General features: G+C 37.8%; 7 protein-coding genes across 11 annotated transcripts; 4 read left to right on the top strand and 3 right to left on the bottom strand.

The window, feature by feature from the left end:
* The first annotated feature begins 83,821 nt into the window (after positions 1-83,821).
* map3k7 (mitogen-activated protein kinase kinase kinase 7) lies at positions 83,822-101,514 on the top strand. Of its 2 annotated transcripts, XM_089118589.1 has the most exons (17): positions 83,822-84,589; positions 84,958-85,068; positions 85,177-85,242; positions 85,379-85,424; positions 86,013-86,151; positions 88,002-88,130; positions 89,735-89,859; positions 89,974-90,104; positions 90,218-90,299; positions 90,680-90,786; positions 90,874-91,024; positions 91,668-91,748; positions 95,232-95,299; positions 95,916-95,979; positions 97,178-97,239; positions 97,626-97,741; positions 99,535-101,514. In XM_089118589.1, the coding sequence occupies exons 1-17, from the start codon at positions 84,503-84,505 to the stop codon at positions 99,713-99,715; spliced, it is 1,746 nt and encodes a 581-aa protein (XP_088974715.1). In that variant the 5' UTR covers positions 83,822-84,502; the 3' UTR covers positions 99,716-101,514. The 2 variants fall into 2 exon arrangements, with proteins under 2 accessions (XP_088974715.1, XP_088974716.1); XM_089118590.1 differs by lacking the exon at positions 91,668-91,748 and having other exon boundaries at positions 83,823-84,589.
* Positions 101,515-111,663: 10,149 nt separating this feature from the next.
* bach2b (BACH transcriptional regulator 2b) lies at positions 111,664-210,296 on the top strand. Of its 4 annotated transcripts, none has more exons than XM_039692184.2 (6): positions 111,664-111,992; positions 125,815-126,089; positions 178,408-178,662; positions 191,937-193,430; positions 202,979-203,185; positions 205,555-210,296. In XM_039692184.2, the coding sequence occupies exons 2-6, from the start codon at positions 126,024-126,026 to the stop codon at positions 206,029-206,031; spliced, it is 2,499 nt and encodes an 832-aa protein (XP_039548118.2). In that variant the 5' UTR covers positions 111,664-111,992; positions 125,815-126,023; the 3' UTR covers positions 206,032-210,296. The 4 variants fall into 4 exon arrangements, with proteins under 4 accessions (XP_039548118.2, XP_039548120.2, XP_088974714.1 ...); XM_089118588.1 differs by lacking the exon at positions 111,664-111,992 and adding an exon at positions 121,995-122,107; XM_039692186.2 differs by lacking the exon at positions 125,815-126,089 and having other exon boundaries at positions 111,665-111,992.
* Positions 210,297-212,435: 2,139 nt separating this feature from the next.
* Positions 212,436-214,812, bottom strand: gja10b (gap junction protein alpha 10 b). The gene is made up of 2 exons (XM_039692188.2): positions 213,442-214,812; positions 212,436-212,474 (listed from the first exon to the last, which is right to left on the bottom strand). Exons 1-2 carry the CDS (start codon positions 214,810-214,812, stop codon positions 212,436-212,438), a joined length of 1,410 nt encoding a protein of 469 aa, XP_039548122.2.
* A 2,214-nt stretch (positions 214,813-217,026) lies between these two features.
* Positions 217,027-226,580, bottom strand: casp8ap2 (caspase 8 associated protein 2). Its single transcript, XM_039692751.2, has 10 exons — positions 226,337-226,580; positions 225,939-225,997; positions 224,934-225,014; positions 224,702-224,805; positions 224,477-224,551; positions 224,271-224,386; positions 221,273-224,154; positions 218,417-220,946; positions 218,204-218,303; positions 217,027-218,125 (listed from the first exon to the last, which is right to left on the bottom strand). Exons 2-10 carry the CDS (start codon positions 225,985-225,987, stop codon positions 218,063-218,065), a joined length of 6,000 nt encoding a protein of 1,999 aa, XP_039548685.2. The 5' UTR covers positions 225,988-225,997; positions 226,337-226,580; the 3' UTR covers positions 217,027-218,062.
* A 618-nt stretch (positions 226,581-227,198) lies between these two features.
* On the top strand, positions 227,199-277,437 carry mdn1 (midasin AAA ATPase 1). The gene is made up of 101 exons (XM_039692684.2): positions 227,199-227,479; positions 228,178-228,404; positions 228,772-228,996; positions 229,092-229,199; positions 229,277-229,469; positions 229,623-229,832; positions 229,967-230,098; positions 230,528-230,631; positions 230,740-230,854; positions 230,955-231,130; positions 232,622-232,703; positions 232,894-232,989; positions 233,346-233,458; positions 235,528-235,676; positions 235,759-235,819; positions 235,921-236,132; positions 236,783-236,886; positions 236,981-237,125; positions 237,587-237,683; positions 237,851-237,964; positions 238,417-238,564; positions 239,603-239,710; positions 239,841-239,992; positions 242,242-242,420; positions 242,794-243,002; positions 243,208-243,354; positions 243,438-243,579; positions 244,115-244,249; positions 244,635-244,773; positions 245,234-245,372; positions 245,450-245,580; positions 245,834-245,972; positions 246,136-246,265; positions 246,720-246,977; positions 247,926-248,123; positions 248,246-248,454; positions 248,832-248,954; positions 249,101-249,298; positions 249,474-249,581; positions 249,705-249,893; positions 249,982-250,071; positions 250,525-250,788; positions 250,858-251,122; positions 251,494-251,653; positions 252,098-252,214; positions 252,333-252,541; positions 253,027-253,175; positions 253,268-253,467; positions 253,639-253,865; positions 253,979-254,092; positions 254,714-254,843; positions 254,918-255,024; positions 255,128-255,261; positions 255,346-255,506; positions 255,599-255,719; positions 256,224-256,440; positions 256,568-256,808; positions 257,300-257,426; positions 257,701-257,865; positions 257,976-258,190; positions 258,457-258,844; positions 258,934-259,046; positions 259,741-260,404; positions 261,465-261,626; positions 261,772-262,054; positions 262,146-262,384; positions 263,133-263,228; positions 263,353-263,447; positions 263,536-263,660; positions 263,786-263,938; positions 264,185-264,294; positions 264,396-264,469; positions 264,960-265,143; positions 265,395-265,548; positions 265,779-265,925; positions 266,465-266,591; positions 266,670-266,775; positions 266,925-267,040; positions 267,426-267,845; positions 268,093-268,316; positions 268,570-268,707; positions 268,790-268,968; positions 269,055-269,216; positions 269,450-269,584; positions 270,167-270,305; positions 270,420-270,727; positions 270,846-270,981; positions 271,356-271,666; positions 271,747-271,920; positions 272,523-272,624; positions 272,771-272,969; positions 273,121-273,285; positions 273,364-273,521; positions 274,111-274,200; positions 274,313-274,428; positions 274,523-274,697; positions 275,157-275,230; positions 275,369-275,483; positions 275,593-275,659; positions 275,789-275,931; positions 276,209-277,437. The coding sequence occupies exons 1-101, from the start codon at positions 227,384-227,386 to the stop codon at positions 276,392-276,394; spliced, it is 16,605 nt and encodes a 5,534-aa protein (XP_039548618.2). The 5' UTR covers positions 227,199-227,383; the 3' UTR covers positions 276,395-277,437.
* Positions 277,438-278,149: 712 nt separating this feature from the next.
* On the top strand, positions 278,150-284,551 carry katna1 (katanin p60 (ATPase containing) subunit A 1). Its single transcript, XM_039692685.2, has 11 exons — positions 278,150-278,339; positions 278,891-279,068; positions 279,154-279,296; positions 280,332-280,518; positions 280,923-281,038; positions 281,135-281,240; positions 282,690-282,848; positions 282,961-283,087; positions 283,168-283,299; positions 283,432-283,558; positions 283,664-284,551. Exons 2-11 carry the CDS (start codon positions 278,907-278,909, stop codon positions 283,860-283,862), a joined length of 1,458 nt encoding a protein of 485 aa, XP_039548619.1. The 5' UTR covers positions 278,150-278,339; positions 278,891-278,906; the 3' UTR covers positions 283,863-284,551.
* A 43-nt stretch (positions 284,552-284,594) lies between these two features.
* Positions 284,595-287,943, bottom strand: ginm1 (glycoprotein integral membrane 1). Its single transcript, XM_039692686.2, has 8 exons — positions 287,695-287,943; positions 287,308-287,370; positions 287,119-287,218; positions 286,845-287,002; positions 286,516-286,675; positions 286,214-286,422; positions 285,670-285,833; positions 284,595-285,412 (listed from the first exon to the last, which is right to left on the bottom strand). Exons 1-8 carry the CDS (start codon positions 287,782-287,784, stop codon positions 285,301-285,303), a joined length of 1,056 nt encoding a protein of 351 aa, XP_039548620.2. The 5' UTR covers positions 287,785-287,943; the 3' UTR covers positions 284,595-285,300.
* Positions 287,944-288,358: the final 415 nt, after the last annotated feature.

Here is a 288,358-nt window from a genome sequence, read left to right as displayed (position 1 = left end):
TTCAGGTGGACCCATGGGTGAACCCCATTAATCTCCATTATATGACTGACAGACAAGAACGGTTTGACCTAAAAATATCAAAATTGAAAATACTGTGGAAACAAAGACACCTACATCTTGGATGCCCTTGAGGTAAGCTAAAACTATCCCTTTAATGACAGAATTTTCATTTTCGAGTGAACCCTTTAAATTGCAAATGAATTTATCTTAGATGTTTCATAAATTCAGTTTCCAGTTGTCTGAGGCTGCCTAATGTATGTGGCAATGACTATGGAGTTTTCAGTGCTGTTTATTATCATTTTAATGTGTAACTCAGTTACAGTATGTAAGGGATAAATAATGCTTCACGTCAGGTGGTTCTTCGCCTCAATATCGTGCATTAAAATCCTTTAATGCATGGCTAGCCGTGGATTATTCTGCTTACCTCTAAACAAATAATTCTGCCATCAGAATCACCCAGTTGTCCATATTTCAGGTTTTGTTGCCAGGGATCATATTGCTGTCATTTCCTTTGATGATGTAAATCCACCTTGCTGAACCTTTGTTAGCAAACAGCTGTGATGAAACTCAATGTTAATCAAGTGCTCATGACAGACGTATTGTCAAGTGCCTTGAGTAACGCAGCACACAGCTAGTCGCTGTGACTTTTCCACCCGCTGCTTTGGTTCCCTGACTGAAGCGTCTTCTCCCGGAGGCCTGACGTGGCTTACATGTCCTCTCTGTTTCTTTTCTTTGCTGCCTGTGCACCCTTCAGCCTGGGGAATGTAATTTTCATGCTCTGACTTCTGTCTCAATCCAACCCTATACTTCACTCTACTGAGCAAGTAGAGCTCCCCATCAGGGTCAGGGAGAAGAACATTGCAGTTGTTGCCATTTTCTATAATCTGTAAAGATACGATAATAATAATGGAAAGCCACGATAAAAACTAAACATCTGCTAAAAATTCTAGTTTAAGTTCTAAATTCTTAGAAATGTTATCTTTATATCCATGTCATTGTTTCAAAACCGTGTATACCATAAGTACTTATTAAACAAAGAAAAAGAAAAGAAAAGTGTGAATTAAAAGTTTGGGGATGTCATGCACTTAGTTTTTTTGAAGGGACACCACCAATTTGTAAATAAATAAATAAATAACTGATATTTCTAATAAAACTTTACTTTAGCTTTCACTTTCATAATTACTGCAATGTTATCATATCCTATTATACTTTTGAATTATCGAAGCAAGAACTAATGCATTTACTGCCGCTAGTCCAGAATATGAAGAAAGTTAGACCACACAAATGTGATTATATGCTTCAAAGGGTTAAATATATCAAAATGTAAAAATATATAATCTTTTGGAAACTGCTTTCAAATCTGAGGGAGCACGTGCCCCGTCGATATGAATGGGCATGACGCCTCTGGACGTAAGATTTAGAGTATGGAGGCTCATCAAGGCTGCATTTCTTTGATTAAAAAAACACATCCGTTACCCTTTTTATTTTTGAAGAAAAGAGCTGTGTTCAAATAAGCTCTGTGTACCTGAACTATGGTTCACTGGAGACTGTGATATGCTCTTGTTACCCATATCTCACCTCTTAATGTGCTGAGCTCAGGACTCAGAAACAGATGGGTAAAAGACTGCAACCTGTTCTCCCACTGCAGGGAAACCTTGACGATTTTATGACAACACTAAATGAGAAAAAAGGGCCTTGGACTCAATATAAACCCTCAGGTCAGGTTGGTGTTGAACAGCGGCAGTGGGACATGAAAAATCAGATCTCTATTTTTCATGGTATGTGTATTAAGTTATTCAGGTCATGAAATGTGTTTTACAGCTAGAAAACCCATTAAGGATTGATGTAGATGCTAATTTAGCTAAAGGCTACTTCAAGAATCAAGCAACAGGACACTCACGTTGCTGGTGAACTTTATTGAGTTTTAATGTCAAAGAGATTATTGAGATAATTCCTTATACTCAAGATCAGCCTATTTTTGGAATAAAAATCCATCCATCTTTCCCCCTCCATCTTTTCAATTTATTTGTCCTGCATCAGTTGTTGTCCTGCAGCATTTAACTGAGGCAGGCTTGTTTGGGTTTGTTTGTTTGAAGAATTACGGTCTTCTAGGAGAAATTATTCCAGCAACAACACCAGGTAAATACTGTCACCAGCCAATTTTAAGCTTGATGCGATTTCATCAGTAATATTTTTTCATTTCCAAATTTTTAACAACCATCATTCTGTCCAATGATGTAGCGAGCATGATGCATCTTGACATGAGCACGATGATAACTTGTCTTTGTTTTTCGAACTGCTGTTCTGTCCATTTCATCACAGGCCGTTTCAACCCTTTAAGGAAAGCGAAATTGTGTTTTCCATTTTGCAAATCAAATGAATAAGCTCTTTCACAATATGGATTTGAGTGACAGAGATTGCAGAGGATAAGGTTTCAGACCACAAATTTTCGGGTAAAAACACTGAAAATCTGGCTTAGCATTGAAGCATGAAGAACTGGCTTTGGAGATGAATTTACTTTCATGGAAAGTTTGAGTCTTCCAAATCACTAAGGACAAAAGTCTTCGGCCTCGCAAGAACTAAACTTTCAGTTAAATGAGTATGTAAAACGTCATAGCAAAGTGATGTTCAGGTAAAATACAAATTTTTTGAAAGTTCAATTTACCATCTGATTTCTTCTCATGATAATAGTGCAATGCTAATTGCACCATAGAGGTTAACTTTTGTGAATAATTTCAATGGATGATCCTAATTTACTTAGAAAAAAAAAATGCATATTTGGACTGAAAACTCCAACTGAAAACTGTTTAGTGAATTTGTCCCTGTTTGTTTTGCATAAGATGACAGATGATAGCTCCTGGTAACAGTGTTAGCGATCTAAGACAGATGTTAGCACTCTCTCAATCACCAGTGCTGTCTGCTTTTCTTGAGAGAGGAAGAAGCAATCAATATGTTCCCTCAACAGCTTCCATTTTCTTGTATACAGTTACAATCAACGCAACCTCTTCTCATGGCAGTTTTTTTTTTTTTTTAAATATATAATGACCTGTCAGTAATCCAGAACGGATTAAAATAAATTCCATATTTATAAATACAAGCATGTATTTAATGTTTTTGAGTGGCATCAGAATCTTTGGTCGTCCGTCTGTCTGTCCGTCCCTCGTGTCTTGAGTCATTACTCATGTGAGTGCAAGATTATCTGTTAACTTACCACTTCCCTGCCTCACCCAACTCCTCTTCCTCAATCTACACCATCACTTGCGAAACAGTAAATCCAGTGACCATCCATTTATTACCACAAACTGCAATAACTGGTTTGCCACTTTGCTCACTCGCTGTAATAAAGTGCCACTGTTTCTCCATTAACCATATGTCTGGGTCTGATGTTCCATAACAATAATATTACTATTTTAGAGTGTTATTCAAATTGTAAGCATAAGAGACTTATTTTAAACACATTAAAACAAATTACTGACACTAGACTATATAACAGTAATTCACAACACACATCTCCTTAGTGCTTATTAAATTGAATCAAAATACATATAAACGCAGAAATGTGCCTGTAAAAAAAAATGTGCCTGTAATTTTTTTTTTTATTGTGTTGATTTCAAGATCTTATCACTCATATACAATACAATACAATTTTATTTGTATAGCACATTTAAAAACAACTGGTGTTGACAAAAGTGCTTAACAAGGTCAAAGAAATACAAGTACATATAAAGACAAACACATCAAGATATATGAAAAGCTATTGAGAAGAAATGTTTTCAATGAAGATTTAAAAATTGACAAAGTTTGGGCAGATCTGATGTAAGCCGGTAAACTATTCCGAAGACTGCAAAGGCATGATCCCCTCTATTTTTCATTCTGGTTCGAGCTACCGATAGTAAGTTAGAGTCCCCCGATCTGAGTGATCGTGACTGTTTGATTGGGTGAAATAATACAGCAGATATCTTTATGTCCATATGTCCTTTATGACCCCAGTCAAATGAAACTGCTTCAAAAACAACAAAATGCATCGAGTGGTTCTTTGTAGTTGTATATACATAGACAAATCATTCCATTTTGAACTGACAGTTCTGCATTTCACCAAACTGGCTGTGCAAAACACAGTTAGTCTGAAAATGCTTAGTCACCACTCTTAATCTGCAGATTTATACATTTGGCACAAGTTTCATTTGCAAACTCTTCCATGGTCTCTCCGTTGACCTTTGCATGGCAGACACCATCATTAGTGGCAGACCTGTCCTCGCCCAGACGCCGCACGGCCACACGGAGAGTTTGCCTCACTGCCCTCAGGTGCTAATGACATCACGGATCTGCTGTCCAGTGAAAGGTCACAGATGATATGCATTTCAATGCAGCCCTTTCAGAGAATCCCTGGCCAAACACATTCTCACACCATACTTCCAGTTTTATTGCACACAGCATTAAAAGCCCCTAGACAGACTCTCAATAATAAAAAAAAAACAGTATTTGTCATATGCTTGTTTGATTTAAATTATGATGGGCTTAAGGAAGGCTGTATGGCTTTGTCATTTAAGTAAAATCAAGTAAATATATCACACCTAATATAATTAGATACACATAGGTAATCCTGAGTGCATGACTGAGAGTCTGACCCAGTTCTTAGAGAGCATGATCCACACAGTGTGCCGCCAGATGATCATGACTCCTCAGAGAAAGGATGAAAGAGAAAGTGAGTGTTTACAAACCAGGCCAATCTTCAAGGATGATAAGTTAGGTAAAGTTGGTCTGGCGAATATGAAATAAATCAGGACGGACTTTGCTTTACTTGATATGTATATTTTTTCAGTCACCAACTGTCATACTCTTTCATCTCTGAAAGTGTTGAAATTAATATTTGAATAGCCAAAAGGCTTTGTTGTTTTGAGATTTTAGTTGTAGCAAACTAGCTCAATGAAATATTAATAATCAATCATAACTTGTTATAATTTATATTTGGATCAGTTAATCGGGTTAACTTGATGTAGCTACATTAACATTACAACCAATGGCTCGGTTCATTCCGTGAACACTCAATATTGGTTATTAATTAGTTAATTGAAATGTACATTTCTGGGGCATGGGAAATGTGTTTCTTATCAAGTACTACTAAAAGCAAGTACGTCGTCCATTCTCCTTTGACCTCTAGCATCAACAAGGCATTTTCACCCACAGGACTGCCGCATACTGGATATTTTTCCCTTTTCACACCATTCTTTGTAAACCCTTGAAATGGTTGAGTGTGAAAATCCCAGTAACTGAGCAGATTGTGAAATACTCAGACGGATTGGATTATTCATTAAATATAATGAATAATTTGTGTCTCTGATTGGTCCAGACGCTACATAGTACTGAATGAAATGTTTTGTAATCTTGTATTTCTAACAGCTGCCTTATTTCCTCCTTTTAACAATTTAAAATCATAAATGTAAACCATTTCGCCATAAAAAAAAAAAACAGTACAGCGAAATAAATAAATGGACATACAGTCTACCATGACCACACAAAGCCTGCCTATTTGCCTGACAATTTCCTGAATACAAAGGTGGCAATTTGTCTGTCTGCGCTATTTTTGAAAACCGTCACAAGAACGTTCCCACACCTTAAAAGTTGCCAAGGCACCAGCCTCCACATTGGGGGTTGCTTGACAAGGTAATCAGTAGCCGGCTCAGCTGCAAATAAGCCTGACCGCACTCTGTTAATGCTGCCAGAGACATGTTCAAGGTTATTACTGCTGATGCAGACTGCTCTCTCTGCTTTATTACGCTCCGAGAGGTAAAGAAGGTACATGAGAATGAGTGAGTGAGTGAGTGAAAGACTTTCATAGTTTCATTCTCCTCCCCTCAGTTCTTCAGAGTAATCCATTGTCATCAAATAATAAAACAGGCAGAGACATTGGAATCAAACCTATAACTGGGATTTTCTGTTCTAACCTTTCAATGGGTTCACTGTAAAACTTGGAAATGTCAGCAGCACTTTTCTGAAATGCATTTCATATAGGCAACATTTCAGCCTCGAAATATTGATCCTCTTTATGTCGGTCAATCTATGCATGACTTCACTAAATCTAAAGTTATAGGGTCATTGTAAGAAATGTGAGCTTTTTCCTATTTGATAAGGAGAATCTTAAAGCATTTTTTTTTATGGTTGTAAAAAGTTGAAGTAATGTTTTTTAAAAGTTTGATCAAAATTTGATTTGATCAAAAATACATTATAAACAGCAATATACTGTGAAATATTACAAAATAAAATAACTCAGCATCATTAATTCAGTCTTCAGTGTCACATGATCATTCAGAAATCCTGATATGCTGATTTGATGCTCAAGAAACATTTTTCATATCACTTTTTTTTTTTTTTTTGGAAACCATGATACATTTTTTCAGGACTCTTTGATGAATAGAAAGTTCAAAAGAACAGCATTTATATTAAATAGAAAGCTTTTGTAACATTATAAATTTCTTTACTACTTTTGAACAGTATTGTATATGCTCATTAGACCTCATCAGACAACGTTAACACTGCAATGCTCTATAGCTGGGTGATTGGGTGGTTGCTAAGTAGTTGCTATAGGCAGTTACTAGGGTGCTCTAGTAAAATGCTCAGGTGTATCCACTAGTTGGTTGTTAGGGTTTTCTGGGTGTTTCCCATAGAGTTGATAGGTGCTTTCCAATGGATCTTCTTTTCTTCTGAAGAATTGTAATGCTAACAGCAAAATATGTATAACATTTTTTTAGCTTTGTCTATCATAAATGATGAGAACAAATACTGTATGTGAACTTAATCTCACCAATTACACATGTCTGTGGTTTCTCCTGGCCAGTTGGCACAATTGGCCAGTACAGCCTTTGAAAAAAGTAGAAATGGACCAATTAGGTATAAGCTAATTGCTCTATTTATATTAATGGACCAATGCCTATCCTATTTTGAATATACTCTGAACCATTAAATACAAGTGTATTTATAATTTTCTCAATTATGTTTTAAATAAGACTTGTGAACTGGGCTTGTGAAGATCTTTTTTTGTAAAGATCCACCTAAAACAACATCTGCTTTAAGAAAGTTCACCTAATTAATATTCATGACGTAGGCTAACAAGGTTTATAATTGATGTAAGGTATTTTGAGGCAAGTATTATAAGATATTTTAAAAAAAAAAACATTTTTACTTTATTACAAAAAAAAAATGGTGGAACAGTGTTTTCTCTGAAAACATAATAACCCTAAATGTTCTAAACAATTCAAACACATTGTGCAACCAGCTTTCTTCTAATCAGCCCTCACCAAGAGAGGCCTGGAGAAGGCTCGCTCATAAAAATTACTGTCTACGTCAATGAGCCACAGGAAGGAGAACTTTGGTTTTTAATTGAGATGGTGAAATAAATATTATATCGCAGTTGGTGAGGCTCACACTTGAGAAACAGGAATTGGTTAGCATTTATTTGTTGTGTGAATTGAAGTCGCCATGAAATTCATTTTTCATTAAGGATTTTCATTTTGGATTTCCATGCATGCTTTATTAATTTTTATCCTATTTTTTTTTTAATCTCTGTTTTGCCCAGAATTTAAGCAAATATAGTGTTAATCTTTTTTTATGATTTGTGCATTGATCTGTGCATTGGTAAAAGCAATCTGTGGCAGGCTGTGTGTTGAAGTTTGATGAAGGGCTGTAAACTGCCCCAAACTAATAAAAAAATAACACCAGAAAATTGCTGTATTTTTCTTTTATTAGCTGAAAGTAATGGCGCATTATACACACCCGAGATCAGTCTGTAGTGGAAATGTGGAGGCTGACAATCACACAAGCAGTAATTGGCAGTATTTGTATGTTATCAGGGTGCAAATTATGTAGAGTTTAATGGATCTTCATATTTATTTGAGTTACTTATTGCATGGACGGAACAAGAATATAATAGGCCAAGTGTTTAATGCATATGTATATTTCAGTTTAAAGCTTGCACTATTTGGCTTGTTGTTAAACTGAATGTACTGTTTGCTTAAATAACCACAGTGTTACCAACAACAACACTGAGATAGGAATGTGATGTTTATCTTTCATCAGTCGTGTAAAAGTTGCACTCATTTCTATAGCAACAGAAGGCTCCTATCATGTTTTCTTTCAGAATCGTTATTGGACACTAGAAAATTGTAGAATTTTATTTAAAGTCAAAAAAGAAAAAGAAAAACAGTCATGTCATGGAGATGTGTATAGTTTAAACGACAACAGCGTTTTGTGGGCCTTAAAACATGATACTTTAAAAAAAGGGTTTCAAAGTGCATTTTTTTGACTGATATCATAATCGTCTCTGTGTAAAGTTACAAAAAAAAAAGTTGTGTTCAGTCTATAGGTGCGTAGTGTTTCTTTACAAAATGACATCGCCAATGACTGGCCTGGCAGCATAATGCAGGTTTTTAGTTGTTTTCATGGATGGATTCTGGAATCCACTGCTGTATGCTTCAATGTTTATCTAATATGTGATTATAATCAATGTATTAATCAATATTTTTCCCTCTATATATCACATGAGTTAAATTACTTCTCTAGGCTTATGAGATTTTACTTTGTTATAGAAGTTACCAGTGTGATTACTGAAATGTTCTTTTTATGTATTCTCTAATGTTTGTATTAAATATACAGGTGATATACAGAGGTAATTGAAGGGTCTGGCCCATGTCAGGAATGCAGTAATAGTGCTTGCTCATTTATCACGGCCTCCAGAAATTAAATATGGACTCGTTTTGTTTGAGAAAAGGTCTTCAACGTGTTGAAACAAATAAGGGTCACTGGAACCAATAGTTTAAGTGACCATTTCTTAGCTAAAGTGTCCTCTCCTTGAGAACTGTGTCAGATTAAAGTGCCCTCTCCATGAGAGAAAGAACATATTATCTAACTGTTGAGAGAAGACTCTCCTGTTTATAGTTAGAGCCTGGCCAAATCCAACCTTGAAGAAGTTGTGTGTTATTGGTATGTGTTTTAGTCTTCTTGGTTACAGGTTAAGGGACAACTGGCATTATTGGAGATTGACCGACTTGTTATTCGGAATAGGCTGGCATCCAGTAAACAAGATCTTTGACCTGGAAGGTCACAACGTGCCTAACTTCTGGGTCTGAGTGTCATAATCGATGGATATATGTTTCGATCTATCAGTCCATTGGAAATTTACTATGTTAATCTATTTCTTAGCCAAGCAGAATACTTCAACCTGAAGCACGGTCACAGTTTAGACCTTGGTTTGGAGTATAATTGTTGTGATACCTGTAAGGCCTATGAACTCCTTGTGAGTCTTGAAGCTGACTTCTGCCTGATGAAACTGCAAACTATCTACAGTAAAAAAATTATTTCATTTATTATAATAATATAAACTGTATTTATAAACTGTAAATCCCCTAAAAGTGTGAACGTGGATAGTCTTGGCAATGTTGTCATCTGTATGCAAAAAACGCAAAAGAAAAACTTTCTAGTACATCGTTGTTTTGTACCCTTAGTCCGCTTAAGCCACACCTCTTTCTTAAAATTTACCATAAATTCCATCCAAATAAATAATTCATAGCTAGAATGAAGTCTCTGCCCTACTTTTTTTTTTTTTTGTCTCGATAATCCGTTTCCCTCTGATGCATAAAAGATCTATCACTTCTTATGTTATGTCGCGACATCAAGGTGTTCCAGAGATACGTGCAGCAGTTTCTAGAAGAGACTGAGAACGCAGATGGAACTCTTCACATTAAAAGATAAAATTTATTTAATTTCTGATTGTTAGTCACACTTGAGGTAGTTATTCCCAGTGTAGAGCCTGAACTCCCCATTTTGAAGTCCACTAAAATATACAGTGAGATATTTGAAGATAAAACTCTCATATCAGTTGCACCGATAATTGCAAAAACGACCCCCTGCTGGAATCCCTTTCTTCAGGTAATACATTTAGTTAATTTTCACTGGAACGGGAGAGCTGAAATTGAGTGTCTTTCAGACCCCCCTGACTCACCACTGAATTTGTGGTGGAATGTCCAAATTAAACTTCAATGACCTTTATGGAACATGAAATACCATGGGTCTCATTATCGCCCAACATGACGAAAGAGACAGAGGGAATATCCACCAGAGGTCTCATCTCCCACTTGGTGCCAGCTCTATATCTAATTAAACATAATTCCTTTTACTCCAGCCCTGCTGGAATTATGCATTTGACACATTCTAACAGCACTCTGCATAAACTACATATAGACCGATGTATGTGTTGATTACCTAAAGAATTTAAAACCTTCTCGCCAGGGAGGATGCGCATCAAGTCTCTTACGATAAAAACACAGAAGGCAGAAATCAATCAACCTTGTGAGACGGCAAACAAAAGCGATCCACCTTGATTACGAACACATTTACAGTTGAACCCAATGTCAGATTCAAGTGAATTTCACATGACACAGCAAGGAGAAGGAATAGTTGGCACTCGCTCGCACAGCAGGTGCAAGACAAAAGGTATGAAAATGATGGCTTGTGGGATACGTGATCAACCAAGCTTAGCGGTGGCAGAGCCCACAGCAATTCTCACAATGTGATTGTAGCCAGGCATAAATATTCATTAAACACACATACAGGAGCGAACCGTCTTGATGAGGTCACGGTATTGCACCAAAAAGAGGAGAGTGTCACTGCTTTTAACAGCAGGGGGTAGAAGATTCTCCACACTGTAAGAGTTCCTTCCATCTTTGATAGTATATGAGGATGGATATGATTTTTCTGGGCCACTGGCCAGCAGCAAGGCCCACTGGAACCCAAAGCTCTCTAGACAAGACAAATGCAGTTTGATGAAGCATGACTTCTGGACTAATCATTATTAGTTAGGTTTGAAGAGAACAAATTTCATTGCGAAGTCACAAGAGAAGAGTCAGGATGAGAAATGCCAAGAGGTCAGGTTGGAATTCTGCCAGGAGGACGAACCGCTACTCGTTCGGGTCCGTGGGACGTTATTGTTACGTTATGGCCGTGAGATTAGCGGGCTTCGGTATTATGTATTCCTGAGACTGATTACTTTTCCATGTTCCCTCCATAATATAGATTATGAGGAAAAGAGTTTTAAATTAGTCGACACTGAGCTCATAATCATGAAATGAATAAAACATAACTGTCACAATATGTAAAGTTAAGGAAATGAAAGATTCGTGCATTTAAAGACCTTCAAGAAACAAAGCACATCTTCGGAAAAATTAAAGGGCCTTGTCGTTCTTCTCTGTGGCAGCATGACTGTTAAATTTCCATGTCCACTGAAGCTAGTAAATACCTTAACAGAGCACCACCGCCCATTGTTACGGCTGCTAATTGCACAGTGACTTTTACATGACTTCCCACAAATGAGGATGAGACAGAGAGGCTGGGCTGTATGCGGCAAGATGCATTGTCTTCCCTTAAATGCCCCATTAGTCCCAAGCCAAAGGATTATGAGAAGGCTCATTAGCTGGCCTATTCCTCACTGTGACAAACTATCTCTTATGGGCATCTCTTGCCCTAACTCCAGGGAACTTTCTGTGGCCAATAAGGATTTCTGCTGAAAGAGAAAACATGACAGGTGTTCATTTATTTATTGCTGCGCGAAATGGCTAATTTTGACAAAATAGCTAGGTAATTTTGTGCATAAAATGTATGCATTGTTACTCGCTCGGGTCCATGGGACTTCAAATTCAAATTATTGTCATGGCCGTGAGATTAGCGGGCTTCGGTATTATGTATTCATGAGACTGATTACTTTTCCATGTTCCCTCCAGTTGCTACCAATTGTGTCTTTGATCAACTTGGCTCACATTGATTTAAGTCTATTAAAGGCAACATTAGCAACACATTATTAGCTGTTTGATAACATAGTCAAGCAAAAGTCATATTAAGTACTGTTATGTGTCAGACATAGAGAGCGATACATAAAACGCATTGCGATTCTTATACATAGACTTGTCACTTTTTCACATATATGGCTGAATTAAACCAGAATTTACACTTGCCATTGTGCAGCGTTTATTACATTTAAAGGAACACTCCAGCTTTTTGGGACTTTAGCCTATTCACCTTACCCCCCAGAGTTAGATAAGTCCATACATACCTTTTTCATCTCCGTGCGTGCTATAAGTCTGTTTGACGCACCCACCGCTAGCCTAGCTTAGCACAAAGACTGGATGTGAATGGTTGCAGCTTTCCAAATGAGTGGCAAAATAACGCAAACGTTTTCCTATTTACATGTTGTGATTTGTATAGTCACAGAATGTACAAATAACAAAGTCAAATGAGACACAGACATCTTTTAACCGTATAAAACCTGGGAACTATTCTCTGAAGGCGAAGCACTGCTACTTTGACGGAGTAATAACCGCATCACCGTGGTGGTGAGGAGCGGAGACGCCGTGGTGAGGAGCGGAGAGTTCGCTCAGTGTTTGAGTCAGCAATTTATAAATAGTAAAAGCGTAGTTTAGAGTCATGGGTTTTCGCTCTATTGTAAATAGCTGCGACAGTAAACAGGGGAGGTAATACCATGTTTCACAGAATTCCAACTAAAAACGCTGACTGGATGAAGAAATGGCTAACTTACTCTGGATATTTATCTAAACACACCTAAATAGATTATCAAGGGACATTCTGTTTGCTCGGTACATTTCAATGGACGACTATTTTGAAAAAAATGGAATTTGCCACACGGATCATAATGTGCTGAAGGATACGGCTATCCCATCGATAGCACAGACAGGACAAGTGGATCACCTGCGGCTGAGGTAAGTGTTCCGTTATGTTTTTAGATGACCTACTGTAACAGTGCCATTAGCCAGATCTAATGTAACGTTAGGGACACTATTATATGATTAGGGTATGAATATGTTTTTATCTTGATGCGGTGCGGACGCGCTTGGAAAAAAAACAGTGCGTTCACCGCGTTGAACTTGCACCCTGCGCGCGGCGCGCCTAGTAGCCTAAATTTGAAATAACCATGGAAATAACGAACTTGAGCGTGCAAAAGGGTACGATAGGCTGTGAGTTCATTGTGCAAAAACAATTTGTGCTATTACTTTCCCCTTATTCTATCCTATAGTAATGCAATTATACTGTGTATATTATATACTGTTGAATACATTTGGTTCAGCTAATAAATTGCATTTAAAATATATTGATTCCTGTAATAATAATTATTTATTCATGTGATATTTATAAATCTGGGTGCGTTTTTGGTTGGAAATCAATGAAAAATGGTACTGTATTACCTGGTCTCCCCTGTTTATTGTCACAGCTCATACAATAAAGCAAACACCCATGATAAACTATGCTTTTCTATCTTTTGCTGACTCTTTACTCCAACACTGAGCGAACTCTCTGCTCCTCATCACCGTACGTCTCAGGTGATGGTTATCACTCTGCCCAAGTAGCAGTGCTTCGCCTTCAGAAAATATGGTATTTATACGGTTAAAAGATGTCTGTGTCTCATATGGCCTTGATATTTGCACACTCTGTGACTATACAAACCACAACATGTAAATAGGAAAACGTTTGCGTTATTTTGTCACTCATTTGGATTAGTATGAAAGCTGCAACCATTCACATCCAGTCTTTGTGCTAAGCTAGGCTAGCGGTGGGTGCGTCAAACAGACTTATAGCACGCACAGAGATGAAAAAGGTATGTATGGACTTATCTAACTCTGGGGGGTAAGGTGAATAGGCTAAAGTCCCAAAAAGTCGGAGTGTTCCTTTAAGTTGACCGAGTGGATCTGAGATGGTACGAGTGAGTGGAGGCAGGGCTCATGTGCATGTTCATGGATCTGCATATACTAAATGAAGCAAGGGTGTAGAGTTACATTCAAGCTATTTTAAGGCATGAATACATTTTTTTCACAGAGAAAAAAAAAACATTTCAATTTTTGAATACAGGGGGGCTTGTACTAATTTGTCACTGACCCTTATGTTTGCTTTATCTCTGACAATCTCTGACTTGATAAAGGACATTGAGGTAATCGTGTAATAGACTAATTGAAAAATGTGCTGTGCTGACTTTTTCATTTTCCCCTGATGAAAAAAAGTCCTTTCATGGGACACAGGGATATAACAGTAGTAGGCATTCAGAGCAGGATTAACTCTCAAATAGCACAGAGTTTCAACGTCACGCTAGCTTAAGAGCTTTTACAGGACATATACGCGACAGTGATATGTGCTATATTTCTGCGTGCCTCTCAGCTTGACACTAAATGGTCAAAGACTGAATGACAAACAGAACAGGAAGAAGATGGAAAACTTCTTTACTTTGGCATTGAAGATGAAAATTAAACAGCTTATTGTTTATTAGAGGACTTGCAAGGTCATATTTACTATTCAGAGAGTCTGTGTTTTACATTTGCATTTATGAAGTGAAAAATGGCACATGTATAGGCACACCATAAATATAAATTTGTGTCACCTATTTTCAACCCTTTTATGGTTGTCTGGGCTCGTTTCACATATTGTGTTGTGGCTAGACACAATGTAGTCTTTCAAGCTGTCGTCCAGCTGCAATGACAGATTCACTTCTCTTGAGAGACTTGTCCTCCCATTTGACATTGCACTTTGTCAATTCAAAGGAAGACAATAAGCAATCTCTGCAAAGTAATTTTCTCCTTCACCAACACTTTCATTTTTTCCTACGAGGTCCAGAGTGTCACATGCATTAAAAGAAAAGTGGACAAAATGCACAAAAATGAGTAAGAGGGTCAAAAACGAAAGAGAGGAACCTGAATGTGCAGCTTTTCTAGGGCAGTCCTGTAACCCCAGCCTCATCAGCTGTGAGCATTGATCGCTGCCTATGAGAGAATACAGGTAAAATCAATCATAGCGCTCAGGGTAAATGAGTATAGATGCACCAGATCATCCACTCATCAATAAAGAAACTCTCAAATCAATGGTCTGGCCCAAATCCTTAGCAGAGTTCACCGCTAAAGTTGGGCCAGTCCCTTTTTGACCTTGGATGTGTTATTGCAAAAGAACAAGTGTCAAATGAGCCATGAAGTGGCTTCTTTAAAGGAGATGCCCCTTTTCACAAGATGTAAAACAACTATTTGATGTCCCCAGAGTGTGTATGTGAAGTCTTAGCTCAAAATACCCCACAGATATTTTTAGCATTTTAAAATGTGCAAAAACGCACCATTTTAAATGAATGGTTTTAGTTTTACTTAAAGGGTTAGGTCACCCAAAAATGAAAATTATGTCATTAATGACTCACCCTCATGCCGTTCCAAGCCCGTAAGGCCTTCGTTCATATTTCCAAGTGAAACAGCTTTTGTAATGAAAAAAAAAAATATGTAGGGCAGGATTAGCTTCATCCTTCGGGAATTGATTGGACCATAGGAAGTTGCACTGCTATCCAAATGGAGGCAGATCTGAATGCCAGTTTGCAGTTAGTGGATGATATTTAGTGCTACTCTCTGAGACATTCGTCATGAAGAAAACAGATGTTGTATCTGGGCATATAAGTAAAAAAAAAATGACTTCAAAATGTTTGGGGCTGTATGATTACAAATGTGAATGTTTACACAGAGACTTTAAAAAAAAAGCATAATAATAAAGACAGCAATTTGATTTAGCAGACTAGGTGAAATATTTCTGATTTCATCTTTTTAACTACTCTCATTTTTCAGGTAAATATGTTGATAAGATCATTTCATTTTAGGAAAGTGGTTATGCTTTAAACCTCTAATTTTAGCAGTATCCATAACCGTTTTAAGAAAAGGACGGAAAAGGGGTCACTCACCCATTCCTCCATAATCACAAAGGGTTACGCTTGTATAATCTGCTAGTATTGTTCACACACTCCTGTGAAGCTGTCACAGCCTTGCTCGGGGTCACTAAAATGAGAGATATACTGTTTAAAGGAGCTGACTGGCTAAACAAAAATATGAGCATTATCCTTGCTATGAATAAACCAGGCAGCCAATTAATTACTGTGATTAAAGCACTGACTAACTAGATTGAAGTTAAGAAGATTGAGGTCAAACAGTGTTAATTTATTTTTGCGAATTCTCATTTCTGACTTTTTCATACACAAATTATTAAAGGTTTCCCACTGTGTGCAAAGTGATTAATTCCACGACATAATTGTTATGCGCCGGTTTAGGAGAAGATGGACAATGAATTATTCGTTTCTCCTTTTTCTCCTCTATTCTCACACACACACACACACCTTTTCATACCGATTTCTAATTCATCTGTGCCAAATTAACGACAGAAAATATATTGCCCTAAAGGTCTTTTGAGTCACAGATATGAGAAATAAAAAAATAAAAAAATTGAAAAGAGGAGAAAATAGTGACAATCCCTAAACGATTAAATGGATGACAAGTCAACCCACAAGTGAGAAGATAAACAGCTTGTGATGTTCTTAATTGTGGAATATCATACTCGTTTAGCCAGGGCCACATCACAGAGAGATGAACGGGACAGACCCACAAGGCCAATTATAAAATGGCATGCTGGTTCATCCCTTTTTTTTTGTCTTTTTGTCTTCTTTTTTTTTTTTAGAAGTTCATTCCATAAGCCTCATTATCACAACGCTGTTGTTACAGACAGTTTGGGAGTGTGAAAATCCTCCATACTTAGCCAGCACTGATACTCTGGGTGAACTCGACCGCATTAATACAGGATTACCGCAGAGAGGCCGTGTTCGCTAGATGGGGGAATGAGAGAGAATTCCTGAGGAGTGATGATATCGTCAGCGCCCACTTTTTTTTTAATTGCGGCTATATTTTCTTATGCTCTTTCAGCGCGGTGCCAAGCGGACTCGGCCCAGACGCCCTAGGAGCCATCAGGAGAGGCTTGATGCAAATAGATGGTGCCACATGCCACCGCTGCATTAAACTTTAAACATCTCTACAAAACTTTTTTGTCTTCCAGCCAATGTCTGTTTTAGAGTTTTGAGAGGTCTGAAAGTTGAGGAGCCTAACATTACTTTCACTTTTCTTACAACTTCCCCGAATCTAGTCCTTTGTGAAAATCAAAACGGTGCTGTTAATCTCCTCTCAGACTCGCCCTCTTGCATTCTGATGTTCCCTCACCGTTAATGGCAGAAAATAAGCAGCACAGACTGTGAATTGTAAATCATTTCCTGATGTAATCACGCTATCAGTAAGATGAATCTCAGACTTTAGAGACCGCACAGCTGAGGTAGTCCATGCGTCTCGTAATGTTCTGCCAATAATCACTTTGGTACAGGAGGAACTAATTATATTACGCATTACTCAATGGCCAGGATAAATATAAGCCAAATAAATGGATCTATAGCACAATTTTCCACTGTCATAAAGACACTTTACGGTTAGAATGAATAGCTTTGCTCATCCTAAATGTCTTTCTAAAGCAATAATGAGGACTGACTAATTCTTTCTTTTTGTTTCCCTACTGAATTTATGAGGGATTATGCATGGGAGCCATAGTCATTCTTCATTCTGTTTGGTTTGTAATTATCCTAATTTTGTTTGCTGGGTCACATTCTCTTCGTCCTTATTCAGTTGCGTTATTGCTTTTATAGACAAGTCATGATGAGGTCTGTTGTTTTCCCCAGCAAACAATCCACAGAACAAATGTCCTCAGATTATCTAGTCACTTCATTTGCATTTAATGGCCCTTCAGTTAATAGCTTCAATAAGAATGTGTACTGTCTGCCAATCAATTTATTTGACAGCAAAGGTCTATTGTATACATTGACAGTCCGATGTGTTCCTTGAAACAACACAAATTAAAACACTTGACCTGGAGATGTTTATGAGCTTATTAAAGGAGCAGCACCAAAATGTGTATCTTTCCACTGTTTTTTTTTTTTTTTTTTCTCGTGCAATGACAGTTCATAGTTATAAAGTTGATTTGACAAAAGACAATATGTTGTGATTACAAATCTTGAAAATGTTGTTTTACAGTGCAGCAATGATAATTTATTTAGTTGAGATAACTTATTATTTTGAGTTTCTGATGATTAAATTAATCTCCTTCATTGCAGTAACTCACTTTTTCCAGCTCAATCAACTTAAAATTTGAAGGCAACCCAGGTTACTTACTTTAAGTTAAACCAACAATATTTTTTACAGTGTAGTAATCACAACATTTTTCTTTTGTCAAATCAACTTAAATAATTGATTTAGTTCAGATAACATATAATTTTGAGTTTCTGATGATTAAATGAATCTCCTTCATTGTATTAACTCACTTTTTCCAGTTCAATGAACTTAAAAGTTTAAGGCAACCAGGTTACTTACTTTTTTAAGTTAAACCAACAATATTTTTTTACAGTGTGCATTTAAAATTATTCTAAAATTCTAATAAAATATTGATCAAATGTTCCATCTGAAACCTTACATTCGCAAAAACACATTCCCAGTTTCCTTAGAAACAAGCCATTTTTACTTTTAGAATTAGAATAACTAACTGACTCAACAGAAGTATCTGTCACCTGTAGGCTATGTTCTGTTTTGGCTTAGTTCTAGTTCCTGTGCCTGATCTGTAGCCTGGCATGCCACCCTACATCAAGATTTTAGGTCTGGGAACTCATCATTGACAGGGCTCAATCCGGGGGTGATAAATGGTTGTCTTTCAAATTCTCTTTGCACACAATTGGATAGCGCTACAACCAATCAGAGCAACGAAGAAGGTGACGACTGAGTCCCATGCGTCCCACCAGCGGAGCAAGTTGATATATTAAACTTTTACCGTATCCAGTCGGCAAAACTCCGAACACATCTTTTTTTTTTTCTTTTTTTTTTATTTACTCAAGTGGCGTTGTTCTGGTTTCAAAGAAAAGCTTAAGTTCAAATCATGCAGAGTCTCGGTCAAAGCCAGATCGAAAGACAGCTGTTCGCTAGCAGCAGCCATTCTTTGTTTCAAGTAGCAGTGAACCGTCGCAACTCTGTCGTCATTATGTTAAGCCCGCCCACTGACTCTATAAATAATGTGATTGGACTGACAAGAGTTTGTTTTTTTTCCAGCTAAAAGGTTTATTGAGAATTGTTAGACCACACTGGCTGCGAAATAATTTTTGCTGCCGCTAGGGTGCGTCTAGATTTCTAGGCTACCTGATTTGTCTAATTTAAAATAAACACCCAAAATAGAGATGAAAAATTAACATAAGTCAGAAATGTACTTTTACTATGGTTAAATAAATGTTCAGTGATATCTTCCAAAGATGTTGGTTCAATTGTTACTCTATTGTTGATATGGCAACCAAGTTTCGTCATGCTAGCATGTGTGGAATTATTTAAACCAAGGGTGTTACAACGAACCTAATGAGCGTTAGGTTGTACCCCGCTCTCTCCTACTTCTGCTATTAGTTTTAGGAAATATGAAAAGCTTCCTCCGGTGCGAAATCCCCTAGATCTTAGTCAGGTTAGGGCCATATTTAATTTTTGTCATTAATGAAAACAGGCTATAAGAGATAGAATTACTGTGTGTTCAATGGCTTGTACTGTCATTTAACAAGTCACCTTTATTTTTAGAGCACTTTTTACAATAAAGATTGTTTCAAAGCAGCTTTACGGTAACAACAGGAAAATAATGCAACAACGTTTGTTTCCACTGTACAGCAGAACTACAAGAAAATAGCGTAATAGTCCAGCTTGAGTAAGTTCAGTGATGGTTCACTAATTCACATAACAATTGTTCAGCTGACAAAACATATTTTTGAAATAAAATATGGGTGGGGGGTTTGGGGAGCAGGACATGGAGGGGGGTAAATAATGACATAATCTCAACTGTTACTTAAAGGCACATAAGAACTGTAGTAGACAACTCAGAAGGTTGGCAGTGGTGACATATTCTGCCTCTTCATGAAGAACTTATATTCTGTACCACTTTAATTTGAAACAATCTCCCAGGGAGCTAAAAGCAGAGAGCAATCACACTGAGTCCCTCTCCCCAGAGGAAAGGAGGCGCAGAGAAGGCCAGTGATTTGTCATTCGGCACCAGATATAGTGCAACCTTGGCAAAGTGCAGCAAGGGAGTAACACACAGAATCATCAGGAACTAAAGTTTAGGTGACTTCAATGACACTAGGGACATGCCTTTCACTGGGCGGGGCTCATTATTGTGGAAGGACAAGAGGACATAAGCAGAACGCTGATGTGGTTCCTTTAAGTTCATCATGCAGTTCTAAAAAAGAAAGATGCAATTTCATGTGTGTGAGAATGTGAAAAGCACTGGCTGCAAAATCTTCAGGAGACGGGAGGTTTATGAGTTGAAAATGTAGTGCCTCTGACTAATCCCCAGTTTAGATTAATTAAGAGAATTGATGGGCTCATTGTTCCTGTGTTTCACTCTCCCATGACAAGACCATGCACAGGCCGCTCTGATGTGAATTTGATAACATCTTTTTTTTTTTTTTTTAAAGACAAATCAGATGTAGATTGCCAGAACAAGCTTTTCCAGATGAGTTGGGGCTTATTGCTGACATCTTTCTGGAGAACGAAGGCTTTTTTTGTTCTCAGGTGCTTTCTACTGTACCAATTCATCACAAAATATAAATCAAATGTGAGATTAAAAGCGGAACCTGGGATCCCATCCAGAAATGCACTGGGATTTATGTCCCGCCACATTTGGAATTTCCATGTTTTTTTTTTTTTGTTTGTTTGTTTTTTGTTTTTTGTGATTAACAATAAATTTACCGCAATATATCATCTTATCTCTTGAAAGTTTATCATCATGTGATATTGTTTACCCCAAGTATGAATCACACTGACAAACAGTCCATAAAATTTTTCATTACTTTCCCCGAAGAATAGAGGTGACTGGAGGTGACTGAGGATGGCTGTAACACTTTATGTTTTAATGTCTGTAACTTAGAGGGATTTTTTTTTTCTTGCAAAATATCTCAGGTGCCATAGGTCATGGATAAAAGTATTAATTTCTTACAGATCAATATATCAGCTATGTGTACAGTATATCTGCTAATTCAGATGCTAGTTGTGTTTTACCATCCATTAACTCATAACTCAAATTATAACCTAGAAGTGAAGATGTCAACCTCAGAAATGAGTCTTACAATGTGTCACCTCAGGGTGGTGATGGTCTTGCATGATCGTGATTTCATCACTTAACCCAACTTCCAAGTGGTGAAAATGGCTGTGTTCCAACTGCATTTTAGATGTCGTCTACTTTGAGAAATGTAATTGCAACTCTCAGCAATTACTTAAATGAAATATTTACTTCATTAGTTACATGTAAAGGGTTATAGATGCAAACCTGTCACAGTCTTTATAGGCTGACAACGCTGCTTACAGCGCAAGCATTCCGACGCATTTACTAACTTGTCCCCATTACACTTTTGACTCCCGCAGACATTAAATAATTGCTTTCATCTTCTACAAACCATAATCCGCTCACCAGTGACAATTTCCATAGCCAGAGGAGTCTAAAGGAAGATGGTCTGCCATCTTACATTTCTTTAAGCTCTAATCCGATTACAATGCTTGGTTAATGGAAGAAGCTGCTGCCTTTTTCCTCACCAGACCAACCAGACATGCAGCGAGAGCAAATATGAACGCCATGGGTACCCTTTGTTAATAAACACATTTGGGTGAATTGTGCGATTGAGAGTCTGTAGGGTTGACAGGGTTCCCTCAGCGTGTTCGCTCTCGTCTTTTGTTCACCACCTTTTGAAGACCTAAACCTGGTCTCTAGCGTTTCAGCGTTTGTTAATCATGATAGAAAAAAATCCATAAATTATCTTTGCACCACACAAGCGGCTAAACGGAACTAAAATGCTATTGAAGATTAGTGTTTTCACTCATAAATGTGGCAGGTGAATGCAGGCTGACGAATACAGTAAAGCCTATTCCATGCTATGGATGCTGGTTGTTTACTTTATGATTATGAATTTCAGACAGTCACAAGTTCAGCTTTTGTCATTAGAGGCAGCGTAACTGAAGGGGATAAGAGGGATGTTTACATGTTCAGGAGGATTTGTGCCTCCTCTTTTTCACTCACAACCAGCGAGTCACAGATTAAGCCACTGACTCATCGTTGCTGTATGGAATTGAATACTAGAACACTGCTTTCTGTTGATTTATTAAAAATTTCAGACAGTACATATTATGCTATGAGAAACATTATATTGTCATATGACCCCATTATGGTCCATGTCTAATAGAGCTGTTCAGTCATGATGTCAATTTAAAGGCTAACCCGAAATGCTAATTCACCATGGAGTCCCTCAGGAGAAGCTAATGGGTTTTAGAATTTATAATGAGTGATTTATGCACAAAATGTGTTTGTGGTTCATATTACTTCGAGAATTTCGTGTTTAGTTCTACAACCTAAATCTCACAGGCATGCCTTAAACATGAGCTTTGAAACCACAGGTTGCTTACAATGTTGCTATAAGAAAAAACGTGTCTAATTCGTCAAGCACGACTTAGTTGTAGTAGTTGTAGTCCTTAAATAGCTACTTTTAGCAACTTTCACGTTGCAGGTTTTAGGACTAAAAACTAAAAGCCTCTCTGAAAAGCTCATCCATCTTGAAAATAAAAACAAATACAATTTTGAATAAAAATGTCTTACCATTTGGCAGTCCAATCAAATAATGAATCAAGCAGGAAATGGAAGGTCAAATAAAATTGCATAATGGGACATATATCACCCCATGTGCACTGCTGTATACTACAGAGAAATGAAAGAGAAATCATGATAGAAAATTTCTTACAAAGTAGTTGGTTCGTGTCATATTAGAGTGTTTGTGACCTTGCATCCATTTATATGACTGATTGAAAATTGTTGTGCACTTCGCATTCTGATTGCGTAAACACTGGCAGCATCTTAAAGAAAAATCTGAAATGCAGTCTTACATGTTTAACTTGAATGCTCAAAGTGAATCTAGAAGAGTAATTCAGAATCTGAATGTATTTTTTTTAAATCATTTTGTCATTGTTCACCTTGATAAATTCACCTTTTAAGCTACACAAAAGTTGGTAACGCTTCCTTTTACAGTACAGTACTTACAGTGTACTTACCTAGAAAGTACTGGCTAATATGGAACAGGGGTAGGTTTAGGGGTAGGTTCAGGGTTAGTACTAGTTATTACCCAGTAATTGTAGTTACTAAAATAAGTACATAGTATTTACATGGGTAAATGGACTGTAAAAGGAAGCGGCCAAAAAATAAAGCCCAGCAATTGACGAGCATTTAGTTGCTTAGCGAAACAGATGTATTCTAGGTTTCTATGGTCAGTCCAGACAACAAACGGAATGGTAGAACCCTCTAACCGCCAAAAGCCAAATGGATGGCGAGCAGTTCTCGATTTCCAGATTTCCGGATGGTGCCGACGCCCACCTCAGAAGCGTCAACTTCGAATATAAATTGTTGTGTAACATATGTGGAGAATAGCTGCGGAAGTAAATAGAGACTTTAAATGATGAACGAAAGCCTCTTGAGCAGACTTTGTCCATTTAAAGCACGACTTGACAGAGGTGAGGGCTGTAAGGGGCGCGGCTACTTGACTAAAGTTACGTAAACAAAAAAAATGTTTTTCACAATTTAAAAGAATCTATTGTGTTATGTGAATGAAAAGGCAGGATGATTTTCAGATCATTTTGAAGAAAAAAAACTCTAGGTCACAACATCCATTAGTCCAAAGTCTTGTAGATGCATATTTAGTAAGTGTTTTGTAGCCTTATTTCAGAAACTTTCATTTTTAGTTTTTTCAATAACCACGCATAAACAATATTCTCTCAAAAATAAAAACATGAACATACCGTACATGTTGCTCACATATTATGGTAGCCTTGTTTGTGCTAAATAGAGAGAAATTTCACCTGTGCCATTAATATGTTTATATGCAACTGAAAAAAGCAAAAATGTCACAGCATGTCAGTACATCTCAAGGACCCAAAAAAACCATGGACCCCACCCACAGGGTTAAACCGCATTAGAAATTTGCGAAAGCCAAGAAAGCGCAACACAAGAGTCAGAAACTAGCTATTTGGTGAAATTTAACAGGGTCCACACCAATGACCTCTGCCGAAATAACAGAACCGAGAAAGGTAACAGATTGTGCGTGAAAAGTACATTTCTCTGCCTTAACCAAAAGACGATTCTCTAGGAGGCGTTGAAGGACGCATGCGTGTTGTACGTGAACCTGGAGAGAGGGAGAAGATCAAAATATTGAGCATTTCTCTTAGGACGTCATTAATCAAAGCTTAAAAAAAAACAGCGGGAGCGTTTATCCCCCATAACAACTCAAATGCAGATGACATTAGGGGCAATGGATAGCGATTCTTAATGGTAATGTCATTGAGACCCCTATAGTCAATACAGGGGTGCCTAACTCAACCCGAGTTCAAATAGCCATTTTTAAGAAACGGCTGAAGATGCATAATTAATACTTATCTATTTAAATAAATAAATGACTAAACTGGGAAGGGTCACAGCACTTGCATATTGTTAGTTTAATTGCTTCCATTGCTCTCCTCATTTGTAAGTCACTTTGGATAAAAGTGTCTGCTAATTGTTTATATGTAAATGTAATACAAATAGATACATAGCATTGTGCAAGGAACCACATTATTAATCAATATTGTGCCACTGTAATCATAATTTGTGTGCTAAATAATTTGTTCCATTTATACAATGCTTTTCTCTGCACTTAAAGCGCTTTACGTACATAGGGGAGAATCTCCTCAACCACCACTAATGTGCAGCATCCACATGGAAGATGCGACGGCAGCCATAGTGCGCCAGAATGCCCAAAACACACCAGCTTATTGATAGAGAGGAGACAGAGTGATGAAGCTAATCAGTATATATGGGGATGATTAGAAGCCCATGATGGACAGCCAATGGGCAAATGCAGTTGATGCCGGGGTTACGACCCTACTCTTTTCGAGGGACATCCGTGGGTTTTTATGACCACAAAGAGTCAGTTTAATGTCTCATCCGAAGAACGGTACTTTTTTACAGTAGTGTCCCCATCACATACTGTAAGTAGTTGTTGCTGTTCTACTTGCACATTTCAGCTGGTGAATTGTAGGTGAATTGTAGGTATAGGTACCATCTGAGTTTTGCCCCAAAATAATTCAGTAGTTACTACAAAAATAAAAGGGAAGACACCATTTCAAATGTGACCACAAGCACTATTTCGCAAAGATGAGACATGGGCTGGTTTCACCTCTGTTTCAGTGGTGGACCGATGACAGATTGGACCTTGCACCATTATATGCCACATTTGGAATCATGATGGGTTTCACTCATCAAATTTCTCATTATACGGTGGAAAGACATCAAGCATGTCGGCAGCACAGGTGTAGTGGCCCACCTAGTGACCCAGACAGCCTGAAGTACTCAGTTAGCTGATTAATTACGCTCATTGTTCTTCACTTGCCTTGAAGCTGTTTGCCATAGATGATTTTACAGCTATGCAGGTGTTGTATAATAAATGCTACTTCAGTGGAGTAAAGAGGGACTACAGAACAATTTCAAGTCACTTAACGTCATTTAGTTTTTCATCACTCATTTAGTTCGAATTGCTGTTATGTTTGGTTGCTGTTAATGTTGTCTGGTTATGAGAGGGAGTAAATTCAAGCAACATTTTCTTTTTCTTTTCTTTTTTTTCTAAAGTGTTTTATAGGAGTGTTTTTGAAGCAACCTCTCCATTGACTCTTACCATTTTTTGTCCTGGAGAGAGATGCAGACGTAAGATAACTGACAGTTCATTTAATAGATTGAGACAATAAAGAACTGGGCAGACATCATTCTGCCTTTCTATCAAAGAATGAGTATATTCACCCACTTTCACGCTCACAAACAGACATGTACCTGCACGCTCAAGCGCAAACTCGCACTTCGACTTCTCAAGGACAAAAGAGCTGTAGATCACAAGCTCCGATTCATAAACTCTGCCCAAGTCCTGTATGTGTCTGCCAACTTCCATCTCCCTGACACCTACAATAACATCAGCTACTCTAACGACACGTCATATGTTCCTACACACTTCATGCTCCAGGAAACCCAATCACATGAGACAAAGACACAGTACAACTCTCCAATTTTCTTTCACTCAGAGGTGAGATAAATCACATTCTTCTGGCTCCGGTTCTGCCTCAATGTGATTGCAACATGTTCCCAAATTATATTTTTTCTTAGATTTATAAAATATAATTCCTCTTCAGAAAAATGAAGGAAAAAAAACGGTCCAGATCAACTAATATATTCAAAAACATATTACATAATTTAATTAAATATACACTACATACATTTTACAGTTTTAGCAAGTACAAAAAAAAAATTCAATTCAAGCACATTGTAACGTGGTATGGTTGAAGCAGAGATGAGGCAGGATACAAAAGCACACTCTTTACTTAACAGACTACAAACTATACGGAATCGGGACTATCGTTAACAGTCAAACATTAAACAAGAACTCACTAAGACAAGGCTGAAACACAGGGCTTAAATAATCAGAGACAAACAAGCTAGACAAGATAAGAAGGGGGCATGGGAAATCAGAAACACAATATACGTTTAATTTAGAAATTCAAAATAAAATAAATAAAATACAAGTAAAAACTGACAGTCAAAAAGTAGTTAGTTAAAAAATGAAATACTACATAATAAATAATACCATTTTAGCATAATCTTGCATTACTTTTTAGAAAAAAAAAATACAATTTACTAATTTCTTAATATATGAAAGAAACTTTTGTCTGCAAATGAAATTAGTCATGTGGTGTGACCAACATAAAACAGGAAATTATGTCATACATCTACGCATACATAAAACATTAATCATTTGAATTCATAATTTGGCTTTTATGATAGGGCCAGTTTAACTCAGATTGTAAAGTGTAAAAATATATATATATATATATATATTTCAAAATAATAATAATACATATGATGTTTGTAATAAACAAAATCAAGTGAAAATATGTTTGTACATTTTTGGAAATAATTACTAAGACTTCAAGGTGTAAAGAAAATCATGAGTTTTTCTTGAATGTTACATCATGACATTCTCAGTGTTTAACCATAAATGGTTTCCAAAACCATATGAAATCATTATTAATACAAAGAGTATAATTCTAAGATATAATTCTGTCTTTACTGTGGACACTCTTATATGCTGTTGTCACATTCAGCTTTGATTAGTGTTATAACTAATCTGTAAATGCTCAAGACAATGTCCATCTGTTTTGCGCAATGTGTATACAGATTGAGATTGCACCCGCATTAGATACCAACTTATTGCCTTTGCTGAAAAAACAAATAGTGCCGAGGGACACATAGGAACATCAATTTCCCATCAGCCCCACAGTCCAGCGTTTAATTTGCTCGGTGGCACTGAACTCACACTAAGGGGCAGGGGCCAGGTCTCCCTCATTTACCAGCCAGTGAAATGTCAATATATACTCAAAACAATGGTATTCTGCAGCACGACCAGGCCTGGGTGCTCTCCCATCCAGTGCAGAAACTATGGTGTTAAAAAAAGAGAAGCTAAAATCCCATTACCTTTGTTGTTTTGGGAACCTGTTTTCTCTTTGAGAGATATAAGACCTAAAGGAAGACCTAAGTGGCCATATTGGCTCACAGTGAGCTGAGTTTCTGTCAGTTCAGTCCCAGATGATCAGGTTCTGGGTGACGCTTGACCTGGCTGATGAAAGCGCTAACAGTCCTGTTTATTAAAGGCAGAGATTCAGAAGGGCAGTATGGCAGAGGTGAGACCTTAAGGTCTGCAGGAACATATGTGCCATTTTGGACACAACACCCACCTTGCATTAACTCTTTCACATCATTAACATAATGTCTGCTAGTACTGTAAAAAATGATCGTGACTTTAACAGTAAAAGACTACAGTGAAAAACTGTTAATTGGTTAACAGAACCTTTCCTTACTATATACGGGAAATAATTGTGATAGATCTTATGGTAAATTTCATGTAATTTTACTGTAAAATACTGTTAAATTTACAACTTTTAAAGTGAAAATGAACAACTCATCGTATAATTTACAGTGAAAAAAACGTAAATTGACATTCCCACAATTCCCTGCATGACACCCCCCACTTGATGTATTTTTGTTTAAATAACTTTATAGTTTGCTTAGTCTTTTTCTAATCAGTTAGGTATACATTAGGGTTTTATGTGACATTTAATGTTGTTAAATTAATGTTTATTGCCTTTTTAAAATTTCATGTGTGTTACCATGATGGTGTTTAATGTTTGAGTGAATGACACAGTGCCGCTTCTATATGTTAATATTAAGTTTCTTGTGAAAGAGTTACCTGTGATGAGTTTTCATACATCATGTGACTCGTATTACTGCTGTGATTGATGGATGTCAGCATTACAATGGTATAAAACAGATATTTACATTTCAAATGGTTGATAATGTAACAGTATATCAGATAATTAAATAAGGTTTATTTCTGTACATTTGAAGTTAAGCCTGTAAAACCTTATTACCGTAAATTCTTGCTACTGTATTTTATACGGTAAATTTCTGGCATTTTTTTTTTTTTTAAGTGTGTACTTTTAGATTTGCTTGGTTTATAGAAACAAGTGAAATTTTGTGTGTTATACATATGAGTGGTCATTTGTGCATGTGAGAATGATGCTCAACACTTCCACTGTGACAAGTGAGCTTTTTATAATAACCCCATATTTTTACCTTAAATATCTTTAGAATTTTGTTACTGATGTGAAAACCAAAATGGCTATTTAAAAAAAAAATAAACTGAATGAAAACCCTGTAAAACAAGAAACAGATGTAATGTGTCTACTGAACATGTGTGAACTACGAGGTGTATAGGATAATTTTATAATAATAATATTAAAATAATAATTTCGATTAATTTTTTATATTATATGGATGGATGTAAAAATGAATACTCAGTAACTCCAGTTAACTACACTGTAAAAAATGTTGGGTTGTTTTAACCCAGTTGTAATGATACATCTTCTGATGCTAAGCTAGAGCACATCATCAGTGATGTTCCTGATCTCATTGGGTGTTTTGAGTCTTTCGAAACATCTTTCCTTCAGGCGACCCAGCTGAGGTTGATCAGGCCTCAGCTTGTGCCCTAGCAGCATTTAACCATGGATCCGCTCTTTTGACCCAGAGCCACCTCGAAGCACCTCTGTGGTATTGCTAATTCCCCTTCTTCTTCTCTCACCTGTGATGCCAAGTGCAGGCCCCGTAGAGGGACTTCGCTGCAAAGCCTCTGCAGCCCACCTCCACAGGTAAGCACCTTGCCTTCCAGCCTTGGTTGTGGCTGTCATATTTCTCCTACTTCCTCTCAAAGGCTTCCTCCATTTGGTCTTCTCATGGCACAGTGAGCTCCAACATGACCAGGGTCTTTGTTGCCTCTGATATCACGACAATGTCACGTCTCAGGGAGGACTCGACGATATGCTGGGGGAACTTAAGTTGTTTGCCTTAGTCCACTTTCAGTTGCCAATCCTGTGCCATGTTCAGAAGCCCTGCTCTTGTCCTGAAAGATGTTGAGTCTGTCATACTGCTCCATTGGACTGTGATTATTGGGCCATGTTTCAACTGAACCAGGAAAGAAATTGCCTCTGGACTCAATTGAATAGACCTACAACCAATCAGAGCAATGGACAAAATTCCAAAAAAGGAGCTGATTATGTCTACATCGTCGTGCATGATGTGCATGGGTTGAAACATCCCATAATTTGATCCCAGTGTAGATCAAAATAACATTGAATTTGCAAGTCCAAATTCCCAGTATAGACATATGATTTTTTTTACCCATTTTAAATTGCAAAGTACATAAAATCCAACCAATATTATACTTTCCTATTAAATATGCAGCAAGTAACATATTTAATATTAAAATATGGCCTGAGGAGGTTACTCTCAGCACATATCAGTATGAAATGCTTGATCAGATTATTGATGTAGTTATGATTTTGCACCCCTATCTGAATACATTTGCCAAATTGCCCATAAACACTGTCAACGTGACCATGATACAAAATGTCTCACTGTTCATAATGTTCTTTTAAAACAGCGTTATCCTTTAGCACTGAGGTCCGCTCAAGGTGTTCTTAAGAATTTGAAAGCGATTTTCATCAAATGCTGTTCCTCAAGTCTCTGCCTATATGCAAAGAATGCCTCCCTGTTTAGTAATTCAGATGGCGTGAAGTGAATTCCTCACTTGTCTTTGATGTTACAGGGATTGGCAAGAGTCTATACCCCTTTATGATCACTGTGGGCCGCATGATCCAGCCCCATCTCCTCAGGGATTCTCCTTCACTCTATGCAAGCTAATATGTTTGCCATGTTTAATGATGCAAAAAATGTTCCAGAGTAGCAGTTATTTATCTTTATCACGCTTCTCTTCTAGAGCACTGTCACTTCTGCAGCCTAGTTCCAGCACCTGCTAAACAAAAGTGGCACTGCACACAGTCCAAGCCTGGCGAAGTTAACCACAGTGTATTTGAAATAATATATACATATATATGCATACATATGCATTTTTATGCATTTGGCAGACCAATCCAAAGTGACTTACATTGCATTTCAAGGTACACATACACATTCTTATCAGTTCTTGCTTTTTCAACACTGTAAAATCCAATTAGTACAGCTTACTTGAAAAAAGCATGCAAACCGATTGCACTCAAAAAAAAAAAGAATAATACGTATTCGAATTTCACTCATAAAGTGAAATAAGAATAATACGTAGTATTAACAAGTGCATGTCTAGTAGTCTACACTTACAAGAGAGTTCATATAACTTAAAATAATTTGTATACTATACTTGATCTTTTACTTTAGAGGTACTCATTTATACTAGTTGTGAAGATACACATACAGTATACATTCTTATCAGTTTTCTTGCAGAAAGTTAATAAAGACATTGTTAAAATAGTCCAAGTACGTGACTACAGTGGCTCAACCTTCGAAAATACTTTTTGTGCCCCAAAAAAAATTTTTTTTAATTCTTTGGTGTAGGCCTCTGACGTTAGTTTACGATAGCGCCACACAAGCGCGAGAACTGAGAAGATGATGCTCACGATCGTTTGATGGTTAAGTGTGAAAGGTAAGCCATTCGTTTTGTGCCACTGGTATGGCACTTTTCTTTTTGTTTCTCCCGATTCGGACATCCAGGAAATGCACACTTTACAACCATTTTAAACACTACATCAAGACCCGTCTGCATCATCTTCTGAGTTCTCGCGCATGCATTGTAGCACTCTCGTGAACTCACGTCAGAGGCCCAAATAGAAGAAAATGAATAGTGCAATAAATCGTTCTATTTAATTTTTTTGCTCGTCGCTTGATAAACTTGTAGTCACTTGGACTATTTTAACAATATCTTTACTAACTTTTCTCGGCCGGCAGAATACAATTACCTAGAAGCCTATGAAGGACTGGGACAGCTCTCAGATTTCATCAAAAATATCTAAATTTGTCAACCGAAGATGAAAGAAAATCTTATTGGGTTGCAACAACTTGAGGGTGAGCAGAATTTTCATTTTGGGGTGAACTAACCCTTTAACGAACACGTACATTAGAGATAATCATAATACGGAATGCTCTGGAGAGTTTTAAAGAACCTTGATAGGTCTGATCACATTTGGTTCATGTCTGTGAAATGCTGCTTTTGGTTTTACAGCTCATAATGATCCTGGGTCACCTCATTTTCATATTCTATGACACCGCTTGCTTCCCTTATCCTCTCATTTCTGCAGTCAAGTGTGACATAGATGACTGATTATCTAATCACCGATGGGTAAGAATCAGCTCTGGATAAGGCCATTAATCATGCTATAGCCTGCCCTTTCAGCCAAATCAGCACCTGATTCTCAAATCCCTTGACTTTAATCAGCCTCAGGCTAATGCACAATCACCTCCACCACCACCTCTAAAATGGACCTCTTGATTATCCATAGGTGGATTCTGATGGTGTTTAGAGGCAAATACAGTGGTAATCCACTGATCCAACAATGGTACATTAGCTCTTTTTGATCTCAATTTGTCGTAAACATTCATTCCTACTAGTCAAAACAGCTGCGTTAGAGCTTCTATTTAGAAGCTTCTATTATAATTGCATCTAGTAGCATGGTAAAGTGCAAAATTGTGAACATTTTTACAGATGACAGAAGAGAGGATGTGTATCTAGTCAATCGCTCTCAGGGGAGAAAACTTTGGCTTAGTGTGATGGTGTGCTGTTCCTTTTAGAGAGAGAGCAGCTCTTGGTGTGCCTGTGGCTGTGTTGGATCCTCATCAGAGAAAAGCTGATCTTAAAAACACGATGGGGGATCGCAGAGTGCATCCGCTCGACATCTTTCGGATTCAAAACAATCGATACGCATCTCATCTTCATACCAAAACACCACTACCACACACAAAGAAACTCACAACACCTCCAGTTATTGAACTCAATACATGTTTTAAGCTACAAACAGAATTATTTACAGCAATCAAGGTGGTTTTTAAAGGTAAACAAGATGTTTTTCTTTTTTACTGCTTAGTATATTGGGATGACTTGTCTAGTATTTGTTTTGGTTCAGGGTTTCTGCAGCTTTTTATGGGATACTAAGTATCTAAGTTAGGCATTTCTTTGTAATCGTGCTTCAAAATTTTTAAGCGCAAACATATGAATGTGCAAACAGCACAATATTAGCTACGCTACTAAGTTTGTATCAGTAATATTAATACTTACTATAGAGTTACAGGATTATGATTTGCATTATGCATAATTTATTGTTATTACTATTTTTTAAGTACATGTAACAAGGACACTAAAATAAAGTGTTACCATTTTTTGTTCATATAAACATATGCTGTGTTTTCAGCCCAGGCTCATTAGAAAAACATACCTGGGGTAACATATTTGCAAAACGCGAAATACATTTTGTTGTGCACGTTTCGCGACAGTTTCAAATGACAGTGAAATGTCCAGTGAGTGTCGCTAACTGGAAGTTTAGTTTTTTTTCCGTAAAGTATGAATGTAAATATGGAAACGTTTTATTATTTTGGTGTTTCATCGCAGTTCTGAATTGGGACTGTCTGGTGAGTGGTGCTAAAAACTTAATGCTCCATTTTAAAGTAATGTAGGCCTAAACCTACAGTACACTAAACCCTAAACCTTCCGGTTATTGTTAACAAAAGAAAATGTGACATAAAAACACTATTGTAACAATTGCATTTTATCATGTTTCTGATCTGTTCTCTTAGAGCTCTTTTATCGTGACTCATCTTTCAAAGGATTTGTACCCGAGCTCTCCACATGCCACATCACAGTACAATTCGAGCAAGATTAGTATGTCAGTAAATCCGAATATATGGAGCTGGTTAATGACGCAAATGCCAAAGCTGATTTGTTTTCAAATCAAACACTATGGTAAAAAGTGTTTTGAGGTCATAAAATAATTGTGTAAGGTGCTGCGTGAAAACAAATCTTTATTAATCCATAATCTGCCCCTGAAATCATAATTGTGTGTGAAAATGATGCCTCTGGTGTTCAAATCTGTTGGAAACTGCATTTTTAATTCGATTAACAGTCCTATAAAATGAATAAAACCTTTTGTCAAAGGTCGTGGTATACTGTTTAGTGCATATGTTCAGACGCACTGAGCCATGGTGCTCATGTCCCACACTGAAATCAGTTATGTAGATATTTACAATTATTGATGGTCCAAAGAACTTCTATAGTCTAAAGTCCCTTAACATATGCAGGAGGTGCTCTGAAGGTGCTCTCTCAGCTCTTATTTTCCCCTGACCTTTCGCTGAACTTTCTGCCATTAGTCTGAGTCGAATTTGAGCAGAGTGCATATTTAAAAGTGTATACTCTTCCCTTTTCATCTTGCACTGAAGTTTCCTGACAAGCCAGAGGGGATGCGAATCAACGTGATATCTGGAAAAGTGCATTAAAGTGATAAGTTTATTCCACAGGCATGAAAGGGAATGGCAAAATAAGGCATCTGGCTCAGAGTGCCGCGCTACTGCTGAAGCGGGGAGACTAATCAGACGCAAGCCTTCACAGAGAGAGAGAACTTGCCTCACACTGCAGACTGCAAAGACGACAAATCATAGACATGCTGCGAATCCATATTTCATTTTAACTGGGACTGTAAATTATGAAGGGCTAACAAGGAGAAAGTAGAATAAGTTAATGCAATGCATTTGTGAGTTAATGTTGAGACAAACAGTGTGGAACTGACAACCATTAGGTGTCTATATGTACTGTAGACATCCCATGCGATGGCTCCAGACACATCAATGTGCCTGGCATCTTGGAACGGTCCACATTTCACATTCCTGCTCATAACCTACTCTAAAAAGTCTAATGAATTGCAACACAGGCTATTTGGAAAAATGTACCTTTGGTAACATTTTTGCAAAACGCTAAATACGTACATATCACTGGATTGTGCACAAGAAAAAAAAACGACTGTATTCAATTTTTAATTTTCTTCCTTGTGTGTGTGTGTGTTTGGGGGGGTAAATAGTAAATACAAAAAGTATTCTCAAAAAGTATCCTCTTTGCTTGATAAACTTAAGGTTGAGCCACTGTAGTCACTTGTACTTTTTTAACAATGTCTTTACTAACTTTTCTGGGCTTGGCATGCAATTGCCAAGCAGCCAATGAAGGATAAGACTCTCAGATTTCATCAAAAATATCTTAATTTGTGTTCTGAAGATGAACGAAAGTCTTATGGGGTTGGAACAACATAAGGGTGACAGAATTTTCATTTTTGGGTGAACTAACCCTTTAAAGAGGGCACTATTTGAGAGAATAGCCATTTGATAACCGAAACCATAGTGGACGTTATTATCGAGTGCACTCATTCAATCCCTTAACGCACATAAGGAGTGTAAAACTGATGGACACTCAACACCTACAGAATACCTATAATGCACTGTGACGATCACACTGAATTACTTGCCGCGTCTAGCCAGGAGATGTTGGTGAATCGTTCATCCATACATTTTCCAAAACGCTGCTCCAATGTGGGTGCAGCGTAATATCATACAGGTATAAATACATTTTTGATTGATTATTATTATTATTTATTATTTATTAGAATTTATTAGGATTAACCCCTTGAGATGTATCATCTCGTTTTCGAGGGGGTCCTAATGAAGTAATTAATGAAGTAATGGTGCCAGTTTGATTATTAAACAGTAAGCACAAACGTGGCAGCAATTCCAGTGCACTCAGTGTCTAAATTCCCTCACTTTTCATTCACACCTTCAAGTGAACTATATTAGTGGACTATTGAAGGGAATAGTGGATTAGGGTATATAGGAATGATTTTCAAACACAGCCTTAGTGTCTGTTACCCTCATTTGTTACCTATAGCAATTCATTTCCAACGCATTCTCACCCCAAGGCGTCACCTTTGACCATGCTTCAATATTTGACGTTTTAGGCGCCCTTTAGCGTCACTTACATGACGCGATCCTACGGCGTCATCTAACTGACGCTAAAGGAAAGCGTCAGTTAGAGGACGCGGTTAGGTTTAGGTGTGGGGTGGGGGTAGGGTACACGCGATCCTAGGGCGTCATCTTACTGACGCTAAAGGGCGCCTAAAGCGTCAAATATTGAAGCATGTCCAAATGCTTCCCAAGGCGTCAGTTAGGTGACGCCTTGGGAGTGAGAATGGGCTGTCATTTCTATCACCTGATCATTCTAATATGTTGATGTGGTGCTCAAGAAAAGTTTCTTATCATTACCAATGATATTATATAACACCTTTCTTTTTTTCATTTTTTTCATTTTTTATGTCAGTGTTTCATTACTTGCTGACTGTAATAAGAAACTTTAGTTTACATACTGTGAAAAATCTTATTAGATGTCTATGTATGGACTAAATGTTTCCCTTCTTAATTTAATTTTACTGCAGACACAATGTTATGGAGATCTGATCTTCTCCTTTGGTGAGGTCATGCTAGTAGCTGACTCAAGCATATAGCAAACAATGACATCAGACTTAAACAAACGTCAAGCCAGATAGACATCGAAAGATGTTTCCATGGGAATGACTCAATTTCAGGGCTGTACTGTCATGCGCTGGCACATTTTTAGGAAAATGAATGAGGATTGCTGTATATCTGGCAGGTCCATTCCTGACAAGTAGGCTGCCAGTTTTGTCCCACGGGAGTAAGGACGGGTTGCCAGGTCCGGGTCAAAGAAAATGACACTTCCTATTAATTCATCCATCAGTCTGCCAGGATCTTAGTGACCGATGACTGTTTTAGACTGCTGCCTGACATCTTCATTAGATCCATGTATGCATGTAAGCAGCACGTACTATGTCGAAACAAGCACAAATCATCTAGTTCGTTATTTATTTATTTATTTATTTTGCTATTTAAAATACAGTTTCTGGTTAAAATACAGAAATAAAATCACAGAGATGTGATCTAAACCGCCTTCAATGAAAGGCAAAAAATGTTCACTGGTGCCTTATTAACAACATTCTTATCCTCATTTCTGGAGAGCAAAAACATCTAATTAAAGCCCAATATATCACTAATAAGAAGGCTGTGAATATTCCTCTTGTCACATATTATTATTATTGGGACTAGCTTGAGGGGTGGAAGCTCATCCTTAATTCCATTAATTCATTATAGGATCCCAATTTGCAATCCCATATAAGGTGAATTTATGTAACAGCCAATATGTATTGGAGTGAAAATTGATTTCTCTCTGGATAGGAAGTATTTCTCCCAGCTATGTGTGAATTTCTGTATTTCTGTTCTCTTCACATCTGTAGGGCCCCAGACTTGTAAAATTAATGCCCTATTTTATTTTATGTATTTATTTATTTTTATTTTTTTTATTTTTTTGCAGTAACGGAGCCTTGGTTGTAAGCAGGGAAGCTTTTAGTCAGAGTCACTGTGTTTACCAGCCTCTAAAATATTAAGTGATGATGGTAATAATTTTTCCAGAGTTTCAGATGAGGTTTCAGGCACATTTGTCTTTTCACAATTACTAAATTGCCGCCAGGGGCAAAGTTATGTCTCAAAATCAATAGCTCATGCACAGGTTGCAATTAGCTTGGAATTAATAAGAGACCAAGACCTGCAGTAATAAATAATATGAGCACCGGCCCCAAGAAACTGAGAGCCTGGAGAACAAAAGTTGTGAGTTAAGGGCAATTTGAGGATCAATTACAATGTTTTTTTTTCCATGGAAAGCATCAAAGTATGTGAGGAGGGATTCAGCCATAGTGTGAGCACAACTCTGTAAGATTTGAACTAAGCAGGGTAATTCATCTCAAGGGTTTTAATGGCGTCTTATTTGAAAGTAATGTCATTTGATATGTTTACTTTAATATTCTGTTAATTTCAAAGGGATTCTGGAGTCTGACTTCCAGTGAGACAGCCAGGGAAATTGTTTATGAAGTTTTGCCAGAGCTTGCTGATAATACAGTGCCAAAATCTATGTGATAATCAATTTGGTCATCAAGCTAAAAACCCTCATAATTAGACTATGTGTCAATACCGTTTTCTCAAGCAGTGTAATTTCAAGGCTTATACAAATCAATGACATAGTGAGATCATTTGGCTTGATTATACAGTTTTTCCCTAACTGAAACAATAGCACATTCTCTACATTAAATGGCCATCCCTTTAGAACCATTCATGATGATCATAAAGATTCATATGGCTTACATGCACTTGTTTCGATATAAATGAGGACTTAGTATGAAATAACCATGCATGATAGATAATTAAAGAATTTACGTCTTCCTGAATTGTATATTTGACTTGTAATGGTCCCGCAATCTATGTAGTTGTGCCCCTTTCAAAAGAATGAATGTTAGTAGGTGTACGTACGCTGATTACTCATACTTAAATAAAGTTACTTTGCTTGTATAATATATTCCTTCTCTTCAGTCTGAGCTTGACCTTTCATACAGTAAATCGCATTGCCTTCAGAGCGGTTGTGAGACCATATTCTTGAAGCAACACAAATCTGGGCGCTTATTGCCTCTAAACTCTGAGTGCACTTAATCATATTTCCACCCACAGCCAATAATCGCACACCGTTCCGTAAAAAAACTCTCATACACTCATACACCTCGTCTGTTGTATCTGAAAGAGTCTCAATTCCTGTTTCTTTTTTTGCTCTCGGAAATGAACGTGAGGCTCAAATGGCTCTCTCTTCCTCACAGGAGGTCCAATGCTATTTATTCCAGCAAAACATTTGCTGCCTTTCCCTGTCTATTGTAGATATGGTATCAAAGCATTTTAAGAGAAAACAGATTTACTGCTCACGGATTAGAGTTGTGCAAGTCTGCATTTGCACAGTTTTAAAAGGAAAGGAGACCTGTAGTTTACCCATAAAATGAAAATCCTGTCATTATTTTTTTGCAATACAAATCTGAATGTCTGAATGTTTCATCAATCACTATTACATATTCGAATCTTTAGCAACCCGGATGGACCTCTACCTGTCACGATAACATAAAACCCTCTTGATATTAGAGTAACTTTCATGGTTCTTGTCTTGTGTTCTCTTCTGCTGCGTCCCAATTCGCATACAATTCGTAAATAGTATTCGAAAATAGAATTAGTGCGTCCCAAACCGTAGTATGTTGAAATGAGTGTTTCAAAGATACCCGGATGGTCTACTTTTTCAAAGTGTAGATCAATGCACACTCTTACGGCTGATATTGCCCACAACCCATTGCGCGTTGGACGAGGATTCGGTTAGAACTACAAACACGAGTAAAAAGTTCTCCACATTATATTGCATCTGCAGCAGCATTGTGAACTTTTGTAAGGATACCTTTAGCTATTACTTTTTAAATGCATCATTTTATTCAAATTGTAAAACAAGGTACTATTGAGACCTGTGTGGTCTACTCTCAGTCTTGTCAGAGACTGTTCACGTCACTTCTGCCGATCCAGAGATTATTCACGTCACTTCTGCCGATCCAGAGACTGTTCACATCACTTCCGCCGAGCCAGTGTCTTCAGACAAGATGGCCGCCACCGAGCTAGTGTCTCCGGGCAAAATGGCCGCCGCCGCGCAGTCCCTGTTTCCGAGCCGGTGTCTGTTCCTGCCCATAACCCTATGGCAGACCACAAGAAAATTGTGTCCCTTGATGGAACCATGGAGCTGCTATGGCCTCCCGAACTTTCTGGACCGCCCTGGCCGCCTGAGTGGTCGTCTTCTTCCTGGCCGCCTGCTCCACCCTGGTCGCCTGCACTGCCTGCTTCGCTGCCCTGGTCACCTGCACTGCCTGCTCCGCCCTGGTGATGAGAGGAGGGTAATTTTGGGGTAAACAATCCTTTGTACAACTTTGGGTTACTGGCTCAAACTTGCAAAATGATACATGGAAATGATTGCGGGCTTGAAGGGATTTATCTGTTTGTTGAGTGTTGGCTCCTTATTTTAATCCTGACTGAATAAAATGTGTTTAAGGCTTTGCTTCTCCAGCATCAGACTTATCTGCTTCTTTATGATTAGGTCCAGACAAAAGTGATTGTATTGGAGAGAATTGGATTTGATAGCCATGTTTTTGATTACCTATTCTATTACTTTTCTTTCTGCACTGGCTGTAAGGTCCACCTCAGTCTCTGTCATTCCTGTCTAGACCTTTTAATATTTGTCTTCAGGGAAGATGCTGTTGGCTGATGGGATATGAACGTACTGAGGGTGAAGGGCATTGACAGCATTACATCACTGTATAGGTCTGTTCCAACCATCATTTAATCTTACTGCCACTTCAAACCACTCAATGGCACAAAAATACCAGTTTGTTCGGGTGAGAGCCATAGTGTGATGGTTCAGTCATTGAGCGGTGGCCTTCATGTGGGTTTAAGCCTGGTTTGCAGCCTTTCCTGATCTGGTTTCTTAAAACAAGGCTGAGCAGAAAAGATGATGTTTAAGGATGTTTTACTAAGGACTTGTTAACTTTATGGAGAAAATAAAAGATTACACTCTAAAAAATGCTGGGTTGTTTTAACCCAATTTTGGGTCAAATATGGACAAACCCGAAATGTTGGGTTAAAAATGTAATGTAAAAATTTAACCCAACGGCTAAGTTAGTCCATATTTGACCCAAAGTTGGGTTAAAACAACCCAGCATTTTTTAGAGTGTACAGAATCTGAAATTACATTAATATTGGATGGAAACTATAGTAATTGATAATTAGAAATGTTGAACAAAATCCCATAACAAAAAAATAAAAATCTAATTCAAAATATGATCTATAATTGTAGGCTTTAGGCTATATAAATAAAACTACTAACTGGTGCAAATAGCTTAACGCTTAACAGTTAACAGCGTAGACTTAATTTTCCAGCAGGCAGGGTAAACAATAACATGCGAATGAATGAACAAACGCTATTGTTAGCTACTATTAGGCTATTATTTATAGACCTTTACATACATCAAATTAAATTAGTACAGTCCCCTGCTAAAGAAAAGAGAACAAATTCGATTGATTTTCGAACTGGGCGACTGAAGGGAGATATTTGATATCTCTGATAATGATTATGAGTAGGCTATACCTAATGGAAAAGTGCAGAGAGGAGCACAACAGGAAGCCTCCTGCTGTGGAAATGGAGGTGGCTATATTTCAAATACAAACCTGCATACGGCCACCAGCACAGCCCCACAGCAGTAATCCAAATATGGAGATGTGAAGCAAATTACCTGTGAAAAAGCGACATGCGCGCTAACTTGACGACCGCGAGCAGACCTCTCTCTGTTTCCTCAGACGTGGTCATTGGTGTGGATGCACAGACAGCATTACCACTCAAGCAGAGCCGCCACAGCTATTTTAGGTCAAATATTAGAGGGGGTTATGCAAATTGACAAATTGTTGAAGGCGGGTTTGACGAGCAAAGGGCTGACATTGTGTCATTCAAACATGTTTTTACTCTTTCTACATATAATTATCCCTATACACCTCATTCTCTCTCATGCACTCACTCAACCAGCATGCGACACACAAACGTACACACGGGGACACTTGCAAATACACAGCAGCCCTTAGAGATAGCAGAAAGACATCATTAGCTCATGGTCGTCTGGTCCATTTTGTCAGCCCTGCAAATGACTTAATGGGTTGAGGTCTGGTTTTGTGCCCGCACACCTTTCATTTTCCAGCTCCCAATATAAGTACCTCAAACTATATGACCCCCTCGGAGGGGTGAAACCGGCTAAATAGCACCGGGTGACGGGTGACTGTGAGTTAGATACATTGTGCTTTTTCACCTCACGCGGCAGTGCAGTTTGTGCATGTTGCGCCCCCCGTAGGATGGCAGCTGAACTGCGAGTCTCTTTGTTTGACTTTGTCAGGGTAAACTGTGGTGATGGTGATGCTCATTTTGACTGACTTGATCTTATTGTGCAGCTCATGCTGTACATGCCGATCCACCGCAGCCAGAGAGAATAAATGAAATCCTTTCTTGGGTTTTCTCACAGTAGCCTATTGTTACACAATAACGTACGTGTCACTCATGTTTTCAGCAGCTTGATGTGGATTAATGGTGAGACAGCAGTGCAAGATTTTCAAGGCTTTTTAGTTACTTAATTGCATGTTATTTCTATTAAAAAAAGACATTTTTTGTGAGACTCCAATATGCGTGCTGCTTCTATCAGAGGAGAGGACTGTTTGGTGACAAGTTTATGTCCTCAGCAATTTTAAGCTACAAGTCCAGAAGCAAATAAGCAGAGGGACGACATCATAAAGGCTACTGCCACAGTTGCCGCTGCAAAGGCAATTTTCTTAAGCTGTTGCAGTCTGAAAACTGAGAGTTTTGTATGTGTGTGTGTGTGTGTGTGTGTGTGTGTGTGTGTGTGTGTGTTGCTGAAGAAATCGCCTGGTCTACCTGTTTACATTTCAACTTGGTTGAAGTGATTTTCTGTCAAAGCGCTCCTCGACTTTCGGGATATGATTCGAGGTAAAAATATGAACATATATATTTACATCCGCAAAACTTCTCAAGCTTTCTGTGTCTGACAGATACAGAGAGTTCACTTTAAAGTCGCCACAAAATCAAAATTGACAATTCTTAGGCTATATTTTATGGAATTTTGCAGTATTCATTCATTAAAACGGATTTATTCGTTCACATAATTATTATATATTTTGGTAACACTTTAGAATACGGTTCCTTCGTTAATGAATAACTACACAAGAACTAATGAGTAACACAATATTAACAATCTAGTAACTATTATTAACTAACAAGAAACTCTGATTAACGAACTAGTAAGTAATAGCGCACAGACGAAAGTGGTAGTTCACTATTAAGTAATCAATAACTACTATTTTTTTAATTCTTCCCAGAGAACTACTGAAAAAGTTTATTAACAATCTAGTAACTACTATTAACTAAAATAAACTCTTATTAACGAATTAGTAAGTAATAGTTCACAGATGAAAGTGTTACTAGATACTTCTGTGGGAATTACTAATTATTTGGATTCGTATTATAAAGTGAAGATCATGGGAACTAACTAGTAATTACTCAAGTGTTACTACATGATCTAGTCATGATTTGTGCAAATGTTTGAGATTTTTGGTGAACTTTAGTATACTTTTAGAAAATGTCTTTAGTAACAATTGAGTAATTACTAGTTAGTTCCCATGATCTTCACTTTATAATACGGATCCAAATAACTAGTAATTAATAGCTCATAGATGAAAGTGTTACTAGATACTTCTGTGGGAATTACTAATTATTTGGATCCGTATTATAAAGTGAAGATCATTGGAACTAACTAGTAATGACTCAAGTGTTACTACATGATCTAGTCATGATTTGTGCAAACGTTTGAGATTTTTTGGTGAACTTTAGTAACTTTTAGAAAATGTCTTTAGTAATACTTTAGTAATTACTAGTTAGTTCCCATGATCTTCACTTTATAATACGAATCCAAATAATTAGTAATTCCCACAGAAGTATCTAGTAACACTTTCATCTGTGAACTATTACTTACTAATTCGTTAATAAGAGTTTATTTTAGTTAATAGTAGTTACTAGATTATTAATAAACTTTTTCAGTAGTTCTCTGGGAAGTATTAAAAAAATAGTAGTTATTGATTACTTAATAGTGAACTACCACTTTCGTCTGTGCGCTATTACTTACTAGTTCGTTAATTAGAGTTTCTTGTTAGTTAATAATAGTTACTAGATTGTTAATATTGTGTTACTCATTAGTTCTTGTGTAGTTATTCATTAACGAAGGAACCGTATTCTAAAGTGTTACCTATATTTTTTTTTAAATGAATGTGCTATTGTAATCTTTGATCAAATAAACTTTCCCTCCTACTTGCAGCGACATCTCTTCTCTGACGTGTTTACTGGCAGGAGGGTGGACAATGTCACTCACATGAGATCACAGCAAAAGAGTGGATGAGGATCATCACTTTGTAGGCCATAACGCGGAAACGAGTTACCAAGATTATCTTGATAGACAAAATGTGCAAGGGTCACAACTCTTTGTTAAAAACAGGTCTTATTTTTTGCGATTTTCCAAAAGTGTATGGGGAAAATGCATTGCTTTTCGATCGAGGGAACCCATGCGCCGCTAGCTTCCAAGTTGTCCTACAAAGTGACGTCATCACTTCGGCACTCTATGGGGAATATAGCCTGGGTTTCCCCAATCACGCTGCTAGGCAGTCTGGATTTCATGATCGCGATTTTTGCCTTCGGTAGGGAACCAACCAATCACAGAACGGGGAGGGAGCAGCAAGGCGATGGTGACGTCTATGCGATACCGAATAATTTTCACCGTAAAATGTCATCTGAACAAGTAAGAAACATCCACCTTTTTTCTGGTTCTGACATTGCAGTAAATTGTGCTGATTAAATCTAAAAATCGCTTATAAGTTATCAATATCACGCAAAACTGTGCAAATTATACTTTGTTCTCAAATTGTTAATGTTAACAACATAAGCATTGCGTGACTACATGTAATGTCCTTTCCGATATGTATATTGTTTTCGCATGTTCCGGTTGCAGTCTCTTTTTTCTGTAGCCACTCCGAAGTCCGAACGAAGACTTTTGCGTTTCACAGCGGGTGAATCTGTTGTCACTGGTGATTGTCGTTTGAATTGCAGCTTTAAGAAAAATATGGATCTTCAAACTTTACCTTTGTCTAATTTAGTGAAGTTGATGAGTATATTTGACATTTGCTTTTTCAACTTTGAAGAGAAAAGGAGAAGCGTCAACTGTCATATTTCTATTGTGAGCTATTGTGAGAGGCGTGATAGCTTTGAATCATTGAACCCTGCTTTATAGTGTTATAGACAAAGGTTTCAGTGAATTTTGCCTTTGTTTTTCAATGTGTGTAATTCACTTGTTGCCTGAAATTAAATCTAGTTTGAAGTCAAGCTGTGAGAGTTTTGACATACTTCGACATGTTTATCTTCATGAGAACAATTTGCTTTAAGTTTCATAAAAGTTTACTGAGCAACTGCCAAACTATTATGATATGATTATTATGTATGTTATACATAAAGTAAGATATATTATTATTTGAAGAAATACAAGAATGATTAATACTTAAAAAGTATAGTATTAATATTTTCTCTGAGTAATTACTTCTGGTAATTGTTATTTCCAGTTCAGTTGATTGAGTTAATACAATGAAGGAGATTAATTTAATCATCAGAAACTCTAAATAATAAGTTATCTCAACTAAATAAATCACTTAAATTGATTTGACAAAAGAAAAATGTTGTGATAATAAATCTTGAAAAAAAATGTTTTTACAGTGTATTAATAGTATGCAATATTTTTAAAAACAAAAAAGTTTTTTTTATTATTATTCTGGAGCTCTCATGTTTGGCGATTCCCCTTAAGTGTGAATTTGAAAATAATAATAATAATTAGAAGGTTTAACAGAAAAAAATGTCCTTCTTGATTGTCCTTGGTTGTATTGTTTTCTTTTTGTTGTTGTTTTTAATCAAATAAGTGCTTTCTACCATTAGAGGCAATGCATTTTAATCGTCAGCATGCTCTCCACACATTAAGATTTTGCCTTAATTATTTTCCACGAAAGGAAACTGTGGTCTGACTTTTCAGAACTGCGCACAATAACCTCAGCAGGGCCTTGCTTAATCCTGTTTCAAAATGTGAGCCATGGTCAAGGTCAGTCAGAAATGTGTTTTTAATTTGCCCTACGACAATAGCTTCCTGCGGTACTCTATAATATCTCTCATCAAAAGAGAACAATGATTTGTCCCAAACTACTCACCAAAATAGACTGCAACAGCCTCCTGCTGACAGCCAATTGAATCCTTCTCCCTCCTGCATCCATTCTAAATGAGCGTGCATGATCGGCAGCCGATTTCTGATTGGATCAGGATGTGTTGGCCTTGGACACCGTAACTACGGGAACTGAAACAGCAGCATAATTTGATTGCATCACATTGCTCATTTGCTTGCTGTCGGATCTATTATGAAATTCAATTTAAATCATAGCGATAAGGAAATTAACGTTAATTTTGTGCTAATGAGAATCTGAATGATGAATGCACACACACAAGCAGATGGAAACTGGGGAGGAAATGCTTCTTTCTTATGATGTTAGTGCTTTATATTGTTGGAGTTCATCAAGGCAACATTTTTCATCTGCCTCACAGTGCTGGCAGCAGATGGCCAGAACCACTAGATTTTGGGCAGGGGGAAAGCTTGAAAGATTCGTACCTCACTTGTACAGTTGGGTTTCAGACGTGAGCGTGGCCAAGCTGTGCAGCCACTGGGACAATGCGGTCGACCTGTCAGAACCTATTTAAAACAATTCACATGGCACGGACACCATATGTAACTGCACCCATGGCATGCTGGAGTCCAGCAGCAAACACTTGGACGGAGGCCAGAAAAGATATTTAAAGGGATAGTTCACTCTCACCCTCATGTTGTAACAAACCCGTATCACATTCTTTGTTATATGTACAACACAAAATGAGATATTTTGAGGTGAACAGACTAAAATCACCATAACCGGCTAGGCCTGCGGGATTTATACAGAGCCCCTAAAGGGACACGGTGATAGAAAAAAACATATGAGATGGAAAATATTTATGTATTTCAATGATTTGCTCTTAAACGTTTTGTGTTCCCAGAGAAACTTTGCATTTTGCAGGGTTTTTATTTGGCTCCAGGTTTGCTGTACAGTTATTTATCGTAATATTTCACTTTAAAAATAAAAACATTTCACTTTTAAAATGTCAAAACGTCAAGCTTTTATTTAGGTGGAAAACCGCAGGGAATTTATAAGTGGTTCTCTTAAACAAGTTTGGGTTGATGGTTGGTGTGTGTTGCATTCCAAAATCCAAGTTATAAGTGACCCGAACTGATGCTGAGCGGAGTTTGTGTGGAGCACAACCGAGCAGCCTGGGACACTGAAAACACCAGATCATGAGTAAAAGAATAAAGTGCCACACAGGACATATACACACTGAAAAAAGGTGTAAAATTTTACCTTTAGGGGTACAACAGCTTGTCACTGGGGTAGTAACCTTAAAAGGAGATGGAGGACAAAGGTGTCCTTTTAAGGTGACTACCCCAGGGACAAACTGTTGTACCCCTAAAGGTAACATTTTTACACCTTTTTTCTGTGTGTATGTTTCTTTAATTACATTGCAGCCTTTGCGATTTGATATGTTGCAGTAAGCCATGTCACAATTTTGTTTTATTTCAAGTCTTATCTTCTGAAGTCATAAAATGGCTTAGTGTGAGGAACAGGCTGGCTGAACTTTAAGTTGCTATTCACAGAAAACTTCAATATCTACTACAATTCTGAAGTTTAGAATGATCCATCATGCATCTGATTACAACTGACTAACATAATGATTCAGTCAAGCAGTAAAAAACACACTGAAAGTGAATGTTTTCAGAAAACAGTGACAACCCTAAAGTATGATTACAGAATAGTGAATGAGTTATGTGGACCATTTTTATAAAACTTTTGTCCTCTTTCATTGCATTTTTTTAAATGTCTTGTTTTGTGTCCCATATTTTTTTTTAAATCAAACAAGTTTATGACAGAGTTTTTCATTTTGAGTGAGTCCATTTTGATCTCTTTAAAAAAATAAGTAGGCTGAAGAAGATGAAAAGTACAAAGTACAAGCACGAGAAGAGGAAGGTGAAACAGACACTGCACAAAGTAAATGAGAGGAAGAAGTGGGTGAAACAAAGGGGCGTGAGAGAAAAAGCAACTGAAAGACTGGGTGAGTGCAATAGAACAAAACCACGACATCCGTTTGGGAGCGCTTTAAATTCACCGCATCCTTAATCTAAATTCAGAGGAATGAGTGAAGACTTGAATGGATGGGACCTCTCCATCTACATTCTACCTCTGTCTATTCAACACCATCAAACACATGGAATTCAATGACACCAATGATAGCACAGTCCAGCATCACCCTGCCAGAGGACAGCGGGGAGATTGCTTCTCTCCTCTCAGCGGTACAAAAGCAGCTTCAGGTGAAGTATTCTTCAGTGGACCGCAGAACCCCACTGAGAGAGCCTCTCTGAAATGATATCTATATCGCGGGCCGAAGTTGAACATGGATTTTTTTTATATATACACTTATGAAGCTGCTCCCCGAGAGATCAGTGTAGAGGATAGCCTCATGCATCTCAAGCAAAAAGTTTCAGCTTTTTACATGGGCAAAGTGATGAAGGGCCAACATGCAATGGAAAATAAACTAATTAACAGGATGCAGTTGGTTGCTGAATCCTAAAATGAAAGGAGTTGGAAGAAATGGAAAGGAAAACTTTAAATTTAGCGTTGCTTTACTGCAATAAGACCCGATTAAACACATAACGCCACTGAAGGTGATGTAACGGTTGCCAGCCACCGGTGACGGTAGTCATAATTCTGGCCCTGTTAAAAAGATGATAATTATTTTAGTACTGCCTCATCCCTGCCCAATTGGCACCTGTCCCTGCAAATTTTTACGGCCCCGTTGTTGCCGCATGGCCAAGTTTCTCTGTGAGCTTATGAAAATAGCATGTAGGCCTACTTATATTATCAAACTAATGCACTCTGATGTATTACCAAAGAGTTTCTTATCTCTTAAAGCGGCAGGATCTATGATGGGTGATTTCTTTCTTTCTGTTGGATCAGCTATACTGTTGCTAATGAGTTTTTTTGTTGTTGTTTTTTATCTGATTTTGTGAAACTTTCTTTATAATTGTCAGTATATTTGCTTCAGTGCCAACTATAATTATTATTATCATTTGGTCTAACTTCTTTCTCTGTTGGAAAGGCTGGTTTATATGCTTGAGCCATATGCTCTGTGTTAAGTTGTTATTTTTCCAGTAGCATTGAAGGAGTCATATTGATTATTTTACAAACTACTTTTTCTTTTTTTAAAAAACATGGTACTCATTATATTCTATCACTGGATTATTTTACACATTTGATTTTTTCAGAATTTATTAAATAAATGACTATGCATCACAATAGAAAATTATCCAAAATGAGTTTTTTCTTTTAATATATTTCTTAAATAAATACTATTTTTTCATAAATCTTTACTATGCATTCTTCAATGCTGTTTATAAAAGCTTTTCTTTCCCTTTCCATCTTGCATGTTTCTAATTAGAAGAAAAACAGATCATAAAATTGTTATTTATGCATAAATGCAGTTGTATCATGGTTAACACAAATAATAACTATGAATAAAAAAATGTATAAAATGAGAACATGGATGTGCACCACAGACATGTTTTTCCCATTTTGGTACAGTGTTATCATTCTTATTTTCTCATGTTCTTATGTTCGATGGAGTGGATCAGTTAACGATCTAATTAACTTATCAAAGTTGCAGCAAAGGAAGAGTGATGTAGAAAAAAAACTGCAAAAATGGGTTAAATGAAGCATCTTGTGGAGCACTTCAGAAGGTGTTTCTTCTGTAAGGGGGACCTCCTTCCAGGAAAATGAAGATCTTGAACCTTGAAGGAAAAATCTAAGGTCACACAGCTTAAAAACCACAGATTATTGGTTACTATAAAGACCCCCCCCCCCCCCCTTTAATTTCCAAAAACAAACTATGCTGTCAGATTACTACACTGTGTCATACAGAGTTAAAGACTGCTTTGATAGTATGCCCATTTTATACTATATTTGGCACAAGCTAACATACATGACCTTTTTAAGGTGGTGTAAAAGTATTTCTCTGGGTGTTACTCCCAATGTGGGAGATTCATGTCATAAAACCACTTTTTGCCACTCAGTTTCATGACATATACAGACCCTGGTGTCTTGGAAATGCTTTCTGTTGTACAACAGTAAGTAATGGTTGGCATATAATTGAATGTGCAGTCTCACAGTGCCTGTGTGCTAACGTCTTGACTTCACATATAAAACTACTAATCAAGGTAACAATAATATGACAGCATACTGAGGCATCTCTTCCATCAGCTTACATTCAAACAGAAAAGCATCTCTTCCTCTTGGGATCCTGCCATATTGCAGAGACAGTATGAGCTAAACTCATTAATTTTCAATGAAAGCTAGAAACTTCTAGCGACATGAGCGACAGTGACCGTTGGCAAAAGGATGTGGGCGTGTCCAATGATCCATCAAAGTTGAGAAAACTTTGACGGTATGCAAATGTGGAGAAAAGTTGTAACTACCAATGGGGAGGATAGTGGAGGTCACGTGATACGTCTCCAACAATTCAAAACTGTGACATGCTGTGTATTTATTTGGGGCATGTTTCTCTTACACGCTATTTTGCTGTTTCCAAGTGAACAAATGTTCTTGATTTGCACTATTGAAGGGTCTTCTTCCTGAAAAAGACCTGCTGTTTGTATATCGATTATCATTTGGACCCTCTAGCCATGTCTAGAACACCCCTTGAATAAAGACACAGAGAAAAACCTCTCCACCCCTCTACCACTATTGACTTCTCTAAAAAAAATAAGGAAATAACTTGGAATCAAAGTCAAGGTTTGGATAAAGAAAAGGAGAGGGTGAACCTCAGCCTGACTAGCATCCAAAACCAGACTTCAAAAGGTTCATAGCAGCAATACTGTATGTGCTGCCAGGAGCTATGGGGAGCTTTAGTGAATATGTTGTGCATGCACCATAGTAAAAAAACACAACATAGGAGACATTGAAGTTATCAGAAATAGCTTAAGTTTTGTCTTCATTTAGACCACGTTCCTTTATAAACATCCTCATGATTTGGTTTCGCAGGTTTGCATAGAGCACAACACCGAATTCTGGAAGAAAAAAATCAATTTTTTTTTCTAAAAATGGATTTTTAGGTAAAGCGTCAGTAAGATGACGCCCTAGGATAGCGTCATCTAACTGACGTTAAAGGGTGCCCTAAAGCATCGGATGTTGACGTATGGTCAAAAGTGTCAGTTAGATGACGTCTTGGGAAGAGAATGTGTTGGAAAAACTACATTACCCATAATTCTGCGGGGTAATCATAAATCAATAGCGTTAAATCAGTCGTTTTATTTTGATTATGCCATTAGCAATGATTCATGGAATTGTAGTTAAAGTCATTAAGTACAGTCTTATACCTTTGACTTTTAGTCTGATATTCAAGCAATATGCGTCCAATAAATGCTGTCATTTGAAGAAGCAATGAAGATTTTATATGCAAGAAGCTTTTTTGCAGTATCTTTCTCTAAACTCTTCCACTATTAAAAGCTAAAAGCAACTGTCTGGAATAACCGTGATGAGCGACTGTGAGATAAGAAACTCTTTTAATTGATGGTTGTAATCAGCAGCCTGGTTCTTCACTTCCCACGCTGCATTGCAGTATCACTGTCTGTGCCTAATGCTCAAGTACGAATAGCACCAGTGCCTAATTGTCAACCTACCAATAACTGCACACTCAACGGGTATAATTGGCCAACAGGTTTCTTCCTGCAGATGGCAGGATGGTATGTTTGTGTTAAACAGCTGTCCAATCCGACAGAAATGTTCCCTCCACAGCTGCTGAGGAGTGATGAGTTTGCAGGGCGGCGCAATACAGTGATTTAACAACACTTAAAATAGACTTATTTTCACACCATTGCAAAAACCCAAGCATGGAAATGATTAGGTGTAACAAATAAACAGCACAAGCCAGTGGGTATGTTGTTTCTATGCTGAATTTTTAATTACCTTCGAGACTTGACATTTGACATCACAACCATCAAACTTTTAACACTTGTTTTGAATTTTTTAAGGCTAGAAACATATTTTACACCAGCACATAAATGTTAATTTAAGTGCTCGGCTAACAGCTTAGGGTGCTTTTTTTTCTGTAAAATGCCGTAACTCGCTGCCTAACTACCATAGCATGATGCATCATTAAACAATTTAACCGGCCGGTCACAACAGTTTCCTGAAATCAGTTTTAACTTTGTCGCACATCTGTTATTTGAACCACATTGCTTCAACAATATAGGAATTGTTATTAATGACATCACACAAGTTTGGAACTAAAAACGACTGCTAATAAATCAGTTCAAGGTGAAAAAAAAATCAGAATACTGTTATAAATAATGAATATTCTTCAAATAAAGTTATCATATGGCATCAAAAGATTTGAAGAGTTCTATGGACCACTTTTACAATACTTTCATGCATGGTGCTTTTGTTTTTGGATCTCCAAGTAATGGAGTAATGAGTAAACGATGACCGAATTTACTTTAGCCTTGAGTAAATTAATGAAATCCACTAAGATGGATTGAAGAAAAGTGACTAGAGTGGATAAAAAACTGCTGGAGTGATGTTACCTGATGAGAATGTTCATTTCTCAGTTATTTAGCTGCATTGTACAAAGCAAGCATTTCAGTAGTCATTTCCCAGGAAGCTTTACATACAGTCTCCCTCACAAAATATCCATCATGCTTTTTAAATTAGTGTTTATCCATGTTCATTTATTTAATCACACTGAGCCACAGTGAGGAAGTCGTCCAAGAGAACGCCAATCAGCTTTGCTAACTGTTTTGTGACCTGAGCTTTCATCCTTAATGATTCAGCTTGATTTAGATACAGGAAACAAATCCTAAATCAGCTCCAAGTGCCTGCCAACGCCTTTTATCTACTAAGCCGTGGTGGCATTGTCACGGACTGAGTTTTACAGCCCAGTCTACGGCTTGGCCCTTTCGTTTTTATAGAGCACATTAAAACTCCATCCATATTTCAGGCCTGGCCTCCACTGAAACTGGTCCCCGGAGAGCCGGCAAGCTGGGTTGTTAATGAGATAATTCTCTACTAATGACCTCTACTTTATTTGAAGGTGAAGACTTGAATGACATTCTGAGAAAAGCCACTGCACCTCTTTCTAGTTCTCCCTCTCAGTCGCAGTCTTACGCTGCCCTTAACTCTGAGGCGTCTCTGCTTCTGACTTCTCTCACGGAAACTGCCGGCGCCGCACTGAATTAATCAGGCCGTTCCAGAGGAGCAGATCTTCAGCGCCCGAGTTTAAGACGGAGCCACGGGTCCAGGTGTGACTCTCGCTGTTGGAACATGAATAAAGTGACTATTCTAGGCACAATGTAAATTGAAGCACTCAAGCTTAATAAAGAATTTATGCAAACGCCTAAGTGCCATTAATCTAGGATCTGTTTCCCTGGCTCCTATTGCATATGGAATGAGGAGGTGTTTCTCAAGTGGCTTTTTACAGGGCTGTGTGATGCATTAAGTTATAGAAATGGAAGCTTTTTAAGGTCTATTAACAATGCGTGCATGCATTTGCATGCTTTATTTCTGGTATTGGGCAATTGATTTGGCATGTGCGTTAAACACAATCTCAAAATGGCTTACACCAATTAATTAATTGAATAAATCACAATTATTTCCATATACAATATTTGATCTTTCAAACTACAAATCTATCTATCTATCTAGTAAATTATGATAAATGCGTTGCTTATTTTTATCTAACATCTATAGCGTGTCAATATGTGTAGTGAGTTCGCAGGCTCACGGGACAGTTTTGCACAGCACCATTTTTATAGCATCAAATAACTAACTAAAACCAAACTTATTTTAAAAACAAACACTTGAAATTACATCAAATTGATAAACAACAGTAAATGACAGAAACTATCTTTGGGAAAAGGATATGTGAAGTGTATTTAATTGTTTAGTTGGTCTCACATCCCGTTGAATGACATGGGGATGCGTGGTTTATGACCTATGACCGGTCACTGGGGGGCGATCTAAACGTTTTGGCTTCACTTTTGAGGGCTTGTGCGGCACACTTGGTTTCAGTAGGATTTTGCGATTGACTCTCTGATCAGTGCCCTAACTGCTGAACCAGGAAGCTGATTGAGACGCACCCATTGTTTTCTGTTATTGAGTACATGTGTCAAATTTCCTTTCTTAGAGTTTCTGACAGTCCCCGCATTGAGTAAGAGGGTGGTAACAAGCCACAATATAGCTAAAGTTGTTCAGACAGCTCCAGAGGATTTTTTTTAACCAACAACAGTCATTTTTTGTCCTGCATGAACTGACTTCTGCATTCCTTGCAGAGTAACAGTACTTATCTTATAGACAGAAAGGAGGGAAGAGGGCAAGACGGAAGGCAGCTTCTGAGGTTCTACTATTTCAGAGGCTGTCACTAAACTAGCCAATGTCGTTCTTATTCCTTGTTCCTCAATTCCCTCATACCCCCACCCCACCCCTTCACAAGAGCCACTACTGAAAAACATTCCATTCGCAACTCATTATTTTTTCAGCCTGACAACGATTGTCGCTTAGGGTCCCCTGAGTCAAAAATAAAATACTTGCTTTTTCTACTTCCTTTTCTCCCCACTTCATATTCTCCAGCTTTGTCCTGAGACATCTTCATTACTCACAGGTGAGTCTGTGGAAGTGCATGTGTGTGTATGTGAGGTAACTACTGCTGACAGTCTACAAATTCAAAGTTCTGTTATGAAACTCTAGATGGTGTAGGCTGATCGGTCCTTAACTCAGTCTGCTTGCAATCATATCATTCTCTATAGGGCACAGCTGATTGGTTCCAGCTGTATTAGTGGCTAATGAGCTCTCTGTAGTGCAGTGTGCTTTCAGAAACCCTCCACCTTCCCCAGCTCCACCTGTATAAATCTGCTACGGGTAAGTCATGTATGCTATATTGTACAGCATTAGCATGTCTTACATGATCACAGCAGTGTGTGACAGGTCCCGTCCTTGCTCTGCAACAGCATCAATAACAGCAGTGTAGCAGATCGATTATTGTCCTAACCATTACCATGCCAATCACTCAGAGTTGTCATTACAGAATTACTTTTAACACTAAAGGAAAACAAAACAAAGTTTCTTAAAATTAATAAACTGTTCTGTTCCAAATCCAGGTAAAAATTTTCTAAAGGAAAGATCAAAACAAAAATTTCATCATTTTCTCACGCTTATGTCTTTTCAAACCTGTATGACTTATTTTCTTCTATAAAATACTATTGTGGAGAGTGTTTTATTAATATGTTTTAATTCGGTTTACCTCTGTGATATAGGGAGATGGATTGTCTGAAAACTTTTGATTTAAAGGGGTCATGAACTGGCTTTTTAAATTTTATTATATTGTTGAATGAGGTCAACTTATGACGTTCGCTTGGTTTTTGCATTCAAAAACATCAAATTGTATAAGTAATAGACTATTTTCTACCCTAGTTTTGAGCCTAGCTGAAAAACGCTCGGTTTTTATGGGCGTCTCGCACTGAAGACTTGGAAGTAAATGCCCACTGCTGTGAGTGGATAACAGTTTTGCATATTATAATGAGTTTCAACTCACCCGTCGATGCACTCGGGGGAAATTGTTTTGAAAACGTCCAATGTTGTAAAATGGCAACCAGAATGATTCGCCCATACACGTTCAACCCAGAGTCCTTGTGTTGCACCATTCCTGTCAAATCCAGTATAGACGGCACAGCACCGTTCTTTAATATTAATCGGTCTGCAAATCCAGTCTTGTTTAAATAACAATCCTCAGAGAAATGAAGCGAACAGATAGTTTTACCTCATCAGCTGGAACGTCATTAAAAATAAATCCATGCCGTCCTATTGGAATCCAGAGGAAGCACATGCAGCGACTGTCTTCTTCCACAACCAGGCACTGCACAATATCTTGTATTGCTCGGTATCTCGATCTGGTTTGTCACAAGGTAGGCCTATGTTATTTAGCTATGAATGTAATGCGCGAAACAGTGGGCGGGGCTAAACCAGCCGTGTTGAAGTAGGCGTTGATCTTCTGCTGGGGTGGTGTTTTATCCTCTTTGACGCCATAGTTCCCCACTTTGAAAAATGAGTCGCTTGCTGAGGCTGGTGTCAATAAAAGCTTTTGTTGGACTAACAAGGACGTTTTCAGTTCTGAAACTTACAGGATATTTTTATAATATGATGACCTCTTAGATGTCAAAAGCTCAAGGAAAATTTGATTTCTCAGTTCATCACCCCTTTAACAGTGTCCATGCTAACTTTTAGAAATCTGCACCTGGTATAGATAAAATCCAAATATGAATGTTTTTTCTTTGTATATATGTCCATGTGTTTTTGTATTCACCTCACCACCATTACTTTGTCCCACGATGGTCATAAACATGGCGGATGAGCGAAAAAAAGTCATGTAACTGTGGTGTGGTCCCAAACAATCAATCTTTCTGCCTAAGTAGAATGTTCCAAACAGGAAATTTAAGAAGTTCCATGATGGTTAAAGATGCTTCCTTAGCAAGGCGGCAGCTCATTAGGTTGTGGAACAGAGCTGACGTGAGCGAAGATACACAGCTGGTTGACAGCAAGGCAACACATTTATCAAATGTTGCAATGCATGTCAATTCGTTTAATTTAGTGATGTTATTAATCTTTGGAGCATGACAAACAGCTTAATCTATCACGTAGCGTGTATTATAGATGCCTTGGATAGTTTCATATAATGATTCGCTAGGTCATAATGTTCTCTCAATATACCCATCTCAATATGACGGATAAACTTTCCATGGCATGTAGTGGAAAGTAATTACTTAGAATAATGCTAAAATGGCTGAGTCTGCCATTTTTTTTTATTTATTTATCTGGCAGAATTGATGCGTTCACAGGTATGCCGCACAGTATTGTGGGATATACGCATTCAATGGCAGAGTGGCGGCTCCCAAGACAGTTGATATTTTAATTAGCATTGGTTTCAGGTTGGGTCTCTAACACAGACATCTATATGTGTGTGCTCAATATTTAATTAAATGGCTCTTGCTTTACATCCTGTAACACATAATTCCCCCACACCACCTTTACAGCCAAAAGACTTCTTCATTAATCAGCCCAAATTAATGAGAGAGCCACAATCAAACTCACTCTAAACAATGCTCTATAAGAGATTTTATTAACTGCAAAGATTATTCAAATCACATTTGCTGGACAATTTGTATCACTGGGATTTATTCCAGGTTCCGGTAATCTAGTGTGGTCGGCCTCACATTTGTCTGTACGAATCAAGTTTTCTACTCTTCAACATTGTTAAATTTGCAACTCTGTGTTAACTTATTTAATACATTTATAAATTTAGGTTGCACTTTTAGGTTGTTTTTATTTATGATTCTATTTATATATTTAATACATATTTTATGTTCACGTGTTTGAAACTGAAACAGTAATAAAAGGAGAGGTTAAACATGTCTTGCAGTCAAGATTAGCGTGTGGATTAAAATCCCACCAAGAATTGTCTGATTCCTGCAGTCGTTCGATAAGGACTGTTCACATAAACAGAGAATGGATGATGACTTCTGCACAGATTTGACAAGGACATCCAAGGAGAGTTATACGTGTACTTGTCACGCTTATGCATGTTCTTCAAAGCTTGTGTAGGAGAGCATGACCCGGATCGGAATCTTCTTTTACGATCCATGGGGGAAATTATTACAGCATGCAAGTAAAAAAAAAAAAGACAGAAGTTTTATTTTTCTATGACTAGAGTATTCCTTTTAACAGATCACAATCCCATTGCCTATCAGTACAGACCAAATAACACCCACTATTTCTCTAAATGGACTACTTTCAGTTTTTCGTGTCACAGGAAGGTGGGCTGCTTTTATTGCAATGGATTTGAAACACAACATCTCTCTCTTCTCTGGAGCAGACTGTGTTTCCGGTAAATTAACCCATCAGAAGAAGAAGTGCTTGAGTTTCAACTCTTTCATCAGCATCCCCACACTTTCTGTCTGACAGACCTGAAACATGAAGGTGACCAGGCACTAGAGGAGAGGAGAAAAACCAGCCCGATCTCATGAAAGTTCGTGTCTATGGCACGAATGTCATTTCTCGTGGCATTTACACGCCAAAAACAGTTTTTTCGTGTATTTGGCACGCGATTTTCGCGTACATATGATACGCACTTTTTTGCGTATAATACGCACGAACTCTCCACCCCCCTCCCCCCTAAACCTAACCCAGGGTTTTTTAGTGCGTACCATATACACGAAAAAACACTTTTGGCGTATAAATGCCACGAGAAATGACACTCGTGGTATAGATACGCATCTTCATGAGACTGTGTTGAGAAAAACATATATCATTCCAATTTAAAAAAAAAAAAAAATGTAGATCTAGGCAGTGTTGAGGGCCATAGAAAGTTTCATACAATTTAAAAAAAAAAAAAAAAAATTGTCCAAAACTCATTTGGGGTCCAACAGACCCTGCGGACCATCGTTAAAAAACACACTTTTGAACAGAGACTCTGCATTAACAATAATATTACTGGGCTTGAATAGGCCTGGTTCAGTGTATGATAAGAACCGAGTTGAGAGGGACTGCCGTCTCAATTACGATGAATTCATCTCAGCGAGATAGAGGAAGCACCCCCCGGCTCACTATAACCCACCAGTCCCCTGCTATTCAAAGACAAAACATCTGCTCTCGCTAACAGAAACGTACGCATCAGCCCTTCTCCCTGCTTGTGTACTTTCATTTCAGGAAAATAAGACCCTTTGCTGTCTTCCTGCTCTGTCAAAACACTACATAATTACTCTGAATAAGGCTCTGCAAAGCGGAAAAATGAGAAGATGTTTGTTGCTATCTTTAAAGCCACAGCTGCACTTGTTCATGTTTTGTAAGTGTTTGAATTCGGAACGTTTCACTAACGAAGATGCTTGCGGAACGGAGTGGAAGCGAGAAAGCGCAATCTTAGTCTTGATTGGTTTTAACAGCTCTCTCTTCATCACTGAAGTGTGTGGAAAGTGGAGGTGTCTATTTTCGACTCTTGTGTAGGCTAATGGAGGACTTCGATGCACATACTTTTAATCAGCTTCCTCTGAGCAAATGATGCCAGGGAGAGAGTCTATTTTCCCTGGCTTTGAGGAACATAAAGACCTCAGGGAATAGTCGGGTTATAAGATACACAAGTGAAAACAGGAAATTACAGCAAAAACAAACTGTTTTTGCTTCGCTACGCTGTTTATCTGTTTTAACGTTAGCATGAAAGCCGAGTTGTAATTGTAGATTAAACGGTTTTTAGTTTATAATGTGTATGCAAGAAATCAATCCCAAGTATAGCCTACTAAATGTTCAAATTTTACAATCTCCAACAATGTAACAGACTGTGTGTGTATATGGAAAAAAATATATATACATATATATATATATATATATATGTGTGTGTGTGTGTGTGTGTGTGTGTGTGTGTGTGTGTGTGTGTTAAGCAGCACAACAATTCTCAACATTTATAATAAAAATAAATGTGTATAAAGCACCAAATCAGCATATTGAAATGATTTCTGTATGAGCATGTGACACTGAGACTGGAATAATGATGCTGAAAATTCAGCTTTGCCAACAAATGAATAAATTACATTTTTAAATAAATTAAAACAGAAAACAGTTGTTATAAATTGTAATAATATTTAATAATTTTACTGCCATTTATAATCAACTTTAAAACTTAAACTTTAAGCATTAAAAAACTTACCAAACCAAATTAATATACACTCACCGCCCACTTTATTAGGTACCCCATGCTAGTAACGGGTTGGACCCCCTTTTGCCTTCAGAACTGCCTCAATTCTTCGTGGCATAGATTCAACAAGGTGCTGGAAGCATTCCTCAGGGAGTTTGGTCCATATTGACATGATGGCATCACACAGTTGCCGCAGATTTGTCGGCTGCACATCCATGATGCGAATCTCCCGTTCCACCACATCCCAAAGATGCTCTATTGGATTGAGATCTGGTGACTGTGGGGGCCATTTGAGTACAGCGAACTCATTGTCATGTTCAAGAAACCAGTCTGAGATGATTCCAGCTTTATGACATGGCGCATTATCCTGCTGAAAGTAGCCATCAGAAGTTAGGTACATTGTGGTCATAAAGGGATGGACATGGTCAGCAACAAAACTCAGGTAGGCTGTGGCGTTGCAACGATGCTCAATTGGTACCAAGGGGCCCAAAGAGTGCCAAGAAAATATTCCCCACACCATGACACCACCACCACCAGCCTGAACCGTTGATACAAGGCAGGATGGATCCATGCTTTCATGTTGTAGACGCCAAATTCTGACCCTACCATCCGAATGTCGCAGCAGAAATCGAGACTCATCAGACCAGGCAACGTTTTTCCAATCTTCTATTGTCCAATTTCGATGAGCTTGTGCAAATTGTAGCCTCAGTTTCCTGTTCTTAGCTGAAAGGAGTGGCACCCGGTGTGGTCTTCTGCTGCTGTAGCCCATCTGCCTCAAAGTTCGACGTACTGTGCGTTCAGAGATGCTCTTCTGCCCACCTTGGTTGTAACGGGTGGTTATTTGAGTCACTGTTGCCCTTCTATCAGCTCGAACCAGTCTGGCCATTCTCCTCTGACCTCTGGCATCAACAAGGCATTTCCGCCCACAGAACAGCCGCTCACTGGATGTTTTTTCTTTTTCGGACCATTCTCTGTAAACCCTAGAGATGGTTGTGCGTGAAAATCCCAGTAGATTAGCAGTTTCTGAAATACTCAGACCAGCCCTTCTGGCACCAACAATCATGCCACGTTCAAAGTCACTCAAATCACCTTTCTTCCCCATACTGATGCTCGGTTTGAACTGCAGGAGATTGTCTTGACCATGTCTACATGCCTAAATGCACTGAGTTGCCGCCATGTGATTGGCTGCTTAGAAATTAAGTGTTAACGAGCAGTTGGACAGGTGTACCTAATAAAGTGGCCGGTGAGTGTATATTACATACATACTTGTGTAGGTCTCTTGAAAAGATAGGCTATATAGAGTTAGCTGCTGAATCACTGGGAAAAGTTTTTGGTTTTTGGAGCCAAGGGATGGGTTTTCTTTACTCAACCTCGGTGGATATGATTTCCTTTTCATCAGAGGAAAAATGGCAACAGGTTTCCATGAGAAATTCTCTGATTTAGTCCCAAAATCTTTTCAATTAGAAAGTGCAGGGGACCCTGCACTCCTTTTGTATCACATTTCACACAGAGGAAGCAGCTAGTCCCTGTTTCCTGTCCTCTAATCTCAAGTATCTCTTTACTGCCAGACGCATGATAGATGTTGGCTGGATTGGTGCAGTCTGTGGCTTTGAGAATTACCCAGGCCTGGCCCATGATTCCCACCCCCAACCCACAAAAAAAGTCGAGCAATCATGTCGCAAGAGCCCTTGCCATTTTTCACGGAGATAGTGTTTTGATTGCCTGGGAAGAAAATAATACCATTTACTTCTCTAAATTACCAGGCTGGATTCCCATTGGCTGAGAATGTAGCCCCAGAGTAAACATGACTCTCTCCTTGGCCTTTCACTTTCTCGCCCACTCATCCAGGTGAAGCTCTATTTAGCCAAAGAGCGCTTGAAAACTGAGATCTCCAGGCCTGGAAAACAGTCTTTAACAGGGCTAAAGGACTCCCGTATAGACGTGCACGGCGAAGCTCTCGCAAACAGCAGGTGAAATGAGACTCTCACCGGGATGAACTGAACAATGTCTGTGGAGTTTTAAAGGTTAACCCTAAACCTGATTTAAAATGTACAGATCGTAACTCACATCGCATGGCAACACTGATCAAGCATAGGTTTAAATTCCATGCTTCTTACGCATGCATTGAAACTGGATTATAAAAGGTTTAAGGAGTCAATAATTGAAGGCTTTGTCTCTAACAAATACTCAGCAGCTGCTTATATAAAGTTACCTTAAAGGGACAGTTCACCCAATAAAAGCTTTATAAAAACATATTTTCATTAGTGTATTCTAATGAGTCAGGTTGATTTGGATCAAATTAAAAAAAAGAAAGAAATTGATTTAAGATGCAACACATTTTTAGGTTACTTGACCATTTTTGCCCTGTATCTGCTTCAAGCTAATCACCGAGATTTCCTCTAGCAGCTCTGTGTATCATCAGCTCCAGCTTCAGGGTCAAAGGTTAGGTGGTCTTGTCAGACTAAATGACACTGGGAAAATTTAGGGTCAAATGTAAACAAACATCACTCTTAACAGCTCGTACAAGGCATCAATTTCCTTTCTTTGTAAAATGTAAAGTATTTCAAGGTCATTTTGTAGTTCTTTAACAAAATATATCAGCCGTGGCACTGCAACTGAATGAAAACCTTGCATAGTTAAAGGCGCACACAATTTTTTCCCCTCACACATAAAAAAAATACTTAAATATGTTCAAAATTATTTTCACTCGCTTGAAACGAAGACTCCATATCAATTGCCTAATAAAAGCTGATTTATTTTTCATGGAGCAGGTCACCTCATGAGAGCATCATGTTGAGATCATGCAACTCGCTCTCTGTAACCTCCCTGCTACCAGACACACCAGGCTCACAGAATAAATAAGTAATTGCTGAATTTAGATAGCTCATTTCTATGATGGCATCTGTGACTGAAGACTTGATCTTTAGTGTGATGCTGCCTCCAAGCCAATAGGTGTCAGTATAAGGCAACTGCCATAAAACGGGTAAACAAAAAAGTGCTTCAAAAATGTTGAAATTAATGGATTCAGTTAGAGATCTGACCAATTATGCACAGATCTAATGACAACAAACAGTACTATCAGGATGTGCTACTAATGCTGTAAGTTTAAGATTAAGGGGTTGGACACTTCCGATTTCCGTAGTCGAAAAACAGTATGTGCCAAAATAACTATCCAAATACACAGTATTAAAAGATTAGGTAAAAGTATCTGGATTTTTTACTTTTGGCAAATTTTCTGAAGTGTGCATGCAACTCTCTACTATCGCATGATGCCACAGGAGAGGAATTGTGAATGGCAGTGAAGTGACGTAAGTTACGCTTTTTATGGCAATAATTAAGGAATATTCCATTACAAAACTAAAATTCTGTCATCATTTACTCATCCTCGGATTATTTCAGACCTATATGACTTTCTTTCTACTGAAAAACTTGAAGATACTTGAAAAACAGTTTTTCAATGATAGTCAAAGCAGTCCAAAATAACATTATATATTTAAATATTCAAAAATGCGTGACATGAAGCCACATAATTGAGAATAATTTGATTTAAAGTCATATTTTATATCAAGAAAAACCTTTTTTTTTTTTTTTACATTTTGCTCTGTTTTTCCTATGCGTGTATCTACAGTCTGGTACCTGCTTTTCCAAAAATAAAGCTCCTATCATTTTACAATGCTTGCAAACCAAATGAAAACCATACGATGATTCAATCAATCACAGTTGTTCTTTTCCAAAACATTATTGGTAATGAAATCAGTGACAGTCTGTCACAATTTAAGCCCAAAAGAGTGATCATATTTCATCCTGTAATTACAATATTCTGTGTCAAAAGGTTTCAGCAATTACCATCCAATCACCCACTTTAATAATCAATATCAATAAAGTTGGGAACAACCTTCCCTCGCCCACCTCTCTGGTGAAGCCCCTCTTCCACTTAACATTCCACCCATGGAAATCAACCAGCAATTAATTCCTAATAAGTGTTAGAAAATGCCTAATTGCTTCTCGTGCCCATTCTAGTCAGCTGTAGCGAGGAAATGAGCTTGGTGCTAATGATGCATTGCCTCTCAACTACACGGCACAGTGGCTGGCTTTAGCCAGTGTCTTTTAATTAAATAGCGTGTGTAGTGCAACATCTTCTGCCACCACTGGCTCCTCTGCTCCCCATGGGTTTTGGGCCCCTGACAGCATGTGCTATCCCCCTTCTGAGCCAAATTAATTAAAATATGTGGCCTGCTTCGAACCGGAGAATGTTACCGCTTCTGAGAGAGAGAGAGAGAAGGAAGAAGAGAGAGAGACACACCGCAACAGGGCATTCCTTCCATCTGGCTTGATTCCATTATTCAAAGCTCACGAATTTGTAAATGATTTTGTATCAGCTAAAGGAAGCAGATGAGATAAGAGACGTCTGTGGTAAAAGCCTTTTAGGTTATCTCCCATACTGCTCTGATGTGTCTTCAGACAGCACGACTGCGTTTAAGCATCACATATTGTTCAGTATTTCAGGAATCGGGAATCGCATGTCCTCTTCTTTTTGTCACCTTCAACAAATCCTGCTAGCAGCAGAATATTAATGACAGGCTGAACAGTAATCTGACAGACTAGAAAATTTTATTCATGATGGTTTATGATCTTCAATGATATTTATGCGAGAATTGATTTGGCCCTTCAATATATAACAAAAACCTTCCAGAAATAAAAAAATCAAGAAAATAAAGGCGAAAATCCACTATTAAGAATTGCACGGTGCAGCTTGCATTGTGTAATTTAAACACATTTGGCAACTGTTTAACTGGATTGCGAGTGGTTAGCAGCACTGAAAAAAGTGTGTTGGATTTACTTGATTTAAAGAGAGCCAATTAAGTAGTCTCAAAGTAAATTTGATATTCAGGCATTCAATTACATATATTCATTTCATGTCACACAACTGAATTAAAACTTTTAGCTAATGCCACACATTAGAATCTTAAATGCTCCTTCAGCAAGTTAAAATTACCCCAGCAGTTATGAAATTACCCCACTCTTCTCCAAAATTCAAATGGTTCTAATATTTCCAACATAATAGAAAGGTTTTCACTATCAAGTCTCCCCCTTTTCTTATCTTGCTCAAAAACACATAAAATAACACTTTATTTCAACATTTACTCCCTCTTGATTCAGCCATATGCAAACCATGCTGAGAACCACCCATGCAGTTAATGCAACACAAATCATTCATGTAATCCCATTAAGCAAACTTCAATTTTACATAATTTTAGTGGAATTCAACTCAATCAAATTAAGTTAGGGCAAAATGTTTAGCAATTGTTTTGCTTTAGCTCATTTTAATTATGCAATTTGAACAATCAGCAAAAATATATTTTTCTAGTGAGTGTTTTGCACTGAAATGCTCAAAAAGTGGCACAAACGTCTGTGGTTTGAGGTCGAAAGAGATTAATTTATAGTCCTTAGATGCTGAAGGTCTCCAATTTTAGACCGTTTCAAAACACATCCACTTCAGTACTGTCTTTTATGTCTGTTCACCAGACTTTGGCTTGGATGTGGCAGCTCTTTAACTCCATTTATCTCTCTGACTCTCTTCTTCTCATCCAGCCATTTACTCAGTGGCAATATAATAAGAAGTGCTGTGAAATTTAAAGCGCAACAAACAAAAGTGTCTGCCTTGTTGATTTTCTTTACCTATTATTTCCACCAGCCAATGGAAAGGACAAAGGCAGGGGTATGTTTTAAGATTTAGATTTTAACCACAGTATTTTTCCACATTTTTGATACAATACCATGAGTTTCTCTCTCACTGTTTGGCATCAAATTTTCTTTGGAGCATAAAAGACTTGCAGACTTTTCTCTTTCACTCACTGTGCTCAAACTTTAAGCATACTTTACTTTATACTTTACTTTATTAGTTAAGTAGGACTCCATCCATTTCACGGCCTCATCTGATTTAATTTTGACAATAGTGTCTGGTGATTCACAGTGTCAAAAGCTTTCTTAAGGTCCAGAAACACTGCACCTACTATACCACCCTCATCTAATTTTGACAATGTTTTCAAGGAGAAAACAATTAGCTTTCTCATGTAGAGTAATCTGTGCGAAATCCAAATTGCATTGGATGTAAAGTGGTGTGGCCCAGGTATAGATGGGTTTTCAGCTGTTCTGCTACCCATTTTTCTGTCACCTTGGATATCACTGATAGAATCGTAATAGGTCTATAATTTGACATCATTGTATTATCACCTGACTTGTAGGTTGGTGATATAACTGCTGTGTTCCAAGAGCTTGGAAAGGTACTTTGCCTAACTGACAGATTGATCAGATGTGCAATGGGGAAAGCAAGTGATTTTAAAAATGCGGTATCCAAGACATATGAATCTTTGCCTCTGAGTTCCTAAGTGAGTTTGTAAATTTAATAACCTCTGATTTCGACATTTCCTTTATTTTTAAAATAGGTTTAGCTTTATCAATGGGGATAGTTGGTATAGTTTCAGTTGGGATACCTTGAGCCAGCTCATAAGAAATCATTAAATGTACTTGCATCATATTGTTATCTTGGGTCATTCCATTCACTTTGAGTTCAAATAAAGTTATCCTTTGTTCTTTATTCCTACCAGTTAATTTATTAAGATTTCTCCTAATTAATTTTACATTTCCCTGAGCTTCAATAATGATTCTGATAAAATAAAGAAAAACCTCACTTTAGACTTTCTTAAATTCCTTAATACTTTTTTTCGGAGAGTTGTAAAGGTGAGCCGGTCACTACAATGGCCTGATTTTAGTGCCCTCTTTAAAGCAGAATCTCTCTCTTTCATTTGTTGCCAGAGTGTGTCATTTAACCATGGTAAGGTGGTCTTTTGTCCATGTGTGTGTTTCACCTTTCTTGTAAAGCCTGCTCTTATCTCGGTAATAGAGGGAAAAACGTGCTGCAGCTAGTCTCAGTCTCTGCTGGTTAGAAGGTTAGACCAGTCAATTTGGTTTATAACCTTTTCCAAGTTGATTGTTTTATTTTTAGGTATTTTCTCATAGAATTGGTTTCTTTTGATAAAATGTATAGATTGTTTTCTGGTTAGTTTCCTTACCAGCAATGTGATATTATTTTCAGACAGACAAGTCAGCATATTATGTGATACACACTCAATATACTCCATGTCAGCCCATTCTCACCCCCAAGGCGTCACTTAACTGACGCCTTCACTTAACTGACGCCTTGGGAAGCATTTGGACAAGCTTCAATATCTGACGCTTTAGGCGCCCTTTAGCGTCAGTAAGATGACGCCCTAGGATCGCGTGTACCCTACCCCCACCCCACACCTAAACCTAACCACGTCCTCTAACTGACGCTTTCCTTTAGCGTCAGTTAGATGACGCCTAAAACGTCAAATAAAACGTCAAATATTGAAGCATGGTCAAAGGTGACACCTTGGGGTGAGAATGCGTTCTCCATGTCTATTTCCTGTGACCATTCAATAAGGTTACATGTAATTGTGTTTTTAACATACTCGCAATCAGTTGTTTGATGCGGTGGTGGTGACATCATGATTGACAGCTGTGATTGAGTCACTGAAGCACCAACAGACTTTTTTCGGGATCTTCAGAGGGCTGAGGAGATTGGAGCTTTAAATTGAATATCTAAATTTCTATAATTAATTTTAAAAAAGTGCAGGAGCGTGTTCTTGCGATTGATTCAGCGAGAGTGAGGGCGGGGCCTTGATTTTGCGGAATCGCTTCTATGTAGACTCAAGTTCCAAGATGTCAGCGACATATAGGGATACTGGTGGCTTCACTTCTGACCAATGGAAGAGAGCGAAGGGGCGTCATCCATCTTTTTTTTTTACAGTCTATGGTCGCAACAGGCACCCCTCGTGTGCACCTCTACCCGCCGACAGATGCACTGCCAGAGCACGAGGGGAACCCAAAGCACCCGAAGAATGAAGCAGATCGCCATCGGAGGCCATTAGAGGCCAGCAGGAGGATCGCCATCAGGTAATTGGTCTTTGTGTTTTTTTCAATTTCTCAGCTTGTCCAGGTTGGTGGTTGGGTAGCATATCCATTGTTTAAAATTTTGGTATAGGCTACACATTGGCTCCATGGGCTGGGATTAAAGCCGCGACAAACATCACCTTCACAGCCAGGTTGTTGTTGGCACAAACACATAGTTTAAAACAAATAATCTTTGAACTATGTTGGTTAGTTTACGGTTTTTGTACACAGTCCATTTCTACGGTATTTAGAACACAGTCCATTTTTTTGTAGGAAGGAAATGTTGGTAAATGTTGTTTTTTTGCAAAAAATTTGGCAATGTTGTTTTTGTTATTTGCGTGCGCTCCAGCATGACCTGCCATGCTGCCATTGCGCATCGCCATATTGCCTCCTGCTCCGACCTTCATTGCTCCTACCCTCAAATGCACCAATATATTACACAGAGCTAAATTTCCCAGTTGGAGTCTTGGAGACATGAGTGAAAATGTTAGCATTTAAAACAAGCAAGTTATATTTCTCATTTCCTGTGCTGTAACATACAAAGGGAAATTAATGAGTGTTTTGAAGTCCAGTAAAGAGGCAATACCCGTTTTTGGACCTCTTCTTAACAGTCTAGCAGCTAAAGGTGCAAAGCACTGCACTTTCATACTTGACTTTAATGTATAGTAATACCAGGGGAGACCAGTACCACCAACCCCATAAGCTATTATCACCAGTATCAACCCCATAGGCCATTATATCACCTGTCACTCTGCTCTTTCTGAGGGAATATAACAAATATATGGTTGGAATGTCCAGATGTGTGAAACATTCGTGGATCTCTGGATTTACAATTTCTTTTGGGATAATGTAAAAACTGCATGAAATATATAATGTTTTATTACAAAAATCTTACATTGTACCTTTAATGCAAAAGCACTTCTTGGATACAGGCACATTACTCAATAAATTAAGTTTCTTCCATAATAACATTCAATATTATAGATTTGTTTCCACTACATCCTTTAATTTCATAAAAATCCTCTGCATGTTTTAGCGAAAGTCCAAGTGAGTGTAAAGGCTCAAGCAAGTTTCACAAGCTTCATCAACTTTACCTCTTCTGTACGGCACTCTGAACATAAACATTCATCCCTCCTTCACTTCTGGCTTCTCGCCGGTGAGGAGGCTTTTTCACGGGCAGACAGGCAGGCAGCGGCAGACGTGAGAGGGGGCGGTGGGATAGAAGTAAAGTGCAAGGAGCTGCTCAGAAAAAGTTACCTGCAAGGACACAACTTATTTTCAGTGAGTGGGCGCAATCCCTTAAAACTGCAGCAAATGAGCGATGGAGTTGTGAAGAGTGTGGCGGTTGCCTATACCACCTATGTCATGATCTGCCATTGCTTTCAATAACACTTCATATGGCTAACATGTTTCTGTAATGACATCCTCTATATACAGCTGGTCATACTGTATAAGAAGCGCTTATAGTTTTAAAGGGACAGAATAAAAATGACACATCAGTTACTGTAAACATGATTGATGCCTGATTAAAAGAAAAGTTCACCCAAAAATGACAATTCTGACATTTACTCAACACTTTTTCTGTCTAGCTTTCACTGTCTGGAGCTAAAACATTCTTCGAAATAGTATCGGCATAGTCTCACGCCTACAAGAGGTCATTTATTCGAAACACTAACAAACATGTAGTTTGATGACGCCGTGAATAAGTGTGGAATCATGGGAGTTGTCTTCTTCACCTCCACATCTGATGGAAAGCAATCCAACGGGATTGTCTCTGAGCCATGGCTCAACTCCCATTCTCGATAAATCAAGAATACAAGAGATTCACACAAAAACACTAACCATGTCTATTATTAACATGTATATATGAAGAGTTCAGATGCAAAAGCCTCTAAGTGCCATTTGAAATTTTCTTCAAGAATGTTAATTTTTATCAAGCTTGTATATTTAAGTTCAGTAATTTCACTTAAATGGCAATGAAGATTACCTATGAATTTCAAATGGCACTTAGAGGCTTTTGCATCTGAACTCTTCATATATATATATATATATATATATATATATGGTTTTCTGATGGTAAAGGTATGCAAACAGTTGCTCACATGTCTAATTAAACACATAATATATTATGTGTTTCATGGTTTCGACAGAATTAAAACCGGAAATAGAGGGTAACATTGATATGACGTCACTGACAGGCAACACAGTAATATGGGCCGTTGCACTGAATAACTGATTTCTGTGGATTTAAACATTGGTGGAAACATTTGGGATCATGCAAATACACGTCAATAAAATATAAAACATGTGTTTTTTTTATACATATTTTAATCCAAAGATCTTACATATTGTGCCTTTAAAGTAAATAGATAAATCAATAAATATGAATGTCTTCACTACAAAATAAAAAATAAAAACTTTCTCACAGGGTTCCAAATACTTGTTTATTATGAGTTCCACAAACTGTAATGCAGGAAAAGTCCTCAATTCTGTTGAGGTGTGATTGACTGCTGCTGCATTGCCCTGATTGTGATGTTCCACACATGCCTGGATGCAGAATTCAGAGTGACTTACAAGCTTCCTGCATAGGTCCCCACAGCAGAATGTATTAAGACACTGTCCAAGAATGTGGAGAATGAAGTCATCAGAAAAGATGGCAGTCAGTCAATCTGCTTGTCATCATCACTGATAAAGAAGATGAGAAGTCACTTTTCTCAATTGTTTCTCAAAAACACTACATGATATCACCAGTGTCAAAGTACCACCTGTCAATCAGAGATGGTAACCTTAAATAATTAAATGATATTTATGGAATGTACAGCATTCACTGGTTACATCATTTGGATTAAAGAATCCTAAATACAAAATAATCTCACTACATAAATGTAGATAATTTTTATAGATAAATATAAGTCTTGTCAGGACAACTCTCGGACAGATTGGCATGGTAATGGTAATGGATATGGCAATGTTAATGTAATAATAATTAGTAACTGTCAATACAATCACAGATTTGCTGCTGTGAGCAAGTAGTACATGCTGCTGCTGCAGCTCATTGGCCGCTGATGCAACAGCAACCAATCAGCTGCACTATATGCAGATGACAATGCGATCGCTACCAAATGAGTTAAGGATCTATCAGACTGCGTCATCTAGAGTGTCATGCCAGAACTTGGTATTTATTTTGAAGAAATTAATTTTGTCGTTAGATCCTTATTATTGATTCTATTAAGATTGGTTTTGTATTTATTGAATTGTTTGTTTATATTTATTTATGAATAATGATTCGTTGATTTATTTAGATAATTGATTATTTAGAGCTTATTAATTATTATTTAAAACAAATATTGCACAAACACACGTGCAATAAACAAATAAATAAATAAAAAGTGACAATGTTGGACTAAGTCACATTTGTGGCACACACAGTCATAATACAACACTCAACGTAACATGAAAGTATGCTAAGTACAAACTCATTAAAGGCATCAAACACGGCGGACTCTCAATAAAATACATTGACTTTTGTCTCTCTAGGTTGCACTTCAAGCAGATGACAAAAAAATTGGCTGAAATTAGAGGAAAGCTCCGGAGTGTGTGGCCTGAAGATGCATTCGGGATAGAACACTTCACAGATCCATCTGTGCTAATTGACATTTATTTTCCGTTAGCAGCAGGGTGAGATCTAATGCTGATGAAGCGGCCATATTGCCACAGTATCGCCTGTCTGTCAGGTTTATGTGTCAACGCCAGCACATATGGGACCCTGGGGAGGTTCATGCAGCAACTCCTCTTGTTCCAAATGAGATTCATTGGCCTAATCTAATACAAAAACAGCTTTTTGACCAAATTACTCTGTCCTTAGTCTCCAGACAATCTTGGGGATCTTCTGGAGAATCAGCAGTGAGCTAGCTGCACTCTCGAAATCAATTAGTTGCCTACCAGGTTCACTGATGTGATTGAACCTGTGTGTAATGGAAAATTCAAGCTAATTAAATTGGCAGAGAAGAAATGAGGGTAAAGAGAAGAAAGGGCGAGAGAGATTTAGAGACTTTAGCATTTTAGTGAGATTGTGCCTTGCGGCGGCATGTGCTGCGTATTGGCATTTTAAAACTGAGAATTATGCCAGCCATTTGAAACAAGTAAATTAGAGAAAGCCCGTCACAAAACACTGCTGTCCGGCAGCGAGCCCATCACTGAACGTGGCGAAACAATAAAACTGAGGATCTATTGCAGCCCGTGACTTCTGCACAGGGTGAAATTCTTCTAAATACCTGCCATATATTTTTCAAAACAAATAGAGCACAGTGGCTCAATCGATTTGCTCTTTCCTCGGTTATCGCAGCCATGTTTGAAAGGGAGACGTAATATATTGACTTTGTTACAGACACCAAGTGCTGCCGATCTGACAGGTTCTTCTCAAGCAGCTGATTTATGGATTGTGCAAATGGGGGGAGGGGAATTCATATTACTCTGGCCGCACAGGGAATGATGCATCTGGGTGAAGAACACAAATAAGCAGTTCTGAACCATGCTTGGGCCGCCCGCACATCGGCTTTCCCTTTCTGTGACCTCTGCTTGGCAGTTTTGCTGATGTGTTAGCTGGTGCTGGCAGGTATAAATGAATCTCAATTTCCTTTATTAATTTTGCATGTCACTACAAACTTGTTTCTGAGGAGACCTCTCCAGGCGTTTATGCTTGGTGGAGTCGAAAGTCTATTACATGGTTCTACATGAGTAGTTTTTGAACATTTATGTGCGTAGCAACTATTGACTGTACTTCAACTTTCACAAAGGGATTTTTTTCTCTTAGTGAATTTATTCAATCTAACAAAGCTCATCTGTAAAGCTTGTATCATTGCTTTGGTAAATTCTATGGTGTTTTTTTATACTTCCAAAGCCAACAAAATGGCTTTTGTTCCACCATCCCAACATGAAGATTTTGCAACGAGTTCCCTCGGATTGTTCAAGTGATTTCGCCACACTGACAAATTGAAAACAACTTGGTTTGAAAGTGACTTCGGTGTGTGACGTATTTCGTACATTGCTATGCTATTGACAATAGACAATGTCCATGAAACTTTGCTGAAATGTAGTTAAAGGGCTGATGAGAAATCAAATTTTCCTTGAGCTTTTGACATCTAAGAGGTCATCATATATTATAAGAATATCCTTTCAGAACTGAAAACGTCCTTGTTAGTCCAATAAAAGCTTTCATTGACACCAGCCTCAGCAAACGTCTCGAGTGGGGAACTACGATGACAAAGAGGATAAAAGACCACCCCTGCAGGAGAAGATCAACGCCTACTTTAACACGGCCGGTTTAGCCCCGCCCACCGATTCGCGCATTACACGCATAGCTAAATAACATAGGCCTACCTCGTGATGACAAACCGGATCGAGATACCGAGCAATACAAAATATTGTGCAGTGCCTGGTTGTGGAAGAAGACAGTCGCTGCATACAGTAAGCTTCCTCTGGATTCCAATAGGACTGCATGGAAACAAACTTTATTTTTAATGATGTTCCACTCCAGCTGATGAGGTAAAACATTGTCCGTCTGTTCGCTTCATTTCCCTGAGGATTTTTTTGTAAACAAGACTGGATTTGCAGACCGATTAAGAGTAAAGAACGGTGCTGTGCCGTCTATACTGGATCTGACAGTAATTGTGCAACACACGGACTCTGGATTGAACGTGTATGAGCGAACCATTCCGGTTGCCATTTTACAACATTGGACGTTTTCAAAACAATTTCCCCCAAGTGCATCGACGGGTGAGTTGAAACTCATTATAATATGCAAAACTGTTATCCACTCACAGCAGTGGGCATTTACTTCCAAGTCTTCAGTGCGAGACGCCCATAAAAACAGAGCGTTTTTCAGCTAGGCTCAAAACTTGGGTACAAAATAGCCTTTACTTATTTATTTTGATGTTTTTGAATGCAAAAACCAAGTGAACGTCAAAAGTTGACCTCAGCCAACAATATAATAAAATTTAAAAAGCCGGTTCATGACCCCTTTAATGTGTTAACCCCTTTTATCAATTAAGCAGCACAACTGCTGTAAAACAGTAAAATTGCAAATAATAAGTAGAGTTTCTTGAGCACCAAAATCAGTATGTTCAAATGATTTCTGAAGGATCATATGACACTGAAGACTGGCGTAATTATGCAAAACAAATGCTTTGCCACCACAGGAATAAAATGCATTTTAAAATATATGTATTTTACTGTAATTTTAATCATTTTATCCATTAGAGACTTTTCTCAAAAAAATCTTGCAGACTCCAAATGGTAGTGTTCATGTGGGTTTAGTGCAAATATTGTACTTCAGTACTTCACATATTTTACTGCAATTATGGTTACTCCAATTATGACCGTAAACACATTAACATAATTACAGAATTCGGTTTACCCAAGTACATCGTAAAACTGTCTTAATCACATTATAAGAGCCTGTGTAAACAGCCACTATAAGGTGCGTTTTCCTCATCAGATGATGGGTTCATGCATATTCCACAGATGCCCATACATATTGCCGTGTGCTGTGCACCTGCATCTAGAAGCATCCGGTGTCACGCCTGCCTCCTTCGAGGGTTTTGTTAGCATCTGATGTCAAACATGCTAACTGACTTTCACACTCAAACCGGGCATGCATTTTAATCTAGGTGCAATCCAAATGCACCTGTTTACAGACAAACAAATAAACTAGCCTGAGGTAAGCGTCCCTAGCATTAGCCTCTGGCATCTGAAGAGAAAATGCAGCATGCAAGTGAGTGATAGAGAGAGGAGGAGACAGGAGGAGAATAACTTTATTTGAGATATGATGGCATGTGTCTCTCAAGAAAGCAGGCTGCTCATTACAGGCACTTTCTTTGACTGGCTGCTCAGATGTCAGCTGTCACAGTTCATCATGGTGTGCTGAGGTGAAGAAAAAACAAACAGCTGCCATCTCTCCCCTGGCAGGAACCATGCAGGTAAACACTGAATAATAGTCAATTCCCTTTCACCGGAGTGGGACTCCACAGATCCAAATATCTCCACACTGCATTGACTCCATTATTTTGAGAAATGAAATGCTTTTCAGAGAGCAAAAATCAAGCGGTAAGCAGTCTCTCGGCACAAAGAAGCAGTTCTGAACGGAAGCCGAGCTTTTCCACAAAATGGTGGACGGCAAATGTGAGGAAATTAATGCACCTACTGTACATCATACAGTAGTGACCGTGTTGATTCTTCATTTTGTTGAGAAACAGTATTATGTTAACTTCAGCCACAGCTGAATTTGATTATAATGTATTGTACAAATATGAGAAGAGGTTCTACTATGCTTTTTCCACTTTAGTTAGAGTGCAATGTTGCTGTTTGAGCATAAAAATGATCTGTAAGGTTACAAAGCTCAAAGGGACATATTTTATTTAACAGAATCCCCTTTTTTTAAGAACTACAACGAATGGCTTGTTTGGACTATCACACGATTTTTCCGGATCTTATGAAGTCACAGTGGTACTCGTATAAATAATTTCCACCCACGGAATACGCAAAAAAGGAGCAAGGCCTGGTTAAGCAGCAGACAGTGTTGTTGCTAGGGTTACACGATACATGAATATTGAGGTCAATGTTGCGATAGCGATATAATGAACAAATAGTTTCATGAGTCAACTTGCTTAGTTCTCAAGGAAAATGCACATACAGATTAGTGATAATGCTGAAATGTGTATTTCTCAACTCCAGCAACAACAACTAAATGCAGTGTTTTCAAATTAAAATCATATTTTCGTACAAAATTGAATAATGACGTATTTGCATTACTGCATTTTTGTCTCAATAGTATAAAATAAAGAAATAAGAACATTTGTATGCTCATGAAAATAAGAAATTTTCAACATTCTGTCCACATGGATTTAAGCAGGATGTAACATATGCTTTATCTAAACTTTGTGGATAATTTTTGGTAGTATTGTGATTGTCAAAACATTTGGTAACTAAACAGAATTTTGTTAAATTTAGTGACAACATGTTGCAATTCTATCTATTCTATCATTTCTAATCAGGCTCAGAAGTTAAATACAAAGTTGTGTGAAGGGGGATCTACTCCAAGGTGTCCTTGGCCTAAAAATTACATTTATGTGCTCAACCAAAAAAGAAAGAAGTCATAAATCAGAGCCTGTATTTCATGTCCCAGCTGACAATCTTAGAAACAACATTCAAACTCTGTCCTGACCGATCGAAAACAGTCTGATTCCCATTGGTCACACCAAGGGCCAAGCTTTACCACCAACACGTTAAAATCAGTGATCAGCTTTATAGACAGGGTGCTAACAGGGTGGCCCTAATCCCACAAAATACCCCAGTTTCCTGCACACCTGACCCAGTGGAACTGAAGAGAAATGAGCTGTGCTACTGCGAGCTGATGTCTTCAGCCATATCCTGCCCCACAGAAGGCTCCTTAAATCTCCTATGAGTCGTCTGCCTTTATCACTCCATTCCTCTACAGAAAGCAGGAGAGGAGATAGCAGGAGGAATAATCACAAATAACAAGAATGTCCTTGATCCCTGTCTGTCTGGTGCAGCAGACTGAGAGAGCTCTTCCCCTCTCTCTTTTCCTCATAGCGGGGGGGTGGGGGTGCTTGCACCCGATGCAGACTTTAACCGACAGACTCTCCTTTATCCAAAGCCAGACCCGACTCTCCTCTCCTTCTCTTCTCTTCTTTTTATTGCAGTTGTTCTGCGGTGAGTGCTCTTACCCTCATTATGAATGCTGCTCTCTTCTCATCGAGAAATGGACCTATGCCTGAATAAAGTGCCAGTGACCACAAAATCTGAGGCCTTGGCAGAGGGACGCATTTCAGGCCACTCTGACTCCAATGCGCCTGGGTTTGACGGACAGCATAATGAGGGAGTAAGAATGTCACAGAGAAAGGCAGAAAGTGGCACATTAGTGCCTGGATTTTTGTCCTCCATTTCTTCTCCCTGACAAATTTCACACAGACACGCATGGAGTAGCCTGAAGAACTTTTCGAAGATGTTTTAGGTGGAATTCATTAGTCTATGATCAGTATGTAAAGGGATTGTTCACCCAGAAATGAGAGTCATGTCATCATTACCTCACCCTCATGTCCTTCCAACACAATAGAAGATCTGAAGAAGATTAGTCAAGTTAGTGCATCAAAAATTTCCAAGAAGGACAATATAGTATTATTAGTATTATAGTATTAAATTATTCATTCCCTTTGTATGATACACAGTGAAATTTAAGTAGTTATTCATTATCAAATCTAATAAAAACAAATTGATCAAGTCAGGCATTAAGACAAAAATAAAAATGTTGCATCTAAACCCAAAAAGGCAAAGGTACAAGACTGTGAATAACAATCAAATTAAAACAATTATGGAGATACTGTATATTAAACTATTGATTTAAAGATTTTATATTTAGAAACAATATATTTTACCTTTATTGCAAAACATGTAAATATATACAAATATTTAAGTTGTATAGTGTAAGGATACTATTACGCCACTCGCAGTGCTTTATGTGCACTAAAGAACTAAAGAGCACTTCTTGTTTCTGTTCTCTGATTGGTGGACGTCATCGGTAATCCAGATCTCAACTATTTTAAAAAATATAAAATGCAGTCGGATGGCTTCAACTAAAGCATATATCAATTAAAAAAAAAACCTTGTAGCTTTAAAGGTTTATTTATTATTAAGTTATTGTTCAAAATCAATTCCGCTATGGAGAAAGGGATCAGGAATTTTACTTTCGGAGCTATCGGTTATTGTGTGTCACATGAGGTCACCAATAAGGCTTCAGAAGACGGATTAAACCACCAAAGATGTATGGATTATGCTACCTTTATGTCCTTTTCGGAGCTTGACATTTTTTGACCCCATTGACTTAGCGTATGGACAAAAAAAGCTGAAACGTGTTCTGCAGATGAAAGAAAATCATTTTAAAACGACATATTGGACAGAATTTCTGGCTGAACTATACCTTTAATTAGTTTAGGTGTCACAGCAGAATCACAGAATTAGAGAGGTTATAAGTGCCTCAGAAACAAATCTCTTTATTTGTAGCTTCTGCAGCCCTTACGCCACAATCACTGTGAGTCATTTATGGAGTGACCCTGAAAAAAAGAAAATGGCTGACCTATGGGTCCTGGGCTGAAGCCCTTGGAGACTGCTTTAAAGAGCTAATCTACTACACTGGACACCATACACATGGCATAAATCACTTTTTTAAAATGATTGATTCTCTTTGAAATCAGATGTAGGCACTGCATAACAAATGGAGTGAAACTAAGAGAGAAAATAAGCAAAGTGTGTCATAAAGAACAGAACACTGTGACTCAAGATATTCAGCAGGCCTCTTTCTGTACCACTGCTGATAATGGTAAAGCTCTGGCCCCTAGAGCTCATTACCAGACAAATACCATTCCTTTAGTGTGCAACTTACATTCGTCTATATCCCTGCTCTCATGAGATCACTGTTATTGTTTTGTTTATTTTTGCACTTTTCCATTGCATCATTATGAGTTACTGTTGCAGGACTTATACCTTGGTTTCGGATGCAAATGTTTTGCCTTCGGCTTTAAATTTCAATGAAAATTCTCCATTAAAGGGTTGATTTAGTTGAAGACAAATGCATTTATACTTTAGCCAATTTTACATCATTTATTTCCCCAGAGAAAATGTTTGCGCTTAATAATGTTTCTTTCTTTTTTTTTTTTTTACCACAGACTTCTGTGAAATTCACAAGACAACATTGCATCAGATTAGAAGTGGAACTCGCTTCATTTTTTTCTGATAAAAAGGTTAAGATAGTCATAGGCCAGAGCACATGAGGATAAGGCTCTCAGACTTATATGAATCTTTTTAAAGATTAAGAGTCTGATGCCTTTGATGGAAAAGACCGGCTCTAAAGTGGAGATGCAGCAGACGCAAAAGACAGAAAAGGTCATTCACCATGCTTGTTTCCATCCTCTTTAAACTTTGACTGACAAATTACCACAGGATAGAGACAATAGAGGTCTTATCGCTGGCATCTGCGTGGTCTAAGAAAAACATTGGTGTGTTGCAGTTGCAGAACAGTCTCGGCCCCTGGCGACCCCCCTTCTCGCTTGGCACTACTTATCAAGCACAATGTCCCCCAGCTCGGGTGGAACAATTCGGAAAGGTCAGTCTCAGCTGGTCCCCATGCTCAGCAGTTGGTCTCTTTGGCTGTGCAGCCTAGGCTCCAGCTGAGAGCAGCTGCAGTAACTCTGTCACCCAACACCCTGCAGGGACGGCTGAGCTCAAATTATGCTTTACCAAGAGAGAATAGGCCATTTATTCAAATGCGGTTATGGGCATTCCAATAATTAAGTTTAGTGTAAAACAGCAAGATCATGTATTATGTGATATATCATCATTTAGCTCACACTGTAAAATATGTTCTTTCATCAAATGAAAAAAGTTTCTAAAATCTATAACTTCCTAGTATATGCTCTATTTTTAGTAGGTGGCTGTCTTTATGAGTGAGTCATTTGAATAATTTATACAACTGGATGATCTAAAGGAACAGAATTTTAAAAAAGTTTATTCAGAAACAAAAAAAAGTCTTACCTTTCTCTTGGTGCACAACTTAGCCGATATATTCATAACTGATTCATTCAGCATTCTCAGAAAAAGTACAAAAGCTGTCACTGGGGCTGTGTCTTTTCAAAAAGGCAAACTTTTGTCCATTTCAGGTGCTAAAATGTACATTTTAAGTGTTAATATGTGCATTTTAAGTGTTAATATGTGCATTTTAGGTGTTAATATGTACATTTAAGGTGCTGATATGTACATTTTAAGTGGTAATATGTACATTTTAGGAGCTAATGTACATTTTAGGAGCTAATGTACATTTTAGGTCCTAAGATGTACATTTTAGGTGCTGATATGTACATTTGAGATGTTAATATGTACATTTAAGGTGCTGATATGTACATTTTAGGTGCTAAAAATGTCCATTTCAGGAGCTAATATGTACATTTTAGGTGGTAATGAACATTTTAGGTTCTAATATGTACATTTTGGGTACTAATATGTAGATTTGAAGTGTTATGTACATTTTAGGTGCTAATATGTCCATTCCATGAGCTAATATGTCCATTTTAGGTAGTAATATGTACATTTTAGGTGCTAATATGTATATTTCAGGTGCTAATATACCACTAAGGTACCAATATGCAGCCTTTGGGTACAAAAGTGTACTTTTTGAAAAGGGAAAGCCCCAGAGACAGCTTTTGTACCATTTTTTCTGAGAGTGAGGAATAAAAAAATAGTATTCTATATGAATGAATCATTTTTTTAAAAAAATCATTGAAACGATTCATTCGAAAGCAGAAAGATGAAAAAACAACTGCTTTTATGAGTAAGAAATTGAATCATTCACTCAACCAATACATTCACACAGATTCAAGAATGAAAAAAGTTATTCTTTATCAATGATGATTTGTTCAAAAGCTCCTCCTCTCTTGACTTAATGGCTGAATACGCGGCATCATTATGTCACAAAGTTGTGGACTTGAAATAAGGGTTTGTGAAATAAGGGTTTTGGGCTCCATTTGGGACAGGGCCTATAGTCCATTGGATGCTCACTTTACTCAACTGGTCATTTTTGCCAACTGTTTTGTGAGCATTGGAAATTCTGACATATAGCTTTATTCACATTCTGATTTTATACTATGTAGTACAGATAAAATGCATTTACGAATGAGTGAATCATTGAATCATTCACTCAACTGATTTGTTCAAGGTAAAAAGAAACATTCTTGCTCAACTAAAACACAAAGTTCACTTTTCTTCTGATTTGGTCCAAAACTTATAACTATCTTCGCGGTAAAACATTCTCACAAATTATATACAATATTTCAAAATAAAAAAAACAACATTCACCAAAAAAAGAGAAATATTTGATGAAGAAATATTTGTTTATAACATTTCTGGTAAAAAAAAAAAAAAAAAAAAAAAGAAAGAAAAGCCTTATGCATGTCATTCTAAACTACAGATAAAGTGTGTTTATTTTGCTCTAAGCTTATGCTGTATAAAATATGTACATTGCAGCAACAGCACTCGCTCGCGGGGCTCTTTTATGTGGGTGCTCACTGTTACAGCAGCAGTAGACTAGTACTAATCAGCTTGTTGGGTTTATTCTTCAGCTGATTTATTTTAAGTGTCACATAAATCCAGAGCAAATGAATGGAGCATTTAGACAGAGTTAAAATTCTTTAACAAAATGACTGCACACAGTCCCCTGATGCTCTCTCTGTTTTGCTTGTCTGGCTGCAGCAGAGGGAATTGTTCTACTTACACAAAATGATCTGCATGAATATTTACAAAGAACAGCCTTTTCTCACACCCCTACCCCACACGCATACACACTCTTCCTACTCCAATTAAACATTGTTTGTCTTATTTGGGACATGGTCATGGATATTCATAATGCCAAGCTTAAGAGCTTGCATCATCTAAAAAGCCATAAACGAAAGACAAATGTTTGTCAGCTGCAGAAACATTATGCAATCAATCAACTTAAAAAGGCAAACGATTATTTCCACTTCAACAGAGTGCTGATACTGGAATAAGGAAATTAATGAATTTATTTTAATTGTATCGCAGCAATGCATGCATATGTACCTACGATGTGTTCTGTGGCTGCTTCAACACTTTATCATAGCGATGGTAATGGAGCGCTTCTTGCTGATGCGAACGAGATGGAGCACTAGTGCCACCATGTGGTACAACAACAAAGTAAATGAGATTGCTTTTCAATCCTCTTTCAAAGAAACCACCTTCTAGAGTTAGCAGCACTAATTAAAGCTCAAAATAGTCGCGGATTGTTGCTGTGTTGATGGCAAAGTGCACACATGAACTCTCACTAAGGTTCTTGTTAGACAGAATGATGCCTGTTCCCACGACTTATAAAATAACAAGCAGACAAGGGCAATGTTGTGTGTCTAAGGGCATTCTGGATGAAGACAACCTAGCAACACAAGGTAAGCAAATATCATCTGTTCAGAGCCAGATCCCACACCATATGCCTACCCTTGTACTTTGTCTCAGACGGTCTTGGATGAGCATTCTAATGAGCCATTTGGCTTTATCATTAAGCCTAATTATTACATGGGGATATAAATGGTACCTGCGTGGACACAATTCAATATATCTGCTCAGCTTAATTACTATCACTTCACTGCATCATATTCAAGAACTGAAAAAATGTATTTTATAAAATCTATACAAAAGCATTTTTTTTTTTTTTTTTTTTGAACTGGTTAAGTTTTAATTCCTCTAAAAATTTTGAAGAAAGAAAGGCCTTGAAAGGAAGTGTGAAGATTATTAGTTGGAGAAGCTGAGACTAGATGTCACAAGCAGCACTATTATCGTTAACTAAAACTATTAAAAACATTTCTGCTAATTGAAAAAATTGTACCAGTTGTACATCACCACGCATCACACAACTCAGAAATACTGCGCTGTTACACTACGTGAATTCACTCAGGCCCACAAAGAAGGAAATGAATAGTTGAATTGCGCACAAAAAGTATTCTCGTTGCTTGATAAATTTATGTTTGAGCCACTGTAGTCATTGTGACTATTTAACAACGTCTTTACTAACTTTTCTGGGCCGGCAAGTTTCGATCCCTTAGAAGCCTAGGAGTGATCCAGCACTAAGATCTCATCAAAAATATCTTAATTTGTGTTCCGAAAATGAACGAAAGTCTTACGGTGTTGGAAAAACATGAGGGTGAGTAATTACTGACAGAATTTTCATTTTTGGGTGAACTAACCCTTACTCAATACATAAACATCCAGGGCTCAACAGTAAGGAGTTTACTGGTTATTTGCCCTGCCAAAACTTTCACTGTTCCCGCAAACAAACAAATAAACACAAAAATAAATAGCTTTTATAAACATGCCATAGAAAAAAAGAAATGGTGTGCATCTTGAGACTAAACAATGGGACTGACATATTTTAAGATATGCCAGTGCAAGTTGCTTTCAGTTAAAACATGCATTGGCTCATGCCTTGTCTGTGAAAAAATAAATATATACTTATCCTAAATAAGTTATTCTGTCAAGAACAGGCTTGAGCAGAGTTGTTCTATTTTCTTTTGTTCTTTAATTAACATTATATGACAAGACAGCAGCAGGTATATTGAGCTATTGTCACTTTAAGACCAAATACATGGATATATGACACACATGAAAATTTCTTCCAAATGTTACTTTCATTGATTTTTTTTTTTATTTTAACACAGTTAAGATAAACGGGATTTTGATGTAATTTTGTGTGTACTTGACCATTTTAGTGTGGTAAGACGCATAACTTGGGTGGGTATTGAGTTTTCACTGAATTGAATTTTTTTTTTTCATGTCTTCTTGAACGGTTTAAAATTGTTTGAATGTTCATGATGTCCATTGTCACATTCTAATAGCCTAATGCTTTGTAGTTTCTAAATAACAAGCAGATTTTTGAGACCAAGCAGCTGAAAAGCAGGATCTCCCTCAAAATCCAAATGGTGCTCGCTGCAGAGACAAATTACGTCCAGTTCCTCCTCTCTGAACGCATGTGACCTCTGTCGATCTATTAGGTGGAGGGATAGCGTTATAGGGTTAGGGTGTTGTTGGAGCTTCTTGCTCTACACCAAATACACCCAAAGTACATCTGGACGTCACGCTCCACCCAGGGCTTTGAGCAGCCTCTCTCAAAATATGGAGCTAAATTGAATTTTGCAATGGTCGCCATTTGGCGTGGAGTGGGGTATGTTGGGCAATAGCTATGGAATTTATTTTATTGTATGTGCCTATACAGAAATTGATTAATAAACATACCCTGAGAAATATTCAACATGGAAAAACGTTTGACAACTAGCCCGGTCCCCTCCACTTCCTGCCCGTACTATCTAAATTAAATAAAAGAGACAGACCTGCACCATTACTCACTTCATGGAACCCATAGTGGAAATGATGTCATCAGTTCCCTGGAGAGGACAGAGCACCGCTGGAAAGGTTACTTAATCTCAGTAACCCTGTTTGCATATGAACGAATGTTGTTTATGTTTTTCCAGCAGTGTTTCTTTCCAGTGATGAATAGGGATCATTTTCAGCTGTCATGAAATGATGGTTGAAATTCTGGGATTATATTTAGCTCACCGAGGGCATGTGACCAGGTTGTTCTGCAATTTTGATTTGTTGATCGGTTTGATAACACAACACTGTACAAATCAAATACACTTACATAGGTGGGGATCACAAAGGATTTTTAGACATGTTTAAGTACAAGGGACAACAATTTACACTATTATACCAACACTTGTATAAACATAGTCCCCAGATATACAAGGAATCAACAATAGCATACTGAATTGAGAGATCTTCACAATGTTGTTGACAAAAATGTATAAAGTCATTAACAAAAATACTATGACCTAACAAAAGGAAGAGACTAATTTCAAAATTGACTATTTGTCAGGTTTCAAGCTGTGCCATACTTTGTGTCAACACCATTAAATATGTATATTAACGTCTGATAATATTTAAGTCAGACTTCTTCCTGATTGCTGATTCATTCCTTAACTGATGTGATTGTGAATTCTAGATATTTTTAATAATCTTGTCAATATTTATAATAAATATTTTTTATTCCAAACTGTGTGAGTAAATACCTGAAATTGTTGACTAAAAATGAGTGATAGGAAAAGAAAAAAACATTTATTTTTTTTTTAGCAAATGGGAGCAGTTTAATCCAAACACAGACATTTTTTCATTATTCAAAGAAAAATAAGGATGACATGTATTTCTTTTCGGTTGGCCTCCCTGCAACTGAAGTTATCTACCTGGTGCAGTAATGATGCAACTCAATTAGGATATTAAAATTGATCCGTTTCTTAATCTCCATATGAACACACATCCAGGTAAGTATTAAAATCAAGACGAATCTCCTGTTACTGCATAACGACTGGAAATGATTCTGGCAGGCCTTGCTTGACTCCAATCTTGGAGACATTTCAGTTGGCATGGACTAGAGGGGGCACAATACAAGAGAGCGCATACTTCCTGGAGCTTAAACAACCCCCACAGAAAACAAGAAAAACAAACGAGCCCATGGAGGAGTGAGCTGTAAAGTTCTGGCCCCTCATCCGATGGCTCGGATGCTTTGTCCTGGTCAACGGGACACGTAAAGCGGGTTTTATCGAGCGGTATTTTCGGGCACATAGAGAGGCCGATGTGCGGAGTGGCAGCGTCGGTGTGGAGTGAGCGCTGCGCGGAGGGGAGATCCAGCGCAAGCCAGCAAGCGGCCTAACTAACACACAGCCAGCGCTTTTATGTCGATGGGACACCCTTAATTGCACTTTTCAGAGAATCTTGGGCGTATTCCCCATCTGATTGACAACATTTACCGTCGTTTGGCATGTCTGACATACTTTAATCGGAGCCTCTTAGCCGCCTGGCTAACGGATTAGATTGACACCTTGGTTAGCTCGTTAGCCGCTAAACAAGTTTTTAAAGTGATTCAACATACCTATATTTGTGTAATGCTGGCCGCGTCGAAGGAAGGGGTGACGCTTCAGCTAACGTTACCGTTTTTATTCTGAAACGGTTCGGTTGTGAAGTTTTAAGACTGTAAAATCAGTTGTTTGTGTTTTTAATGATTAGCTGGCTAGCGAGCTAGCGATGTCAATGCCCTCCGCCGATATGCTGGAAACACCGCCTATGTACCCTTTTGAGGAGATAGAATATGCTGATATTGAGGTGGAAGAGGTGAGTGACATGATATGCAAGTGATAAAGTTCATTAACACGCTGATAGTGGTGTGGAAATGTCCTGGAAACATTCCCTTGATAGATGGTTTACGTTGTTATAACTGGGGCACTTGACATCACACTACACCTAACTTAATCTCTATTTTTAACTTAATTATTTAACCTTTTCATTGGTTTTGTCAAGCCACTGTGTGTTTTATGCAGAGTGTTTAAACACTTTTTCACTGTTCTCGTTGTGGTTCTCTGTGATTTTTGAAGTTTCTGAGTTTTATATGTTAGGTTTGTTTTGAAGACTTTTCGGTGCTGTGAGTTTGTGAATGTGTACCTTCAATCTGTGTAATGTTCTCATACATGTGTGTTTTGTAGGTGGTGGGCAGAGGGGCGTTTGGTGTTGTGTGCAAGGCCAAGTGGAAAGGCAGAGATGTGGCCATCAAGACTATTGAAAGTGAATCAGAGAGAAATGCCTTCATTGTTGAGGTACTGTCATATTGTTTAATTTGTTTACGCTAGTAACTACTGTCATCAGAAACATAAACCGTGCATGTACTGATTAATTTGGTCTAATTCTCCATTCTCTCTATCCAGCTTCGCCAGTTGTCTCGTGTAAATCATCCCAACATTGTGAAGCTGTATGGTTCCTGCAGTAACCCTGTAAGTCTCTACATGTTGGTATTGAGTGGTTTTTGATCATGATTGTGAAACTCGATTCAGATGTGTTGCTATGATGCAACCTTTTTTTAGTTCCTGTGATAAGGAACATGTAACAAGGTTAATGATCTTACTGCAGGTATGTCTCGTGATGGAATATGCAGAGGGAGGTTCATTGTATAATGGTAAGTAATTTTGTTACAACACCTTTTTGAAAAGGCCACTGGTCTAGACATCTTTCACTTAATTATTTTGAAACTACTGGTGTGAAGCCAAACCACACTCTGAACAATCACTTTGGCTTGTTAAAAGTTTGGCCTACAAGTTTTGAGGACTTGTGAGGACTTTTAAGGCTGGCATTGGGTTTGCACTTATACAATGGAATTAAATAAAATTAAATTAGTCATTTTAGTACTGTGCCTCCAGTTGTTGTACTTAGACAAATCAGATATTTTCTTTGTTCTGTTGTAGACTTAATTTACAGAAATGTGAAAATACTCTTCAGTGTATATATACAAATTTGCATACATGCTTAGAGCATCACAACAGATTTGTCTGGTGCAGTATTTTTTGCAATGCAGTTTTACACGTTCTTTGATTCCATGGAGCTTTGCATTTCAGAAAAGGTTTAAAATGTATCCCTGGCCTATAGTAGTAGCAAGTGCTAAAGTTCTATGCAGTGTCCCAAGCACATGAGTTTTTGAACAAGTGAGCAAATGATTGATATCTCTTACATGTTTGCTTGTATTTATGACTGTATTCTGTTTTGACAGTGTTGCACGGTGCAGAGCCACTCCCTCACTACACTGCATCTCATGCCATGAGCTGGTGCCTGCAGTGTTCTCAGGGGGTCTCGTATCTCCACGGAATGAAACCAAAGGCTCTCATTCACAGGGACCTCAAACCTCCCAAGTATGCTCCTCTATCATTTCTCTCATCACACTGTCTTGCCTCATGTCACTGGAACCCCCATGAGAATCTAACAATTATTTTAATTATCGATTAATCTGTTGATTATTTTTTGATTAATCAATGAATTGTATTTTACAAAACTGAAAACAAAAAAAAAACATTCATTTCCAACCCTTTATTCAAAAGCAGAACTGACAATTTCACAGTGAAAAAAATCTTTCAAAAAATCAGAAAGTGCTTTTTTTTTTAAATAAAGTGCTCAAAATATGTATATTTTTGTTTAAAGGGAGCTTTCTTGAGCTTTCAGAACAATAAATAATTTGTACAAAAGAAAGAAAAAAGATCAGAAAACTTAACAAGATTCGTTTGAATGTCAATGTTGAAATGACAATTAATTTCATCACAAATGCATTTAATTAAATAAAATGTAGTAATCTCACCAAATGCGTTTAATTAAATACTATTTTTCACAGTCATATTTTTAGTTGAGAATATTTTGATTTGACAGTTAAAAGATGAAAACATTTAGCTAACATGAGGTCTTGTGTCAGTGTCTTTTTACATCAGTGCAAAATTATGATATGCAGGTTAAGACCACTATTCATCAGCATGCATTGATTAATCTCATGCCATGTAGCAAAAAAAAAAAAAAAAGGGTGCAACCAAATCATATGCTGGTGCGACCAACTGAGAAAGTTGGTCGCACCAGTGCAACTATTGGAAAAGTTAGTCTGGAGCCCTGCTGGCTGTTTTCTGACTGATGATGGTGGAAACATTACTGGATCATTCAGGACTGGCATCGCTCATAAATGCTGTCCAGCCCAGGTGTCGGAGGACGTATGTTCGGAGTCTTACCCTGCATTACTTACAACATGGCAGCATATGGTGTTGTCCAGGCCAGGGCTGGTTATTTATGAGGCACTGTTTGTGAAAATCCCTGGCAGCACACCATGGAAATGGTCTGCTGGCTTCTCTCCCAGACACCTAGAATGAAGTTCTCTGGAAGAACTGGGTTGTTACTAACTTTTGATAAATTACAGCTCACTAAAGTTGGCATCTAACCCCCCATGAACAGTTCACAAGTGCTTTAACTGTGTTTAATTGGAGTAAAGCACAGTTGGTAACTGGTTAACTGCCATCTATGTATACCTACCTGTATGCTTAAAATATTGCCAACTGAAGTGTATTTTAAAAATATGTGCTCTGTTAATGTTCTCATGATGGAATTCTTACCGGGGGAAAAATGTAATGTCCGACAAAATTAAATTTCCGGTCAAATTGTCCGATTAAAATTGCGTAATAATATTTCACAATATTGCTGTTTTACGTTGAGCGTAAGAGATTTTCATAAACATCCCCAACATTTTGAATGGTAGTGTGAATGTTCTGTTTAATCCAAATGGCTTTGTCTCTGTCTTAAAATCTTGTGAATTTACTGACTAACCGAATACAACCTTTTAAATTGGCATACACTAGCAGGATGGGGTCGGGAATGTACACGTTGTTTTGGTGCCACGAAGCAATCATTTTCCTGTGGCTTCAAACTAATTAGTCACATGAAATTACATTTAATGAGTTATTCAAAGCAACTTACAAATGAGGGACAACGCAAGCAATTTATAATACAAAAGCCAACAATATTTAAAGTGCAATAAAATGTTAGTAAGGTAATCAGGTTGTGCACTTTATTGCAGCTGGCATTTCAATGAATGGGAATGCTAAACTGACTAAATACTAATTAGGTAATGCAATCTTGCCATTGTACTCTCATGATGCCTAAAAACTGTTTTCTGTACAATGAATTTGCTTTGTTTTACTTACTCTTTTGTATATGTTTATTTTCCTCATAGTCTGCTTCTGGTTGCTGGAGGTACTGTACTGAAGATCTGTGACTTCGGGACAGCATGTGACATCCAGACACACATGACTAACAACAAGGGAAGCGCAGCCTGGATGGCCCCAGAGGTGTTTGAAGGCAAGTTTCAGGAGCTTTCCAAGAGCTTTTGTTCATGTTTGAACAGTCGCTCGCCTATCATTGGCTTGTTTTTGATTGTATCAGAAGATCAAAAATAAATTCCAATTCTCCTTTTTACTAGTCTTTCTTATTACTTGTCTTCTCATTTGCCACTTCACTTCACTACAAATATTTCCCTAAAACAAGTCACTGGATGCTCCTGGTCTATATGATGGATGAAACCATTATAATTTAATGGATTCGTTTGCAATCAACAGCTAATGGGTTTCAATTTTACCAAACACATTCAGGGGCCCTTTGCTGTCAGGGGAGTCGGAGGAAACCTCAATTAGGATCAGGTTGTTATCTTGTTTGTTTAGGGAGGATCAGAAATCCCATGTTATTACTCCACTAGCACTGGCAGCAGAGGAGATGTCGTGCTCCTCATTTGCCACGCTGACAACAGTATTATCAGAAGACCAGAGCAAGGCAGCGTAAAGACATACTGGTGCGAGGCACTGTAATTTAAGAATAATAAGAGCAGCAATTAAGGCTCTCCAGGGCAGCATGAGTGGAAATTAGCTCATCTATTCAAAATAGGGGCGGCAAGATAGAGACTCCGCAACCTTGGACGGCAGAAAATGAGATTTTGGGAAATTGGCTTTCATTTTTTTTTATTTTTTTTTATGGTGTGTGGTATCATTTGCTTCTATGTTGTTATTTTGGGCATCTTGATGCAAATATCAACCATAGCGTAGAAGAATTAATTATTCACCAAATTCATTTATGTCTATATTTTATTGTATTAATATCTATAATTATATAAAATTGATATGTCACTTATAAGGGAATTTTATTGTTTATCCACCACACAAAACTAGCAATATAAGAAAACTATATAAAATATTTATTTTTAGTTATTGGTGCACACATTGTGTTGTGGACAGATAATTCAAAATAATTGCTGAAAAATAGTTTCCTTAAATTATACTAGAAGAATTAAGTTGGGCCACATTTGTTTTTTGTGTTTTAGTGCTATGTCCTGTCCATCAATTGTTTAGAAGTTTATATTACACTCATCCATTCAAAAATTAAGTGTCTTATGCTCAATAAGGCTGCATTTATTTGATCAAAAGTACAGTAAACTGGTGGTACGTGTTTGTATTGAGAATTATTTTGTATAATTTAACCATAACTGTCAAGAAACATTTCTTTTTATCATTGTCAATGTTGAAAACGGTTGTGCAGTCCATTTTCTTTTGAATTCTTTGAATACAATTTTCAAAAGAACAGCATTTGTTTGAAATTTTAATCTTTTGTAACATTATAAATGTATTTTGTGTCACCTTAGAGTAATCGAATGGACAGGCACCCATTCTGAATAAAAGTGTTCATTTGAACAAACTTTGAATAGTAGCGTAATTTACAAGTTAACACATCCATGTCAATGCCGTTCCTTAAGTATTATAAAAACTTTAATACAATTATAATAATTCTTTCACAGAAACACTCAAAGAATTGTGTGGTTTAGTAGTGACAATAGCTTTGGATCATATAACCAGAATGTGGACCTTATTCAGGAAATTGTTACATGTAGGTGATTACTCTCTGTATGTGTGTTGCAGGCAGTAACTACAGTGAGAAGTGTGACGTGTTCAGTTGGGGTATCATTCTCTGGGAGGTGATCACACGTCGGAAGCCCTTCGATGAAATTGGTGGCCCTGCTTTCCGCATCATGTGGGCTGTGCACCGCGGTGAGTTTTATGTGCGCTTGTTTGTGCCCCATTCAAGACTTCTTGTCATGATGAGAATCTGCTGAGATCATCTAGGTTCGAGATTAGAAGCTTCAGTCATCTGTCTTTCTGTAGGCACGCGACCACCTCTCATAAAGAACTTACCAAAGCCCATAGAGAGTCTGATGAATCGTTGCTGGTCCAAAGACCCATCGCAGCGGCCTTCCATGGAGGAGATAGTGAAGATTATGAGCCACCTCATGAGGGTAACGCCACACCGCCAGCATGCCTGGCAAATTATTCCAATGTTCCTGGCTGTCTTATTTTGCATCTAAATCTGCCTCTTCAGTCTGATCCCTCTCTCTCTCCCTCCCTCTAGTATTTCCCAGGATCAGAAGAGCCTCTTCAGTACCCATATCAGTATTCAGATGAAGGCCAGAGTAACTCTGCCACCAGCACAGGTACGGAATAACAAAATAGGCTTGTGTAATAAATACTTGTTCAGGGCTGGTTCATTTTATTTTATTCAAATCATTTTCTTATGGTGTGGATGGGAAACAAATGGTTTAGATACTGTTCAAAAAATATAGGGTCTGTGAGGTTGCAAATCAGCATATTACAATGATTTCTGAAGGATTGTGTGACACTGAAGACTTTCATTACAGGAATTAATTACATTTTAAATATTTTAAATGTTAATAATATTTCAAAATATTATAGTTTTTACTGTAGTTTTGATCAATTCCAGCCTTGGTGAGCACCTAACCCTAACTTTTGAACAGCTGTGTATGTGGAAATGTGTTCTTAATTCACATTAAAATGACATATCTCTTTAATCCAGGCTCATATATAGACTATACATGTACCAGCAACAAGAACGACATCAACATGGAGCACACCAACTCCCCTGGCAGCAACGATACCATCAAGTTCCCATATAAACCAAAGGTAACACATCAACAGTCTAAACCACCACACAAACACTGCGTCCTCTAAGAAAGCTCAAAAGAGAATTTGTGTTTGTGTGCCTTTCAGGGCGACCCCTTAAGGCCCGGCCACCCCCTCTCCAGAGGCAGCAGCGTAGAGAGTCTTTCTGGCCGGTCACATTGTCTCGCTTCATCCGACAGCAAACGAATGAGTGCCGATCTCTCCGAACTGGAGCACAGATTACCCTTTGCACCCGCAGGTAACATGTTTCCTCAACACCTGTCAAAAAGTTTCATACCTACCCATAAATTCCTTGCGATACAATGACATTTTTCAGTCTATACATCATTTGGTCTTATTTAACGTGGAGTTTTTTTTCTCTTGCAGTAGACGCATATTGATATATTTGTAAACTCCACACTTTTCCATTCCTATTTTCAATTGTATCCTCAGGTCGATATGTTAACAAACAATATACACCACTAACAATGTCCCATTTATAGACATTGACCTCACTTTTCTGTACTTGCACTGGCTGAATAGTGTGTACACTAGTACCCAGTGTACCGCTGACCTCAGTCAGTGCCCCCAAACAACACACATCAGACACTAAGGGCTGCATGGCATCTCCATCCCTCCTTTGATCTGTCCTTCTGCAGTCACTAGTTCATCGGACTTCCTGCCACTGCACGGATGTATGTGCTACGTGTACGTGTCTGTATGTGTGTGTATATATGTTGCATGTATGTCTTAATGCGGCTGAAGATTGGAGTGCCGTCCCTTACCCAGTCCGCTTTGATGTCTGCACCACACTCTTTCTCCTCTCTCTGTCTCAGTACACACATTGTCTGCATGCCTGTGTTCGTCGCTACATGCGCGTGTCTGTATGTGTGTTTTTGCAGCACGTCCACAATATAAGCGAGGTCACCGTAAAACGGCATCACATGGCACCATTCTGGACATTCCCAAGATCATCATCACAGGTACCGGGAGTCCAGGGGCTCCCAGCAAACAGCTCCTAATCAGAGAAGGGGGTCACTATGACGCACATGCACGCATTGGTTGTTACTCCTGAATGTCATGTATCCCCCGTCAGCCTGACTTTCATTTTAAGGAGAGTAGAAGAACGATGTAAGATCCTCATCTGAACATTTTCTGTACACATGCATTTGTGCTGTGGATTGTACTCTTGATCAGGGGTCGTAACCTTGTTGTTTTGAACCGTATTTAAGCTATACATTGTTCCCACGTGACGTCACAACATACGGGCATTTGCCGACCCGGCGCCATTGCTGAGGGCAGAACATTAGAAGCAGCAATACGAGTTAAACGAAGTGAAATGAGTTTCGTGCTATAAAGTGAAAATGGTCATCTCCTGCTGGGTCAATGAGTGTTAAAATCGTGCCGGAGGTTCAGTTAAATTGGGATTTTACAGTATACCCGTCATTAGACTCCATGAATGTGAGAAGACTAAGCTTTTGTCAGAACAACGACAGAGGTTAAGCCTGGCGAGCTAGCATAAAATGATGAGGTATTAAAAACATTACAAAACAACATTGTTTCCACTGTTCGATCACGCCTGCGACTCTCTCTCACACACACACACACATTCCAGCATTGCAATCTCAGATTATGTCCCTAAAGAACCCACGTATAAAGTAGTTCTTAACTAATCTGCATTGTTGGAGTCACACGTTAGTGTCACGTGTCTGTGATGCGACGGCGTTGGAGTCTCATGTTAGTGTCTCGCGTCTGTGGTGCGACGTACCCCTTCTCACACGTTGAAGTACACGACTGTCGCCTTCGGAAGGTTATCCGTGGTACTATCCACTCGCCAAATACAGGTTGCCTGGAACGCAGCATAACCCAGGTATACAATGTCCGATCTGTCCCAAACTTCACATGTTTGATAAGAGTCCTGTCCTGAACACATGACCATGCTCATATTTGGTTATAGCAATGGCGCCACCTGTTGGTAGCAGGAAGTGTGGCAAATATAAATGACATGACATAGTCCTCCTATATTTATTATCATTACATACTGCCCACCGTGCTCTGTCTTCCTAAAACCACCGGGTGGCACGGGTGCGAGGGCCCTTTTCATCGCTGCTTGCAGCTTTAATTATTATTATTATTTTAAAAGGTCGATATGCAGTTTTCACAACTTACTAGAAAACATCAAATAAGTTATTAATGAGTCTTATTTGTTCATGCTGGAAAATAGACCAGTAATGAAGTACTTCAAAAAATAACTTGCGTTAAAAGGTTGGTGACCCCTGCTCTAGATGATTATTTGATCTGTGTTTGATTCACTCTGTCATTATTTTAAATCCAGAGTCAATCAGTTTAGTAATCTTATTTCCAGGTAATATTTTCAGCTAGTTTCAACCCCCCTCCAAAACATTTTTGTGTCAGTTTTGACGGTGGTTAGTGATCCTGGAGTAACACCCATTACAATCTCTAGTTTTTCTCTCTACTGCTCATCTCTCTTTGCTTTTTTGATTGTGGTGTCCTGCAAGTGATGAATTTCACGCCCCATCCTCATATCTGCCTCTGACCATTAGAGGCACCTTTTATATATTCTGTTAAAAAAGTAATCAAGAAAATCCCATTAGCAGTGATGTAAAGCATGCGTGGTGAATGAGGGTGGAGATGGGGATGTGGATTAATATGCCGTCCCTCAGTCTTCCCGTTTGGCTTTGTAGCAGGTGAAAGAAGATCTGCCAGCATGTGTGTTTGTGTGTCTCTCTTTCTCTCTCCCTCTCTTTTTCTCAGTGGTCGTACACTAGCTCGTGCTTGTTTCGCCTGCAGAAAGGATGTCGCCAAATTCGGCTTTTTGATCTTCCCTCCTCCATACACACAAGTTCATTAACTTGTTCATTAATTCAGTGGTTGCGATACATCTCCTTCACATTTAGGGTCATCGCTATTATTATCATCATCATCATCCCTAATAATGTTGAAGGAAATGGAGAAATTGAAGGATTGCAGAGTGGGAAAAAAAAGTTAAAAGCGGGAGTTGCATGATGAAGAGGTTATTAATTTGGTGTAACAATGAGAAAATTTGATTGGCATTTGAATTGTATCCCTCCTGCATGCATGCTGTTAACCTGTCAATCATTTTTATTATTCTCTTAATCATTTTGACATGAAATTGACCTCATCAGTGACTATCATTATTATCAAAAAGAGTTAGGGTCATATTCATCATAGTAGTATTGGGGAGTTTTTCTACCATTTTTGTTGTAACATTCTTTTTCTTTCATTATATACTTGAAGGCTGATTTCGTCTTATAAGATTACATAGACATTATTAAAGGAATATAATTTGTTAAATGCAAATTAGGATCTATGAACAGTATCTGTGGCATGCAGCTGGTGTCTACAGACAATAATTTTGACTCGTCCTTCAGGTTTTAAAATGCATTTACAGTGGTAAACGTACAATGGACTCCTTGTAGAAGCTGGCAGCCTTTTTTATTTTTTACATTAAAATATTTGTTTACTTTATTGCAATTTAAGTAAAATTTTGAGGTAGGGCTACTTGTCTAAATGGTTATGTTACCAACATAACTGCTTTGGTTGGAGTTTGCTTTACAAATAGTTATGTCACATTCCTTCCATATATCCTCAGAGGGATTTCAAGTGAATGTAATCAGGTTTACTGTTTTTAGCCAGGCATAACATGAGATAATATATTGAATGCGACTTTGCATAAACCACAGGGTAGTTTGCAATTCCGTCACACCTGTTCAGTTAAATTGTTAGACTATGCTTTCAAAACAGCAAACAGTTTCTATTTTACATTTTATTTGCTTTATTTTCTCATTACAGACTTTAAGTCTTTCAGTGTTTTTTTACTATTGTCTGCCACAGATAATGTTCATAGAGCTTAATTCGTATTAACCTATAATATTCCAAACATATATAGTACATCACATTTAGCAAATCCCAGTCTATCGGTAATGGTTGCATTTAATTTCTGCTAGCGCTATTCTAGATGCTTCACCTTATATATAGTCTGTCTATAAAGTGATTTGTGTGAGTGTTTGTTCATAGGCTTTCTTTAGTAAACGTGTGCTATCTTTTAAAAGATTACAGCTCCTATCATCATTGCTGCTTCATTTGACATAAATACACTATAATCAACTCCCAAAATCCCAAAAACATTCATCAAACCATGATAGGAGCTGTCCAATCAATGCAGGCCAAGCAGCCTGTGTTACTCTGTAGGTGTGGTGTACTCTGTTTGGTGTAGTGTGTGTGAGTTGCGATGGCCTTGTGAGGGGTTTGGTCACGTGACGGCCACGTTAGAGGAGATTCTGTCATGGTAGTGAGTTGGGGATTTAATCAGTGCAGCTGTCTGGGTGTCACAACCCTCTTGTTCCAGTCTTGGACGAGAGATCATGCACTACCAATAAGACTTATCAGATTCTATGTCTGCTCTGTCTCGTCTCTTTTTGCAGCGACCAGTGAGCCTCATAGACGCAGATCAGTGCAGGATCTTCCTGCCATTGGTACAGAATCCAGTCAGGTAAGATGCTTCAATTTCATACTTAAGTGGTGTGACATGTAAGGAACTGGGAAGAGTTTAGGTGCGACAAACAGTATTCACAATTACGTTTTAGACTGCAATAGTTTATAAAAAACAAAAGAAAGAGGGCATAAGATCTGTTTTATAATAGGAAACTGAGGTGTTGTGGTGGGTCTAGATTCAACCAAAGGTTTATTTATCACCTAGATTTTTTTTTTTTTTTTTTTTTCAGAATTATCTCATAAATGGAAAGTTACAAAAATAGACATTTTTAATAACATGATTTGATCACCTTTAATCAGTTCAGTGCAACCTTGCTGAATAAACTTTTAAACCGTTTTGTAGCTGTAAAGATTGTTGCCAAATACCCCTGGGTGTGTAAGAGCAATTATTAAATTCCAGGTCAGATCTTCAAGAAATGACCTCAGGGTTCATAAAGGATTTGTAAACAGCTATATATATATTTTTTAAAGTGAGGTAATAATTAATATTAAGATAATACTTTCCCTTTATGAGAGGAACTGTAGCATCCACATCCACAAAAACATCCACAGAATTCCAAAATTGAGCTTTTATTATCAAGTTTATAATTGGCATATTGTTTGACCAATCACAGGATAGCAGAAACAACAGCAGATCATCCAGCCCCAGTGTGAGGATGATTACGCCAGACAGGACAGGTAAAGTTTTCCTTCTAACTATCACACACTTGTGCTTAGAATTGTACCGGTGTAAATGCACACATACATACATCAAAAAATGTATTGTATGAGGGTGTACTCACACTAGGCATCTGAACCATGCCCGAGCACGTTTGACCCCCAAAATCTGGTTTGTTTGACTAGTGCGCAGATGCGGTTTGCTGCACCGTCCCTGGTGCGCTTGGAAGAGTTGGGCTCTGACAAGGTGGACATGGTTCAGTTGGGCTCAAGCCCTGGTACACATGTAGTGTGATCGCTAACCGCGCCGGAGCACGTAACAGCTACTCTTATGTGTGCTGCAGTCATCATTACGTCCGCAAACACCTTCTATTGCTATTTGGACAGTGCACTTTTCAATTAATGAAATTAAATGGAGTATTTTTAGGTTTATAATGGGTTTGGTTCCCACCTTATTTTTGAACAGGAATTGTAGTTTGCGAGTAAAGCTGTAAGCCTTCGTAATAATCTTCTGATTCGTGCAGCACAATCGAGTAAAAATTGCTGCACGCCATAAATTATAAATCTATTAGGGAAAGAGCTTTTCTTTGTTTTCTTCAAAACAAGAGGTTGCATCGTAAATGATGCAAGCGTGCTCCGGCCCAGAACTTTAAGTGCAGGGGGAGTGGGGACAATCGTGCCAGGCAACTGTGCCTAGTGTGAGTACACCCTAAATGTACAATAACCCAATAAGCTGGGATAATAGTTGATTAATTTTTTATGAGCCCTCCTGTACATCACTGCAGATTGTGATATTTTTGTGAAGATATTTCTGAACACTGTTGATGTTCCCCTTAGTGTGACTTCAAAGTTCACGTCCTCCGTGTGTTTGTAAATCTATATTAGTGACAGTTAACAGCTCAGGCTGAGCTGCAGACATTACGTAAGCGGCATCAATGATTTAGGACGCTTTTCTGTCTGGCCGTGGCAGTGCTCTGGACTGAGATGAGACTGGGCTATTTATTGCTCTACTCTCACTCTCTTTCTGCCGATTACCACAGTTTACTATAACAGCATTACTCTACAAACTAAAAAAAAAACACTTGCTGTTCTGCATAGAGGGGCTTTTTCACTCTTCATATCAAAATAATATAAATAACCAGTGAATAAATAGTGATGGAATAGCCCTCCATTCATTTTTTTTGGATGTTTATTAAAACGGTTTTCCTCATTCTTGTAGACACCAATGGCTCAGATAACTCCATCCCCATGGCCTACCTGACCCTGGACCATCAGTTACAGGTACACACCAATACAATATGAATATGTTGGTATGACTTTGTCCACCAAAAATGAGCTGAAAATGTGAAATGATTGAATACAATGATGTATGACTGCACGTGCATGGAAACTGTTTAGTCTAAATCTGTGGTGTGGATGGTTTTGTTTGCAGGGTGCTGTGGTATAAAAACAGCCATCTTATTAAATCAAGTCGGTTACAGTTTTACCAGCCTTTCTATGCCGTTTATAGGGTTTAATTTAGTTATAAATACATGGCTGCAAATTGAGAGCAAGACATTTTTATATTTTTGGTGTTCAGACCACGACTGGTATAAATATCACTTTTGCATTTCAGATTAATTAGCCAAAAGGTGACATTTGATGAATGAATCTGTGTTTGTTTGCAGCCTCTGGCCCCCTGTCCAAACTCCAAAGAATCAATGGCAGTGTTTGAGCAGCACTGTAAGATGGCACAGGAGTACCTGAAGGTGCAGACCGAGATCGCTCTTCTCATACAGAGGAAGTAAGTCTGAGGAATCCGAATCAAATCATCAGTGTATGGGAACTAGGATGGCTCAGGGTTATTATCTTATTCATCTTTATTAATTGAATAAAATGCCAGTGCACCTACGATTACAATTTCAGACCCCTCCATGATTTCTAAGTGGGAGAACTTGCAAAATAGCACGGTACTAACAGAGTTCAAATACTTAATTTCCTCACTGTATTTGTTCCCTCACTAAACGTTTTTTTTTTTTCACTAAATCAGATTTTATACAATTATTGTGCACTCTTGATTTTTTAGACTAAGTTTTACTGCTGAATTATCATTATTTTTTATTATTATTATTATTTGTTGTTTTTCTTTATAATGAAGTTGTCTGCATTAAGTAGATCGTGTTTAACACATAAAAGAGTGAGTATCAGTTCAACACACTGGAAATTCTGGAGTTCTGGAAATTCTAGTTGATTAAAAAAAAATACTGCACTGGTATCGGCCGATACTCAGAATTTTGGTATCGGATCGGTTTTGAAAAAGCGGTATCATTGCATCCCTATGGTTAACCCAAAAATTACTCATTGTCATTCCAAATCTCTGTGGCAGACTTTCTTCTGCAGAGCACAAAAGAAGATATTTTGAAGAATGATAGTAACCAAACAGTTTCGGTTATATTATTGACCATACAATGGAAATCAAGGGCCAAAACTCTTTGGTTGGACTAATCTTTTAATTAAACAAACAAAAACAAAAAAGAGAAAACAGGGTTGGTACAAATAACCTAAAAACAATAGAACAAAGATCCACATCTTTGGGCTTGAAGCATTGGAGGTACCTAACAGGAGTATCATCTGTTCCAGTTGACATTTAGAAATACATACAAAGATTTTGTGTACAATAAAGATAAAGCTGCTGTATTATATTACACATAGTACAAAGAACAACAGTCTATAGGAACAGGCATTGTCCATGACTGTTGTTATTCAAACTATTGCTTGTTTTCACGTGACGTCACGCCACTGCGTTGCCATGGCGCGAGCAGCAGATGGAGGGCAGGAAATGATTTTCTATATTTAGGAAGCACTATAACACACTCAAAATGCCTATGTTTTGCGTCGTTTATGGTTGCTCAAGTCGATCAAACCACGAGGAGTTTTTATCGTGTGCCCAAAGTTGTTCATAAGGGGGGAAATACAAGAAATTGACAGAAAAATGCCTTGCAAACCTACGTCTGTGGTCGGGAGGAGCCGAATGGGAAAATGCCTGTGCAGTGATCACTTCGTCAAATGTGAGTTAATACATTATTTATGTGGCTTATAATTACATTATTCAGGTGTTTAAATACACTTATGTGGCTGTTCGTGTAACATACCAGTTTCCGAACTTTGTAAAGTCAAAGTATGTCTGTAAGACGAGTTAGTTGCTGATATCTACAGCCTCGATGGCAGGCAAATCTCTCAATTCAGTTGAAAATCGCTCCTCTTCATAACGTAAGGATCACCTCCAACATATGTTTCGATTATATATTTCTCTTGTAATAGTACAGTACGGATTTTCCTCCATCTCGTCCATTGCGCTCTTCGCTCCTCCATCTGCATTCCGCGCGTCAACACAATCACGTGACTGCAAACCACCTATTAGTTACACAAACCTTAACTAAGGGTCAAAACGTACCAGATTTCAAAACAAATGATCCAAATGTGTAAACACCCTAAACCAGCAATACCAGATAAACTAGACTCCAAACTAATGCTACTTTTTTTTTTTTTTCTCTCAATTTTCCCTCATTCTTTGATGTCTGTTGTTGATCTCTACAGGAAAGAGCTGATAGCAGAACTGGATCAAGACGAGAAGGATCAGCAGAACGCATGTCGCCTCGCTCAGGAGCACAAGAAGCTCTTAGAGGAGAACAAGAGTCTGTCCACCTACTACCAGCAGTGCAAGAAGCAACTGGAGCTGATCCGAGCGCAGCAGCAAAAGAGACAGGGCACCTCGTGAACCCCTTTCATTATGGCTGACTCGTATAATCAGGAGTCCCCATTATCTCGTCCACCCCGATCCAAACATTGGGGTTAGCTATAGTTTGGCCCAGAAACCCCCTTATTCTGCCTAAAACCAACCCACCCCGGCCACCCATGCTCATATGTGCCCATAAAACCTGAAGATGGTAACTGTATGACCTATACTCCACAGTGACCATGGGCCATTTCCGCCCCATGCAAACGGTTCTGAGACCCTGCGCTCCTCGACTGCACAAGCATGCTGCGTTGCATGTACCCGTGAGTCTGCGGCAGGATATACAATAGCAGGGACACGATTAAAGCCCGGTGGGTGTAAAACACAACCGTTGGCCGTGATACATGCAGAAATCAAGTCTAAACTAGCCAGCAAACAGAGTGTGTCTGCAAACGCGTTTGGGGAACCCGGCATCTTATCCCAGGGATTTTAAAGAGAGGGTGTAAAAGGAACAGAGATCTCTTGGAATGTCACTTTTTTTTTTTCTTTCTTCTTCCTCTAACCATCCCAGAGTTCTCTGTGGGGTTTGCCTAATTCCTCTCGATTAGGTGTCGGTCCTTAAGAATGTGAAAGCAAAGTGGCTTTAAGTTGTATACAAAAGCTAATTTTATCATTTTTAAATGTAGGTTTTTATTTAGCTACATTCACTTTGTGTAATTTTTCATTTTAACCCCTATTAGGCAAAAAAAAAAGTGCTACAGGTGTTCCCTCTTTTTTTAATTGTCTGCCCTAAAAAGTGTTATAATGTATTGATTTGAAATCGGGGGATGTATTTTACATATGCCTTGCATGTCGACCTTGTGTTTATGGACAACCGCGGGTCGATTTGTGTGTATGTGATGCCTCACAAGAAAAATGCTGTTTGTAATCCGCTTCCTTTATTATAGCGCTCCAAAATCATCGCTCTAAAAGAGACCGAAACAAATGGACTTGAGTGTATGTGATTGTGAGTACAAACATTTTAATCATGACTACAGTATTCTTGTTTCTTTGCTCTGTTGTGTATCTTTATCTAACTTTGTATGGTAATTTATCCAGGGTTTTCAGAGATCCGCTTCATAGTTTTTTGTTGTAAGTGTGGGAAAGACGCTCTTTCTCTGAGCTTGATTTATGTATTTTTAGTTCACATGATGCCTTAGAGTTGAATTGTTTGCGTTTTACTTGACTTTTTGGCAACGAGACCGCTCACACATGCCGTGATTTAATGCAATTACGAGTTTAGAAACATGAATGAGAGTTTTAAAGGGCTTGCGAATGCAACCTGAAATCTGATGGGTCTGTATGATCTTGTCAATATGCTGCAGAAATCATGAACTCAAGATGCGGGCAGTCAACACACTCTGGTTCTTTTTAGTTAGGTTTCTTGTTCTTACCACTAGTTTTTCATCCCTGTACTTCATTTAAGATTTTGAAAGAAAAATCAGCCGTATTGTTACATAGTATGAATTCCTTTTTAGATATCACACTTTGTTTACTTCGTTGCCCCCAACACACCCTCCTCCCAGGTTTTTGCACAATCCCGACTGGTTATCACTGATTACATATATACCGAGGAAATCTTGAGCAGGGTAAAGACACATTTGGATGTTCAAGATCTTTAAGCAAGTTTCTGCAAATCTTTGTTTAACAGGAAAGTGGTGTTATTATTTTTTTCTTCCGAGTTCAATGATGAGTTTCTGTACTATGTGCTGTAAATAAGATGTCTGATTTCTTAAGCTGTTGGGAACGGGAATACACAGGTGAAGGTCGCATCTTGAAATAAATGGAACAGGTAAACATCATGCTTCTGTCTGTGCGGTCTCTGCTCTTCAGTTAAGCAGTTTTGTTTGTAAAACCAGAATGTTTGCAAACATTCTTAATTAAAAAATATTTTTTTTTAATCTGTTTAAATCAGTTTTAGATCCAGGTTAGTGTTGACAGTTACATTGTCATAATGAGTTGTAAAATGAAATAATTTCACACAGAAAAAAAGAGTACTTAGTCATTTTTTGTCATGGTTTAATTGTATATTTATGTTTCAAATCAACTTTATGCCACCGATTGGTTTTAGCTTGTGCTGAACTCGAAATATTCCTTTTAGTGCAGATAAAAATGTCAATTTTATAATTTACTCACTCCAGTTGTTCCAGACTTGAATGAATTTCTTTGTCCTCTTTCTAGCTATTGACTGCCATAAGAAACTGGAACAGGTTTGGAACAACTTAAGGGTGAGTAGATGATGACAGAATTTTTATTTTTGGGTGAACGATCCCTTTTAAAAGAGTAGTTCACTTTAAAAAAACAAAATACAATACTGATAACTTACTCACCCCCATGTTATCCAAGATGTCCACGTCTTTCTTTCTTCAGTCGAAAAGAAATTAAGGTTTTTGATAAACATTCCAGGATTTTCTCCATAAAATGGACTTCAATGGGAACCAAGCGGTTCCAAAAGAGAGTTTCAGTGCAGCTTCAAAGGGCTTTAAATGACACCAGACAATGATTAAGGATCTTATCTAGGACCCTTCGAGTCATGACTCGAAAAAAGATTTGTTCATTTTGATGAACAAGTTTGAACAGGAGAGTCACGAACGCTCATCGCAGAACAGAGCAAGGCGAGCATTTGTGCTTATAAAACTTAAACTTTTTTATTTATTTTTTTAAATGACCAATCGTTTCACTAGATAAGACCCTTATTCATCGTCTGGTATCACACTGAAACTCTCATTTGGACCTTGAACCGTTTGGTTCCCATTGAAGTCCATTATATGGAGAAAAATCCTGGAATGTTTTCATCAAAACCTTAACTTCTTTTCGAATGAAGAAAGAAAGACATGGACATCTTGGATGACATGGGGGTGAGTAAATTATCAGCAAAAGTTATTTTTAAAAGTGAACTACTCCTTTAATGTAATTTGAATGTAATGCTTCTTTAAACCAGAAGAGGGCGATAGAGGTTAAGTTGGTTCTTCATCTGTTCAAAACAAACGCTTCCTCTCTCAAACAAAGGAATCAGTGTGGATGTGATGCTGATTTAAAAAAAAAATAATAATAATACTCTGATGAACACAAAAAACATGCATCAAATATTTCTTCCAACAATAAGAGAACCATCATTACGTACCTTAGCCTAAACTATAATAATATCATTAGCAAAATAAGTCAAAGCCAATACATTCAGATAAAGGAAATTAGGGAGGTGGTGTGTATTACAGCCTGGATTCTGGAATAATAAGTATTGTGCAAATGATGCTTACATGTTACCTGCGCAGTTCAGTTGTTGTCACGCCATGTGCTTGAGGTTGGAGCCACTTGAATCAAACTCATTCAATCCACATGATGTCATCCCTCTCTCCTTTGGTGAAGTATTGTGTGTTGTGGCTTCTCTAGCCAGTGTTAAGTGTTCTGGAGGTTGAGAAACGGACTGAGGGTATTGTTTAGGGGCCATCGGATGAGATGCTGTCATCCTGTCCCTTTGTTTTTTGTTGTTCGATGGTGATAGAAATGAGAAACAGACTATGGAGGGTTTAGGGTGACCGGAGGGACCCAGGGGTTTCGATGAGGTCATCAGCAATGTTTATGCATTACAGAAACTGACATTTCTGGCTTACAGTTTGTGAATAAACTGTAAGTTAGAAGCTGATGCAATAAAATCATATGAGCTGTTAATAGCAATGTGATGCATTATGCAGACAGCGAGGCTTTTGTTTTCCATGCTCTCTCAGCGGCGTTCCTTCGAAATACTCATTTTAAATGCAGCATCATTCTCTATTTTTGTTGTTGTTGTTGGTGACAAAGTTTCTCTGAAATTTGTACAAGATCTCTCTCTCTTTCTTCCTCTCCCCCTCTCATTCTATCTCTGTAACCATGGTAACTGCCTGGAAATAGGCTAGGAATGGTAGAGGTGGTTGCAGTTTTTAGTAATGGCCAGAATTTGGGTCATAATATCTGTATATCAGTCTATAAATTGCACAGTGTTCCAGATAACTTATTTCATTAATCAGAATGATTCCCTGGCCAGCCCTGTTCAAACGTGGCTATGGGCGATTCTTCACATGCTTGCGAGCACAGCTCCTCCGAGACCCTTCAGAGGAGACAAAGAGATCTCACTGCTGCTGGTGCAACAGTCTGAGGTGTTTCATTCTTCTTCTTTCTTTTTCTTTTTTACCTCTAGCATCTAGAGGACAGAGAACATTAAAAATGATCTTAACGCATGATGTGATTCTGAATAGTTTGTCCCTAAAGGAAAATGTTAAATGGTTTGTGTATGCTGATAAGATGCTTTAGATCTTTTTAACAAGATACGTGTTTCCTCACTCAAATCAGCACGTGTAAGATGTGAGATGTCTGCCTTATTTTAACAGTGTCATTTTCACACACACTGCTGTTGAAACTGTGAGTCCCTGTCATTGGTTTGAGGGATCCTGTGTCTTACAAACCATCATGAGCAGTTTTTAATAGTTATATCTAAAATAGTTGTATCTCTGCAAAATATTGTCCTGTCCTAACAAACCATGCATCAATCGAAAGCTTATTTATTCAGCTTTCAAATGATGTAGCCTATATATCTCAATTTCAAAAGATTGACCCATGCGACTGGGTTCAGGTTCACATTTGTAATGTATGTGACCTCGTGCTTTACCTTCAGCTTGAGCACCACTGAGCTACGATTCAGGGTGCTGTTAACTTGTCTTCTATAAAAAACAATAAATTAATCTTGAGTAACTTACAATTTAGAAACAATATTGGCAATAATTATTTTTTCTTTGCCACAAAAGTTCAAAACAAGGTCAAAGTTAAATAACCGCCGCATGCCCCCCAAGCAGTAGTAGTGGCTTTTCAAATGAATCAATTGACTGAATAATCAAAATTACCTGCTCATAAAGGCACTGATTTGTTTCGTTAACTCAATCAAAATTCACATTTTGTGTCCAAATGAATCAGTGTTATTCAGTTCACACATATCAGTTCAATCACTTAATCATTTAGATAATCATTGGTTTCAGTCCAGAATTAATCTGTTTTTGAAATAATTGGTTGAGAGTATGACTCAAAGAGTCGGGTTTTGTTTATAAATGAATCTGTGTTTTTGAACAAATCGGTAGATTGAATGAAAATGGCTTATTTATAAAGACAATACATCCCGATTTTTCTACTCGTACTATGCCCTAAAAGTACTGTTTTTGAAGAGTGTGTTTTGATAGGAGGAGGCAAGCTTTGGAATATAGGCCTAATAGTTTGTCATAATTGCATCTTTAATGGACAGTTCTGCCACTTAGTCATCTAGTCACAGTTAAAATCCTCCACATTTAATTTAATTTAATTTCCTACCATATCGAAGAGAAATTAAGAAGTTGATCTGCCATTCTTGTATCTTCCATGAGACACTGAATTTAAACGTTGGCCCCCAATTATTGTTTTTTTTAAAATTACCTTTCTTGCAATGTGTAATGTAACATTAGCTGTGAATAAACAGTCTGCAAAGCTGAAAGTGCATCATAAGTTAGAGAAAAGAAAACTCAAAAGTTTTTCTCAAAAGAGAAAGGGAAAAAAAAAAGAGTCGACTCTGAACCGCTCAAAAGGGTTGTTTGGATTTCGAATCCATTTTTTTAACCGTTGTAACACGTCACGATTTAGGCTACCACATTTACATAATTCCCGCCATAATCTTGCTGTAGTTTGTTCGTGTGGGTATGTCGTCAAGACGCAGTAGGCTACTTTCCGCATTAAAAATAAATTTGGTTTATTTTCACTTCCAAAGGAGGAGACTATGAAGAATCAGTTGTTAAAAATCATCTTTACCACGATATGACAGCAGTCTAATAACCTGTGCTGCTGTTCCCTTCATTTTACTGACAACTGCTCAAGTTCAACGCAGCATTTGCAAAATGCTCTCTAGAAAGAAGATGAGTCAGTAAGTTACCAAATTTTTCCTCAGAATCATGACCTGTAAGTATTAGTATTACTTATTATTGATGTATATATTTTCTACCAGTGTTCAATCAATGTTATTACTGTCTTGCTAATCACCTGTGGGCCCATTTTACCTAAAATTGTCTTAAAGGAGTAGTTCACTTTTTTTTAAAAAAAAACTTTTGCTGATAATTTACTCACCCCCATGTTATCCAATATGTCCATGTCTTTTTTTCTTCAGTCGAAAAGAAATTTAGGTTTTTGATGAAAACATTCCAGGATTTTTCTCCATATAATGCACTTTACTGGTAACCAAACGTTTCAAGGTCCAAAAGACCGTTTCAGCAGATATTTATGTTGTAATAATCCCCACCACAAATGAAATGAGCAGACTGAAATCCTCAAACACAGACAAGCAGAGCAATGCAAACAGGGAAAAACCCCAGTGTTGCTGTTGCATTCTCAACATTTTAAAAACGGACTGCACAACTATGTTTTGTTTTGTTTTTGTGGTAAATGTAAGGGACTTAAAGATAATGTGACGGGGAGAGACAAAGTGCAACCAGCTATAATGTTGTGATCGTCTGTGTATGTGAGTGGGCGAAATGGTGTGGGTGGAAAGGTAATGGCTTTGAGCATGTGGAGTGATGAACATCTCCCCGCACAACACAGGAGCTTCAGACTCTCTACTTCAAAACTGATGAGTCATCTCGCACACCCCATTTGTTCGTTTTCAGTCAGTCATCATGGCCCAGTGAGCGCACTGTAGCTGCTCACCTACATAAATCTAATTAGAGAGTCTGGATGTACAGGATTTCATCCATTTAATCCAGCTAACAGGGACTGAATGCACACAGTCACTAGCAGACCACATGGGGAGACGCTGATAGTCTGAGAGACTGCATTACTGTATCCTGTTTGCGGATCTTTATCATCCTCGGGCATTATGAGCTAACAGGATGCTAATTCATGCACTTATATATTCTCAAGGGCCTCTAATTTTTTTTAAAGGAACATGTTTTCTGTGGAGAAGCGTTGATATTTTTAATTAATTTGAGAATGAGTGCACGATCCGTAATTTCTACAGCTCGTAGGGTGTCAGCGGTATCACAACAACACCTTTGAACAGCAAAACTCTCACATGGCTCTGTGGTGAGGTGTTATCAAGCTTTGTTTCCAGCACAGCGCAAATTCCTGTGGTTCTTTGTGCTAAATCAACAATTATATGTCTTGTATTTAGACTTATACTAAAGCACTCCAAGCACATACTAAAGTTTACAGATTCAAAGGATTTTTTTTTTTTGGCCATTGTTCCTGTCTCTACGCTTCATTATAGTGTGCAAAGTTCTATAATGTGCACAAATAGATTAGATCAATTATTACGCTGATCTTAGGCCCTGTCCACACTACTGCGTTTTCGTTTAAAAAATGAGCATTAAAATGAATACGATCTTAGTCCACACCAGCGTTTTAATCTGTGTATTAAAATTGATCCCCCGTCCACATTAAAACGACTGAAAACGCGGATCATGTGACTATTCACCAATACTGGCTTGCGTGTGCTAGTGTAAACGGTGGCTGACGAATCAGGGAAGGATACATTATGACTGATGACACCCAATCATAGAGCCGAGCGTGAGCCTGTGCGTCATCGTTTATAAAGTGATATTGATTAACTACATATTAAAATGATATAAATATATACATTTTCTAACCCCCCCATCTTGAATTTTGTGATCGTTCACATGCATTCATAAATACATTTTAGGGTCTTGATGTTTGTCAATTATATGAAATCTTTTATCCGGAAAGGACAAAACAAATGATAATGAATGAACCCTTAAAAAGGGTTCTATATAGAACCTTTTAGGGGTTCCAAATACATAGCACTGAACCTTTTAAGGTTCTAAATAGAACCTTTTCTTCAAAGAGTGCACACACACACACACACACACACACACACACACACACACACACACACACACACACACACACACACACACACTTGGCCTCAGCTGACAAATGAACAATAACAACCTGTCAAGCGTGGAAGTTCTGTCTTTCATCTGAATGTCTAAATATGTTCTGCAGAGTAACTACTTTTTGTCCAGAATTTTAAGAGACCCTCCCAAAAGCGAAGCTTAAAGGATTAGTTCACCCAAATATGAAAGTTCTGGCATCTTTCACTCTCTCTCATGTCATTCAAAACCTGTCTTTCTTTCTTCAGAAATTTTAAGATAATGTCAGATAAAGGTCATTGTTTTCTTTGCTGCTGCAATGAATGGACAGTGCTTGCGGTATAAATGCGTTGAAATGAAATATAAAATAAACTAATTTATTCGATATCATTTCTGCTTTCTGGGGAAGTATGTGCAAGAAAATTCAATTTGGCAATTAAAACAAGTTAAAGTACTAAAACTAAAATACAAATAAAGCTAGAAATATTTTGTTAAATGGTAAATGCACATAACTACAATTGAAAGGAAAATATAAAATGACAAAGTTACATACTAAGCTAAAAATTACTATAATAGTATATAAATTGGACTAAAATAACACTGCAGTATAAGTTAAACTCAAGGACCAGATCGAACAAAATCTTTCCAACTGTGAACTGGATTACCTGAAAAGATCCCATTAAAAAAAAAAGATTTTCTCACAAAATGAGGCATTAACAGGCCAATAAGAGGTCAAAATATTCAGTGAATAATGACTTGGATTTAATCCATTGTATAACTTAAGAAGTATAGTATATTGCCTTTTTTGGAGCTTCTAAAAAAATAATATTTTTTTTTTATTGTGTTCTCTCTCTCTCTCTTTCTCTCTCGCTCTGTCTCTCTCTCTTTAAGCCTGCACGTGAATTAAGTATGTTGTGAGAGTGTGGGTGAAAGTGTACGTCCTACTTGCACAGATGTGCAGTGTTCTCAGGGGGGAAGTGTTACCTGTCCCGTAGGTAACCTGAGCTGTTGTTAATATCTGTGTGGTGTCTGTGTTGTGAATGGCGGTTAGCCTTCTCCCCGAGGCTCTGCTGGGGAAGCAGCGATTGACGTAATCAAAGCGTTTGGCTTGAACTGCTTCGTTGGCTGGCCTCTGAGTTTACGTCTTTGTGCCTCTGTCGAGGCTTGCCTCGCACCTAAGCAAGCCAATATAGGGATGTCATTTGGCACCGTGTTGCACTGCAGCGACCGCAAAGTCAATTAATCTTCTCCGAAATGAGTCATCAAGTGTGGCCGACTGTTGTGCATTCGACTGGTTCAAGGGGCCTGTTTTGATTTTACACCAGTCCTTACTGTTATGACTCATACCTTTCGGCAGCTTGCGGGATTTGACATGTCGTCTGATATTGCGCTGTACCTCTGCGAACTTCAACCAGAACAATAAAACCACTTATTTAGCCATTTTCATGCAACTGCTTAGCAGTCCTTCCTGTACTCTGATGACCTTTTCCGAAACATTATATAAAATATACCAGGGGTGTCCAATCCTGTTCCTAAAGGGCCACTGTCCCACAGAGCTAATTTAGTATTAGAAACTTCCCAGTAGGTTTTGTTGTATGGATGGTACAATTCCATAAAAAATAAGATAAATGTGAAAAGTTTCCATATGATTGCATATTGCTTTTGAACTAAGCTCAACGAATCCTGAAAAAAATGATCATGGTTTCCACAAACATTCTAGGCAGCACAATGTTTTCATTATTGTTTGAAACTGGAGTAATGATGCTGAAAATCCATCACAAGCAAAAATTACGTTTTAAAATATATTCAAAGAAAACCGTTATTTTAAATTGCATACGTATGTGAATGAACATGTGCTTTCTATACATTTGCATACACACGTGTCCGTCCTTGTCCACTGTCTTGCTTGACGAGGTTTAGAGAAATTCATTCCGCGAGCGCTCCATTAATGACACGGTGTTGAAGTGGTAATTGCAGAGGGAAGATTCTGTGTTTTTTGTTTGTTTTAGCACCCGTGAGGGCACTTTCTCTCACTTGTAGGTTAGTGAAATAAACGGCCAAGTTCAAACTGCAAAGTCTACGTTAGAGTATATCTCGCCTGTTCTCCATATACCTGTCTGTTTGTCCACTAGAGCGAAGGTGGGAATCAAAAGTCCCATGACTTTGATGGTCCGCCTTAAATCAGTCACTCAGTCAATCCGACGGCACCGTGGGGCCCCTGGGAGAGGACCACAGGGAAAGGTCACAAAGTGCAGGAATGCTTCTTGAACTCCTTGGCACTTTCGTATGTGTACATTTAATGCTTGTAAAATGCTTCTTGTGCAACAGTCAACACCATAAATGATTGAGGTGTTCTGATCCTTCAATGAAATAGACTAGTATATCTATGTAAGGTGCAGTCTGGAAGATTACGTTTCAATTATTTTGCTCGGGAATCATACAATAACTTAAATATTATTAAGTTAAGAGAGCACTAGATGATGTTCTTAAGGTGGAAGAAAAGGTTACCTTAATAAGTACACTTCATAGACGAGCTATGTTCAGTTTGTTTGTTTGTTTGTTTGTTTATTTAATAACTTTCTATTTCTTTTCAAAATCAAGCAACTGCTCAATTTAGTGTATGCTAAATGATAGGGAGTCCTGAATTATAAAATAAGAAAAACAAATTAACAGTCTGTGGCGGCTAGATAATTCATAATTACATGCATGCTCTCTTGGGGAAGGATTCTACATTAGAAATGAGAATATTTTCAGTTGAAGCGATCTTACAAAAAAGTAAGTAGGATGGTTTGGCACAGCGCATGCTGGAATTATGTGCCGCTTATTATACAAAGTCACTGATGCACAAAGTCATCTCAGCTCTCTAGTACTTGGATGTTTAAAACAATCAATATAGCTTATTGTTATTATTATTATTAATATTGCATTAATAACAACTATTATATTTTTATATAATAGTTAATAGTATAATATTTTGTATATATTTTGTATGTTGATTTAAAACACTTTTAGTCAACTAATGAAGGTAGATGTTAACTGAAAGGTTGAACCGCACTGGACAGGAGCATTTTTTTATGGATATCAGGATTTATTTATTCATTTATTTAGGACATTAACAGTGGAAATATTAAAATTGCTTTTTTTTTTTTTTTTTTTTTTTTTTACCAACATTTGGCCTATGTGCCTATATTTTAATTGACTTTCAAAAATAAACACCAAAAAATATTCACTTGTAAAACAAATCTAACAAAAGTAAAACAAACAAAAATGTATTTAATATGTATATGTTTGGCTTAGGAAAATTGACTTCACACTTTATTCAAAATGATTATAAAATTTGATTTTGTAAACATATTGCATAGTTGTGCTTAGAGTCAATTGTTTTATTTGTCATAACATAATGAAACATGCCAAATTGTACTGACATAATTTTTGGGCTGCCATACAAAGAAATTATAAATGCATGCAAAAAGAGAGAATGAAATGTTAATAACTAATCATGTTGTAGTTAATGGATACTTTTTCCTGTGAGCTTTATAGTATTATTAATATTATTATTATTTAAAATAAAACATGTAGCTGTAGTTAAATTTACCCCCTTTTAAGATAATAATAAATATTTTTCAAATAATTTTGTCAGATAAATAGGCCTACCTTTCAAGTTTAGTTTTAGTCCACCCTCAAATTTAAAAATATAAAGTAGTTTCCTTATATTTTGGTGATTTTATCAAACTTGTAGGGGGCATAAAAATAAATCTTATATATGCAACCATTTCTTAATAAACTTATTTGATAGGGATATTACAAAAAGTGAAAACACAATAACGGCATGGCAGAACATGTAGCCGCATTTCAAACCGCATGTCAGTTTCAATCTGTATGTAGCTCTATGTGAAAGTCTCTGAAGACGTGTGTCCCAGTCCTCGTCTAGGATCAGCCTGTATTCGTGAAATTAGCGTCGGAACACACATCGCTTTTGTGAACCGCGGCAGCGCACATATTTGGACTAAAAGTGCCTTGCCACTGGAGGCAGCAACGCAATGCGCAGCGCACCGCTGTTGTGAATGAGGGGTCGGATGACGTCAGTGCGCGAATGTCAACAATGTAGCGATTGAGAGTAGGCGTTTCATTCGAGTGTAACAAACAGAGGAGACGGAGCCGCACGCTGCAGAGATCACCAAACACACACACATTTACACACACGCGTTTTTATAAACACTTTTACAACCATAAACGTGTTTTTTTTCCCCCTTAAAGAAAAATAATTATTGTAAGAGTGCGCCGCAAAAACGTGATCTCCCTGCAGCCCGGGGACTTTAGGAGTCTGCAAGGAAGTCATCATGTGAGAAAAAAAAATTGCTAAACGGACAAAAGGGCTGCATCATAAGGGGAACAAAACTAGGCTGAAGGTGAGTTGCATGATTATTATTATCATTTTATCCATGCCTCCTGTGCGTTACATGTGGTTCATCTGTCGTAAATGGAAACGGAGAGGCAAACTTGTGTTTTTGAGTGGGCTATTTCACAGTACTTGGAGGCTTTGTTTCGCTATAGGCAAATATCACTGAAAGGGGAAAAGCTAGACCGCATGCCTGCCAGGGTTTACTTCAGTTGAAAACACACTCCCGTTTTAACGTAATGTTACCACATCCTGTTGTGCAGAAGTGACAATAGTTTGAGTGTGTTTGCTAGTAGTGGGATGCACTGCGATCCCGGGGGGAGGAGGAGGGGTCAGGCATGGCTTGTTTTCGCTCAAAGAAAAGAAGTTGTCACTCGGCCTTGACCGATCATAACAACGACGGAGACCCCCGGTGTAGATTCCCGCCTCCTTTCCTTCCCATGAATGGAGGAGTTGAGAATTAAAGTTGTTTATTGTTTTTTTTTTTTTCATTAATAAATATCGTAACGTTTAATATTCTTAACATGATTTGCTTTTAAAATCATGATTATCTATTATTATTAGAGTCACACACGAGGTTTTAATCTAGAGAGCAGGCTGCATATATCAGCTCCTCTCTGTTTCAAAGAGCAATCGGATAAAAATACACGGCTGGTTGGGAAATGTGCTTACTGCAGTGGGTTGTAAAAATTGGAAGCAAGCTGTCTTTGTTCTGCGCAGCACATCTCTGATATAAACCACAGCCATTGCATTACACACTCTGATTAATCCCCATAAAACCAGCAGCATATTTGCTGTGTAAGGGACGGCGAGCCTTATTTGGTTCAGCAGCCAATGCAAACGTCTCGACTACCATTTAAAGGAACGAGGGAGCGTTTTCAGCGCGCGCACGCTGGAATGCTGGATCTCCGGTCTTCCCTCAATGATGATGAACAAAACTCAATGAACTGCACTCTGTGATGCAGGTGTTTCGCATTATCTCGTTAAGTTCCGCCTTGAATAATGACTAATTTAACGGACACCGGCAGAGGTGGATGTAGGCAGGAGGCTAATAAGCACGAGCGCGCATTCGTGAATGCGACGTGATAATTACTATCCTCTGCTATTGTAGAAAAATAGATGTATATGAATTGTGTGTGTGTGTGTGTGTGTGTGTGTGTGGGTGTGTGTGTGTGTGTAATGACTTGGCGGTTTTATTCGCATGGTTTAAATCACTAATTCCCACACATGGAAACAAAATGCCACTCAATAATAATAATAGCCTAATAGGCAGGAAGCGGAATGGTGATGTTGTGGTGGGATTCCTGGAAAATAATAATTAAGGCTATATGTGAATATAAATATATAGACCTTTATATTTTTCTTTTGGACATGATTCAGTTCATTTAATGAAATAATTCCGGTTATTCAGTAGTGAGCTGAAAAGCGTCTGAATGAATCAATGTAATGAAGGCATTTGAAATGAGGTGATGCAGCAGTTTGAGCTGCGCGTGCATTCCTTTGTCTGCGGCGCTACTGAATCGTCCAGGATATTTTCCCTTTGCCCACAGGCTGAATTGTTCAACCACCAACGTATCGTGAAGTATTTTTACATTGTTTTGAATGTTACATTAATTTCACATTGTCCAAATAGCCTATTCATGGCAGTGCTTCTTTTGAACACTTGTCCCTTTTGTAAAACTGTTTACACTTGCGCCCTCCCCCTTCTTTAAGCCTTTGAGGTCGACTGAAGCAAACCAACAAAACCCACTGTAATGTCTTATTTAAAAAGAAGAATATGATTTTTGGTTTGTAAATCGATTTGAATGTATAGAAACATGTGCATTATCTCGTGTTGTAGATATGACGCCATTGTCTCCCTGATGGAGATCACCACATTTGCCATAAGATGCCTTAAAAAGAGAGGCTAGTTTGTTTGATTTTCAAATATTAAGCATTCTGTCTTCATTTACTCATTATTCCAACCCTGTACAAATTTCTTCCTTCCTTGGAACACAAAAGGAGATGTTGGTCATGGGCAGAATGACAGCCTCATGGCCGTTACCTAACATTGCATCTTTTTGCATCATACACTAGTGAATGGTGACTAAAGCTGTCATTCTGCCGAACTCCTTTTGCGTTCCATGGAAAGTAGTCCTGTGTTGTTGTTTTTTTGTTTTGTTTTTTAGTACAAGTAAATGATGCAACTCGAACATAATCTTAATCAATTTTACATGTTTGTGTGTTGTGCTAGGGTTTATTGTGTATAATAATAATGATCAGTTTATTAGATTTGTCCCTTAAACAAACGTAATTGTGCCTAAAAGTAGGGGTTTTCATTTTTTTTTTAGATTCCACAGATCCACTAAATATGATCATCCTTATGCCATTTTAAAAGGCAGCTATTGTATATATTTTCATGAATGAAAGACCCCATTTATACTGTGAAAAAAGTGGAAAATAATATGTGGGAAATATTTATGTTCTTTTACACTTTTTTTTGTCTACTAAAATATTGTACTTTTTTATTTATTTATTAAATCAATTAATTATTATTATTTTAATATCTTTTTTATTTTTACATATCTCTGTGTATTATTATTTTTGTATTTTTTTCTCCCCTATACTTTTCCATGGACCCCAAGTACTCCCTTTCAGCCCCCTCGGAGTCTGCGAAAGTTTGAAAACCCCTGTTTTAAAGTACCATTCATAAAACTCCTCCTATACCAAGCTATCTTGTTCAGTTTGATGAGATTTAAATGTTCTTATAGGGAAAGAATGACCACTGTCAGCACTCTTAATAAAATCATATTCTCAGGGAGGAGTGCAGCACAGTGCGGTTAATGGCTTCATTAAGATCCCCCTCCATTTCTGATATAAATCTGCCCTCAGTTTGTTTTCTCTGCAAGTCATTCTCATGATTTGTTAATTTTGCTTTGCTCACAACTCATTAGATATTTAGAATTAGAACGAATCATTCATCCAATGCAAAGTCCCTAAACTAATGATTTGTATTATTTGTAATCCATTCTTGTGATTTTATTATTTCTTTAAAGAATATGACTGAATATACTCCATTCAAGATCTTTTTTTTTTTTTTTTTTTTTTTTGTTCAGGCGTTCTCATGCTGATGATTCATAAACTGACAGGAGCCCATCCCATTTTGGTTGAGTTTATGGATGGCATTGAATAACAGGAGTAGGAATCAACCTCATTAATGCCTAATGATTGTTATTGGATTAAATGTATTTGTACACTCATGCATCATAGTACTTGAAGAGCAGTGTTCTGGTACAGTTGAGTTTTTACAAGTTTTAGCATTTTTTCTCTCCCGCCTGTTTGAATAAGCCCACCAGTAAAGCTCTTCGCAGAGAATAAGAGCCTTGGGTATGAAAACATGTTCCCATAGCCGTCCCACGTCAGCGCTAAGGTATGTTTGACCGAGTTCCAGCCTCTGAGAAGGAGAAAAAGAAAAAAAGAGAGCAAGCTGAGCCATTTAAGACAGGACTTTTTTTTCTGTTCTCACATGGACTTTTGGGTGGAAGTGAGAGATTGGCATCATCAGTCACTGTGCAGTGAGTGTGTCTATAATGGCACACAATCCCGCAGACGGGAGAAGGAATCTCTCAGTGTTCACCCTCATCAGTGTTTGTGCCAAGGCAAATCTCACTGACTGTTACCACAGGCCAAATTCTGACTGGACCATTTTGCTGTGGGATTTTTGGGAGTGCTTTGCCTCTGTGTTGTTACCTCATTCAGATTGTAAATCATTTTGTCTGTGCACTTTGGCATCCACTTGCCCATCTTGTCATCCAATGCTCTTACACGCAAATGAACTGATAAATGAAAAGATTGACAGGCTGCTCCACATCTGGCCTGAATTGAGCTCCAGTTAAAAACAACATGCGCGAACGAGCAGGAAGTTTATGGGTGGAATAGTGGAAGCGTTCGACTCAATGGAAGCCTATAAAAACCACACCAGGAATTCCGTAACAGTCAACAGTCTCTCCGGCCCACAGCAGTGTGCCGAAAGAGAATTCCACTCGGAGCGCTGAATTAACACAATTACCGCCACGTTGTGATCATTGCTTTTTAAACCCCTTCTTCGCGGGAGTTCTGTTTTTATGCTGAATCGAGGGATTTATGTGTGTAGTTATTAATGAATGACTTGTGTCTAGGATTTTCTGTAGCACAGCTGCTGCTTTGATGCTGTCAGCCCGTCTCGCACATAGTAAACCTCTCCCGTTCTGCTCTCTATCTCATTGATTATCAATTAGATGGAGATTGTCTATGTACAACACCTTTCAAAACTTTAAGCTTTTAGTACGATTTTTTTGGTCACACTTTAGTTTAGGGGCCAATTCTTACTATTAACTAACTATTATATTATATTACTGCTTATTAATAATAGTAAGTAAGGTTAAGTTTAGGTATTAGATAGGATTAAGGGAAGTAGAATATGCCATTTATGTGCTTTATAAGTAGCCTACTAATAAACATGCTACAATATACATGCTAATAAGCAACTAGTTCATATCCAAAACATATCCATCACTGTTTTTTCTTCTAATTCAAAACAACACATTTATACTTTACCTTAGTAAGTATGCATTAAACCGATCAAAAGTGAAAGGAAAGATATTTACAAAAGATTTATTTTTCAAATATACGCTGTTCTTTCTATTCATCAAAAGATCCTGAAATCACAGTTTAATCAAACTATTAAGGAGCAAAACTGTTTTTAACATTGATGATAATAAGAAATGTTTCTTGAGCACCAAATCAGCATATAATAATGATTTCTGAAGGATCATGTGACACTGAAGACCGGAGTAATGATGCTGAAAATTCAGCTTTGTCATCATAGGAATAAATTACAAAATATTTAAAAATAAAAAAATAGTAATATTTCACAATATTACTGTAAGAGACTTATACATAAGAGACTTTCAAAATTATTAAAACAAATCTTACTGATCCCAAACTTATATAAATGGTAGTGTAACTTGTTCTAAGACTTAATATCATTTGTCATAATTTCTCAGTTTAGCTTAAATTTAGATCTAAGTCATTACGAATGGTTTCATGATTTATAATAGTGGCCGTATTGGAGCGTAGAAGCGGTTTTACTGCCATTCTAACTTTGTCAAAAGAAAAATGAAAACTAGCCCTAACTGTCTGAGTAACAGTGAGGGGCAAAATACAGTTGCATTTATTTATATTTTTTTTAGATCTAGCTGAGTTTTCTCAGCCACTCTTCTCTTGTAACTCTTATTTAGGAGCACATCATCTGCAGTTATTTGTTTCTTTGCTGTTTCTTTGACCGCAAAGTTCTTCAGCATTGTGAAACTGCAGTTTCAATTTATGACAAGTTTGGTTTCACCGTTTGAGCATGTTGCCCTGCAAGTTTTAGATTCTTTATGTAAAGTGCATGTTTAATAATATTTCAAATCAAAAACATTTACTCCACCCTGGCCCGAATTTTTGAGCTAAAAGAAGGTTTAAATGCGTCTTCCATATAATTTGCATCTTTAAAAATGAATTGGCACAATTATTTTAGGTAAAGAAAAGTGTAAAACGCTGTGCAGTAATCATGCATTCACATGTCCCATTGAGTCATATCTTCCTTCAGCAGATTATTTGCTTTAAACTTAATGTCTGTCATCATCATCTACCCATCCTTATGTCTCTTAAAAAACAGTATATTTTTTTTTCCATGGGCATGGTGATCACTGACTTGGTTTTAAAAAATAATAATATGCATCAATAAAATACACAATTCCTTAAAAATATTAAGTACCCAACAAGCATATTATAGTGATGATTTCTGAAGGACCATGTGAGTCGTGAAACTGAAGACTGAGTTAATGGCAGCTGAACATTTTGCGGTACCGTTATATTTTAATTCTATTTTATAATTCATAGATTATATTTTAAAATAAGTTATATCAGGTTGTAATTATATGTCACAATATTACTGTTTTACTATGTTTTTGGTGAGCATAAGTGACTTATTTCCATATGAATATGTATATTAGGTTGTGATTTGAACTTTGAACCATTTTGTACTTAAACTTGCACCCTATCTCGCAATTATTTAAAGAAGTACTGCTTTTGTATTGCACAAAACAACCTATAAGTATAAAGCTAAGTGCATCTCTTGGAGATTTTTGTGGATGATTTGTCCTGTGTGTTCTGTGGTTAAATTTAGATCTGTCATCCTGTCAGAATATCCATGCCTGCAGCTGCTGAGTCACATGTGCACTGCAACTGGAGAACTACAGACCACTATATCACACTGTTTTCCATCTTTCAGACTTGTGCACTTGTTTGGTTACTTTGCAGACTCATTCATGTTTAGCCGTTCTTTACTCTGCAGTCTGCAACTCATTCATTCTCACATTTCCCATGTGCCAGACATCTCTCTCCTCTCCTTATCTCCTCGGCATTCCTCTTAGAGTGGGAGTTTAACCAATAGAAACTATAGATCCAAGTAAGGCTGACTCGTTTTTTTTTTGTGACTGCTCCCAATGTACAGTACAGCTTACGCTGTGCTGACTTACTAACAATAGATGGAGCGGTCCAACAGGTGGCTCACTATCATTAGAGCAGTTAGGTCCAACTGGTAGCCTTCAAAGATTCCCAGATCATTGGAAGCATGTATGATCAGTAATAAATACTGCAACAATGAGATAGCATATAGGAACAAGTCGACATCTATTACATCATGTGACTTAAGAGGTGAAGAGGGAACGTTACCCGCCAGTTTTTGCACACCCGAGTACTAAAATAAATGTGTGAAAAGGATTTGAGGGTGTTTTTTTGTTTGTTTTTTTAAGCTTGATTTCTCATATGTGCTTTTTGCACATTTGTTTGTGGAAATAAGTGGTGCGACTGTTAACACATACGTGTTAATAATTAAACAATGCATTTCACACAATCATTTGTTATGACTGACAAATTATGTTAACTTAAATGTTATGTATCATTTTAGCACAAATATGTATAATATTAAGAATATTAAGATAGAATATTATAAATGTAAATATTAAATGTATGTTTTCATTTACATATTTAAATGCAGACTTTATATTTAAATATGAATGTATACCAAGGCTGAATTTATTTTATTATTATAAAAAACAGTAATATTGGGGAAAATTTTTACAATTGAATACAACTGTTTTCTATTTGATATATATTATTAAGGATTTTCAAATAATACAAACATCAAAAACAAAAAATAGACAAACAATCAACAAACAAACCCCGGGCTCTGCAAGTTGAATAAATTGTACAATGTACAAACATGTCAGTATTGCAAAGAAAAAAAAAGAAAAAGAAAAAAGAAAATATTTTTCAAAATAAAGTTTGAAATATATTTTAATTTGCTCAAGAAACATTTCTTATTATTATCAATGTTAAAACAGTTATATAGATATTGTTTTTGATAAATTGAAAGTTCAAAAGAACAGAATTTTATATATAATGTACGTTTTTAATCTCTCTTTTGATTAAAGGCACAATACGTAAGATTTTTTCGTCCACAAGAGGACGCAGTTTTCAACAATAACAAAGGCTTAGGTTGATGACGCAGCGATGAGCTGAATGATAGGAATTGCTGTCAAGCCGATGGATCTAATAATGTTTATGGATGAGTGCAAACATTCATGTTTTTTAACATTACAGTGGTATGAAGCAGGTCGCGATTGCTAAAGAGACAGATATCATACGCAATACCCGTGGATATAAAAGAATAACGACATTTAATTCTACCAAACTACCCACAAACTCACACAGATCAGTTTATAAGACAAATTAAAGTTGTGAGGTAACACAGCGCTGCTTCACTTGGTCTAACGTTACAATATCACACTAAACGGCATTTAAATGTGTGTTGAAAGTTTAATCTTACATTACATGTTAGTTCCTTTGCTATACGAAACTAGCAGTAAGCTAGATCAACATTAGAATAACATACTAACATATTCTAACATTTCATCATGTTGAGCTAAATATATATAATATTGATTTGTTTTATGTACATTTGCTCACCTGTCTAATAAAGCTGTCAAGTCGTGGACGTGGATCTCTCGGCATCTCAAAAACCCTAGCTAATATTGATCATCATTTTAGTTCTCCTTGTTTTTCCCAAAGTTTGCTTGCCATGGTCTATGTTGGAAAGAAACAAGAACTGCATGCCGCTAAACGTTACGCATTACGCAATTGTTCGCGTCTGTCGCCATGGTTACGTCATGGATATTGCGTCATTAAGAGGCGACTTTTTTCCGGGACAGCCACTTATTTAAAATAGGAATTTCTCTGAAATAAAAAATCTTTAGAGACTTTTGGGATATTTTAAGTATACAACTGCAAGAAATACATCAAACTGTGCAGGTGATTTTGGGATATTTTATTACAAAAATCTTACATATTGTACCTTTAATTCAATGCATTCTTGAAAAATAGTATTATTTAGTTTAGTTTAATTTAATTAATAATAAATATTTTTTTTTAATCTTACTGAATCCACATTTTTCAACGATAGTGTATTTGTATTATATATTTAAAGGTATGTTTTTGCGTAATATTTAAAATTGCCGATTATTCCAAATGAACATTTGGCACCCAAGTTAACTCCTCTGTCCAGTATAGTGAGGGATGAGTGTACAGTAGGCAGCATATATGTAGTGTCACTGGATCTCTGTCTGCAACTATCCCTCTCTTTCTCACTCTCTTAACTGTTCCAGCATTATTTATGCGCTCTTGTGCTGCTGTCTGCAGAATTCTCCAGGACACCTTATCAATGCTTGGCTGCTCTGAAGCCTTAAGCTCAGAGCACTTCAGCGCTACTCTCTCCAGAAATGACAAACCGGCAATCAGTGACCCGAGTGAACAGCCAGTCCAAGTGCTGCTGTGAATATGGGCCAGGCATAGCCTCAGGCAATTACATATATATATATATATATATATATATATATATATATATATATATATAAATAAACATTCATACATACATGGACACACATTGTTGCTTACACACACACCCACACAAATTAAAATGGTTTCACACCACAATAGGGCTAAGGAAACCTGTGGGGGAGGGCAGGGGTGTCACTGGACTGTGTCGGGACAGATGAGTCATACGCACTGTGCTAATGTCAATATTGATGCTCCGTCTAAATATAACCTACACACTATACCACAAAACTTACTAAAGCACATGCATGTACACACACACTCTAGTGTCGCCCAGCCTGGAAAATGTGTTTTGTTGTTACTTTTCTTTTTTCCTCTCTCCCCCATCTGTCATGATGACGGTATCAAATGCTTTCCTGCATATTTTAGCATATTTGAAAAATAGAGTTTTCCAGGGGTAATGTGAAATGCTGCTACAACAGGTTACACACCCGAACCATATACGTTTATGTGAATGATTTAAAGTCCAGATCTGGGTATCGGTGCCAGCAGAAGTCAGATTTACAGAAGTGCTGATGTTTTTTTCTCCGCTTCTCTGCGTCATTGGATGCCCTGTCGAGGCTTATCCCAGGTGAACATACCACAGCTATGCTGTCAAAACCTCTTCGTCAGAGAAATGCTTAGATTGAAATAACAAAATAGACGGTTCCTTCACCTTGGCAACTTGATTTTGGAATTCCTTAGATTTTCAGCCAACCCTAACTTGCAGAAAAATGTGGATGTTTTTGACCTCTTTCTCCCTCTCGTTCCCTCTTACTTTTTCTCCATTACTGCGTATTGGATTGCTGCATGGGACAGCAGTAATTTCAAACAATGTCGGCTAAGAGCCCGAGTGAACTGTGTCTCAGGCATGCTAGATACTGAACTTCCTGCCAAGGTCATATTCTTTCCCCCTCTCCGCCATTTTTTTTTTTTTTTTCTGGATGGGAAAAAGTGACTTGAGTCCACAAGAGTGGAAGGTATTTAAAACAATCAGCGGATTCCTGGTAAGTGAGTGAGATCATTGTTTTAGAGAGAGAGAGACGGCAAGTAAAAGGAGAATCAGAGCTGGCGTGTGTGAGCGAGGGAGGGCATTAGGGGTGACCCCTGTGTGGCGAGTTGTTTTCCCTTTGCCAGAGCGACTCAGCAGGCGGACTGCACTCAGAGGGAACGTCGGATCTGGCAAAGGTCAGAATTCCTCCCAGACGGATTTATTTGTATTGCTTTGCACTTCAGAACGAAGAACAAAACATTCCCATTGTGTGTGTGGAGGTTGTTTTACACAGCGGTCTATTGGAAACATCTGCAAATGATGAACGTTTGTATGAATAATCGAGAATAAATAATAATCTTTCAGCAGTGTCAGTACAAACAAGTCAGTGGTGTTTAACACTCTTGAGGAGTGATGGATAGACCAACCTCAAGTTGTAAAGCTTTACGCAACTTAGAGGTTTTAACACGCTTTCAAATTTCATGTTTGTGCGTGTAAAAAAATAAAGAAATATTCAAATTGTACGTTTGTTGGATTTATGACTTTACACTATGCTTCGAAGGTTTGAAAAAAGGGCGATCTGGAGGGTGACCACAGTTTCTCATAGTGTTTAGGAAATAGTTTTTTTCTTATTTCATTTATTATTATTTGTGTTGATGTTTTTTGAAAATTAAAATAATATTTAGAATAATAACTTGGTATAAATGTTTATTAGTCTTATTATTTTTTTTGCGTAATATAACTATTACCTGTGTTTTTACAATCTTTCTTTATAATTAAAAATAAATGAATAATGCATTTTATTAATCATGAAATATCATTAATATTAAAGGATTTTAAATGTTTAATTATTATTAAGTGTTTTAGCATTTAATAAAAAATCATTTATATCTATCTTTGTTAACACTTTACAATAAGGTCTTATTTATTAACATTACTAATGCATTAACTACTATGAACTAACAATGAGCAATACATTTGCTACTGTATTTACTGTTTATTAATGTCTGTTCATTGTTTGCTCATGTTAGTTCACTGTGCATCAACTAATGTTAACAAATACTTTGAATTTGAATAATGTATTAGTAACTGTTAAAATTAACATAAATGCTGTAAAAGTATTGTTCATTCTTAGTTTAACTAGCTGTTAACTAATGAAACCTTTTTCAACAACTTGCGGACCACGCTTACTGTAATTCGTTTTATAATGTCACTATTTTTTGTCACCATTATGATTTCAATATGCATCGTTGACTGACTGTTAACTTAACCTTCAAAACAACCGTTTTTGTCTGAGAGGCGTTTTACGTTCTCTGTAGTAAATTGATGATTTGTGGGGCACTGAGGTGTGAATGAATAAAAACAAGTATGATATGTGGTTTTACTCTTTGTGCAGCTGGAGGTGTGTAAATGTGTGTGCATCCTGTGAGACTCGCACAGGTGGTGAGGGGGAGGGGTAAGAGGTGGGAGTGGAGCAGGGGTGGCGTGACCACTTCCTGTCTCAAATGTACAGTAAATCGGTCGTGTCTTTACCAAATCAACACCGTGCACAACACCGGTGGTGGCTTTACGCTGCCTGACAGGAACCTCTCATTGGTTGAGCTCTTGCAGTGTGGCTTGCAGAACGAGACAGCTTTTCTTTGTTCTTTATTTGTGTTGAGATGTTTTCGCGGTGTCTTAAGGGAGAACGATAACAACAGCACATCATTTACGACAGAAAAAAAATGTTTCGCCAATGGTTAGAAACCGTACACGAGTGCACATACACAAACAAACACAACTTTTTGCCGATTAATGTTGCAGTGGTAAACAACAGCGTTAGGAAAAGCCTGAGGTGAAAGGAAATGATGTTTCACCCCGCTATGCAGAATGGAAAAGATTAGACGTGGTATTTGAGTTCGCCCCGTCATATTATTGAGTGTGATGTATGGAATGCTGCTTTGACTTGCCTGAGGTGGGAAGCTTGACGTGAGTTTGCGCAGGACAGTTATAGTTTCTTAACCCGAGATTGCAATGGTCACGGCCACAGACCTCAAAAGCTTTGAATGTTCTATACACACATGTAAAACTGCTGTTAAGAATGCATTGATCCATCAATGGAGCTCTCTCTGCACGCACACCGGTCAGAGGCGAGCTCTATTTATCAGGTAGCTTCAGGTACGGACAGAGGACTGCAATAGATGTGACCTTAACTTAGTCTACAGGTTGATGTGGCACGGGTCAATGAGTCCGAGACCTGGCCATTCCTATGATGAGTGTCTTGAAAGAAAACATGCAACAGCCTCTTATAGTCAAAGACTCACTGGTTAATTATGTATGTGTATTAATTGGTTGAATTTGTTTCAAATGGCTCGTTCACTGTAAAAAAAAAAAATTAGTGATTTGTAATCACAACATTTTTTTCTTTTGTCAAATAAACTTAAATAATTTATGTAGTTCAGATAACATAGTATTTTGAGTTTCTGATGATTAAATCAATCTCCTTCTTTGTATTAACTCAATTGCTACATTTCAATGAACATAAATTTTTAATGCAACCAGGTTACTTAATTTTTTAAGTTAAACCAACAATATTTTGTTTGATCATTTTAAAGAGCAAACAAAGAAGCAACATTAATAACTGTAAAAAACTCTGAGAAACATTCTGAAACTAATTAATTTATATGGTGTATCTTTAATTATTTTAATCTTCCTCTAGTTTGTTATTCAGCCATTTAATTGTAATCTACCTATATTTGTTCTAAAAAAATGTATTTTATGTGATTTTTCTTTATGTAATTTCTGGATTTTGTTCTGTTTAGTATGCAGGTGTGTAAGTTGTCATGTTGTTCTAATTTAGAAATATTTGTGCAGTTTGATGCCGTGTAGAGGAACGTTTATATGTAGAGAAGCCGAAGATAACTAGTCCTGGTTGTTTGTCTTCTCATAGACATAGACAGGGAAGGTCTTGCAGAACAGGACTCCACCTTTGCCAAAAGGCAAACACTTACAGCAATTACTAAGTAAAAAAAGAAGTGGAAAAAAGAGAAAGCCAAAAATGTGGGGTGATGTAAGTAACATTTTAGCCTGTCTGACACATGGTTTTCAACATTTAAAATTTTTTTCCATGAAGCTTGTTCCAAAAGAAAAAAAAAAGTATTATGTATTTCTTTCTTTGTAAGTTTTCAATTATTTTTCTATTCAATAAATTAAATTTATATCATATTTTTAAAATCATATTATGTTTTTTGGTTGTTGTTTTTTTTTACATTAAAAGATTCTCTAATTGTCTTATCTTTAACCATTACATTGTTTATTTTACCAGTGAATATATTTTTCACCAGCTGTGAAAGCTGAAACTTTTGGCCAAATATCAATTTTACAGTTACAGTTACAGTAGAACCTTTAGTAATACCTAAATTAAACCTAAAGAAAGACCGAAAAAAAGTCTAATGCAAATATAATTAATGGTAAAAATAATTCTATTAGAATTATGCATTTTTCACAATTTAATTTCATAGATGGTGATGTGATGAGGTCAAATAAACCACTTTAATATTTATTTTTATTAAAGTCTTTAAAAAAGTCAGCTGGTAGAAAATGCTGGCATACATTAAGTTAACATGCATGTACAGCAAGTTTCCAACACTGAATCAAATGACTGCCAAATTAAGTTACAAATGTGTCTGACACTACAAATGATGTAGATCACTTTTCAAACATGACACAATCACTTTGTAAACTATATTTCACAGCCGATTGTGCCGTCGTTCTGCCAGAAGTTCATGGCATCATTCATTTAGAACAAGTGTGATCTAGAAAAGCCTGTCTGTTTTGCCTGATAAGACGTAAAGCCTCATTCGGTGTTGTGTTTATCTGAGAAAGACATCATGTATTATAATAAGAAATGCACTGTTCATTACAGGAAAGGAAGTATGGCTGAGGTTTACAGTCGATGAAGTCCGTGGGGCGTGTGTTAGCGTGACAGAGGTGGAGCTTACTCCACGCACAGAGAGACGTTCCTCTCTTAGGAGGCCTGTGCTGTCGACCCCGAAAACCCAGCCGAGAACTGTTGCTGGCGCTGCACCACAACATGCATCTCAGTCCCTCAGTCACACAGGAGCATCTCGGCGCATGCTAACACTTGGAGCTGTCACTGTCACCTCCTGTCAGAGCAGTCAAACAATGGAACAGACCACTGTGAGTGATCAAATTTGAGTTTTTGCTTTTACACCTCATGCTTAAAAAACGGGCGGCTTATTCTGTCCGACTGTGTCACCAGGTTTGGGATTGCTATTGCTATGTTCGTTGGACGTGATTTGAAAGTTAGCCTCAAAAGATCAATGAAGTGGATCACATTCACAGTAGAGAGTAGAGTATCAGGTCGGTTGTGGGGCGGGTCAATTTTTGACGTGTCCTCAAAGGACCCTACATTGGTCCCCTTGTAGTGCTGAATGAAACCAACTACTATCTTGCAAAATATCGCCATTAAAAATTGCATATCAGGCGTTTAGTTTCAATTAGGAAGTCTGCCATTTTGAGGGTGAAACTGCACCAATAAACAATAGATTTGTTCAAACTTTTGCTTTTCTGCACTAGTTTGTGTATGTCAATTTCTAAAATTGCCTTACAAAGGAAATAAAGCTTCCTTTTCAGTTTCCTCTCCAGGTGCTGCAAATATCAACCATATAAATATATATCAAGCCACAAAGAGACTATAATATTAACTCGATGTTGTAAAACGACTTTCGTTGTTGGTGAATTCCTCCAAAAAAGGTTTAGTCTAATTATGAATGCATTGTAGTACCTTGTTTGATCCATTTTTTTCTTCCTTTCTTTCCCTAAAAGTTCAGTCATACATTCCAGTTGAACTATTAATACGGTGGAGCGAGAGGGGAAAATGTGATCATTTTGAAGCACGACTCTAAAATCCTAGAGTTAACGGCCTCGCACCTAATGTGTATGTAAAGTCAAGCTTCATATATCCCATCTTCATCAGTGAACTATTAAAAAGGACAAAGGAGAACTTGTCTCAGGGTCATTATACTCACTCACAGACTTAAATAGGTGATCCTTCTGGTTATTCAGCATTTTCTGTTGTTTTGTAGATGAAAGTTCTCAGGTGTGAGATGTTGTAGGGCAGATTTATGGGTGCAGGTTTTATTTTTTTGTTTGAGGAGCTGCAGATCTCTAAAGGCTTTTAAGGGTAGCCATGCCACACCTGACTATTGAAATGACAGGGACATTCAAATGTCTGAGACCAGCATAGTGAAAATGCCTCTGCAGTTTTCTAATTTAATACAAAATTCAGCATAACAATTTGAGTCATAATTTCTTGATTTCAATATTTCTTTGTATTTGCTTTGTCCCTCTTTTGCTTTAATGACAGGAACTGCATAAACTTTACAGATGTGTGTCTGATGATAATCATGTTCTCCAGCATGATTTGAGATGACCCAAAGAGCATCTTGAGCGTCCTAGAAATAGTCCACAATCTAAAATATTTCCTATTCATTTTATGACATAGCATTTCTTTGTCACGATGAAACAGAGTTAACAAAAGATTGTTTATTTTCTTCCGAGTGTAATGTAATAAAGAAAAAATGTAGGGTGGGGACTTGGTTCTACCCATTGGTTCTTGATTGGATTTTGATATGTGGTCATTGCTTGCAAGCCTGCAGGGACAAAGTCTGGCATTTGTCACCGGAGAGAAGTCCAGTTATCACATTTTGATTAAAAATTACAAGGTAATAAACACATGCATTAGAGTTGGGCGATATGACAAAAAAATTAAAATCTCGATATTTGTTGTTTCTCTTTCAACTAGTCAAATTAAAAATGTAACTACAATATGAATCAAGTACCATCCTCTTTATTAACCATCTGGTTAAAAAAAGTTCTATTCCAAGTACACCACACCTGAAGTGATCGGAATGGTGTAAATTTATACATATATTTATTTAAAATAATAACAGTAAATATATTTTAAATAAATATTTAAATAGTTGGGTGTTTAAAATAGCCTATAACATAAAAAAAACAAGTTGGCTGAAGAAAAAAACAAGCACGTTGATTGATTTTGTACATCTGAAGTTATCTCATGTGATCTACTGATTTGGCATATTCATAAACTGACACCCGCAAGTTTACTGTATATCCTATATATATCTTCTGTATCTATCCTCAGTTCTTCCACAGAGTGTGTGCAAACTGAGGCAGCGATCTGTCCCGTTCCCAGTGTGCTTTTCTTCATGTGCAGCATGGGGCGAAGCCTGTGAAAGAGGACATTGTTCGTGTCGTAGTGAGGCATGTTGCATGCACTTATAACTCTGAGTGGGTGAAGTTTCCCCCATCATGCACCAGAAATGCCTTTGAATGACTGGATTGTGTGGAAGGGAAAAGCAGCAGGCGTTTAACGCTTTTGTTTTTATTTTTCGCTCTCCTATCTCTGTCGCAAACTCGGTGACACACTCAGCTTTCTTAAAAGGATAATTCAACTGAAAAAACAAACAAAGTTGTTATCATTTACATCAATCCAAACTTGTAGACATTCTTTCGTCTGTGGAACACAACATGTCCTTCCATGGAATAGAAGTCAGTGGGGTATTAAAACAACATAAACCCCATTGATGGTCAAAACACTTGTATTGACACGAATTTGGGTGAACTATCTCTTTAAGTTATGTAACTGGGGAACATGTTACGACTGTGTGTTTCACATTAAACCAGCCAACGAAGTGGATTTAGGAAAAAGAACATAAAGGAAAGAGTGATTTGAGTATGTTGTAATGTCATGGATTAAGATGCCCAGCACAGCTGCATCAGGGCCGAACTGTACAGTGGTGTGTTTCTCATTCTCTCCCATGTCCTAGAGCAATGACTTGTTAAAACGTGTGACTCAGAACGGCTTGTTTGTGAGCAGACCACCTCCAGAGTTTGATTCACAGGCCTCGGCTATTGATTCAAGTCTTCCGCTTGTGCCTAACAAAGAAAACAAATGGCTTTCACGTCTCTCTCTCCTTCTCATGCGTTTGATTCTCTCAAAGAGCATTGATTGATTTAAACCTCACAAGTGAAGTGTCCTGATGCCACAGGGGGCTCCCGGCTCGCAGTGATGTCATGTTTTTTAGGTTTGGTAAACGAGTGGATTAACGCAAATATGAAAACAAAGTGTGAGTTTTGGCACTTACGTCATGCAACTTGGCGACGTTTATGTTCATTCAGCGAGGGAAACGTTATGTGGGAAATCGGTCGGTGAGGGTTTCCAAAGATTAAATGACAGAAAATTGCCTATTGATTTCAAAAAACAGTGCTAATGAACTTCGTCATATCCTAAAGAGTGAGTCATTCAGTGGGACCCTAGAGGTTAGTTGATGTTTCGTGTGCTTTTTAATATGACAGATAGACCTTTGGAAATGACTGAAGGCATTCAGTTCGTAAATTACCATTTTGTGTTGGCTTGCGTAGCTGCTTTTCAGCTATTTCCTTTGGTTCTTTTATAAATCACAAATGTGACACCAGCCGCTGAGTTCATTTTACTGCCCCGTGAGAAACTACGGGCTATGCCATCTCTTGTTCTGGGTGTGTTTTGGTTCGAGGAGTCTCCTCTGTGTCAAAGAGCTGCATGTTGAGGCTTCCTCCAATGCTCCAGGCGGTAAGGAGAGCACGGAGTGAAAGGTCATAGAGAACGAAAGAGGTTATTTTTTAACCCTTCTGTATCATGCATCACCTCCTACCATGAGATTGGGTGAGGGAAGATATTTCAGGAAGCTCTTGGGTATTATAGGCCAGGTGAAACCAGGTGCTGTTCATTTCTCATGTTCTCAACCAATTATGCTTTCTGAAGAAGAAAAATCTAGTAGTGGTTGACCAATATGGATTTTTTTATGGCCAATTTTGATACCGGTGTATTGGAGAGTAGAGTAGCTGTTGACCGAGATCAGACATAAAATATCACACTATCCAGTAAATAACTGCAATTGCATTTGTATTTGCTAAATTATATATAATTAATCAATTTGACATTGTTTTTTTTATCAAGCTTTAAGATAAACAGATTTATGCTTTAGCAACTTGATTCTGTAATCAGTACTACTGTAGTTATAAAGAAATAGTTAAAATCATGAATAAAAAGAAGTAAACAATATAATCAACTGTGCTTTTGAAAATCTCGTAAGTTTGTGTGCTTTGGAAATCATATTTTGTCAAATAAAGACCAGTTTATCTAGCCTGGGAAAACCCAGACAATTTCTGGCAAATTTAGATTTGCTCTGAAAGTTAGTCTGGCAAAGAGCTCATCCAAGCCCATTTCCAATCCGTCGAAATTGCGGTACCAATCAGAAATGTTGGGGCGGGCTTTACACTATGATGGCAGCGCTGGGATTTTGAAGCAGATTTTGTAGCCTACATTACAAAGATGGACGCCGCCATGGAACATCACTCGCTCGAATCAGCTATCGCGTCTGTCTGTATTAAGCGATTTGAACGTTTCCTTTTTGTTAAAGACCGCGCAAAGAACAACACTCGGAGATGTTTCTCCGCCGGCCGCCACTCTGCATACGTCATCTCTTTCATAGAAGTAGACCGGTAATATGGCAGCATAGTTTGAAATCAAAGATTTATAGATGACGCTTGCATCTGCACACTGGTGCAATCGTTGTTAGCGCTGTCAAAGTAAAAGTCCTGTTGTTGTCCAAATTATCGTAAACGAATTGGCTGATAAATTTATCAGTCGATGCCAATCATTTAAAATACCGAATGTAGGATACAATTAATATCAGGCATGGCAATATACTGTGTATACACATTACAGTTGTCAGCGGCACTTAATGGGTCTGTTGAATATACGCTAGAAATGTTGTGCAGCAGTGGATGGAGTGTTTACCAGATGGCACAGTACAGTACCCTTGCAGTGCTCAGACGCTGTTGAAACATATGGTAAAAAATAGCTGGGGAACGCTTTTCTCATCCCTGCAAGGGTATGAGCAAATGTATTTTGGGATCGCTTTGGAGAACGTGCATGACTTCATTAGAGAGATCTCTGACCTGACAAAGGTGATACTGAATCCTTCTCACTTCCTCTCTCGTTTATTTTCTTTTCTTCGAACGTGTCTCTTTTGTTCCAGTTGGTTTCTGGGAATGGCCTATTTTTTTTTTATTTTTATTTTTTATTTTTTTTGTACCAAGTCATTTTTTGTACCGCTGCATTACCTTATTCATGTGGGGTGTCGGATGGGGTCGACCACGGTTAGTTTTTGAAAATTGATTTCTTTACAGAATGAATAAAAATATTGGCTTTATACAGCACTTGAAAATGAATACAGTTCGTGTTTGGAGGCAGTAAGATTTTTAATTGTTTTGAAAGAAGTCTCGTTCTTACCAAGGCTGCATTTATTTGATTTAAATACAGTAAATAAAACATTCATATAGAGAAATATGATTACAATGGTAAATGTGTTTTCTATTTTAATATATTTTAAAATGTAATGTCCTTGCTGAATAAAATTATTAATTCCCCAAACCCAAACTTTAGAATGGCTGTGTGTGTGTGTGTGTGTGTGTGTTTGTTTTATACACTCTAAAAAATGCAGGGTTGTTTTAACCCTATTTTGGGTAAAATATGGACAAACTCAAACATTGGGTTAAAAATGTAATTAAAAAATGTAACCAAATGGATGGGTTTGTCCATATTTGACCCAAAATTGGGTTAAAACAACCCAGCATTTTTAGAGTGTATATATTGTTATTTTATTGTTAGTGAGTTGTAGCCCTTGTGACAACTAGCTCCCCTACTGTATATTATGCAGCAGTTTGTCCAGTATAAACCTTATGTTTGTACATGTAGCTTAAAGGAGGTGGCATTAATGAAAGCAGAGGAATCCCCCGTCTTCATGCAGCTCTTGGGTGTTTTGTGTCCCTTTTGTCTCTCTCTCTCTCTCTCTCTCTCTCTCTCTCTCTCTCTCTCTCTCTCTCTCTCTCTCTCTCTCTCTTTCCCTCTCTCCCTGGTGATTTCTCACTGTCTGGGCTTTGGGAAATGGGGGACGTTTGTTTCTGGAATGCACTTCTCTTAGCCACTTTTGGCATCAGAACATCTTTGTTCGAAAGCGGGGGGGGGGGGGGGGGGGTTATTGGAGAGTGTTTTTTTTTGTTGTTTGTTTTTTTTGGATGAGGTAGGGGGTAAAGCTGCTGCAAAGTTCGTTCATTCATTCATTCATTCATCCGCCCGACGTGGGCCTCTACTTTATTTTATTTTTAGCCAAATCCATCAGGCTTGACAAGCGGGAAATTTGAGCCAGCGCAGGGCAGTGCTCCAGAGCCCCCCACTCCACACCATCATTCTTCTCCCTCTCGATCCCCACACACTCTCTTCCTCTCCCCCCTGGGAAAAACAGAGCAGAGTTGAGGCTGGATTCAGACCGCCAGAGATGTCGAGTCATGTGAGTCTGTGTACACACAGACGCCACTGCTTTATGAGGGTGACACATTGCAACTGTAGTTTTCTTAATCAGCATTTTTAATTATTTTCAAGTAAAAATCTATGTAAAAAGTTTTAAAATTATACATTCATTTGAACAAAAAAATATTTCATTTGACTTAATATTTTGTAAGTACTTTTTATTGATTTTATTGAGTAATATTTTATTGTTTGTTTGTTAGTATAAATTGTTCTAAACAAAAAAACAATTGGGGAAAAATAATACAATTAAAATATGATTTTAAGTATAAATCTAACAATTGATCTTAAAAATGAAATGCCAATTGGGGGAAAATAAAATGTTTTGAGCAATTAATCAAAGATGTGTTCTTAAAAACGAAAGTGATTCTTTTCCAGTGCATATATAGTCAAGGGTTGGGCTGTGATCATGGTCGAGACAGAGAAAGAGCAACAGAGAGAGAGAGGTGGTACGTTCCCCTCTAGTTCTTTTATAAGGTAATGTCTAGTGACTCTGGAAGAGGAGACATGTGGACAGAGATATTTTAACACACAGCAGGCAGACGGAGAGCAGGGAAGTGAACCGAGGTGCAGACCAGCTTCCTCTCTTCCTATCTCCCTTACCTTGCCCTGACTGCCTGCCCAGTCCAGCATTCACAGCAGACAGGAACATAGCAGTAAAGCAAAGCCAGAACAAGCTGAAAAGCACACACACACTAAGAGGCAAGTGTCAGCCTTGAGTTTGACCTATTGACCTGCATGTTACTGTTTGACCGCTTCTCTTCAGGCTGTAATGAGTTTGCGTGCACTCCAGAGACTCCAGTCCCGCTCTAAAGCATGGTTTGTGTTCAGAGTCCACTACGCTTAGTTATGGTTTGTTTTATACCACACCGTATTATGTTTCTGGTGGAGAGGAGGCGATGAGTATGTGTTTGCACTCGTGTCTGGGTGTGTGTGTTTTTGTTTTATTTATTTTCTGGTTATTTTCCTATTTTATGAATTTATTTTTAATAAAATTCTTGGTGATTTTCATCTAAACCAAGTAACAAAATAATAATGTAGTGTCAGGGTAATTGACTATTGATGAGTCAATCAACAATTGGCTATAACAATGAGCTGGAATGATTCAGCAAAAATGCGTAAGCTTGTGGGAGATTTTGGAAATATTGTTTTTTCTTTTTTTACCAAAAATCAAAATTTTGGTTTAATGAATTATGCATTTCTCAGAACGGTATAAATTTAGTGTGTCGTACATGTACATGTGCAACATCTGTGGCCCCACTCCATCCCTCCAGTGTTGTCAGTGTTATTTTCAGTCACAGCACCTCTCAAACCTAATTTGAGTATTATGGCGTCTGGATCAGTCCTGCCTGTCAGCCTGGGGCAGGGTTCAGACCACGGTTAAGTACAAGCTTCTGCAGGCACTGACACGGCCCTGCTGTACCCTCACTTATCTGTCTGTTTCTACATCCTCTACTCTACATCTCATCCAGTGTGACATCACCACACACGTTACCACGTCAGAATGTGTACGTGCTGTCTCATACCAGCAGGTCTGTGGGTTTTCGGGATTGGTCAGGATGGGCGGCTAGTCGGTTAGTGAAGCTGACTATGGTATATCTACAGTGGTGTGAATAAGTGTTTGCCCCCATGCTAAAGTTGCCTAAAAAGAGGAATAAAAAAATCATCTTTTGGATATTGATCTTAATGCCTTAATTAGAGAAATGAGGAAAACTCCAACCTTTAAGGACACAAATTTTCTTTGTGAATGAATAATGGATCATAAATAAATAAATGTTTTTCCTTAAAATACAGGGTGCATAAGTCATTGCCCCCCTATGTTAAATCCCCATAGAGTCTGGCAGATTTTTATTTTTAAAAGCCAGTTATTTCATGGATCCAGGATAATATGCATCCTGATAACGTTCTCTTGGCCTTTGGAATTAAAATATATCCCCACATCATCACACACCTTCCACCACACCTAGAGATTGGCATGGGGTGCTTTCCATAAGATCATCTTTCAATGCAAATCAAACCAGCTATTAGGCTAACTGAAGTAAAACCATGCCAATCTCTATGTGTGGTGAATGGTGTGTGATGATGTGGGGATATTTTAATTCCAAAGGCCAAGGGAAAATTATCAGGATGCATATTATCCTGGATCCATGAAATAACTGGCTTTTAAAAATAAAAATCTGCCTGACTCTATGGGAATTTAACATGGGGGGCAATGACTTATGCACCCTGTATTTTAAGGAAAAACATTTATTTATGATACATTATTCATTCACAAAGAAAATTTGTGTCCTTAAAGGTTGGAGTTTTCCTCATTTTTCTAATTAAGGCATTAAGATCAATATCCAAAAGATGATTTTTTATTCCTCTTTTTAGGCAACTTTAGCATGGGGGCAAACACTTATTCACACCACTATATATATTTTTTTCATTGTGGTATTTTTTAGTGTGTTTAATAATGAGTGTGATGACTGTTGTGCTTGAAGTGTTTACAAAGTAAAAATAGGGTTTTACAGATTTTTTTTGAGGATTCGACCATGAGCTTTGCCATTTTAAGATAGTGTGTCAAGCTAACTTTTATTTACAAGTTATTAAAATGTGTTGAGGCTCTGTGTACAGTTCTTCAACACAAGAATGTATAGTATATTTTAACACAAAAACCACCCTTTATTCATTTTATTAATTTATTTATGTGTTTCAAATATTCATTAAGCAGACACTTTCTGAGTTACAAATGAGGAATGCTGCAAATCCAAACTCTAGTTGATTTTATTTTTATATATAAAAACTGAGATAAGAAATAAATGAAAAATGCTTATTAAATAACTATTTTTTATTTTTTCAACAAATGCTTTCTTTTTACCAAATTTCCAGTTTATTGTTATTTATTTTTTATTTTTATTTTATTATTTATTTTACATTTTAGTTTATTATTTTTCAAGCTCACTGGCATTCTGTCTCTACTTCACACCTATTGTTCAGATCTCTTGCTGTTATTGGGATTCAGTTAGATCGTGTTTGATTGAGCGAGTCTTCTGAAGCATGTTGTTAGCGGCCAACTCTCCAATCACTTATCCCACAATTGCTGTATTCGTCATTCAAGTCCAAAAGAAACAGAAAGCCTAGTAGGGCATTTTGTAATAAAATTTTCTGTCAGCTCTAACCTGCTTTCAAATGTGTGTTGCCGAATGACAAATATCCACATTAAAATGACCTCCTGTGCTATACTTCAAAGGAAAATCCCGTCTGGTTTTAAAACGGTCAAAACATTGTGATTTTTCTCTCTAGAGCTTGATGGCAGCCATTTTATGTCAATATACTCACTCACCACTGGGAGATAAAGACATTTAATATGCACTTGTTGTATAATCTCTCAGATGACGATGCTAAAGATCTCCTGAGGCATATTAAAACCCACTGTGTGCTGGAAACTGAAAGTTGACTGAATTCCAATGGGAAACTATGAACGCCTCTGAGGCCTGACTGATGCGTGAGGGAATGCAGGCTTAATAGCACATGAAATGTAAAGGAGTGACCACATGCATCATTAATATGATTGGGAAAAGACGCCTTCATTTTTCTATTCTTTCTAAATTATTTAAGAATACATTTTCAACTGTAATGAAATGAAACAGGTTTATAAAAGCATGAATGTTGAAAGTTTGAATGGCTTCCTTTTCACGCTCTGAAGTCACGATCGCCATGGTTACCGCTATAATGGGTAACTGGAAGCTGAGTGTGTTTGGCAGATTGCAAGGCCTCGCTTTTGTCTCGGCACGCAGTTTGCTTAGCTTCCTCTTAAAGTATCATCCAGTAGTGTATGGTACTGATCTTAATTGTGAATTTTTATTAGGCATCAAATAAGAATCATTACAGGTTTATAATAGTATACACATTTCTATGTTGATAGATCAAATTCCCATCAAATGGAAGAGCCGATGGCTCAAGTCAGACGTATTGAGTGAACTGAGCTGAATACTAAGGCTTTCAGTCAAGGACTGGCTGCCCTTCACAGAGCCATCTGATGAATGTGGATTTGTCAATAATCTAAGATGGCCGACTTCAGTCTTTGCGGACCTAGCCTAAGCTAAATCTGCTCTAATCAATGACTCTTGAAAATGCATTAAGATTAAATCCTGTAATCGTGTGACAGGACTTGTCAGGAAAATTAGAGATTATGTTGAGTGAGTTAGGTTGAATGGCGCAAAAACATACAAAGCTCTATTAATAATGTGTAAGCGAGGGGAATAAATAATCGCTGCTCCATTTGTGTTACGCAGCACTTTTTTAAATTTATTTGACAAAAGCTGCAACAGCCAGAGGAGCATTGTTGCAGAAACAACCTCAAAAAAAAAGCTCCATATTCTCCTCCATCTGGCGGAGGTGATTAGCTGAAGTTGGGCAGATGGTGCCATGGCTAGGTTCCTCATAGCTTTGGGAGTAATCTACACATACTTCCTTACAGGGCCAGCTCTATTAGCAGAGCTCATCGCTATCCCTGCACTCAGTCTACACTTATGGGATTTCACCGAAACTAATTATTTGTTTAATGTTTATTTTTTCCTGTTTGCCAGTGAAAATATAGGAAAAACCTTAAAATGTATAAGATGATAATCCTTGCTGTCAGAAGATATAAAATAAAAATATAATTATTATTAGGGGTGTCCTCAAGGATCGGTTTTGGGGCCGATTTAGTTAATACTTTATATTCAATGACTTGGGTAAACGGGTGCACAAAAAAAAAAAAAACTTGATTGGGATATTTAATATCATATAAAACAAGACAATTAAATCTTATAATATTAATTATATACAACTATTTTAATAAATATAAATGAAACACTTTTTCATTTAAAGGTTTTTGTTATGTGTTAATTTATTGATCAAAAATAGAGTAAAAACTGTAATATCGTTAAAAAAAATTTACAAAATATATTTCGATTTTATATATAATCAACATTATATTTATATATATATATATATATATATATATTTATTTATATATATATATATATATATATATATATATTTATATATATATATATATGTTATATAGGGCTAGGCAACGATTAATTGCATCCCAAATAAAAGTTTGTGTTTACATAATATATGTGTGTGTAGTGTGTATAATTATTTTTTACGTAAAAATTCACACACGTGCATGTATATATTTAAGAAAAATGTGTTATTAATACATAAAATATTAATATTTATATATGTATAAATATATATACATGTATATTCATGCAAATATTTCTTAAATATATACATGCATGTGTGTATTTTTATATGCAAGATAATTATACACACTACATACACATATATTATGTAAACACAAACTTTTATTTGGGATGCGATTAATCGTTGCACAGCCCTAATATATATATACACATATTTACATTTTAAAATGTAGTTCATTCTTATATTGAAAAACTGTATATAAACCTCAAATTTAGTTTCTTGATAAATGGGTAAAAAATTCTAGAAAAAGAAAAGAAGTCTAATTATCTTACATAATTAAGTTTCTCAAATACATTTATCTGTTTTTAAGGAAATGTGTAACATTTTACTGGAAGTGATTAAACTTTTGTTTCCACAGAATTCACAAAATCTGCCACTTTTATGAAATATTTTGAAATTCAGACCAATTTCATTCAGTTCTACGTAATCAATGCAACAACAAAAAACTAAAACATGCACAGATTCTGTGTGTAATATTATTCATAGCTTGACGTAGTCCTCAATTAGCACATGCTAACATCAATATATCGCTCACAAAGCCTCCGAATCATTGTTTCCAGAATAACATCCTTTTTTTTTCTGACTAATAACACCGTCTGGGTCTATGCCTGGCCTCGTCTCAATCCCTGTTTCCTGTAGTGTAGCCCTGAGCAGGCCTGGCCCTCAGGATGTTTTTGTTTGGGACGAAGCGAGAGGGGAGGGGGTGGCTGCGATTCGTGTGTGGCAAACACACCCAATTAAAAGTGCCACGGTCAGTGAGTGGACCTGGCAGAGAGTGAGTCTGGAAGGGTTGACATACCAAGAATGAAGAAAAGAGAGAGAGAAATGTCGGGATCACCCTGGAAAAAAAGGCACGAGGGAGGTTGGGCGAGAGGCTGTTAGGGGGGAAGGGAGCGGGGTGATTCAAGGCTGTGGAATGCACACAGTTTAGTCACATATTCACTCGCTAAACACCAGGAACTCCTGAGTCAGCGGCTTCCTCATCAGCCCGCCGCATGTCAGGGACTCGTCCTTTTCTGTCGCTCTTTCTTTTGTCCCTTTCTCTGTAGTCCCGTCTCCTTCTCTCCCCCCTCCCCCTCCCCTAATCGATTGAGACTCAAGCTGTTGCTGTGTGATTGGCAGAACTCCTGCCTCAGTGTCAAAAACAACCCTTCCCCCTTTAACGCCGCCTCCTCTCGCCCTCTTGTCTAGGCTGAGGTGAGGATGAGCATATGCTGAAAATGGGTGATGAAGCCTCTATGGCAATGAGACACTCCCTTTTGGTGAATCTAAAACTCAGAGCCATAGATAATAGAGCAATTAATAATACCACCATAAACGCATGTCATTTTTGCTGTGATAAATATCATTATCTGCACCCTTTAGCCCTCACCCCCCTTTCTTTTAGACAGGATAATCTGTCCGTTGACCTTCTAAGACGCGCATCTCTCTCTCTCTCTCTCTCTCCCGGATGGTCTGAAACGCTGCACTGATCTTTGTTTATCTGTAATGAAGAGCTGTGTGTTAATAATCATGCCCATTCTGTCCTAAGCTGTCATGCATCAGTGCAAAGCAAATACAGCAGTGATTCCGGCGTTAACTATGAGAATTTATATGATTAAAATAAATAAATATTAATAAAACTTGAAAAAGTTATCTTTTATTTACTATGAATGATTTCTTAGGTTTGTATTTCAACAATACAGTAATATTGTGTAAATATTAATTACAATTTTACACAACTATTGTAACACAGTCTCATCCCAAGAAGTCATATAACTGACGTCTTGGGACGTCTTTTGACCATACGTCAACATCCGCCTTTTTAGGGTACTCTTAAACGTCGGTTACAAGACGATCCCGGGCCGTCATACAACTGACGCTTTACCTTTAACGTCGGTTAGGTGACGGGTAGGGTTAGGATTCGATAACATCATCTAACGTTTAAGGGTACCCTAAAAAGGCGGATGTTGACGTATGGTCAAACACGTCCCAAGATGTCAGTTATATGACGTCTTGGGATGAGACTGCGCTGACTATTTTAATGTAATTTGTTTCTGGGATGGCAAATCTGAATTTTCAGCACCATTACACCAGTTTCAGTCAAATGATCCTTGAGAAATCATGATGATTTCCCTTAATGTTGATTATTTGTAATGTTAAACTGTGCCACTTCATATTTTTGTTGAAACCACAATGTAAAAAATATATGATATGTATATATGGATATAAGTTATGATAGCATATGTTTTTACATTTGCTTTAACTCATCAATTTTCACTCGGAAGATTCAACTCATTTTTTGAATCAGTTTAATGTAATTTAAGTAATGATTTAAGTTAATTGTACTAAAAAATTGAACGATTTTTTTACATTGTACTTTTTTTCAGGATTATTTGATGAATGAGTTAAAATGAAAAAAGCATTTATCTGAAATAAAAAAAAAATGTATAACATTATAAATGTCCACGTGCCTTTGCTGAAATTCTTTTCTTTCACACTTTTGAATGGTAGTATACGTCTATATATTTAGCCCTGGAATTGAACTATCCAGAGATTGTTTGCAATCAATAGTCACACAGTTTCTTTCTATAGATATTTAATGTAGTCCTAAACATTGATAAATCACTGTATTATTGATATTGCATTAATAATTACAGTTAACAGTAGTGATTTTACCATTGTTCCAAAGCTGACATGGTGAAAAAGGCAGATGAATGATTCTGTTTCTCTGAGCGGTTGTTATTCATGACTGTATGAAAATGGAGCACACCTGTCCTTTGCACTGTCATCCTGTCACTCTCTTTCTGCACAGTGACATGTGATCTCCATACTCAAGAGAGTCAGATGGAGTATTAAAATGGAATATATCATGCTCAAAAGTATTACGCTCATTCAAACTGAGCCACGATGCCCTCGAGTCACGTCATTAATACTGTAGTTTTTTTTTGTCTTATCCTTAATGAATCGTGTGTTTAAAAATATTAAACGCATATCTGAAAAGGCACCTCTATCCACCCAGTGAGATAGTAGCAGGCAGAAACATTTTCCTTTTGTGAGCTCAACGTGATTTTACAACAGGAGCTCATCATATTTTATAAACCCGTGATGGCAGAGTGTGTAGCTGATTCAGAAGTTATTTTGCTGGAAATATGTAAGTTTGAGCGTGTGTGGGTGTGATATAGTAGTAATGTCATTCTGCAAACCTGTGCTGCATGCTGCTAACTGTGGTGGGAGAATCTATCTTTAGCTCTGAGGGGGATTGTGAACAGTTGGCCTCCAAAGCTGGCGCTAACTCTGCTCTCTCAATTAGCACTATAGAGCTGCTAAAGCATGCAGAGAGAGATGTGCCTCTTTGTGCTGGTGGCTTTTTCACACACTCCCTATAATATTACTTCTTTTCCATAAAGGCGTTAGATGCATTGCTATTTAAAGGCTATAACTCTTTCATATTTTTTTAATAAATTATAAAGTATATAAATTAGTTGTGTGTGTTCTATCTATCTATCTATCTATCTATCTATCTATCTATCTATCTATCTATCTATCTATCTATCTATCTATCTATCTATCTATCTATCTATCTACTTTACTTTAATATATAAATAATAATTATAATTTATAAATATATATAAAACTTTATATATATATATATATATATATATAACTTCTGAAAATTATTATATACATTATTACTACTCTTATATAAATTAGTGGTTTATGTATACTGTAATTGTATTTATAAAATAAATAATAGGTAATTATAATGATATATATATTAGGGCTGGGCAATGATTAATCGCGATTTATCGCATCCAAAATTAAAGTTTGTGTTTGTGTAATATATGTGTGTGTAGTGTGTATAATTATTTTGTATATATAAATACACACACATGCATGTATATATTTAAGAAATATTTGCATGCATATACTTTATGTATATTTATACACAATTAATATTTTGTATAAATATTTGATATATTAAGAACACATTTTTCTTAAATATATACATGCATGTGTGTGTATTTATATATACAAAATAATTATACACACTACGCACACATATATTATGAAAACACAAACTTTTATTTTGGATGCGATTAATCGCGATTAATCGTTGCCCAGCCAACAATTAATCGTGATATATTTTATATAAATATATATTTTATATAAATATCTTTATTTGTTTACCAATTTTTTGGAAAAGTTTCTGTTGTAGTATTTTGCAAAAGTGTCCAGTAACCAACACCATTATTTACAGTTAGTCATGATACAATTATTAATATTAATAATAATAATAATTTAATTATTTTAATTATTCATAAAAAAACTGATTATTTTTTTTATTCTCTTTTCAGTGCTACCTCAAGTACTATAGAGTGGTGCAGGGATGCCGTTAAAAACCCTGAAGACTAATTTGATCCTGGTTCCCTTGATAGTAGGGTTTTATAATGTGTGTGTGTGTGTTTTGTTTTTGTTTTTAATGAGTAAAATAAAGCTTGTGGTACTTTGATGTTTTGTTGTACAAGGTAAACTGCACTCACTCACACCAGGGGCATAGCATCTGGGTATGCATACTGTTGAGGGCCCAGGCATATACACTGTTGAGTGTGTGTTGAAAGTGGGTCAGTGAAATATCAGAGGAAAAGACAAAGTATGAGACAGCAGTTTTACACAAAAGCATGCATGCATACACACACACACACACACACACACACACACACACACACAAACCTCCTGTTTCAGGAAGTACGCTGAACAGGAGACGTTAAACACTCAGTTCCTTTTTGACATGTGTTTCCATCACCCTCCATAAGATGAGAGCATGCAGGCTATGCGGCCACACAGAAACACACACACACACACACACACACACACACTTCCTCACCTCTCGTTTCATGAGGGTAAGAAGAGGCCACCGCCACTTTTCAGTTTAACTGTTCTTTCAGCCTGTCCCCGGGAAGCCTCTCATATTCTGGTGACTCGTCTAGCATTTGAACCCAGGCCCAGAAAAACAAGCAGGGGAGATAAGATCAAACCTAACAAGATTCTAAACCGTTTGGTTGCTCCACCGAGAACCCACAGGCCTGACAGCCGTTTGCCAGGTGGATTTGTGGGGGAATAGGTAATAGCCTACGCCCAAGAGAGTGTTTATTTAATATGATTGATTTCAAAACAGACATTTGGCTTCATTCGAGGGCTCATGATAAGGAAAGTGCATAACGACATATTCCTGAACGACTTTAAATCTATTATAATCTTTAGGCTGGTTCTAAGTTCATCTGTGAGAATGCATTATATTTAACAATTTAAATAAAATAAAATGGAGATAATGACTTTTTGATTTTGATTTGCAGTTAATCAATGATGCACAACAGAAAATCATGTCAAAAAGCAACCGTCTTCATTTTTTTTAATGATTATTTTGATGTATATTCATTGATGAACGTAAAACCTGCCTTATTGTCTGTCACATTTACTGTTGTTTATGCTGGCCACTCACTTGAAGATTTTAAGCCCGATTTTGCTCCCGGTGCATTCATAATTCAGATGTGATCACTCACATTTCTGTGAGATCTTTTATCTGTGGAATAGAGTTGCCACTGAAATCGTTGCTACTGCTACAATCGTCAGGTGTGTGTTGTCTTGTGGTCTGGCCGAACTGTCTTGTGTGTGCATTCAGAGGATTATAATGTTAAAAATCGGTTGAAACTGTCATTATGTCCGTGGTGGCTCCCACAGTTTTAAAATCAGATAAGATAGTCTAGTGTGTCCCATGCAGGCCTTAAAGTTATTTTAATATGAATCTGCACATCTGGGAGTTTCACGTGATCTCGAAAAGGTTTCCTGCAACAGATTTCATGTTTAGGTTGGTCACTCAAATTCGGCAACAGAAAGATGCTCGGCTTGAGATTGACTAATGTGTAAGCAATGCTTCATAAATTGATCTATTAATGAACTTGTTTTCATGGACTTTCAATATTTCATTGAAATAGTGCCAATATGACTGCACCTTCATACAGTACATAAGATTAAAATAGATATTAAAAAAAATAATGTTTTGAAATATTTAGTTTTGAACAACCACATGATGAACAATTATATATATATATATATATATATATTGAATTGCTTACTTTCCCTATTTTTACTTTTACATTTGGTGTTATCTAATGTTCAAAAAATCTATTTAATTTGATTAAAGATTGAAATCATTTTTAATTTTTTAATTACTGTTAAATACAATTTTTAGCAAATCTCAAAATGAATATTTTTCATACTGTAAATTTTATTGTTAGGCCTATGTGATGCCTAAATTCACCTGTACTGTATATCATTTTATTTTCCGCCATTTTCAGTTTTTAAATTGTGTGCATCTCTAAAATGAACAAAAAGATCCTACATGAATAGCATTTCTCTCTTACAAAAATAGCATCTTGTACCCAGACCGTTTCTCATCAGCCTTAAACAGCACTGTAATTTCACTCCATTTTCATCCATTAGACCCCGCTAGAAAGATGAGGTCAGCCCATTGAGAGACAGTGTTTTGATGGGTAACTGAAGTCCGTGAGAAGGTAACCTGATGTGATGGCCTTTTAAGTGAAGCGTGCAAAAAGCATAAATTCATTCCTCTTCCAGACCTCCTCGAGTGTCTGGTGACGTCAGAGACATTCTCATCCTCTCAGGTCGCTACGGATATGCATCTTATCTGTCTTTTTCCGTTATCAATACTCCACGAAATCCTTCCCTTCCACTGTTTTCGGGGGCTCCCGTGCACATGAGTCGACGTGCACTCGGGGATATTTTTAGAGACACAGATAGTGTGTCCTACCAGACGGCAGAGGACCAATTAAGCATGTCGTACACCTTCCATTACAAGAAAGAGGAGCTGGAGATGAATGAAGGAGTTGGAAGAGCAAGGATAGAGGGAGAAAGGTGGAGAAGTGAGCCTCTGGCCTGGATGATGTCATTACACCACAATGAAACTCTTTCCTCTTTGGCGATCATCATTTATTTGGCTGCATATTATCTTAATGGCTTTGTGCCATATTCGGTTTGTGGTAAATGATCCTGTAGCGGGAAAGCCACTCACAGAGAACTTCCAGTCACGTCTGTGTTTATTGGCTCCCTAATGGACAAGAGAGGCAGCAAAAAAATACACTGCTCAGTCATCAATACTCTCTTTAACCCACAAAAAAGGGTAAAATTTCTTTCTTCTTGACATGTTTTCGCTGATAAAAGATCACCAGTTATGATGATGATGATGATGATACAGAAAATAGATTTTTTTGCTTCTCTTAATGGAAATACTGAGGGAGAGACCCAGCCCACATTTCTTTGATTCCTTTCCTCTTTTAATTTCATTAAATGTTACAGTTGGCGACTCAAAGTTTCCATCATTGAGGATGCCTATGGTGTATTTTGATATCTTAGACCGTGAGTCATTTTTGTTTTTCAATGCACTGGAGTAGATAAACATTTACTGTATTCATATTATGGCTGGGTGATGTACTTAATGTTTATGTTGTATTAAGGATGATTTTGCTAGTGATATCAAATTAATTAATTACGTTTTCTGAAGTTGTGTGATTCCTTCCTTGGCTTGCAATATGACAGATATGTTTTAATTACTAAATGAAGTTTCAATCCGAGATGCAATGTTGTTTGAGTTGGTCAATTTGATTCAATGAAATATGTATCATTCCATGAATTAATTAAAACTAGGGCTGTGAAACGATTAATCACGATTAATCGCATCCAAAATAAAAGTTTGTTTACATAATATGTGTGTGTGTAGTGTGTATAATTATTTTGTATATATAAATACACACATGCATGTATATATTTAAGAAAAATGTGTTATTAATATATAAAATATTTATATTTATGTATACTATTAATTTTGTATAAATACATATATGCAAATGTTTCTTAAATGTAGACATGCATGTGTGTGTATTTATATATACAAATTAATAAAAATTAATATATATATTATAATTATGCACACTACACACACATATATTATGTAAACTCAAACTTATATTTTGGATGCGATTAATCACGATTAATCGTTTCACAGCCCTAATGAAAACTGTTTAAATAAATCGATTCAGAACTTTTATCCAACAATTGCGTTATCATGCAAAATATTACCGAGTGGCTTTTCCAAAAATTAAAATGAAAAGCATTTATTTTTTTTATTTGGTGAAACAAAAAAACAGTATGAAAAACATGCCTTAAATATACAGTATAATATACACAACTGTTCAAATTTTTGAGATCTGATTTATTTATTTTAATTTTTTTTAATTAATACTTGATGCAATAAACTGCTCAAAAAAAGAGACTAAAGATATTTATACAATTTCAAAAGATTTCTATTTTAAGTAAATCCTGTTTGTTTGAACTTTCTATTCTTTAAAGAATCCCAAGAAATGTATCACAGTTTCTACAAAAATATTAAGCAGCAGATCAGTTTTCAACATTAATAATAAGAAGAAATGTTTCTTGAGCATCAAATCGGCATATAATGATTTCTGTATGATCATCATGTGACTGAAGACTGGCGTAATGATGCTGAAAATTCAGCTTTGCCATCTCTGGAATAAATTACATTTTAAAATATATTTAAAGAAAACTGTTTTTTGAAACTGTAATACTAATTCATAATATAGCTGTTTTACTGTATTTTTGAGCAAATCAATTAAATCAAATAAAATCAGCTAAATAAACCAGTTCATTATTACACAATTTTATTTCAGACATCTTTAATGCATTTAGCACAGATTTACTAGGTCATCCAGCATGTGTTTTGTAGATGCTTTGCACAGGTGTAGATTTTCATGTTTTCACACAAATGTGCGGCCTTACAGCATGAACTACATTGTTATGAGAATCAATGCTGTAATTAATAAAATGCTGCAAGTTAGGGTCATCGAGCCAAGTGCAATAGTGATGCAAGTCGAAAGAGAGACCACACGATTACCACACTTCTCCCTCAAGCTGAGATCAGACTCATCAATAACAGGGATAGTGTGGAGATGCGCACTATGACATCAATATCAAGCGCTGAGATCTAGGTTCTCTATTGTGTTTCCCCCCTCCATCCCCTTCACGTTCAGACACTGAGAGACCCATAGGACACTGACAGCCTTTGACGGGCCCTGCAGACTCTCAATGACTCTCAGCATTGTCTAGAGATTGCACGCTCACTGAAAAGTGCACTTGCTCACTTTATTTTCTACAGTCTCACCTATACACTCCTAAAGAGTTCCAATAGGGCTTTTAAGGCGATGCCATAGAAGAATCATTTTGGGTTCTCCATGCAAAGAACCTTTCTGTAATCCATTCTGAAAAGAACCTTTTTTTTATTTTAATAATATAACCTTTTTCAAGTATAAAGAACTTTTGCAATGGAAAGGTTTCAGTATTCTAAAGGTTGTTCATGTATCCATGGATGCCAATAAATATCCTACAACTTGTACAAATTCAATGCTAAAAAACCTGTTTATTATATTAAAATGAATAAATGTATAGTAACAAAAAAATGCTGTTTGATTAATACAGAAATCTTAAGTCTTCTTCTGCACCCAGCTTATTTAAATGCTTCTGATTGGCCATCAGAAATGTGCCCAGTAGATATGTGTATGATTGGTTACAATGCTTAACCCTGCAAAAATATGTTGTAAATATTTGGGGGAAAGCGTGAAGCAATGCTATAATCTAATATGTATACTATATGTTTATTATATATCAATAGCACATTGGCATCAAAAATCGTGAAATTTAACTGATATTGATATGGCAACTAAAATGTTGGTATCGTAATTGTGCTAATCCCACTTCTGATGTTCAGGCTGCAAAGGGAGAGGTCAGCGATTTGATCACAGTTAAAATGATGATCTCAGAGCTTTTGGGCGTTGATTGATACTTGTGAGGCTTGTGTGCGGCAATTTATGGAATCATAAAATAAACATTCTGACTTCCGCCTCCCCAAGACGTTGTATACGAGGCGAATTTATTGTTGCTATCTATGGGTTTATTGACAGCCTCCTTCCTTTAGACATCCGAAGAAGGTGCACACCACTTCTTAGTGACAGTACAACATAAAGACTCATGAGTGTTGTGACTGTAAATCAATATTTATCACTGCAAGACAGAATAGAGCTTGCTGGAAGATGCTGATGGCATCTTGCACTGCAGACTAACCCAATAAAGGAAGCAATAAATCAGACTGAGTCTGAATAATCCCTCTCCATCAGTAGAGATTACCACCTCCTAATGCTCCAAACCACACGTACCTTCACCAAAAGACCTACAAGAACCCCTCAATTGGAACGGAAGACAGGATTGGAATGTGTCCTCCATCATAAGGTGTCCGTCTGCCCGAAGAGCTTTCTCTTTTTTAGCAGGAGTTATGAAAACAATCCCCACACACAGTTAACGTCTCTTCCTCACTTAGAACAAAAAAGCCCTTTCACGTTCTATATTACCTCTGTAGCCCTGCGACAACTGAATAGCCTGGCAAAGCTGACCGCACTTCAAACGTCGGCGCATGGGTAGTGGCTCTGGAGGTTTGATGAATGCCTCTAATTCCTTTGAGGCTCACATAGTAACAATAAATGTGACGGAAGAGGCACTCTCTCGTTTCACGAGCCGGGGACCCACGCTTTGTGTTGCAGGCCTTCAAATGCTAATCCTTTCTTTTGCCTTCTTCTGGAGTCGAGTGGCTCAAGCTTTGCTGAGAAACTGTAGTAGTACCCATAGGCAAATCCTCCTGACGCAGGCATGTCTTTGTCTGGGACAAAAGTGCTAGATCTTGATTTACATTCGCCACATTATCAGCATGGTCTTTTCTTGAATCACTCCTGACAAGCCAAATGAGATATTGGGATATGTACAGTACTGTTCATAAATTTGAGGTCAGTAGTTTTGTAAAGAAATTGGCACTTTTATCCAGATAGGATGCAACTGATCAAACGTTACAGTATCAATGTCTTGTCAGATTTATGGTTCAAATAAATGCTGTTCTTTAGAATTTTTATTGAAGAGCTCTTAAAAAAAATGTATCATGGTTTCTACACAAAATTAAGCAGCACAACTGTTTTCAACATTGATAAGAAATGTTTTAGCATCACTGTAAAAATGTATAAGATCAATAAGTAATGACAACATACAGTATGTTTTACACTGCTTTAACTTATCAAAATAACTTTTTAAATATTTTTTTTAATTTATACATGATTCAACTCAGTTTAATGTAATTTAAGTCGAAATGACTTTCAAGTTTATTGTTCATAAACAATTAAGGCAGCAACTTTTTTTTACAATATAGACTGATTTCTGATGGATCATGTGACATTAAAGTCTGGAGAAATTATGCAGAAAATCCAGCTTTGTTTGCTGAAATGTATTCAAATAGAAAAGTGTATTGCAGTATTTTTTTTTCCTCCTTTTTTCCTATTTATTTGAGCATAAGAGACTGCTTTCAAAAACTCATGCATTTTCTATTTAAAAAAATATTCTTAAAATGTGTACACTAAATTTTAACTTTTTTTATGGTTACACCGCATAACATATTTAGAGTCATTAAATTGCAACCTTTCTTGAAAATGGTATAGGATTTTCAAATAGTACAAAAATAATATTTAGACACTACCAGATATCATTTTTGATATTTTTTACACGTGGGCACAGGACACTCTAGTTCATTTATGTTAATGAGGATAGCAAGGTGTCTGAATAAAATTTGGTTTGACTGTATTTCTAAGATTTTCCAAATAACTTTTCAGTTTCTTTTTTATGGACACAGTATACAGGGTATCAACACACAGAAAGCTATGAGCGAGAGCCAGACTTCAGCCATGTGATCTTAGTCTGTTCACACCAGGCTCTCCTCTGTGCCCCGCTTCAACCAAGCCAAATGAGATCATCTTCTATATTATCACATGTTCATGTAAGTGTGAGGATGTCTGCGGACAGGGCATATTTGCAGCTGTCTGTATAATTCACAATACGATGATGTGGGGGCTTCACTCTCAGAGTGTTCGGAAAGCGATTCCATGACTTGAGCCGTCTTGGGAAAACGACTGAATGCATAATAAACGGGACCCCTCTCTGACACGCCCCTTTCATCAGTTACTCCCAAATTTCGGTTACACAAGAGAGTCCCACTCTAATTGAACTTCCTTTGATGTGGTGCATGTTTGCTAAGCCTCCTTATTCGAGACTCAACGTTTAACAATACATTTCTCATTTTCATCTGCAAAGCCAATTAATTTCTCAAACGGAATTGAATTTCAAAGACAGTGGATGGAGGGAAATGAAGTACTAATGTTGAATTTCTGTGCGTTCATCACCCATTAAATTATGATGCCTTTGAATTAGGGCTGTGCAAAAATTAATTGCGATTAATCGCATCCAAAATAAAAGTCACATATATTTGTGTGTGCTGTATATAATTATTTTGTATATATAAATACACACGCATGCATGTATATATTTAAGAAAATATGTTATTCATATATAAAATATTTATATTTATATAATATAGATTATGTATTTATTTATTTATATATACAGAATTTAAGCGCAAATAATTCTTAAATATATACATGCATGCATAGGTATTTATATATACAAAATAATTATATACAGCACACACAAATATATTATGTAAACACAGACTGTTATTTTGGATGCGATTAATCGCAATTAATTTTTGCACAGCCCTACTTTGAATGCATAGTGGCATTATCATTTCTATCTCCTGACATTATGCAAAACCTGCAGCGTAAGATCATATCAAGGGGAAAGTTGAATCATTGATTAATATGAGATGATTTAAAGGAATCATTCACTTAAAAATGAAAATTCTGTCATCAATTACTCACCCTCAAGTTGTTTCAAACCAGTATGAGTTTATTTTCATCTGTTGAACACAAAATAAGATATTTTAAAGAATGTTGGTGGACCCCATTGACTTCCATAGTAGGGAAAAAATACTATGGAAGTCAATGGGTTCGAAACAACTGTTTGGTTAACAGATTAAAAAAAAATCCATACAGGTTTGTAACAACTTGAGGGTGAGTAAATTGTCAGGTGACACATCTTACCCACTGATATTTCTAACCCTGCTCATCTCTAAAGACAGGTTACTCAAAGTACCGTTACACCTGAGGAGACGCTTATAGTATGTCATTATAGACTGTTTATTCATTCAGTAAATAATAGCAGCGCAAATGTGGTTTGTTTACCTAAATGTGGACAGAATATGAATAGTGTGTTTGGAAGTCATTCAGGCGTTTCTAGCGAGTCTGTACTATTGGGCTTGTGGAACATTCTATGACTCATCTCTGGCACCCACTGAAAAATTATGACTCAGAGGAAGTAGCACACACATCTCAGAACATTTTTTTGTGTTCTGTGCCATGCGTGTGTATTAAAGTGTGTGTGTGTGTGTGTGTGTTCATGGTGAGAGACGTTTCGTTTTTGTGAATAATGTGTCCCTTAATTTAAATATGAATCAGAACAATGTGGCACGAATTTGTGAAGCTGTTTGTTTTGGCTGTTAATGTATTTGAAGATTGTGTGCATGCAAATCTCATCTCGACCACGTCTGCTCAGTTAGTGTGTGTCGCATGTGTGTTCTGCACGTGGGTGTGTGCGTGCATGTTCATATGTGGCATTATTTCTCCGTACAACCGCGGCAGCATTTTTCCGTGTGCGTATGAGCATGTTTACGAGAGACTGCACCGGTGGGTGTTGCGTGGAGTTTATGAGGCCCTTTGAACAAGAGCTGTGGTCCCAATTATCTGTCAGACCCCTCACAAGCGCTTTCCTTGTCTCGTCTCAAACCCCGTACCCCAGTCTACCATCCTCAACCTGTCATTTTCCCCTCTTAAAGGGGACAGCACCGCCTCGAGAGCTAAGGAAGAGGGGATTTCTCCACATAAAGTTGAAAAGAGGATTATCATCCTGTAGTACTTCTCCCCTGAGGTGTTACGTCTTTGCTTTGAGTTTTGGTGCAAAGTTCAGAAAACTCATATTTTTTTTACATGTGGCACTGGCTTGAAAGTTGCTTCCTTTCATCTAAAGTATGCATGTGGGTTTGTGGAGTATGAAAGGACCACACAGCGAATGTGTATGTTTTAATAGTTTCTTTATCTAGATCCAAAAAGGATTTGGACACCTAAGCAACTTGAAATTTACGGTGTAGGCAGCAAAATATCAAACCAAGTGAACTTCACTTTTTAAGCCATTTTATTTTCCCCTCAAGTTCAAGTTATTTTTAACAATATTAAACTGTGAATGCCAATTAACATTAGAACACCATAGAACTGTACAATTTTGGATCAACTGATAATTTTTTTAATAGAGATCATGATTCTGAAGAAATTATACTTAATTGGTTTACAAAGCCTTTAAGCTAACTTTTAAGCTAACTAAGATGTAGCCCTCAATCGGGTCATGGGGTCTATACGACCCCAATCGACTTTTAAACAAAAAAAAGACTTTTACAAAAAAGATTCCCTTCATCTCAGTGGAAAAAGATTTTGTGACTTTTCATACATGATCTATCTATACACACACAAAATAACTGGGCTTGATTCGGTTGTTCAATGTTTACACTTCTGGTCTTCGGGGTCAATATGACCCCACATTGAAATGAATGGGAAATGTAGAAAAAAAAAAAAAAAAAACTATATATATTTTCTTCATGTGTCAAAAAAAAAAAAATCTGGCATAAATCTGAAATTTTTTACACAGAAATGAAGGCCTAGTACTAAATCATAATGCAATGTATCATAAAAAAAATAATATTTCATATGCAAGCTAATGGTGTAGTTGAGGAATCGTGTGGTGTATGGATTCAAAAGTACTTTGTATCTCCAAAAACACAGCATTAATGAATAGATGAGAAGTAAACAAAAAAAATGATATATTATTTGTATGATTAAAGATGTATATTTTTTTGTACAATTACTCAATTGTTGGGGTTGTATAGACCCCGAAGCCCAGAAGTGTAAACAAGAATGAAGACCATTTGAAGGTTAACAAAATGACCAGTGGTTCTGACAAAATTAGCTTTTCTTCGGCCTATTTAAAAAAAAAATACAATAAAAAAAGAAATATGCAAATAAAAATGAAGAAATGTGTGAATCAAAAGGTCGCACTAGGTCAATATGTGTTGGGTAAGTTACTCTACAAAGTAATAATTACTAGCTACTAATTACATCTTCAACAGTGTATTTAGATTACTGCACTAATTACTAAACAATGCTTGGTGTGTGTATTTTTATATATATATATATATATATATATATATATATATATATACACCAAGCAAGATATTTTGTAATTATGATCGCTATTTTCCATGAACTGATATGAAATCTAGCCTGAAGGTTGTTGCTAAACATGCTGCACGATGGTACCCTATCTATGGTGCCACTAGGTGCACCTATGTAAACAGGAAACTTTTGATGTTGTGAACTGTCATAGGTTATTTTGGGTCGCTGGTTGAGGCTGTAGTTTTGTTTTTTTCAGACAGTGCAGTGCATCAGTGCTCCCCTTAAATGACCAGCAAGTTTGCTGTTACTGAGTCACTCTGCAGCGAGGTGATGAATGCCTGGTGAGTCATCACTCGAGATCGCTGGCAGGTGGAGGACTGTGAAAAGGCTTTTATCAGGCTTAATGATTACAGTATGAGAGGCACAGCTTGATGTGTGGTGATTCATTCAGAGCCGAGTATGTCTGCACTGAGCATTCTTCTTCAATCTGAGCGGAATCTAGACAGACAAACATCGTCAGTGGATTCAGTGTTGTTATCAGGTACTAGTAAATACAAGGTTAGCATCTTTGCGTATTCCACATCTATGTATTTTTGAGCCAATCACCCGACCCATGCATTTGACTAATTATGCATCTCATTAGTGTTCAATTCCTATCGCCTTTCATGTTAGGCATCGATCACATAGAACGTTGCAACAAAAGGAATCAATGGCCGGGGTCCATGCGAGGTCTGCAGAAGCAAACATTGAGCAGATTGAGTGACGCAGCTGCAAATAACCACACACACACACATGCTGGCGGGAGCATGTGAAATGACTATGGCTGTGGAAGCTGATTGCTTTCAAAACAGTTCTTCAATTTCAGCAAGTCAGAAACAATAGTCAACTAAAATGAATGGAAATGATCACAGTGAGAGATATGATTGTGGAAATGAGAACATATTGATTCTGATCCTGTTTTAAGTCCATCCGTCGATCTTGCCATCCATCCATCTTCAGTGTCACATGATCCTTCATTCAAATCATTCTAATAAAGAACAAAATATAATTGATAATAATAATAAATGTTTATTGAGCACTAAATTATGCTGAATTTAGTGCTCAATAAACATTTATTATTATTATCAATTATATTTTGTTCTTAATATTCCTCCTCCTATCATTGATAGTCATTAAATGCCAGCTTGCTTACCAGCAACAAGGCCCTGTTATCGCTCCTGGCTAAGCTCCAGAGAGAGCAGAGAGATTGTATTGTACACTTACCTGCATGTCCTCACTATCTTGATGCAGTGGTAATAAAAAAATAAGCAATAATACAAAACAATAATAATAACAGTGTTTTTTTCTCTCTGAAAGGCAGATTTTGCTGAAAATGTATCACTAAAGGCACACTTATTTAGTTTTATTTTTTTGCTTTTTCCATCATACAAATTCACACATTCAGTTTTTTGCTGTGCAAAAATGTACCGAGTGCCCCTTTAAGAAGTGATATCTTAAGCAGTTTATAATGAGAGTCTTTTCTTGCATAGAATGCTTCATAATATCATCTGAGAGTTGAATTGGATTCATATTTCATTCGTGAGCACGATCCGCGTTTAGTGTGGGAATTCACATCCCTGTTTAATAAAGAGTCCGGATTAGCCATGCTTTCACAGGCAGCCGTCTGTGTATCTGCAGAGTTAAACAGTCACAAATGGGCTAGACAGGATGCCACACAGACCAAGATGCTGATTTTTATTTTCTCCTCTTTGTGGTGGACAAAATCCTGTCCAGTGTGGAATACCATGCCATGTCTATGTACTTAGTAATCATCCCTGGAATAGTTATATGGTGGACTATAAATCTAAATATGGCACAGTTATTAACCTAAACCTGACTCTGGAAAATTCTGGAAATGCAGGTTCCAGGTGGATGTTTTCACACAGAATATAATGAAAGATTACATAAAAACCTCTGACATACTTTGACATTATATTTTTTTATCTCATTCTTTTTCCATGTTGTTTATGTTTTGTTTTTTTTCATCTCTGCAGTCTGAGCCATTATAAATCCATTGAAGGATTAAAGGCGCTAAAAATAGGAACTTGCGCAGAGTGGGAATTAGTGCGCTGTTTCCTTCATAAACAAACAAGCGTGGATGTGCGCCTCTGACCTAGGCGGGCCCGTCTGCCCAGGGCTGCAGGGAGTCATTTGTGGCCTGTGGGAGGTTGACCTCGGTCAGGCACTGTCGGGTGCATGATTCCCTCTCGCTCGCTGCCTCAGAGACGCACGCAGACATGGAGCCTAGAGTCCAGTGTGTGGGAGTAGTAACACAAGAGACGGGCCAAAACTCTTAATGATTCTAAACCGCATCCGTGGCTATAGCGGCACGCACCAGCCCTCGCATTCTGAAAACTGCACCGAGACCAGACCAGTCCAACCAAGCCGGACCGGACCAGGCCAGACAGTTTCAGACATGTCATTTTAAACTGCTGACCTGCTGCGTGGCCTGTCTGCAAATAGCAACGGCTTCCGTGAGCGTTTTCACTATGAGGCGAAACTAGCGAGGGCTGTGTTACTACACTTGCTTCAGAAGGGACGTTTTCCTTTCCTATTCTCTTATGCTAATTATTTGTCATCCTCCTCCTGTTTCTCACTATCCCTTTTTCTTTCTCTGAGACAAAGATGCAATCGTACTAGGTCTCTTTATTACTCAGCGCTTGAAGCATCACATCATTAAAAATAGGGAAGATCATATATTCATGAATGAAAAGAGAAGGAGACTTCATCCATATTTGATTTGTGGGGTTCAATAATTAACATGTACAATTAGCAGCAGCACACTCTTAAAGGAATAGTTCACACAAAAAATGTAAAAAATAATTTACATTCCCTTATGTCGTTCCAAACCTGTATGACTTTCTAGATGATTTATTCTGTGGAAGTTGTTTTGAATTTCAAATTTTGACATTTTTGAACTTCTCATGACAACATGTTTACCTACTACAGGCTAGTAAGCTCCAAAAAACACTGAAACATACCATTGATATGGATCATACCATTTATGCATTACCATTTGGGAGCATGCGTCACAGTTGTCACTGCAGCTGCATTGTGGTTGTTGAAAAACAGTCGTAACAAATAGAGGAAAACTGGTGAAATCCTCGGAATAAGAGACAAAATGTCTTTTTGTGGCTTTGGATGTCAGAATCAGAATGCAATAAAAGAGAGTCTTCATTCTTACAGAATGCCATGGTCGAAGATGCCATTTGAAGCTAAATGTGGACGTCTATAGTATCAAGCCATTAAACGGATAGACTGGTCTGATGAAACTTGCAATGATTAGTATACATGAATTTGATGTTAACAATATCTACATAATATTCATTTACGCTGTTCATGGGGACATAATATATCAGCATGAAATATTTAAACTTATAACATTTTACATAGATAACATTTAAATGTATAACATTTTTACCACACAATTCTGAGTCTCACAAATTTTTCCTCACAAATGTGAGTTTATATCTTAAAATTCGGACTTTATAACTCGCAGAGAAAATTGCAGGATATAAACTCACAAATGGAAAAGGGAAGAAAATCTAGATAATATCTCTCAATTCAAAATTTTCTTCTCAGAATTTTGATTATAAACTTGGAATTGCAAGAAAACTAGTCAAAATATTAATATAGAAATGACCTTTTTCACCCTGTTATCCCATGGCTTCCAAGGACTACTGCTCTGCCCACAAAAAAACATGACATCTCTGTTTGCACCCAAATAGTCTACTGGCCAAAAAATCTGGCTGTTAGACATTTTTCAAAATATCTTCTTTTGTGTTATACAGGTTTGGAATTACTTGAGGGAGGGTAAATGATGACACAATCTTTCATGTTTGGGTGAACTATCCATTTAAGCTCTATTTCAAGAAGTGGTTTCTTTTATAGTCAAATGACAGCTGTTAGATTGCCGAAAGCAGCTTAATGGAAAATGTGGTTTCCAAAGAGGGGCTTATTTTTACCTGTCCTCACTGTACTGAGTCATTCAGATTGACTCAAGACTGTAACAGCCATACGTCTGAGTTTAATTCCCTCAATCTTTACCCTGCCACTGAATGACTAACCTAAACCTGAGCTGAATCATTCTAGTGTGCTTTTTCTTCTATTGTTTGGAAATGTATGATCACTGGTAATATCATTATTACTTTATGAATAAGATTCTATTTCTTCTCTTTCTTATAAATCCATCTCTTTCTTAAAAGTCATCTTCATGGATTTTCCTTCAGCTTGTAATGCACAGAGTGGGGTTCAAAACATGTTAGTGTTACATTTTCCTAAATAAACATGTTTACTTATTATCAGTATAACAATTAAGTGAAAAGTTGAATTCAAATAAATCATGGTTTAGGATTTTGAAATCATGGTGAACTTCTGAACTGTATGAATGGCTCGTGGTTTGTTCGTGGTTTGACTAGTTGAGACTGTTTCCCAAAGATGCCTTCTGTCTGTCTGTATACATGAAGTGGACTGTCTTTATAAAATATCTTCTCATTAAACGGTCTGTACACTTACAAAGTTCTCAATGCTTCATTTTGTTTTTAGGGACCCTCATTATGTTACTGTGTTGGTGTGGGGCTATTTTGAGCCTTGTTAGTGGTATAAACTAGCAATTTCTTTTCACTTATTAAATGCCCCCATTACTAGCATTATACTCTAAACAGTTTTAGAGATAATACTCTTTATATTCGATTATCATGAAAACAAATTTCCAAGAACGGTTGATTAGGTACCAATGGTTTATTAGACCAAAGGTTCATTTTGCGCCGGCGTTCTCCTTTAACAGCATTGAGCTGCATGAGTGTCAAAACCTGATGATCATGTTCTCCAGCATGATTTGAGAAGATTGAATTGAATTCAATGTAATCAAGAATGTCTATCTGTACAAGATTCATTTGACATCAAAACTATTCACAATTGAGAAATTCACCCTGCTCAGTGGTGATAGAATTTCTTCATCACACATTATTGGGTTCAAACACAAACTATTTCAATCTAGATCTTTAACCACCAAGCCACAGTCAAAAGATACAAAATGTATCCCTTCAATTGAGGGCAGGTATGCATGGTGCAGAATGGGTAACTGCAGAGAGAGCCTGTGGAAGCAACACAATTTCAGGACATTCTTTTCGAAACAAACTTCAGGATATTGTAGATATCTGGCATTTCAAATGTTTGTAACGTTATTTGGCATACACTTGTCAACCTCTATAGACACTTACAATGAATTAAATGCACATAAAGTAAGTGTAGAGCAGCATTAGGTTAAGAGTAGTACATCCCCTGAGGAACCCTTGGGCCCTTCATGCAAATGTATGTGTGAATTCGCCCCGCATCCCTGGACTGTATCGATACTGATGGAATTCAGAAAGATCTGCATTGCTATTCTCCCAGGCTACACACAGTGTTAAGATTCAGTGTTTTAATCGAGATTGTAATCAATATTCTGCAAGATTCACATTGATCCCTCAGTACTGCCAGTGACCCTACATCGGCTAGTGAAATTCTGCTGCATAATCAGTATGAAAACAGATGCTACATCTTTGACACAAAACAGGCCAAGTGTGTATGTGTGGGTGGATGTCAGTGTGCAAGGAAAAAGAGGCAGATCTCTGGCATTTTTTAGAGCATCTCGGTGACTGAAGTGCTGAGTTTTGTGGGAGCCTTGTAAAAACAGTTAACGGATAATATTCGAATAGGTCAACAGCATAAATCTCACATCCCAAATGTCAGATGGCTGATAAAGGAAACCCTGTCACCAGCACAAAGCAAGCAGTGGGCAGAAGCCTCCCACAGTCTGACACCAGTTAAACACTCTGCAGGTTTAAGCTGATCTGAATATTTCCACTGTATGTTTATGTGTGTGCGTTTGACAGAGAGAAATATTTGTCCTCTAGTTCTTAGTCAGCCTTGAATGTGTTTAACCCCAAACCCACAGATAAGTCTCAGTTGCGCACACTTGGAATCATAACCTTTAAAACTATGATTTATCTGAAGGAGAGTATGCGCACTCACACACTCAGGCAAATACACAGCCGTTTAGAGGGGAAAAAACATGGGTTATGACTTCATGGAATACAAGAAGACGAAGGTGAAAATATTGTCTTAAAATATTGGTTACTTCTCTAAATGTGTAGACCTCTACAACACCACCCAGTCTTTTAAAATTTCTCAGTTTGAATTGAGTTAGCAAATAGCCTGGTTAAAACCAGACCATTCTCAGTCTGGCAAAGCGTCATAGACAAATCGTTTCCAGAGGGGCGCCACCAACGGAAGTCACGGGTAGTCCTAAAACCAATCAGAGCGATGAATGTAGAGCGGCGGTCGGTGGAGAAACATCTCCGAGTGTTGTTCTTTGCTCGGTTTTTAACGAAAAGAAAACGTTCAAAAATCGCTTAAAAACAGACGTGATTGCTGAATCGAGCGAGTGATGTTCGACGGCGGCGTCCATCTTTGTAATGTAGACTACAAAATCTGCTTCAAAATCCCAGTGCTGCCGTCATCGTGTAAAGCCCGCCCCAACGTTTCTGATTGGTGCCTCGATTTCGACGGATTGGAAATGGGTTTGAATGAGCTCTTTGCCAGACTAACTTTCAGAGCAAATCTAAATTTGCCAGAAGTTGTCTGGGTTTTCCCAGGCTAGTTAGCAAACTAAATGCAATTTGAATTTGAATGACTAAAAACATTAATTCAAACAATTGTTCATTATAAAAGACAAATAATTTTAAATGAAAGTTTGACTTCTAGATAGACAGACTGACAATGAGTTTAGATTTACAAAAATATATATTTTGGATTGGCTAACATTAGACGCCTATAAGTAGTGCCTGGGGGCCCTAGTGATCAGCTTGTGCTGAGGGGACCTGTGGACCTTAGGCCGTGTGGTCTAAGGCTTTTGCAACCCTTGATAGTCTGAGGCCTCTCAGGCCCAGTCCATATTCCTGTCTTCTCTGTCATTTTCAAAGGAATCATGTTTTCACACCTTTATTTTCTCTCTTGCTATATCTGTTGCATCTCTCAGCTGCTGAGACCTATTAACGGAGAACCTCAGTTGTTTTGGAAAACGTGTCTTACATGCGCATATGACACACGCACTAGCAAATGCACATACTATGTGCTTATATTAGCTCTTAGAATTTTGTCACCAAGATTTCCAGCACGTTATCTGATCCTGAATGAGTCCGATCTACTTTGTATCTTTTCTAAACACTTGCAGAGACTGCATTTTACTCAAGTGTAAACAGCATGTAGTTGTATTTGGAGTGATATAGTAATATAAAGTTTAACAACCTCAGCATAAAATCTTAGTTCCCTTTTGAATGAATAGTGCTTTGAATGGATAGGCCATGACAGGTTTGCAGAAAAGGAACAAGCTACTTTATCAATGAAGCAGCCATTGTATTGACACCAAACATAAAGGTGATCCGTGAACGTCAATGATTGTCACTTTTTCCATCAAAAATGAAGATATATATTTCTGACATGAGATACGAGAAACGTGTCAGATGAAAGGAATGTGCACAGAGAGTCTTGCAATATTAAATTGTAAATATATAATCTGTGCAAATGTTCATATTCCATTTACACTAGCATTGTTTTCAAAGACACTCATGACAGTTTGTGAGAGTGCAGATGTGGGTGGTGCTAAGTGTCACTTCTTTCCTATGGGGAGATTTTCCATCACCTTTTGTCGGGTTGAGGTTTGTGAAAGAAAAAAAATGATTATATGATGATAGAAAGACGGACAGATAGACGAGCGAGTGGGCGAACGAAACGGATAGATAGTTTATCAACAATACCTTTCTGTTCACACCCAGTTTGTTTATGAACAGGAGTGAGAACTGTTTCTGTAACCAAACTGACTTGTTTAAATTTGCAAGACTCCGATCCACATTTTGAAAGAGAATTGCATCTAAGAGGCATTTTTCACAGCTTTCAAAATAATACAAAAGGTGTTTGACATCGCTTCTGTAAGCTGTGTGTGTGAACAGGATTATTCTAGAGTCACACCTTTTTATGATTATGGTCATAGCTGACTGTTTTTATAAAAAACGCTTAAATATCTTAATTGCGTTACTTTGATTCTTGAGGCGGTTGAGTTAGATAGTTTTTAGATTTGTTCTCTGGTTCAGGGTGTAAACATTGCAGTTAAGCAGCAAATATCTTTATATATATCGTTCAGCCATAACATAGTGAGAGTGTGTGTGTATGTACCCTGTCTGTTACCATATAAGACATGACTCATGCTGCTTTGTGACCTGCAATGTGGGAAGTCATGATTCATACAAGCTACATTTAATCAGCCTCAGCTCAAAATACTCAGGCATGCGTGACCCCCCTCCCCTGCTCTCACACACACACACACACACAGAAACGATCAGCTCCACAGATGCCGCCACACTTGTGTCATTGTGCTTGCAGTGGCCTGAGTTCAAAGTTAGGTTACGTTTATGTAGATCTAAAACAACATGATTTTATTTTTTATTTTATTTTATTGGAATGGTTTTGTTTGCCATTGGAATTTGCAGACTATCCCACCATCCCTTGCACTGACATGGTTCTGCTGTGACATTCAGAGGTAACAATGCTTTCATCAAATCACAGAATTTAGGTTGTGAAGGCTTTTATGACAAGAGTACTGATTTTATTAATATGTGGCTTTTCTATTTTATGCGTGATCAATTGGAATTTAATATTATAAACAGCCTTTTGCTAATTAATTGTACTTGAGAAGTTTGCAATTTGCCTTTTGCTGATTAATTGTATTTAAAAATAGATTATATTATATGCTGACATGCTCTTTTTGACATTTTATTTTTGAAAATGTTACCAAGTAGTCTCACATTCGGAAATAATCTTAAGCAACTGCACAAAGCAAACTGACCCAATGAAAGAGTTAAGGCATGCTAAATGATTGTGAATCAATCCTCTGCGATCATCGCATACCAGAATGTGACCTCTGAGTGCCCTGATGGTACAACCTGAGTGTTTCATATACAGCGGAGATAAACCCCACCTATCTTCAGCACAAGCCAGGCAGATATTATGCTTTTTTTACGGAGTGTTTTTCTTAGATGGCTAATCTCTTGTGTGTTTAGTATTGATTTCTAAAAAGAGTGTTTTGCTCTGCGTCTACCTCAGTGACACCGAGTAAAATGGTGAAAGAAGACTAGCTTTGATTAGCGCTTGATTTCTAGCTACTCTACCAAAAGTGGTCAAACACATCTGAGGATCAGTGATGTTGTCCATGACTCCATGTGTAGTATTTTGTTGTCGCTTATGTTATTCCTACATGGCTGCAACACCTAGATCCTCGGGTAGTAGGGGTCGTGAGAGATTGATGATGATGGGATCTGGGCTTCTGCCTACCCCAGCTGTACAATAACTCAAGCATAGCCATGCCCCCTTTACATTTTACATTGTGAATAAGTCGCACTCACACACACAGCTGGCAGTCTCAGTTATGAATAATTAACAATGTCTCTGCGTACTCCAGGAAAGAGAGAGAATGGGATGATGCATAGCTCTTTCTCTCCCTAGGGGTGTAGCACAAGCAGACAATACTATTGATTTCTGCCTGAGCAGAGGCACTTGAATCCATTTAGAGATTGAGCTGGGCAAGATGAACACAGACATGACTTCATACCTTTACCTTTAACTTCCCTCACACAACCAGATCACCATGCTTGCATGTATAAAGATGGCATCGCAATGCGAGTGTAAATAAAGAACTAGTCATTTGAACTAGTACAGCGTTTTCTTTACGCAAGAAAGACTATATATAAAGACTATTATGTTTTATGTATTTGAGGAGTGGAGAAGGGCATATAATGGTTTATTCACACTTGGCATGGTTTGATTAAAACAAACCCTGGTGTTTGATTCTTCTGTTAGTGCGGGTTAATTGAATAAGTGTGAACGCTGCCATCCGAACTCTGGTGCGCACCATACAATGGGATTGAGAGATCCCCCATTTTGGTGCATGTACATTTCAGGTGCTAATAAGTACATTTTAGGTGCTGATATGTACATTTTAGGTGCTAATATGTCCATTTTAGGAGCTAATATGTCCATTTTAGGTCCTAATATGTACATTTTAATTGTCAATATGTACATTTTAGGTGCTAATATGTCCATTTCATGAGCTAATATGTCCATTTTAGGTGGTAATATGTAAATTTTAGGTACTAATATGTACATTTTAGGTGCTAATATGTACATTTCAGGTGCTAATATGTATTTTAGGTGCTAATATGTAACACTAAGGTACCGATATGCAGCCTTTGGGTACAAAAGTGTACCTTTTGAAAAGGTACAGCCCCAGTGACAGCTTTTGTACCTTTTTTTTTCTCATCAAGATGTATGTTGCCCATCTTTGTTCTCCTTGCAGCAGATCGTCACTTGTGTGTGTGACGGAGGGATTCTTCCCGCTGTTTTGATTAATTTACATATTTTATAAGCTCTTCACGTGTAGGCAAAATACCATCATATGTAGGCTATGCACTCACATTGAGCGCATTTATTCCAGCACACAGCAGTGTTTTGAATGTTCGGTAAGTTCTGTTATGAAATACACAGCAAAAGCCGACCAATCAGGTTGTGAACATTTCCCTATGCCTTTAGGTTCGGTATCTTTAGGTTCTGTGTTAAAATTCCAATGTGAATGCCAAGTGGACCAGGACAAAATATTATGTATTTTTGGTCCGAACCAAGCGAACCGAACTACGAGTGTGAAAACACCCTTAGTCTAGCATTTGTGCATTAAATAGCCTGTGTATAGCATTTTATCTTTAATAACATGGGATTTTGGCTAAATGACAGAAAAAAACATAGCGCCCGTATAGCTACAGTAAACTTTATTACCTGTAATATGATGCACTGACTGCCTCAGATGCGACCATTCTTATGATGGACAAAACTCAAAATTGCTGGTTCAAAAACCTTGTATTATTATGTTAATAATATAATGACACATTCAAGGTTTCCGGCCAACATGCGATGTTGTAATGTTGATGAAAGTGTGAAAGGTTTGGCCCCTTTGTAGGATTGTAATATCCTATAAAATTGTAATATTTCACATTTTATTAGCGTGATGACCTCTTAAAATAAAAAATAAAAATATTATTACATAAAAATATATAAAGCCTATAACACTTTAAAAATAGAATATATCCTTTTAAATGTTAGCATATTTTTAAAAAAATGTGTGTGCGTGTCTGTGATCATAGTTTTAAAAACAAGAAAAAAGGAACAACATTTGACCTCAATCTGCAGTGAAGTCATACAATTGTTATCGGCATTTCATATACGTAGAATATCCTTATTACGTCTGCTGTGTCTGCCGGTTGTGAAACTGTGCGGTTGTGTTGACTTTAATCTGATAAGCTTGTCTGAAGTATGACTGAAGTGAGCTCAGATAACACTTAGTTGTGTATTCAGCACAAAAGAGCTCAGTCAGGATGTCGGTCAAGGCTTCCAGAGACATAATGGGATATCTGCATCGAACAGGCACATTCCCCATCGATCTAACTTCATCACCATGCATAAGATTTCATGCTTTCTCCACTGCCTGGACCAGTTAGATCTTATCTTAAATTAAACTGTATAGCCAAATTTGTGTGTATTGTGCCAGTTATTCCCAACCAGAAGTAAAAAGATGGCTTTGTTAATGGTAAAGTGTGTAATAATGGGGGGGGGGATGAAAGTTTGGGAAGTACTGTATCAAGCCTTTTGCGTGCAGACCCAGAGGTCACCAGTCATTTATCTGAATGTGGCTGAACTGGAAAGCCCCAATGAAAGAATAAAGAAAAATCCCTTCTTCCTGTCCTCTCATTTCTAAATCTGTCTGCTTTTGTCGTTTCTCACTCTAGTCACCAGCTTTTAGCTGTTTTCTTTCTCCTTGCCTCTCTGTCTGCAAGTATCTATCATCTGCATGTAAATCACAGACAAGCCTAGTAATACTGAAAGAAGAGTGTTGAAGAATAGAGTGTCGGGTGATTTGGTTTCTTACACTTTCACATAACCTAGTTCCTCTTGTCAAATGTTTGGTGAGGTGTGCTTTTGACCTAGATTTGCATACAAAGCTGTGGCAATACCACCTTGACCTTATTAGACCTCTTCCATAAAACACCAGAACTCATTGACGTCTGTTGAATGCAGGTGATACTTATGTGTGTGATCTTTTGTGAATTATTGTGTCAAGACCCAGCCAAAGTTAAAGAGGCTTTAATTAGTTCTCAAGTAGATTTATTGAGGATGAAACTCTCCCGTATAGTCTCAGACAAGGGCAGGATAGGAGTAAATTGTTCTATGAATGGGCCGTTGTTAGCTGTAATGAATGATAAGGGTGATATGGGGAGGACTGAGGGTGAAGAAATGATGGTTAACTGTTGAAACTGAACTTCTGGTAAACTTGAGAAAACAGTCCAAACAGAATGCATTTATAAAAGCTAGAAAGCAGACATTTAATTCGAAACATTGATTTTATGCCTTGACTAGCGACTTATGGTGCTTGAGGTTCATATTTTAAATTTAGTAGAGGACTAAATGTTGACAGATTATATTAACACATACACTATCAGTTGATAAGTTAATGTGGACAAGCAAGAGAAAAAAAATTGTGCAAATTTGCCTTATGGGTTTATTCTATTCTATTCTATTCTAATTGGATTGATACACAGAGCAGAGCAATATCTTGGATGTGTTAAGGTCATCACACATCAAAAGCTTGGCACCCACACGCGAAATCTAGACTTCAGCGTTTGCAGAAATGATGAAATTGAAACAAATTTAGTGGGAAAGTGGAAATTTTCTGCTCTTGTCAGTAATAAGAAGTGAGTTGGTAAAGTCTCTTGACCTTTAAGAAAGAAAGAGGTACATTCCTCATAAGTGCGTAGGAGAGTCACACAGAGAACCGATAGACTGATTATGTTCGGCACTAATGAAGCATGATTATGTATCCTGGATATCCAGTTAGCATTGAAAATGGTAATTGCGTTCCATTAGGGACATCACTGAAAGTGTATTTATAAAGTCATTTTATTCTTATCAAGTGCTTATTACCGATATGATTGCAAGGTTAAGGCTTTCTGCATGTATAGATCAATTTGAAGGAACAGGAGCCTGGAGCCTGTTTTTATCAGTAATAAAAATGGATTATGTCCAGTTAGCCAGTCATTAGTGCAAAATCAAAATTATAAAAGTGATCTTGTATCATAATGAAGTGGTTTATTTTGCTATAACAACTGGCTGAATACACATTTTTCTACCTCGTAATTACAATACTCCTTGCCAAATTTATAAGTAAATAGATATGCATTATTTATGAGAAATTATTTTACATAATTTGAAAAGAAGGAGACAGCCGAGTGATGTAGGCAATTATGGGATGACCATAGCAATATGTATTTGACCACAGATGATGGACCAAACAGAATCAAGTAGTCCAGAGAGCGGTCTACAAAACATTGACGTGTCTTTTTAGTTCTTTAAACGATGCAGATTCTTCACAGGTGCAAAAAACTTAGCAACAAGTAATGCCTGCTTTCATCTTGTGTTGTTTTGTAACTATTTCCACCACATCCAGCACCCGTTTTCCCTTAGTCAGTAGAAGTATGGTTTAAAAACATGACAAAAATCCACATTGATTCAAAGCTTAATTAAAAACATCTGGCAGAGACTGCAAGCAGGACTCCAGATGATGCATTTGCAAATGTGTTTGTTTATATTGTTTTGCCTGACAACCCTGCAGCCTTGCAGTAAAATACAAGCAGCAAAATAAAATAAAATATCTGTAGGAGAAATGTCACAACATATCCTATAAATAAATAATATCATAAATGTGTCTCAGTTTAAGCATAAGCACTTAGTAAGCCAAATTTTGCTTGAGGCTTGTACTCCAACCGCACCAAATTATATTTTCTTTTCTCAGTGAGCACAAATTAAATAAGCTTATTAGTTCTTCATTTGATCTTAATCACAAAGACCTTCAGGATCAATAGTAATATTAAAGGAGCTGTATGCAAGAAATGTATTTCAATTAATCATAAATTTTCCCTGAACTATTTAAATTTCCCTGAAATTTTCACTAGACATTAAAGGGTTAGTTCACCCAAAAATGAAAATTCTGTCAGTTTTTACTCACCCTCATGTTGTTAAACCCCGTAAGACCTTCGTTCATCTTCGGTACACAAATTAAGATATTTTTGATGAAATCTGCGAGCTGGATCACTCCTGCATACTAGTCCATAGGCTTCTTGAGGAATTGAAACTTGACGGCCTCAAAAAGTTATTAAAGACATCGTTAAAATAGTCCAATTGACTTCGGTGGCTGAATCGTAACTTTATCAAGCGACGAGAATACATTTTGAGCACAAAAGCAAACAAAAATAATGACTTTATTTCAACTATTCACTTCTTTCTCTGTGGGCCTCTAGTTAGTTAACGTAGTGTGATAGCGTAGAGCTACGTCACACGTAGGCTCACTATTGGCCGACGCGGGTCATTTGTGTGATGCGTGTGACGTACAATAACTATTAAACTAGTAACCTGACTCGAGGCAGAGAGAGAAGTAAATGAATAGTTGAAATAAATTCGTTATTTTTTTTGTTTCTTGCGCACAAAAAGTGTTCTCGTCATTTGATAAACTGAAGACTATTTTAACAATGTCTTTAATAACTTTTCGAGGCCAGCAAGTTTCAATTCTTCAAGAAGCCTATGAACTAGTATGCAGGAGTAATACAGCTCTCAGATTTAATAAAAAATATCTTAATTTGTGTTCCGAAGATGAACGAAGGTCTTATGGGGTTGGAACAACATGAGGGTGAGGAAATACTGACAGAATTTTCATTTTTGGGTGAACTAACCTTTTATGAAATCATGTTCATTTCAAATACTTATATCACTGTCAACAGTAGTCCGAAGTTGCAGCCCTTGACTGATGTTGATGTTGTCAAGTTGTGTTTTGTTCTGATGCATCACCATCCACTGATCTACCAATCACAGAGTCAGTAATGTTGTGGCATTTGGGTTGCCAGCTTTGCACTAGTTACCACAGCTGCAGATACAAACGTGTCGAAATCGGATAAAAAAAATAATAACGTTGCGAAGCCCCCAAAAACTCAATGTGAATCCAAAATACTTTGTTACAAAGTCTGAAATAAATAATTAAAAAAAAAAAAAAAAAACTAAAAACTCACTGTGTAGGACTAGTCACTTGCCATTGGGAGCTTCTTGTAGCAGCCGACATTCCTGCTGGAACCTACAGCATATCTGGCAACCTCGAGTCGTGGGGGAAGGGGGGGATACACCCTAAAGTGATTAGGGTGAAAGTGATTGCAGTACCAGTTTTGGCCACAATCTTGCACACAGCTCCTTTAAGGTGTAATGCACACTTAGATTCTGGACACTCCCACAAGCCAGATTTTCACACATGCACAATTGGAGAAGAGTGATTGCCGTTGAGGAGGCATGTGGAGGATCTCCTTCAGACAAGCACACTCGTGCATGGAGAGAGCCAGAATGACTTTCCTTTGAGGGACTAAAGTATCATTTACTGTACCTTTTATTTCTGTAGTCAAGAGTTTCATTTAGAAAAAAAAAATCCATCTTCTGTCAACTAATGATCGAGAACAACAACTCTCAGCATCTCACAAGCCCACTGCATGTGAGAAGGTCCAGAGAGGGTTGCTGTGCATGAATCTAAATGAGAATCTGTAGCCTGTAGCTAATGTTTCAACAAAGCAGAGGAATTATGCTCATTCCAGGCCCTTGTCTTTACACATTACCCTCTGTAACAAGAGGTATTTGCCAAGAATCCTACCCAATTAAGATGAATAATTCTAGGAGAGCTGTTAAGAGTCCAGCACGGTAACAATCGAGACCGTCTTCTGCCGTGGACGAACACTCCATCAAACACTGCTCTTGTCTAAATTTCCATTATTGTCATTCAAGCCCACTGAGACAGAACCATTAAAAGGGCTCCATTAGTGAGTGTGCACTTTTGCCAGAGTATGTGCATGTGGAATTGTAGGATTAGTCATAGACGCTGATGATTAATGCCCAGTAGAGCTGGAATGTAATGAGCCATTAAGTCTGTTTCAGTGTCAGAGGGTTGAAGGAAATGTACTACCGCTTTCTAGGCTCAGATCACAAGCCTGTACAAGGTGTGCATGCATGTGTGTGTGTGTGTGCTGTGTTTGTTCACACGTGTGTACTCTGATTGCACGGTAAATGGGCTTTTAACAGTTAATAGCCAATAATTACTGGTGGAAAGCAAACCCGTTGAACTGCAGGTTTGGCTTTGTGGTGTCATCACATCTAAAACTGCTACATAGTTCATTGGATCATTTAGTTGAATGTAAACCTATATCATGCTAGGTTTTAGCGTGAGGATTAGCATAAAGCAAATCAGTGGCTTTTAACACCTGCAGTAATGGTAAAATGAGCATTGGTAATGATTGTTTAATCGGCTATACAAGTTACTGATGCTAATGTTGACAGCAGTAGTGCAATGAATCTAAGTGGCCAACTATTTGAGAAAGGTGTTATGGCACTTCACTTAGGAAGAATATGTTTCACTACCATGCAAATAAAATGTGTTTGTTTCACTGTAAAACCATCACAAATCAATATAAAAACTTGCACAGTTGTTTTGCTATCTTAATTTTTATCTGTTAGCTTGATTTTTGGTTGATTACTTTCATTCAGTGGCAATATTACCTTCAGTTTTTTTTTGACAAGTAGCTCCTTATTATTTACAGTGACAATGTAATCATGATTATTCATGATTACATTGTCACGGTTTTCTATTGTGATATATTTTAAAATGTAATATGTCTGTGATGCAAAGCATAATTTTCAGCATTTGAGATTTTCAGCATCTTTACTCCTGTCTTCAGTGTCACATGATCCTTCAGAAATCATTCTAATGCCTATTTGATGCTCAAGAAACATTTCTTATTACTAATAACTTAATATTTTTGTGGAAACCGTAATCTTTGCTGAATAGACCAACAGCATTTATTTGAAATATACTTTTGTAACATTGTTTCTACTCTCAATTTTGATCAATTTAATGCGTCCTCGCTGAATGACAGTATAAATATCAAAACTGGGATTAAAATTTTGAATAAATGACACATAAAACAAGCAATGTGACGACGAATGTCACTCAATCTGTCAGTGAAACTGTGTGTAGTGCACAATAAATCTTTTATTTGCACGGTTTGTCTTGTTGATTTACAGTATATTGGGAAATATTTCGCATGTTTTTATGTCGCAACAGCTGTAATCGTAATCATTTGTCTGATTTATTGTATTACCCGAGTAGTAACAATCTGTAGAAGGATGAGACTGAAGTGTATTTAGGTCTGTAACTGTGGTCTCTGGATGGAAACCATGGTTACTGTGGTAATTTTAGCAAGGCTTGTATGGAGATTGTCACAGGTAAGCTCTATGTTTTCTGTTAACGTAGCAGTTCAGACAGCTTTTTTCTGTCAGATGTGTTCTGCTCAGCAGAAGAGAGTGTCTGTGGAGTCGGGAAAGAGGACACGCATCACAGAACGCATCATATGCTGTCATCCCCCAAGCCGCAATGTCAGGCCTTCTTGTGAGTTACAGGAGCTGCATTCCCATTCAGGACAGAATCTGAGATATCATTTACTGATGTTAGCTGAGATATTTAAATTGGTTAATTGTTGGCAGGCATGGAGACACCCAGATCTGGTTTGTTGGCATAGTGAAGCTGTAAAGAAACCCTCTCAGGGTTTCGTTTATTTTTAGGGTTTCCAATGGGTTCGACTGAAATCTGAATAAGCCAAGAGAAGGCTGCTCAAGTGCTAATTATAAGGACATTAGGTCAGTGTACTCTATATCAGGAAAATGACTGTTTTGTTAAATGTGGTCACAGAGAGTGAGAGAGAGAAATGGAAGATGATGAAAAGGGCTGTAGTTTAAAGTCCACCTGTTGTCAAGGACCGCATAGACATATTTAAGGTTCATTAAAACCTTGATTTACACCACAGGGGGACTTTGAGATATGAGAGATGCACTCTTCAACAGCTTACAACTAAGGTGGACAGTATATGTCCGATTTGTGAACTAACTGTTCTTTCGGAAAAACGTGCTACTACCTACATTTTTCCAAAACTCAAAAAACTTGCCTATACATCCAATTCACTTCCAGTTGAGTTCCAGCTCAAATTAATAAATTCTTATTTTAGAGTGATTCCTTGCACAATACTATATTAAACCTGAAAACACATATACCATAGTGTATGGTACAGCTTTGCATTTGCAAGTCCCGTGAAATACATCACAACACTCTATAAGTGCTTAAAGACTTTCAGAATCATGTTGAGCCTGGGTTGTTCTTTTGAATCAGATATTTTCAACTGAATCAAATGAACCGGTTCACCACACCATTTGAACAATTTGTTCACAAGTCAGACTGAAATCAGTCAGGTTCTCGAATCAGCACCAGCTATCTTTCCATCCACACGTTTTTAATTAAGTGATATAGAATGAAAAATGCCTTATGGAAACTTCTATTCAAATTCGATTGAATTTCATGAATATCGACTCAAATGAAATACGATCAGTCTCATTGGATTTTATCTTGATCGATACACGGCTTATGCGATACAAGTTGATGGAAACGTTATTTGTCGAATAAATAATGAATTGCGATTAAGTTTCAGGTCATTTTATGGTTGCAACACGCCACAAAACATTGAAGAAGTTTACTTCCGTTCAGTATTTCCGCTCTGTTTGCGTGCACATGGCGGGTGTCAACCAAAAAAATGCTTCAACCAAATGGATTCTGTGAGGTGTCTCTGAACCGCCATCTCCCAGAACTGTTTGGAGCGCTGTCGTTCCCAGACCACAGGCCGCCTCCGTTGTCGTCAGGCATTTACGTGCATCTGCATCTTCATAGCGTTGTTGTTTTCTTTATTATAGCTTGTTATTACATGGCTTGGTTGAATTCTAATGTAGAATGCGTTTTGTTATTTCTTGATGAAAAACAGAGCGTTGCCATGGACGCAGTTCAGAGACGGAATGGACTATTTTCTTTAGCGGAAGCAATACAATCGTTTTTATATCATTTTGTGTCAAAATATTGATTTATTTGGTAGGTAGCCATGTTATAAGCGGGATAATGTATAGTGAGGCGGTTGTTATAGGCTAACAACCGCACCGTTGTACATTATCCCTTACTGTTACGTAAAGACTTCGGAAGCAATAGCAAGTAACAATGTTTATTAGACACTCAGTACACTGTCCACAGACAAGCAGAATGAAACTCAGTACTCAGTCCAGGGACGAACAGTAACTCCTTCCACGGTCACAGACCAGCAGGGTAGTGACGCAGGGACTCGATGGTCAGATGGATAAGTGCAGGTGAAGCGGGGTGACGATCGACAGACAATCCAGAACATCCACGGGAAAACAGACGGGAACAATGAAGGATACTGGAACGCAGGGGGATCTGACACCGGACATCACAAACAACGATCTGACAATGGAGATGAGAAATGGGTGAGATTAAATAGACCGGGGTGATAGACTGCAGCTGGTGGTGAGTGATGAATGAGTGAGCTCTGATGAGCGGCCACGCCCCTCTAATAATCACACACACACATACAACAACAGAAACACGAGACCTGAAGAAGACATAGGATTTACCAACCGTGACACTTACATATGTCGCTATCTGTTGGCACATAAGCACTATTAGGCTACAACTTGTGCAATATTGATAATTTGTTGGTAGATTGCATGATCCATTTTGTCTTGCAAAATTTTGTTCGCAAGTGTTTGCTTGACTGTTGTGCGATTCAGTGCAAAAATGAATGGAATTCAATTTGATCGCAAAACAGCATGTATCGTCATTACGCACAGGTTTTTATTCGCTTTAAAGCCTTTGGATGGAAACACACTTTCACCAGCTTTATTCGCATACGTTTTTTCACCGAACTACAGATAATTCGATTGATAAGTGGATGGAAACTTGGCTACAGATAGTCCCCCAGAACACCTTGAGAAGACATTTTCAATGTGGTCTTAACACTAGCAATTGAGAACTAACTCTATATTGTTGGATACACAATCATTGGTCATTGTCTTGGGGGTATTCATCTCTGAAAATAAGGCTCCATGCTCAATTGGCTGGTTTCAGAATAGTCCCAGTGCTCTGGTAGTCTTTCAGGCCCTTGAGCGGGCAAAAGTAGAACGCCAGCGACAGCTGTCGGAAACCCATCACAGAGCTCTGCTTTTGATGTGTGTGGGTGTATTCCTTGCAAAACCAGTTAGCTGCCACAGTTAACAAGATTGAGAAAGGCCTGCAGAATAAAAAGAAGAAAGGGAACTTTGAGAGAAAAAGAGACGGAGCACAAAGCCCTTGCATCCCTCAGCAGTTCTAATCGGTAACACGGCCGAGAGTAGTCATTTGTGGTGAGTTTGAGTGCAAATGCATCATCCTTTTGTGCACAAAATGCACACATCTGAAAATCACAGCATGGAAAGAAAGCACATTCCAATTTTGAAATAGTGTGTTTGGCATCGTATGAACCTTGCAACCACATCTGGTAACATTATTCTTGGAAGACAGGTCATTATCCACCAAAGGCAGGATAGAAAACATATTTAGAGCGAGGAAAAGAAACAAAATAAAAAACAATAATTGGAGTGACCAGTTGGACTGTTACTCTAAATGTCTGGGAATGTAGGACACAATCTTATAGGGTACAGCTCTTTCAAATCTCACAGTTCGAATCCTCTGCTACTGAATCTTCAGTCACACGGCAAAAGAAATTGTTTTGAATGTGAGTTTGCTGACTGTATTGATTGTGCTGGAAAAAGGCTGCATACTGTAAAATACTGCTGACAAGAATTGTTTTATTATTGAGTTGTCCTTGCAGGCTGTGGCGCAAAACAACATACAACGCAACCAGTGCAATCGAATTCAAAAACAACTGAATCTCATGAACTGGTTCTTTGTAGTGAATCAAAAACAGACTGTTTGTTCTGTTTGTTTTGGATTTGATTAAAAGGACCGGTTCTTATGAGAAACAGTAGTTCAGGAATCAAACTAATCTGCTTGTGCTGTATAATCCTATTTTATGGGCTGACATAGACTTCCATATTGAACCTTTGATGACTGAATAATAGTGCAAATAACCTTTATTCCACAAGGTAGCAATGTCTAAAGGCCAATTTATACTCCTGCGTCGAGGGAACGCCGTAGCGCCTACGCACGTAGGCGACGCCGTCGTGAGCATTTAGACCTGATTGCTCTGCATTACTGCTCCTAAACGCTAGTTGGCGGTGGAAGGTTTCAATGGCGACTGAAAGAGTGGATCATGTTGGAGTTGGAGCTTATTGAGGAGGAAAAACAGTTCATTTTTGTGAAATTACTAAAACTAAAAGGCATAAACGAGAGAAGACGTTGGAGGAGATGGTAGGAAATGCGTAGGAGGAAATGCGATGCTACCAAGCCGACCAATCGTTGCAACGTGTAGTTACATTTTTGAGGAGGTGCGCGTTAGGCTATGGCGAAGGGTACACGGTATGGTATGCATCTGTGCGTAAGCTACGGTGTACCTACTGCGCGCACCCCAAGCAGAAGAATAAATTGGCCTTAATACACAACGATAAAGTGACGTTTTTTACCGCAGGCAGAAAACAAAAGTATAGGAATTATTATCAGCAGAACTTGAAATGGCTCCGTGATTTACTGCAGAGCAAGTACTGAATGCAATCAAATATTAGTCTCGCTGTCACTGCAGTGGATTTGGTGAAGAAGCTGTCAGCAATCCAAATATTGATTTTGAAGATGTTGAGAATTCTAGTTTTGAGGATATGTTTGATATCGAGAATATGAGCCAGATGCTGAATGTACTGGGAAATCTGGGATCTCTGACATGGACAGTGATGATGGTATAAATCATGTGCTCAAACTGAACCCTCGAAATTGTAACAAAATACGCTTTATTTTATTCTTCTGTAATTGTTACTCTAATATCAGGAGAGTTTTATATTATCGTGACACCATCCATCCATGTTAGAAATGAGATCCAGGTCGCTAAACACCTAAATATGTAATAATGATTGGTGAAACATTCATGCATTTAAGGGTTAAAATAATTCGTTGCTTCTTATGGATGTGATTGGTGCTTTGCACAGATGCATTATAGCCACCTTTCTTTGTCTTTCGCTTTCTTTCTTTTCATGGTAACCAAAGTGTCCCTCCCACACACACACGCACACACTGCAGTATAGGATCCCTGAACCCACATGCCGTGTGGTTTGAATTTCTCTGAGACTCAGTGAGAGAGATAAGAAAGAGAGAGAAAGAAAGGGAGGCGTCGGGCCCACTGATTCCATTCTCTTGGTTGAGGAGTTTCCATTTGCACACGCAGCCATTTCCAATGACCAAGGACAACTTTCCTCTTTCATGTTTTAATTTGCGCTGCATTAAACCATCAGTGTTCGTCAAGGCTCACGGCTTTCACAGGCTCGCTCTGATTGAAGGAACCCTACGATATCCACCGCATGCAACCTGCCTTGTGGAGCCGAGCTTTGAGGTTTTGCGCCCGTCTGTTTCGTCTGTACAATTTTGCCCAGTCAGGAGTTAAATCAAGATGACAAGGGTAAGAAATCTCAGGCCTGTGTCTCTGTGGGTCAGAGTTTGCCTAAGGTGCAGTCAGTGGTGGCTGTGGGAACAGGGAGGAGCACTGGCTGCACAATCCTCACCGCAGCAGAGCAGACAGGGGCAGCCCTGGCTTCAGCGGGGATGGAAAGAGCAGTGTTGGCTGCCACTAGAGCTCTGTAGGAATTGTTTAGTCATGCGCCGATCATTCCGCAAGCAGAAGTTGTTAAATAGCTCAGTGTGTTGTGGAAAAGACTACTAGCAGAGACTGAAAGTAGAGATTGTGTAGTTTCAAAAGCAGTTTAAATCTGCCTGATTCAGAGCTTAAGCATCCTCTTTTCTGTATGTCTTTTCATGCTGTGCTTAACCTTGGTTGTTTAGCTTTTTAAACCCCAGGCTAAATGCACTTTAACCCTGAGCAATGCAACATTTGTGCTTGCAATTGCAGGGGGGAGAAGCTTCTGAAATTGTGTGCCACAAAGTATTGTGGCTTTTTAGACAAGGTTGCATGAGTCTACCATGTTTGGGTTTTTTTGACAGTGGTACAGCATAAAAAAAATGCCTGCATGTATTTTTGGTCCAGTATCAAGGAATTTCTTGGAAGTACTTTGGAGTACCACGTTAATACTATGGTACTTGATGAAATGAAAGTGTCAACATAATATAATGTGTCATTTTATTATATAATAAAATAATTTATTATATTTTGTACTATGAATATATAACATTATATATATATATGTTAAACTGTGACAACACATCGTAAACTGTCGTGAATAAGATACCACAGCTCTTTTTTGTATATTTATTGAACCATGTGATATTTTTAGCCTATGGTATTCTACTTTGTGTTATTAAAGCAGGTCATGTGCCAATGGCAAGCTGAATTCATCTCAAGTCTCTAAAGTTACTTTTACCCCAGGGTTTAGCATGGCACGGGGTAGCAATTTCATGCCGATCTCTCTCTTTCAATTCTTTCTAAATGGACGGATTTGTCTTGGCTGGTACTGTATATGTTCAGAGATCATGCAATATTGAAAATAAAATTCCTTGAGAGGATCTCTGCTTTATGCTGAGGTTTGCTCCTGACTCGTCATATTCAATCTGCACCTATTCAAATCAGTTGCAGGGCAGAATGCTAATTTGAGGTTAGTGATATTCACTTGGCAGCCAGAAGGCAGCCGATCCGACGAGAATCCCCACTCCCGGTCTGATGAGATTAAACGCATCATTGTGAGGAGCGATTGTCGAAGGTTTCTGATACAGGACCTGAGGTACGGGGGCAGGACAGGTTTGTTTACACACAATTGATCCAGAATCCAGAGACACTTAAGTCCCTAATCACACATCCACCGGTTGAGCTGCTTTGATGGGTGAAATAAGGGGAAAGGAAAGGGAAAAAGAGCTCAAGGTAATCTTTGTGACTGGTTGTCTGAAGATCACATGCACCAGCATCTCTCTGTGTGCCTCCTACAAAAGAACCGATAGCAGAGACCCCACTGTTTTGACAGCTAAATCACCTTCTCCAGCTAATCTGTGTATACGCATAAGATCATTGTCTAAAGTGTGAACGTGTACCTGCTTACGTGGGGGTGTATGTTAAATGAGAGAGTGTGAATAGTGCGACAGCAGCTGATCTCCACACTGGTCGTGTGGGAGGATTTGGGGCTTTGTTTTTGTGTGTGGTTGTGCACTTGCTTTCTGTAGGTGGCATCTTTGAGGAGGTGGCCACAGTGAGATTGTTGAGCTTTGAAGCCAGGATGCAAAATTACCTTGAGAAAACGGGAACCCTTTAAAATAGGTTTTTGTTGATTAACATTAGTTAATGCTTAGGTGTCATGAACTATCAATAAACAACCATTTTTACTGGACTGATTAATATTAATTAAATTTATATAATTAATTAAATTAATACCATTGCTGATTGTTAATGTAGGCTATGTTAGTTCATTAAAACATATTACAGTGCCCTTATTATGCTTTTGCGAATATTACATTTCATGCAGTGTAATATAGCTGTTTGTGAATGTAAAAGGTCTAAAAAGTTTTAAAGATCAAAATGCACAACAATTATACTTTTTGTCTCCTAAAAGAAAGATTCGATTCTGAACTGCTGAAAAAATTGTCAGTAATTCAAGTCTCACTTCAGCTACATAAGAAAAGTAACAAATTTGCATAATTGGGGTGGTGATGTTGTAGTGGACCAGACACATGCCTTTGGTGTGAGTGACCTGGGTTCAAATCCTGTCAGACACCAATGTGTCTCCAGAGGCGTGCGACCTCTGACATATATAGTAATTGTAAGTCGCTTTGGATAAAAGCGTCAGCTAAATGAATAAATGTAATGTAAATGCATAATGCCAGCCTATTGGCTGCACATGAACAATGTCTACCTTGACCCTCCTTCTAAAATGAAAATTTAGATATGGTAAATGTAATGTTTCGGATACATGCTGTATACAGTAGACCACTCACAACAGACTGGACTGTCTGACCAATCAAAGCAGAGTAGGCTCTCGGAAAAAGGGTTTAGAGAAACCAAAATGTTAGATGCACAAATCACGACAGTCACTTACAAGCTGCTTCCAAAAGATCAGAGAACTGTGTACAATGTAAACACAAACACTTCCATCGGTATTCAATTTCGATTTCATTGGCTTGTGTCACTTATAGCAGATAAAACAACTTCAGATTTGAAATTTATTCCATTTCTAGCTCATTTTATTTTCTCTCCAAAGCGTAATTTTACTCACTTTTAAAGAGTGTTCAATGTGGACAAGGCTTGGATGCATTGTATTGCACTGCTGCGGTCATCTGGATGGCATAAGTTGACCCCGCTATGTCTGTCTGTCTCTTTCTGCACAGGGTGTGAGCGGTATGTCCGTGGATGAGAAGTCTGAAGCTCCCATGTACGTGTATGAGTCGACAGTGCACTGTACCAACATCCTGCTGGGTCTGAATGAGCAGCGGAAGCAGGGCCTGCTCTGTGATGTGACCGTGCTGGTGGAGGGCAAGGAGTTCCGCGCGCACAGGGCTGTCCTAGCGGCCTGCAGCGAGTACTTCCTACAGGGGTTCGTCACCCAAAGTGACAATGAACTGGTTCTCAGCATGCCAGAGGAGGTATGAATAAACACATTCACAGATTGTGTTAATATTAAAACAGATAAATTTTTATTGACCCAGAATATATTAAATTCAGCAAAAGTAACAGTTAAGACATTTATGTTACAAAAATTTATATTCGAAACACATTTATTTAATTGTATTTATATTTCACAATGAAATAACTACAAAAAAATCTTACTGACCCCAAATTTTAGAACGGTAGTATGTTCACAAGTTATCTTTTAAAAGTCTGATAGAAAATGTATTGCTAGGAAAACAAAATCGTGGCATGGTCTTCCATGCATCAGCTTTTTTAATGAATAAGGTATAAAAATGGCTATACTAGCTTTATACTTTACATAAAAGCATGACTATAATTACCACTCATCACTTGTCTAACTACCATATGGCAGCAGCCATTATTTTCCCCATCTTTATGAGCAATGGCCATGTCACTCCAACACGCACTCATGCACCTACTGTACATGAGCAGTAGTTTGTCTTCTCCCACAGCCCAAAGTGCACATTTAATGAACTAGCATCTATTGCATTAGCCTTCCATCTCCACTCTCTTATTCATGGATCCAAAATCAAGATGCAAAGTTTCTCGAAAGCAGAGCATTTGCATAACAAATGGGTGCATTTATTATGGTTTCTGTTATAGCACAGTAAGAACATAATGTGATTTTAATGGGATGTACTTGATCCATATCCTCCTTTTTAGCCTGTCAAGTACCTATTTAGTGTTTCGATGACATGTGCATGCATTTAAAGTCCGTAACAACTGTTTTAAGAAAGATTTTTTAGCCACAAAGGTGCTTAAGAATAGAATAAAAATGTTTAATTGAGGCTGAGTTTTGGAAGAAGCTAAAGCTTGCTTAAGCTAGCAAGCAGCTTGAAAACAATTCATGTAGCTTTTGGTATACAAAGCAAATTTGTTTTAGATTTTATTCTCTAATACTGATAATAAGACTTAGTTTAGACACTAATTTCAGCATTATTTTAGTTAGCAAACCATGTGTTTCATTGGCATCCAACAGTCTCTGTCCTGACTGATGGCTTTCCTGCTGATTTAGCACATTGCTGGAGAAGAGAAAGAAATATCATAGAGTCCAACAGTCCAGTTCCTGAAGTAAAAATTCCATTCATTTTGAACTATAACTTGTTGAAGCCACTAGTCCACATTATTTGTTATTTAAGTAAGTTTTTTTTTTTTTTAATGTTTAACATAGCAAATTCCTGGTAAAAAAAAAAAAGAAACTAAAAAAAAAAAAAAAATATATATATATATATATATATATATATATATATATTTCACTTACATGTAAATGGCAATGATAATTACCTATTAATTGCTATTTAAGTGAATTTACTGAACTTAAATATACAAGTTTGATAATCATCATTAAAGAAGAAAATTTCAAATGGCATTTAGAGGCTTTTGCATCTGAACTCTTCATATAAATATATATTGTGTGTATATATATATATATATATAGAGAGAGAGAGAGAGAGAGTAGCCTTTGTTCTGTGATTGAGAAATGTTTAGAATTGGGAAGGAACATGTTAACAGGTTTTTCCTGTGCAGAAATATAGAGTTTAATATGATTTAATGGCGTTCTAGAGACTTCCAGCTAATTGGGATACTTCTTTCATTCATATCTTGCCTCCTCCATCAATTATTCATCAGTCTCTCACTCTCATATATGGTGCGAATGTGAACTAGGAAGGAATTGCATCTTTCAAAGGTTTAAAAAAAATAGAGTCTGAGGATTTAATAGAGTGCTTATCTTCACTTCAGATGTGACAGAAAATGTGTTACTGTCTCTACTGTTAATACTGGTAAATGCCATGCATACTCCAGATAAGATCAAGCATTTGTTTTAAGGCTTTTTTCAATAGCACAGGAAATCAAGGAGCATTTCATATTTTGTAACCGGTTTCTTTTAGTTGCAGAGACATCTGTATTTTTTTATATAATAATGGATGATTTGTTTTGTCATGTTGATTCAAAGTATCCAGCTCTTGAAAGACTCAGGCGGTACTCATAAATGTGTATAGACTTTGTGCTCGGTGTGTCGCACACATACGCTGCAGCATCCAGTGATTTCAGCACAGCTTTCAGGGTTTGCTGAACATCGCCCCCTACATGTCACATGAGGCAAGTGATGGCAAAGAAAAATGGGGGGTTTAAGCTGTGGTGGTGGGGGTGTGCTGGTGGGGTGGTTGATGAAAAAAATCCACTGCAGATGAAATGTGAAACAAAGAGCACTGCCACCTCCTTCTCTTCCCCTCTGCAACACCCCCCACATCCACCCCACCCCTCCCAGATGACCTTGTTATTGTTGAGTCGTGGGGACCGCATCGGGTTAGTGACATCATCTATGTTAGCCAGAGAATGTTGAGTACAGGGAGAGAGAGAGGGAGAGAGAGAGAGGCCCTTAATCGGCTCTTTGTTGGGAATCAGATCATGAAGAGAGACAGAAAAACAGCTTCAACCCCCTACGGAGATGCAAGAAACCCTGTATTAGACTTCCAGGATTCCAATACGAAGAGATCCACGAAGAAATCACTGTCTGTACTTTCTACCATGTCTTTACACAAAGATATTTTCTTTGAAGCTTTTTAATGCCTATGCATAGGTCATGTGTTTACCGTCTTGGGTGTGATATCAGGTTAATATGGTTATTATGTCAGTGGTTAGTATTTGACTGTCACATTAGAGATTTTGCTTTGATGACAGTCATGGATTCCCTCCAGCCACAGTCATTAGGAGACAAACGGCACGTTAGATCAGTGGTTTTCTACTGGTTTCGCTCTTTTACAGATTTAATATTGGACAACTAATGACAACCCAACACCTTACCAAAATAGTTTTTGAACAAAATTGACATGTGAATTCTATAAAAAAATTATCATAAGGCACAACAATATGCAAAATTGTTAACATGACATAGGTTGAGTAATTTACAAGTCTAACAAATGGAATAAACACTGGGACAAATATTTTCTTAGTATTAATTATTACTAATTGACACATACGATAGAGTTTGATTGCACTGCTTTTGACGTCTACATTAAAAGATAATGGAAGCTTTTTAACCCCTTTTAAGACTTATGCAACCAAATACATTAACACAGTAACAGCAAAAGTTGAACCACTCATAAAATTATTGGGAGAATTTTTGTAGTTTTGGCAGTTGGTTGGTCATTCGTTCGATTGGCTTTATGTAACCCTGGTTCTCCAATTGTATTGCAGATCTGAAATATATTGAAATTTAACTTTGGTAAACAGTTTCAGAGATTTTGGTCTGCACTTGTATTTGTAGTTCAAAATAAAATTAACAACATAAAAATAACTGCCAATGGTTGTTACCAAGATGGCTGCAATCTACCAGTTACATACTGGTCTTATTAACTGGCGCTTTAGCAGTCGAGTGCTGTCAGTTACCTATGAATGGCCATTCGCCACACGATGAAACGTGCGTTAGGTCTTTCTCTGTCAGCTTAGATCTGCCTCAGATGTTCTCTTTTAGTTCGTTCTTCTTCTGTAAATAAGACATCGTTCAGCAAAAACAGTATTAAGTGTGGCTAATTTTCAAGGGAAACTGATTCACTTCTCTGTTCCTCTATTACGGTATATTCCTTAATCATATAATTTGCCGTACCAGTGTAACCTCTGCTGATTCAAGTGATTCTCTTTTCCGTATTATTTTGTGACACCACCCAACCAACAGCTCATGTTTTCATCCCCATCTCTGTCTGCCTCTTGTGACTCATGCATTACTTTCGAGAGTTGTCTTAAAGCGGTCATGTAATAAAACCATCATTGAGCACTCTATGTCTTATTATGCACAGCTCTCTGGAATACTTAGTTCTGGTTGGTTAATTGCATCATCCTTGCTTTTTTTGAGTTAAAAATAATCAAAAATACATATTTGAGAAAATTCATAACCAGTCATCTGCTTGCTTTGCCTATTCAAAGCGGTAAGCTTGTAATAATGTTTTTAATTCCAGTGGTACTGGTGGATTTCCGCGGGAGATTTGAGCATGTCTTTCCGTCGTTACGTCACATCTGTACAAAGGAGTCTCAGCTAGTAGGCTATATTGCGAGTGAGGATGTTGGAGGTGGAGATTTATAGTTTATACAACAAAGTATAATTTTTTTTTTTTTTTTGCGTGATATGAACTTAAAAGCGATTTTTATTTTTAATCAGCATGATTTACTGCAATGTAAGAACAAGAACAAAAGTGGATGTTTGTTACTTGTTCAGATGACATTTTCCAGTGAAAATTATTAAGTTGGTCATACTTCCAAAAAGAATAATCTGTGATTCTGAATGAAACTATCCACACCGGTGCTGTGATTGACAGCCTCACAGTCTCCTCAAACACTGTTTTCATCTGCGCTGTGCCGTGTCAAGGGTGCTGAAGTACAACTCGCATAAAGTTGATAATTCCGCGAATGAAAATAAAAATCAGGCTTGTAATATTTTGATTCACCTCATAGCTGGTTGGATGGGTTCAAGGCTTATAACTCTTTAACTAAGACTTTTTTAAAGCCCTATATGGGAAATGCCTTCCATAACCAAAGAATATCTTGTCGCACTGCAGATTTGCTCACTCCTGTTTCATGCAGACGCTACTGACGACATCATTCCTCGCAAATGACCTCAGAGGACTCCGTATTTACTATTACTGTTATAATGTTGCAGTGTTAGTCTAATGCTCAAAATACTCCGCTTGTCAGAGTGTCTCTACTCCTCGCAGAGGTGTTAAAGCGAATTATTTTGTACATTGTAATGGACTACTTTGTTCTTAGCAGAAGCTTTTAGATAATATTCAGGTAATATTATACTATAAATTAAACTAAAATCAATGTTTTATGTCCACTTACGTATTTATTTGGCGAGTAGCCGAGTAACAAGCGGGATAATGGACAGTCATTAGCCCATCATTAGAGAAAGTCTCCTGTACAACGTCCCTTCTGTTTTCCATTTTGTGTTTTTCACAGAGTATAATTTATTTTAAGCAGTCTTTCAGAGCTTGATTGGACTTGACTATTGATGTATTCCAGTGTGTTTGTAGTGCATAATCGAGTCCCACAGCTGTGTACTGTATAGCTGTATCACTGTGATTCAGCATTGCTTTAGACAGCCGGTGTCGGTCAGTGTCTGTATGTTTATGTATGTCTGTCTCGGCTAGTCTGATTCAGCACTAGTCTGTACAGCGACCTCAAACCACCTCCTGTTATAAAGTTTACAGTCCTTCACATGGAGCCACTTGTGAACAGCAACCACATGAAATTCAGCACCATTGCAACACTCTCAAACCCAAATATACACACACACATTCACTGCAAAATGCACATTCATGAAAACACATAACTAATCACAACCCCTACTCAATTGAATTGCAAAACATCCTCATTCCTCGAAACCTGAAGGGCCTGTTAGGAGGATCGTTCCATTTCGGCTTGGAAAAGAGATTTCCTTCTCTTAAAGGGGTCCTATTATGCTTTTTTTCACTTTTTCAACTTTAGTTAGTGTGCAATGTTGCCATCATTTTAACATATATAGTCGTACATAATTGTAAACGTTAACATATATTCAAATAGAAAGCGTTTTTAAAGGCGGCTATTTACACTAAGTGAAAATAGCGATTGATGCTATTTACACTGTGTAAAGATGAACTAGATTCTATTTACACTAAGAGAAAAATAGCAGCATTTCTTAGCATTCTGCTATTTGCACTAACAGCGGTAGGCTACTGTAAAAATAGCAGTATTTTCTTTGCAACAAGTGTAAATAGTAGTTAGATGATATTTATACTTATAAATAGTTGTAGATTTTGCACCTCGTTGTTGTTGTAGCCTACATTTAAATGGTATGCAATAATCAAATGGAGTATAAATTATTATATTTATTAAAATTATTAAAAGGATGCAGCCTTATTGGGACAATAGAGCCCTAAACCTACCAGTAACCCTAACCTCTAAACACTCGGCAGACACTTTATTTCCATTTTTCGAATAGTTTCTTCATTTTTTTTATTGAAAATTAATAACTTTCTGATCTATATAAATTACATTTCAAGTTGTATAAATTCATGTAAGCTAAATATATTGTGAATGAAAATTAATTAACAGTTAACAATAGTATATTTATTTAATTATTCATTGTAATTGACCTAACCTAAATTAATATAAGTATAAATATGTATTGTTAATTGTTAGTGCATGGTACCTAATGCGTTTTTTAATGAATTTAACCTTTTTCTGAAATGTTGCCACCATTTATTGGTTTACTTTCACATGTTCTTTGTATTTTTGTGGATATGAACTTCGGTGTTAAATTTCTGTGCTACTAGCATCACAATACTAATTTTACTGTTTCCAAACAGGTTTCTTAAACACACCCCTGGTTATTAGTTGGAGCAGCACATCATATACAGAAAATGTCACATTTGAGAAAAAGGCTAAATGTTTAACCGGTGTTATGGTTAATTAGTGATATACACAAACATAGTGAGAGGCTTTCGAGCAGGTTAGGACCTGGCTGGGATGGTCGAGGAGTAATCCTAAGGGATAGAGCAGGTCAGAGAGGAAATAATAGACTACATAATGCCTTCACGAGACTATCACACATTTGCAGCCCATCATGCAGATGGAGGGAGATCTGGGGGGAAAGCCAAAAAGAGAGGAAGTCCGTCTGTTAAACGGAGATCTCCGTAAGAAGAGAAATAACTCGAGAACAGGGAAACGAGTAAAAGAGACTTAAAGGCCAAAAGCGATGTCTAGCTTTTAGGACAGAGGGGTCATGTCCTTTTCTCTGTCTGGTTGTGTATCGTAAACCTCATTTTGAGAGGATTATCCAGTAGAGTATCTGATTTAATCCATCGCGCTATAGGGAGGGCTAACTCTAAATCTGTCAAGTGTTTACCGTCTGCTTGTGACTTTGTGTGTGTGTGTGTGTGTGTGTACATGTCTGAGATGTTTTACAGTGGACACCTAATGAATTTGGGCACCTTAGACACACATAAAATCTGAAAACAAAAGTTGCAGAATTAACTTTTACTTAACAATTATTTTTAGCCAACTGAAATGGTGTGTGTGTGTGTGTTTGTTTGTTTGTTTGTTTACTTTATGGGGACCAGAAGGATAGTAAGGCCAGAATGTTTGATCTTGGCATGTTTTTTTATTTTAATTTTTGTTTTGTGATCCCCATGAGGAAAACGGCTTATAAATCAAACTAAATTGTTTTGTTGTTTTTTTGAAAATGTAAAATTACAGAAAGTTTTCTGTGAAGGTTGTGTTAGGGGTAGGGTTAGAGTTAAGAGATACAGCTTGTGTATAGTATAAAAATCATTATCTCTATGGAAGTTCCCTTACAACTTTTTTTCCTCAAAATTAATGAAAATGTTCCTTAAAATATATATATATATATATATATGATAAACTATAATAATAACTATAATAATAACAGTAATAAAACATTACGCCAATTTTTTTCTTTTTAAGAATTGTATTATATTACTGAGGTTGTTTTTCTTCATTATGATGAGGAAAGTCACATGACCCTGACATTTTGTATTTTATGCCTCAAAAAAGTAAAACATGCTCATCATAAAAGAGGAGAATTAACATCACATCAATGTAATAATTATACCCAAAAAACAAAAACAAAAAAAAAAAAAAAACATTTTTCGGTCATTGAGCCTTACAATATCCTTTCATGATTTTTTTGGACATTTCCTTATTTTTTATGCAGCATTACAATTCTAAAATGATGTACTGCCACCTTGTTATATTTGAAGGTCCGTGTTTCAAAGCCTACTGAACTGCCTTCCTCAATTTAGTGTTCGAACGTTCAAATTGGCAATAATGATGGCTAAAAATGCTGTCTCATTAGGTTCTAAAGCACAGTCAATAAATGCCCTTACCGTATCCCCGCATATTCCAGTTCAGCATTAGCCGTGACTTTGTGCTACACCGCGGCTCATTTGATTGTGTCTGCATGTGGAGTTTAATGTCAGGTTAGTCAGCAGATTTCATATCGCAGGCGCCCTCGTCTTCAGTAGAGGTTTTATATTTTTTCAGCACCCTGTAAAGCATTCGCCACATTGTCATGCGGATCTTTGCCTCATTAACATTCATGACATGCAGGAATTTGGCGGAGCAAATTTACATAAATTAGCCGTCTCTGCTACTGAGAGGGGAAAGGCAGAATATCAAAGAGAGAGGGAATGAATGAACGAGAGGGCAGGTGTGAGGGGTTTATAGCATTCTGCGACCTTTTCATTGAAGGAAAGGCTTGGCACAATTCCCGAATAGTCGGGAGTTGTCAGGATGTATGATATACAATTGATGTAATTTCCTGCTTTGTAACAATATGACCCTTTTGTGGCTCAGTGAGGGAGAATAGTCTGTAGTCTGAATTAGCATAAATGTCCCAGATCTGTCGTGAAGATAAATTTGCTCCTTTTTCTGTTTTTCACATAATAAATGTTGTTAACAGGTCCAGTGGCTCATATGTCAAAGTCAGTCCCTTAATGAGCTGCAATTGTGCTTTATTTTTCCTCTTCTGTGAGCACATTTTATCTTCTCTTTTGTTGTTTGTATTCGTAGTGCTACGCTGTTAAAGTGATAGTTCACCCAATCATTTACTCAACCTCGTGTCAGAATTGTGAACAAAATAATTTTTATTGAATCGGTTGTTTCAATTCACAAACCTTTCTGAATGGTTTGTTCATGAATGATAAATCAACTCACTGACTCGATGGTCCAGTCACAACGGTTAACAGCTTGTCAGTGAATAAACCTTTTTTATTTATTATTTTTTTTTATTATTTTAATGGTGACATGAGGGCGAGTAAATAATGAATTTTTCATTATTTCATTATAATGAAATTTTTATTTTATTCTTTATATTTTTTTATTATTTTATTATACCTGTAAGCCTTTGTCTGAGACCATATTACCCATCCCATATTACCCATCTCATTTTAATTCTAACCCCTCCACCTTTTTATTACTTTTTCACATTCTCTTACTCCCTTTCCATCCATTTTGCCTTTCTTTTTTTCATAGCCCTCATCTCTCTCTCCATCAGACTGATGGTGTGTGTCGTAGAAACACTTGTAGAAGCAGTCACAGATGGTGCAGCCGATGCTGCTGATGTCAGCTGAAAAACACATTTCAGCACTTTTTCCCCCAGCAGAGAGAGCTGTTTGTCAGCCGTAGCCTCTCCATACCTTCACACCCCCAACATCACTGTGTCTCTCCACCTTCGATCACAGCCTGAAATGGCCAATCGGATCTGAGCCCATTAGAGAGCACTACAGCTGCATAGCTTGAATATACAAATGCAGGTATTTTCCGCTGTTTGATGTTGATCAATATATTTTCTAATGTATTTTTTTAGCTAAGGACATTTTTAATGTAACTAAAACCGCAAATCTGCATAAATTAACACTGAAGAATACTGAATCAGTTTCAGTTAAATGCTCCAATATAACAACAGCAATATTCAGCTACATTTTTACTGAAACATTTTAATATGAAAATTCCTATGTAGAATAACGCTAATTTAAATGATTAATATAAACAGTTAATTTAAATTGACGATTTGAACTGATTCTTGGATATGAATCGAACTCTAATACTGAAAGTTAAATCAGAGACGTAAATAAAACATTGAAAATAACGGAAAAAAGAATTGCATCAAAATCATCCGTAATTTTCACAATGTTTAATTGTTTATCTCCAGCTAGATTATCCAAATATATTGTGAATATTCATTAATTTAAGGATCTTGATTGAATTAAATCTTTCTTTCTGGTTCCTCTTTCTTTCTCTCCTAAGTGGACACATTTCTATTACACTACTATTAAAGAGCCATGATCATTCGATTCACACACATGCACACTCTACATGCCATCCTCCCCCACACCCATAGACACTGTACACACATATAATGCACACACTAGCACACACCATCCCCCACAAAGATTACGAGTCAGCAGCTTCCTCTCAGCAGTGACTGATTGGCGCTGTTGTGTTGCCAGCGGGCAGATGAGCCCCTCTCTCTCTCTCTCTCTCTCTCTCTCTCTCTCTCTCTCTCTCTCTCTCTCTGTGTGTGTGTGTACTATAATGCGTCTACTGGACACAGACAGCCCCGGATGACTCAGAGTCAGTAGTCATCAGTTTTGATTGTGTGCATATTTTGTGAATGCTATAGAATCCTTTGTTTGTGTATGATTGGATGAGTATCTCTGAAGAAGATGGAAAATAAATGTGATCTATCCATTCTTATCCTTTCTTAAGATTTGATATGTTCTTCATTCTGCTCTATGTAGAATGGAAGTCTAAACATTTGAAGATTGTCATATATCAGTATACAGATCTCTGGAATTCTTGATTCGGATTAGTCAATCACAGTATTTCATAGTCAAATGTTTTGTATAATGACAACCAGTTTACTGTTTTTGCAACCAGTCTCCTACTGTGCTTGTTTCATGTCTTTTGTATCATTCTGCTGTATCTTTCTTCTCACATAGAACAATATTTTTGACTCAAATCAGTGTTTCATGAGCATTTATTTTAGGGCTGTCAAACGATTAATCGCGATTAATCGCATCCAAAATAAAAGTTTGTGTTTACATAATATATGTGGGTGCACTGTGTATAATTATTTTGTATATATAGAAATATACACACATGCATGTATATTTACGAAAAAATATTATTTAAATGAAAAATATGTATATTTATATATAATATAAATTATATATAGAAATCTATATACAGTATATACTGTACGTAAAAATATTTCTTAAATATACAAACATGTGTGTGTATTTGTATATATATAAAATAATTACACACAATGCACCCACATATATTATGTAAACACAAACATTTATTTTGAATGCAATTAATCATTTGACAGCCCTAATTTATTTATTTATTTATTTTTGCAAAAAAAGCCATTTAATGAGGAGGATAATGTACAGTCAGCTGATCATTATTACAAAATAAATCCCTTCAGAAAGATTCTGATCAACCTGTCTGTAAGTTATATTAGAGCAGAGAAAATATTTCTTACTTTGTATCTATTTCAAATGTATATTTAAAATTTAAGTTTCAAAAACAGAACCAAAGCCCAAAGTTTAACACTGTGCTTGTCCTGCATTTCAGACACTGGTATTTCCTTCTGAAAATATACAGATATAGTTGATTATTAATGCAGTTGCAGTTAACATTAAAAAGGGAGGGGGGGGGACTTTTGTGTTTGATTTTGTTATAATCAAGAAGACGTCAGTTAGCCGTCAGGAGTCTATATGTTGTGTGTGTCTGATTTGTTTCACATTCCCCACACTATAATCAGCTGTGTTTCAACTCATTGTAACAGAAAAAGCCCTTTTAACCTCAGACTTGGGTTTTCCCTCCATGCCTTGGCCCTGCATCTAAAAACAATTCACATGGAAAAATCTACAAAACAAATTCTATGGTTCCTGTTTTATTGTAGGAAAGAGATAATCTGCCCTCCCTACTAACCACAAAAAAAAAATCTGATGATAACATCTATGAAGAGTTTGCAGTTTGTCCCTGTCAACAAAAGAAACAAACTCATAGTAAACAGTGTCTTGTCCTCATTCATTGAACATTACATGTTGATCTCATTCCCTCCCATCTATGAGCACAAGTTCACTTGTGCTGTTGAGCACTTTACGTAATTGAAGGAGAAGAGAGAGCGCATTGTGGACTGAACAATGCTGACCCAGATCAAAGTCCAGCCATTGTAATGTGTCTGAGAACGAAGAACACAACACCTACATCGATGTCTGTCCATGACGTTTTGACTTCAGCATAGCACAGGCAGAGGCTGACTCACTGTCAGAGAAAGAACACAATTTGAATAGGCTTCTAAAGCTCTTGTGAAATGATTTACTCAGCTGCAACAATAAGAAGTCTTCATTTATCTTCATTTGGAGGCTTTTTTTTCTGCAAATATTGATAAATATGATAGTTTGCTTAATTTGATTATTAATTAGCAGCATTCCATTCAAATTCTTTGATTGACAGCTCTAGTTTACAGGTCAGACTAGAGAGTTATTGAGCCTACGTTTACAGGTCCCACAAGTTGCTTCACACCTGTGAAAAGAAAACCTGTGAGCTTGGGTAATTATTTTTTCCTTGTCTAAATTCACTTACTCATTTGCCCTTACAGCGTAAAGACCACAGTGGGCCAGCCAAGCTTTTGCAGGCTCAGGCATTTACTTAATTATCTAGCATTAGGTCAAATGGAAAGCTTCCATATCTGTCTGTGTCTGTCTCTCTCTATCTGCCTCTTCTCTCTCTCTCTATCTCTCTCTCTCTCTCTCTCTCTCTCAGCAAGCTCGGGATGGCTGTAGTTGTCACGATTAGCCATGCACTTCCTGGGTTAACTTGGACCACATTTCCCATCATACACCTCCCTGGACTGATTACACGATACACCTGCACTGCACTGATTACACACACTCCCGCACTTCATTTACACACACGTAAAAGCCACTTTCACACACCACTTCTCTGTGAAGTCTTGACTTTCCTGGCTGTCATTCTGAGTGTTTATCACTGTGGAGTGTTTGTTGCCTTGACCTTGGACTGCGTAAAGATTTTCTGATTGTTCTCTGCCTACCTCGACTTGGATTGTTGCTGGACCTTGCTTTTTACCGCCTGCCCCGACCATTGCTTGTTATCTGGTTTGTCTCTGCCTTTTCTCCATTGCCCTGTTTGCTGGTGTTGATCCCTGCCTTTCTGACGTCTCTAATAAAAGCTGGATATGGATCCCCTTGTGTCTGCTGAATCATTACAGTTGTAGGGATAAGCTGTCCTAGAGCCTATTAGGCTTTAAGGTGCTTCACCTTAGTGATAGATGTAGAAGCATGCAGGTTTGTAAACATAATCTCACATGTTTATGCAATATCATTTGCAACAAACAGGGGGCCAAGTTGAACCTACAGGGCTGACTCGAGCAGAGAGTGGAATGTCAGACGTCTTTGTTACATAAATGAGGCTGGTCTCTTGACCTTAACTGACAGACTCCACCTTTTCACTTTTTATTTCCCGCTGTAGAGAACGTTCGGTGCCGACCTGATAAAAGATTAACTGGCACTTTACAGTGTTTGTTTACGGTCATTTGAGCTGTCTAGTTCTCTCAACACACTCCAAGTGCCTTGAACAATAGCAGTGCTGATGGTAACATTGGCAATTTCCCCTGTTTTTTGTGTGTGTGTGTCCGCAGGTCAGTGCCCGGGGATTCGCTCCATTGTTACAGTTTGCCTATACGGCTAAGCTGCTGCTCAGCAGAGAAAACATCCAGGAGGTCATCCGCTGTGCCGAATTCCTGCGCATTCACAACCTGGAAGACTCCTGCTTCCGCTTCCTGGAAGCCCAACTGCGCAGCGAGGAGGATGGCCTGCTCCTGTGTCGCAAGATGGCGCCTGAGAGCAATCACTCGGAGGATGAGAGCATGCAACCTGAGCTGCTGACGACAACGACAACTGCAGTGAACCTGCCCGGTTCTCCACGCTCTCGTCGTTGTGCGGAGACCCTGAACTCCTTGCGGCGACCGGACCATGAGCAGCTGGCGGCAACGGAAGATTTCGCTGATGGGCTGATGGACTTTGAGCGACACGGCACCTCAGACCTGCCACGATGCCCTAAGTACAGGAAGTACCAGTGGGCATGCAACAAGCACAATAACGACGCCTCCTCACACACCAGTACCTCAGGTTTTCCAAGCACATTCAAGGAGATGAGCAGGCCAGCAGTGATGCAAATCAAGCAGGAGCCACGCAGCGAGGAAGAGTCCATCTCGCTTTGCCTGTCAGGGGAGGAGCAGGACGAAGGCGAAAAGGACGGTGTGGCCGAGATGGAGCTGGATGATTCCATCGCAGTGGACCAACCAAAAGGCAGTAACAAGTCACCGACCTGCCTAAGAACTCTTTTCAATAAGGACCTGCCTAGCACACCCCAGCAGCTTTTTGTTAACAGACTCATTAATGCCCAGGATAAAGGAACCACTCAGGCAGACCACAAAAATGACTACAGGCCTTCACTTGGCAATGAGCTTGGCATGCCTGTGGTGTTCCCCAAAGACGCTGATAGTTTCCCTCCAGGGCTTTCGTTGAAGTCGGATTCATGTGATGGTGTGTGCAAGCAAGAGGTGGAGCTGGACCGCCGCAGTGTCATCTTCCCCCCAGGGGCCTGTGACCGACTGGGTACTCCCACCCACTCCCATCCCAGCGGAAACTCATTGGAGAAGGAGCTCTCAGAACACATGCCAAAGGGATTGTGGGCTGGCGCCAGCCAGTCCCTCCCCAGCTCCCAGACCTACTCCCCCAGCACCATAGCCAGTGAACCACCCCTGCTTTGCCGCCAAAGGCCCAATACCAGCTGCCCAGTGCCAATCAAGGTATGCTCGCGATCGCCCCCTTCTGAGACTCGAACCCGGACCTCCAGTTCCTGTTCGTCATATTCTTATGCTGAGGACGGGAGTGGCGGGTCTCCATGCAGCCTTCCACAGTTTGAGTTTTCATCATCGCCTTGCCCCAATGCGACAAGGTGTCTCACTGCTGACCCGCAGGAGGCAGGCGGTGGGACAGATGCTCTCTTCACACGGGTACGGCCAAAGATAAAGTGTGAGCAGTCGTATGGAACCAATTCCAGTGATGAGTCAGGGTCCTTTTCGGAGGGAGACAGTGAATCATGTCATACTCGAGAGCAAGGCCCTGAGGTGAGTCTTACCAATTTCTCTCTCATGTGTTTACCTGTTGTCTAACAATTCCTTCGAAAAGCACACTTTGCAACTCATACCTTCATTCATGCAGGAATCAATTAGATATGCACGCTGCCCTTATGTTATTTAGAGACTTTCCCTTTAGTATACAGCGCAGAGGAGCAAACTCAATTTGTCTCTGGATAACTACACACTTTGTCAAAATTGAGCTAAGACCAGTGTTGGGCAAGTTACTTTTAAAAAGTAATTAGTGACAGTTACTAGTTACTTCTTCCAAAAAGTAACTAAATTAGTTACTCAGTTACAAATTTTAAAAGTAACTAGTTACTTAAGAAAGTAACTATTGTGTTACTTTCAAGTAAAATTAAATTTTAAATGCTCAAATGTGACCCGACCTCTACCCCTCCTTAACGGAACTTAAAATACATGTGCATGTTCAATTATTTATTATAAATCTAAATATTCTAATGAAATGGACACTTAATACAATACATTATTAACATAAATATGAAACATTGTACACACATGACATCTAAAAAAAGTTGCTGTGGGACAAATTGAGACTAGCCTCCAATCAAATGTTTATATAGTGGATCAATGCAAATAACACAATAGATGTTTTGGAGCTTTTGATATTTATTGCCCCTCAACAGGCCACAACTTGGCAAAATTAAATTAAGCTTGTTAAGCAATATAACGTTTAGAGAAGGCTACTTTTGGATTATTTGGGCTCGTCGCCATACCTGTCTCTCGTTGACTGGCTGGCTTGTGTTGTTCCTTGTGTGTCCTGTCCTGTCCGACTATGCGTTATGATGGGTCGTTCGCAATTCATGAGCGTTAGCCGTTAGTGATGATGGGCTGTTTGCGATTCGTGAATCTTAATGAGCCGGCTCTTTTAGGTGAACGTCAGGAGCTGGCTCACATATCTAAAGAGCCGACTCTATTTTTATAAATTTAGCCTATAGAAATTAAATAATTATGTAATAAAAATTTAAATATTATAGTCAAAGTCATTTAAAGAGCGTTTGTGAGCCAAAATGATTGATATGAAGGTAAGTACATGATGACAATTATAATTTTTGGGTAAACCATCCTTTTAAAACCGTTTAAATCAAAATTCAGTTAAAACTTTTAAAACCTTTTTTTCTCAAGTCTCATTGTTTTTCCCTTTCGTATTGCAGTGTTCAATGCAACAGAAAGGAGCATTGAAAATTAAAAGTAAAACTGGGCAAAATAGGGCAGCTAAGAATATATAGCCAAATGTTATATAGCCAATTTATATGTTGCTCACATACTACTAATAAGGGGGTGTGGGTCTGCTCTGTGCTGTGATTGGTTAATACCAAGCAATGATTCACAGCCTCATCCTCAGAACATGTTAAACAGAGATAGAGAGGAGAAAAGAGATCCAGAGCACGTGTGCGCACACCAAACCCCAGTGCTTCCTAAGCTCAAGGCACACGATACTTCTTTCCAAAGAAATTGCCCTTTAATAGTGAGTTGCACAGTCACAGGCTATTCTTCATTTTGTCAAGGTTTGGTTGATCAGTCAAACATTTGATTTATCAGCATGCTCCATGAAGCGCCTACTGGCAGATGGGTGCAGAAACCTTTTGCAGAAAACATTTTCTCCATTGACAGCCATTCAATATTTGCTGTATATTCTGTTTTTTTGTTTTTGTTTTTTTTTTTGTATTTTGTAAACATAATTTACAGTATAGTTCAAATAGCATACAGTGCTGGTCAGCCCCCTTGGTAAATGTGATCAAAGATGGCTGTAAAAAATAAATCTGCATCGTTAATCCTTTTGATATTTTATTTTAAAAATTAGCAGAAATCTAACCTTTCATTGAAGTAAAAAAAAATTGAAAGTGCGGGGAAAACCACATTCTAAAATAAATACGTTTCTCCAAAACACATTGGGAACAATTATTTGCCCTTTTATTAAATACTTTTTGCAACCTTGTTTTTCCAAGATTTCCTGAGTCTTCTCCTATAATGCCTGAGGAGTTTGGAGAACAGAGATCAGAGATCATAGACCATTCCTCCATACTGAATCTCTCCAGATCCTTCAGATTCCCAGATCCATGTTGACGCTTCTTCTCTGTAGTTCAGCCCACTCATTTTCTATAGAGTTCAGGTCTGGGAACTGGGGTGGCCATTGCAGATGCTTGGTTCTGTGCTCAGTGACCTATTTTTGTTTTGATTTTGATGTTTGTTTTTGGATCACTGTATTGTTGGAAGATTCAAACATGGCCCGTTATAAGATTTCTAGCACAGGCTGTCAGGTTTTGATTTTTAATCTGTTGGTATTTGATCAAATCCATATATCAGATGCCATATATCTGAACAAGATGTCCTGGATGTCCAGTATCAAATATATCAAAAGTATAAACAATGCAGATTTTTTTTACAGCCATCTTTGATCATATTTACCAAGGGGGCAAATAATTCTGACCAGCACTAATAAACAAAGGAAAATTATTAATAAGGGAGAAGGAGAAAAAAATAGTTGTATTCATCTAAATCACAGTCAGTAAATGAGTGTTTGTTACCAATAGTTGTAATATCACTGAAAGGTTAGACACTTATAGAAAAGAGTTTAAATGTAGAGATTTAGATAGAATGAGGAGAAAGAATAGATAAACACTGGTGTGAAGCTGCTGTCTGATCTGAATGTGAGGGGAGTTTCACTTGGGATGCTGTATATTTTAAAAGAGCAAATAACTATAAAGGAGAAGAAGAGATCATGTTTAGAGATTGGGGATGAGACCTTTAGAAATGCATATGGGGGCCTAGATGGAGAAAATGGTTTGTTGCCGTGGTAACACAGAGCACTTAGGAACGAATTGGCTAGTTTTCAGCATTTTGTGCATTTTTTTTTCTGTTTCGTTTGTAAGACCTGAGACACTGCACCCGATCTAAAAAAAAAAAAAATGTTGCCTCTGCATCTGACATTTCATTTGACTTTTCAATGGAGCTTTGTATTTCAACTAGTTTACTTATCTTTGTTTAATTTAAAAAACAGACCCAAAATCACTTAAGGATTCCTGACTTCACTAAATGGCTTCATTTAAAGTACAACGGGGTTGGAATTGTATGTGCAGAGGTTCGAAATGAGGGTCAAGATCTCAGATAGCTTTTGAAGTTGAAAGCCCTCGTGTAGTATCTAATCTAATCTACACTCTTTCACTCCAGCTTTTACTCTTCTTCTCAGTTGCGTTCTTGTTTTTCATTTTCCCATCTACATCTAAACATTTCTGTGAAGCTGAGCTAATTAAAGTCTGAAAAAAGGACTTACAATCTCCCTTCTTCCATTCAGAAACTTCATCTCAAGTTGACGACATAGAGTCTTATAACACCAAAAAACGACCTGCCTCCAGTACAACACACACTCTAACACAAACTCCACATAAATATAAAAAATAAGACAAAACTAAAATGTATCTGCTGGAGCTCGTCAGGCCAAACGTGAATCGGATCAACTTAGGATGAAAACACGGATCAACATCGGCAGAGCGTTATGGAGAGACCTCCACTATTTTTATTGTGGTTATCAATTTCAAGTTTTCAGATATGCTGAAATAATGGTAAATTGTAATGAAGTAGCAAGGTAAACTACAACTTAAATGAGATATGAAATTATTACAAAAGACTGTTGCAGGATAACAAAAAGTAGGTGCTTTTGGATGTAACGGTCTCTGATCTACTGTCTAACGTCATCCCGCTACTATCATATTGTTTATAAATTATAATACATATTTCCAAACATGTTCAGTACACTGTTACTTCCTACGATCTTACTGTTACACTGAAATCGTTCAATCTAGTTCACTAATCATTTTCGTTATCATATTACACATTCACCTATGTTGACATTGCTGATTGTGAAAAATATCGAAATGCCTTATGCTAGATAACAGCACAAATGTAACGTTATGGTACGGTCATGGAGCATTAGTTCAACGTCAAGCTGATAAAAGTAGCCTATTATTTTAAGGTTGCAGGGGGAGTTTATATGAGTTTACAGCATGTTGTGAGATGCCTTCTCCGGTGTGTTAAAAGTCTCAGTGTGGCCGTGTACCATGAGTGCTCACTCTTGTGTTCGAGCAAATTCAAGAGCACGAGCGCTCTTGTAAAAATCAGTTCCAATCTGAAACTTCACAGATACAGGCCGCTAAAAAATACATATAGCACCTTTAATCCTGCCCAATATCTAAACTTAACAATTACATTACTAACTATTAATAAGCAGTAATTAAAAGTTTATTGAGGCAAAAGTCTAGTTAATAGTTAGTAGTCTAAAGTGTGACCATGGTTTGCTACTTTAACCATGATATATATATATATATATATATATATATATATATATATATATATATATATGTATGTATTTCAGGATTCTTTGATGAATATGAATTTCAAAAGAACAGCATTTATTTGAATCCTAAATCTTTTGTAACAATATAAATGTCATTTTGTCATTCTGACCACAATCTGAATGGTAGTCTATAACAAAACATTTTTTGAGATAAAAATCATGCTTATAGTTGAAGAAATTCCCATCTCTCTATCTTGCTCTCTCCTAGTGATATGCAACACAAACACACAGACTTGTCAAAAAGACAGTCCTTTGTTGTGCAGCAAATGGCATGTAAGAGAAAGAGCGAGAGAGAGAGAGAGAGAGAGAGAGAGAGAGAGAGAGAGAGAGAGAGGAGCAGCACACAAAGAGGGAACACAATCTCAAAAATAGCTTCAGTCTGCTGCTAGAAACAATGAATTCAAGGGAGGAAGGAAGTTGTTAAACTCTAGGCTAATCATAGCACTGTAGTCCTTCTAGACCAGTATCTCTTACCCTCTGTGATCCACATCTATTCAAACAGGAAGAGCTCAGGACCAAAAATATTGCCATATCATTTGATTTGTCCTTATTTTTTTACTTGTTTCACACACAATAATACATACTTTTTAAAGTCGACTTGACACCTCTGGAAGATACTGGAGGACCTTACTCACTCTGACAGCAACCCTGAAGATTTCACTGTAGACTGACCAGAGAGATTTCAGTTGTGGGGGCAAAGAAAGGTCCTGAAGTAAAAATGAACAATGCCCTACTGAGGACAGTTATCAAATCTTGAGATCTTTGAGAACTATTATCTAGCATTTTCTTTACACTTTAGTCATTCGGTTACACTGCGTGAAGTATTGATCTCGGAGGGAGTGGGTGTGATCAGAAAAGCCCACAGACGAAAATCTCACTCTCAGTTCTTCATTTTCATTCTTGAAAATCACGGTGCAAGAAGCATTAACCCTTTAGTGTGGCCGCCTGCATCGCAGGAAGTGAAGGGTGAAGTCAGAACCATTTCTGTTCCTCTCATTCCGACTTTAAAAGCCAAGCCGCTCTCTCAATATGAGCCGATTGTGGTCTACAAATTATTCGTCAGACGTCACATTGGTGAGGTGTAAAACCGCATGATTGAAATATGTTCAAGGTGAAAGCTTGAAATATTATGAACGCTCACTGTTTGCTTGTAGAAGTAGATGCAGAGATCACATAGAGTGCAGTTTGCGGTAATGTCAATTCTAATATATATAAAATAAATATTAAGCAGCACAACTGTACTTTACTAAATCCAAAATTTTATATACGTTTTGAGAGCCTGATTACAAAACAAAAGTCTCACCAATTAAAATCCATGTCCACACAATTATATGTTCTCATTATAATTTTATGTAGTTAATATGGCAGACCTACATGGAAACAATATTTTCCTTTTTGGTGTGATTTCAATTATATTTCAAGCAATTCAAAACCATAATGGCAAATTATTTATCGGCTTTAATATATCGGCCAATTTTTTTTTTTGGGGGGGGGGGGGGGGGTCGACGATAATGATTACATTAAAAATGAACATATCGTACATCCCTAATTATATTATGTTTCTCCCTCAGTTCCTTAGGAAAAAACTCAAAAAGACAAACAGAAAATGTCAAATAAATATTGATATTGCTCACATAATGTGGTCTTGGAATAATTGTTGAATAAGAAATGGTTTTAGTTTACATTACCATTTTTTAATTTTATAGCAAACTTTGGTATCTTGTGAAATCCGAGCTCAGTTTAAAACTCTGTTAAGATCTCCTCTGGAATTATTGAAATCATGATTTTTAGAAGAAAAATTTGAGAAGCCGATGATTTAACTCTCCTTTTGTTTGTCATTTAATCTCATTGCCGCCCTTAGGATGGCTTTTTACTCCAGATGTGTTAAATTAGGATTTTACCACTGACCTAGACAGGCATTCATACAGGCCATTTATCTTAGGTGTACACATACCCACACAAGCAGACACTTGGGTCCTGATGGAAATGAAGTCCCATGGTGACCACGGACAGGCCCATCACTCCATTAGACAGAGTGAGTGTGTGTGTGTGTCTGTCCCGTGTCTTTGAAAGGTTGGTGAATACATGTGTGTGTACGCGGATAGCTTTCCCCCATTACTCAGCCCCTGTGGAGTCTTCCAGTAATAGCAACAGGGCTGAGAGAAGAAAAACAAGAGAAGAAAGGAGGGAAGAAGAAAAAAAGAGGAATATCTTAGGGGTTGTTTCAGATTGTTTTCTTATCTGTGTCACATGGCGTCTCATTACCGAGACATGTGAATCGAAGAGCCGCATAGGAGCACAGTAACGTTTCTGGGAATCTCTGAAGGACAGTAATGATATTTAGCAAACAGATGATCTAATTACCGCTAAAGGCATTGAACTGACCAAGCGGCTAACTTTCCTTCTTGTTTGCACATTTAAATCATTTCCACACTGCAGTTTTTACTCACATTAGACTGGAAATGAAGCACTGTGCCAGTAAAATTGCTAAAATATCTGTGTGTGACCTCAGGCATTTGGCCTCGCTCATTCCAGTCACCTCTTTTGTCCGTCACCTTCCCACAATTCCCTGCTGCAGATGTCCATGCTAAGAGAAAGGAACCAAGGGACAAAAAGAGTGGGGCCACTTTGCTCCCAGTAACAGAGGAGTCCTACTTTTCACTCCAGACCCATTTCAAGAATAATGACCTATAGAAAGAGTAAAGGGACAAGAGAAGACGGAGAGAGACAGAATCGGGATCACGTTCGAATTTATAAACTCCACTGGTGTACGTTCTGTCATCTCTGCCGGCAAACTGGTTGTGGTGGTAAGACACTAAATATAGACATCACTCTTACACTACTGCCACACACACACACCTCAAACCAATATCCCAGAGAGAGGAAAAGAACACACGAGAAGGTCATAGAGAAAAGGTGTCTCCTTGGACCGTGTAAAAAGACCTTTCTCTCCATCTAGTCTAGCTTGAAAATCGTATCATTCAAGACAACAGAAATTCACACACTGCGATTCTCGATGTCAGCTGACTGAGCTGAGAGTAGAAAAAGGTCTGTCCCTCATTTATTAATGATGCCGCTCCGACCTGCCAGTGCTCCGGGCCCCCTGCTGCTCTGAGCCAGACTGGGCCAGATCTACACTTTCATCTTTTCTCAGTCCCAACCACAGTCACTGTGGGCTTCCCAGCAGAGCGGCGCGCTTCACATGGAAGAGTCGCTGGTCCAGGTTTATGGGGTCATTATCACACTAAGCCCATGTGAGTTCTTAAGTAGGGCAGCACTATATAGACAGTATAGTGGTTACACTGCGGTTGCCTCATTCATTTACTACACTAGTAGATTGTTTTCATGTTATGGACAAAAACTGACGAATAGACAATATTTAAATTCTGTAAGAGTTTGTATAAATAAATTCAAATTGAAATGCTAAAACTAAAAAAAATAAATACATTTTTGATGCTGAAAGTAAATGTATGCATTATAATGTACAGGATTAATTTTGAGATTTGCTAAAGATACCATTTAAAAGTGTTATTGAATTATTAGTGTTTTAATGGCAAAGTCTAAATGTAAATATAGAGAAAATTAGCATGAACACAATTGAAAATCCAATATCAGTTAATACAAGGATAAAAACTTATAATGTAACTATATATTGTGCATCTAATGTATGTCAAATTATGTTCCATCTTTACATGGGGTGTTTGGTGTAAATAATAATAATTATTATTATTATTTTATTCAACAGGGATGCATTAAATGGATCAAAAGTAAAGACATTTACAACGTTTCTGTTGATTTATATTCTTCTAAGAATCCTGAAAAAAAAAAAATCACGGTTTCCACAAAAATATTAACTAGCACAGCTGTTTTCAACATTGATAATAATAAGAAATGTGTCTTGAGCACCAAATCAGCATATTAGAATGATTTCTGAAGGATCATGTGACACTGAAGACTGGGGTAATGATCCTGAAAATTCAGCTTTGCCATCACAGGAGTAAATTACATTTTAAAATATATTCAAATAGAAAACAGATACTTAAATTGTAAAAAATATTATTTCAAAATATTACTGTTAACAGTACTTTTTATGTCTTGATTTGCATAAAATACTTGTTTTAAAAACATTACCAACCCCAAATTTATGAACTATAATTTTTAGGCTAAATGTAAAAAAAAAAAAAAAATTCTGCTGATAGTGAATGAGTGCAGAATTTTAACGAATAAAATCTTAATCAGACTTCCTCAGATATAAGAAACTGTGGTCACCATCTAGTGTTCGGCAGGTGAATGTCTCCCTCAAAACTCTGATCGACTTTGGACGTCAGCAGATTCAGCTACAGAGGACTGGCTCAATCCCTCTCGCGTTCTCAACCTGAATTTGTTTTTGTTTTTTTGACACTCATTCCTTTGTTTATCCCTCATGAAAGCTCTCTCTGACAACAGTAGGTATGACATACCCTCAGAAAGCCACCCAGACCATGATGGAGAGAAGTCTTGAAGCTTTATATAGTCAAACAGTCTGCGTGTCATGCTCATTGTAGGCTACATGGATACGTCTTTTCCTACTGGGTGATATGTTCAGAATCCGCTGACAGCTTAACTCGTTAACGGTTGCGATTTGCATACTCATGCCCTCTGGTAATCACCTGACAGGAGTGTGAAATAGAGGAAGAAAGAACTAAAGCAGCTGTGCCGCTTTTTTATATTATTTCTCTGACAGAAAGAGGCTTTCTTGTTCGCGTCTTTCTCACTCTTAATTCTCAGCCTTTGTTCCTGTCTGTCTTTCTTACTCTTTTGACCTCTTTGTTAATAAGTGATGCTGCTGGTTAGATGTTGTAAGCTTGTGTTAGACCTCGCTTTTTGAATGTAAAGAACTGTGTTCTGCCTCCATCTAGTGGTGACGAAATATATTGCAAGTAAGTTAGGTTACATTTTAGTATGTGTTTATTTCATCAGAATACATAGATCATTTTCAATGGCCATCAATGGAGAAAGATGTTTTGTTTGTTTTCTAACAAATGGCGTAGTAAATCTCCTTGTGTGATGCTGATTGTGTTCAATTCTCTTGTTCTGCCATCAGCTGTCAACCAGATGACCTCTGATATTGTTGATTTAATGTCTTGAGGAGAAATAGTAACACTGCTACTGTATGACTTTACAGGTCAAGCTTCCATTCCCCGTCGATCAAATCACAAATCTTCCACGCAACGACTTCCAAATGATGGTGAAAATGCACAAGCTGAGCTCAGAGCAGCTGGAGTTCATCCACGACGTGCGCAGACGCAGTAAGAACCGTATCGCGGCCCAGCGCTGCCGCAAGAGGAAACTTGACTGCATCCTGAACCTTGAGTGTGAAATACACAAACTGGTAAGTAGCCTATACACAAACAGCTCTCGCTGTCTCGGCCCTGTTGTGTGTGACAAAACATCTTTATTGGACACGTCGGCCTTCAGGTTGTTATCAATCCCCATAAGCAGCAGGGGAACTCGTCTCCTAGGCTGTCACGTTGCCATGGCAGCACGGCTACCTGTCAATCAGAGAGCCGGTCCCATGCCGTTTCCGTGATGGAGGTGGAGCCGACTGTCTTTGATGTGTGAAGCCATGTATGTGCATGAAGCCTGACAGCCCGCGCTTTGATGCCACATGCGCATCTTCCATATAATCTCGCAGAAAGCAGCTGGAGGGATGCCTTTGCTCCTCTTCTCCTCCTCCTGGTCTTATCTTGGAGTTTGACAGCTATATTAAAGCGTAACTGAAATGAAGTTGTAGAATGAATGAATTTATGATGACAGGAAATATTTGATGTTTGTAGACTAGACATCCATGGAGATTGAGAGCGGGACGACACTGTTAATGCTGCAGGGTGACCTACATATCTCAGCTGGTCCCTATAGATCACTGTACATTCATAACCATGCATGTGTGTGAAGCAGGTTTTGAATATATTTTGTAAAGACCAAGGGCATTGTGGGCGTCCCAACAAAATTCTTAAAGGGTTAGTTCACCCAAAAATGAAAATTATGTCATTAATGACTCGCCCCCATGTTGTTCCAAGTCTTCCGTTCATCTTCGCAACACAGTTTAAGATATTTTAGATTAAGTCAGAGAGTCCGATTTCTGTCCCTCCATTGAAAATGTGTACGGTATACTCTTCTTGTTCAGAAATTAAAATAAAGACATCATCAAAGTATGTTTTGAAGCATAGAAAATACATTTTGGTCCAAAAATAACAAGAACTACACTGTCTATACAGTGTAAAATTTACACTGTTTGATTATCAGCATTCTTTAAAATAATCTTTTGTGTTAATTTTTGGATGAACTATTCATTTAATAGTTATACTTAATAATGTTAAATGAAAACCAACATAATGTACATATTCTCAAAAAGTATTTCTGTACAGGGAATTTTGAATTTAAGTAAGAAAACTTTATTAATCCTTGTAAGGGGAAACTTATTCGCCCCCCGTTTGCACATTAGTCACCACTAACAAATAACAACAATTTCATTAAACAACCTAACTGCATTCGGAATAAAAGACCTTCTAAATCGCTCTGTAAAACACGGAGGCATTACCAATCCTCCACTAAATGAGCTTTTAAGTCCACTAAAGGTACAATGTAGTGGATGACCTTTGTAACGCATAATAATTTTTCATTTTGCCCTTGTTCTCTTTTCCACAGTAATCTCAATTAAATCAGGATTAAGGCCAATAACCGAGCCTGCCTTTCTAATCAATTTCTTAATCCTATTTCTATCATCTACAGTGATACACGTGCTACGATTCCCTGATTAAAAAAAAAAACATAAAAAAAAGCTTTCTTTGTGATTTGTAAATCTTGGAAAAGTCATGGAAATTGCTCAAATTAATATTCAATATATAGGCCTATATCTATATAATGAAATATTTCAGTGCTGTGTAAAACAAAAATTCATTAGTTTTTTTTTTTTTTGACAATCGCTAGGACATATTTCTCAATACTTAAAAAAGTAACCTAAGTATTGAGAAATGGGTAGTGATTGTAAAAAAAACTGTAATGATTGCTGATATTCTATAAATATTTCAGTAATTCAGTAAAGAAAAACTAATATTATAGCTAAAAAACTACTTTTTTCTATTTACATACATTTAAATAGACTAATATATAAAATTAGGGCTGCCAAACAATTAATCGCGATTAATCACATCCAAAATAAAAGTTTGTGTTTACATAATACAGTATGTGGGTGCACTGTGCATAATTATATATATATATATATATATATATATATATATATATATATATATATATAAAAATACACACACATGCTTGTATATATTTAAGAAAAATTTTCATGTATATACTGTATATAGATTTATATATAATTTATATTATATAAAAAAATGAATATTTTATATATAAATAAAAACAAATTTGCATGTGCGTGTACTGTATTTATATATATATAATAATTATACACAGTGCACCCATATATTATGTAAACACAAATTTTTATTTTGGATGCGATTAATCGCGATTAATCGTTTGACAGCCCTATATCAAATATATTTAATATCGAAACATTTTTAAATATATTCCTGTGATGGCAAAGAAGAATTTTTCTAAATGATTTCTAAAAAATAATCCCGAACGAACCACTAGAAAGCTCATGCAAAAATCCTGGTTATTTATTGGTCAAAACGTGTGTGAGCTGCATTATACACATGTGTGTTGTATGTGTGTCCACTCCCACAGGTGTGTGAGAAGGAGAAGCTCTTAACAGAGCGCAACCAGTTAAAGGCGTGCATGGGGGAGTTATGGGAGAATTTCTCCTGTCTTTCTGAGGAGGTGTGTCGAGACGTCCAGCTGAGCCCAGAACAGGTCCATCACTACTGCCCAATACTGCGCCCCGGCAACACCGCCTCCGTCACCCCGGGCAACCAGGCCCTGCCCACGGGCAGCATCGACCTCACCGCTTGCTCCACCCCCGAACAGAGCTTCCTTAAAGCGGCCACTGCAAAAGACGGAAAACCGCGACCGGCCCAGTGGAAGACCGGAAACGGGTCTGAAGACGTAGGCAACGACAGGGAGGAGCAAGAGGCCGGCTCCGCCTACCTGGAGGCGGGGCTGTCCCTGGAACAGTCCAATCAGACGGTGACAGTAGACTTCTGTCAGGAGATGACAGATAAATGTACAACCGACGAACAGCCCAACAGAAAGGACTGTACTTAATGATGGTGGTTTGTTTCTCTGTGTTGATGTTTTTTTTTTTTTATTATTATTTAATTTAGTTACGTCTTCTGACAACCCCTCAAAACTCGAGGGCTGTTGAGATGGCCAGCCTCTGCCAGTGTTTTTGATTATTTTATATACATATTTATGTCTTTGTAATTGTCTTTTTTTTAAACAAAGGTTGACACTACAGTTGTCTTAACAGCAGCAATACTGTTCTCCAGGTTTTCTCTCATTCAGCCATGGCAGAGTGGCTGAGACCTTCTCACAGAACTTCACGATGGTGCTACACCTTTCCATGACAGTGCAAGACTGTCTGTTTCCAGTTACAGTCCATTCAGATGGGATGGGCTCTGACCACATCTCAAATTCAGACCTCTATGGACCTAGCAGCAGCATTTTGCTCTCTCTCTCTCTCTCTCTCTCTATCTCTCTGTCTCTTTCCTCACCCCACCTCCATTCCCTATTTCTGCCCTCTACCTCTAAACCTCTATCACTCCTTCTCTTGTCTCTTTCTCTTTGTGGCCCTTGTCACAGTAAATTCAAACTCAGGAAATATTCTGAATGTTCAGTATAACTCATGAAAAAAAAAATACAGATTTTTTTTGTTTTCTACAGCAGCTAGACTGTAAATGTCCATATGCAAAAATGTCTTCTGCATCATACGTTTGTAGTGTCTGTGTACCGCAACACTTAATTTGTACAGATGGTGGTATCTAAAAACATTCCTCCTTTGCCTTCCACAACACTGATACGAAAGAAAGTACGACGGAAAGACGAACGATTCGAATTGCAGTTTCGGCCACCTTTTGCGTCAGCAATACTGTACCGTTGGATGTTTTTTTTCGAGAAGTGCTCGCTCGGCAGAAAGCGTATTGTAAATAGTACGGCGCATGGACACGGTCCCGGTAATATTGTACAGGTAGAACTTTAGATGGCTTTTTCTTTTCTTTCTTTTTCTCTGGGGTTTGATCAAGCACCTTTTTGCCACGAAGGGAAAATCGTTGCTGTTTCCTGTCTCGAATGAATTCCCCATGACGATGGGTGTGCTTAAACTCAGGAAATTAGCATTCTTACACTCACTCACGCATGCACACACACACGCTCACATACGAACCCCCCCAGTGCAGCGCGTAGAGCCCTTGCATGTAATCTGGATGTAAATGGTGTGTGTGTAGTGGTGAGCTGTTCTCCTTTAAATGTGAAAACGTGCTCTTTTATCAGTATTTACAGTGTGCTTGCAGACACCTCCGAACAGTGTTACGTAAAACAAACGTCATCACACCCTTTCGGTTTTGTCCCCCGTTTTACTGCTCGGACAGGAACACGAACTCAATTAAAGGGTTTTGCCCTTACCTGTTGTTACCCCTCAGCACTCTTTGACCGCTTAGCACTTCTGAAAGGGTAGATTTCTTTTTCAGGACCCTAAAAAGTCTGAAATTGAAGCACTTAACACAGACACTTAAAAGTGTCTCTCCTGGCTGATGATCTTTTAAAGAACATTTTCAGATTCATTTAAATAAATAAATCAAAAAGTTAAAATTGCGTATTTATGGAAGACACTAGAAAGCTATTTTAGAGAGCATCGAAAATCTGCTCTGAATTGGATGGAATAAGCCAATTCTTTAAAGTCGACCTAAATTTTCCTTTATTGTACATTTGTTAGATGCGTATATCCATACTGATGGGATTGCATGCTGCCTGTATGTTTTATATAGTTTGTTTAGAGTTTCTTTGCCTCGAAATGTAGGATTGAATCTCGATGAGTTCACTCTGCAAAAACTAAGAGCATTTATCTTTAAAAAACAAACAAAAAAATGGATCTCCCAATAAGTAATGCAACACAGTTGGGAGTGCCACTCATTTGACATAGTTCCATGTATTATTTGAATGACCTTTGACCCCTAGAGCTCTACGTGTGCGTGCTTGTGCATTTCCGAGTCTGATAGTTTGATATTCAGACAAGTTGTTTCAAGTTGTAATACATCCCCTCTCCCTCTCGTATGCAAGCACACACACTCACACACACACAGACACACAAACATGTCACACTGGGTGGAGTGTCTCTCCTAGGGATGTAGAATCTAGAGGTGTTGTGATGGATAGTTGTGCTGTTGTTTTCGTTGTGGATCTGTTCTCTTTTTCTAAAGACATTTTAACAGTATTTGCCATTTCTAAATTGTAATCAGGTACAAGACTAGAACTAAAGATTTATGGGTCCATGTGGACATTTGTGCACACATATGCAAATCATCCCTATAGTGATGCGTTTTTTTTCTTTTTCTTATTTCTTGTTGTATAAATAATTAAGCGTGGAAAGCATGACCTTCCACCTGACAAGCACACTGTCGTACACTTGAGAATCTACAGTATGTCCACAATTTCTGGAAAAAAAACTAAAGGTCACACCTGCATCAAGGCTATCCAAAAACATTTTCCCAAATCTGCTTTTATGTTCCTCGCATAGCAAAGTATTTGTCGTGTACTTGCGCGTTTCTGGGCTGTACATGAAACGGCTGACTCCTCACGCTTGCACACTTGGCCTTGGGAGCCTGGGGATGCTTCGGTTCAGGCCGACGCTTGGAAACGGTGGAAGAAGCCGAGAGTCTTTGTGACAAGGATTGGAATTCTGACCTCTGTTAGCCTCTGTTACAAAAAGCTGCATCATGTTTGCCTCCACAGTGACCGCAAGGGTTCGGCCTGGTCACAGAAAGCCTCGCAGGTTAAATAAGCTTATTAGCTCTCCTCTCAACAACACTTCTGCCAGTTTTTGTTGTTTTACAGAGGTTTTATTTTCGTATCGGACTCGTGGTTGCTCTTGTATCTTGTCTCAGGGTGCGTGCCAACGTTTTTTTGTTGTTTTTATTTGGTCGTCCGACATTTTTGATGGTAGCTGGTGAGCTCAGCTTTCATTTGTCACTTATTTTTGTGTCTTGCATTTTTGTCTTCTAATAAAGCTAATGGGTGGGGTTTTAAGAGTTTCTAAGCTAAGAATAATTGATGCATAGCGAAAACATAATAGATTTGCACAATTCTTTTGGATAAAAAAAAAAAAAAACCCAACAAGGGCTATGGAATATCTCGAAATGAAATCCAGCAATTAGTTTTTTTTGTTGTTGTATATTGGCTGATACAGCTAATCGTTTAAGCTTTCGATCTGCAACTATTACGGTTAAAAGACGCGTATTTTAAGCTTCTGTAAATGTATTGAGAACCAATACTGTACAGGAAAACACCCTACATCTCTTCTATCTAACGTCACGTACAGTAAGCTCCTGTTTAATGTCATTGACTCATTTGAATAATTTGGTCGGTTTGTTTCATTCGTGCTGCTTCTCAGAAATATGAACACTGGCGTTCCAAAGGGTTGCTCAAAAACTTGCCTTTTTCACAATTTGCTTAACTTTATAAAACATTTGATATTCGGACTCGACGTGCTGAAAACGGCGTAAGAGAAAGGCAAAATGTTTACAAAAAGGTGTCGTGTTTTACGAGAATTTTGCCATGTACATATAAATCGTGAGGCTCGTTTCGAATGGATAGTTTTAGCATTCTGTCTCTTTGTTTTGTACGTTTTTACAAGCGAACGAAGAAATGGCCGTTTGGTAACTATGCTCCTTTTCCTCAAGTTGTCTTGTCGCCCGACGGGGATGCTCCAGTGTACCATGAATACAAAGTGCACATCCAACTTTGCCTTAGAACTTCCAGAGGCCATAGTTCACATTCAAGTGAAGTGTGTATGCAGGGGCTGTGAGCCCCCATGTTTTGGCTAGCAGAGCGGACTCTCTCTCACACACTTATCTACCTGTGAAATCCTTCATACCTCTCATTACTGGTCAATGACTGTATCAGCAAACTGCATCAGGTGTTTTTTCTACATGCTTTTTACACAGATTATATGGATTATTGTATTGGTAGATTTTTGGTGCATCATTTTTAATGGAATAGCTCTTTGGCTAGTAGTCACACGAGTTTTCTTCTCTCTATCTCTTTCTGACTCTTAAATCACATTTTTTCTAGAAGACTGTTTTGTGTTAATATTGTCGATTTGAGGTAGCTGTTTCTTTGCTTATTCTGTACTAAGAGTTTTTACTTTTTTCATTTTGAAATGCTACATGACCCTAATGCATTTAATGACTTAAAAACCATTGTACATACGGTATTGTGCAGAACTCATTTTCTTGCATTTCAATTGCTAGTGTTATATAAATTACAGATTGTCTAGACACCATTTCTGTTTATGAAATAAAGAAACATATCATGTACATTGTGTTGTGATTGCTTGATTCTCCTCCCATTGTTGAATGAGTGTATATAGAACCATTTTTCTATAGGCTTTTTTTTTTACTTTGTGCCGACAATAAATAATACGATTATAAATACATTTATACAAATAATGAATTTATTCAGCAAATTTGTCTAATAAAATATTGTGTAATATTGATTCTTATGATAAGGAATGAGTTTTTAAAATACTAACATGTTCACATAAAAAAAGAAGAGGTTCACTTTGATTTCAGTCAAATTTCGCAACTGTATACATTTCAAACTATAAAACTATTTCTATAATGAGTTTTATATATTTTTTCTTGGTGATAAGGTTGACTCAGTCACTCAAACTGGAAATAAATTGTTTAGTGGTTTTAGGATAATCAAAATCCCTATGCAAAATATGAAAATCTTTTGTAGTGAGAGAATTATCCTGTAAGTTAATTCGTTCATTGTTTTGCATTATTTTTGTAATATTGAGAGATAGACAACACATTTTGTGAGGAAATGAAAGCAGGAGCATTCAAGATAAACTCGTTGAACAGATTAATCCAAATGCCTGTATGTTAATGAGGTCTGTCTCAGTCAATTTACTGAAATCATAATAGATCGGTATGTCGCTGCCACTTAGTAACTTACATACTTAACTAACTTTAATCGGCAGCATTGACAAAAGTGTATTAGGTCAACACTACATTTCACGAGTTCACACTTAAAATCCAATTAGAGTGGATATAAGGTTTAACGCGTAGCCTAATGGGCGTGCTGTCTAGGGAGGGCACGGAGGAGAAGGAGTGGTGGAGTGAGTGATAATTGCTGAATCTATACCATTACCTCTTATCATTGATTGTTGGGCGTAGGCTACTAATTAACTAAACCTGCTCCTCCCGAACTTTGTTAATTTTCTAGTGTTAAAGGTCAAACTTTTTTATAATCTGTAATTCACCACCAGATGGCACTGTTTTGTGGTAAGCCTGAACTCATTACTTCAAGCAGAACTCTTTATAATAATACAACAGTTTGTGATAATAAAAAAGATGGATTTGAGAGATTTTGCTTATTAAATCTAGGGTAGGTATTTTTCGGACAGGTTAGCATTATAGCGAGGTAGCTTTGAAAGCAAAAGATCCCATCCTCCCTTCAGAGGGTCTAAAAACCCATTCCTCCTCCAAAACGAACGATGAACCTCGCACAGCCAGACCAAACAAAAGCACCTAAGATCATATTAAACTATCCCATATATTAAAGCACATAACATTACAATAATAACGAACATAAACAGTTTAAAGAGCACTGACCAGTAACTAGTTGGCTGCTGCAGACTCATTGATAGTGTTGCCATTTAAACGCATTAAATTCAAAAACGAACTGCTCTAAGTATGTCACGAGTTTCCATCTCTTCCAAATTACAGTAGTTATGATGTGAACGGAGTATAGACTAAGTTTTGGCTCAGGAGGAACTGTAAAAGATGGCTGCTGTTTGTTTATGGTGCTCGGTGAATGACGTCTGTCTAACATAGCATGAAACTCGTACAGTAGATCTATGATGTGTGATGTATGCGCGACCATGGCGCGCGGATATATGAAAATACAAGTTGGCAGGCAGGCAGGATTTCGTATCATATTGTATCATTGCAAGATAAATACATTTAGACCACCTAACTATCAGGATGTGAATAAACTTTCAACCAGCATAACAGAAAATTGGTTCTTGAACAAATTGAATATATACCCTTCCTTTATTTAATGTTGAGGAAAAACAACAAATTATCTGATGATAATATCATAGAGAATATAAAATCACTTCCTTTCATAAGGATAGGCAACAGGTGCTGTTTGCTAAAAAATATCAAAATTTGTTTTTAATACTTTAAAGGAAAATAGCCTATATATTAAAAAATCCCTTAAATGATTCAAACATATCCAATGATAGCCACCACCATCTATGAATTATAAAAAATAAATAAATAAAAAAAAGAGTAAGCTTTATTATTGTGAAAGTATTTATTGAGAGTAGCACTACAGTAAGTCCTTTGAATTAATATGCAGTAATTATGGAGTGAATGAAAATCAAACCAGCGGAATATACAGCAATTTCCATCTTTGCTATCCGCTCAGAAGATTGTTCCAAAATGTCACTTTTTCATGATTGAAGACAGTTCCAGAATCATGCTCTGAAAAAGAAGAAATTATTCATATTTACTGCATGAATCATTAGTCTACACATCAAACGTATGTTTTTATTCAATGAGAAAACGCAAAATGTAAAAAATGCAACATCAACATCAAATCTTGAAACTCTTAGTTATTGTTGTGATGAGCATTTTGTCTCTTTGTGAAAAATAACAGACAATTTAATGATTTGACACTGTTTGTTGACACTGTTACGCATTACTTATTAATGTCACTTTTTCGTTTTTGGTTTGCTGTACTACTGAAAAAACATAGTCCTAACCTTTATCTCCATATCAAAATCTTAGTTGGCCAGACAGTGATTCATTTTACTAAATCTTAAAATATTGGTCTTTGAGACACCATGAGCCCGGTACACATGTATACTGTAAAAACTAAATGTGCCTCAAATAACCTGTCGGATACTCAAGGAACTTAAAAATGTAATTTAAGTGCCTCAAAGCTGTTTCTTTAGGGTTACTGGTGGACAATCTTTGTGGTTCTTGCTGGAACTTATGGGATCCTTTAAGCACTTTGTACTCAGTTCAGAGGTTCTGGAGTCACCTCTTCACTATGAGACCTCGAAGTGCTTTGGGGTGAAATAATAATATAATAATAAAAATAACAAAATAATAATAAAAATTGGTTCCTGGAGGCACCCAAAACGGTTCCACATAGTACCTAATATAAGAGTTCCTCAGGAAACCTGTGTGGTTCCTCCATTTTAAAAGGGTGCCTAGAGGATCTACAGACTGTTCTGCCGGTGTGGCAAAGTGAAGAACCCCAAAAGGTTCCTCCAGACACCTTTTATACAGTGCACTGTACATTGTAAGTTTTTAATGTTTAGCTTAAAGGTGCACCATAAATGAATAGTGATCATAAATAAGTTTTCTCACTTGAAACTGAGCTGAGGCTTGAATCCGTCACGACTTACAACAAACGGATAGTGGATTATATTCCTCTACTCACCATTGACATTCTGCGTCCAGCAGTAGGGGGTGGTGTCATAGCTGGGCTCTCCCCTTGAGCTATGCGGTTGGCGTCCGTGTCCGATCCACTCTTGGAGTCTGGACTATCAGACGGGCTATTTGAAAGCCCCCGTGACATGAAGCTAGCTTTCCTAGCTGTGGGATAATTCCCACTCTCCGGGGAATCACTATCCTCACTGAAGTCTTTACTGACACGGCTCTGCTTCCGTAATGCCGTTAGTATCTCTATGTGACTGGCTCTGAGTGAAGCTCTGGGCTGCTGACAAACATTTCCGGGTGGTCCAGAGCCCTTGGGCCCAGACTCTTCGCTGCTGTAGGAGTGCTGACGGTTGTCTAAAGTGGACCGTCGTTCTGTGGCTCCCAACTGTTGGAGAGCCTGAAATTCGGACTGGCTAGGAAGACGGTTCTCCCTGGGGGGTTGCTCAGATCCATTAGGGTCACCTTTTGGCTCCTCGTGGCTGTATGGAGGACCAGCCATCTGTCCATCTGGTACCACTGGAAGGGAAGCGCGCGTCAAATGTATATGTTTTTGTGGTGAGGCGTTTGTAAGGATGCATACTTGTTGGACCATGGAGTTTTTCTTTGACCTGCAAATGCTATCTGCATCTCCACTGTACTTGGATCCATATATGGTCTGCTTGATCTTTTTCGCACCAAGGTGGAATATCTCCAGGAGATTAAGGAACAGGGATACCCCTGCAATGACCAGCATGAAAATCATGAAGATGCTCTTCTCCGTCGGCCGTGAAACGAAGCAGTCCACGCTATTGGGGCAGGGGTCACGCTCGCACTTGTACAACGGCGCCAGTCCGATACCATAAAGCCCGTACTGCCCCACTATGAATCCAACCTCCACCACTGACCTGGTTAAGATATGCAACACGTATGTGCGCAGCAAGGAACCCCTCAGAGGGGCCTTCCTCACTTTCTTCTGCTCATCCAGCTTCTTAAGCTCCTTCTCTATACATTTGTGCTCCTCCAAAGCCTCCGTCTCCTCCAGCTCCACTTTCAGCTGAGCTTTCTTCTTGTGGCGCTCCTTCTCTAGCGTTCGGAGCCGGTAGAGTGCATGTCCCATGTACACCAAAGATGGTGAGGAGACAAAGATGATCTGTAAGACCCAGTATCTGATGAGAGATATGGGGAACGCCTGGTCGTAACAGACGTTCTTGCATCCAGGCTGCTCTGTGTTGCACACAAACTCACTTTGCTCATCGTCCCACACATCTTCCGCAGCAACCCCGAGCACAAGCATACGGAAAATAAAAAGAATGGTGAGCCAGATTTTGCCCACAATGGTGGAGTGAATGTGAACCTCCTCCAAGATACTTCCTAGCAAGTTCCAATCTCCCATTTTCACATGGCCTAAAACTGAAAGAGTGAAGGTTGTAAATTCTAGGACAAAAATATTGTTTATGATACAGCAGCCTATATTTAACAGATAGATATAGATGGATGGAATTTCAACTATACTAAGTCACATTAAAAGGGTTAGATTAATTACACCCATAAAAATAAAACCTTACATTTTAAGTTGGTGGTAGTCGCAGAAGACTTGCTGCATCAATTCATCACACTAAAAACAATATCATACAACTCCAGGATCCTTTCATCCTCGTGGGAGTAATTAGTACTCCTCTGTGGCGCTCGCTTTGTTGAATGAAGTCCAGTTTCTCTGTGCATTGAACTCATACAATGCTACTATCGATCTGTGGGCTGGACAATACCCTGAGGGGGCTAAATTGCATCACAACTGTTAAGGGCAGGTCAGGGGGAACACACAATTACCAAAATACAATCCCCATGGCCTGTGTAAAAATGTGCCAAATTGTAGATCTTCGGGTAATGAATAATAAACTGTAAAATCGGAACACACCCAACATTACCTTAATGTTAATCGAATATATGCACTTAAAATATTGGCTGTTTAGAATGGCATACTGACACACTATTATAGAAGATATGAAGAGTTCAGATGCAAAAGCCTCTAAATGCCATTTGAAATGTTCTTCTTTAATGATGATTTTTATCAAACTTGTATATTTAAGTTCAGTAATTTCACTTAAATGGCAATGATAATTACCTATTAATTGTTATTTAAGTGAAATTAATGAAATAAAATATACAAGTTTGATAAAAATCATCACTAAAGAAGAAAATTTCAAATGGCATTTAGAGGCTTTTGCATCTGAACTCTTCATATAGATATATACAGCCACCAGTATGCAAATTTTATTATGCACAGCGCACAAATACTGTATCCCATAATGCAATGTGTTTGACTTGACCTTCCATTTCCAATGTAACAACTGGAAATAATTATAGCTGCAATTTGTAGCATTTATATTGACTCATTTTATCGTTTTTCCTTAAATATTGTAATATTGTATTGTAAGTACTTTGTACTATGAGGTGTGATATGGGTAAGTGTGATGGTATATAGGTTTAAGGGGTAGGTTAAGGTGTAGGCCCTTCCCTTAAACCTTAACCTACCCCTAAACCTACCCATACCAGTGTAATTACATAAATTAATTACAGCTCTAATTACATGCAGGTATTAAAATCAAAATATAAGTACAATGTAAAAACATGTATGTACACAATAAGTACATTGTATCAAATTATTCAAATTATTGAATTATTTCAATGTAAGTGCATAGTACTTAAAGCCAAAAGGGACATTTTTACTCTACATTTCATGTGCAAAATTGCAATGTATTGTGATGAGACAACAATGCTGCTTCTTGAAAAATGTATTGTTTCATAATAGTGTATACACTACATAGCACTTGTTGTCTAGGCGAGACATTGATGATCAATGTGTCATGTCCGATTTAGTCTAATGCTTTAGGGCTATTTTTGGCTAGTCTGAGGGTGATGTAAGCGAGAAACTCAAAACCACCTTCAAGAAAAAAGTATAAGCCAGCTGTAGCTTGGTGCAGATAGAAATGTAGTTCACTGTGGAGTTTAACAATTGAATATAACAAACAAAGTTCAGTGTGAACAAAAGTTAAATCTAGATTTCAGAGAGGGTTGCCAGGTTTGCATAACAAAACCAGCCCACTTGCTGTTCAAAACCCTCCCGATAACGGCCAAATCTTGCTCGATCGAGTTCCGTCTGCGGCAACAGCGTAAAAGTAGCCCAATTCCACGGGAAAACCATGGACTTGGCAACACTGATTTCAGAGATAAAGTGGCCTAAGGTCAACATCTACCAGACTGTGACCTAAATATCTCTCTTCTGCCAGGACAATAGTATTGTCAGTGACAGTGAGCTTGGAATTGTTCAATAAATCAGTGGATTTACTGACTTTATAGGCCTACATCAACAAAAAATCAAATTGACACCACTTGGTTAATTGTAATTGCAAAAAGAGAAAAGCCAAATATCTTTTGTTTGCCATAGTTTTGCTATTTATATCAAATTGGTTTCCGACAGCATATAATCCGGTGAAATGGTAAATGTTATTTTGAATGGACTAATCCAAAGTAAGAGATCCAAGAGTTTAGATAATTCTTCGATGCAGTTTGAAAACTGCTAAATATTTATCTCAAAATGAACTTGCCATAAGATTTCATAAATAAGATTTATTTCAAGATTTGTCAGAACTTACAAAATATTTACAAAATTTATTTCCAAACAACATACAAAGTATTTTCCCCACATTTAGGTTTCTCTCTCTTTGAGAAAAAAACTAAAAATTGTTAAAGAAAAAAGAAAAAGATCATAGAAAACTCTTTGTTCAATCCAACTTTACAAATATATACAGAAGGGAATACTCCCCTCATTCAACACCTAGAAAATATTAATTGAAAATATCAAATCTTTCAGGATGACTAATGGAACAAAGATTGAAAATTGAAATCTTGACAATTGCAGTTAAAATACTAATATTACTCTTTTCCATCTCTACATTTAGAGCAAAGTTACACCTACACCCACCTCATTCACATAACCAAAAGGAAAATCCAAGAGATCAAAACTTGAGGCCTATAAGCATTTAGGTTAAAGATTTAAAAAACATTTGTAGTTCAGAGGTAGGTTTAAAAAGCATTGCAAATATCCCAAAAATCAACTTACAATGTCCTTTAAATACTTTTTTGTTCATTTAATTGCATAAAAACACGACAACTGTAGTACCATAGTACTGCAATGACCAACTTGCCAAAATAATGAAAAACAAATTCTGAGGCATCATACAGGGCTTCAAGCACTGAAAATACCATGAACCGTCATTTATCTACTTTGTGGTGTCTGTTTATGTCCTGGACACAGATTAATGTAAATTTCAGAGTAGTCCACACTGCAAATGTTTCTCTAGTTAATAGACTCTAAAATGTTGCCTGATTGGTGTCTGGTTTGCAGGAATTATGACTTTCATAACACTGAATGTAACTAAAGAAAAATAACTGTATACCATTTACTGCAGATCTTTTGGTGAGTTACAACTGTAAGTGCTTTTTCAAACAGATGGGCAACATTAACACATAATACACTGATTTTCATATTCAGTGTGTTATATTTCTGCTGTTGGATGCTGACGCACGCATTGAAATCTCCATAGACTTCTTTGTAAAGTCTGTTCAATTTTATTCTAGTTCGATCAATTCTCCATTTTCTCTTTCTTCTTGAATAGCTTCATCAATTGAGAGAATCGCTCCTCAACCTGTCAAAGAACAGCAATCATTAGTTTACGACAAAGCAGTTACCTGACGTCATTAAATAACACAAAAACAAAGCATACCTGCTCTGTTGACTTCTTCAACCTTTTCGACAGAGCAGCAAATGTCTTGGGTGAAGTCCCCTTCATTTTAAGCTCGATGAGTATGTCCCGATCTTCATCCCTTTCAAAGACATGAGCTTAATTTTATTGGTTTCTTTAACTTAAGTACACAAACACACATTGTGCACATAGAATTAATAACCCATAACAGGAGTAGAAATTCATTCAAATCACCTGGTCCATGCCACCACCACTTCCCCTTTCTTCCTGATCACATTCTTAGCAGACAGGCTGCTAGGGGACACCTGGGGCATTGCAGTTTTTACGCCTTTTTCTTTGGAGGATTTTGACCTTTTCTTATGCCTGGACTTGGAATGTTTATCTTGAAATTCTTCGACCTTTTGGCGCTTTGCCTTTGGCTCCGATTGGTGTTCCGATTGGTGCTCCTTGCGTTTCTTTGACACCCTCTTGGATTTAGACTCTGGTGCACTTGGGCTCTGAGTTGTGTTCTTTACATTTCCTGACATCATCTCTGTGGTTTCAGCCTCTGTTGCACTGCTTTCCTCAGGAGCAGTAACGAAAGCTTCTATGGAAACAGGCGCAGTATTGCTCCTGGACAAGTTGTCATCACAAGCACCTTCAGGTGAGGATTTTTGGCTAGACTGTTGAGCTTCTCTTGCTTTATCTTCAATGTGACATGGCTCTATTACCTTGGTGGGGCTTTTGTTCAACATCTCTCCAGGTTCAGGACCAAAGTCGTCATGGGTCAGAGCAAGATTAGGGTTGAGAGATGGCTCTAAACATTCAGGTAATGCTGGTACTGCTTTCCCTTCATTTTGTTTACTTTCAATTGGGCCAGTAGATGTCCGTCTTATTCGCACGATGAAATGATCATTTGACCTCTCCATTACCACAGCCTGCATTTGTAAATTAGGTTGGAATTGGAAACCCGATGGATCAGAGCCCTCCCATGTCCTGATGGGACTCGACCCACTACTGGAGTTGTCAGTGTCAAGAGAAAGGTGGATGTCCTGTTCAGTGGCATCTTCTCCATCAAGAAGAGCGTCTTCACTATAATGGGCACTGAGGACACTCTCTGGGACAGATAATGGCTGTCCAGTTCCAGGGTGCAAAAAACTCAAGTGACTATCAGACTTTAATGGTGAGGGAATGGTAAGGGAGACAGCTAGATCTTCCGCCAAGATGGAGAAGGACCTTTGAGAGATTACGGTTGACTGAACAGGAAGCTGGCATGGTTCAGAATTAGAGGGAACTTCTAACAAGCAGCTCTCATCGAGAATTGCTGGGTCTAACAGCATTTTGCTGTTTGAAGCAAACTTGTAGGGGGAAATGGAAGACCAGGATGTGATTAATTTAGATGGGGTTGTCTTGTTAGGGGTCATAATCCCAATCAAACTATCTCCTGGAAGCCCATCTTTTCGAGGTGTGCTGAGTGGCCAACTTGTATTGTCACCAACAGGTACACTGGATTCGAGCAAATCAGACCCTTGCAAAAGACATTTGAATATCTCTCCCATTTGAGAGTCAGAGACCAAGTTGAAGGTTAAGCTTGATGTCTGCTGCTCAGTTAGAATTTCAAAGTCTGACTTATCCTGAATCGATCCATTATGGGAGAGACGTCGGACATAGGAAGAGATTCTATTGTCAGATTCTGAGGTACCTTTTTGGAAAGACCTTTCAGAGGATGAAGTAGGAAGCTGTTGTGATGTCGTCACCTTTGCCAGCTGATCGTCTTCATTCATGACAGCTTTAATGTTTTTACCTCGGCTCCCAAGGCCCCTGCGAGGCAGATTATTTGCAGGGGCCTCTCTGACGAAACTTCCTGTGTCAACTTTCGACTTCTTGGCAAGGTAAAGATGCCCAGGTGTGCTACATGGTACTTTTCCTAGCACCTCACTCTCATCCTCTTTTCTTTTAAGGGTTGCATTTTTATTTTCATTTGATATATTCTTGGAAGGCTCAGACTCACTTTTGAGTGCCATCTTCAGTTCCTTGAACAAGAAATCAAACTGCCCATCCACAAATGTCCACAACTTTTGCTTGAGGTCTCCAGCTCTCTGCTCAAAGATACGATTGACGATGCCATTCTTGCTGACCTTGCTCATTATTGACGAAATAATCTTATTTAGTCTAACTTTGATGTCATTACCTTGGCAGCACAATTTATCCATGTCAACCGCATTGATAAATTCTGTAAAAGAGGCATGAGACATTTCCACTATACAGCAGAAGGCAGTCTTAGTGACATTTTTCTGAAGCTTCATGTACTTTTTCCTCAACTCAACTCGAATAGATCCCAACATGTCCATAAATCCATCTAGCGTATAGACCGCTGCTTTGAATGGTGGGCTAACAGTTTTAAAGCGTCTCTTACTAGAGGTGGGACTGTCCTTAGAAGCAGACGACCTTGAAAACTTGCTTTGCTCTGAATATTTAGCAGGGGCGCAAGTTTTCTTTTGGGACACTCTTTTCCGAACTGCAGATATCTTTGGACTTGGAGTCCCTGAGGTTGGTTTTTCCTTTTCTCTTGGAGGAGTCTGTATAAACAGAGGTCCTTCTTCTTCACTCTCACTCACTATCTCACCATCCTCCAGCTCATCTTCCTCAGTTCCAGAAGCCGAGAGAGTATCTTTTGTCCCTTTGTAGGAAGAAGCTGTGACAGAAGAGTCAGGTGATTTATTCTCCTTGTTCATGTCCATATTTACTTCATCCTTATCACTGCCAGTTGTTACAGTTGATAGATCTGAGAGAAAAGAAATAAAGAAATTAACATTAGCAAGATTACACATTAACCTGTTGGGCCAATTATTGCAAGAGTCAATAAATATTAATGGAATAATTAGTGCAATTTTGGCAATCAAAACATAGGCCAGGTTTCACAGAGACTAAGCCAGAAAAAAAACATTACTGGTTTGGATCTTGAGACAAAACAATGGCACTGACATGTTTTAAGATATATCAGTGCAACTTGCTTTCAGTTAAGACAGCTCAAACATGCATCTTGTCTGTGAAACCAGGGGTTACAATGTTAAACAAAGCATTAATATCAAAACAAAAACAAATACTTACCTTTGTGAAGACTTTTGACATGAGGTTGCTTCTCAGCAGGCTGAGGTTGCACTTTTTTCACCTGACGGACTGGGCTTGTGAGAGGGCTGATGGGCTCTGGAATAACTCTGATGTTCCTCAGGGTAAGCATCATGGAGTCTTCATCGTGGCAAAACACAACAGGGTTCAATGACTTTGTGTCCTGTTCTTCTTTTTCTGTGGAATCTGGCTCTAAGAAACCAGGTTGTGATGATGGCATGATATCCTCTTCCACAGTGGTGCTATTATTTGGAGCCATCGTGTTCTGACTCCATAATGGACTTTGATGGGATGTTTCAGATATTTTCAAATTTTCAGATGTGTGCTGTGTTTTAATTGATTTTGAATATTCAAATGTTTCCTCTGCTCTCTTATTGTCCTCTTTTGAAGTGCCCACTTGCTCAACATCACAAATAACTTTGCTCGGGTCACCTTGATCTACACTAATTGTACTAGACGAAACTTCCACGTTGACAGATCTCCCAGAATAATTAATATTAGGAATACTTTGTGCCTTCTCAGAGCATGAAACATCATCTTGACAAATCTCTTTTGATGCTGGTAATAAATCTTGAGAGTTGGCCTGATGATTCCTTTGGATTTCCATGTGAGAAGTCTCCTCAGACAAAGTGGCAAAATGATCTTGTTGCTGACAACCATCAACTATTGAATCAGGAGTATTATCTGAAACTACCACTTCTGATATTTTATAGGGCAAAGTGATAGAGACAATGGCATTATTAATAATTCCCAAAGAGTCTTCTGTGTCATTCTCACAGACATGATTTGGAGACGCTCTTGTAAGGGTTAATTTTGATAACAAGTCTTTGTCTAACACATTGGAATCTGAAGTCTTGCCTCTTTTCTCCTCTGAGGTGTTAACAAGCCATGGCACTTTGTCCACAGCCTCTTGACTTTCGGTGGCATTCTCTTCTTGTACCTCCATATCTGTTTGTTCTGCTGACGGCTTCTCAGAGGCTACAGCTGTGAAGAGATCAACAACTTGTCTAGACTGTTTGAAAGAACTGGTAAAGTCTTCTTTTTCACCTGCAGTCGTGGCCTCAGGGGTCTTTTCCATGTCCTCATCGCTCTGCTGGCTGTTCTTTAATTCATCGATGACATAGAATTCCTCCCCAGCGTTGGATAATCTGCTGTTATATGAGGAGGCATCTTCAGATGCTGCTTCAATGGCTTCTGTGGATTCAGAGGACTGCTTCTGTTTTTTAAGAGGCGATAGGGTGAGGTTCAACGTCTCCATGAAACTCAGTTTTCTGTCTGGACTATTATCCTTGGATGTTTGGCAGGGGTCTATGCTGACAGCTACCACTGATGGTAACTCTGCTTGAACAGATTCAAGATGTTTGTCCTTTTCAGTACGTTTGTCCTTTTCAGTATGTTTGTCCTTTTGAGTCTTACTATCTTGATCTTTTCTGGGATTTTTGTGTTTTTTACAAGAGTTCTTTCTGTCATCTTTGGTAAGAAAATGTTTTGATTCTCCATGCTTCTGCACTCTATGCTCCTTCAAATGTCCACCTCTTTTTCTTTCTCTGTCCTTGACTATATCCTTCTCTTCAAAACCGTTCTTTCCAGTACTTCCATTTTTGTCTGGGAATTTCAAATCCTCCATTCTAGAATTATCATAGCAATGAGAACGTTTGCTTTTTGTTGATGGCTCATCGATTCTCCTCGATGATTTCCCCTTATAAACATCCTTTCTTTGAGAATCAAGTTTGGGAGAAGAAAAGGCTTGCCTACTGTCAAAGACATCAACTTGTTTCTTAGATCTTTTATCTTCATCTTTATTAGCCATCTCCTTTGTACTCCTTCGCGAATACTCTTTGCTATTGTCTGATATGTTACTGCTTCTCTCTCTACTACTACTGCAGCTGTTACCCTCACCTCTTTTACTCCTCTCACTCTCCTTGGGCCTCTTTTGTTCATGGTCTTTGCTTCTTTCCATTCTGCTGCTCCTCCTCGTTGTACTGGAACTTTTATTCTCATTCCTTCTATGGCTACTTGAATCTGTTTTCTTACATTTGTGGTTTTGGGAATGGCTTTCTTCATCCACCACAGTACAATCTGTACTTCTCAAGCCAGAGTGTCTAGCGTCTCTGCTATTTTTTTCTGCATTTTGATTATGCATGTGTCCTTGACTCTGTGTCTCACTCTCCACATCTGCAGCCGTCTTAACTGGACTTTTGGATGGCTGTGAAGAGACAGGTGGCAAGGCTTTGTGAGACAGGGAGGAAGGGCTTATCAAGTGTTCTGAACTAGTACGAACGACTGTAACCTCAGGCTGCTGATTTCTGTTTTCATTAGACCCAGAACTATCTTTTGCAAGCTCTTTTTCAGTGATTGTGCAATTCTGTGTTTTTTCTAGACTGCCTATATGTTTTGAGGGAGGGTTCTTGTTTCCCTTTAAGCTACTGAATCGACAATCAGTACTTGTATCGGGAGCTCTCGGTCCAGAGTTATTCGTTTTGGGAGCATTCAAGACATCTGCAACTGTGGAGGGATTTTTTATAATCCCTGATGTTCTGTAAAGTCCGTAGTCTTGCTCTGGTTGGACAGTCAGGGTCTCAGCATATCTGTTCTGACAGTTCAGAGGACTTTCAATATCAGTTCTTGGGCATCTCTGGAGCACCTCAAATGGTTGTGGTGCTGCAGTTGGCGGATATGCAGGGTGATCCGACACAGTGTTTCTGCCCTTGTGTTGATTTAATTCAGTCATAGTATTATCTTGTCTATCACCTTGTAATCCTAAAACAGAACTTGAAGGATTGTTCAAACTGTGCCTTGTGTTTGCTGGACCATTTTCCATTTGAGATCGACGGAAATTTTGAGCATAACTTCCTCGACTGGACCTGTGATGGCAACATACAAAAAAAAACAGGGAAGTGACTTTTACAGAAATCCATCCAATCCTGACACAAGCCAAGGTACATCATCTGTTAGGTGATATCAGTACCAGAGTTTTTACCTATTGCTGAGTCTGCTAATCTCCTCATCCTTACGCACAATCTCCATTCTAGCAGTCTTGACGAGAGAACAAATGTTCTTCTTCAGAAGTACGTTTTCACTGCTCAAACTTGAATTCTTTAAATATGAAGTAGAAAAAACAGACTGTTTATTCCAAGGTTTTGGTATTCATTATGTATAATACAACCATTAAAAATGTAAACACACCTTTGTCTCCAGTAGCTGTAACTTTGAGAGCAGTTCATTAACTTGTTTTTGTGCATCATCAAATTTTTGCTTTAACTGAAATAAAAGATAAGTACAATGAGACAATGTAAATATTCTGTCAAAATCTTAACTTTTAAAGAAAAATCAAAACCAAACAAATAAGCAACCACATTCAAAGTTTAGAGTTCAAGTTACAAGACCTCACTGTAAATTTAATTTACAGACCTCATTGTATGTTGCCTCCTTTTCTTCTTGTTCTTCCCTGATAAGTTCCTCATATATATCCATTGATTCCATTGTCCGTGGGGAAATTAACGGGTTGACTTCACCTAATTGAAAAAATGACAATATAAAACATTGCATCCTTCTATTTCTCTGGTATTCATACATGAACAAATTTCTATAAACAACTATAAAATATGATGTACTCAAGCCAAGACTCATTAACGAAACCCACCTCTGTGTCCATCACCCTTAGGGCTGTTCTCCAAGCCAAAGTAAATGTCCACCGAGTCCTCATTGTAATGCAGAGATTTACCTGTATCAAATACAAACCCTGATATAGTCATAATGCAAAACAATTCCAGCATATACACCTGTCTAATACATGTATGTTTTGTTTACACAGAGCTGGGGCCTGAACCTGTTAAGACAAGAAATTGGGGAATAAAACAAAAAAGGTAAACCAAACAACATTATCTGGATCAAATCGTGATACCTACATTTTCGATCTGATTGAATTTATTATTATTATTATTTTTTTTTTAGGTAAAAACGGGTTTAAATGCATTAAAAAATACTGTATATTAGTAGACTGGTAGAGTTAGGGATTGAATAAGTTGACATGTAGTTGCAAAGTTACTTATAGTCAGTCAGTAGATTGTCTGTTGCAGGAGCATCACAATAAAGAGTTGGCAGATATTAAACAGACAGTCTGTGTAGTTGCAAAGTCACTTAGTCAACAGGACATTCAAAATGGACCATCAAAAGTGTTATCATTATTATTTTTTGTATTTTAAAATTGGCCAGTCGAAAATGATAAATATTAGAAAGCACACTTAGGTGGACTAAATAGCCTCAATTTCAAAAGCAGTTGTTGTGCTGCTCATGCATGTAGTGCAAATATCTACATTTAGTTGTCTATGATCTTGTGAAATTATTAGTTGATGATCTGCTATGATGACAGTGTTATCAAAAATACGTTTAAAGTACAGTAGAACAATACACATTGCTGAAAATTAAATGTACATGGACAAGAATGTGGTCTGTTAAGGTATTTATTGTAGATCTAAGATCATTCTAAAATCAATTTACATTATAACTTACAGATAAAAGCCACAATAAATGCTAGATCCATACAGATAATTGAGAATACAATAGCTAGTACTCGACTGATCCTACCAGAAAGCATGTTAAATATGTGAAAATAAAGTATCTGTTGAGCTATACTGTATATTCTTACCTGAGGGCTGATCAATATGATCTCCACCAAGTTCATCCATAAAATCCATTTTCAGTCAACTAAAGAAAGACAGAAAATAGTACAAGTTCCTGAAAACTGTGACAATAACAGCAACAACAGGCATGTGTCAACTACACCACTTCCTGTAATTTACTGAAGAAACACTGTACTGAAGTAATGCACATTATGCGATATTAAAACAAGAGTCAACATGATATTGAGGTTAAAAAGTAAGACAATCACACACAGAACAATCCACTATACTAACACAAAATATACTTGCGACTGTAAATCACGCGTTTTACACAAACACTGACGAAGTAAAGCGATCAAAATTCATTATTTAGTAGTACAGTATGTGTACAAAGTGAAATTAAATGAAAGTATATGGACAATACCTGTATATCTGGTAGTGAGCAAACGACAACAGGCGGATATAAAACAGTAAGATGGACCAAACACTGTACAACGGAGTTCAGGATGTGACACCCATGCTATCGTGCTCATAAAATATAATTTGCAGTCAATTAGCAACTTTCAACTTGCTTGTAGACAGCGATTAAAAAAAATCTTGAAGCATATTTCCACCAGGTCCGCGCCATCCTTAGACCGTACACATTCGCCAAATAGGAAGTGACGTAATTTTCCCGCGGTCTCTCCTTTTCTAAAAGATAACGATCATACATATATATTTATACAAAATCTAAACTAAATTTCATGTTTTTTACGCAATCGTCAAAATAATGGAATGTTCATTATTTAGTACATTAAGTACAACAATTATTAACATTAACAGTAAATATTTTGATAAAATAATCCAAATAAAAAAAATCCTTTAAATTCTTATGGTCATTGTTTGAAAAATATTATAATATTATACATTTCAACGATAATCAATAAAGCTTAAATCTAACCGCTAAACAAAACATATAATAATAATATACATGGCCCTTATTTCAAACATTGACTACGATTATCTTGTTTCTGTCTTAAATGTTTCTAAAATAAGGTTACACAGCTCCGTGTTGTTGATTGACCAAATTTTATTAAATCAATTTCCAATTGAATAGGATTGACCTTAAATACAGCTGTAGGACACAAACAGAACAGTGCCGTCCAAACTAACATATTTAGTCTAAATTATCTATGCGTTTTAATATGAAATCCTCGCACAGAAACATCTCTTTGAAGTTAGTTTGCTGCTCAGGGAGCGTGAGCCCTGCAACAGACACAGTCGAATGACCCGGAAGTGCTCTTCATTTACTCACATGTGGACAGGGTTTTTAATACTGACGGGAACGTGCTCGCTGTGTTGTGTACAACCTGGACAGCCAAGCGAGTGATGAGTCTTATGGTTCCCATCACGTAGAATACTTGGAATATTAAAGCCTTTATCAGCCGCAGAGACATCGTCAGAAATCCCTAAAATCACGACAAATGATAGAATGGAAAACCTGGAGTTGAGCCTGACGTCTCTGGGCGCAATCTCAAGACATATCGAGAAAAGTCACAACGAACTCAGCAAGTACCTCGCAAAACAGGTGAGACTGAATTTCCTGAGCACTTTATAAGACCGTCATAAGAGGCTTTCATCTGTTTAATGCAGAGTACAACGTGTGTGTCACACTACACTGTCCCACGTTTCTGTAGTACACATGCTGCTCCATTGGTGGTTTATACATCATATTCATTAGTTTAATAAAATAACTGACATTTAAGTGTTCTGCTTATTAATCTGTTAGGGAAACTAGTCATATTTTCGAGCACGAGCATTATTTTTTTGCTGTTGCAACATAGCTTTAATAGTTTAGGTTGTTGAAACATGCTGCCACAGTTTATTATTGTGACAAATATACAAGAGGCAGTATAAAATAGCCACTGATTACCTTACCTTCATCAGTATTCATTCACATTGATGTGAACATAAACCGGGTTATAAATTCATGCTTGAATATCTATCATTATTTAGAACCAATCCAAAAGTATCCACATGGGATTTCCAACATAATGCACTACAAAATGTGATTTTGTTTCACATTATGAATCAGAGAATATTTCAGGATTTGAAAACGACTATAACTCATCCTGTGCTTATTTACATCGTTATTATTAGACATTATTTCATTAGATATATGAATGTTGGAATTTATTCAGCAGGATCTGTTTAGATTTTCGTTTGATTCCATAGGCATATTTTAATATTATTTATTTAGCTGAACATGAATCGTTCTGCTTGTAGATATGGAGCCAGCAGGACAGGCAGTGTATACTGGAATGTCTTGCGCAGCTCCTGTTGGAGAAGGAATACACTCTCCTCATTGCTCGTCACTTACGACCACTGATCCTGGACCTGTTGGAGAGGAATGCTGCGAGGATCAAAGTAGACATCCGGCTGAATCATGACCTCCACGAGCGTTTGTGTGTGACTCTAAGCAAACTTCTCAGCATCAGTCCAGATGCTCAAGCGTAAGTAATTCTTCAGAATTTATCCACAGGTTTCCCATTTATCATGGAAAACCTGGAAATAGCAGGTCATTTTAAAGCATGGGAAATTAGTGGCCATAATACAATTTGTTTAGAGTATTTGGAGTATTTGTTTATTTGTGAACAAACAAATTGTGAACAACCTTTTAAATTTGTTAAGCCGTTTTATTAGTCTAAATTATTTGTTAGCAAATTTGTCTGAATGACTTTAATGATCATAAATCATATTTAAAGATCATGGGAATTCATTAGTCAAAAAGTATGAAATGATGGATAACAGATGTTGTTGTTAACACCTCAGAACAAATGTCCAGGATGGCATGAACAAGTTTGAATTGTTTTCTCACAGGTTCGCAGCAAGGTATTTCAGCAGCTCTCCCCCAGTATTTCAGAGGCTGTTCTTCACCAGTGAAGAGGCTGCCTCCATCCAGTATGGGCCCAGACGGATGAAACTACGGGACCTGATGGGGGCCACCCTCCGCTTCCTCCAGAGCGATTGTGAGAAGTTCCGTGTCCTGTGGGACTGGAGTGCCTGTGTTTCGCAACTTCTCACCAGTGACGTCATTGTCAGAAGGTATTGCAATGAGTAGATCAGTCACAAGCTCTCGCCAGAATATAAATATCTATTTGCTAAAAAAAAAAATAATAATAATTCTGTGTGTTTTTAAGCTACACTGCCCAGTGCCTTGCCCTGGTGTCCCACATGACAGACAACCAGAAAACAATATTTCTAAGGAAGGTTCTTTCAAGTGAAGAGATTATGCATTTGAAAATGAAGTAAGTTTTTTTCGAATTGTTCAGAAGATACTCACTTGTGTTAACTCAAACAACATTACAGTATCACATCTTTGTAGATCACTTGAGGAGACACAGCAGCTGGAAGTAGAAAAGGCTCTAGTTTTGGCCAATCAGGGCTCAGCAATATGGCGAAAAGAGAGAGTTAAAAAGATCACCCGTGGTCAGGTGGTGACCGAAGACCTGACTCAGAGCGTAACTGTGGTGTGTGGGGTGATTCTACCTAGACAGACCCCTCGACAGGATGAACAGGCAAGACAATCATTCAAAAAGACAATTTCAAGCTTATAAAAGCCAGATTTAATATAACTAGAAATATGTTTTTTTTTTTTTCCCCAATACCTCTTAGTGTATTGTGGGATAATATTGTATGTATTGTAATCTCTCTACATCCATCATTTTCAGACAAGTTTAAGGAATTTGGTGCTGGTGGATTCAACTTGTCAAAATCTACGGCGACTTGCCATGGCTGTTGCATCCCAGAAACCCATTCTTTTGGAAGGGCCAATTGGTTGTGGAAAAACTGCTCTTGTTGAATATCTAGCTGCTGTCACTGGGCATGAGAAAGCCCCTGACATACTTAAAGTTCAGCTCGGAGATCAGACCGACAGTAAGGTGAGATTTGCTTGACTTTGAAATGTTTGAAAATCATTTCCATTGTTTTCACCTTGCTGCTTCTAGTTTTACCATATTTTAACTTACCTGCTGTTAAGCACTTATGTATTTTTTCATGCCTCCATTTTCTGTAGATGTTGCTAGGAATGTACCGCTGCACAGATGTTCCTGGAAAGTTTGTGTGGCAGCCGGGATCCCTAACCCAGGCCGTCTCAAAAGGTTATTGGATTCTGCTGGAGGACATTGATCATGCTCCTTTGGACGTAGTGAGTGGCAAATCCACAAAAACATGAAAAACACACAGTCTTTCTTAGAAATGTTTCTATTAGGACTGTAGAAGTCCATAAAGATTTTTTTTTATTAATGAGTTATCGCAGATTTGTAGCATTTGTTGTATTTAGCGTGAGCTTGTGTCAGTGCACAAATATATAATCATTGTGCAGAATTAGTCTGTTAGTGACAATAAATAAAACATTGCTTTTTCATTGAAAATGTCATTAAAATATTTTGATTTAATTAACTATATATAGTTGGCCAAACTGGACTATTTATATATATATATATATATATATATATATATAGTATATATATATATGTATGTGTGTATTTTTTAAATATTTATTTTGGTAAATGGTATGATTCATAATTATAAGATCAATCCACATTTAATCATGCCAGTGTAATTTGCTCTGTAGATATCGGTTCTGCTCCCTCTTATGGAGAACAAGAAATTGACAATTCCAGGACGTGAAGACTGTATTCAGATGGCCCCAGCTTTCCAGTTTTTTGCAACACGAAGGTAAGATATTTTGTCCTTTTGTGTGAGTGAGTGAGTGAGTGAGTGAGTGTGTGTATATATAATAATTATTTCTAAACTAAATTTAATGATAAAAATCATTTTATTCAGGACATTTTACAGTGGAGGAGCTTGGCATCGTCCACAGAGTACACATGCTGCACTTCTGGACAAATACTGGAGTAAACTGCAGATCGGCAACATGAGCAGAGAGGAACTTAAACAGGCAAGCTGTCCCTTTTACGTTGATTTGCATTTATTCTAGGTTGTGATGATATTTTTCTTTGTTTTGATAAATAGTCTCTATTTTTTTCCTCTCTGTTCAGGTCCTAATAAAGAAGTACCCTAACCTGGCAGTGGTGGTGGAGCGTCTTTTGGACATATACTGCCAGCTAACAGGAGAACGACATCAGATCAGTTCCAGCCCTCAGGGTCCTAGTGCAGCCCAGAGCATGTCAGATGAAAACATCACATCACTGGAGGGCAGAGGCCTCTCTCTGAGGTAACATGTCTTAAAAAATATTATATGAGAAAATATTTTAAATCATTATTGTTATGAAAATTATTTAATATAAAAATGATCACTAATATGAATAAAAGTACTACAGGTTTCCAAAACATTTCTTGCCAATTTGAACCTTTCTCTAAATATGTAAACATCTTGTCAGAATTGTATTTGTTCAGTTTATTTTATGATGCCCTTGGGCATTTACAAATATCTATGCATTGATAAATGACACCATTGACTCATCAATAAATTATAATGTCATTCTCAGACCTCTACATGTAACAATTATTTCAGCTGAAGCAGTGACGTACAATAAAACCCTTACTCTATCGTTGCATTAGAGCAGAGTTGAGTCGTTGTATTGTTGGGCCTCAGGCTGTTCATCAGCTTTCCACTGGATCCTGCTGCAGTCAATTCCACATCGATCTCTTTCTCTCTCTCTCTCTCTCTCTCTCTCTCTCTCTCTCTCTCTCTCTCTCTCTCTCTCTCTCTCTCTCTCTGTCTGTCCCCTCTGTGCTACCCCAGCCAGAGATTCAAACCGGGGCAAATCATTTATGTAACTAGCTTTTGTATAATAGATACCACACACTGCATGGTGTAATACCTGTCTTGTAGAGGGTTGAGAGTTTTTTTTTAATGATTTTTTTTCTATGTAGATATTCAAAGCATGATTCAGTTTGACAAATTGTTATTTTGTTTTCAGCTTGTTGTTTTGGTGTTATATTAACAAGTAGAATAACAGGAGCAGCATTTGCCAGTGTGTATATTAAATTAAATGGGTGGTAATGAATATGCCTCCATTTTAATATCTGAAAGTGTGTCATATAGAGGGCTGTTCTGTGAGGAGAGGTTCAATGGTGTGGAGACCCTGCTGTTTCCAATCAATACACTTCCACTTCCTCCCTCAATCCCCTACTGACATGAGGGTCTTTATAGAGACCCTGGGTGAAAAACAATTCGAGCAGCCAGTCTGCCTGCAGTCATGCTGCATAACAATCTTTGGCAAGTGTGATATCAATTGAAAGTAAAAAAGAAATGGTTCACCATGGCTGCATTTATTTGAAAAATAGAGAATAAACTGTAATATTGTGAAAAATGACACTTTCAAAATGAATTCTAATATACATTTTAAATATATATTTTAAAATGTAATTTATTCCTGTGAATTGCAAAGCTAATAGAATAGAAAGTTCAAATGAAAAGCATTTATTTGAAATAGAAGTATTTTGTTATATTACATATGTCTCATACTGTTCAATGAGGATGCAATTTAATGCATCCTCATTGTACAGAAATATTAATAAAAAATAAAAAACATCTCTCTGACCCCAAACATTTGAATGGTACTGTAGATGTGAATAAATAATTCGATCTTTGTGGTTGTAAATTATCTGAATAAATATGAATTCTTAAGTTACTTTGCGTCCATGTAGTGTTGGTAAATGCATTGTAGTAAATTTTTTTTTTTTTAACTAATGAACACAGGGACTTGCTGAAATGGTGCGAGAGAATCTGCTTAAACTTTGACGGCTCTTGCTCTTCCACAGCACAGAATGTGTTTCTGGAGGTGAGTGGCTGTAGTTACCAGCATTGATCTTTCACAATCATTATATTGGTTTTTGTTTGTTGGATTATTATTAAAAAAATGTTTCATATGCAGTATATATTTTAAATATTTAGAAAACAAGAACAGTAATCCTGAAAAAGCTGTGCTGTTATAAGCTTAAAGCAGTGTTTTTTTTTTACTTCTTATTCAGGCTTTGGACTGCTTCACTGCCATGCTCTCCAAATCTGAAAGCAGACTCAAGATGGCAGAGATCATTGGCAGCAAGCTCAACATATCCAGAGAGAAGGTAGGACTCGGCATCACTGTTATTTTTTTTGGACACAAACGGTTACAAGGCCATTGTGTGATTTCCTGGTCTTGAAAACTCTGAAAAATTCATAGACATCGCTGTAGTTCATATACTTTTACCAGCTTTGCGTTGCTGTAAAATTATTCCATATCTTGGATATTTGAGAATTTGTGTATTGTAAAACTTGCCTTGTTGGAAACATTTATAAATGACTTGGGAAAAGTCATTGGTCAAACAGCAATATTACAGTAATGGTGAAAAGCACTCTGTTATATTTCTAAGTATCAAAGTAAAATCATTTTTCACTTTATTTTTCAATTACATGCTCTAATACTGTCAATGTTACATTTCAGGCCCAGCACTTTTGCCAGATGTACCTGCCTGCAATCACTGTGACGGAGTTGGAGGTGTCGGTGGGGCGTGCGACGTTACTCCGCAAGCAGAGCAACGCGGTGTGGCTGAGCATGTGAGATTGCGCTATTAGAGTGAAACCTTAGCCATATCCATTCATTTTTCTCCCCGTCCCTGTCTGGCACTTCCCCTTTCAATCTACTCTGTAACAAATTGTGTCACTGTGCTTCGCTCTCCCCTGTGTGGAAGGCACCCTGCTGAGAAATTGAGTCAACACGGAATTGATTGGTTGGTAACTATGGTGTTTAAGACAGGGAATACAACAGCTTTGAGCATACCAGAGGAAAATGTGGCAGGATTCCTTCATTGGTCATGATGTGTATGAACACTTTAATTTAACAATAGTGATTATTAGAATTATTGGAAATCTTCACAGAGAGATCTCAGTGTTTTACTGACAGGTTTAACCATTTATTTTAAAATGTGTTAAGTTGTAGTCAGTGTTGGTATTGTTAAGAAACCAAAACTATTTAAAGCAGTAAAGCAGCATTGTTAATTGAAATAAAATAAAATAAAAACATTGGATGAAAAAACCTGAACAAAAAAAAATTAAAATGTTAGAACTCAGAAAGAAAATTGAGTTGAAAGTACTAAAAAAAGCTTTAAAAAACAAAACTAAATAGAAATATTAAAAAACAAAAATGAATTAAAATGACAATTACTGAATTACTAAAACTTAACTAAAATTAAAATGAAAAGTAAACATGTGAAAATAAAAGCAAATACTATATTAGTATATATAAATATCACAGGTGTGAAAAGCTGAAAACAATACTTCAGTAATAGTTCAGGTACCGTACAGAGAAAATAGCTGTGTCTGAAACCGCTCACTCGTTCACTCATTCACTAATCCCTATATAGTGTATGGCATTTGAGTGCACTATATCTGCAAGGAGTGAACGAGATGAAGTGAGTGAATTCGGACGCTGACGTTTACACTGTGCGTCGGAGAGTTGGAGCTGTCGCAGAAAAGGCTTCGTCACGCGTACTGATAAAACTCCTTTTATCTTACATTACCTACTTTATAAAATAATATTAACAACAATAACAACCATAATGACTTTATTTTGTAATTATACCTCCGTGCCAGCTTTGTAGTTTCATCGACTGAAATTGTACATTAACTCTCACGTTCACAGATGACGTGTCGTCGAGCGCCCTCCGGCGACCGTTATTATGTTCAAAACGACGATTAACGGATATTTTTCAAATCCTCCACTGGATGTAATGTTTCATGCGCGCTCAGTTCTCTCCGCATTGGATTGTGGGAAATAGGGCTTCAGGAAGTGTACATCGAATGTACACTCGAATTCAGAGAGGATTGTGGGTAAAAGTAGTGAATGAATGTAGGGAATGATGTCGTTCACTCAGAATTCGGACACCACTACAAAATGGCCGACACCCGATATAGTGCACTATATAGTGGATAGGGAGCGATTTCAGACACAGCTAATGACTCAAGTACAGTTAAAATCAATGTAATGAAGTATTTTACTTGTGTTGAGTGTAGGCTCAAAGATGCACTAGTCTTCAACACCTAAGAGACTCTGACAGATAAATAAAATAACATTTTGTAAAATGAAGTAGTCAAAGATTTTGGCTTTGGCCTCCTCACCGGTCACAGCCATGTTCTCATCTTATAATAAAATACCAGCGATTCACAACTACCTGCTAATGCACTTTGCATTTGCGTAAAGTTTGAGTAAAAGAAAAAAAAAAACATGATATATTGTACCTTCAATGCCCTGTAGATGACAATATCGCTTATTTTCTATCAGATATAAACTGCTACAGAAAAAGTTGCTAATATCTTTGATATTTTAATACTAAAACAGTTACTTTAGTACAGTAACTAATTACATTTCAAATAATTTACACCACTGATATATATATAGTTTATAAAGAAGTCACATTTATTTAAAGAGTGCTTTGCACAATACACATTGTTTCAAAGCAGCTTTACAAAAATATGTGATGTTAATGTTTTTAATATCTTTTATATCTTCATGACCTATAGTGGGATTTTGCAGATTAGAGCTTGGCGATAATATAGTTTATTATATAGTAAATAATACTAAAATAACTAGCCATAGCCAACATATTTGACATTTATCTGCCTCACAGAGACAGACAAACATTTGCTGCCACACGGCCTTCCTCAGTACTTTTGGAGCAGCTCTCGGTGTGTGTCACTAAAGGGGAGCCTGTCCTGTTGGTGGGGGAGACAGGCACAGGGAAGACCTCTACTGTGCAGTACCTGGCGGGAATGACGGGTAACACACCTAAACTACACTGAGCAAGTAGGTTTAACTCTATACACAATTTCTCATTTCCTGCTCTGCTGTACTCTCACAGGACACAGACTGAGAGTGGTCAACATGAACCAACAGAGTGACACAGCTGACCTACTAGGAGGGTGAGTAGACAAGAGTGATTCAGGATTCAAACAAATATGTGCAGTGCAAATGTGGAGGATGCTGTTGGTTTATGGCTGACCTTGATCTGTGATGATTCAAGGTATAAACCAGTGGACCACAAGCTCATTCTTTTGCCCCTGCGGGAAGCGTTTGAGGACCTCTTCTCTCAGACGTACTCACGGAAACAGAACCTGACCTTTCTGGGGCATGTCCAAACCTGCTTTAGAGGCAAGCGCTGGCAGGACCTTCTGAAGCTCATGGATCATGTCTGCAAATCAGCACTAACCAAGGAACTACATGATAAACCCAATGGTATTACTGAAGGTTCAAATCTATTACATCACTTTATTAACTAGAATTCTTACACACAGCTAGGTGTGTGTACATGATTTTAATGCATGACAATAAGGCAAAGAACCAATCGTCATGCAGAAAATATTACACAGAATTTGTCTGAAAGGGTAAAAATGACAGTTGTTTTCATCAGTCAGGGCTTATTAGGTCTAGCCTATTGTGCTCTTTAAATCCGACACAGAGAGTAAGTATGTGGTTACATTTATTACATTCAATTGAATTGTCGAGAGAGAGAGGGATTGTGGGGGTGTGAATTACCTGCATCTGTGCAGTGTCTCTTAACAGTGAAGCTGTGAGTTTAATTACTTCAAAAACAGTGACGTTACCACCTCATTGCTGAGAAATACAATGTAGCTGTTTTATTGATAAACGTTTTGAGGCAGCTTTGACAATGTCTGTGCTCCTTAATGTTTCTGTTCCTGCAATGCAATCTCCAGTGTGTGTGTTTTCAATAAAAGCAGTGCATTATTATAGAACGGTGATTTAAACTGACTGGAACTATCTGTGCATTACATGGTCTGAACATGTGTCTTCCAGCCAGTCATAATAGAGTATTGAGACAGACCATGGCACACATCACGTGTCTTTTCTTTGTGTTTTTCTCATAGCTGCCTTGCTGCAGGAGCAGTGGGAGGCTTTGGCCCTCAAACTCAGTCAGACGCAGGAACAGATTCGGGCCTGTGAATCCGCTTTGGTCTTTGCATTTGTGGAGGTAATTGCTACTCTTCTCCCAACTTGTCTTCCGTCTTCCTTTCTCTTCTCTTTCTTATCTCATGTATGTTGTGACTGACTGTGTGTCTGTACAGGGGACTTTAGCCCAGGCTGTGAAGAAAGGCGAATGGATGTTGCTGGATGAGATTAATCTGGCTGCTGCAGAGACACTGGAGTGTCTGAGTGGATTGCTGGAGGGCAGCGCCGGGTCACTAGTGCTGCTGGACCGAGGCGACACTGGTGAGTCGTGCGCAAAGTGCTCATTCATTATTGCTATTTTAAAGATGTGGCTATTTGTCAGTGGTATAAAGGATAAATGTGTGCACTTGGTTAACCCCCACCCTTTAGGGGGGGTTGTAGAAAGGCTATTTGAGAAACACTTTGGTGAAAATAAGATATATTTCAGCTAGTTGTAAATGGTTGTTTGGACAAAGTCAAGTTTAATTGGCTAAAAAATGCTGTAAGACTTTTTAATGTATTTGAAATTGGTCTCTTCAAGGCTGCATTTATTTGAAAGCTGAATTTTCACCTTCTTAGTATTATTTATCTTACTGACCCCAAATTTTTGACTTGTAGTGTATTAGAAATAAATAAATTGGGTTGATGCTACTATTCATTACCATAAGTGTTGCAGTTGATTAATGTAATGTGATGTATATTCTGAGGTAATTTTACTGTTTTCATGATGTCCTTCTGTGTAGAGCCTCTGGTTCGTCACCCAGACTTCCGTCTGTTTGCCTGCATGAACCCAGCCACAGATGTAGGCAAGAGGAACTTGCCACTGGGCATTAGAAACAGGTGAGAGGGCCACGAACTCCAAGGAAACTGGATGCATTCACATGAAATAACTTTTGTAAATGTCTCCTTGGTTTGTTTGCAGATATTTAAACAGTAATGTTTATACATTTTTATAGAAGCATTAAATACTTTTTTTTGGAACACATGGTTTTGTGTTTATGTATTAGGTTCACAGAGTTGTATGTGGAGGAGCTGGAGAGTGAGAGTGATTTACGAATCCTGGTCTCTGACTACCTCAAAGGCCTTAACCTGTCCAGAGGAATCATCCAGGGAATCATCAGGTTTGTACACAGTTCTTCAGTAGGTCTCCATTAACATTCATATAACAACAACATGTCTTTCCTAACTATAACAAAGCTTGACAGCAATATTCACTCTGTAAATTCTAGTAAATTTCATGAATAATATCAAGAAAAACATTGAATTAAAAGTGAAATTTAGAAGTAGAAAGACTAAATTAGTATGTTCTTGTAAATCATACTCTAATAACATTTTTTTTTTTCATTTCCAAAATGAAACTTCAATCTAGTATGAAAAAGAACTCTGTTAGCCAAATTTATTACAAATTCACATTTCTTGGTAATATTAAGCATGTTAGAGATGTTATGTTTTTTTTTCACTTAACAAATGCACATTGGTTAGGATAAATGCCAAATACGAGTCCAACTTTTGGTTGGGAGCTATACTTTTCTTTGTTGATCTTTTAAACAAAATCCTTTTTTTTTTCCCCCAGTTTTTATTTGGCTGTTCGTAAGGAGGCTAACACTCGGCTAGTTGACGGTACGGGGCACAAGCCCCACTACAGTTTGCGTACTCTGTGCCGAGCTCTGAAGTACGTGGCCTCAGACCCCTGCTATAATATCCAGCGATCCCTCTATGAGGTAATATGATTGTCTGTTTCTGCCTGACTGAATTGTCCTGAGACTGAGAGCCCGAAACATAGCGAGTATTAGGTTAAAATGTGTTGCATGTATCCATATTGAAGTGACATTTGTCCATTCATGTAATGACATCCATCATTGAGCATGGATATTTTAGTGTTCCTACAGTAGAAGTAAGCAGCATGACACAACAAACTAGCTGTGTTACTCTTTCATCAATGAATAATGCTGTAAAAACTGCAGCATGCAAATGCAATGTTGCTACACTTGCAATCTAGACAGCTTGATTGATTATTACGGAGCAAACAGGTTTAGTTACGTAATTACACGCCACTCTCGCCTGAAGTAGATTGGATGTCAACGACTCATCGGCACTGCATTTTCCACAGTGCGGTATACATCATAAAAAAACTACACTTTATTTTTGAGTTCACACAACAAGCTGACTTATTTATTTATCTGTCCACACTATATGGTTTTCCAGTCTCTCCTGGTCTTGCATTTGGTCTCATAGGAGCATAAGTTGGTCAAATTAACTAAGTTTTAGGCTTTCTTAAATTAGCTGGTAGGTGTATTTCTTTCATGCAAATCTTCAAGTGTCATTCAGTTCTATCACCAGTACACATTTTGTTTCTATTATTAAAACAGTTTGCTTTTTAATTATCCATGGTTGTGGTTTTAACCTTCATTTAGTTCGTTTTTTTGGATGACCAGTTTTTTTACGCTTAAAGACTTCATGACATTTTTTTTTTTCTTTCTCTTCACTAGTTGTGGCTCAGCATTGACCAATTTTATTTAGAGAATGAGTTTCAAACCGATCATCATATGATAAACTGTTTGACTACATTTGACTGCTTGGGGCATAAGCAGTAGTTATTTAAATAGAAATGAGCTTCTAGTAATGTTTCAAGTTTTCTTTAGCTCATCAGGGCCATGGACAAATTCCCAGTATTTATTTATTTAATTAGTGTGTGCTGTGTAAAGAAATTTAAAACCAACAGTAAAGTATTTTATGGAGATGTTTAATATCTTCTGCAGGGTTTCTGCCTGAGTTTTCTCACTCAGCTGGATCGCAGCTCTCACCCTGTTGTGCAGAAACTGGTGTGTCAGTACATACTTGGAGGAAATGTGAAATGTCTGAAACAGGTAATCAGTTCAGAGCTTCAATTAGGCATTTTGATCCATCCTAATATTTGTTTGAATGGTTTGACTGTGAAATAGTTAGAGATGTTCTTTGCCAGAAGTGTTAGAAAATGATCTTCTTCTCTTTCTTCAGTCAATCCCTCAGCCAAAGGACCGTGTGTGTGTACAGATAGAGGAGTACTGGCTGAGTCGGGGTGACATGGAACCTACTGTGGACCCCACTTACATCCTCACCCACTCCGTCAAGCTCAACCTAAAAGATCTGGCACGGGTGGTGGCTGCCGGGTAGGAAACCCCATCCCTAATATGTCCCCTGTGACGTTCCGTAGATCAATCCCGCTGTCAATACATATTATGTATGCAGCGTTTCTCTGTTCATTTGTGGGATGGTGCATAACTATCGTAAGAGACTTGATTAGCTTTTAGTTTTTTTGGGTAGTAATGGTGAGCCATGATTTGTTTGTCTGTTTTGGTGCCATTGGTTGGAGACAGTTGACTTAGGGCTCAATCTTCGTACGTGGATTACTCGGGTTATCTGTGTTTTAATATTGACGATTTAACACGATCCAGGATTGTTAGGTTCTACGAAGATCATCCCGGAGTTGATGTCATAGCAACAGGTCCATTAGCTCAAACCTTCTCAAGAGCAGGCTTATTTCATGTAAACAGGAATAGATTGCTTTTTTTTATTGGAGTAGTAAAGCAACATATAGTAAAACCATGAAAGTTAAATTTTCCTTTACCATAAGGTGGAGGTGATACTTAAAGTACTTTCTACTTTCTTACAAGTGTCTTATTGAATCATGAGCAATTAATTTAATAATAATAATTAAAAAATATATTCTAATATAATATTTTGTTGTGTAGTCTGTCATAATATAGACACAGTTTTACTCATTGAAAGATTTATTCGTAAGAGAATAATTAACAAATAATTTTAGTCTATCACACATGATGTACAGTTAGTACAGTGCCTTACATTAATTTGAAAGGTAAGAGCTATAATGGCAGTGGTTTAATTACATAGTAAAAAATAAATTAATGCCATCTTCTCTGCCATTAGAAACATGTTAGATGACTTGTACTTGTAAAATGTACTTTTATGCTGCCACATATCAGATCTGCTCCACAGGTCAAATTAAATGAATTGCTAATTGCCACATTGGAATATAAAAACAAATCCTTGACAAATAGTAATCAAGAAATAATGGAAATAAGTAATTGGGAATCTTAACAAACAGTACACATTTCATTTATCTATTATATCTTTTATGTTGTTTTAGTCGTTTTCTGTTTCCAGAAATTAGGCAAGAGTTTTGTCACGTGTGTGATGTTTTTTTTAAATAATTATGATGTCATTATTTATTCAAATCCTCAAAATTCTGTTGAAGAACCAAATTAGCCAGAGATCAGATATCACGATTTGAAGATCTGCCTGTCAAATCATCTCAGATGTATTTAGAGAGGAACGAATAATGTACCTGGTGATTACCGTAGTTGATCTCTGCATCTATAAATTGAGGTGATTTCGGGACTTTATGAGCATCAGCCTTTTCACATTAGATTACATACATGTATATTAGGTCCTACGAAGCTCATCCCGGAGTTGCTGTCATAGCAACAGGTCCATAAGCTCAAATACAGGTCCATACACCTTCTGGTGCTACTTTATGTGTTTCGGGTATTTAATCACCCCGGCCTGTGTCCAAGTGGCATGCTGCTCCTTGGATCCCCCTTCCTGATCCACAGCCATCGTGAGGCTTTTTTGGCAGCCTCAGAGATGTACTTTATGGCTCGCCTGCACAGGTGTCCTTCAACTCCAATGAGTTTGAGTGTTAGGGGTAATGACTGTCTTGCAAAGCCCCGGCAACTGACCAGATTCCAGCTGAGGAGACTTTGGCATTGGAGGAATCTCAGTACATCATGACCTCCTGGGCATGTGTAACCTTAAATTCCTCGGAAAAGCTGCTGGTGGGAAGTTGCAGCTTGGTGGAATGGCCATAGAGGGCGATGTTACTCAGGGACCGTGGGAGCCCCAACCACCTCCTGAGGATGGTTCTCTCCAGTGCTTCTACCGTTGTCTACCTTGTGTACGAGAAGGGGCCAGAGAAGCCTTGGCAGGATTCCGTGTTGGTACATCCAGGTTTTGTACTTTCCCGGAAGCCCAGACTTGTCGACTGCCGTGAGCCAGTTCGTCATGTCGTTTCTGGTTTGTTGGAGAGCGGTTAAAACCAGGGACCTGGACTTAACAATACCTTAGTATAATATAATGTAACAGTTTGTAATATGAATGTATGTAAATAACAGGAAATGGTCAAGCTCACCCTAGATTTATACTCATTGCCGCTCACACCTTCTGGGCTATATGTATGTTATATATTTAAATGGCTACTTGTCATTTTCCTTCTATTCATCTTTAGTCCTTTTCATATTAATTACATACTGATACTAGGAATCATTTTAATATCTTAGACTCTTGCAATTTTGCCTTTACAAGTCTTTCCTCTGTTCTTGTGTGTTATTTCTGTCATTAGCATCCATCCAGTGCTCATTCAGGGGGAAACGTCTGTAGGAAAGACGAGCCTGATAAAATGGCTTTCAGCTTCCACCGGAAACCAGTGTGTGCGAATCAATAACCATGAGCACACCGATATCCAGGAGTACATCGGCTGCTACTCCTCCGACGAGCATGGCAAACTTGTCTTCACAGAAGGTAAAGCTCTTTTAGTGCACATTAGGATGTAAGTTATGTAGAGTGTATGTATGTGTGATATGAATCTGTTATAATGTTTAGATTGCAAAACCATTAAATATGGTTAAATTTATGTAATACGTATGTAAATGCATGTTATTAAGCCGGGTTTAAAATGAAACACGCTGGGTCCCTGCTCCACCCTTAGCCCGAAGTGATGGAAGACCCCTGACTTATGTCAATGATATTAATAAATTCTAAGCATTCACTGCCATATCAGATGGTAATCTTAAATTGTTGTCTCTTTATGTGCAGTTCAATGTTCGATTGACCCACTGTTTATGTCAAGATTTAATGGAAACAACAAACATGTTTTTTTTTTCCCCCCCTGAAGGCGTGCTGATCGATGCCATGCGAAAAGGTTATTGGATTATTCTAGATGAATTGAACCTTGCCCCCACTGATGTCCTCGAGGCTCTGAATAGATTGCTGGATGACAACCGGGAGCTCTTCATCGCTGAGACACAGGAAGTGGTCAAAGCCCACCCGAGATTCATGCTCTTTGCCACCCAGAATCCCCCTGGGCTCTACGGGGGCAGAAAGGTTTCTTTAATACGTTTTAAAACTGCCACCTGTGTGTCAAGCAAGCGTACCTTTTTGGCCTCTTGTAAACTGTAATCAACAATAGTGCCATGCGGGAACTCATTTTTAGATAGGTGGGAGGTGGTGATGTTTTGGTTCTGATGTCCCTACTTCAGGAAGGGCTCATAAATATTAATGCATTAAACAAGTCTTTCTTTTTGTGTAGGTTCTGTCCCGAGCATTCAGGAACCGTTTTGTGGAGCTACATTTTGATGAGCTGCCCAGTTCAGAGCTGGAGATCATTCTCCATAAGCGCTGCAGTCTTCCCCCTTCCTACTGCTCCAAGCTCATCAAAGTCATGCAGAACTTGCAGGTGTGCATCTCATTTTGTTGAATCAGCAAATAAGATTCATTTTTGAAAAATTCATGATTATATTTTGTCGCTATTTGTGTTAGTCTTTACGTAGAGGATCCAGTGTGTTTGCTGGGAAACATGGGTACATTACCTTAAGAGACCTGTTCCGCTGGGCTGAACGCTATAGGTTGGAGGAGCGGAATGACTCCTCGTGTGATTGGCTACAGCATCTGGCTGATGACGGTAACATCCAGAGACACACATTTGACCTCTTTGGAGTAAAAAATTTAAATGTGCACAGTATTATTAAAAAATGTATTGTTTGTAAAAAAAAAAAAAATTCACATTTTTTATGTCTCCTAAGCTCAGCGAGGCTGCATTTATTTGATGAAAATACAGTTAAAACAGTAATATTGTGAAACATTATTACAATTTAAAATGACTTTTCTCTTTTAACATATTTTAAAATATAATTTTAACAGCATTTACTTAAAATATTATGTTTTAACAATTTAAACGTCTTTACTGTCACTTTTTCAATTCAATGGCCCATTGATTCATAAAAGTATTAATTTCTTTTTAAAAGTCTATCTGAGCTCAATTTTTAAATAGTAATTTATGGAAAGATTTACTTTTTTTGGTTGTTACTTGTTATACTTAATTTAAAAAATTGCTAAAAAGTCTGCACTCTAAAAAATGATTTATTGCAAACAAGAGATAAAGATTATTCATATGATTCATTGTACTTCATTTATACTTAATTTTAAAACTCTTTCAGGCTACATGCTGTTGGCTGGCCGTGTCAGGAAGCCAGAGGAAGCACTGACCATCCAGACCATTTTGGAGAAGCATTTTAAAAGGACATTGAACCCAGATGCTCTTTTCTCTGAGGCTCAGGTCACCTCTCAGTTCAGTGAGTTTATATGCACAAACACAGTTTGGCCACAGAAGCACACCACATTCTGACATCAGGTCGATGACTTTCAATTAGGAACGTTGTTTTTACTGGTTATTCCATTGCATTATCACATAAACAGAGACCAGTAGTTTAATTACAGTCCCTTATTAACGCATCTCAGCAAGTCCCAGCGTGCTCTTCAGTTATTGATTGTGAGTTTTATTGATTGTGTCTTGTTCTTTTCCATCTATGCAGATGAGTTAAGATGAAATGGACTATTTTAGGAGACTTTCCTAAAGATCTGTTTGATTAGCTCACTGTATAACTAATGGGCAGATTGATTGTTTTGCCTGGCACAGTTTGGTATATTGATGGTTGTTGATGGCTTGGCACTTGGCAGGCCCGTTTGTTGACAGCATTGCGGGTGTCCCTGAAGAGTTCGGTCATGTGGTGTGGACCCAAGGCATGAGGAGACTGGCTGTACTAGTGGGAAGAGCGCTTCGTTTTGGCGAGTCTGTCCTACTCGTTGGGGACACAGGGTAAGCTGTGATGCTGTCCTCAGTTGAACCTAAATTATAGGGTTACAAAATCTGGCCTAATACTAATTTGTAGTAGTTGATTGAAAATGAAGATTAAAAGCTTCTTTATTTGAGTTTTTATCAGATCACAAATCACATTTTAATCATGTTAGTTTTAAAGATTTTGTGAAACCAAAAAAAGTTTTGTAGCTTATAATCCATGTCTGGTAATCTTTTTAAAATTAACAAAAATGTGTATAGTCTGAAAAAATAATTAAAATATGATTTAAAAAAAATAATCATATCCTGCACTGATAATAACTAGGAGCCACACCCCTTTTTCAACAGAAATTAGAACTTTGTATTTAGCAGGAAATCTGTTAGCAAAGGAAACCAAATTAGCCTTGGAAACCTTTAATTTGTTTTTGGTAAATAATGAATGAGATTCAAGAAGTTCAGTTGGTTTACATTTTCCTCCCAGGTGCGGTAAGACCACCATCTGCCAGCTGTTTGCCGCACTAGCCGGTCAGAAGTTCTTCTCCCTGAACTGCCACTTGCATATGGAGACGTCTGACTTTCTGGGAGGTCTCCGACCTGTCCGTCACACGGGAACTCAACAGGTAATATTCCCATTTCTTCATATTATTGAGTCTAAAAATGGTCAATTTTTAATATGAATTGATTTAATTTGATTCAGGCTGATGCGGAGGACGGCCGTCTGTTTGAGTGGAATGATGGACCACTGGTCCTGGCAATGAAACAGGATGGTGTGTTTCTGATGGATGAGATCTCACTTGCAGATGATTCTGTGCTGGAGAGACTCAACAGGTGTCTATTCACACTCCTCACATTGTTCTGTTCTCGTTCCCGGATTGCTAAAAATCTTTTCCAAATCATTTCTGCTTAGGAAATTCAAAAACAGGACTGTAAGTCCTTGAATTGATGTTCTCCAGAATTGCAACTCCTGCATCACAACAGGACAAAATAAAGCAAATAAACGGATCACCTAACTGCTGTACAGTACTTGTATTGGCACATTTGATATCTAAAGTTATTGTGACTGTCTGTGTGTCCTGTGCAGCGTGTTGGAGACTGAAAAATCTTTGGTGCTGGCAGAGAAAGGCAGCGGAGATAATGATGATGTTGAGCTGATCATTGCCGGAAAGAAGTTTCGACTTGTCGCCACCATGAACCCTGGAGGTGACTTTGGAAAGAAAGAGGTCAGTACATGGAGAATTAGCTTGGCTGAAAATATTGTGTTGAGGTTATAAAATAGCCATTGTTGGGATTCTTTAAAGATTAGTATTAATAGTTAAATGAATTGATCATGTTTGCATGAAGAAGCAAGCAAGCAGTGGCACTGATGTGTTTGCATATGTACAGCTATCTCCAGCACTCAGGAACAGGTTCACTGAGATTTGGTGCCCCCAGAGCAACAGTCGTAATGATTTAATGCAGATCATCCAACACAATCTGCGGCCCGGACTATCTCTGGACCAGCATGACCACCAAGGTGAGCTGCTCTACACAGACCTACCAATTATAGACTATTTCACAAGATGTAAACAACACTGGTCCAGAAGCACTTCCTGTTTCAGTTTTTTAACACTACATAAAAGCTGGGATAAAATACAACCAACAGAACATTTAAAACTGAATCAAAAAGTTAAACAAACATCTTTAAGATGTTTTCTTTACATGTGAAATAAAGAAAACAGTTACAAACTGAAACAGGAAGTGCTTCTGGACTAAGTGTTGTTTACATCTTTTGAAATGGTCTATAACAAGCCTTATTGCCCCCTTTTGGAATATTTGAATCTGATTCAAATATTCCAAATTAGCCAAATTATCTTTGTATAATAACCACTAAACTCTAAACTGAGATGTTCATTTTCCATGCCAACCAATCTCCTACACTGTTCTAGTTTCATGCCACTGCCATTGCCATTCCTCTCTACCCATCTCAGGTAAAGACATAGCAGATCTCATGTTGGACTTCATCGATTGGCTGACCAATCAGGAGTTTGGGCGGCGGTGTATTCTAAGTGTGCGAGACATCCTGTCATGGGTGAACTTCATGAACACAGTATGTGAGCGGGACGAGGACGGCTTCATGACCATGGGGGAGCTGGAGGAGGAGGAGCCAGAATGGGACCTGCGATTGGACACTGTAACGGCATTTGTTCATGCTGCGTGCCTCGTGTACGTGGACGGAATCGGCTCAGGTCAGAGAGACCTCAAACTGCTTTTTTCTTTCTTTCATGCTTTGGTACCTATTTACCACCATAAGGAGTAAGATGAAATATAAAGGTATTTAGGTAATATAAAGGTATTTTAGGTAATCAGAGCTGCCAACACACAAGCTCTTGAAGCTCTGCCCTCTGTGCCGGGAGCAGCACCTCATTTGCATTTAAAGGGACACACTCTAAATGACACGTTTCTACTGACCCTCAAAAGGGACAATTTTAACATGCTGTAAAAAAATTATCTGTGGGGGTACAACAGAGACTTATTTTACATATTGTAAAATGGGCCTTATACCACCCCTTTAAAAAAGTTTTTATGCTTCTATAAAATCCTTTGTAGTTGTTATTGACACTATTGAAGGCTTTTATGAAATTAAACGAAAGCCATATACACTGCCATTGAAAAATTTTGGGTTTTAAAATTGTTTTAAATTATTATGCATATCACGGCTTGAAAAATTATCTTACAGTTTGTAAGAAATGTTTTTTTTATTTAAAGATATTTTTAAAATGTAATTTATTTCTGTGATGAAAAAGCTGATTGTTTTAGCAGCCTTTACCACAGTCTTCAGTGTCAAATGATTCCTTCAGATATCATTCTAATATGCTGATTATCAATGTTGAATACAGCTGTGCTGCTTAATATTTTTGTGGAAACCATTATTTTCAAGATTTTTTTTTTGAGGAATAGAAAGTTCAAAAGAAAAGCATTGAGTTAATAAAAATATGTATTTTCTGTCACTTTTGATCAATTTTGATTCATCTTTGCTGAAAAGAAGTTTTAATTTTTTTTAAAAGAAGGAAATCTTACTAACCCCAAACTTTTGAGCAGTGGAGGATGTATTTCATTTTTGCATTTACAGATATTATATCCCTTCCCATACTACAGTCCCATGACCTAATTTTTTTTTTCTTTCTTAATGCCAGGAACCACAGTTTCGGCAGCAGAGAATGCCCTGGTGGCGCGGAAGGCGAGTCTGGAGTACCTGGAGAAGAGACTGAGCAGAATTACAACGCTGGATGAGGAGATGCAAGATGCACTGCAAGTCTACGACACCAGCGTCACCAGAGAGCCCCAGTGGGGTGAAGACTTCTTTGGCATTGACCCCTTCTACATTGCTGCAGGTGAGGACTCTTACCAAATTTTATGTTTTGGTAAAGTTGAGTCTCTAGATGTTGTTATCAAACCATGAATCAGATATGACTTTTGTGTTTTGTTTGCTACATTTGGTCTGATCTTCCCATAGGTCCTGAGAGTGAGGGCAGGAGTCTGTCAGACTACGCTTTGAGTGCAGGCACAACGGCAGTTAATGCTCAGAGGATTCTAAGGGCACTGAAACTTCAGAGACCCATACTGCTAGAGGGCTCACCTGGAGTGGGCAAGACCAGCTTGGTCACTGCCCTTGCCAAGGCCTCTGGGAACCATCTTGTCAGGATCAACCTGTCAGAACAAACTGTATGTCAAAGAAACATAGAGTAAAACCTCCCTGCACTGTAGAACTGTTGAAAACTATCACCAATAAAATTAATTTTTTTATTGAAAAAAAAATAAAAAACCATTAAAGATTTTAAATTAAGATTTTTTTGAATTCATACTTTTAGTCAGCAAGCATGCATTAAATTGATCAAAAGTGAAAGACATCTAAAATGTTAAAGAAGATTTTTATTTAAAATAAATTCAGCTGAAAATTCAGCTTTTCCTACTTTTTGGAATATCTTAAAATAGAAATTGCAATAATATTTCATATTGCTGTTTATATTCTATTTTTCAATAATTAAATGCTGCCTTAGCATAAGAGTTTTTCAAATCTGTGCTGTTTCCTCTCTGCACAGGATGTAACGGATCTGTTTGGGACAGATCTGCCAGTGGAAGGTGGGAAAGGAGGAGAGTTTGCATGGCGTGATGGTCCTCTACTTGCTGCACTGAAGGCTGGACATTGGATCGTCCTAGATGAGGTACGGATGAATGTCTGACTTTTGTAGCTCTATGCCAGATCATTGTAATAAAATAATAAAATGTTTGAGTCTTGAACATTTTCAGTCAGAACTGATAACTCTGTGGGTTGTAGATTAATGACTGATGTTTTTCCTTTCATCTTTAGCTGAATCTGGCTTCTCAGTCAGTGCTGGAAGGTCTGAACGCTTGCTTTGATCATCGTGCTGAGATCTACATTCCTGAGCTGGGCATGCACTTCCACGTTCAGCATGAGAAGACCAAGATCTTCGGCTGCCAAAACCCTTTCACGCAGGGAGGAGGACGCAAAGGCCTTCCTAAGTCCTTCCTTAACAGATTCACTCAGGTAACTTGGATCTAATCACTTCTTTGTCATCTTTTTGTTTTCTCTTCTGTTTTGTAAAGATTATTAATGTACAATATTTTTACAGCAGTTTGTATCATTATATATGGTAATGGTCTTAGTGAGTCATACAATAAGAGACCAAAATATAGTAAAGATCTGTATTTTCCTCCTTCAGGTTTATGTGGATTCGCTAACCAATGAAGACATGCAGTTCATTAGTGACTCCATCTTTCCCAACATTGACAATGCGATCATCTCAAAAATGGTGCAGTTTAGCAACCGGGTAAGTGAACATCACATTACTTAACCAGTGGTGTTCTTCTTTTGCTCTTTTAATTGACATTTGTAGATATTCCTTTCATCTGTCATCTCAAGAGGTTTGAATTTTTATTTTTTTTTCTCTAAGCTTGTCCAAGAAGTGACAATTGAGAGGAAGTGGGGCCAGAGAGGAGGACCATGGGAGTTTAATCTCCGTGATCTGTTCCGTTGGTGTCAGCTGATGCAGACAGACCAATCACCAGGCTTCTTCAACCCTGGGCAGCATGTTGGACTTGTGTATGCAGACCGCATGAGGACAGAGGCAGACAAGGCTCAGGTAGCCATGCTAATTCAAATACCATTTGTCACTCAAAAGATGACACGAAGATGTGGCCGTTTATCAATAATACATGTTCTGTTCTCAGGTGTTAGCAGTGTTTAGGAAGGTGTTTGGAGAAGACTTTGAGCCTTACATGGGCTCTAGGCAGTTTCATATCACCCCTTTGAACCTGCAGGTTGGTCAGAAATCTCTTTTTTTTTACCCCTTAATTGTGGATGTAAAAATATAAAATAAATCTTGAGAAACATTAGATGTGATATATAATATGATATAGCATAATATAATGTATTTATATGGTTTAGTCTTTATTTATTTATTTATTTATTTATTTGAATCCTTAATCTGTCATCGATAATGTGGAATTACATTATCATAATAAGTGGTAATGCAATATAATATAGTGTATTATAGGCACATTTATTTATATAGCACATTTCATACACAATAATACAATCAATGCTCTACATCAAAAATGAAAAAAAAAATAGTCATCAAAATTACAGATAATTTTTTTTTATTTTTAATCTTCATTTTTTTTAAATGTAATGTAATGTATCATATGAAATTATATTATAAGTCTTAAGAAACTGGGTATGAAAATATCTCTTTCTCTGTCACACATATGCAGTTGGGTTACTCAGTTCTGCAGCGCAGTGGAGGTGCACCCATTGCTCTGGATCCTCCTTTGTCAATTACCCATTATTCTTTGCGCCCTCTGGAGGCACTAATGAAGTGTGTGGAGATGGGGTGGATGGTCATACTGGCGGGTCCCACTGCGAGTGGAAAGAGCAGTCTAGTTCATCTCCTTGCACTGTTAACAGGACACAGACTGAGGGTTATGGCCATGAACAGCGCCATGGACACAACAGAGCTGCTGGGCGGCTTTGAGCAGGTCGGTTGGAAATGACTAGATGATTGTTTCACTAGCTTGGTTTTATCGTTAACCTGGTGATCTGTTTAGGTGGACATCATACGGCCGTGGCAGCAGGTATTGGAGAGCATGGACTATGTGGTTGCTATGGTGACCAGGCGAGGCCTGATGTCATTGGACGGGGCGGTGCAGGATACTGAGTTTCTGTTAAGCACGTGGAGCACTTTCCGCCGCTGGCTGCGAGAGCAGGGGCTGGATACCACAGAGGGCATGGTCACCTTTGAGGCTTTAAACAAACTGGAGGTCATTATTGTTCTGCTGCACAAACTCAACACTAAACTCAAGGTCTTAACAGGTAAAGACACTACACTACTATCCTGTATATGCCTTGAAAACTTAAACATTTGGTTTTCTATGTCATTCGAATGTGAATTTTGCTTGTCAACTCTTCAGCCCTGTGAAATTTTTTGCTAAACATGTATCCATAAGAATGGTTTGAAAATTACTTTTATTATTGAATATTAAAAATAAATGTATAAACAATATATCAAATGTAAAATACATATATATTTAATAGTTATGTTTAGTATTATTTGAGATTAGAAATATTACATTGTATTTTTTAAATATAAAATACATTTAAATATATGTAAAAAATGATTTTTTCCTTATTTCCTTAACTTATTTTGCGGCTTATCCATTTAAAATCATTGATGGCCCCTGCAGACATGTCAAAGCTGCAGATGGACTTCACTCTACTGAAGGAGCGCTTGGCTCAGATGCAGGACGGCTGGACTCATGGTGGTTTCGAGTGGCTGGATGGGACATTAGTTCAGGCACTGCAGGCTGGAGACTGGTTGCTCATGGACAATGTCAACTTCTGCAGGTCTTTTTAAAATGATTAAAATGCTTGAACACTCTTTTTGGAGTCTCTTGGTAGATTTGTAGACACATTTTAATAAATAATGATATGACTAATTGATAAGTCTGTGTTTTAAGGAATCAGTTGAGTAAATGATTCAATGACTGATTTTTATTCACCTGCTGGCATAACATTTTGTCACCACGGAAAAATCTAACATTGGTGATCCAATAGAAGCAGAAATTCTTATAATTGTCAAATTTAATGGCTGCTTATCATATTAGATTTAAATAAGTGGTCTTGAAATATTGATTTAAGTTTTAGGTTACTTAAGAAAGAGTGCAGAGTGATACAAGACATGAAACGTGAAAAATATACTTTGCTGCAGAATTCCACGATTGACTACGTTTTCTAGATAGACCAGATATATGACATTTCTTAAATGAACTAATTATGTGTATGTTTCAGCCCTTCAGTGTTGGATCGACTCAACGCCCTCCTGGAGCCTGGCGGGTCATTAACTATTAATGAACGAGGAATTATTGATGGAACCACACCTACCATTACCCCCCACCCTAACTTCAGGTACAATCAAACCATCAACCGACACCACAGCTAAACTGTTTGCAAACTTATTTTTTCATGTGAAAGTACAGATCTCTGAGAAATATTTTGCTTAATCCTATTTCACACTGTGTTCTAGGTTGTTTCTCACCATGGACCCCACGCACGGGGAAATCTCTCGAGCCATGAGGAACCGTGGTGTTGAAATCTACATCCCTGGCGAGCATGAGGGTGTGTGCTGGGACACTCTGGATCTAAAGATGGTTTTACACACCCTGGGAGTGACTGGAGACTGTGTGTGTGACCTGCTCATCTCCATTCATTCAGAAATCAAGAAGTCCATATGGGGTGCGTCTGTGATTAATAACCCTTGTTCAGAGTTTTAGTGATACTCATATTTGATTGCGTTCAGTACTTCCTCTGAAGTAAATCGCTGAGACATTTCAAGTTTTGCTGATGATACTTGTGTCTATTTTTTGTTTTGTTTTTTTGTCTTTGGTAATTATAAGTGAAACATCACATCATCATTGTGTATTGGACAATGACAAGGGGAATTGGACTTATTGAGTCATCAGAGATTCAATTGTTGTTTCACAGAAAAAATATACTTAATACTACTATTACAAACCTCGGGTCTCTGGCGACCCCATACACGTTTTACAACAAAATAGAAAACACTTTTTTTTTTTTTTTTAAGATTATAATTTATAATGAATAGATTGAGGAAAACCTAGAAGGTTAATGTCTAACCTTAAAAAATGAATGAGGCTGAGGGTAGTGAATGACGTCCTGGGATAAAGGTTAATGGCTAGTCTCTCTCTAATGTCTTTTAGACTCGCCTGCGTCATCCATGTCATCTCTGCTCCATGCTGCGTCTCTGTTGTCTGGTCAACTCCAGAGGGGTGTGGATCTCCCCAGTGCTCTTTTACAGGCCTGTGGAGAGGCTTATGCCTTCTGTCAGCGCACCACTGCTAACCAGCAGGTTCATAGACATTTTTCAATAAGCATGACAAGCTAAAATATATCATTCCGTAATCCGTCAAATTATACCCCATCATTCACATTCTGTCTCAGGTGGCACAGGAAGTCATAGAGAGGCAGTTGGCAGTGCTGGACTCTGAGGACTGGGGCAGTGGACTGCTATGTGCAGGCGTGTGGCCGGACTGCATCCCCTCAGCCCTGCTGTGCACTGAGGACTCGTGTTTTTCCAGTGTCCAGAGAGACGGACAGGTCCTCCTGTACTGCCTCAACACTCTCAGCCTTTACGGGAAAAGGTCAGAACTATGCATTCTTTTTGTTCTTTATTACCAGCCACTTCATTGTTCATTTTATTTTGTTGTAGTTTTGAGCTGATTATTTCAATTTCCAAAAATGTTAGGGGGAAAAAACATTATTTTTTAGTTGTAGTTAACAATAACCATGTATAATAACCTTTACCGATTCAGGAATCGTCCACTAAGCCTAGTTGACCTGCAGAGGGCGATGCAGAGTGGTGCTGTACTGGATGGGCTTCAGTTTTCAGGAGGTGGAGGACTGGATGGAGGAGCAGAGAACGCATTGCGTCTCCTCCCGACAGCCGTTAAAATACTGACAGAAAGAGCTTCTCACAGTGACTGGGTTCTCAGAACCAGCTGGCTGTCTCACCTTACCAAAACTTACAAACATGCACCAGGTAGGCTGTATAGGAAAAATAAGGCTTTTTAATGTGTCTTTGATATACCTTGTGTAGTCATACTACTTGAGAACTTATCTGTCACAGTCCTGAGATCATGCTTGTCCTTGCAGATGCAGCTCTGATGCAGTTGGACGCAGGATGCACAGCTCTGAAGGCCGTATTCAACAGCAAGCTCATTGGGAAAGGCAAATGTCTAGCAGAGCTTTTGCAGCCACACAGCACAGGTACATATACACTCTTGTATATATGCAGTCATAAAAAAAATGAAAGCAGATTCTTTCTTAGAAAATGCCCACGGTTTAACTGTGCACTAATAATCAGTGATCTCTGAGTCCTTTTAAGCAACTTTCTGCTGATGTAACTAAAGCCGTGTGGGTAGGAAAGGCAAGGCAAGGCACGTTTATTTATATTGCACATTTCATACACAATGGTAATTTCAAAGTGATTTACATAGAATAAATTAAAATAATCCAAACAAATAAGAATAATTAAAACGGTTTAGAATAAAAAATAAATAAAGTACAGTAAAAACAGTTGGACGAACTGTTCGTTTGGGAAAAGGTAGGGAAAAAAATATCCTGGTATATCAATCCAAATGACAAAACAATTAATTCAAGTCCTGATAGATAAAAGACCCACCCTTTATTATTTTCTGCTAAACATTGTGGTTCGTTATAAAGTCAGTCACATAATAGAAGTTAAATGCATTAAGAATGCAGTTTCATGGACTTTAACATTTACTCTGAAAAAAGCAAATTCGTGTCACAAAAAAAACATTAATATTCAAACCTATAATATTCAATCAGACTTGTGAAATTACTAAAAAAAAAAACATTCTTGATCAGATGACTACAGGATTTTGGTTGACATGCGCTGGAACAAGCAGTACTTGGACATCTTGGCCAACACCTGCAACTTTGAGGATGAGGAGAGATACATGGAATTCATGGAAGCGCTAAACGCTGTTGCCAACAGGTAAGTCCTTATTCTGTTTTACTGGAATGTTTTTGTAATGTAAATGTTACATGTTTTATGTTTTGTTTTGAAAGGATCATATTGCTGATGGACCGAGAGGAGAGAGCAGCTGTTAACAGCAGTGCTGGAAACAGCTCACCTCATAACAGTGCCCTGAGACTTGCCACTGCCTTCTCAAAAGGTATTCACACACTTCCACAGCCATGTTAAAACACCCTGTTAATATTAGGAGACATGAACACACTAGTTTGTATGTGACTATTACATATGTTTGGGTTTTATAGGAACGGTGGACATAGGCCACCTGCCTCATCCAGTGTTGGTCCACCTGCGCTCGTTTTTCGACCTGTGGGATTCATTCGTACTGCAAGCCATACAGTCGGGCCAGCCCTACATCTCTGACCACCTCGTGTTTGAGGTCAGAACGGTTTCATTAGAGCCACGCTGCAGCTGTTGCTGCTGTTTTGCAGATGGTTTACAGTGATGTGATTTCTGTGTCCAGATCCTGCAGCTGCTGCAGTGGAGGGATCGTTTCTGGCTTGTGTGTAACTCGCTGTCTGCGGATACACGGGGGGTGTGTGTGCTGTCCTTGCACTGGCAGTGGGTGCACAAAAACTTGATTTTGCGACTGCCTCAGCTTTTAATGGGAGATAGTGACTATGAGTGAGTAATGACTTTATTACATGATTAAAAGCCTTCATGTAATGTTCTCTTTAGTGTTTGTTACTATGTAAATATGTGTATGTTTGTTTCAGAGGCCAACAGGAATTACACACCATCTCTACAGCCATCCAGAACACACTTTCCAGCTCTGTGGCTGTGGCCTCTGCACTGAAGGGCATTCAGAAGACTTTAGGAAAGCCACTGCCATTCAAGGTTTGGCGATATACAGAATATGGATAGATTATATATATATATATATATATATATATATATATATATATATATATATACAATTGTATACAGCAATTGTATAAATATTAAAAAAGTCAATATTTTAAAACCTAATTTATTTTATGCATTTCATTACATTTTCAGTTTCATATGTTCCTTCAAAAATCATTTTAAAATACTACTTTGGTATTATCGGCGTTAAAATATTTTTGATTAAATCTTAGTACACTTTTTTATTATTTTTTTATATGAAAGTACAGAAGTAGAAATTAGTGAAATGTAAATGTTTTGAAACATTACAAATGTCTTTACTATCACTTTTTATCAATTTAATGTGTTCTTGCTGAAGAAATGGTATTAATTTCTAATTTTAAGTTTATGTCTAATAAAAATAAAAATAAATTATATTAAAAGTATCAGAAGTATTTTATTTCAATCCTGCATTCTAAGTGATCTAAAATAATCCTGCAATTTTTTTCCGTGCAGCTGGAGGCGGTGGCTGAGTGTGCGGCCCGTTTGCGAGTGTTGTGCGGGGCTTTGGATGTTAGGGACCTGCGCCTTGACAACAGCCTTTCATCGTTATGGAAACAAGAGGTGTCTCGTCTCCGTGGTGTGGCCATGGGAATTGACTCAAAAGAGGCTCTGCTAGAAGCTTGGGGTCTAGTGCTTCAGGCTAACCTCCTGCTGGAGCCTCAGAAGTCAGGTAAACGTCACTTGGGTTACCTTACATTATTTACAGTAATTCTTAAAAATTGTGGCAGTGCTAGACCATACAACCAGGCAAAACCTGACCCCCTTAGTTTATTAACACAATATATCTTCCTATCTAGGTGTCCTGGAGAGGCTTGTGAGCTGTGTGGATCAGCAACAGGGTCATATGGCTTCTTGTGGCCTGCTGGACTCTCTATCTGAAGATAATGAGGAGGAAGTGGGAGACTGTGCCGCACCAGACAGGGAGGTGTTACTGCAGCTTGCACGCAGGGCTCAACTGTGGCCAGCACTGGAGGAGCTGGCGGTACTTAACCAGATGAAAGTCACCACAGACCTGCTGTATCTGTCAGTCACACCAGGGTATGATGATGTTTCTCAATTTCTCAATCAAATTATTAAAGGTAGGGTTGGCAATTTCAGAGAGAATTTTGCTAATCAATAGCAAGCTAGCATTGAAAGCATAAGATCCCACCCTCCCCTCAGAGCACTACATGTAAAAGAAGGCTGCTGTTTGTGTTTGGCACTCGGTGACTGACGTCTGTCAACAGCTATGCATGGCCTCATGAACCTTGTGTACTTTTTTAAATTATATTTATACCATTTCTATTATTGATTGCTATCACGATGTACCCTACCTTTAACAATTATAAAACAATTAGGCTCTATTTCACAGACAGGGCTGTTAATAGCATTATATTTTGTTTTAGCTTTATTTCAATGAAAGAAAAGGCTGTTTATTAGTTTTATTTAATAACAAAACTTGATTTTGCAAAGTAGGATCTAATCTTGTAGCATAAGCCGTTCTTTGTTCGGTTTTTTACTCATATTGTGTTGTATATTTTGCTTTACAGAGGCAATAAGAAGGCAGAAGATGGTCTGCGCAGGTCCTTCTCTAATCATCTGCGTTTCTGTATGCAGTCGACACCCATGAACATCCGACAGCTGCAGCCTCTCTGGTTCCTGCTAGGCACTGAGAGGGTCTGTCAAATCTCCTTCATAATAATGCTTCCGGTGTTCTCATCACTGCCCATGTTTCATTTTGAGTCACATTTGACAAGCTTCAATTGATTATTAAATGTACCATACAAACAATACAAATGACTTTGGTTTTTAGTTTAAACTATTTTGAGTTTAACTTCATAGATCTATGATCTATGAAGTATTCCTTTCTCCATTTACTGGGAATCACATGCTTCATTAGGGACTAAAATATTACTTTCAGTTTTCATTCTTGTTTTAATTCCCTCACCAGCCTGTGGAGGAGCTGCCGCTGGTGTGGTGTGAGCTACTGTCTGAGACACTGGCAGCGTTATGGAGTAGCAGTGTGACCTCTGACCCTGACCGTTGGCTGAAGTGGAATCCACTGAACACTGAAGAGAACATCAAGTCCAGATCACTGTTGGGACCATCTGATACGGTGTGTGTGTGTTTGAGGAGAAAGCGCTAAAACCTGTGTGCTTTTTTAATTTGAATTTAACATGTTATTTAACATGAATAAATAACCTTGACATGTTTGTCGATGTGAAGGGCCCTGGCATCTTGAGTCGTGCGGTGTGGTCCCGCTGCATGCTGGGAGTTCTGAGCAACACGGATGTTAGCGGCCGATGGGATCCATCAGGGTCACACTTCCTGTCATCATCACGGGTGACCTTGGGCGAGTGGAGAGAGAGAACTGGACAGCTGCAAGATCTGAATGCTGTGATCTGGGATAATATGGCTATGGCTGAGCTTGCTGACTTCAGGTAGTGACCACATATCATACCTAAACACGGATACATATGTTAGATTTTGAAAATGTTTGTAGAGTATGGGATTGTAATATTATAATATGTATTTAAATATGTTGTATTTTATGTTTTTTATTTGAATTAGTTGTGTGTTTACATAATATGTGTGATTGTATATATATGTATGCTTTTGTTGGATGCGGTTTAATCGATTTGACAGCACTAATTTGTATTGTCATTTCTACAATGACCCATTTTTTTTCCCCTCTCATTCTCTGTAGATTAACTGACTGTAGGTTGCAAGGACTTGTGTTGCGTAGACAGCTGCAGTCGCTCTGTGAGCTGTTGTCTCCAGGTTTACAGGAGAGCTATGCAGAATCCTGTGATAGTCTAACTGAAGGCCCAAACCCCATTGGTGGTGCCCAGGATATTCAGATCGCCCTCAGAGAAGGCCTGCCTGAAAACCTGCTCCCAGAGGGCTTTCTGGAAACCTTAATCACATGCTTGACGCAGTTCGCACACAACCGGTCACAGGATTCGGTCCAGCTTGCCCGCTCTGGAGTTTTCTGGGTGAACATGGGTCTGCTGCAAATCCAAGTTTGGGCTCCACAAACAATTTTTGACCCTGCAGTAAAAAGGGGGTATAAACTCCACTATGCACAAGAGGAGGTGAGACAAGCTTGCAAGTGGCTAATTTTGTGACATTCTAGAGATCAATTGAACCTTTCCTCTACAAATGCAAATTGTGTGTCTCTCAGCTTGCTTTGTTACAGGAAGAGTGGAGAGGGCGGAGTCTTTCCTCACAGCTTCTCACAGGGGCGGAGCTTGAGGAGAGTAGCACAACTGACAGCTTTCAGCATCCTCGCATCAGGTAACCACAGATTCAGCTTCCATTACTTCTGGTACAATTTTTAATGAATTTATGCTAAATTCCCCTGTTTTCACAACAAACCACATAGATTTCTATGGATGCACAAGATCTTGGAACCATGTCAGTTTTGAGGTTTTCAGCCAATATCAGTTATCGGCCGATATGAGAGATTTTCAGGCAATTTTAATTCCCCTGTTTTACAGTCTACTATGCAGATTTGTATGGATCAAGGAGATATAAGCACCATATCAGTTATCGACAGATATTAGAGATTTCCAGCCATTGTCAATGAAATGGGAATTTTAATTCTTGCCTATTTTTACATTTAGATTACCATCGCTGTCATGTTATACTTCAAGTGAATCTTTTAAAATATAAACAATTTAATAACAATGTTAATTGAAATCTTTATCAAATCGCAAAATGAAAAATTCATTCTCACTGTACATTTATAATGCTGTGATTATAATGCTAAATTCACTTGTTGCATTTAAAATATTTTTTTTTGTCTTTTAGTGTTTATTTTTATTTTATTAGCTAAAATAATATAGTTTTTGTATATGGACTATTTCCTGGTTATCAAGCATGAAAAAAAATTGCTTATGTTTGTTGTCAAGAATATTAATATCTGTTTATACCTACAGACTTCAAATTAATGTTTAAAACTCTTTTGTTGTTTGTGTGTCCATTTTAGATACCTGTGGATCCGTATGCAGCAGGTCAAGGAGCAGATTTGTGAACTGAGTCGTAAACAAGCCTGCCGCCCCCCTGACTCCCAATACGGTCGCCTATATCAGGAACTCCAGCACTACCTGTGCAGCATCGGCCAACCAGCTGCAGTTGGTGACCTGCTCTCCCACCTCCTGAAGGCCTTACAAGCCCCGGGGCCAAAATCCAGGCTGGGGATTCAGGGTTTGTTGAAGGAGGAGGCCGTCTGGCAGGCTTCACAGCACCGTTTTTGCCAGCGGCTGGTTGAGGAGTACCCGCTCTATCCTGATGTGGTGGTGCCCCTGAGGGCAGCAATTCTGCAGGTGCAGCATGGCATGCGACTCTTGGCGTCTCAGGTGTCCTCCTCAATGACTGCCCAACCAGGTCTGACGCGTCTCGTGTCCACTATGCTAGCTTTTCCAAGTCCAGCGGCATCTTCTGATCTGGCCTGTGCAGACTACCTGTGTTCAAGGGAATGCATGCGTATGCTAAAGGGCCTGGGAAAGCTTTTGCCAGCGACAGAGGTCAGCCACGTGATCCCAGATCATGCATTGTTGCTGTTGAATGCGCTGCTCTACATACAGAGTCACACGCTGAGTGCCGGCCATCTCAGTGCAGAGACACAAAAACTCTTCAGACATGTTTGCCAGGTGAGATATGAAGTACAAAATCCCAAACAATAAAACCTGTGTCAAGAACATGAGAATAGAAAGTCTAGAAGATTTTGAATTTCATTTCAACTAATCTAAACTTGGATCTCAGATTTTAATGTTGTGTCAAACTTTTTTTTATAATGAATAAATACATAATGTGTATTATATCTATTAATATGCTAATTATATACTATTATAAAATTTTTATATTCATTTTAGTTTTTGTGTTTTTTTATTTTTTTCTATTTATAGCTTTATTTCAGTTTTAGTTTGAATAATTACTTCAACTATTCACTTAGTTGGCAAGGTTCTCATTTTCATTTAAGTTTTTTAATTGTTGGTTTCCTTAAAGTTATGCTTTAAGTTGAGTTTTTCATCTAATATTATATTAAGTACAGTAGTCTACATTTGAAGTGGATCAAAACCTTTCATCAAAGTTATACATAAATTTTGAACAATACCTGTTCTTGTCTTAGGACAACTTTGATTAACTTTTTTTCATCCTTTTCAAATGTTGACTACTGTATTTTATTCCAGCTTTAATTCAATTAATAAAAACATTTTAAAATAGTATTAATTAATACTGGTTATAATAATATAATAATTACTTTATATACTATATATATTTTTTTGTATTGTTAATAAGGTCTTTTAGGTGTCCTTGTAGTTAATTAATATTACTCGTTACAGTGTAAATATACATTTAACTACCATGTATTTACTATAGGGTTAGGGTTCGGATTAGGTTTGGTTTAGGGTTAGTTGCATATAATTATGCAGAAGTTATTACTATACTAACTACATTTAACAAGGACACTGTAAAATAAAGTGTTACCGTTATTGATTTTAAAGCCAAGCATATTATCTATTCAGGAAAACATTTACTCCAAGTTAACAGCATTTTTTTTTCAACTCAATATTACTATTAGATGTTTAAACCTGCAGAGAAACATTTTCAGTGGAATTGAGTTGTTTAGATACATATTCACAAAGCAGTTTTTGTGAGAAAGCTATTTTGTGATGTTAACAAGAGTGACATAGACTGTGTTTTGTTCAGGCTATAGTGAATGAGTGGGACGAGCAGGAGAAGAGAGCTAGAGAAAAAGAGCAGATGGAAGCCAGTCTGTATCGCAGCCGCTCTCGTCTCCACGGGACAGGCCTTACAGAGGACCAACAGGAGGAGAGGGAGTTCAGACGCTCTTTTCCTTCCTACCACAAGGTAAAGATGGACTAAACCTGTCATCTGTTTTATGTGTCTCTAAATCTGTTCACACACATTTGCTTGTTTTGTTGCCCTTTCCATGGTTGTCAAATTAGAGTTTGTACTTTGGCCAATAAAGTGTGTTCTCCACTTTTTTCAACAGGATTTTTCTGATATCACTTCAGAACCTAGTCTCGATCAGCCAATAATCATAGAGGATGACGATGATGTAGATAAGGAGGAGTCTAGTGAGACAAGCAGCTTCCTGCTGGTCAGCAACATGAGCACAGTGGTTCAGGTCCATCAGAGACTCTGCTTGTCTTACGCTCAGTCACTTTGGTACCAGCCCAAATCCCCAACCAATCACACCAAACACCACATTAGTGCCCTGGTTTCATCCTATCAAATCACAGCTCCACTGATAGCCCGCTTCTACCATCTAATGGGTATGAAGGCATAATTTATTCAGATCAGAACTCCACAGGCTCTATGTATGTCTTCATCTAAACTTTCCCTGTTTCTCCCCTTCTCTTTTAGACTGTGAAGTGGATCCTAAGTTGATGGGCTCTCAGCTCCTCCTCAGCACTCTGCTCCAAAACACAGTTAGCGGTTCAGGGGGTCCAGCTGGACTGATTCTTCAGAATGATGGGCCGTATGACTTCTACATAGAGCCTAACATGAGTCAGGCCCGGATCTGTCTGCCAGCGCTAGAACAGCTGAGTAAGGCCGTGAAACAGCGCCTCAACGACTGGCCCGAACACCCTGCTCTTGTTCAGGTGGGAGTAGCCATTACTATTACTGTCATAACTATGAACTAATTGAGGAGTTTTGAAATTGGGGTACATAGGGGCCTTAAAAAAAATAAGAGAAAAAAAAGTGTTTTAATGTTGTTGAAAGAAGTTTCTTATGCACACCAAGGCTATTTTTATTTAATCAAAAATACAGTAAAAACTTGCGTTGTGAAATTATTTTAAAATGTAATTTATTCCTGTGATGGCAAAGCTAAATTTCCAGTAGCAAATACTTACTCTAGCCTTCAGTGTCACATGATCCTTCAGAAATCATTCTAATATGCTGATTTGCTGCTCAAGAAACATTTCTTCTTATTATTAGTGTTGCAAACAGTTGTGTTGCTTAATATTTTTGTGGAAACAGTGATATGTTTTTTTGAACACTCTTTGATGATGAATAGAAAGTACAGCACTTGTTATAAATGTTTAAATTTTAATTGTTTTAAAGATCTTTTGTAATATTATAAATGTCTTTCTGTCACTTTTGATCAATTTAATGAAGCCTTGCTGAATAAAATAATTAATATGTTTAAAAATGATTTGAACAGAACAGATTTGCTTTGGCTTCAGTGTAGTAACAATATAAAAGAGAGTTATTTAATTTTGCAAAGAATCCCTGGCTTAGTTAACATTTGAGATGTAATGTAATTGAAAGTCAGTTAGCTTGATAAAGCTTTTGACTAGTTTTCAGATGTCATCTCTTAACACCTTCCTATTGTATTATGTGTCACAGATCACCGTGGTGATAGAGAGGATATTAGCATTCAGTCTTTCCAGCCCTCTGGCAAAGTTCTTAAATGGTCTGGAGATCCTGCTCAGCAAAGCACAGGTAGAGGAATCCGTTCACGCACGTATATATCCTTAAACCACTACTAGTCAATAGTGGCCATTTGTGCACAGCTTAGGCCATGATATCAGTTTGAGAACAGTTCTTCTATCATTTATCCTCACAGGACTGGGAAAACAATGCTAGCCGGGCAGTGTCTCTAAGGAATGAGCTGGAAGCTGTCACACAACTTATTATTCAGTGGAGAAAACTTGAGCTCAAGTAAGTAGTCTAGTGACACTACTTGTTAATGGTGCGACATGACTGCGACATGACGGTCTAACTGGTTTCAACTCCTGTATTTCCGCAGCTGCTGGTCGAGCAGCCTTGATAACGCTCTGAAGCGCCACGCTGAGAATTCAACCAAGCACTGGTTGTCAATCTACCAACTCATAGAGAAATACCTACAGGAGCAGAGGATAGACACCAGACATGGTGACCGACTTGCACTTTTATATATGTAGTAGTAAAATGATTTCTCCTCCTCCTACAGTAAATGAGTAATTCCAATATATCACATTTAATGGTTTTGCATTGTATCACACTTTTTTGTCCCGTAGATGATGGTGTGGAGGATATATCCCTCTCGTCAGTCTCATCCACACTGCAGGCCTTCATAGAAGGCTCCACCTTAGGAGAGTTTTCTGTCCGCTTGTCCATGTTGCTTGGTTTTCACTGCCACGTCCTGCTGGCTCCTAAACAGGGAGGACATGGTAAGAGAATAGAGAATATTCTCTTGATTATTTTGTCAGAGGAGATTATTAACCCACGTGGACTAAATTCTACAAATGTACAATTTTGATTTTAAGAGATCTTTAAAATGTATTTCAAAGTGATTTTCATGCATACAGTACAGTTTTTTTTTCTTTTTTTGCTACTTTGTGTATAAATGTTGTTTGACAAAGTGTTGACTATGCAGGCCACATTAAATGCATGACCTTGTCCTTTCATCCTCACAGACTCACTCGGCAGTTTGCTGTGGAATCTCTATAAATACTACACACAGTTCTCCGAGAGCATCCAGACCAAGGTCACCCAGCTGAGGTCTCCTATAGAGAAAGAGCTCAAAGTAGGTGAAACGCAAGCAGCCAAGACTTATGTCATATATATTATTATTTGTTCTTCCTGTCTCTTATTGATTTGATGTAATCTTTATCTTGATACATATAGGACTTTGTCAAAATCTCCAAGTGGAATGATGTCAGTTTTTGGTCCATCAAGCAGTCAGTGGAGAAGACACACAGGTGAGAGTGATTGACTAGAAGATTTTTTTCAGCAAGGATGAATTGCATTTATCAAAGATGACAGTAAAGACATTTATAATGTTACTGAAGATTTCTATTTCAAATAAAGGACGGTATTTTGAACAATGACAATTTCAACAAAAAATATTAAGCCGCACAACAACGTTTTCAACATTAATAATAAGAACCTATTAGAATGATTTCTGAAGGATCATGTGACACTGTTGAAAATTCAGCTTTGCCATCACAGGAATATATTTAAAAAATTTAAAATTAATAAAAAAAAATCTTACCATCCCCAAAATGTATATTGGTAGTGTGTTTTCAGCTTAATCACATCATCAACATGATATTGTCATTATTTGTCAGAATGTTTGTTACATTCCAGCACTCAACGGAGACATGCTTTAACATAGGGCTAAAGCAATGAGCCTCAAACTGTCTGTAATGATTTAAAAAATTAACGTTATGACATTATGTCTGTGATCAGGACCCTGTTTAAGTTTGTGAAGAAGTTCGAGGCAGCACTGAAGGAGCCGTGTGCACCTTGTCTGCTGGAGCAGGGCAGTAGCGGCAGCATGGATGATGTGGATTCACAGCCTGAGGAGACTCCTCTACACAGGGTTCACCGAGCACTGAGAGGGGCCCTGCCTGGAAAGGGCAGAGATCTGCAGGTAACATTATCTCAAGCTGAAATAACAACTCAGTTCAAACCAAACTGTCATTTCAAAATGTAACTTTTACTTTTCTTTTTTTGTATGTAACTTTAATGTAACTTTTACTTTACAATTCTTTTACTTATGAGACAAATGCTTTGCATATAATATGACATCTTGAATTTGAGAGGATTTCTTGTCTTTATCATCAACCATATGGTATCTGTTTTTTTAAACATAGTTGTATTTAAACAATTTTCATGAATCAGACTGATGGCCCAGAGGAACTCTCATCTGATAAAGAGCCATCGTCTCTCCAAGCCCGTCTCCCTGTCCTTACGAGGAAGATGAAGAAGCTGTGTGTGCAACTGGTAAAGAAGATCTCTCTCCCTGAGCTCTCAGAAGACCTGGATCAGTTCACAGGTATCACTTGTTGCCCTCACCCATAGGCTCATAACTTCAGAGATTATTTTGTCTGATCTTATTCTTAGATAGATTATTTTACGCTATTTTATATGCTAAATCAGGCTAGTCATCTTAACTAGAGCTTACTCAACATGTTCAGGTTATTAAAGGCATATTTAATAAATGAATTGTGAGAATCTCATCTGAACCTTGAAATGTAACTTTCTTTCCAATTTGTTATTGTCCAGTTGAGATAATTGCAAATGTGCAAGCACTGCAGAGCCTTTCGGTGGACCGTAGCATGGAGCAGGAGAAGCAGAAGGCGGAGGTGAAACACTTCCTCCTGCAGAAACAGAGAGCACTAGCAGATCTCTTCAAGATGCTTGCACAGATCGGTAGGTCCGAGTGGTTTCTTGTGGTATTAGAGAATGAAAAAAAAAAAAAAAAACTGGAAACATTGTTTAATTATAAAGGTTTGAGCCTGGTTTCTCCCAAGATTATAACAATAAGTTTGTGACAACTTTTGAACAAGGAGTGTGCGGCTTGGTCCAAAGATCATCTGAACCGATTTTCATAAGAATTGGAGAAATTTTGGAGAAGGAGTGAAAAAATGGAATAGTGTACTTCAAAATGGCCACTACTGTAATGGGTGGCGTCTTAATGTAATATGGCAAATGTGATCAGCATGGTGAGACAAATTTGCTGAGGTTTGCTAAGTTTCAGTTTTCTAGAACAAAAGGTTCTAAAGTTATAACAATTTTTTTTTGTGCTGCTTTAGAGTTGGTCCTAGATACCCATAAATTGGTCAGATTACTAATTTGTACCACTTCTATAACTAAGCCAAATTTCACATTTCTATGATGTATGGTTTATAGGGCTGCCATAGACCCCCAAATGTAAGATGTAGACCGATAATTTTTTTATTTCTCTCCAGGTCTGTCCTACCGCAAGGGTCTAAACTGGGGTCGTACTGCAGACCCAGACGAGACACTGTGTCTGCCGCCAGTGGAGATGAAGATAGCCTTGTCTTCAGTCAAGTCACAGGACAACACAGAGCATACGTATGTGACCATCATCTATAGTGTGTTCTATAGAGATGAGGGTCAGAGCCTGATTTTGATAGTAATTAATGTCCACAGGTTATTTGCTGAGATGACGAATGCATGGGAAGGCTGTGAAAAGTATTTCTATCGATCCTGGGCCAGGCGCAACACCATGTTGACAGCATTACAATGTGCCGTTAAGGTGAGGGCCTTAAATCAGCTCCGATATAATCGGATAAATTCAGCATCTGCTTTAGATTTGATGTTAGTTGTGCTTTGTTGGTTTCATGTAGTCTTCATGTAGTGCTGCGGTTAGGGATTGTTTCTTATTTCTTTTTTTTGTCCTTCCAGGAGCTTGGTCTGGGAAATGTAGAGCGATGTCGAGGTTTCACCTCTCACCTGTTTAAACTTTTGTTGAGGCAAAGGCAAAGACTTGCTGGACTCACAGAGAACTGGGTCCATCTGAGGTACTTTCCTTTCAAGATACATTAGATGAAGAAATTAATATTTTATTTAGCAAGAATGCATTAAATTTGATTAAAAGTGACATTGTAAATATGACATTTACAATGTTGCAAAAAAAATATTTTACATGCGTCATACTGATAATAATAAGATCATGTGGCACTGGTGACAAGAATTTTTCAGCCTTGATTAATTCAACTTTGTCATTTTAAAATGTATTAAAAGAGACAACAGTTTTTACTGTTTTATTTATTTATTTTTATGAACACAACATAAGAGACTTACAAATCTAAACTTTTGAACTGCAGTCTATGCACTTGACGTGCCTCTCCTCTTGTATGCCATGACACTGCATGTTATCTGATTGCTCTCTGTTTAAAACTACAGGAAGTTGATCAACAGTGTCCAGAGTATCCAGTCTCACACAGCTGCCTCTGGAGATGATGCCAGCGGTCTCCCTCCTCAGGAGCCTCTCCAGCACTGGATCACCCGAGCTCAGTCTTCAGCGCTACACTGCTCGGTTGTGCTCCAGCAGCTCTCCTGGATCTTCCAGTGCTGTCCTGAAGGTTCTTCTGCAGTGCCTGCTGAGGCCAGGGAGGGGGAAGTTGTGCAGGGTCAGGCCACACTGAGCCACCCGTCTCCCCTGGCCCCTCACGTCCAGCCACAGGCGTGTTTGCTGCGGAGAGGGGAGCAGGCTTGGAAGGAGGTGGAGCAGAAGGTGGAGAACCTATTGAAGGAGGTGAAAGACCTGAAAGAGAAGTTGGATGGATTGGCACAGGAATCCACAGAAAGAGTTATCCATAGCTGGTGAGTCAGAAAAACACTTGAATTGAACTGTGCAAACAATGATCTTGCATAAATAAAAATTAGCTGTGTGTGTTTGAATCTTTAATTTTTTTGAGACCTAGAAATCGTGGGCATTTCTAAAGCTATTTTTCTAGCAAGATATTATCCGCCATCCTTCTTGAGTTTAATCTCTAGTTTAAATCCCCCTCCTTTTATACTTATAACATCATTCATGATTATACATTTATCTTCTCTCTCATCCTCACAGGGATCACTTCACACTTTGCTGTTCCTTGCTAGACCGGCTAGGCATTGTGGTTGGCCAGATGCCGGTTGTAGAACAGCTCTTTATTCCCGACAGAGTCCTGGTCCCCCATACTCAACCCGCCCTCATCTGTGGTCTCCGGGCTGTAAGGAACGAGGTGGAAACCTGCCTCACAGAGTTCACCACCTGGAAGACTCAGCTGCTCTCTATCAGACAGTCACAGAAACGTAAGAGCGTAAATATTAGGTGAAAAACTTGAAAATTAGAAAATATGCCTTGGCAGCTAACTGAAATGAAGTTGAAGTATTAAAATTACTCAAACTAAAAGTGAAATAAACATAAATGAAAGCTAAAAGCTAAATAGAAAAAAAATGTCTTGCTTTCCTAATAATTTTTTTGTGTCATACAGTATGTAGTATGTCATGTGTAGTCTATGCTGATTCACATTTATCTACCCATTTTTTTCTTGTCCCCATGCAGCACGTTCCAATCCATTTTCTGTTGAGTTCTCTGGGCAGTTGGAGAAAGCAATAAACATGATTCTGTGTGCGGTTCAGACCATTGTTAAGAGGAATGAGAGAGAAAAGCAGGAGGATCAGCAGTCAGAATACAAGAGAGGTAGGAATTCACCAGGATTTTACATAGAGCTTGTTTGGGGGGGATCTCTTTGTCTGTGTGCTCATTTTGTGTGTTTTTCTAGAGAGTGACTCAGAGGTGGCAGAGGAGTTCTTGAAACCAGGACACTTGAGCAAGTTACTGGAAGAAGACCTGAGTGGAGACACGTCCAGTCTCTCATTACCGGAGGTCAATAAAGTCGTGACAGAGCTGCTAGAGAGACTTCGATCACACAGGGATGACTGTCAGCCCCACCGACTACAGGTCAGTTGACCTCAAATCACAGTATTGTCTGCAACAATATTTTAAAAAAAAAGTTGAAATGTGTATATTTAATGTTTTATATGAAGGAACTGAAAGAGGCATGTAGGAGTGTGCTGCGTTTGGAGCCCATGCTGTGTCTGTATTCTGAGTTGGTGAGGTATTATCTGGCTGTACTAATGGGAGCTCACCGTACCACCGGAAAGCTGCTGTCCGTTCTCGCTAACATCTTCACTGAACTCGCACAGAAGGTATATTGTCTTCTACTTCCCTTTACTGGTCACTGGAGGATTCTATAACAAAGTAATGACTGCTACATTGTCATACGACTTTAAAGATACTTCCCCCATGCCAGAGATCACTGTCTGTATTTTTTTTGATTGGCTTGGAATATTTCTCTGTAGATAAATATTATATTGTAATTTTTGTTTTTCTGTCCTTTTGTCTGTCTCTTTTTCTCCCTCTCTCTTTTATCGCTCTGCAGGGTTTCTGTCTGCCCCAGGAGCTGATGGGAGGAGACGGTGAGGGAGCGACAGAGTTCCATGACTATGAGGGTGGAGGAATAGGAGAGGGTGAAGGAGTAAAAGACGTCAGCGACAAAATCGAGAATGAGGATCAGGTACATTAGTATGACTGAAGCACTGTTCAGAAAGCATTTGTACTAGGGCTGTGCATCGCCAAAATCTGTCAATACGATACATATCACGAGACAGGGGTCATGATACGATATATTGAAATATTGTAAAAAAAAAAAAGATATTTTGTAATTGATATATTGTGGGGTTTTTTTGGATGTGGATCTAATTTTAGAAAAATCAAAGGAAGTCAGTTTAGGAAGTCAAAATGACTCCACCCTTCATCTCTGCTGGGTTTGCTAATGTCAGGGGTTTATGTCACAGTTTATGTTCTGAAATAACAACACTGCCATCTAGTGGTCGAGCTTTAAATTGAACACAAACCCACTGCCACGAATCTTGATGTAAACAAATAAATATCTATAGTGTTTTTGAAAATTGATAAAATATCGGCAAACATAATATTGAGATGTTCCCGTGTATCTATATTCTTACGGCCCCATTTTGTCCTCATAAACATCTGAACTGGAATTGAACTGGAAAACAGAATTGGTATTGATTGAACTAAGTTTTTACAACTGAATTCTGAAGTAGAGTCAAACTTAAAATTTGACTCCTTTGTTCAGGTTGAAGACACCTTCCAGGAGGGTCAGGACAAGAAGGAGGAGGAGCAAGACAAACGGAACATTAAAGAGGAGGACAATGCCATTGAGATGTCTGAAGATTTTGATGGAAAGATACATGATGGCTCAGACCATGAGCCAGGTGACTGAGCTGATAATGGTTTTAGTAGATGGAAATTGTACAATATATAACTTGAATTTCACAAACAAACATTAGAGAAAACATTATAACTATAATCTCTCATCTCCGGTTTAGGGGAGGAGGATGAAGAAGACTCTGATAAGGAAGAAGATGAGGAGCTGGATAAAAAGATGGGGGATCTGGGAGATGGTCAGACAGATACTTTAGACGAGAGGATGTGGGGAGATGATGAGGATGAGGATGATGATGTTGATGGTGATAAAGAGGAAGAGTCCGGTCCAGGAATGGATCAGGGAGAGTCAGAGCTGGTAGCAAAGGATGACAACATGGATGCTGGAGAGTCAAAAAAAGATAAGAACCAGGACAAAGATCACCCAAAAGATGAGGAAGAAAAGGAGAAAATCCATGAACAGGTGGACGAGGTCAGTCTTTCACCATTTCTTCTACATTTTGATCTGTGTCCCAGTAGAACACAGCATAATAAATATATATGTTGTTTATGCATAAATGTTTAACAACTTGTTTTTGTGTGTGTTGTAGCGTGAGTTTGATGAGAATGAAGTAGACCCGTACCACGGAAAGCAGGAGAAGGCAGCTGAACCAGAAGCAATGGACCTGCCAGATGAGCTTAACCTTGATGAAGATGGCAGGGATGAAGACGGGGGAGAAGGGGATGGTATGTTCAACAGTCAGACATTCAGAGTTTTATTTTTTATTTTTTTTTATCCCTAACAGAAGGTACACTAATGTTCAAAAGTTTGGGGTTGGTAGGATTTTTAAAAAAATGTTTTTATGCTCACCAAGGCACATAACTGTTTAGACAATAACTTTTCTATTTTAATATATTTCTTTAAATGTTTAAAATACCAATCTTTTGGAACATAATAAACATCTTAATTGTCAATTTAATGTATCCTTGCTAAATAAGTGTTAAAAAGTGTTTAAAGAAAACATACCCTAAACTTTTGAAATTTGAACGAGTGTGCATGTATTAAAAAGTAGATTTTTTTTGTTTTGTTCACACACTTTTTCATTTTACTCTTGTTTCAGAGGAGAATCCATTTGATATAGATGACAAACTCATGGAGGTGGATGAAAACACTGGAGAAGAGAAAGATAGATCGGAGGAAGGTGGCGATGAGATGACCGATGAGCAGCAGGAAGGACAGATGGAGGAACATGGAGAAGACGACAAATCTGAAGAGAAGGAAGGAGCAGAAATTTCAGAGGATCAGGAGCCTGAAATGGATGAGAGAGGAGAGAATGAGGGAGAGGAGGACAAGGAGGAGAAGAATCAAGGTCAGGAAGAAGGACGAGAGGAGGAAAAGTCCATCCCGGCAGATCAAGGCCAGAAACCTAAGGTTTGTTATTCAAAAGTGAATTACAAGGAAATGTGTTGAGAGTAATATTTTCCTAATAATTTTAATCCGACATTTCTCAGGAGGAAGACGATGGGGGTGAGAAGGATGATGATGATGATGATGATGATGCACAGTTGGAATCTTCAGAGAGGAAGGAACATGCATCAGATGGACAGACAGGAGAGGAGAATGTTCAGAGTGACACCGCAGTAGAGCTGGCTGGAGCCGCGTCAGAGAGAGACCAGGCAAAAGAGGTACACAAAAAAGAGACTGGCTTATTATTTCCAGATGTCAACCTTACAACCCTCCTTTTTAATTAATTTTTTTTTTTAAATCTCTCCAGGGTCATGGAGAGAAAAAATATATGGTTCTTGAAAACCTCAAAATATCAGGGACTAAAAATTGACCGTTCTTTTTTTATATAGAATTTTGCAGTGTTTATTACAAATGATTTATTTGTGGAAATCTTTTTTTTTTTTTTTTTTTACTTTTTTTATCATGTACCCTTTTAACTCCTCCTCCCCCTTCTCTAATGACATGAGCACAAACCATGGGGACAGGACAATATTCCCAGGATTGCAGTAATCCTGAACGTCGATGATCAATTTCTGATAAACAAAATCAAGTCCCGCCCTTTAGTTTCAATTTAAATATATACATAACCATAAGGAATAGACAATCGCTATTTCCATTTCATGCTGACATTTAAAATAGATTTTCAGGCCTGGAAAAGACAGATATTTAATATAATCTTTAAATGAAATTTCCATAGTCGGTATACATTTTTAGTCAATGTAAATTTGAATGTTATTCTCAGTTAAGTAAATCCATTATGTAAATGTACCCATGTCCACAGGAGGACGGCAGCGGGGCAGCGGATGCCAGTCAGTCTGAAGGGCACGACTCCAAGCTGATGGCCAGGATGAGTTCACACAAACAGAGGCAAAAAAACACACAGGTCAGTGTGTAAATTAACAGGCTGTCTCGCACGACGATTATTTGCTCATTTATTTTTGCCTTTTTGTCTGGTTGCTCAAAATAAAAAGATAGCTTGTTGTATGTGTAACACAGAAAAGCTGATGACCAGTCTTATTTTCCTACCAGAGCTTCAAACGCAAACCTGGACAGGCAGATAATGAGCGCTCAATGGGCGATTATAATGAGCGTGTGAATAAGCGTCTGCGTACGGTTGACAACAGAGAGGAGAAAATGCAGGATCAGACTCAGACTGACACACAAAAGGAGTCTGACATGTATGAGCACGTAAAACAAGGAGAGGAGAGATACGACGCTCAGACATATGGTGAGGACTTATGTACAATTATGTATATTCTGACTTTCATTTTCTGTATGTTTTTCTGTATGCCTATGTTAGGAGGTTCCTATCCATGTAAACAGTATTAAGAAGAGATACCATCTGAGATAAGTTCTCTGTTGACATCTGTTCTTCATAGATGCTGCCAGTGCTGAGCAGCAAAAGCCAACTGGTGTGAAACAGGAAGAGGACGATGAGGAAGATGACATTGCAATGGATGTGAAGGAGGAGAAGGACCTGCAGGCAGTTGAAGCCCAGGAGCTTAAACCAGAGAAACTAAATGATAATAAAGCCTCTCAGAAAGGTACAATACACTCATCCACCAAGTGTTTGTTCACACATGCATAATGTCCATGTTGAACATTTGTCTGTTCTCTCTCAGGTCTGGAGTGCGGGGATTTGGAGGCACAGAAACAGGCGGATGAGGAAGACAAGGAGAAGACAGAGACACAGAGGAGCAGTAATGAAGAAGAGATGAAAGAGAGGAGTGACGAGTCCACCATCCACACTGTACCTGAACTACTGATGGACATGCAAAAGGTATGTTGTTTCATGCCTAGTAAAAAAAAAAAAAAAAATTGCTCACTTCCCCTAATGTATTTTTTTGAAGAAGTTAATACATTTATTCAGCAAGGACATGTTCAATTGATCAAAAGTGACATTAAAAGACATATGTAGTGTTACAGAGAATACCTTTCTTTTCCTTTTCACCAAAGAATCCTGAAAAAAAATCTTATCAGTTTACACAAAAATACCAAGCAACACTTATATTATTAGTAAACATAAGAAATACTTCAAATAATCATATGAGAATGATTTCTGAAGGAGTGTGTGGCACTGCAAATTGGAGTGATGCTGAAAATTCAGCTTTGTTATCTCAGGAATAAATTACAGTTTCAAATATATTAAAAAAGTAAATAGTTATTTACGATTAAGTAATAGTATATTTTAAATTGTAATAATACTATTTTTTATGTAAATAAATGCATCCTTAGTGGTCATTAAAGTCTTCTTTTAAAACATTTAAAATAATCTTATCGACCCCAAACCGCTTCCGGGACCACTAATGAAATTGCTCTTATTTTCATTCTGCATATCAATTGTAAAACAATTTTGTGTGTTAAATCAGGCACCACTGAAGAACCCAGAAGAGCTGAGAAAAGAGATGGAGCTGCAGTTGGAGGCCTGGCAGAGACAGACTTTAGGATCCCAACAAGAGGTGACATCATAACACCAGTCACATGACAACTGAGCTTCTTCTCCTCATCTCCCATATCAAAATTTTAATGTTTAAATATTTTTTATTCCTGCCATTTTTTGTTGTTGCTCAGGAGAGTGCAGCAGCAGTGTTGTGGCATCAGTACCAGACCCTGACGTCTCCTCTGTCCCAGGAGCTCTGTGAGCAGCTCCGCCTCGTCCTGGAGCCCACGCAGGCTGCCAAACTCAGGTCGGTCCCTCCACTTCACTGGTCAGGTTTATCAGTTTGTAATAGCTCTGCTCAAATTTTTTTACCATTAACACTGATTAATGATCTCAAACAGGGGAGACTTCCGCACAGGAAAACGGCTGAACATGCGCAAGGTCATTCCTTACATCGCCAGTCAGTTCCGTAAGGATAAGATCTGGCTGAGGAGAACAAAACCCAGCAAGAGAAACTACCAGATCTGCCTGGCTGTGGACGACTCCTCCAGTATGGTGGACAACCACTCCAAACAGGTACAGTGTCCTAAAATTGCTTTAGATATTAAATCTCACCTGCTGAATACATGTGAAGTAGGGCTGTTACAAATATCCGAGTTTCACAACATAAACATTATTGCAAAGAATTTTTTTACTATTAACAATATTATCACAATATTTATTGAAATGAAAAAAGTCTTCATATTTAGCTTTGTTTATTTTGTGTTTTTCTTCTCTTTTTTGACCAATGAATCTCACTCAAAATATAAGTGTGGGAAGGTGTTTGCGCACTGCCAGTTACTATGTTTGAGTGTCAACCAGATAGTGCCAACTCAATATTATCATTTGTGTGATATTAACCTGATATCAATGTCATTTTTTCACAGTTGTCTTCATGTATTGTCTGTATATTGAAACACCCCTTATGTGAATCCTTTAAAAAGGAGGGATGTTACCTTTTAATAAACATGTTTGAAAATGTGTCTGTCTCTGTAGCTGGCGTTTGAGTCGGTCTCTGTCATTGTGAACGCTCTCACACTTCTGGAAGTGGGCCAGGTGGCTGTGTGCAGGTGAGTTCAGATTATTTTTCCACAGAGCACAGAAATATTGACGCAAAGATTTTCTCAAGATTAAATTCCTGGTTGATTAACTCATTCATGCATGTATTCACTCACTCAATTATCCATCTTTTAATTCTCTTGCTGTAGTTTTGGAGAGAGTGTCCAGCTGCTCCATCCTTTCCACCAGCAATTCAATGACCAAACAGGAGCAAAAATACTGCGGCTCTGTCAGTTCCAGCAGAAAAAGACCAGAATAGCTCAAGTAAATAACTTGTCTTTAGTTCTTATGTTTTACATGTATTTATATTATTTTGTTATATTTTTAATCCCACACCAACATAAAAGTAATTAGGAAAAAATGTATCTTTCAGTTTTTAGAGACTTCAACAAATATGTTCATGGCAGCCAAACAGCAGATACCTGGCTCGACAAACATTGGTAAAGTAGTTTACATCAGATTGCTGTAAACAAAGAAGCCCTTAATTCTAGGTCTTATTCATGCACTTGCATCAATTTCTGATCTAAGACACTCTTCTATTGTTGTTTTTTGCCCCTTTCTCTTTACAGAAACGTCTCAGTTACTGCTCGTAGTGTCTGACGGACGGGGTTTGTTCTTGGAGGGGAAAGAGAGAGTCGCAGCTGCAGTTCAGGCCGCTCGCAGCGCAAACATTTTTGTCATATTTGTAGTGCTGGATAATCCAAACTCTAGGGTGAGGGATCCGTTCGGATCAAAAAGATATGTTCACATTGCAGTTTAGCTGAAGTAAAAAAAAATTTTTTTTGGCTATTTATGTTTTTGCTTCATCTAAATGTATGTAATTAGGAAAAATGAAAAGCACTTTGAAGACATGATCCCCATATTTATTTTAAAAAGTGTTTTTGTTTTTTAATTATTAAAATTATTGTTAGTATAATTAAAATAATACAATTAATATACATCCTACATTTTATTGCATGTTAATTAATCCTCGATTCTCTCCATGCTAGGACTCCATATTGGATATTAAAGTGCCCATATTTAAAGGGCCGGGTGAACTGCCAGAGATTCGGTCCTACATGGAGGAATTCCCTTTCCCCTTCTACATTATTTTGCGAAATGTGAACGCCCTCCCAGAGACCCTGAGTGACGCTTTGAGGCAGTGGTTCGAGCTCGTCACCGCCACGGACTTATAATGCACCACATGGAAGCAATTTTGCAGGGGCCAGAGACACAACTGTAAAACTTAAGTTCCGCTGCTGCTAGTCCTTCCCAAACATGAATACACACAAAAAGACATTAGACAGGCTGCTGTACATGTGCCTTTTTCTTAATTTTGTTATTTTATTGAATTTGTAGTTTGATTGAAGTGGTTTCTCCTTTTCATCGCCGCAATCACTTGGAATAGTTTTCTCTTGTTGTTACCATCAATCAAGTTTGCACATCTTTTTATTGTTTATTGAATTTTTTTATTCGTTTTTGTTTTTTTAACTGCAAGGAAATGTGATGGTTGTGTATGGAAGAACTTCAGTTAGACTGACTGAATATTGACTGAGAGACCTCCAATCCTTGCAGTATTCCCCCACCCCTGTTCTTGTCCTGTTTTCATCCAGTTTGTAAATGTGAATGAACAAAATTAGTGTGAACGGCACTGCCAATGTTTGATATCAAAGTACATCTGCATGTCAGTATTCACCCTTCAGACCCGTTTATGGTTATTCAGAAAAAAATGTGCCTTTACAAAAACCCACATTCCCATCTAGACCGTTCTCAATGGAAACTGATGAACTCATCAGCCCTGTACATCTAAATGGAATCTGACTACTGAATCACTGGTTATTTCTTCTTTACAACCAGGAGCACAATTTCTGCCAGTAAAGAAAACTTTTTGAAGAATCTTCTAAATTATCTGTGATTTCAACCAACACTGTTCTATATCCTACAGACCTTAGATATTTAATCTCATAGCTGCATCTCTTACTAGACATGTCTAGTTTTAAACATTTAGTTTTGAAGTATTTTGATTCAGTTACATTTTGCACACACTTTTCTGCTCGGTCTGTGCATTCGGCATCAGAGAAAGCAGGATCAAAAAACAAATTATTTCATGTACACATTGTCCAAATTCAACAGTAACCTGGTGTGCGTCTTTGGTCTCCCGTCATCTTACTCATCTCGGTTCATGAAATGATAAATTGCTGATAACCGTGGAAATAACAATAAAACATTTTGGACATGTTTTCATTATGGTCTGAATTTTAATTTTATTTTATTATTATTATTTTTTTAGTTAGTTAGAAAGAACTGTTCATAATAACATTTGAAAGACTAATTCACATAGATTTAGATCTGTGAATAACATAACTTGCAATATACAAAGTGAATCACCTCAAACATGAATTTTGAAGCTGTTGTAAAGACTTTTGAGGTATGAGTGTATATTTTGTTGTGGAAAAACATTCCTAATGGAACCCATATCTTGGCGATACTAATTCTCTTCTGTGTTTGTAGGGCAACTGACTAAACAGTTCTATTTAAAATGTTTATTGTAGCATGGAAAACGAGAGAGAACAACATTTCCTCATACCTTTTAACAATGTTGATGTTTATATGTGTTAGTTTGTATTTTACAATGGCAATATTGCTGTCTGCATGTGCACAACATTGTAACAATGATTTATTGCATTATTTTCCACTAGTTACATTATTTTTCCTTTTTTTAAAAACGTATTTTTATTTTTATATTTTTTAATTTATATATATATATATATATATATATATATATATATATATATATATATATATATATATATGTTTTCATATATTTAGTTTATATTATTGAATATTATATCGCCCTATACACTACTTTTATTTTGAAAAGAGATTCTAGCTCTATTGACTTTTATGTTGAAAAGCAGGACCGCGAGAGTACTTTATTTTTTTGCTTCCAGCTTCACAATTTTAAGTGCCCTTCCCAAACAAGTTAAGGGAACTCATGAGTGTGTGGATCCTAAGTTATTTCAAATATAATCGTCGTCCAAAGCCCCACGCTGGAGTTTTGACCCCTAATAATAGTTATATGTTGTGCCTTTTTCAGGATAACTTGTCCTAACGTTATTTAAGAGGCGGATCACTGCACAGGTTTGTTCATGACTAATGTTATACTAATTGCTAAAAGCCTCTTTTGACGTAAACTCATACTGTTAAATGTTTGGCGCATTTTCCTGGTAATAGCGGAAACGTTCATGCATTGTTTTTTTTCCCATATTTGTAACATTAGTTGTGTGATTGGCTGATGTCTAACATATTTTGCTTTCGTCTTTTTTTAGCATACAAATAGTGCACATGCCAATCTAAACATATGTTAACACTTTATTTTGATGGTCCCTTTTCCAATTTCTGTTGACTAGAAGCACCTTTGCTACTACCCCATTCGAGTATTAGTAACGTTAGGCTGTTTTTGCATCATATTACCTGCTAATGTTAACACTTGCTTTCCCAAAAGACATTCTACTAAGTAACTTTGCGTCTACATGTCAACTTATTCTTAACCTAACCCTACCAGTCTACTAATACTCTCCTAACACTCTAATAAAAGTTAGTTGACGTGCAATGTTACTTGTAGTCAACAGTGTTAAACGGACCATCAAAATAAAGTATAACCAAACCAATCATCATATTTCCATCTTCAGCTGTTCCTCTCGCAGAATGAGTCTGGGGGAGATCAATGAGAATGTGAAGCTGGCTCGAGAATATGCGCTGCTGGGGAACTACAGCTCTGCAGTGGTCTGTTATCAGGGGGTCCTGGAACAGATCAAAAAGTACCTCTACTCAGTCAGAGACTCCTCTCTACAGCAGAAATGGCAGCAGGTTGTAGTTCCTCCAGTCTATGATTCAGGCTATTAATGCTTTCAACTTGTTGTAACTGGCCTTTGTGTTTATGTGTCTCATCAAGGTTTGGCAGGAGATAAATGAAGAGACAAAACAAGTTCGGGAGATCATGGCAACACTTGAGAGCTTCCAGCTGGAGTCGACCCCATCCAAACCCAGCAGCTTTGGCCAGGAGAATGACATCATGCCAGTTCACGTGGAGCACAGGTACCACAACACATCCAAACACTCCTCTGACAGTCATCACAGATCTCACAAACTCGTTTACTCTTTTGTACATATTTTATGCATCAAATAGTTCAAGTTTCAAGTAAGAACTCTGTGTTTGAACATATGTGGTGTTTTGTGTTGTATTTTTGGTCCTCAGACTTTGCAGAGTTTGGTCCAGTTGGGTTTTATTCAGGTACCTGATGGATTGTGCCTAATGAAGGGGTTGAATTTTTGCATGCTCTTGGTTGTCATAAAATGTTAAATTTCAGTGCGTGGACATCTAACTTTTTTTGTTGTTGTTCAACCTTAGCTCAATTTGGGTTTCAGATGTGAACACATATTTCACATTTTTTCTGTTTGACTATTCACTTGAGTTCTGAAGATCAAGGGTCTTGAAATCCCTGAGGTCATGGATACCTTGGAAAATAAAACTGAGAGTTTAAAATCTTTTATTTCCAGGCCTGAAAAAAAAAAATATGAATGGGCACTAATAATGACATTTTAAAAGTATCAGAAAGATCATGGAAATATTCATACTGAATATACGTTTTTAATTATAAATATATATATATATATATATATATATATATAGATGTAAATAAATAGATTTAATTTGTACTATTTATTTAAATTTATACTTGCATTATTTCTTTTTATACAGTGTTTCAAATAAATGGAAAGTAAAGGAAATTCATTGCCCACACTCTGTGACACTCCTGTCTTTAGTAGTAGTTGAGTTTTAAAGCCCACATGAGCATTCTTGTTATGTGAGCTAGATTAAGATCTGAATGGCCTCCCACCGTCTCGCAGTCCCTCATACTCTTGCATGCTTCCCTTGAGGCTCTGAAAGGTCTGTTGAGCCTGTTATATAAACCATAATCTGATTATGAAGTAACATTTGAATGAGAGCTTACAGCCCCATTAATTACGGACATTTCATTCCATTCAGCAAAATTTGAATAATATTGTTAAAGGGCCCCTTCAGTCAGCACTGGATGTCCTGATACTATGTGTCTGTGTGCTTGTGAACAGGCAATCTCCATGTGTAGTTCGCAAATCCTCTGGGCCGCACAAAGACGGCAAGGGCCATGGAAACAGATTGAGCGCCGGCCCTCGCGGCCAGCCACGACCCTCACCGCGCGTCACCAATGGGGACAAGGGAAAACCTCAGAGAGGCAAAGAAAAGAAAGAGAACCCGTCCAAGCCAAAAGATGACAAGGTAAGGATCAATTTCCCATCTCTGTCTGCTATTGTGTCTTCAAACTGCTCACATTCACAACATTTACTCAAAGGATCAGATTACACTGTATTAACAATGTTTACCATATTAACCTGAGTTACCAGTTTCTGACATCAAAGTAAACAGATTAGAAAAAAAGAGTTTAAAACATGTAAACATGGCAAGTGTTTCCTTTGTACTCTTGACTATGAGAAACTGAAACAACAATGAACAAAATGTTTACTGTATTTATCTTGCAACTTCATTCGTTTGAAGCTCAGTGTAATGTTTGATTTGTGCCATTTTTCCAAGCCATTTGCAACAGAGTATAATTCAGTGGAAAAGACTGGCAAAGAAATTGTAGTTAAAAAAAGATTTGACAACTTTCTGCTCCCTCCCTGTAGAACAAAGTGGAGAGTGTGGAGACGGAGGTGAAGAGGTTTGACAGAGGAGGAGAAGACAAAGACCTGATTGATGTTCTGGAGAGAGACATCATCTCCCAAAACCCCAATGTCACATGGTGAGTTCTTTCTTCAAAAGTACTTCCATTTCTCATTTATTTTCTCAAATTACCTGTTTTTTAGTCATAAATAATGGTGTTTAATTTTTGTTATAGGGATGACATTGCTGACCTGGAGGAGGCCAAGAAGCTGTTGAAGGAAGCAGTGGTTCTACCCATGTGGATGCCTGAATTCTTTAAAGGAATAAGACGCCCGTGGAAAGTAAGAACTCCTAAAGAAAATCACGTGCGCTTTATGGATTTCACAAAAGTTCCATCCCAAAACTTCTAAATATCAGGCCAATGTCATTGTCATGTTTGTGGTCTGACTTTTTGATGTTTTTGAAAGAAGTTTATTATGCTCACCAAGGCTGCATTTATTTGATCAAAAAGAGTTAAAAAAGCAACACTGTGAATTGAAATATCATTACAAAAATATCTGTTGGCTATTTAAATATATTTTAAAATGTAATTTATTCATTTGATAGCAAAGCTGAATTTTCAGCATCATTACTCCTGGATCATCAAATGATCCTTCAGAAATCAATCTAATGCTGATTTGCTGCTCAAGAAGAAACACTTCATATTATTATCAGTTGAAAACAGTTGTTCAATTCAATTAAACTTTATTTGAATAGCGCTTTTCACAATACATATTGTTTCAGAGCAGCTTTACAGAAAGTGCATTTCAGAAATGTATATGGAAAAATACATTTACTTAATCATGTAATAATTTAGGGCATAACATATCGCCGGCGTTGAGTCGTCTCTTCACAGGCATTTAGTTGTCTCATCACATGTGTTGGGGCATCTGAATTCTCTGTGAGAGGCTGGATACAAACTAGAGCTGACGAATGCCATTTTTAGCAGAAAAGCAAATGGGGAAATCATTAGCATAGCTGCTGTTCATAATGATTTCCATTACACAAGAGTAGATGTTAAAAACAAGACAGTTTGGCATCCCAGAGTCACCCCCCTACGTCCCCCACTCAACTCAGCCCATCTTACTGACCTCTACATCCCTCCTGCTCCTGCTGAGACCTAACCGCAATCTCACAATCTTTCCGCAACCGAAACATACGCGCCAACCTGTTTGACTAAGGCTGTTGAGCCCCACTGGTAATATCCACAATATATGCACGTAATAACTGTAAATACTATGCAAACTAAATAAATAGGTACAGACGCTCTCAAGTTTTATAATATTAGATGCATTCGATCTGATTCAACAGTAGTATAAAAGGTAAACATTATGTGAATGCTTGGCTAAAGAGATGCGTCTTTAATCTAGTTTTAAACTGGGACTGCGAGTCAGAGCCTTGAACAATATCAGTAAGGCTATTCCAGAGTTTTGGAGGTTGTGCTTCTTAATAAAAAAAATTGCATTCTCTGATAAATAGAAAGTTTATTTAAAATGGATATGATTTGTTTATTCTTTTGGTTCAAATGAATACGTCCTTGCAGAATAAAAGTAATAATTTCTAAAAAAAAAAAAAAAAAAATCTTACTGACCCCTTTTGAATGGTAGCGTAATTGTTGCTTGGGACCGTATTATTTAACAGCAATGTTACATACTTTCATGTGTTTTTCCATCCTCTTTTGTGGTGATCTTTGCTGCATTTAACACAGTATTTTTCATGAACACAATAACGGAACTTGCATATGATTTTAGGGAGTGTTGATGGTGGGGCCTCCAGGCACAGGAAAGACATTGCTGGCAAAAGCTGTTGCCACTGAATGCCGAACCACATTTTTTAATGTGTCCTCCTCCACCCTCACCTCCAAATACAGAGGAGAGTCTGAAAAACTTGTACGGCTGCTGTTTGAGATGGTAAAATCACAAACTTCCTGTATTATCCCTCATTAATACGTATAAAATGTTAGTCAAACTTGCTTTTTGTTTAATTAGGCTACTGTACATGTTTGTTTGCATGTTTATACAGGCACGATTTTATGCCCCCACCACCATCTTCATCGACGAGATAGACTCCATATGTAGCCGCAGAGGAACCTCAGAAGAACATGAAGCCAGCAGACGTGTCAAAGCTGAACTACTCGTCCAAATGGATGGTATTTGTACATGCAAACTGTAACGGTACAGTTTTGATTGAACAAGAAAAATCAACAAATACCCTTCTTTTGTTATCCAGGTGTTGGAGGGACGTCTGAATATGACCCTTCAAAAATGGTTATGGTTCTTGCAGCCACCAACTTCCCTTGGGACATTGATGAAGCTCTGAGACGGAGACTAGAGAAGAGAATTTATATCCCACTGCCCTCAGGTGCTCAGAAATGACCCCGAATTCATCACTCATCATATCATATTACCTGCCATCAGCTTAATCCATCTCAGCTCAAGACCAATAAATCTAATTGAGTACATTTATTTAAAATCACCTTATGTATTTCCATAGCTAAAGGCAGAGTGGAGTTACTCAAGATTAGTCTGAAGGAGCTTGAGTTGGCCAATGATGTCAACATGGACAAGATCGCTGAGCAGTTGGAGGGGTACTCTGGTGCTGACATCACCAACGTTTGCAGGTGTAGCTATCACTTTATTATGACTTTGAGTTGAGCCTGAAATGATTTTCAATGTATAAAGTGCCACAGTTCTAGAAGTGGTAACATGTTTTTAAATAATTGCAGAGATGCATCCCTGATGGCAATGAGAAGGCGGATTGAGGGTTTGACCCCTGAGGAGATACGGAACTTATCAAAAGATGACATGCACATGCCCACTACAATGGAGGACTTTGAGGCGGCACTGAAGAAAGTTTCCAGGTCTGTATCTGCTGCTGATATAGAGAAATACAAGCAGTGGATAACGGAGTTTGGCTCCTGTTGATTACACCAAAGATTATGCCTTTTTTTTTCACAATCGCTGTTAGCACTTTGAAAGACTGAAGACTAGTTTCATTAAATCTCAGTGCATTTCCATTCTGGACCAGACTAAATTTAAAGAGCTTAGATAAATCTGGCTATAAATGAAGTGTGTTTGTATGACTGTATAGATTAATAGTTTAATATTTATTAGTAATAGGTTGGATTTAACATGTACACGACTTTCAGAGCTGGTTACTTGGATACAGGTTATATTCACTTATGTTAAAATTAATTTGTAAGGATAAAGGCAGAACTAATATCCAGGAAATCCAAATTAGTTTTAGTGCTCTTATTACAAGCTCTATTGTAGTAGTACAGTACTGAGGTTGTGAGCATGTTTTTATTTGCTTGATTTGTCTGTTCCTGTAAAATCACTGCCACTGACCAAAGACCAGCTTCGCTCTCCAAATGCTCCATTAAATGAAGAGTTAATGAATTGCTGCTGTGCCACTATGGTTGATTTAAAGGCCAAAGTTTCCAGAGTTGGACAATTGTCTTAAGCGACCAGTGTCTTAAAGGTGTGTTCAGAGCTTGACTTTTATGAACACTATAGAGAACCAGTTTCTGGTTTATTTCGTTAGTAACATTCCATTGACATGATCAATTTGAAAAATTATATATTTTGTTGAATAAATATTTTTTAAATTTGAACAGGATTGTTGTTTTTATTTAAAATAAATCACTGAGATTTAAATTAATTTGTGAAGAATTTACTAAAACTGAAGAAAACAGGTCATAACATGCTTCAGAATGAGACAAATTACAAATTTCATTAACAGCCAATGACAAGGCTACATGAAATGTACATGTCCAGTTGAAATGCTTAAAATGACTGAAACGTTTAACCCCCTGCCCAAACCAAAATGTGTTCATTTAACTCGTCCAGGTCAAAGCTGAAATGTATTGATGCTTAATTTAACTGCAATATCTCAAGCAACATGAATATTACATTAAGCAACATAGGCAGATTCATACAGCCCACTAAAAACAGTAAGAAACGAGAAAATCCATTTAAATAATATGGAGTTATTAAAATTATCTTGATTATTAATTACATTAATGGATTATTTTTTCCCCATTAGTCATACCCTTCACCTTTTCATGTTATTTCCATTTATCAGGCAAAGGTAATTCACTGTTTTACCGTAAAACAAACAGTTTAGTGGGGGCAAAAGCAGGGACATTTTAGGTACTGTGCTTATTTAAAAGTGTGCACCTTTACCATTCCATCTCACTCCTTATATTCCCCAAGCACAGTGTAGTCAAGAATAAAAAAGTCTGATTATGCTTTCACACAGATGCAGATGTGAAAATAGATTTTTTTTTTCTGTGCTACACTGAAGTCATTGGTATTGTCAACCAAATAAAGCCACAAAGCCAAACTGAATAGAACACGTCCATCACTTTTCTATCAAAATGCTTTTTTCTGATAGTTCTCCCTCCATGTTATCCATTAGATTCTGTTTTTCATCATCTGGCATCAAAGTCTCTGGATTGAGATGAAAGAATCCCCTATGAAAGACAGAAAATAAAAATATTTCATATTAATCATACATGTTATCTAGCAGAATGCATAAAATGCCACTTCTTATTGGTTCTTGAGATGAGATCTAATCCAGATGTGCTCAGGTCTATAGTACCAAATGAAGTGATTGAGTTATAATAATACTCAGTGCTTCAAATCACATCATTCGAATATCACCAATATGGCTGTGCATTTATTATAGGGTCTGTTGAGAGACCCAATACCAGGTTGGTGCAAGTTGTACCTGTGTTCACAGGAGGGGAACAGAAGATCCAGGATCTTAATGATGATGGCGGAGCCTGCAACGCCTACCACCACAACCCACATGATCAAAAAGAAGAGCGGCACTGAATCAGAACAGAAGCGCCGAAGTTTATCCCTCAGCTCCTCAACCCACTGGCACGCCACCTGCCCAAATAACAACAAATGCAACAGGTTTGTGAAAATGACACTTCTGAGAAAGATGAAATTAGAAAAAAAAATTACAGTATATACTATAAATGATGTATCCGTGCACCTCACCATTTCATTGTTATTAATCTGCCCTCATAATATTTAATCAAAATAACTTCCCCTCCCTCTTGCAGGAACATCTCTTTTCTGATGACGTTTATTGGCGCGAGCTTGGGGCAACCTGTCACTCACATGACATCACAGCAATAGCAAACTACAAACATCCAACAATTCAAAGTCACTTCACTCAGATGTTTCATGCCACCTTTAAAGAAGTATCTATACCACAGTTAATATACCCCAAGAGTTTACAGTGGTGGTGCAGAAGCACTTACACTGTAAGAGGATATGGACCCACTTAAAGGAACCCCAAGCAGCACTGAATCGGAAGTCCTTTCCTCTTCCTCTCTGGACTCATACAGTGTTTCAGGGTCCATCCGCAAGGGTGTTTCAGGAAGTTTCCCTGGAGCTGCAATCTCATCCTGGGTGGTCTCTGCATGTTTGAGTAAGTAGTGGCTAGTGGTGTTACGCACTTGGTCTTCAACTGTGAAGAAAACAATACATCGAAATTCTTTCAGTTAAAGCACCACAGCCACTTTTCAGATTACAAAAAAGCATTTTATGCTATATATTCTACCTGTATTATGTATGGATGCATCAGTAACCAAGATGTCATTCTCTTGTGGAATGACGGAGAGCTTGCTTCTTGATAAAGGGTAAATATTGGTGATCTGTGTGATCTTCCCAGAGCTCTGGTTCCACCGGATCTCCACCTCACACACGTCAGGCTGCTGAACCTACAAAATACGACATAAGGTAAGATCACATTCATGTGCACTGCCTCAAGCTGGAGTTTGGTTTCTTTTCATAGCATTAAAGCTGTAATTTTGTTTAAAATTACTCTGTGAAAGCCATATAACAGAGAATTAAATTACGTCAGTCATCATTTTTAAGGTAAGGGTTAACCTTTTCATCTGCCAACTGGATTATCTCCTGACTCAGGAGGAGTAACAGAACCTGCTCTCCAGCATCATTCTGAACATATGATTGATTGATCATCAGCCTCAACTCACTGCTGACCAACACATACGCTGGATTACCAGAGCTCGCGTTATAGCCATCCACTGCAAACACAAAGAATAGTAATAAACATCATCATGGTTACGGTTTCTCTTAAATAGACTTTAAAAACAAGAATACGTTTGATTAATAAATGAGAAAAGATGACAAAGATACATACACAAAAATGCAGGGCATGTCACCCTTGTGACACCTGTAGACTTGAGAGGAGCTCCATTAATAAGTGTTTCATTGTCCAAGAAACCTACATTCAAATTAATCTGAAAGAATGAGTAATCATTTTAAATGATCATTCCAGCACAAAACATGTTTATGGATGTGATAAACTATTCCCCAAAATACTTCTTACCTGTACGCTGTACTTTGTCTGGCTATTTTCACTAACCGCTGTGAAATTTAACACGATGGTCTCCTATGAAATAAACAACATATATAATAACAAACGCGTTTGTATACATGGTTCTGACTTGACAGTCCTTTCCTGAAGTTTTCAAAGCTGATGCCCACTGCTTTGGGTAAATAAACCGTGAATATTATATTTACTTAACGTTAAATGTGTCAATGACAGACAAACCATAATTTAAGCATCTTTATAAACCAAATTAGTGTCTTAAAACTGGTCCGTTATTTATTATCGGATAAGCATTTGTGTAGCAGCTAGCTAGTTACACACGATGTGATCCAACAGAAATTACGTCACATTAAACTACCTCAAAATATATGAAATATCACCCACCGTGGTTATTTGTTTCGATCGGATATTGGCCAGAATACACAAGACGATCAGATAAACCATCGTTAAATGTATTTTCCATGTAGACGCCATTTTTTTTATCACGCTAGTTACCAACAATACGTGAATTTAAATACGCGGATGACGCTCTGCGCGTCATGTCGTAATTACCCAGGATGGCTGACGCGAAACAGACGTTCCGAAGCTTTGCGAGATCCCGAAGCAAAAATGATTCGAAACACTGATCCGAAGCGTGATTCAAAACACCCACAGTCACGTGACAAAGGCTAAATGAAGCTTCTAGTGTTTCATCAGGTGGAGTGCTCCGCCGAATCAGGGTTTGATTGATAGGTCGGTCGGGAAGGATCGCGTGAGCAAAGTGCGCACAGAATGCCTATTCTTATAGTCTTGTGCTGTTTTATGAAGGCAAAAACCCATATAATGGTTTCGATTTAAGTTAATTGACAAAATATAACGCTAGAGACAATGTTAATTTATACTTTTTACATCTCATGTTCGGCAAAAGCCAGGCTCGAACTCGAGCACATTAATCGTTCTTTCAAGAACTATGCGCTCTACGATCTAAGCCACTGCAGTTATTCGTGATAGGCCTGTTTTTGCTATATATATATATATATATATATATATATATATATATATATATATA

The sequence above is a fragment of the Pimephales promelas genome, chromosome 13 (assembly GCF_988280905.1).
Source record: "Pimephales promelas chromosome 13, fPimPro1.hap1.1, whole genome shotgun sequence".
NCBI lineage: Eukaryota > Metazoa > Chordata > Actinopteri > Cypriniformes > Leuciscidae > Pimephales > Pimephales promelas.
The sequence above is the reverse complement of the archived record's forward strand: the minus strand, read 5'-3'. Positions and strand labels throughout refer to the sequence as shown.

What these genes read in the sequence shown, in the direction of transcription:
- ginm1 (XM_039692686.2), bottom strand. Translation starts at nt 287,784, where the DNA reads ATGGCGTCTACATGGAAAATACATTTAACGATGGTTTATCTGATCGTC. An exon ending in GACATGCCCTGCATTTTTGT is followed by an intron (nt 287,003 to 287,118) that starts GTATGTATCTTT and finishes TTGTGTTTGCAG; the next exon opens with TGGATGGCTATAACGCGAGC. An exon ending in GGTCCATATCCTCTTACAGT is followed by an intron (nt 285,834 to 286,213) that starts GTAAGTGCTTCT and finishes TTATTTGGGCAG; the next exon opens with GTGGCGTGCCAGTGGGTTGA.
- map3k7 (XM_089118589.1), top strand. Translation starts at nt 84,503, where the DNA reads ATGTCAATGCCCTCCGCCGATATGCTGGAAACACCGCCTATGTACCCT. An exon ending in GGGAGGTTCATTGTATAATG is followed by an intron (nt 85,425 to 86,012) that starts GTAAGTAATTTT and finishes CTGTTTTGACAG; the next exon opens with TGTTGCACGGTGCAGAGCCA. An exon ending in AGGGACCTCAAACCTCCCAA is followed by an intron (nt 86,152 to 88,001) that starts GTATGCTCCTCT and finishes TTTTCCTCATAG; the next exon opens with TCTGCTTCTGGTTGCTGGAG.
- katna1 (XM_039692685.2), top strand. Translation starts at nt 278,907, where the DNA reads ATGAGTCTGGGGGAGATCAATGAGAATGTGAAGCTGGCTCGAGAATAT. An exon ending in CCAAGCCAAAAGATGACAAG is followed by an intron (nt 280,519 to 280,922) that starts GTAAGGATCAAT and finishes CCCTCCCTGTAG; the next exon opens with AACAAAGTGGAGAGTGTGGA. An exon ending in ACTACTCGTCCAAATGGATG is followed by an intron (nt 283,088 to 283,167) that starts GTATTTGTACAT and finishes TTTGTTATCCAG; the next exon opens with GTGTTGGAGGGACGTCTGAA.
- gja10b (XM_039692188.2), bottom strand. Translation starts at nt 214,812, where the DNA reads ATGGGAGATTGGAACTTGCTAGGAAGTATCTTGGAGGAGGTTCACATT. An exon ending in CTGGACGCAGAATGTCAATG is followed by an intron (nt 212,475 to 213,441) that starts GTGAGTAGAGGA and finishes CTTCTTTTTCAG; the next exon opens with AGCATGATTCTGGAACTGTC.
- bach2b (XM_039692184.2), top strand. Translation starts at nt 126,024, where the DNA reads ATGCTAACACTTGGAGCTGTCACTGTCACCTCCTGTCAGAGCAGTCAA. An exon ending in AAACAATGGAACAGACCACT is followed by an intron (nt 126,090 to 178,407) that starts GTGAGTGATCAA and finishes CTTTCTGCACAG; the next exon opens with GGTGTGAGCGGTATGTCCGT. An exon ending in CTCGAGAGCAAGGCCCTGAG is followed by an intron (nt 193,431 to 202,978) that starts GTGAGTCTTACC and finishes ATGACTTTACAG; the next exon opens with GTCAAGCTTCCATTCCCCGT.
- casp8ap2 (XM_039692751.2), bottom strand. Translation starts at nt 225,987, where the DNA reads ATGGATTTTATGGATGAACTTGGTGGAGATCATATTGATCAGCCCTCA. An exon ending in TAAGGGTGATGGACACAGAG is followed by an intron (nt 224,806 to 224,933) that starts GTGGGTTTCGTT and finishes TTTTTCAATTAG; the next exon opens with GTGAAGTCAACCCGTTAATT. An exon ending in TACAGCTACTGGAGACAAAG is followed by an intron (nt 224,387 to 224,476) that starts GTGTGTTTACAT and finishes TCATATTTAAAG; the next exon opens with AATTCAAGTTTGAGCAGTGA.
- mdn1 (XM_039692684.2), top strand. Translation starts at nt 227,384, where the DNA reads ATGGAAAACCTGGAGTTGAGCCTGACGTCTCTGGGCGCAATCTCAAGA. An exon ending in CCGCTTCTACCATCTAATGG is followed by an intron (nt 262,055 to 262,145) that starts GTATGAAGGCAT and finishes CTTCTCTTTTAG; the next exon opens with ACTGTGAAGTGGATCCTAAG. An exon ending in TGGAGAAAACTTGAGCTCAA is followed by an intron (nt 263,448 to 263,535) that starts GTAAGTAGTCTA and finishes GTATTTCCGCAG; the next exon opens with CTGCTGGTCGAGCAGCCTTG.